This window comes from Microcaecilia unicolor, chromosome 6 (assembly GCF_901765095.1).
Source record: "Microcaecilia unicolor chromosome 6, aMicUni1.1, whole genome shotgun sequence".
Lineage (NCBI taxonomy): Eukaryota > Metazoa > Chordata > Amphibia > Gymnophiona > Siphonopidae > Microcaecilia > Microcaecilia unicolor.
Genome location: NC_044036.1, coordinates 75,248,208 through 75,536,565, shown reverse-complemented (window position 1 = coordinate 75,536,565; position 288,358 = coordinate 75,248,208). Strand labels below are relative to the sequence as shown.

Genomic DNA, 288,358 nt, shown 5'->3' with positions numbered 1-288,358 from the left:
GGGAGGAGCCAGCATTTGTAGTGCAATGGGCTCCCTCACATGCCAGGACACCAACCGGGCACCCTAGGGGGCACTTCAAACATCTTTTATAAACAACCAAATTAGCTTCCAGGTGCATAGCACCCTTCCCTTGTGTGCTGAGTCCCCCAAATCCCCCCCAAAACCCACTGCCCACAAGTGTGCACCATTACCCTAGCCCTAAGGGCTGAAGGGGGGCACCTACATGTGGGTACAGTGGGTTTTGGGGGGTTTGGGAAGGCTCAACATTACCCACCACAAGTGGAACAGGTAGGGGGGGGATGGGCCTGGCTCTGCCTTTCTGCAGTCCACTGCAACCAACAACAACTGTTCCAGGGACCTGCATACTGCTGTCAGGGTGCTGGGTATGACATTTGAGGCTGGCATACAGGCTGGCAAAAAAGGTTTGCATTTTAATAATTTTAGTATGGGAGGGGGTTGGCGACCACTGGGGGAGTAAGGGGAGGTCATCCCCCATTCCCTCCGGTGGTCATCTGGTCAGTTGGGGCACCTTTTTGAGGCTTGGTCGTGAAAATAAAAGGACCAAGTAAACCCGGCAAAATACTGCTTATCGCCGGGTTTTATTTTTCCATTATCTGCGAAAGTCGGCCATCTGGTAGCCACGGCCAAGCCTGCCCATGTCCCACCTTCGCTTCGCCACCAACACGCCCCTTTGAACTTTCACCGGCGAGGCGAAGGGAAAGCGGCGAAGCTATCACAAATGTAGCTTTCGATTATACACTTTTCGCCGCTTTTGCGAAATCGCTGGCCATATCCCGATTTGTGTCGGGAAATAGCCGGCGATTATAAGCTGGATAATCAGTCAGTGGCTGTTTCTGGCTGGTTAAACCATTTTGAGTATCAATGAAATAGTTATCTGAGTAGCTGTTTGAATATTGCCACTCTTCAGATAATATTGGCGATGTCTACTCTATCTGGATATCTGGCATTATTGAATATCTTACAGTAATTGCCTATTGCTCATGTTTGATCTATTCTTACTGTACACCGCCTTGAGTGAATTCCTTCATAAAAGTGGTAAATAAATCCAAATAAATAAACAAACAAACATAAACCAGTGTCATTCATAAAGCAAAAACAGTAATAGAAACCTTGCAATATAAAGCCACCAAATAAGACTGAAGAAGTCCTAATTTAAGAAGAGATTGTACATTGGCAACAGCAGGAAATCCAGGATAGCTGGATGGCCTGTGGCTTCATTAATCTAACTTTGAGTCTTTCAACACTGCAACAATATGCTCCTTGGGACAGGGCTGTCACAAAGGATTGGCAAGCAGGGGAGCCACCCAAAATGGGAAGAGAACTTTGTTGTCCTTTTGACAAGCATGTAAGCCCAAAAGGGAAGGGCAGCAAACACTCACCTTGGGTGTGCTTTTGTCCAGTGACCTGCCCTGCCTCAGGGGGGGGAGGGGGGGCTGGACTAGAGAAACAATCACTACTTGATTGAGATGGGTTGACAAAGATGCAATTGTAGCCACACGCCTAATGGCTAGCACAGTGAGCTGAGAACCTGGGGAACTGGTTCTGTTCCCACTGCAGCTCCTTGTGATCCTGTGCAAGTCACTTAACCCTCCATTGTCCCAGGTATAAAAATTACCCCCCCCCCCCTGTTTACTAAGCCATGCTAGTGGCTGCCCTGTGTTAATGCCATCGCTTTGAATGGGCTGTGTTGGCACTGCTGTATGGCAACTACTAGCGTGGCTTTGTAAACGGAGGGGGGGGGGGGGGTTACAGTGTGAGCTCACTAGGGACAGAGAAAGTACCTGCATATAATATGTAAACCATTTTGATTGTACTACAGAAAGGCAGACTATCAAATGCGTTACCCCCTGCCCCATTCATCATAAACCAGGATCTCACTGGGCATAGAGAGACTTAAGCTGCACAGAACAGCAGTTACAACACTAGCCACAATTAGTGCAAACTGCCATGTAAGTTTATCACTATCTGATTTACAAAGTTATTTGGAGATAGTGGAGAATTGGGTATCTGCAAATTTATTAATGCTGAATATGGATAAAAACACATTTTTATTGGTATATCCAGCTCAGGAAGAGCCTTTATATCAAAATTTAACCATCAAAGGGGTTGCCTTTATGGTAGAAAGATCCATATTATTTTTGGGTGTTATTATAGTTTGTACTTTGTCCCTGGAAACCCAAGTAAATATGCTCATTAGGAAAGTCTTTCTGAATGAGACATTTAAAAACATAGTAACATAAACATAGTAGATGACAGCAGGAAAAGACCTGCACGGTCTATCTAGTCTGCCCAACAAGATAAACTCATATGTGCTACTTCTTGTGTATACCTTACCTTGATTTGTATCTGCCATTTTCAGGGCACAGACCGTAGAAGTCTTGCCCAGCACTAGCCCCGCCTCCCAATCTCGGCTAAGCTTCTGAGGATCCATTCCTTCTGAACAGGATTCCTTTATGTTTATCCCAAGCATGCTTGAATTCCGCTACCGTTTTCATCTCAACCACCTCCCGTGGGAGGGCATTCCAAGTATCTACCACTCTCTCCGTGAAAAAATACTTCCTGACATTTTTCTTGAGTCTGCCCCCCTTCAATCTCATATCATGTCCTCTAGTTCTACCACCTTCCCATCTACGGAAAAGATTCATTTGCGGATTAATACCTTTCAAATATTTGAACGTCTGTATCATATCACCCCTGTTTCTCCTTTCCTCCAGGGTACACATGTTCAGGTCAGCAAGTCTCTCCTCATACGTCTTGTAACACAAATACCATACCATTCTTGTAGCTTTTCTTTGCACCGCTTCAATTCTTTTTACATCCTTAGCAAGGTATGGCCTCCAAAACTGAACACAATACTCCAGGTGGGGCCTCACCAACGACTTATACAGGGGCATTAAAACCTCTTTTCTTCTGCTGGTCACACCTCTCTCTATACAGCCTACTACTACTACTACTTAACATTTCTAAAGCGCTACTAGGGTTACGCAGCGCTGTACAATTTAACAAGAAGGACAGTCCCTGCTCAAAGGAGCTTACAATCTAATGGACAAAATGTCAAGTTGGGGCAGTCTAGATTTCCTGAATAGAGGTACAATGGTTAAGTGCTGAAGGCGACATTGAAGAGGTGGGCTTTGAGTAGGGATTTGAACATGGGCAGGGAGGGGGCTTGGCGTATGGGCTCAGGGAGTTTATTCCAGGCATAGGGTGAGGCTAGGCAGAAAGGGCAGAGCCTGGAGTTGGCGGTGGTGGAGAAGGGAACTGAGAGGAGGGATTTGTCCTGTGAGCGGAGGTTACGTGTAGGAACGTAAGGGGAGATGAAGGTAGAGAGGTAATGAGGGGCTGCAGATCGAGTGCATTTGTAGGTAAGTAGGAGAAGCTTGAACTGTATGCGGTACCTGATCGGAAGCCAGTGAAGTGACTTGAGGAGAGGGGTGATATGAGCATATCGGTCCTGGCGGAAGATAAGACGTGCAGCAGAGTTCTGAACGGATTGTATGGGGGATAGATGGCTAAGTGGGAGGCCAGAGAGGAGTAGGTTGCAGTAGTCAAGGCGAGAGGTAATGAGAGAGTGGACGAGTGTTCGGGTGGTGTGCTCAGAGAGGAAAGGGCGAATTTTGCTGATGTTATAAAGAAAGAAGCGACAGGTCTTGGCTATCTGCTGGATATGTGCAGAGAAGGAGAGGGAGGAGTCGAAGATGACTCCGAGGTTGCGGGCAGATGAGAAGGGGAGGATGAGACAGTTATCAACTGAGATAGAGAGTGGAGGGAGAGGAGAAGTGGGTTTGGGTGGAAGGACAATAAGCTTGGTCTTGGCCATGTTCAGTTTCAGGTGGCGATTGGACATCCAGGCAGCAGTGTTGGATAAGCAGGCCGATACTTTGGCCTGGGTTTCCGCAGTGATGTCTGATGTGGAGAGATAAAACTGGGTGTCGTCAGCATAAAGATGATATTAGAAACCATGAGATGAGATCAGCGAGCCCAGTGAAGAAGTGTAGATTGAAAAAATAAGGGGTCCAAGGACATATCCTTGAGGAACTCCAGAAGAGAGCAATTCCAACCTTCTCGCTACAGCCACCGCCTTGTCACACTGTTTCATCGCCTTCAGATCCTCAGATACTATCACCCCATCCGTACCTATCAGACTCTCACCGCCTAACACATACGTCTCCCGTAGATTTCTACTCCCTAAGTGCATCACTTTGCATTTCTTCGCATTGAATTTTAATTGCCAAACCTTAGACCATTCTTCTAGCTTCTGCAGATCCTTTTTCATGTTTTCCACTCCCTCCCTGGTGTCCACTCTGTTGCAAATCTTAGTATCGTCCGCAAAAAGGCAAACTTTACCTTTTAACCTTTCGGCAATGTCACTCACAAATATATTGAACAGAATCAGCCCCAGCCCTGATCCCTGAGGCACTCCACTATTCACCTTTCCCTCCGAGCGAATTCCATTAACCACCACCCTCTGGCGTCTATCCATCAACCAGTTCCTAATCCAGTTAACCACTTCAGGTCCTATCTTCAGCCTGTCCAGTTTATTCAAGAGCCTCCTGTGGGGAACTGTGTCAAAAGCTTTGCTGACATCTAAGTAGATTACATCTATAGCATGTCCCTGATTCAGTTCTCCAGTCATCCAGTCAAAGAATTCAATGAGATTCATTTGACATGATTTCCCTTTGGTAAAACCATGTTGTTTCGGATCTTGCAACTTATTGGCTTCCAGGAAATTCACTATCCTTTCCTTCAGGATAAAGATGGACCTTATAAGATCTTGGAGCAGTGGCATGAGACTGGGAAAAGAGTTATTGCTGGTTGTTACTACCTTTTATACAAAACTGTACACAGCCCCAACAGATGAATGCTTAGCTAGTTTTGCCTATTTAGACAACATTACCGCACCTGTGTTAGGACAGAGAGATTAGACAATTTTGAATGCCCCCATTCGCCCGGATGAGGTATTTTGGGCTAATCATCAAAGTCCGTTGCTGAAGCCTCCTGGAGATGATGGATTCAAAGCTGAATCTATTGGGTGAGGATGTAGTAGAACCACTCACAAATATGTTTAATACTATGATAGCTTCGCACTTGCTGCAACTTTCACTTAATTTAGCTAATATCATGGTGCTTCCTCAGCCAGACCATGACCCTACTCTTCTGGAGTCATACCACCCGATCTCATTGTTGAATTTTGAAGTTACATTAATCGCAAAGGTGCTGGCCAGTCATCTATCAAGGCTTCTGCCCTCACTTATACATGAATCACAGGTGAGTTTTGTTTCTAGACACTCCATGGCTAAAAACCTTAGGAAAATTCTTACTACCCTAGAGTATCAGGCACAAGAAGACCTACAATCGCTTCTCATTAGTCTTGACACAGAAAAAGCTTTTGATCATGTCCACTGGGATTTCCTTTTTGCTACTTTGGAGAAGTATGGATTTTCTGGCCATTTTGTGTCTGCCGTTACAATATTGTATTTGTCTCCCAGAGCAGGGCTGATTAATGGTTTGGTATCCAAAGACTTCCTGATCCTACATGTCATGAGACAAGATTGTCCCCTCTCCCCATTATTATTTGCCCTAACTTTAGATCCTCTACTTCAGGATATTGAGACTAATCCAACTATCTGTGGGTTACAAATTGCTCAATTAGTTTTAAGATAGCAGCATTTGCAGACAATCTTTTAGTACACCTCACCACCCCTGAGATTCATTGTTTGCATTACTGGAGATTTTTCAGGAACATGGGGACTATACAGGTTTTAAATTGAACCTTGCTAAATCAGAGGCTCTACCCTCTTCATTACAGCTGTGGATGGCTTAGGGAACACAACTTCCTTTGTGTTGGGTGGATGGTTCCTTTAAATATCTTGGGATCTATTTGAGTATGGAGCTCGTGGATATTTACTCTTTGAATATAGGTAAATTATTGGAAGTCACAAAAAATCAATTGGATACTTGGAGGGATTTATATCAGATTAGAACCTTTTTGGAGATAGATCAATTTAAGGGGTCCTTTTACTAAGATGTACTAAAAAATGGCTTGCAGTAGTATAGGCGTGGGTTTTGGGTGCACACCGATCCATTTTTCAGTGTGCCTATAAAAAAAAGGCCTTTTAAAATTTTTGCCAAAAATGGACGTGTGGCAAAATCAAAATTGCCGCTTGTCCATTTTGGGTCAAGCAGTAACCAGGCGGTAATGACGTAAGCTCATCAAATGCCACTTGGCGCACATCCAATACGAGTGTCCGAAAATAAAAATTATTTTTTGGACGCATCAAAAATGAAATTACCACAAGAGCCATGCAGCAGCCAGGCAGTAACTCCATTTTGGCATGCGTTGGGTGCGCATAGACGCATATGCGGCTTAGTAAAAAGGCCCCTTAATTAGTTGTCCAAGCCCTAATCCTGTCCCAGCTCAATTACTGCAATCTGATATATTTGGGCATGATAAAGAAATTGCAAACATTACAGAATATAGCTGTGAGGTTAGTCTATTTCGCAAAACAAATTTGATGACATGACTCCTCTATTCCTTAAGTCACATGCATAGATTATTTTTTTTTATTTGTACAATGATATTTAAAATTATTTATGGTTAGGTCCCTCAGTATTTGTCTGATTTATTGTTGGTTCCAAATGATAATACCAATCTACATCTGAGACAATTAAAATTACACTTCCTGTCTTGGAAGAGTGTTAGATATAAATGGATTTATAAATGAGCTCTTCTTAGATTTTGCTCATACCGTTTTCAGTAGTAGCCCAAGGTGAGTTACATTCAGGTACACTGGGTATTAAGGCTTGCCTTTGGAACTTAAATCAATATCTAAGTTTATATTATTTTGGAAAGATCTGAAGCTGTTTTTATTTCAATGTTGCATTGTTAATAAATTTCAATTTATATAATTTTATGTATAACTATTCCACACGTCCTAGTTATGTCTAGTTTTAAATTTCTGTAACCCATATTGAGTTAATTTTTTGGTATATGCAGGATATAATAATTGTATTGATATTTATGTGGAGACTAATCTATACTGAACAAAGATGTACAAATTTTCTAGTGAAATAGTTGGCCCAAATCTTTTATGGATGAGGACCAAGGGCAGAGCATGAAGGGAAAAAGGAAAAAGCATACGATAACCCACGGACTTAGATGGAACAGGGGATGTGGACAGCTAAAGACTTGGATAAGTGGCTCGATTGTGGGACAAGTGCTTTAATGACAGTATTGGTTAAATTAAAATATGGCATCTGCAGAGATTTCTTTGGTCCATACGTACACATCTATAATATAACCCTGGAAAAGAATCCGAACGTGAATACCTTTCAGCTATTGCAGCTGAGACTAGCACACCCTCTAATTAGGCATAGTATAGGGATGGATATAATGGCACATAGTTTTGTATACTGACTTCACATAACATATGATTTAAGCTATGTGGCGGCTGACTTGTTAGACTGGATGAGTCATACAGGTCTTCAACTGCTATCATTTACTATGGGGTCCTTTTACTAAGCCGTGGTAAAAAGTGGCCTCTGGTAGTGTGGGTGTGTGTTTTGGGTGCACGCTGGGCCATTTTTTTTTTTACCACAGCTGGGAAAATAGGCTTTTTAAAATGAGGGCAGTAAATGGCTCTATGCTAAAATTAAAAGTAGTGTGTGGCTATTTACTGCCTGAGCCTTTACTGTCACCCATTGACCTAGCAGGGCTCACACGCTGCACACATGTTACTCATGCAGCATGCACCAATGTGGCTGCTCTGACGATTACTGCCAGAAACGCCCCCGCGGTAGAAAATAGAAAAATGTTTTCTACCACAGGAAACGTGTGCAAAACTTCAAAATTACCACCAGGCGGGCATGCTAACTGGGCAGTAGTGTTGATTTCACTTGAGCTACATGCACAATAATTTATTTATTTGTTACATTTGTACCCCGCACTTTCCCACTCATAGCAGGTTCAATGCGGCTTACATAGTAGTAGGATTACCAAGTATAGTACAAAGAAAAACAGGTTAAGCTTGACAAAAAGTACTGGGAAATGTAGATAGGTAATATAAGGGACAGGGGGTAGAGGAGGTAGTAGGAGATGCTAGTTTTAATCAGGGGATAGGGTAAGCATAGGGAAAAATTGGAGGAGACGTGATCTGAGGCATTGTCAATGTCGCAGGATCAGGTTCGTAGGGTTAGGTCGTGGCGTTTGGATAATCCTACCGTTACTTTGTAAAAGGGTCCCTATGTTACTATGGGGTCAATATTCAAAGGGGATTAACCAGGTAGGAGAGGTTCCTGCCCAGTTAAACCCTGCTGAGCTGACCAGCCACCAATAATCGGCAGCCTTAAGCAGGTAGAGCCATTGAATATACTGATTATTTTAGTAGGATTGCTACTGGATTGTGTGTATTAGGTTCTTTCCTGTCTTAAATGGAGTTCCTTTCTATTGAATGATTGTTGTTTTAATATTGTAAACCACTATGATCTGTTAATTTTAACTAAAAAGTTTGAATAAACCATAACCAATGAAGAATGGATGAAAATAGGGAAAACATTTTTGATCCAGAAAAATAAAGGAAAAGACAATGATCCTGATAACTCCAGGTCAACAACTTGTCTACCCATCATTTTCAAACTGTTCGCTGGAATTATAGCTTTATACATGCCCATTTAAAAGAAAGCTATGTTCTCAACAGAACAAGGAGAAAACTTGCACAAATTCAAGAAAGACAAAAGACCAGTTGCTGATGGTTGGGCTGACTATAAAAAAGCATTTGATTCACTTCTTCATAGCTGGATCACAAAGAGGGGCATAATCGAACGGGGTGCCCAAGTTTTCCTGAAGATGTCCTCACAGGACGTCCCGGCAAAGGGGTAGGGAAACCCATATCTGACTTCATTGCTTGATATTTGAAGATCTTTTTCAATCAACGACCATCTACCATTCAGAAAAATGTTGAAGACCCATCTCTTCAAGAAAGCTTACCCTAATGACCCAACTTAACTTTTTAAGCCCACCCACATGATTCCTGCCCCAACGATTATTATACATTTGACCATGTCTCACAATCTCCTTATGCTCATTCCTCAATCTCTTCCTCTCCATCCCTCCTACTCCTTACCCCTCCCAATCTCTTCTCCTTTTGCTCTTCCTATCTTTGTTTACCTCTCCATGATCAATTTATATATCCTCAAAACCCCACTACTACTATGTTTACTACAACTTGTAACATTCTTCTTCAAGACTTTGTAATTCTATTTACTATGTAAGCCGCATTGAACCTGCTATGTGTGGGAAAGCGCGGGGTACAAATGTAATTAATAATAATAATATTATCGAAACAAGATGGGCGTCTATCTTTCGTTTCGATAATACGGTCAGGGACGCCCAAATCTCAACATTTAGGTCGACCTTGGAGATGGTTGTCCTTAGAGATGGTCATCCCCGATTTTCGGCAATAAGGGAAACTGAGGACGCCCATCTCCGAAAAGACCAAATCCAAGTCATTTGGTCGTGGGAGGAGCCAGCATTCGTAGTGCACTGGTCCCCCTGACATGCCAGGACACCAACCGGGCACCCTAGGGGGCACTGCAGTGGACTTCAGAAAAAGCCCCCAGGAGCATAGCTCCCTTACCTTGTGTGCTGAGCCCCCACAAAAATCCCCCAAAACCCACTCCCCACAACTGTACACCACTACCATAGCCCTTATGGGTGAAGGGGAGCACCTACATGTGGGTACAGTGGGTTTCTGGTGGGTTTTGGAAGGCTCACATTTACCACCACAAGTGTAACAGGTGGGGGGATGGGCCTGGATCCGCCTGCCTGAAGTGCAGTGCAGTACCCACTAAAACTGCTCCAGGGACCTGCATACTGCTGTCATGGAGCTGGGTATGATATTTGAGGCTGGCATAGAGACTGGAAAAATATTTTTAAAAAAATTTTGAGGGTGGGAGGGGGTTAGTGACCACTGGGGGAGTAAGGGGAGATCATCCCCGATTCACTCTGGTGGTCATCTGGTCATTTAGGGCACATTTTTGTGGCTTGGTCGTAAAAAAAAAAAGAACCAAGTAAAGTTATCCAAGTGTTCATCAGGGATGCCCTTCTTTTTTCCATTATCGGCCGAGGACGCTCATGTGTTAAGCACGGCCCAGTCCCACCTTCACTATGCTTCCGACATGCCCCTGTGAACTTTGGTCGTCCCCGCGACGGAAAGCAGTTGAGGATGCCCAAAATCGGCTTTCGATTATGCCGATTTGGGTGACCCTGTGCGAAGGACGCCCATCTTGCGATTTGTGTTGAAAGATGGGCGCCCTTCTCTTTCGAAAATAAGCCTGAAAACGGAGTAAGTAAAAATATCAGAGAAATTCTAAATATATAAATAGCCTCCTGGAAAACAAATATTCAAAGGCACTACGTGAGGTAGGTGAGGGGCAGTCCTGGGGTGAAATTTGGGCAGTGGTTAGTAGCAATATTTAATCCTCTAATTGGATAAGTAAGCAGATAAAGTTAGGACAGAAAAAAGGCTGGTGCTCAGTTAACTTCTGGGTTGCTGCTCTAACCTGGATATTCAATGAAAGAGGCTGGACATGCCCCGGCATTGAGTAACTGGGGTTAACTGAGCCTGTGACTGCGAACAGCTTACAGTAATCAAAAAACAGCGAAGAAAAAAAGAAAAGATAATTAAAAATTAAAATAAAAAATATAGAAAATATAAAAATCAAGAATATAGAAAATATAAAAATCAAAAAAGGAGACGACACAAAAAGAATAAAAAATAAATGGATTTATTAAGGTGATATGACTCGACACAGCTGTGTTTCGGCCCAACTGGCCTGCGTCAGGAGTCTAAATAAAACAAATTAATTTTAATTTAAACATGTAAATGTACAATAAGAAAAATTTTTTTTCATGTAAATATACAATAAGAAAAAAGATTTTATTTTTACAATAAACAAGGTATGTACTACAATCGTTGGTGCAATATTTTTTGTGAGACATTTTTTTATAAATAAAAACTGACTGAATATACTGTCAAGGTGGCTAAGAATGGACATATGAAGGTGCTTATTTTAAAAAAACAAATAAAGGAGTACCAATAACTCTACTTTGAATTATGTCTATCGATGAATTACATATTGCCACTAAAAAATTATATCTTTAAAAAATATATATATATTTATAGTTTCATTAAGATTAACAGAGTTTCTAATTATCTACTGATCTTAAATTATTATATATATATATATATATATGATATAATACAGATTAATGGTCATTGTTATATGTAACTTTAATATGTAATACGTATTCAGAAAAAGAAGATAATTGTAATTTTTGATTCTAAAATTTTTAAAATTTAAAAAAAAAATTTTTTTAACCTGTTGCACCATATACCTGTTGCACCATATATGTCCTCTCTGGCAATCAAAGTCCTTATAGAGTATTCAAATAAACTTTTATTCAGTGACACTCTACCTTTAGAAAGGCTGTATAATAAAAGAGGAAACAATATGTAAACTATGTAAATAAATGTTCTCAATTTTGCTATAATTCTTATTGTTCTTATGTATAAGTAATATGTCTCGTATCAGTTATCTACTATCTTCTACGTAGCTCTATTTATAAGGGAATATTGAATATTGAAAAAATAGTAGGAAACAATGTATTTATGATGTAACAAACAAGAGTCTCTAAGGCAAAATATTATGTGTTTAAGAACGGTCTTGTGAACATCGCTGATACTATTTTTCAGCTAAGTTTATCTATTGCGAGTCTATCAGTGAAGCTCAGATTGTGAATGGTATAGAATATTTCTATATTTGCCTGCGGGATCTATACTGTATAAACATTTCGTATGGTCAAATCAATGGACTCAAAATAAACTAATTTTAGCTCCTCGAAAGTTATCCAATTTACATAGTATATACACGTTGCTGTGGATATAAACTATGAAGGTAAATGTTCTCAATTTTGCTATCATTCTTGTTGTTCCTTATTATAGGTGATGTATTTCATATCAATTGTCTACTGCCTTCTACGTAATTCTATTTGTGGGGGGATATTGGGTATTGGAAATAATGGTCAGACTCAATGTATTTATAATATAACAAACGGGAGTTGCTGAGACAGAGTAACGTATCTATAAAAAGGGTCTCGTAACTATCGCTGATATTATTTTTCAGCTGAATATATCTATTACAGGTCTGTCGGCGAAACTAAGATTCTGAATGGTATACAATGTTTGATTGCCAGAGAGGACATATATGGTGCAACAGGTATATGGTGCAACAGGTAAAAAAAATTTTTTTTAAAATTTTAAAAATTTTAGAATCAAAAATTACAATTATCTTCTTTTTCTGAATACGTATTACATATTAAAGTTACATATAACAATGACCATTAATCTGTATTATATCATATATATATATATATAATAATTTAAGATCAGTAGATAATTAGAAACTCTGTTAATCTTAATGAAACTATAAATATATATATATTTTTTAAAGATATAATTTTTTAGTGGCAATATGTAATTCATCGATAGACATAATTCAAAGTAGAGTTATTGGTACTCCTTTATTTGTTTTTTTAAAATAAGCACCTTCATATGTCCATTCTTAGCCACCTTGACAGTATATTCAGTCAGTTTTTATTTATAAAAAAATGTCTCACAAAAAATATTGCACCAACGATTGTAGTACATACCTTGTTTATTGTAAAAATAAAATCTTTTTTCTTATTGTATATTTACATGAAAAAAAATTTTTCTTATTGTACATTTACATGTTTAAATTAAAATTAATTTGTTTTATTTAGACTCCTGACGCAGGCCAGTTGGGCCGAAACACAGCTGTGTCGAGTCATATCACCTTAATAAATCCATTTATTTTTTATTCTTTTTGTGTCGTCTCCTTTTTTGATTTTTATATTTTCTATATTCTTGATTTTTATATTTTCTATATTTTTTATTTTAATTTTTAATTATCTTTTCTTTTTTTCTTCGGTTCCCTTTTTGTGTCATCTTCGCTGTTTTTTGATTACTGTTGTCGTTGCGAAGACTGGTTTCTTCTGTATTTTTGACTGCGAACAGCTTACAACCACTTACTGCTGTGGACTATCACTCCAATGCTTATAGGTCTTGGTCTCATATAGGGTTACCATATGTCGATTTCCCTGGACATGTCCTCTTTTTGAGGACATGTACGGGGCGTCCGGGCGGGTTTTGCCCGCCCGCCTGTTTGTCCGGATTTCTGGACAAACGGGCGAGCGGTGCCGTGGGTCTCACCTCCCCTTACTATCTGCCCTGGTGGTCTAGTGACCTCTTCGGGGCAGGAAAGAGCCCCCTCTTTCCTGGCCGGAGGGCTGCCTGTCCTTGCCCTGCATCCTTCTCAGTCTCGGCTCGGGATTCAAAATAGCCGCCGAGAGTTGAAGCGGCCTCGCGAGACTTCAACTCTCGGCGGCCAATTTGAATCCCGAGCCAAGACCGAGAAGGATGCAGGGCAAGGCAGTGCTCCAGGCAGGAAAGAGGGGGTTCTTTCCTGCCCCGAAGAGGTCACTAGACCACCAGGGCAGTAGATAGTAAGTAAGGGGAGGGGTGGGGAATATGTGACAAGGGGGAGGGGAGGTGACGGGGGGGGACAGGGGAGGGGAATATGTGACCCGGGGGGAGGGGAATATGTGACAGGGGGCAGGGTATTGATGCAAAAGGGGCGGGGCGTGTGTCCTCTTTTTAAGAGGCCAAAATATGGTAACCCTAGTCTCATAGACTTAAAAAAATTTAGTATTTAGTATGCCCTCCACTAATTATTCACAAAACAATAAATACAGATAAGACCATCTTCATAAAGGAAAGTTTCTTCAGACTAGCAGCGTAAAATCTCCACATGAGTCTGTATTTTTCTGAACTGTAAGTCTCATTTACTTGACTCTCACACTCCCTGCAAGAATTCAAGGGGAAGCAGAGAGGGAGAAGTGGATGGATGGCAGCAGCCACAGGAGCAATCATCTGTTTGTGAGGAGAGAAACTGCGTATCAACTAATTTGGTGGGGGGAGGGGGCCCTCATAGTACTTCAGTGACCTCTAACAGTACCATGAGACAATGGCGAGAGATTGCAGGCAGCTGCCATATCAGCTTTGATGCGGTCATGGACAGGAGCAAATGGGCATCACTCTTACCCCAATGGACCCCATTAGACCACCATGGATATTCATTTAGGCTTGGAGGCCTATGGGAGGCCCTGGATGGCAAAGATGGGCTTGATCTGTGGAAAGGCCTTTTTCCAGATCTTGGATGAGGCTGATACAACCAAGGCCACTATTGTGCCTGTCATATGCTACCTAATCACTTGGTGGGCTGAATATTGACCTTAGCTTGGATCTCTTTCAGGGAGAGAAAACTAACAACTTATAGCAGCAGCTTCAGAGAGCATTTTCCATCTCACAGATAGGCTGCAGAGAATACCTTCTCCTGCTTTAGACTTAGCCTGGCCTCAGAATGACATCCTATAGTATATCTCCTATCAAACTGAGCTCTCTTTTTCATCAAGCACTGCCATTTCCTCCCCTCACCCTCCCCACTGACAGTTTGAACTTCGTGGGTGTGGCTTGGATCTCTTTCAGGGAGAGAAAACTAACAACTTATAGCAGCAGCTTCAGAGAGCATTTTCCATCTCACAGATAGGCTGCAGAGAATACCTTCTCCTGCTTTAGACTTAATCCTACCCACCCTACCCCTCTACCCACCCACCCCTAGAGTGACATGTCTTATATAACCTCCCTATCAACCCACTCATTACTTTACCTCACCCATTTCTATTCTTCTATCACCTTCTCCCACTACTCCAACCAGAGTTACACCTAATCACACTGACCACCCTTCAACATCTTCTGTCCTTCTGTGACTGTTCTCTTGTGCTTGACTGCTTAAATATTTTAAATTTAAATGCTTTACTTTTTGTCTATTAGATTGTAAGCTCTTTGAGCAGGGACTGTCTTTCTTCTGTGTTTGTACAGCGCTGCGTACACTTTGTAGCGCTCTAGAAATGTTAAATAGTAGTAGTAGTAGTAGTATCCTGCAGCAGCAGGCAGCCTCTTGTCATTGTCAGACTGAAAATCAAGATACGTTGTGTTTTTTCCTGACCATTTTCATTTTCTAATGACAGGAAATGACAGAGGAAATGCAACTGACGTTTCTTCTGTCCTTGTTAACGACTGCACATCCCTAGCATTCACTTGGAGCACAACACTCCTGACATCGCAATCAGAGACGAGAAACATGTACATTTTTAGATGTGTCAATACTGGATGATTATAGAAACTGAATGAATTGTAAAAAAAAAAAAAAAAAATAGCAGAATACCATGATTTACAAATTGAAGAGAAAGACTTAAGAGGAAAACGTTGATGTGGAGGCAGTGGCGTTCCTAGGGGGGCAGACACCCGGCCCCCGGGTGCAGCGCCCCCCTGGAACAGCGCGACGCCCCCCCCTGGCAAAAGAACCCCCGATCCCCCGGCGAAAGACCCCCCCGGGTGCACGCCACTGGGGGGGGGTGCTGCGCACCTGCCGGCTGTTCGTTTTCATGCTCCCTCTGCCCCGGAACAGGAAGTAACCTGTTCTGGGGCAAAGGGAGCATGAAAACGAAGAGCCGACAGGCGCGCGGCACCCCCCCAGCGGTGTACACCTGGGGCGGACCGCCCCCACCGCCCCCCCTTGGTAAGCCACTGTGTGGAGGAGTGGCCTAGTGGTTAGAGCACTGGTCTTGCAATCCAGAGGTGGCAGGTTCAAATCCCACTGCTGCTCCTTGTGATCTTGGGCAAGTCACTTAACCCTCCATTGCCTCAGTTACAAACAGATTGTGAGCCCTCCTGAGCCAGAGATATATCTAGACTACCTGAATGTAACTCACCTTGAGCTACTACTGAAAAAGGTGTGAGCAAAATCTAAATAAATAATACCAATTGTGATTGGAGCTCCTGGAGCAAAATTAATTGGACTCCCAAAATACTTGCAAGTTTTAAATTTAAAATACATAGCCCCATCAATTTTGCAAAAAACTACTCTTCTTGGAACAGTATACATTATCTGCCAATATTTCCATGATTCCCAGATCCTTGGGTAGGATCCAAATTAATGGAGTTAAAACAAGTAAACATTGTCTGTGATGTGTCACCCGTGAAGACATATTATATTATTATTATAAATAAAAACACATATATTTTGGAAAACATTGAGAGAAAACCAAAAAAGAACACAATAAAAAAAGACAACATGGATCAACAGAGTTGCAATAGAGTATGAAGGAAAGATGATGAGAGAACCTGAAATGGTTCAAAAGCAAAGACAGAAGGGCCAAAAACTGGAATGACCCTGAAAAGAGGAAGTCTGTAGATTCTGGCTAAAAACATCTGACAAGCCTACTTGTTCCTGCTTGTCACATCCAGCTTATTTATTATTTATTTATTTATTAGGATGATTTACTGCCTTTTTGAAGGAATTCACTCAAGGCGATGAGCAATAGGCAATTACAGCAGTAAAAATATTCAAAAACAATACAAAGTATAGCATGGTATACTACATACAGTGTCAACACAATATGTAATAGAGCATTATAATTAATAGTGAAGGGTAAAGCAAAGAAGTAACATATAAATAGGTAAGTCCTGGTTCCTGCTTGCCAAGTCTGCTTGTCTCCTAGTTCCTGCTTGCCAAGTCCAGCTTGTCTCCTAGCTTCCTGCTGTGCCTAGCTCATCTTCTACTCAGGAAGTGACCTAGGGTTACCTTATGTCCGGATTTCTCTGGACATGTCCTCTTTTTGAGGACATGTCCTGGGCGTCTGGTGGGTTTTGCCCACCCGCCCGTTTGTCTGGATTTCTGGACAAACAGGCGGGCGGGCAGGCGAGCGGCACCGTGGGTCTCCCCTCCCCTCGCGGAAAGAGGAAATTACATCAGAAGGCGGGACTCACAGGGAACGAACTCGAAGGGAAGGCTACAGATGGGCAGGGCTTTCAAAGGAGCGACGGAGAATCGGTGGGTGCCTGGGGGGGCCAGGGGAGAGAGGAGAATCGCTGGGTGGCTATAGGGGGGGCAGGGGACAGCGAAGAATCGCTGGGTGGCTGGAGAGGGGGGCAGGGGAATCGCTGGGTGGCTGGAGAGGGGGGCAGGGGAGAGAGGAGAATTGCTGAATGGCTGGAGGGGGGAAGGGGACAGAGGAGACAGTCTCACTCTCTCTCTGTCACACACACACACACACTCGCACATTCACTCTCTCTCTCACACACAGTCATTGTCAAACACACTGTCAAACATACACACTCGGAGGAAAACCTTGCTAGCGCCTGTTTCATTTCTGTCAGAAATGGGCCTTTTTTACTAGTATACAAATAATTAAAGGAAGCAGAGGCCTGTTAAAACTGAAGCAAACTATGGCAGAAGGACATCATGGCTTGAATGATTACTTTACAAAAAACTGAGCCTATGTTAATTGAAGCTTACAAAGAAAAATGCTGAAAATATTAGAACAGAAACTAGAATGATAAGACATTGCATGGCCAATACAATATCTTTTATTGATGGAAAATGTGATAAAAATGCATCAAGGCAATGGCTAACAATGGAAGCACTTATACAAAGAAACTGAACGAATGATTTTTGCAGACCAAGAACAGGCATGATACACAAATGTTATGATAAGATTGAAACATTTTTAAAAGACAGCAAATGCCGATTATGCAAAGCTAAAGATGAATCTGTAGGCTAATTAGTGTCTGCAGCAATATAGCCCAAACTGAATATAAACAACACCATGATCGAGTGGCAAAGTTAATTAATTGGAACCTCTGTCAAAAGTAGGATTTTACTAAAGTAAACAGCTGCTGGGATCATACCATTGAAAGATGATAGAAAATTTGCAGGTCAAGCTCTTGTGGGACTTTACAATACAAACAGGAATTTAGAACACAATTGAAATCACATTCATAGAAAATAAAAATGTATGGTTTATAGATGTGGTAAAACTCAGTGATAGCAGAACTGAAGAAAATCAGGTGGGGAAAAAAATGACACAATACTGTGATTTACAAATTGAATTGGAAAGACTTTAGAGGAAACACTGATTGGACTCCCAAAATACTTGGAAATTTTAAATTAAAGGGCACTGTTTACTAAGGTGAGCTAGCATTTTTAGCGCGTGCTAAAGCGTGCTAAAATTAGCGAATGCTAACCATGTAAATGCCATAGGAATATGGGCATCTACACTGTTAGCGTGCGCTAAAACCGCTAACACGCCTCTAATGTGCCCTAGTAAACTGTGCCCTAAGGCGTCCTTTTACTAAGGTGAGCTGAAAAATGGCTTGCAGTAGTGTAGGCGTGGGTTTTGGGCGTGCGCCAATCCATTTTTCAGCACTCCTGTAAAAAAGGCCTTTTTAAAAATTTTTGCCAAAAATGGATGTGCGGCAAAATGGAAATTGCCGTGCGTCCATTTTGGGACTGAGACTTTATCAGCAGCCATTGACCTAGCGGTAAAGTCTCACACGGTAACCAGGCGGTAATGACCCAGGCATGCCAAATGCCACTTACCACGTGTCCGATACACGCGTCAGAAAATGAAAAAAATTTTCAGTCACGTGCATCGAACATATGCCAAAAATGAAATTACTGCAAGAGCTACACGGTAGCCGTATGGTAACTCCATTTTGGCGCATGTTGGGCATGCATAGACACTAACGCGCCTTAGTAACAGTGCCCCTAAAAGACATAACCCTATCAATTTTGCAGAAAACTACTCTACTTGGAATACTATACATGTTTCTGATTCCCAGGTCCTTGGGAAGGACCTGAATAAATAGAGTTAAAACCAGTATTGACTATGATGTACAAAACATGAACATATAAGACTAAATTCTAGAAATTGCACCAAAAAAGCACTAAGCATTATTCTACAAGTGACACTTGATAGGTACCATTTACAGAATAGTGCTTAGAGGGCCCTCTTTTACTAAGCCGCATAAGCGTCTACGTGCGCCCAACACACGCCAAAACTGACTTACCGTCCGATTACCGCTTGGCTCTTGCAGTAATTTCATTTTTGGCGCACGTCCGATACGCGCGTCTGAAAAATAATTTTTATTTTCTGGCACGTGTAGCGGACACGTGCCAAGTGGCATCTGACGCGCGTAGGTCCTTACCGCCCAAATTCTTTACCGCTAGGTCTATGGCTGTTGGTAAGGTCAGAGACCCAAAATGGACGCGCGGCAGTTTTGATTTTGCCACACGTCCATTTTGGGGGGGAAGGGAAGAGGCCTTTTTTACAGGCATGCTGAAAAATGGATTGGTGCGCACCTACACCTACACTACCGCAAGAGGACCCCAGAGTTGGGAACCATGACTACTTTTAGGCACATATGCAACGTTAACTCCTGCAGCAATAAAGGTTCTACTGTGTGTGCCTCAGTTGTGCAACTCGTGGTCAGAAACGTGGGGGGAAGAGGGGTTGGTGGTTGGGAGGCGAGGATAGTGGAGGGCAGACTTATACGGTCTGTGCCAGAGCCGGTGATGGGCGGCGGGACTGGTGGTTGGGAGGCGGGGAATCCTGCTGGGCAGACTTATACAGTCTGTGCCCTCAAAAAGACAGGTACAAATCAAGGTAAGGTACACACATATGAATTTATCTTGTTGGGCAGACTGGATGGACCATGCAGGTCTTTTTCTGCCGTCATCTACTATGTTACTATGTTACTATGTATGTTATAACACACACTTCCTCATCGGCTCCACAGAAAATGTAAACATTAAATGTTAAATTTCTATGTTTATATTATGTGGGGGGGGGGGGGGGGGGGGGGGGTTACTGTGCTATATTAACATCAATAATTCTTGATAAAGATATTTAAATACTCATCTAAATATTTTGCCACTACAGGGCTGGGGACAGAACCGACATAATTCATGTTTCGCTCGTACAGCTGTTTCAAGGAAGTCCCCTGTAGAAACGAGGGAAAGCACGAATAACTTTACTTTCCCTATCTTAACTCTTCTAAGCTATAAACAATCAAAAATACCTTAGTACAAGTCATAAGTACATAAGTATTGCCACACTGGGACAGACCAAAGGTCCATCAAGCCCAGCATCCTATTTCCAACAGTGGCCAATCCAGGTCACAAATACCTGGCAAGATCCCCAAAAAAGTACAAAACTTTTCATGCTGCTTATCCCAGAAATAGCAGTGGATTTTCCCCCAAGTCAATTTAATAATGGTCTATGGACTTTTCATTTAGGAAGCCGTCCAGACCTTTTTAAAACCCCGCCAAGCTAACAGCCTTTAACACTTTCTCTGGCAACGAATTCCAGAGTTTAATTACACACTAAGTGAAGAAAAAATTTCTCTGATTCATATTAAATTTACTACTTTGTAGCTTCATCGCACGCCCCCTAGTCCTAGTATTTTTGGAAAGAGTAAACAAATGATTCACGTCTACCCTTTTCACTCCACTCTTTATTTTATAGACTTCTATCATATCTCCCCTCAGCCATCTTTTTTCCAAGCTGAAGAGCCCTAGACACTTTCTTTATAGGGAAATCATCCCATCCTTTTATCATTTTTGTCGCTCTTCTCTGAACCTATATCTTTTTTGAGATGCAGTGACCAGAATTTAACACAATATTCGAGGTGCGGTTGCACCAAGGACCAATACAAAGGAATTATAACGTCCTCACTTTTGTTTTCCATTCCTTTCCTAATAATACCTAAGTCATCCACTCTATTTCTGAGTTTAAACCTTGAGACACCACTGTATTGAGTTTGAAAATCCACCATTGTTCCCTGTAATTCACCTTTTTCTCAGTGGAGAGATGATTTTGGTTTAACACAAGGATGTTGTCAGAAACTGCAATAAAATGGAGACAACATTGTCTGAGAAGGCTGGATGCTGACCTGCTACCATCAACAAGAATCTTTTCCAGTACTGTTTCACCAACTCATGCTCAAAATACGGTCTGGCCATAGTTCAGTAAACTGCTCTTCAGCTACTGTTGGAAAATTTATCACACTTTCCATTGCAGAAAAAGAGCCCAGACTTGGTCACAATCCTGAGTTACAGATTAATTTTTTGTTTAACATTTTTCAAATCCTCAGAAGGGAAATGGCGCTGACCTAAATGCAGCCAGCAGACTCCGCTGAAGTTGTCTTGGGAATATTTCCATTAGCCTTTTGCTACTTTCTCAAACCAGAGGACTAATTTAGACCCTCCATGTTTGGAGGGAAGATATAATTTTCTACCTTGCATCTTTTGACTGGAAATGTTAGAATATATATAGAAGGGGCTTGTTCTTAAGGGTATGTAGTTCACAAATTTCCATTTTGTTTCTTTATTTGTGTGTCATTGCTTTTTTTTATCTTGTTTTGCTATGCACTAAGGGGTGCAGAAAAATGGCCTGCACTGGTGTAGGTGCGTGCTTTGGATGTGTGCAGGTCCAATTTTCAGCGTGCCTGCAAAAGAGACCTTTTTTTGAGGGGGAGGCAAAAATGGACATGCGGCAAAATTAAAACCAGCGCGCGTCCATTTTCGGCCTGAGACCTTATCGCCACCCATTCAGTTGTGGGTTTTTGTTAAATCAGCTGTCATGACATTGGACTCACTATCCTGCTTATTTTCGAACGAGAAGGCCGGCCATCTTCCGACACAAATCGGGAGATGGCCGGCCATCTCCTGAAGCCGGCGAAATCGGTATAATCGAAAGCTGATTTTCGCCGGCTTTAACTGCTTTCTGTCGCAGGGCTGGCCAAACTTCAAGGAGGCGTTTCGGCAGGGTATGGAAGGCGGGACAGGGGCATGGTTACAAGATGGCCGGCTTCGGCCGATAAAGGAAAAAAGAAGGCTGGCTCTGACAAACACTTCGTCGGCTTCACTTGGTCCATTTATTTTTAGGACCAAGCCTCAAAAAAGTGCACCAACTGAGCAGATTACCACTGGAGGGAATCGGGGATGACCTCCCCTTACTCCCCCAGTGGTCACCAACCCCCTCCCACCCCCAAAAAAAATTAAAAATCATTTTTTTGCCAGCCTCTATGCCAGCCTCAAATGTCATACCCAGCTCCATGACAGCTGTATGCAGGTCCCTGTAGCAGTTTTTAGTGGGTGCAGTGGACTTCAGGCAGGTGGACCCAGGCCCATCCCCCCCTTCCTGTTACACTTGTGGTGGTAAATGTGAGCCCTCCAACCCCCCACCCAAAACCCACTGTACCCACATGTAGGTGCCCCACTTCACCCGTAAGGGCTATTGTAGTGTTGTATAGTTGGGGGGAGTGGGTTTTGAGGGGGATTTGGGGGGCTCAGCACACAAGGTAAAGGAGGTATGCACCTGGGAGCAATTTTTGAAGTCCACTGCAGTGCCCCCTAGGGTGCCCGGTTGGTGTCCTGGCATGTCAGGGGGACCAGTGCACTACAAATGCTGGCTCCTCACACCAGTGGCGTAGGCAGACAGCCAGTTTTGGGTGGGCCTGAGCCCAAAGTGGGTAGGTACAAAATTTTCTCTGCTCCGCCCTACCTCCACCTCAAAATATAAATACTTTAGCTAATGAGGATCCTCAAGCTCAGTCACCTGAAGACTTTCTCTGAAAGTGGCCAGAACTCTCTTTTACCAAGCTTGGCAGGAAGCAGCAATGACCCTAAGCCACTGATGCTAGCACCCCACACATGCTTAGCTGTCGATGGCTTAAGGATGCTGTTGCCAGAGCTTGGTAGAAGGGAGTTCTGGCTGCCTTTGGAGGAGGTCCTTAGCTGGGGATGCCTGGGAATCCTCACCAGCTATACAGCAAGGGTTAGGACTGGTGTTAGACCTACTTGGCCCAGGTCAGAAAATAAAGGAGAGCTCCCCTCCCCAATTCCCTCTCCTCTTTGCCTCCTCTCCAATCTCCCACCTGCCATTACTATCACATTAACAGACCCTCACCAAATATAGAACAAGGGATCACAAATTAGAAATAAAAATATTTAGACAAAAATTGAAAGGGAACCCTGAGAAGTTAAACATAGCATTACTGCAACACTGGAGACATAAAACAGAGATGCATTTCCTTTTCTACAGAACACAATAGAAAGACATTTGCTATGCACATTTCCAAAAGCTAACATATTCCATTTAAAACATTCAAAATAAAATGCTTTGTTTCTACCTTTCTTGTCTGGACATTTTATTTTTCCATCTTGCTGGTTCCAATTTCTCTTTTCTGCTTTCCTCTCTGTTGTCTGCTAATTCTTCTTCAAGCGGCTGCAGTCCATTTGTCTTTTCTCCTCTCTCCTCTCTGTTCCCTCATTATTCCTGCCTCTGACATATTGATCATTCCTTTTTAGCTCTTTTCTGCCTCCCTCTCACCCTTCTTCATCTCCTTTTTACTTTTCAACTACCTATCAAATTTCCATCTTCTTCTTTCACCCACTAGCTCTCCCATTCCCCATCTTACTCCTCCCCATCCCTACTTTCTCTTTTATTTTTAATCTACTCCCCATTACCATATTTCTACCCTCTGTAATCACTATCTCTCATTCATTTCCTTGCCACCCTCTCCTCCCCTCTCCCACAGGGTTCCACCATTCCCATCGTCTTCCTCCCTCCACCCTTGTAACCAGCATCTGATCGCCTCCCCACCCCACCCCACCCTGGTAGCCTTATATTTTCCTGTCCCTTCTCTCTTCATTCCTGTCCTCTCCCCCATGGCCCATTTTCCCCCCTCACCACCTACTGTGTACCTCTCCCTCCCTCTCATCCACCCCCATGTCTATCTCCCCCTCTCATTCCCACTGTCCACCATCTCTCTCTCTCCCCCTCTCCTTTGTGTTCTGGGTCCAACATCTCTCTCCCCTTCCCATACAGCATCTCTACCTTCCTCCCCTCTACCGTCATGTCCAACATTCCTCTCCCTTGTGTTCTGATCCAACATCTCTCTCCCCTTCCAATTCATCTCTCCCTTCCTCCCCTCTACCATCATGTCTAACATTTCTCCCTTCCCTCCACCCCTATGCCCACCATTTCTCCCTCCTCTCCATCCCTATGCCCACCATTTCTCCCCCTCACCACCTATCCCCTCTCTATGCAGCATGTCTCCCTCCCCTCCACCTCATACACAGCCAAGACTTCTCCCTTCCTCACCCCTCCACCCCTTTGCTGCATCTTTCCCTTCTTCCCCGTGCATCTCCCTCTCCCTCCCTCCCTCCCACCCATCCAACCACCCAACCAACCACCCAACCATGCCTCATCTTTCCATCTTCCCTCCCCCCTGTGCAGCATCTTTCTTTACATCTTCCCTTCCCCCTGTGCAGCTGCTGTCCCCTGTCTTCCCTCCCACATGCGACATCTTTTCCCCATCATCCCACCCCCCGTGCAGCTGCAGCAACTTTCACCTCATCTTCCCTCACCCTCCTTGCAGGCCCGCTCAGCAGCAGTGTTCCTGACAGCGATTCCAGTCGCAGGCTCCGCTCGCAGTCGCAGCGATTCCCACACGCTGCCTGCCGGCTGCCTGCAGAGGAGAGACTTCCGGGTTAGCGCTTAGTAGCGCAAGGAGATTGTTGAGCGGCAGCCGGCAGGCAGCATGTGGGAATCGCTGCAACTGTGAGCGGAGCCTGCGACTGGAATCGCTGTCAGGAACGCTACTGCTGGGCGGCCCCTGCCTCCCACGACCAAATGCCTTGGATTTGGCCAGGTTTGAGATGGTCGCCATTAGTTTCCATTATCGGCAAAAAACAATGGCGGTGATCTCTAACACTGGCCATCTCTAACGCCGGCCCAAATGTTGAGATTTGGCCGGCCCTGACCGTATTATCAAAATGAAAGATGGCCTGCCATCTTGTTTCAATTATACGGTCGGGTATGCCGCTTTCCGGGGCTGGCCTTAGAGATGGCTGCCCATATAGATGGCCAGCCCCGTTCGATTTTGCCCCTCTATGGGACCTTTCATTTGACATGCATTCCTCTTTACAAACTTTGACATTGGAAAATACTAAAGATATTAAAGTTTTATCGGAGGCTGTTCTTCTTCAAGCAGTCCTCTAGATTGGATTCCTTGGAAAGTACCCCTCTCCTCAAGTCACTTCACTGGCTTCCGATCAGATACCGCATCCAATTCAAGCTTCTCCTCCTTACTTACAAGTGCACCCGGTCTGCTGCTCCTCACTACCTCTCTACCCTCATCTCCCCCTACGTTCCTGCCCGTAGCCTCTGCTCACACGACAAATCCCTCCTCTCAGTACCCTTCTCCACCATTGCCAACTCCAGGCTCCGCTCATTTTGCCTTGCCTCACCCTATGCTTGGAACAATCTTCCTGAATCCCTATGCCAAGCCCCCTCCCTACCCATCTTCAAATCCTTGCTTAAAGCTCACCTCTTCAATGCTGCATTCGGAACCTAACCTTTCGAACATATAGGTTGCCCCAATCTGTCTGACCTTTCAGATTATCTGTACATTTGTCTTTTAGATTGTAAGCTCTTTGAGCAGGGACTGTCCTTCCATGTTAAATTGTACAGCGCTGCGTAACCCTAGTAGCGCTTTAGAAATGTTAAGTAGTAGTAGTAGTAGTACTACTACTACTACTACTACTACTCAACATTTCTAAAGCGCTACCAGACTTATGCAGCGCTGTACAGTCAAACATAAAGAGAGACAGTCCCTGCTCAAAAGAGCTTACAATCTAAAGGATATTGGAAACTTTGGGTTTAACCACAGTTAAAGAAAAGAATGTTATACATCGTCGTTTGGAATACCTAGCAAATCAGATTAGAAGACTTAACTTGAGGTTACTCAATTTTCCCAGGTCTCCTCTTTTAGCACCTATTGATATGGTTAAGAAATATTTAATTGAGGTTCTGGGGATGTCTGGAGATTCATTATCTCCTAATAGTGGCTCAACCTGTAACCAGGAAGTTTCCCCAAATCAACAGAAACATCCAGCTATTCAGATCAACCCAAACAATTGTCTGTATATGGTTGTTGTAACCAAGTGAAAGGCAGAGCTTGCACAAGAGGAAATATGTCAGAACCCTAAGCTACAACAACAGGAAACCCCAAAATAAAAGTATCCAATTCAACGGTAGGACATGAAGTTATAGGTGTCATATTTAGATTAGCGCCTAGTACCAGGATCCACATCCTCCTGTTAGACGCGACGATTTACACCAGGTTTCACCAGGTGTAAATGATCACACCTGAGTTAGACATGGTTCTATAATACTGTGTGCATCTTTTGGCAATGCTACTTTTTCATACCAAGGTACTATATGGTTGAATTCCCTGCCGAAAAATATAGGATCCCAACATGATTATTTGGTTTTTCGTAAGTTTTTCATTAGAAATCAAACAAAATAAAACATGGAAAAGAAAATAAGATGATACCTTTTTTATTGGACATAACTTAATACATTTCTTGATTAGCTTTCGAAGGTTGCCCTTCTTCCTCAGATCGGAAATTTTTGAAATCTTTCCTTTTCAAAAAAGTTCTGTCAATTGATCCTGTTGCCTAATCTCCCCCCTCCATTCTCCCCATTATGCTTTATTATTGAATTCTTTATATATTTATGATTCTTTCCTTATTGATATGTGTGGGTTTATGTATTTTGTTTCACATTTTGTAATTACTTCTTTTTAGCTTGTTAGCCACAATGAACTCGAAATTGTATGGGAAAAATGTGGGGTATAAGTACATAAGTACATAAGTAGTGCCATACTGGGAAAGACCAAAGGTCCATCTAGCCCAGCATCCTGTCACCGACAGTGGCCAATCCAGGTCAAGGGCACCTGGCACGCTCCCCAAACGTAAAAACATTCCAGACAAGTTATACCTAAAAATGCGGAATTTTTCCAAGTCCATTTAATAGCGGTCTATGGACTTGTCCTTTAGGAATCTATCTAACCCCTTTTTAAACTCCGTCAAGCTAACCGCCCGTACCACGTTCTCCGGCAACGAATTCCAGAGTCTAATTACACGTTGGGTGAAGAAAAATTTTCTCCGATTCGTTTTAAATTTACCACACTGTAGCTTCAACTCATGCCCTCTAGTCCTAGTATTTTTGGATAGCGTGAACAGTCGCTTCACATCCACCTGATCCATTCCACTCATTATTTTATACACTTCTATCATATCTCCCCTCAGCCGTCTCTTCTCCAAGCTGAAAAGCCCTAGCCTTCTCAGCCTCTCTTCGTAGGAAAGTCGTCCCATCCCCACTATCATTTTCGTCGCCCTTCGCTGTACCTTTTCCAATTCTACTATATCTTTTTTGAGATACGGAGACCAGTACTGAACACAATACTCCAGGTGCGGTCGCACCATGGAGCGATACAACGGCATTATAACATCCGCACACCTGGACTCCATACCCTTCCTAATAACACCCAACATTCTATTCGCTTTCCTAGCCGCAGCAGCACACTGAGCAGAAGGTTTCAGCGTATCATCGACGACGACACCCAGATCCCTTTCTTGATCCGTAACTCCTAACGCGGAACCTTGCAAGACGTAGCTATAATTCGGGTTCCTCTTACCCACATGCATCACTTTGCACTTGTCAACATTGAACTTCATCTGCCACTTGCACGCCCATTCTCCCAGTCTCGCAAGGTCCTCCTGTAATCGTTCACATTCCTCCTGCGACTTGACGACCCTGAATAATTTTGTGTCATCGGCGAATTTAATTACCTCACTAGTTATTCCCATCTCTAGGTCATTTATAAATACATTAAAAAGCAACGGACCCAGCACAGACCCCTGCGGGACCCCACTAACTACCCTCCTCCACTGAGAATACTGGCCACGCAATCCTACTCTCTGCTTCCTATCTTTCAACCAGTTCTTAATCCATAATAATACCCTACCTCCGATTCCATGACTCTGCAATTTCTTCAGGAGTCATAAATCAATCAATCAAGCATTAGCTTGGGTACTGTTTTGTTGTAACTACCATGAAGTCAAAATAATTAAACTTTGATTAATTTTGAATCAACTGAGAGGGGGTGGTGGGTCCAACCAGCTGCATGGTTGGAAGAAGGACTGTGGCCTGAAAAATGTACTTGATTCTGTTCTAAGTCAAGCTATACAATTTACCCCTTACCTGTTGCTGCTAAGTGGGGGCCGTGAATACAGTATATTCCTTCCCTAAAGTGATATCAGAAACATTTTGTGCTAAAAAGACAGAATATATGTGTTTATGTTCAATCAAGCCAGAAATCTTTTCAAAGGCCAAACAAGGCCTTGAAAATTGTCTCTCTTTTGCTTTATGCTGACAAAACTATCTGTAAATAATCATGATGATAATGAAAATGTTTTCCATGCAAAACGATGCAGAACAATATTTGGACTTTGTTTCCAAGAAATAACAAAAGTCTGAGGAAGCATTTGCCACTGATCTGTTAATGCATCACAACCCAGTGATATGTTTTTCCAATTCTTCTGTTATCTGTAACGCCCAAGAAATTAAGTTCAGGACAATAAATATCTCTTGTTCAAATTGTAGTCTGTACAGGGGTTCAGCTGACTATTATTTTTATTTAGTTAGAGTTTGCTCACACCTTTTTCAATAGTAACTCAAGGTGAGTTATATTCAGGTACACTGGGTATTTTCTCTGTCCCTGGAGGGCTCACAATCTAATTTTGTGCTGGAGGCAATGGAGGATTAAGGAATAGCAGTGGGACTTGAACTGGCCCACTCTGGATGTCAAAACTAGCGCTCTAACCTCTCGGCTACTCCTCCACTCTATTTGAATGGGATTTTCTTGTTTAATTACATAGAGCAATGATATTAACCTTTTCAAGCAGGGACCACATTGACTAAATTATTTGAACATGCATGCCAAGGCCATTTATGAATAAAGTGTCTGGTGTCCAAGTTAATGCCTTCCAACAATACAGCCAGTATGGCTGCTCAGAGTGACTCATGTATCTATAATGAAGTCTGATTTCCATGACTCCCCCTCCCCCTGACCCACCCTTAGCCCATCTTTCACCAAATCATCCCTCCCAACAACCTTTCCTCTTCCAAAACCTATCTCCCCAGATCCTTTCCTCTTACATCCCTTTTCCCCCCAAAATATACTCTTATCCCGCTACAAAGCCCACTACCCTCTTCCCCAAGTCAGCTGCCATCATCCTATCTCCAGGCCTTCCAAGTCAGATCTTTCCCCAGTGTTTTGCTGAGGGCACTGCCTCTAGAATAGCTGTGCTGTTTGCATCCAGCACTGCATGATTGTCAGTAAGTCTGAGCCACTCCTTCACTGTTCACATAGTCTTGCAAGAATAGCATTTGCGTTTGTACCCTAGGGCAGGGGCGTATCTGCGTGGGGCCACAGGGGCCTGGGCCCCCGCAGATTTTGCCCCGGACCCCCGTACCGCTGTTAACCCTCCCTCCCTCGCCTACCGCCGTCACCTACCCCGCGGTCCGCTTCCTCCGGCTTTTTAAAATATTGCTTCAGCTGGCGGGGGACCCCAACCCCCCGCCAGCCCAGCCGCGATCTTTAACTTTTTCATCCTCGTCGTGCAGCGCGCTGTGAAAGCTGCATGCATCTTTAGTTCCAGTTGGATGGAGTCTGACGTCGCAGCACATTGACGTTACAACGTGCTGCGACGTCAGACTCCATCCAACTGGATCTAAAGATGCATGCAGCTTTCACAGCGCGCTGCACGACGAGGATGAAAAAGTTAAAGATCGCGGCTGGGCTGGCGGGGGGTTGGGGTCCCCCGCCAGCTGAAGCAATATTTTAAAAAGCCAGAGGAAGCGGACCTCGGGGTAGGTGACGGCGGTAGGCGGGGGAGGGAGGGAGTGTTAACGGCGGTAGGGGGGGGTTGACGGCGGTGGGGGGCTATAATGTGCCCCCTCACTCTAGCCCCTGCCCCCCTACCGCCGAACCTCAGATACGCCCCTGCCCTAGGGCCCTCATGATCAAAAGCAAACTCTTGCGCTAGAGGCTGTTAACGCCATACTAGCGCCAGAGTTTGCAGCCGACCGATGATCAGAGCCCTTGAGCGCCTGAAACAGCGCACTCGAGGGCTCTCAGCGCAAGTAGCATGCAAATGCATGCTAAACAGGGTTTCTAGTGCAATTAGCTTGCAAATGCATGCTAATTGGCGCTTAACGCATTCATCCCCAATGATCAGCGACCAGCGCGCCAAAGATTGGGTCGCTGGCCGCAGCAAAATCAATGCCAGCTCCGAGCTGGCGTTAGATTTTGCGGATCATTGGGGAGGAATGGTGAGCCCTGTCCAGCATGCAGTTGCATGCTGGCAGGCCCCCTTCCCCCCCCCAAGGCAAATGCGAACGGGGGGCTGGAGGTCCGGAGGACCTCCGGTCCCCCCGACGATCCCCCCCCATGTTCACAGAGGGCTGGAGATCCGGTGGGTCTCCAGCCCCCGAAACCCCCTGAAATCGTGATTGGCTGCCTCCGGCCAAAGGATCTTTTCCAACTGTGATCCATCGACGGGGGGGGGGGGGGGGGGGCGATTCCCTTACATGGTCTGTAGCCCCGCCCAGCGCATCCCAGGATGCAATTGGCGAGGCTGGGCGCTGCCATTTTGGGCGTCGACTGACTGGAAGAGGGGGAGGCAGGCAGGCTGCGTCCCTCCTCCAACAAAAGGTAGGGGGGCCGGGAGGGGGGCCGGCACGACACCACAGCACACCACGGACCACCAGGGAATCTAAGGACAACGCTGGGGGGAGGATTTGGGGTGGGCTGGAGGTCCACCGGACCTCCAGCCCCCACCCCCCCCCGTCGATGGATCACAGTTGGAAAAGATCCTTTGGCCGGAGGCGGCCAATCAACGATTTCTGGGGGTTTTGGGGGGCTGGAGACCCACCGATCCTCCAGCCCCCCCCCCCCCGTCGGTGGGTGGGAGGGTGGAAGAGGGTTTGTCTGGCGGCGGCCACGACATTTTCTGGGGGTTTGGGGGGGGCCTCGTTGTTCGGGCCTCGGGGCAGGCTGTTTGACAGGTTTGGGCTTTTGACAGCCCAGACCTGTCAAACAAGTGCGGGAGGATTGTGCTGAGTGCATGCTCGGCACAATTCTCCCGCACTTTAAACATGATAATCAAATATAATAGCGCTGCTTAGATTTGCATGCATTATCTTTGATCATCGATGCAGAAAAGCCCTACGCTGTCTCGGCGCTATTTTTAGGGAGCTGTTTGGAACAGTGCAGGGCTTTTGATAATCTGCCCATAGGTGGTTCAGTCTCCCTGAGAGTCACACAGTCCTAACAGAACACTCATTCTGAAGAAAGTACCACCAGCAAGCCCCCACAAATGGTGTAGGGCAAGCATATACTGGAGGGAAAAGCCAGGGCATGGCACTTAAGATCATTAGGAGCTGCCACCGACCCCTGTACCTTACATTAAAAAATACTGCTGAAAGCTGTGACGAGATGTGTTGAGGTAGGCATAACTTGACTGCTGATTGCAAGATTCTGGTTTATTGTTATACTGGAATGTTGGAAAGAAATTACACATAAGGGATTGGAAAAAATATCTGGGTTTGGGGACAAAACAACTTTCTGAAAATTAAATGAACAAGATTAAATTTGGCAAAGAGTTAAAACCAGTGGGGAAAAAAACCATCAGATTTGAAAATAGGCCAGGAAACTGGACAAATAAACCAGAAACAACCAAAAGAGAGAGAGAGAGACACACACACACATACTTAGGTTGAAAATAGCTTAATAAGATATGCTCTGCATCCCTCCCATACATACATACATACACAAAACAGAGAAACAGAACAGACACACACATGCATAGCTTATAAATAGTTCCATGAGACATGCTCTGCATCCATTCACCACCTTCCAGTTTCCACACCTCTGTACCTGCTGGGCTGGCTTGTGGTGATTTAAATGTGTATTTAATTGTTTTTCTTGTAAATTCTACTGTGAAACCTAGTAACTGAATGGTATACCTTTCTTAGTGGCCCTTGTATTAAAGCTTAGTGTGTGCTAATAGACATTAGCGCACTCTAAGGGCACCTTTTACTAAGCTGTGGTAGTGAACGTGCTTCATCGCATTTGCCGCACCGAGAATCACTATCCCAGTTTAGTAAAAAGAGCCCTAAGTACCATATGGCCTATAGGTATAAAATAGGATGCTCAGCATTTAGGACCAGATTCTATATAAGGTGCCGAAAAAATCGGGGTGGTAAACATTTCCGCCTAAGCATATTCTATAAGCGGCGCCTAGATTTAGGTGCAGTATATAGAATATACTTAGTCGATATCCCAGCGCCTAAAACTACATGTCTCTATTTACACCAGCAAAAATGTGGCGTAAATCCCTACATGTAGGTTTATGCACACTGAGTCATATTCTATAACTATGCGTGAAATTTGGGAATGCCCACAGAATGCCCATTTCCCCACCCATAGCCACACCCCTTTTCAACTGCACGCATTAGAATATAGGTGCAGTACATTACAGAATATGCTTAACGAGTTGCATAAGTACATAAGTATTGCCATACTGGGACAGACCAAAGGTCCATCAAGCCCAGCATCCTGTTTCCAACAGTGGCCAATCCAGGTCACAAGTACCCGGCAAGATCCTAAAACACTACAACTCTAACTATTGCAAGTTAGTGCTCATTACTGCTTGTTAAGTGCTGTTATCAATGCTGATTTGCTTGTTAAGCCAATTATAGAATACACATGGATTTCAGTGTGGATCTCTAGGCACGCTATATAGAATCTGGTAGTTAGCGTACACTGTCTGTTAGCACACACTAAGATTCAGTTATTACGTAAGGCAACGCCTAGTGAATGAACTGTGTAGTTTGCTATTGGCTTTGTGTATGGCCTCCGAATGGTGTGGAGAAGCATGGCTATACCTATTGCCTTGAGACAGTGGCACCCTGTAGTTAAAACTGTAAAATGCATCCTTTAAAATCTGTTGCTAGTTATTTTCTTTTCTTAATTTTCACAGTGAGGAGAGGGAGGGAAGGGGATGAGGCCTTGGCAGTTCTTTTTTGTTTCCATTCATCTTCCTTGTGAGGAGAGGGAGGGAAGTGGATGGAACTGTGGGGGTTACTTTTTATTAATTTTCACTGTGGGGAGAGGGAGGGAAGGGGATGAGGCCACTGCAGTTTCTTCTTGTTTATTTATCTTCACTCTAGATAGAGGGAGGGAAAGAGATGAGGGTCTGTGTTACTTAGCCTTTTGAGTTATGTCTGTTATTTCTGCAGCTCAGCTTAAACAGATAAATTATCTGTTCAATAGCTGAATTTCACTGCTGTATCAATAAGGCCAAACACCCCCCCCCCCCCGTTCCCAGAATGCTCTGTCTCCATTTACAGTGCTGAATTCTGCCTGCACACTGATTTATATAGAAAAAAAAACTTGTCCATATAAATAGGAGTATTTTACAGTGGGAAAATTTACCCCAAAATGGTTAGGTACATGATCACACTTGGGGCTAGATTTTCTGAAGTGTGCTATTATTAGTAAATTCATTCCAATGTATAAAATGGACCTGTGGGAAATAATGCCTGTCAATTTGTGTTAGCACACGGTAACATCTTTTAGTAAATCTAGCTCTTTGTTTAATTTTGTTAATTTGTTTTCCATAACAATGTAATGTTGACTACTATTCTATTCTAACCACTCCTCCCCTCTCTCTCCCTTACACAAAAATAAGACAAACACAGACACACACATACAAAGACACTACAAATACAAACCCCTGTGCACACAAAAGCAAACCACTGTCAAATACAGATGTGTACATACACTCATGCATACACATATACATGCAGAGCAGTTGAAAGAATTCCAAGAACCATGCTCTACACGCTTTCCCCATCCTTGGCCACCTTTAAATCTAGACTGAAAGCTCACCTCTTTAACATTGCTTTTGACTCATAACCACTTGTAACCACTCGCCTCCACCTACCCTCCTCTCCTCCTTCCTGTACACATTAATTGATTTGATTTGCTTACTTTATGTTTTGTCTATTAGATTGTAAGCTCTTTGAGCAGGGACTGTCTTTCTTCTATGTTTGTGCAGCGCTGCGTACGCCTTGTAGCGCTATAGAAATGCTAAATAGTAGTAGTAGTAGTTATTTATTTTTGATCAATATTCTCTTTTCTATTTTGTATGTTTAGCTTACTTTGGGTATCTTTTTAAAGACTAGGAAGGTGCTCTACATTTTTGTTTTGTTTAATAAATAACATATTTGCGACTAGCTTTTTAGAGCTACACCTCTTTCATAGAAGAGGCTTAATCCTTTGGTAAGCTCTAGGCAAAAAAGCACATTAAGCCACCCATCATAATATATTTTAAAACGCCCACAAACAAGGCCCAGTGTAGTTCTGACTGCAAAGGAGAAGAAGCAGCAGGTGAGATGCTCTGTTCACTGACCCCTCCTGCCAACTGGAAGCCAATGAGCAGGGGGATGGGGAGAAAACAGACCTCTGTAGCCAGCAGTTGCACTGGTCTCTTCCTTTTACTCTTCTTTCTGCCAGCAGCTGACTTTCCAGGACAAAAATCTGTCATGGAAACCATTGAATTAGCATATCTGAGAGGTCCCCTCCTAAACATTTGTGCCCTAGGTAAGTACCTAGGTTGCCTATGACTTAATCCTACCCCGCCTTTTCATTAGGTCAGTGCAACTCACTTTGCAATGTATACCTTTCAAATGCTAATCAGAAATGTATTTAATCCAATATAAAGACCTCACCTATTACTGCATGTCCCAGTGGAATAATATGGAAACCATGCTACGTTTATCACCCACAGGCCAATGCTCAGAACTCCCATGGTAAAGCCAACAGCTCAGAACTCATACCACTGGAACAGTGCAGAAAACTAGCTCGCCAATACTCAAAGAAAATGGTATTCAAATTACGTGCGTGCTGTAAAAGCAAAAGCAATGGAGGAAATGCTTGGTGCATGCACAGAAGAGTTTCACGGAAAGCTCAGCTCTTGTGCACATGCGCCAGACAAACCCAAAAGCAAAGCACCCATTAACGCATGTTTTCTGTGCCTTTAAATATAAGCATATCAAATGTTTTTTGGAAGGCTTATATTTAAGCGCAGGAAACAGACGCCAATGTGTGCTTTCACTTTTGGATTTGCTTGGACTCGTGCACATATATTTCTTAGTATCAGTGCTTACAGGCTTGCACAGGCTTTCTTCCACCTGAAATACACAAAAACTCAAGAAGAGAAACACGGAGAGGAATACCGGAGGAAACTGAAAGAAGCCAAGAGAGAGATACGTCTGGCGAAAGCGCAAGCGGAAGAAAAAATGGCTAGAAATGTAAGGAGGGGTGACAAAAATTTCTTCAGGTATATTAGTGAAAGGAGGAAGACAAAAAAGGGAATTGTGAGACTGAAAGATGCTGAGAACCGCTATGTAGATAATGATGATGAAGAAAAAGCAAATTTACTAAATAGATACTTTTGTTCTGTTTTCACAGAAGAAAATCCTGGAGAAGGACCGCAATGGACTGGCAAAAGTACACATGAAAATGGAGTAGATATAGCACCGTTCACGGAAGACAGTATGTATAAACAACTTGAAAAGCTAAAGGTGGACAAAGCCGTGGGACCGGACGGGATCCACCCCAGGATATTAAAGGAGCTCAGAGAGGTTCTGGCGGGTCCTCTTAAAGATTTGTTTAATAGATCATTGGAAACAGGAGAGGTTCCATGGGATTGGAGAACTGTGGATGTGGTCCCTCTTCACAAAAGTGGTGATAGGGAAGAAGCTGGAAACTACAGGCCAGTAAGCCTCACTTCAATTATTGGGAAAGTAATGGAAGCGATGCTGAAGGAAAGGATACTGAATTTCCTGGAAGCCAATAAGTTGCAAGATCCGAGACAACATGGTTTTACCAAAGGTAAATCGTGCCAAACGAATCTCATTGAATTCTTTGACTGGGTGACTGGAGAATTAAATCAGGGTTGTGCTATAGACGTAATCTACCGAGATTTCAGCAAAGCTTTTGACACGGTTCCCCACAGGAGGCTCTTAAATAAACTGGATGGGCTGAAGATAGGACCCGAGGTGGTGAACTGGATTAGGAACTGGTTGACGGACAGACGCTAGAGGGTGGTGGTGAATGGAATTCGCTCGGAGGAGGGAAAGGTGAGTAGTGGAGTGCCTCAGGGATCGGTGCTGGGGCCGATTCTGTTCAGTATATTTGTGAGTGACATTGCTGAAGGGTTAGAAGGTAAAGTTTTTGCGGATGATACTAAGATTTGTAAAAGAGTGGACACCCGGGAGGGAGTGGAAAACATGAAAAAGGATCTGCGGAAGCTAGAAGAATGGTCTAAGGTTTGGCAATTAAAATTCAATGTGAAGAAATGCAAAGTGATGCACTTAGGGAGTAGAAATCCACGGGAGACATATGTGTTAGGCGGTGAGAGTCTGATAGGTACTGACAGGGAGAGGGATCTTGGTGTGATAGTATCTGAGGATCTGAAGGCGACGAAACAGCGTGACAAGGCGGTGGCCGTAAGTAGAAGGTTGCTAGGCTGTATAGAGAGGGGAGTGACCAGCAGAAGAAAAGAGATTTTAATACCCCTGTGTAAGTCGTTGGTGAGGCCCCACCTGGAGTATTGTGTTCAGTTTTGGAGGCCATGTCTTGCTAAGGATGTAAAAAGAATTGAAGCGGTGCAAAGAAAAGCTATGAGAATGGTATGGGATTTGCGTTACAAGACGTATGAGGAGAGACTTGCTGACCTGAACATGTATACCCTGGAGGAAAGGAGAAACAGGGGTGATATGATACAGAAGGTTGATACAGACGTTCAAATATTTGAAAGGTATTAATCCGCAAATGAACCTTTTCCGGAGATGGGAAGGCGGTAGAACTAGAGGGCATGAAATGAGATTGAAGGGGGGCAGACTCAAGAAAAATGTCAGGAAGTATTTGTTCACGGAGAGAGTGGTGGATGCTTGGAATGCCCTCCCGCGGGAGATGGTGGAGAGGAAAACGTTAATGGAATTCAAACATGCGTGGGATAAACATATAGGAATCCTGTTCAGAAGGAATGGATCCTCAGAAGCTTAGCTGAGATTGGGAGGCAGAGCCGGTGGTGGTGGGCGGGGCTGGAGGTTGGGAGGCGGGGATAGTGCTGGGCAGACTTATACGGTCTGTGCCCTGAAAATGACAGATAAAAATCAAGGTAAGGTATACACAAAAAGTAGCACATATGAGTTTATCTTGTTGGGCAGACTGGATGGACCGTGCATGTCTTTTTCTGCCGTCATCTACTATGTTACTATGTTACTTCCAAAAGAAATCAAAACATGCAGAATTTAAAGAAGGAATCATGAGAAATCCTTTCTTCAAACACCCTAATGCCTGCTCCGAGCTGGCGTTAGGTTTTCAAAGGTAAGGTCGGCTTTGTTTTGTGTGCTGTTCTCTGAGCATTGGGAGAGAAATGACCTCATTAACAGCCACTTGACTACATTTGCATGCTAATTGCGCCAATCTTGGGTGCGCACATTGTCTCCCCTGCTATAGCCCTCTGAGCATTCTGCGCTCACTAATGTCGGCACTAGTCCGTTGCTACTCACTTCTAGCGCTGGTGTTACGTTTTGAGAATCAGCACAACAGTTTTGTACAATGATTTAGTGTCTTCAGCTATTTTTTGGACATATATGAGATTTAAACCTTGTAAATAGATGACTGGTGCAGTGCTGGATTCTTTATTTTTGTTCTTGTTCTTGTTGTTTTTAAATTGTTGACTGAGAAAAGCAGATTAAGGCAAATATTTTGTTTTTCAATTTATGTTGAGGCACAAGGTCATTCAGCAAGCTAACTACACAAGGGCCATTCCCAAGTCCCATACTGCAAAATTCTGTCTAGCAAATGGGTCAAGGGTCAGCAACTTTAGCTTTTTCAGAACATACATGTGACTCTCACTAACCCCTTCCTGCACAGTTCTGGCACAAGAGGAGACTATTACCTTAGATTAGCAGCTGTAGGAGGAAAAGTCCTATTGTGGATTAAAAACTGGTTGAAGGATAGGAAACAGAGAGTGGGGTTAAATGGGCAGTACTCACAATGGAGAAGGGTAGTTAGTGGGGTTCCTCAGGGGTCTGTGCTAGGACTGCTGCTTTTTAATATATTTATAAATGATTTAGAGATGGGAGTAACTAGCGAGGTAATTAAATTTGCTGATGATACAAAGTTATTCAAAGTCGTTAACTCGCGACAGGATTGTGAAAAATTACAGAAGGACCTTACGAGACTGGGAGACTGGGCGGCTAAATGGCAGATGACGTTTAATGTGAGCAAGTGCAAGGTGATGCATGTGGGGAAAAAAGAACCCGAATTATAGCTACGTCTTGCAAGGTTCCACGTTAGGAGTTACAGACCAAGAAAGGGATCTGGGTGTCGTCGTCGATAATACACTGAAACCTTCTGCTCAGCGTGCTGCTGCGGCTCGGAAAGCGAATAGAATGTTGGGTATTATTAGGAAAGGTATGGAAAACAGGTGTGAGGATGTTATAATGCCGTTATATCGCTCCATGGTGCGACCGCACCTTGAGTATTGTGTCTCTAGTCGCCGCATCTCAAGAAAGATATAGTGGAATTGGAAAAGGTGCAGCGAAGGGCGACTAAAATGATAGCGGGGATGGGACGACTTCCCTTTGAAGAAAGACTAAGGAGGCTAGGGCTTTTCAGCTTGGAGAAGAGACGGCTGAGGGGAGGGAGACATGATAGAGGTATATAAAATAATGAGTGGAGTGGAACAGGTGGATGTGAAGCGTCTGTTTACGCTTTCCAAAAATACTAGGACTAGGGGGCATGCGATGAAACTACAGTGCAGTAAATTTAAACAAATCGGATAAATTTTTTCTTCACCCAATGCGTAATTAAACTCTGGAATTCATTGCCGGAGAACGTGGTGAAGGCGGTTAGCTTGGCAGAGTTTAAAAAGGGGTTAGACGGTTTCCTAAAGGACAAGTCCATAAACTGCTATTAAATGGATTTGGGAAAAATCCACAATTCCAGGAATAACATGTATAGAATGTTTGTACGTTTGGGAAGCTTGCTAGGTGCCCTTGGCCTGGATTGGCCACTGTCGTGGACAGGATGCTGGGCTCGATGGACCCTTGGTCTTTTCCTAGTGTGGCATTACTTATGTACCTCCAGAAGTCTTGGACTGCAGACAGATCAAAATCCTATAGGACCAGCCACATTTCCACAGGACACTATCAGGCTTATTTTCGAAAGAGAAGGGCACCCATCTTTCTACACAAATCAGAAGATGGGCATCCTTCTCACAGGGTCGCCCAAATCAGCATAATCGAAAGCTGATTTTGGGCGTCCTCAACTGCTTTCTGTCACGGGGATGACCAAAGTTCATGGGGGCGTGTCGGAAGCATAGCGAAGGCGGGACTGGGGCGTGCTTAACACATGGGCGTCCTCGGCTGATAATGGAAAAAAGAAGGGCGTCTCTGACGAACACTTGGGCAACTTTACTTGGTCTTTTTTTTTTACGACCAAGCCACAAAAATGTGCCCTAAATGACCAGATGACCACCGGAGGGAATCGGGGATGACCTCCCCTTACGCCCCCAGTGGTCACTAACCCCCTCCCACCCTAAAAAAACAATTAACATTTTTTTCCAGCCTCTATGCCAAAGTCCAAAGGGAAGGCCAAAGTTCAAGGGGGCGTGTCGGAGGCATAGCGAAGGCGGGACTTGGGCATTCCTAACACTAGGACGTCCTCAACCCATAATCGAAAGAAACAAGGACGTCCCTGACGAACACTTGGACAACTTTACCTGGTCGTGTTTTTCTTACGACCAAGGCACAAAAAGGTGCCCGAAATGACCGGATGACCACCGGAGAGAATCGGGGATGACCTCCCCTTACTCATCCAGTGGTCACTAACTCCCTCCCACCCTCAAAAAACATCTTTCAAAATATTGATTGCCAGCCTCTATGCCAGCCTCAGATGTCATATCAGGTCTATCACAGCAATATGCAGGTCCCTGGAGCAGTTTTAGTGGGTGCAGTGCACTTCAGGCAGGTGGACCCAGCCCCATCCCCCCTACCTGTAATGTTTGTAGAGGAAAAGCGAGCCCTCCAAAACCCACCACAAACCCACTGTACCCACATCTAGGTGCCCCCCTTCAGCCGTAAGGGCTATGGTAGTGGTGTACAGTTGTGGGGAATGGGTTTGGGGGAGGGTTTGGGGGGCTCAGCACACACAGTAAGGGAACTATATATCTGGGAGCAATTTATGAAGTCCACTGCAGTGCCCCCTAGGGTGCCCGGTTGGTGTCCTGGCATGTCAGGGGGACCAGTGCACTACAAATGCTGGCTCCTCCCATGACCAAATGGCTTGCATTTGGTCGTTTTTGAGATGGACATCCTTGGTTTTGATTATTGCTGAAAATCAGAAACGACCAAGTCTAGGGACGAACAAATTTCAGGATTTGGACGTCCCTGACCGTATTATCGAAACAAAATATGGACGTCCATCTTGTTTTGAAAATACGGGTTTCCCCACCCCTGGATCGGGATGTTCTGCGAAGACGTCCCTTTCGATTATGCCTCTCCACAGGGCTCTGACCTGTAACCTCTGTTTATCAAAAGTGCATGCTTCATATGCTGTGGAAATCAGAGGTGCAGCTGCTAGCCTGCCTTAGGAAAAGTCAGCTAGGGGGAGTTGGAGGGAATGGGTGAAGACCACAGACTTGAAGAGACTGAGGAGTCAGGAGATTATACTAGGCCATATTAGAGGTGGGGAGAAGAGGATATGCCTCAGGCTATGAGGGGGAAGAGTACTGGCACTGAGGGTTATAAGTTTTGGAGAGGGGCACAAGGTCTGGGGCTGAAGATGGCTGGAGCAGTGGGGGTTACAGCATGAATACTATTACATACAGTATAAAAAGGGGCAGGGTTAGACTGGGATTTCATTTTAAAAGCCCTGTGCATGCAATGTTCAGAAAAGGTTTATGAATGCCTCTGTATTTTAACATAAGTGTATTCTGAAAACATGATTAAATCCTAATCTAAACCCTGATCAGAGAGAAAGATAACCCAGTGAATATATAACTCAGACAAAAAAGGATATATTCTGATTATGTATTCAACAAAAAGGCTGAACAATAAGTATTCCTGTATGAAAAATTATGTGAACTCGTAACTGATTGCACCTCCTTGAGCAGCAATAAGCAAAGATTTCCTGTAATGGCCGATGAGTCTCGCACAGCCCTTGAGGAATGTTGGCCTATTGTTCCATAGAGAAATGCTTCACCTGACTTGACACTGAGGACTTCGTTCCATGAATAGTTCATTTCAGGTCTTGCTACAATATTTCACTAGGGTTTTGGATGGGACTTTGAGAGTTGACCAATGCAAAACAAGAAATGTCTTCTCCAATCATTCTGAAGTGAATTATCTTGAACAGTTAAGAGTCATTGTCATTGTCAGGTCGCCACTTTTGGCTCAGCTTCAGCTATGGACAGATGGCCTGACATTGATTCTCCTCTAGAATTTTCAGATATGGAGAATTCATGGTTCTGTCAATGATAACAAGCAGTGGTGTGCTGGTAAATTTTTAACAGGCTCTCTCCCCGGTTCGCCTCGGCGCCCCCCCATCCACCTCTGCGCCCCCCCCCCACCCACCTCTGTGCCCCCCCAAAATTGCAGAGCTGGCTATTGCCGGGGGGGGGGGGGGGGCAATGCATTACTCTGTCCAGGAAAAAAAAATTAAATGATCCCAGGTTCCAATCTAATTCATGTTTAATATGGGATAAAATGCCATAAATTATTAAATAAACATAAACTTTTAACGTTCAGCACCTGATTCTCAAAGTGGACATATTCCAAACACTATAATGAAAATAAAATTATTTTTTTCTACCTTTGTTGTCTGGTGACTTTGTTTCTCTGATCATGCTGGCCCAGTATCTGATTCTGCTGCTCTCTATCTGTTCCCTTGACTCCGTTTCCAGGGCTTCCTTTCCATTTATTTCTTTTCTTTCCTCCTTTCTTCTTCATTTCTGGGCCTCCGCAGACTTGACTGTACAGTGGATCCAGCCTCTGCCTATTTTCTCCATCCATGTGCAGTTTCTCTCCTCACTTCCTTTTCCCTCATCTAATCTCCTTCCTCTATCTTCCCTCCATGTCCAGCATTTCTTCTCTCTCCCTTCCCTCCCCTCCATCCATGTCCAGAATTTCTCTTGCCCTCCCCTCCATCCATGTCCTGAAACTCTCCTCTCTCCCCTGCCCCCCTCTACCCATCCATGCCCAGCAATTCTCTTCCATGCCCCCCTCTACCCATCCATACCCAGCGATTCTCCTCCCTCCCCTGCCCTCCCGCTCCCATCCATGTCCAGCGATTCACCGTCGCCCCCACCCTCCCCTCCCGCTCCCATCCATCTTTTTCTATTACCTCCGTCGAAGCGCCGCGTTATTTAAAGCTCTGCTGCCCGTCTCTAGCCTTCCCCTGCTTGCTTCTGATGAGTTCATTCGTTCCCTCAGTCCCACCTTCGCGGAAAAAGGAAACGACATCAGAATGACATCAGAAGGATGGACTAAGGGCACAAACTCATCAGACGCAAGCAGGGAAGGCTGGAGACGGGCTGCAGGGCTTTAAATAAGGTGGCGCTTCAAGGGAGGCAATAGAAAATGACGGATGGGAGCGGGAGGGGAGGGTGGGGGCGAAGGACATCGTTGAACATGTTTGGGAGCGGGAGGGGAGGTAAGCATGGCCTGTGATGGCGCCCTCCTGCCATGCTTACTTCCCGTAATGGAGCTGGCTCGCCCCCAAGAACAACCGGCTCACAAGAGCTGTCAAACTTTAACAAGCGGCTCTTGCAAGCCGGAGTGAGCTGGCTCCAGCACACCACTGATAACAAGCCATCCAGTCCGTAGAAATATAGAAAAATGTAGGCAGATAAAGACCATATGGTCTATCCAGTCTGCCCATCCATGCCATCTACTCTCACTCTCACTCCCTTAGAGAATCTATGTACTTGTCCAAAATTCTCTTGAATTCAGATACCCCAATCAACATCTGACATATTAAAATCACCTAGTAGTAGTACTCGGCTTTCACAGCTATATTTTTAATGTCTTCAATTAAATTTCTATCCACTTCTCCTGTCTGTAAAGAAGGCCTGTATATCACACCAGTGTAAATACATTTGCCATTCCCTCTTTCCAAATTGACCTCTTCCTTACCCTGTATGTCCTGCAATTGTGTGGCTTTAATATTATCTTTAAAATATAATGCCGTTCCCCCTCCCTTTCTTCCTACCCTATCTTTCCTGAACAGATTAATTACCTTGTTAGTTACTCCCATCTCTAGATCATTTATAAATATGTTAAAAAGCAGCAGTCCCAGCACAGACCCCTGGGGAACCCCACTATCTACCCTTCTCCTTTGAAAATACTGACCATTTAACCCTATTCTCTGTTTTCTATCTTTTAACTAGTTTTAATCCACAATCCATCTTATTTTCAAAGGAGATTGCCGGCCATCTTCCGACACAAATCGGGAGATGGCCGGCCATCTCCTAAAGCCGGCCAAATCGGTATAATCGAAAGCCATTTTTGCCCGGCGCCAACTGCTTTCTGTCGCAGAGCCAGCCAAACTTCAAGGGGACGTTTCAGTAGGGTAGTGAAGGCGGGATGGGGAGGGACGAGGGCGTGCTTTGAGATGGCCGGCTTCGCCCGATAATGGAAAAAAGAAAGCCGGCCTTGATGAGCATTTTGCCGGCTTTTTTTCAGGTCCAAGTCCCAAATAAGTGCCCGAACTGACCAGATGACCACTGGAGGGAATCGGGAATCACCTCCCCTGACTCCCCCAGTGGTCACTAACCCCTCCCACCCTCAAAAAACAACTTTAAAAACTTTTTTTTGCCAGCCTGTATGCTAGCCTCAAATGTCATACTCAGGTCCATCGCAGCAGTATGCAGGTCCCTGGAACAGTTTTAGTGGGTGCAGTGGACTTCAGGCAAGCGGACGCAGGCCCATCCCCCCCCATCTGTTACACTTGTGGTGGTAAATGGGAGCCCTCCAACCACCCCCCACAAAACACACTGTACCCACATGTAGGTGCCCCCCCCCTTCACCCATAAGGGCTATGATAATGGTGTAGAGTTGTGGGGAGTGGGTTTTGGGGGGGCTCAGTACCCAAGGTAAGGGAGCTATTTTTATTTTTTAATTTTTAGAAATGCCCCCTAGAGTGCCCGGTTGGTGTTCTGGCATGTCAGGGGGACCAGTGCACTACAAATGCTGGCCCCTCCCACGACCAAATGCCTTGGATTTGTACGGGTTTGAGATCGCCGGCCTCGGTTTCCATTATGGGCAAAAACTGAGGCCGGCCATCTCAAACCTGGCCAGCTCTGACATTTGGGCAGCCCCAACTGTATTATTGAAATGAAAGATGGCCGGCCATCTCGTTTCAAAAATATGGTTGGCCCCACCCCTTCGCGGCGCCGTCCTCGGAGATGGGCGCCCTTAGAGATTGGCGTCCCCAATCTAAAATGCCCCTCAATACCTCCTATCCCTTGACTCTCCAATTTCCTCTGGAGTCTTTCATGAGGTACTTTGTCAAATGTCTTTTGAAATTCCAGATATCATTCCACCTTTAACATGGTAAGAATTAATAATTCTCATGATTATACCTAAGGGTTCACAAACTTTTCTCAGCATTTGTCCTTTCCTGCTTCAAAGCAGGTGAAAAATGTACAAAGTACCTGTGTTCCTGTGAGGCTGTGACTGCCTGAAGTTTCAAAGGGAAACTTCCTGGGAACATGGAAAATGACCTTGCAGGCTGATAGGCTTTTCCACTACTGCTCCCAAAACAATTAAGCACTAGCTCTGTCTATTTTCTGTTATTCATTGACCAGCAGGGCAGTCACTGGACAAAACAGAGCCCTACTTCCCTATGAAACTCACCTGCTTTCAGGCTCACAACCTGACTGAAAAGAGTGACATGACTCTCTCTTCCCCCCCCCCCCCCCCGACTCCAGGCTTGGCATCCGGGGCTGCCACCTTTTCTACCTACCACTCTTGCCAACTCTATTTACCAATACTGTTGCCATGAAAATATTTAAAATAGAATAATAATGAATAGAAATTACAAAAAAAAAAAAATGAAAACATTTAATATTGTTTAAAAGGAAAAATAAAAACATTGAGGGGGTCTTTTACTAAAGTGCGCTCACGTTTTTAGTGCACGCTAAAATAGGGCGCATGCTAAACGTTACAGATGCCAATGAATTCCTATGGGCGTCTCTAACGTTTAGCACGCGCCCAATGTTAGCACGCGCTAAAAATGTGAGCATGCCTTAGTAAAAGACCCCCTAAATATTGTTTACAAGTAACAATGTATTAATGAAGAGAAGATGGCCAGTCGGATGATGATATCACAATGGAAAATGTTTAATAATTACATCCCCATAGAAGAGAGAGAGTATAATTTCTTCATCAGGTCAATTTTCAGTAAAACATCTTGCAAATAATTGGGAAACATCTAATATATATGTTTCAAATTATTCTGATGTTCAGCAGCACTATACATTTAACTAGTGCAACTGAATATATAAATACAAATTTTATACATATAGGCATACATAACATATAAATAATAAAAAGGTAAACATATACATATTTGAATATTGGGGCGTCTTTGTAAATATAAACTATAGGGGCAATTCTGTAACTGGGCACCTCAGATGCCGCTCACTGAGTACTACGGGGGGGGGGGGGGGGGGGGCAACTTATCAGGCCATTTTAGGGCTTGAAGTCGCATTATAAGTCACTTAACATGACTTCAAGGGCCCTAATGTGGCCCAACTTAATTTCCCATGGTGATATTTAAGTCGCCACAGGTTACATAGTAATAAGATGCAAAACAGGAGCATCAGGCCACAAAGTCACAGCCCGATGCCTATCCCCCCATGCCTGAAGCCCTGCCCATCCACCCCCCCCCACCCCCCCCCCCGGTGAAAGTGCCCACTCCTCCCCCACCATAGGAGCCAACTTTTCAAAATTATTGGGGGTGCTAAGCCCAATGAAAATAACCCCTCCCTGGACATATACAAGGAATTTTCTCAATATTGGGGGTGCTCAAGCACCCACAGCACCCACAGAGTCGGCTCCAATGTCCCCCACCCCTATGTCACCGTACCTCTAAAGGAGGTACCTTTTACATTATTGGTTGTCCATGGAGGTCCTCGAACTTCAGGTGAGGGGGGCTTAAGCCAGGGGGACTCTGCTTTGTCGGCTGGGGCCATGGTTTTGTGGCCCAGTGCTCCCAGGCCACATAAATAATACCTCTTGTGAGGTGGCTCAAATGCAATGTTATTCTCATAACATTGAACTCAGGAACCTGCGAGACTGGGATCCCACAGCTTCCAGAATGCCATGGGAAATCGAGGTACAGTAACATGATCTTTTACCAAGCCTTGATGAATTCCCCCCTAATTCTCTCCAATCCCGAAAAGGAGAGGCAATAGAAGTCCGCAGATCACAGCAATCAAAGAATAGAATGGAATCTCGGTCAATGTTCACAAACCACAAAACTTTATTAAAAATAATCCAATGTGGCCACGTTTTGCCTCCCAAGGGGCTGTGTTGGGGGATTTACTTTACACTACTAGGGTCCCTATGGGCACATGCACCTTGCAATGGTTAGCATCTAGCAGCACTGAATTGCTCTCAGCTACTGCACAGATTCTTGATAATCAGAGATTCAAAAACAAAGCTGGCATAAATCGGCATCAATGTGCCTACATTTAGGCACGCTCATATATACCATGTCAATAGCAGGTGTAAATACATGTGCCTAAATATGGCAATCTAGTGCAGAACTTACAGTATTCTGTAAGTTATGTGTGTAAATGTAGATCACGCCTGGGCCCACTCATGCTCCTCCCCTGTGAATGCCCCTTCACATTTGCACGCTAAGCGAGTTGCACACTCAGTTAGCATTTGTGCATATAAGTGTACACTTACCAAGGTATGTGCTAGTACCCTATGCATTTATGCGCACAACTTGCATTTAAATTTAGGTGCCATGTTATAGAATGAGGGGGTGTGTGCATAAGTTTAACTTTATCAATTTGATACACCGCTGCACAAATCGAGGTGGTTTACATATAACTGTACAAGTACCTGCACTGTCCCTGATGGAATCACAATCTAAGTATATTGTACCCGGGACAATGGAGGGCTAAGTGACTTGCCCAGGGTTACATAGAGCTGCAGAGGAACTTGAAAAGTATATTGTACCTGGGGTGATGGAGGGTTAAGTGGCTTGCCCAGGGTCACACGGAGCTGCAGAGGAAATTGAACCTGGTTCCCCAGGATCTTAACCCACTGCTGACTGTTGGGCAGCAGTGGGAAACGAACCTGGTTCCCCAGGTCTGCAACCCACTGCACTAACCATTAGGCCACTCCTCCACTCAGACTAATACAACTGCTCAGACAGACCCAGGTATTCCTGTTTTTCCTATGTCTGAGTCATACGTACAATCTATAAGCATAGAGGCTGAATGTCTGTGCACATAAGTTTAATCAATACATATTTGCTGCTCTGCCCCCAGAAAGTTCTTACAACAAACAACAAATCCAGCACAATTGATTAAAAAATGTCTTTATTAAAATTTCACCCAAGATGGAGCATTGAAAGTTATCGAAGGGTGATATTTTAATAAAGACATGTTTTAATTCTATTCTATTTGTGTTTTATATACTGCCAGCTCTCCCGAAGGATTCAAAGCAGTTTACAAAAAAGAAAAGAAATAACCTCATAGTGTGAGGGATGTTTACAATTAAAAATAAACCCTGTAATTGCTTATATCCATTACAAATTCTCATATTTCACAAAATATTTAAAATACTATATTAATCGATGTCATGTCTGTGGCCGTGACCACCCTCAGACTTACCTTGTTCCTGGGGGTCAGCTTCCTAGCTGGCTCCTGTTTCTTCTGTCTGTCCTTTCTGAGCTGGCTCTGGCTCTCTGTGCTGGCTGCATCCAGCAGCATGACACTAATTGCCTCACTATACTGCACCTGTGGGTGTTGCCTGGGTTAGCTCTCTCTCTCTCTGTGTGTGCTCGCTGCTTCCAGCATGACTCTAATTGCTACACTACACCTGGGTGTGGGAAGCCTCTCTGTGTTTCACTGTGCTTTCTGCCTGCGCTGTGGTTTGTGCCTGAACAGCCTCCGTAGTTACTTAGAGATTGCTGCAGCTGTGTCTCTGGTGTTGAAGGGCTTTATTAATCACTTAGAGACTGCAGCCTTTGCCTTTGCATTGCCAATGCCTCCGCAGTGCCTTAGGTCCCGAGGTTAGTGTGCTGTTTGCACAGTTAGCTTTCCTTGTCTTTTCTTGTGGGCTTCCATCCCTTCTGCTTTGCGAGTTACTATCACCTGTGGGCCTTGCCTACTGGCCCTTCTGTGTTTATTGCTCTGTGGGCCTTCTGGCCCTTCTGTGTCTATTGCTCTGTGGGCTTCCAGCCCTTCTGTGTCCTCTTCCCTGCCTGTCTGCCTTGCTTTAGCCTAGGTACCTGGGAGCACCGCTGGATCCTGACTCCGGATGTTCCTGTTGCTGGTTCCAGTTCTGGTTTTCCTGTAAGCCCTACCGGCTGCTCGAACCTGAGGGCTCAACCCTCGGGGAAAGGCAGCTAAGCGTAGTTGAAGCCTACTCTAGTGTGTTCCGATCCGGTGCCTTCCAGTCCCGAGTGTTCCAGTGCAGGACTCCAGTCCGGGGTTCCAGTCCAGCCTTGTCTCTTCTCTGCTCCGAAGGTGATCTTGCCTGCCACTGCCGCTCCTCGGCCGTGGTCCAAGGACTCACATACCCAGGGTTCCTGGGGAAAGAAGCCTGACAGAATGCCAAGGTCCTCGAGAACACGACAATCGAACAGAAGTTGTGCTGGATTGTATCTGCTGTTTGTGCAGATCTGACGATTCTCTCCATTTTGTGTACTCCAGAATGTTCTTGCCCTGCCCCTTAAAAATTATTAGGGATGCTAAACCCAACGGAAATTACCTGTCCCTTTTACACCCTATTACTTCTCAATATTAGGGTGCTCAAGCACCCACAGAGCTGGCTCCTATGGATTTATAAATAGAGCACTATCCCCCCAATTCTCTGTGTACCTATTTCATGCTTAGCGCGCATTATAAAATACAGTCAGTTACATGCATAATAAAATTTCTAAATTAGGCACTAATTGTTAATAATTGATAATTAGCTATAATTGGAGTTAATTGGCACTCATTTGCAGTTACGCATATAACATAGTAACATAGTAGATGACGGCAGAAAAAGACCTGCACGGTCCATCCAGTCTGCCCAACAAGACAACTCATGTGTGCTACTTTTTGTGTATACCCTACTTTGATTTGTACCTATGCTCTTCAGGGCACAGACCGTATAAGTCTGCCCAGCACTATCCCCGCCTCCAACCACCAGCCCCGCCTCCCACCACCAGCTCTGGCACAGACCGTATAAGTCTGCCCAGCACTATCCCTGCCTCCCAACCTCCAGTCCCGCCTCCCACCACTGGCTCTGGCACAGACCGTATAAGTCTGCCCCGCACTATCCCTGCCTCCCACTACCGGCTTTACTATCCAATCTCGGTTAAGCTCCTGAGAATCCATGTGACTGCACTTAATCGGTATTCTATAATCACAGCGTGGTTATAGAACACTGTCAGGTTCGTGCCTGACAACAGTTAGTTGTGAGCATTTACATCAGCCACTGAGCTAGCGAAAGTGATTGTGCATAAAGTTAGGTGTGTAACTGCGGACTTACACTAGTATGTAATTGCCGTGTGGTGCGCGTAAATGTAAGTCGCATAGTTGAAAAGTGGGAGCTGTTATGTGGGAGGGGGGACACAGGCATTTCTAAAATCTATGTGCGTTGTTATAGAATACACCTGCTCTGTGCCTAATTTAGGCGTCAGGATTTACACTAAGTTTTACTTGGCGTAATTGACTGTGACTATATGTAGTCGCATGGACCAATGCTCAGCGTATTCTATACAGCATGTGGAAATTTAGGTTTATTCTATAAAGTACGCCTAAATTAAAGAGTAGTTTATAGAATACACGTCGATGTCCGTGAGGAAGTCTCGGCGCAATATACAGAATCTAGCCCTAGGCACCTAACTTTAGACAACCTTTTGAGGATTGCCCCCGTAACGTATAAGGCCCCTGGCTATTTTGTAAAAAGCAGTGTCTGTTTAGTACTGCATAAATCCTACGACTGCTATTTAAACATTGACCTGCATCATTGGCGGTCAGTGAATCTGATGTTTGGAGAGGCTAGGGTGGAGTGGGGTAGGGAGGGGCTAGAGCAAAGTGGGGAGGGGCTAGGGCAGGGTGAGAATGGGATAGAATGTGGCATGGCAAGTTTCAATCCTTGGGGTGGCAACACCTGTGTCAGCACTTCTGAACATAGCAAGGAAGGACCCCTTCACTATCTCCCTCTGCCCTTGTCCCCCCCCCCCCCAATATCTCTGTTAATAATTGTAACATGCAGGCTAAACACACTCAAGAGAATTATCTACCAAAAAAATATTGCCTCATCTCTCTCCTCCCCTCAAAATCCAGCACCACCCCTGCCTCGTTCCCCTCCCACCATCGTCCAGTCTCTTTCCTTCAACCCTCTATCAAGTAATATTCCCCTTACCCTACCATCCAGCATCACCTCATCTTTCTCTGTGTTCCCCACCCCAATATCAACCAGCACCATTAACCCCTCCTCCCAATATTCAGTCCTTCACCCGCACCTCTGCCAGACTACTACTGAACAAGAAATACCTTCCCCTCCATGCATCCCACCCATTCGCTCACTCTGCCTGCAGGCCGCCGACTCTCAAACTTCGTAGTTCCAAACAGTGAGAAACCACAGGATCATAGCTCTCGTGTGCCACTAGCGGCTCTGCAGGTCGCACCCCCTATGATGTAACTTTCTGTTTTGGATGGCGGAATCAAGAGCTGGTGCGACTGGCGCTTAGAGAGCTATGGTCCTGCGGTTTCACATTGTTTGCAGCTATGAAGTTGGACAGTCGGCAGCTGGCAGGCAGAGTGAGCAAGTGAGGGAGCGGGTGGAACATACGGAGGGGAAGGTTGTGATTTATTGTTGCCTTTCCAGGAGAGCAAGCGGCCACAGGGAGGGGAAGGTAGTGGTTGGGGCTGGGGAGGCTTAGAGGGGCATAATCGAATGCGAACGCCCATGTGTAAAAACGTCCATCTCCGGAGACGGCTCCGCGAAGAGGCGGAGCGAACCGTAAAATCGAAACGAGATGGCCGTCCATCTTCGGTTTCGATTATACGGTTCGGCCCGCTGAAATCCCATCATTTGTGTCGACCAGGGGCGTATCTGCGTGGGGCCACAGGGGCCTGGGCCCCCGCAGATTTTTCCCCGGACCCCCCTACCGCCGTTAACCCTCCCTCCCTTGCCTACCGCCGTCACCTACCCCGAGGTCCGCTTCCCACGGCTTTTTAAAATATTGCTTCAGCTGGCGGGGGACCCCAACCCCCCGCCAGCCTAGCCGCGATCTTTAACTTTTTCATCCTCGTCGTGCAGCACGCTGTGAAAGCTGCATGCATCTTTAGTTCCAGTTGGATGGAGTCTGACGTCGCAGCACGTTGTAACGTAAGACTCCATCCAACTGGAACTAAAGATGCATGCAGCTTTCACAGCGCGCTGCACGAAGAGGATGAAAAAGTTAAAGATCGCGGCTGGGCTGGCGGGGGGTTGGGGTCCCCCGCCAGCTGAAGCAATATTTTAAAAAGCCGGAGGAAGCGGACCTCGGGGTAGGTGACGGCGGTAGGCGGGGGAGGGAGGGAATGTTAACGGTGGTAGGGGGGGGTTGACGGCGGTGGGGGGGGTTGACGGCGGTAGGGGGGGCTATAATGTGCCCCCTCACTCTAGCCCCTGCCCCCCCTACCGCTGAACCTCAGATACACCCCTGGTGTCGACTCTAGAGATAGATGACACAAATGGTGAGATTGCTGGACCTAGAGATGGCCGTTCGTGGTTTTCAGCGATAATCGAAACAGCTGCCGGCCATCTCAAAAACGGACCTAATCCAAGCCTTCTGATTACAAGACCTGTGCTCTAACCACTACACCACTTATTCAACTGCCTGTACCTCCTTCCCTTTCCATTAAGTCCCTCCAAGTTTCTGTCGGCCAATCACAGCTCGTTTAGCTGACACTGATGTTAGGTAAATTAGCTGTGATTGGCTGACAGAAACTTTGAGGGACTTAATGGAAAGGGAAGGAATGTAATCAGAAGGTGGCTGGTTCGAATCCTCCTATTACTATTGTTTTAATTTGGACGTCCCTGACTGCACTTGCATGTTTTTTTTTTTTGGACGTCCCTGACTGCACTTGCATGGTTTTTTTTTTCTTCCGATTTTTGCATTCTGCATGGGTCCCGTGCAGCACCAACTAAACTAAAATTGCTCGGGGGACCTGCATACTGCTGTCATGGAGCTAGGTATGGTATTTGAGGCTGGCATAGAGGCATCTCAGGGGGACCAGTGCACTACGAATGCTGGCCCCTCCCACAACCAAATGGCTTGGATTAGGTCTGTTTTTGAGATGGCTGACATAGAGGCTGGAAAAAATATTTAAACAGTTTGTTTTTTAGGGTGGGAGAGGGTTAGTGACCACTGGGGGAGACAGGGGAGATCATCCCCGATTCCCTCCGGTGGTCATCTGATCAGTTTGGGCACTTTTTAGAAGCTTGGTCGTGAAAAAAACAGGACTAACTTTGTGTGGACTAAATGCTCGTCGGGGACGTCTTGCTTCTTTCCATTATCAGGCGCGGAGGTCCATCTGTTAACCACGCCCCAGAACGCCCCTGTCCCGCCTTCGCTACCGTTCGGCCATGCCCCCGAGAATTTCGCCTGTCCCCGTGACGGAAAGCAGTTGGGGCCATCCAAATTCAGCTTTCGATTATACCTGTTTTTGAGACGGACGTCCATCTCCCGATTTGTGTTGGAAGATGGACGTCCGTCTCTTTCGAAAATAAGCTGGTTAGCCTCCTCAAGCCTTTTATATGGGGTGCCTATGACCTGCGTGTTTTAACACAGCACAACTAACGTACATGGCTGTGTTCTCACAGAAAGGATGATAAAAGCCAAAGCAAAGACTAAACAGTCTGTGTAGCTGTGACCTCTCCACCCAACACTGATGAGGTATAAGTGGGAGGCTTGTGAGAAGAGCTGTTCCCATAACAACTTCTTGACATAGAGAGTAATCTTTTTAAAGCTCATTATGAAATTCATTTTGCATGGATGGAAATAAAACTTAGGCAGTGGCAGTGCTGTCAAGGCCAACTTAAGTGTTAGAGACTCAGTGGTCACTGAGAATGCCAGCTTCTGAGGGGTGGCAAAGATAAGCAGCAGTGACAACAAATCAATAGGGCCTGACAGCCAAACCCACTGAAAGAATGATCAGTGCTTTAATCACTTTGGGGTAAATATTTAGCCAGCGGCAGTCAGTGATTTGTTTAGCTACCACCGTCTTTATGCCGGGTATTCTATATAAGGCCATGTCCAGGCACTGGTACTGAATATCTGGGTATGTGAGGATGGCTGGCAGTTATCCGGTTAAGGGCCAATAGTCAGCCCTTAACCGGATAAGTGAAACCAGATAAAGATAGAACTGTGTTGTATGCAATACCTTTTGCCCAGTTGCTTTATCCAGTTAAGTGAAGAATATCAGCATTAAATCGCACATAAGTGCCGACTTTACCCTAATTCCCTCCCTGGAGAGCCCACAGTTTTGGCTTAGGCAGTTAAAGGGGATATTCAGCAACACTGTCCAGTTAAGTGCCACTGAATATCCCTGGATAGCCCCACAAAGGTGGTTTAACCTGTGTTTTTTAAACTCTGGCAGCTGCGTAATGTTCGGCATTACTTCAGTGAAAGGCATTTTATCCTACTGGTTCAGGCTGTTATCTTATCACACCTGGATTATTGCAATAGGGAAGTGGAGGTTGAGGATCAGATGACCTTGGGGAGTGAGTTTGAGTATATGGAATAAGATATCTTTAAAAATATAATGGTTCAGAGGAAGCAAGGGATTTAAAAATTAACAGTAAGATTTTATAAGTCATGCAGTAAGAAATTGGAAGCCAATGTGCAAATTTAAGGTAGGGTGTGAAATGATCAAGTTGGGAAATGACTAATGAATGAATCAGAATGTTTAATTCCGATTCTGTTATCAGTGGTCTAATAGAACAAATAAGACACAGTTTGAGAGGACTGTTGAATTACTTTAGAGATCTGTTCTTGAAAGAGAGGAGTCCATTATGAAATCAAGAATACGTGTAGATATGGTCATCATAACAGGAAAGTCACACAGAGTAACTGAACCTGTAGAACAGAACAGGAGCAGTTTAGATTTTTTTGGGTTAAGGATTAGTTTATTGTTGAAGATCTAAGTGGTAATGAGTTTAAGCCAAGATTTGATGGAAGAAATATCTTCAGGGGCTGATGGGTTGATAGGACATAGTACAACTGGGTAAGTAAAGCAGAATGGTCGATAAGATCAAAGGCTGCCGAGAGATCCAGAGACAGAAGTAATACATGCCAAGACACTGAGTGACATTTAAAATAGCTAAGAGTGAAATTTCAGTACTATGATATTGACGGAATCCAGTTTGATTGGGGTGTAAAACATTAGTTTTGGAAATGAAAGCAGTATGTTATGAGTTGACAATGGATTCTACTATTTTTGAAAGGAAAGGTAGAGTGGCGATTGGCCTATAGTTAGACGGATCGGTAGCTGGAAGTTTGGGATCTTTAATCTTTGGATATATAATAGTATTCTTTCACATTTGAGGAACTGATCTTGTTGAAGTATATAGGGAAATCATAAACTGGAGGATAGGGATCAGACCAGTATGATATTTCTTTTACCAGAAAAATGGGTGATGGATCAAGTGGGTAATGGATCTAATGAAGAGAAAGTGTATCGCATTTGTGAAATAGTTTTGGATAGCTCAGCAGTAGATGGGTTACAAAAGTTAGATACAGTGTTGTGGAAGAGTGTATTGAAGTCTGAAGGTGAGGGGGAAGAGGGTAGGGGATGGCTAATATTGAGGCTGATACAAAGGTTTTCTATTTTGGATTGAACAAAATCAGCTAATGATTGTGCTAAGATGTCTGTTTTCCTTTTTTGTTAAATTTTTAAATGTAGTTAGTTATTATTATTTATTGCATTTGTATCCCACATTTTCCCACCTTTTTGCGGGCTCAGTGTGGCTTACAATACATTATGAATGATGGAAATACAATTTGTTACAATTCGGTTATGGATTACATTGTGAAGAGTTATACGAGACAAAATCAAAGTATCGTTAAGGAATATATCAATGGAAAAGAACATTGAAACATTGGAAGGAAACAACGGGAAATTAAAGGGCAATATATAATAACAAAAACCATATGGTATACATTTTTCTGTGAGTAAAGGTATGAGTGTGGTGAGATTTCGGGGGTTGAGAATTCATAAGTGGATGTATTGATGTATTACTGAACAGTGAGTGTGGACTTTATGTGTTTTGGTTCTTTCCGTAAATTTTATCAAAAAGATGTGTCTTCAATAATTTGCGGAAGTTGGTTTGTTCATAGATCGTTTTCAGGTTCTGCGGCAGTGTGTTCCAGAACTGCGTGCTCATGTAAGAAAAGGTTGACGCGTGCAGCGCCTTGTATTTCAGGCCCTTGCAGTTAGGGAAGTGGAGGTTGAGGAAAGTTCGGGATGATCTTTTAGCGTTTCTGGGTGGTAAGTCGATTAACTCAGACATGTAGGCTGGGGCTTCGCCGTGAATGATTTTGTGGACTAATGTGCATACTTTAAAAGTGATGCGTTCCTTGAGTGGGAGCCAGTGTAGCTTCTCTCATAAGGGTTTTGCACTTTCATATTTTGGTTTTCCGAAGATGAGTCTGGCTGCTGTATTCTGGGCTGTTTGAAGTTTCCTCAGGATTTGCTCTTTGCAGCCTGCGTACAGTGAGTTGCAGTAATCCAGATGGCTGAGTACGAGGGATTGTACTAGGCTGCGAAAGACGGATCTTGGGAAGAATGGTCTTATTCTTTTCAGTTTCCACATGCAGTAGAACATCTTTTTGGTTGTGTTGTTTGCATGGGTTTCGAGTGTTAGGTGGCGGTCGATGGTAACTCCAAGGATTTTTAACGTCTCTGAGATTGGAAGATTTAGTTTTGGTGTATTTATAGTGGTAAATTCTTTCGTGTTGTATTGGGAGGTAAGTATCAGGCACTGAGTTTTTTCTGCATTTAGTTTCAAACGAAATGCATCTGCCCGGTTGTTTTAGAGTGTGATATAAGATTGTCGTATTAGGTTCTTTGGTGATTTTTGAGGAATAATAGTGTTTTTGGCTGCAACGTGAGGATCACTTTCTTATATGAATCTGCCTGTGATTTATAGTTAAAAAGAGACGAGGCAGAACGTGGATGGATCCATTTCCTTTCAGATTGATGGAGTTGATACTTTAGAAGTCTTAAGTTTTGGTTCAGATTGACTTATAATACCAGTGGTTGTGTGTTCTACAGGAGAGATGAGTAGAGTATAGATTCTGTTCAGATCAGTGCTCCATAGTGTTGTTTGATTGTCAAGGGTAAGGGTGTCAAAAGCATCAGTATTTAGTTGTAAACTGTCTAAAAGTGAAGATGCAGAGATTTTGGAAAGGTCTCTAGAGGAGTATTTACAATCTGAGAAGGAAAGGGTGAGTAGAAACAGAGGAGAAGGTAAAGGCATCAGTTAATAAGGAGATGATCAGATCTAGAGTGTGACCATCCCTATGAGTAGGCAAAAGAACATGCTGCGTTAGATTGAGATCAGACAGAAGGGTCATGAAGTCCAGGGCAAGAGAGGCGCTAGTATTATCAATATGGATATTAAAAGTCTCCTACGATGATAGGATGTGGGTGATGAAGACAAAAGTCAACTAGCAGAGAGCATAGCAACATAAAAGAGGCGATAGTGGAGGAGGAGGAAGATAAATAAGCAAAAAATGCTGGGATGGGACTGACAAGGTGGAATTGTAAAGCTTCTACTAACCTATAAATGTACTCACTCTGCTGCTACCCAGTATCTCTTCACACTCGTCCTTCCCTACACCCCTTCCTGTGCACTCCGCTCCATGGATAAATCCTTCTTATCTGTTCCCTTCCCCACTACTGCCAACTCCAGACTTCGCACCTTCTGTCTCGCTGCACCCTACGCCTGGAATAAACTTCCTGAGCCCCTACGTCTTGCCCCATCCTTGGCCACCTTTAAATCTAGACTGAAAGCCCACCTCTTTAACATTGCTTTTGACTCGTAACCACTTGTAACCACTCGCCTCCACCTACTCTCCTCTCCTCCTTCCTGTACACATTAATTGATTTGATTACTTTATTTTTTGTCTATTAGATTGTAAGCTCTTTGAGCAGGGACTGTCTTTCTTCTATGTTTGTGCAGCGCTGCGTATGCCTTGTAGCGCTATATAAATGCTAAATAGTAGTAGTAGTAGTAGGGAGTAGGGTAATAACTTGCTGAGAGATTCTTAAGTGGGAGTTAAAAATTATGACTAAGCCACCTCCCCATCGGTTCAGCCAATTACAAAATAAGTACAAGTAGTTGAATGGAACAGCCTGGTTTAGGTAAGATGCATCAGAGTCAGTGAGCCAAGTTTCTGTTAAGCAGAGGAGATCCAAGGTGTAATCGGATATGAGTTCCTTAACGAGAAAGTATTTATTGCGTAAAGAGCAACAGTTGACAAGGCCTATTTGTAGAGAAGTTATAGTGGGAAACTATGAGAGGATAGAGGTGGAAATGACACAGATTGGGACATTACACAGATTGGGACATTGCTGCATGGATGTCCAACCACCACCTGAAACTGAACATGGCCAAGACCGAGCTTATCGTCTTTCCACCAAAACCCACTTTTCCTCTTCCTCCACTCTCGATCTCAGTTGATAACACCCTCATCCTCCCCGTCTCATCCGCCCGCAACCTCGGAGTCATCTTCGACTCCTCCCTCTCCTTCTCTGTGCATATCCAGCAGACAGCCAAGACCTGTCGCTTCTTTCTCTTTAACATCAGCAAAATTTGCCCTTTCCTCTCTGAGCACACCACCTGAACTCTCATCCACGCTCTCATTACCTCTCGCCTTGACTACTGCAACCTATTCCTCACTAGCCTCCCACTTAACCATCTATCCCCCCCTTCAATCCGTTCAGAACTCTGCTGCATGTCTTATATTCCGCCTGAACCGATATACTCATATCACCCCTCTCCTCAGGTCACTTCACTGGCTTCCGATCAGATACTGCATACAGTTCAAGCTTATTATTATTATTTATTGCATTTGTATCCCACCTTATCCCACCTATTTGCAGGCTCAAAGTGGCTTACATAGTTTTGTTATAAACAGTTAATCCTGGATGTCAGGTACAATTATTGTTGTGCAGAGATTAATTAGGGGAAGAAGTAGAGAGAAGAAGGAAGGAATTTAGTAGGAATATTAAACGATTTGTTTTCTTAAACTATGGGTTTTCAGAGGTGGATTAGTACAGTTCTGGGTTTTCATTGTAAGCTTTGTTGAAGAAATACGTCTTGAGGGATTTGCGAAAGGTAGTTGTTTAGTTGATTGTCTTCAGGTCTCTAGGTAGTACGTTCCATAACTTCGTGCTTCTTACCTACAAATGCACTCAGTCTGCAGCCCCTCATTACCTCTCTACCCTCATCTCCCCTTACGTTCCCGCCCAAAACCTCCACTCACAGGACAAATCCCTCCTCTCAGTACCCTTCTCCACCACCGCTAACTCCAGGCTCCACCCATTCTGCCTCGCCTCACCCTATGCTTGGAATAAACTTCCTGAGCCCTTACGCCAAGCCCCCTCCCTACCCATCTTCAAATCCTTGCTCAAAGCCCACCTCTTCAATGTTGCTTTCAGCACCTAACCTTTATACCTTTCAGGAAATCTAGACTTCCCCAATTTGACTGCCCCTACTTGACTAACTGTACATTTGTCCTTTAGATTGTAAGCTCCTTGAGCAGGGACTGTCCTTCTATGTTAAATTGTACAGCGCTGCGTAACCCTAGTAGCGCTTTAGAAATGCTTGAATAGGATTGCCCAAACACATCTGTAGAACTGTTAATGAAAATAAATAGTAGAAGTAAATTTGGATGAGAAATTATTTTACCCATAGTAAAGACATACAATCCAGAGCTGGAAAAACTGAGGAAAATCATAAGAGATCTACAACCTATACTCCAGGAGGATGAATTACTGAAAGAGATATTCCCATCCCCACCAGTACTGGCCTTCCGACAGCCACCCAACTTAAAACACAAGCTAATCAGAAGTAAACTTCCATCACAGACTGAAAAGGAACAGAAGGGCACACTTCCCTGTAATTTATCCAGTTGCAAACTATGCCAAAATATTTCACAGGACCCCAAAGTCATCCACAAAGGAAAGATATTCAACATAAAGGGATCTTTCACTTGCTCATCTTCCAATGTGGTATATATCATTCAGTGTAAAAAATGTAACGAAGGATGCTATATTGGAGAAACAGGCCAGATGCTTAAGACAAGATTCAATTTACATAGACATCATATGAACAATACAGCCAGTAGGGCCCCCACCCCGGTGGGACAGCACTTCACAGAACCAGGACACTGTACCAGTGATTTCACAGTGAGAATACTGAAAGGTAACTTTAAAACCATACAAGAACGTAAGACCTTTGAAGTCAGAATGATTGAATATTTTAACACCCAACAGAAAGGACTTAACAAGGACCTGGGGTTCCTAGCCCATTATAAACCATAAAGCTGTATGTCTCTGTTGATCACCCCACCCCTCACCTATCCACACCCATCCTGTTAGAATATCAATGATATGCTTTGATGTCCCCATGCATACCTCCGACCCACCCCCATCCTCCCACCCTGTCAGACTGTCATAGTAATGCTTGAAGGTTTTCACTTATATACACTGTCAGCTAGCACATTTGCTTATTTCCGATCTGACGAAGAAGGGCAACCTTCGAAAGCTAATCAAGAAATGTATTAAGTTATGTCCAATAAAAAAGGTATCATCTTATTTTCTTTTCCATGTTTTATTTTGTTTTTCTATTGATAACCTTAAGAGTGGACTAACACTGCTACCACACTCCTCTACCCATAGTAAAGAAAAGTAGGTGAACTGAGAGGCATACGAAGGAGCATGCACCTATGTGGTGTGTGCCGCTAGAGAGTGGGGTAAAGTAGTGTACTAAGGGTGATGTTGCAAAGAGGCGGAGTCAGGTCTGGGACAGAAACTTGCACTGAATTAGCAAAGGTACCTGGAAGACAGAAAAGGAAGGAGTGAGACTGGCATGGACAGCAGCACAATTTAAAATCCAGTTGTTATCTGCATATTTCTATTTCTAATGTGTGGTCCCTTATAGTGTATTTGGGGTTCCTTTTACAAAGACACATAAGGGCCTATGTACATCCAGCGAAATTCTGAATTTGCCATGTGCCAAAAACACATGGTAGAAAATATTTTCTATTTTCTACTACGTAGTACTTACCCGGTGGTAAACAGCAGTGGGTGCGTGATATATGCCTACTGCCATTGCAAAGCCCTCAGACAAACATGCCCGACTACCTCCAGGTTACTGCCACACAAGCCATTTCCAGGGGGTTTCTTTTTCCCCACAGAAATGGCGTGCGCTCAGGGCAGAACTACCGCCAGCGAAAGTCCCGATTTAGCGTTCGGTAAGCCTCACGCTTTGTAAAAGACCCCCCCTTAACTCTCTGTTGTCTCAGGTACAGTTTAGATTGTGAGCCCTCTAGGGACAGGGAAATATTTACTGTATCCAAATGTAACTCACTTTGGTGCCAATGTAGAAAGCCAAAGAGAGATCTATATGCATGTTATTGGCCACATGAGGTAGAAAGGGGTTCAGCAATGTAGTTAACTCACATGGTAGACATCGGCACACAGCACATTAAAATGTACGGTAACGAGGCTATTATTTAGGAGTTACGGACCAAGAAAGGGATCTGGGTGTCGTCGTCGTCGATAATACACTGAAACCTTCTGCTCTGTGTGCTGCTGCGGCTAGGAAAGTGAATAGAATGTTGGATATTATTAGGAAAGGTATGGAAAACAGGTGTGAGGATGTTATAATGCCGTGGTATCGTTCCATGGTGCGACCGCACCTTGAGTATTGTGTTCAATTCTGGTCGCCGCATCTCAAGAAAGATATAGTAGAATTGGAAAAGGTGCAGCGAAGGGCGACTAAAATGATAGCGGGGATGGGAAGGCTTCCCTATGAAGAAAGACTAAGGAGGCTAGGGCTTTTCAGCTTGGAGAAGAGATGGCTGAGGGGAGACATGATAGAGGTATATAAAATAATGAGTGGAGTGGAACGGGTGGATGTGAAGCGTCTGTTCACGCTTTCCAAAAATACTAGGACTAGGGGGCATGCGATGAAGCTACAGTGTAGTAAATTTAAAACAAATCGGAGAAATTATTTCTTCATCCAACGCATAATTAAACTCTGGAATTCGTAGCCGTAGAACGTGGTAAAGGCGGTTAGCTTAGCAGAGTTTAAAAAGGGGTTAGACGGTTTCCTAAAGGACAAGTCCATAAACCATTACTAAATGGACTTGGAAAAAAGCCACAATTCCAGGAATAACATGTATAGAATGTTTGTATGTTTGGGAAGCTCGCCAGGTGCCCTTGGCCTGGATTGGCTGCTGTCGTGGACAGGATGCTGGGCTCGATGGACCTTTGGTCTTTTCCCAGTGTGGCATTACTTATGTACTTATTTATTCCACTGCAGCGCAGAGAAGTAAACAGAAGATTTTAAGCTGAGCATTACATGAGAAATTTGCTGCCAGGTCTGAAGAGGCATAGAAGAGTAGATGAGGAGAGTCCAGAGGCTTTGGGGGGTGGGGGAGGGATGGAACACTAGACAACTAAGGATTTATTTTTGATGTCAGGGGAAAGAGGTCAGTTCAGGGGGCCGCTTGATTTCATGTGTCATGGCGGACGGGGGGGGGGGGGGATCACTGGGGCGCTACACTACCGGGGTGTTTCATTTGTCAGGGGTGAGAGAGAGCTGGATTGAGTTGGATTAGGTCAGGGGACTGCAAGACTACCAAGGCTATTGGTAATTTCTGTGGTATGGGGAGGGGGGAAGATTCAGACCTGGTGTCTTTTTAAATCAAATCTAAGCTAAATACCCACCTTTTTGATGCTGCTTTTAACTCCTAACCCTTATTCACTTGTTCAGAACCCTTATTTTATTGTAAATCTGTTTATTGGTGACTTTTTTCAACATTACATTCATAAATTTGTAACAAATAACAGTGCTAATACAACCATATTCTATTCTGTCTGACATCTGCGTCAAGTCAGGTCCTTCAAAATATCCCCATTTTATTCCCTCCCCCATCTGACCAGAACCCTTATTTTATCATCCTCACTTTACTATTCCCTTATCTCTTGTTTGTCCTGTTTGTTTGTCCTAATTAGATTTTTAAGCTCTGTGGAGCAGGGACTGTCTCTTCATGTGCAAGTGTACAGCGCTATACAAATGATACATAGTAGTAGTAGTTTTTAATGCAATGAGCTGCAGATTACTGCCACAGTGTGCATTGTGTTTTTTCTGACATGGCAGTAAGTTGAATGCTTATTGATTACTGCATCTTGGTAGTAAATTTTGCAGAAAGTTTGCTTTAGAGGATAAGAACTCAGTGGCTCTAATGTGCAGCTCTCTGTAGCAATCCCTTGGGCTACAACTGAAAAAGGAGTGAGCCAAATCCTAATAATAAATGTCTCTATCATATCTCCTGCCTTTCTATCAAAATATACATATCCTTAAGTCTATCTCCCATTCATGATGTCAAAATCTGAGTCCTGGTTCTGACTCAGCAAGAAGACCAAAGGAGAGGGGAGGGGGTGGCAAATTTCCAGGTCAAACCTTCCCCCTCATGCAAATGAATTTTATGGCTTGTAAACCAGAGCACACCAAAGAAAAAGGGAGGAACTCCCAATGTAATCACTGTTTTGCCATTAAACATTTATACCCTCTTGTTGGAATTTGATTGGTCTTCTCCCAATTGTTTTTTCTTTCATTTACTTGGTTGGAATGAAAACAGGAGCACCAGACAAAGAAATGAATGAATAAATAAATAATACTAATATTTATTACTCCATCAGGACATATAAACCTTTTAAAATTGCGACTGAATACAGTTGAACAACAAAACATTTGGATGTTTTTTTGTTTTGCACTTTGGTAAACCAGCGATCCATTCTAACCTACAACCATTGGTGTTTGTGCACCTCTTATCTTACTGGAGACAAACAGCTTGACTTCAGAGGTTCCCTGCTACTTTTAAAGACTCCACACCCCTGAATTCCAGAGAAGAAAACAATTGACTGTAATTATATGTTCTTACAGTCAGTAGACCAGAATACTGCTCTAATTATGCCAATCTCCAAACAATATGTCACAATGGCTGGTAAGGTACTATGTAAGCCACATTGAGCCTGAAAATAGGTGGGAAAATGTGGGTACAAATGTAACAAACAAACAAATAAATAAAGGGGATAGGATGATAGTAGTAGAATACAAGCACTTGAGACAAATTTAGAACTTGTCTCAAAGATTTTCTTGTATCTTGCATCTTAACAAAATATGTAGTAGATAAAAACTGTACTGTAAGAAAATGCACTATAGTACAATAGTTCCAAAGCCTTCCTTCATTCCACATTACAGAGGTCACTTTATATTTCCTGTGTATAGCCTTTTTATATGTGCAAAAGGGCTTTTATTTATTTTAAAAATTTATGTATCGTCTATAACCTTGCCAGCATAGTAAAAACATACATCTAATATAATAATTCGCACCTCCAACGTTCTGAAGCTTACTCTGTGGCAGCATGGCAGTGAAGCTGTGTAGTGTTCGTAGGGTTCGTAATCTCCCCGCCCTCGAGGGAACTCTGTATAGTTGCCAGGGAAACAAACGCGATGTCAGAAGGAGAAGGGACCAACTACAGGCAATCGCACTCGCTCTCACTGCCCTGCACTCAGAGGGAAGGGAAGGCTGCATATAATATTCACCCACCGGACGTTTGTTCCCTCCCTCTGAATTCCAGGATCGTCGTCCGTCCCCCCTCCCTCCCAGTTCCAGTGTCCCCCCTCCCTCCCTCCCGATTCCAGGTTCCCCCCTCCCTCCCATTTCCAGGGTTATTGTCCCTTCCTCCCATTTCCAGGGTCATCGTCCCTCCCTCCCTCCCTTCCAGTTCCAGGCCCCCTCCCTCCGAATTTTAAAAGTCAGCCTGACTTACCTCGTGCGGTAAAAAGCATGCAGGCTCAGCACTTGCTTCAGTTTTCCCTTCTCTGTCTCTCAGCTCTGGTCCCGCCCTTGCGGAAACAGGAAATAAGCCGCATTGAGCCTGCATTATGTGGGAAAGCGCGGGGTACAAATGTAATAATAATAATAAAACTGAAGCAAGTGCCGAGCCTGCACGCTTTTTACCGCTGCTGCTGCCGGCCGCCATAACCCGATGAGGTAAGTCAGGATGACTTTTAAAATTCGGAGGGAGGGGGCCTGGAACTGGAAGGGGGGGAGGGAGGGACGATAGCCATGGAACTCGGAGGAAGGGACGACGACCCTGGAACTGGGAGGGAGGGGGGACCTTGGAACTGGGAAGAAGGGAGGGGGGACCCTGGAACTGGGAGGCAGGGAGGGAGGGGAGACGCTGGAACTTCCCTTAAAAACATAAATGGCAGAAGGTGATTACCTTGCTAGCGCCCGTTTCATTTCAATGAGAAACGGGCTTTTTCTACTAGTATATAATAAAAACAATCACAACATACAAAACCAACCATAATTATAAAATTACGCCAGGGTTTATATTTGTAAAAGTGCCTACAGTGACCAGAAGACACATGTTTTTACGTGGCCCGTACGTAGGAATATTCTAAGGCAGAATTTGGTTGGAGCACTGACTGAGTCAGGATTTACACACAAACCTTCAGATTCTATATATGGCGCCTAAAGTTGCACATGAAATTTGGCAGTGCGGCCAAATTGTTCACACAACTTAATTGGTTAAGCCAATCAATGCCAACTGGCCACTAATAAGCAATTATTGGCACTAATTGGCACTAATTAGAATTTATGTGTGTATCTTTCTAAGCATATCTGTAAAGTGGTGCATTGAAATTCTAATGTGTGGATCTCAAAAGGGGGTGTGGCCATGAGAGGGGCATGGGCGGGTCATGGACGTTTGTATAAATTAGGCGCACCATTATAGAACAGGTCTGATCCACATCTAAGGGGCCCTTTTACTAAGCTACGTAGGCACCTATGCGCGTCCATGTGCCAATTTGGAGTTACCGCTTGGCTACTGCGTGGCCCTTGTGGTAATTTCATCTTTGACATGCGTCCACTACGCGCATCCGAAAAAATAATTTTTATTTTCTGACACGCGTCAAGTGGCAATCTACGTGCGTAGGTCATTACCGCCCGGTTAACCTGTGAGACCTTACCGCTAAGTCAATGGCTAGCAGTAAGGTCTCAGACCCAAAATAGATGTGCGCCAATTTTAATTTTGTCGCATGTCCATTTTCGGCAAAAATGTAAAAAAGGGATTTTTTACAGGTGCACTGAAAAATGGATATGTGTGTGCCCAAAACCTACGCCTACACTTACGCAGGCCATTTTTCAGCGCACCTTAGTAAAAGGATCCTAAATTAGGCATGGGCACTTACACCAGGTTTTAGTTGGCATAAATAGTTGCATCTAACATATGGATTAAGGGCTACCCATATTCTATAAACCGCACCTAACTTTAGGTGAGGTTTATAGAGTAGCATTAAGCACTGGGGTTTTTGGCGCCATTTATAGAACTCACCCTGAACTCTACAAAATATGCTCGTCGGTGTGTACTTTACCTGCTAACATTTATGCTACCTCTTGAACTTCAGTCTAGCCATGATTTCTGCTGGTTTACACCCAGTATTTTACAGTTGCCTATGCTAAATCCAAGCCTGATGAAACTAACATGAGATCTCTAAGAAAAGCGCTAAGAGGCATGTTTACTAAAGTTCGCTAAGCAGTTATCGTGGCATTTAACATGCGCTGATCATTAGTGCTGCCCCATGCCAATGGCTACCAAGCGCTAAAACCAGACAATATGCTGAAACGTATATACTGAGTAGCCCAGGATGGGGGTGGAACTGGGTGGGATATGGGTGGAGATTGTCATGGATTGCACATTGCAGTTAGTACAGTTTAATGAGTGCACACTGTCACTTGTGCAGTTAGCATGGGTACATCCTCAAAGCAGCGGCGTACCAAGGGCGGGGCCGGGTGCACGCCACTGGAGGGGTGCAGCGAGCAGCCACGCGCCTGTCGACTCCACTGGTTCCCTGCTCCCTCTGCCCCAGAACAGGTTACTTCCTGTTCCGGGGCAGAGGGAGCAAGGAGCTAGCGGAGAAATGAAAATAGCAGCACCAGACAAATAATTAAACTCTGGAATTCGTTACAAAAGTATGTAGTAAAAGCTGTTAGCTTAGCAGGGTTTAAAAAGGTTTGGATAGCTTCCCAAAAGAAAAGTCCATAGTAAAATGGACTTGGGGAAAATCCACTGTTTATTTCTAGGATAAGCAGCATAAAATGTATTGTACTGTTTCGGGATCTTGCCAGGTACTTGTAACCTGGATTGGCTACTGTTGGAAACAGGATGCTGGGCTTCATGAACCTTTGGTCTGTCCCAGTAATGGCAATACTTATGTACCCCCCCACCCCACACACAAACAAACAAACAAACAAACAAACACCAAAACAAGAATAAATGCCTTCAAATTCTAACTTCAAACAAAGCAGGTCACAACTCTAAAATTATCTCTAGAAATATTACATATTAAATTACAAAACCTACAACAAACCTACTGCAATACAAAGAAAGAGAAAACCACAGAACCAGTACCTATTGTATTAAGATATGTTCCAGAAGTCAGGTACTGCAGGTTAGTAAATGCAGCTGTAAATTTCCATGAAGTCAAATATCTATCATAACATAAAGTTTTATGCAACTTATAACTAGGGCCCTAAATATATTACAGTTCTTTTATGCAGAAAGCAAAGCAAATAAAGACGCTATGCAGTTAGAGATATCCTGCAACTCTTTACTATGGTTATAAGACTTGCTTTAGTCAAACAAAGAGTGGAAGACACCATTTATTTATTTAGACTTTGCTCACATCTTTTTCAGTAGTAGCTCAAGGTGAGTTACATTGGATAACCATAAAATAAGTACCAGGATAGCCAATGGCTCAGTTTATTTTTCAAATCAAATATATAGCATTCGCTGAAAAATATCCACAGTTTATTCTCCAAATGCAATATAGAGGATGCACTGACAAGTGTAATCCAACATGGGCCGTGTTTTGGCGCACAGGTCTTTGTCAGGGGTCCTGTTAACACAGAAAGTGATGTTTAAAATCCTGCCACATGTGAATTGGCGATCTATCAATGCGTGATGCACTGACTATAGGTATCGATTTTGCCGCACTTAAACTGGAGAAAGAAATGGCGTCAGCAAGAAAAAGTGGCATCTTCTATCTTGAAAAGCGCTATCCTTCTTAATTACTTAATAGCATTGCCTCTGTAATTGTGATCATCATATTTAACTATAAGGCAGAATACCTCTTAAACAATGCATGATGACATCACAACCCAGCCTGGCTGCTGGGTGATATATAAACATTGATTTCAGTCACCTAATTCCTTCAATTCCTGGTGCCTGTGACCTAGTTAATTTGTACTGTTTGTTTTCTACCCCTTTTTCAAGTTTTGTGAAAGTACCAAGAGAGAACAAATGTCAAAACATGAAATAGATATGTAATTATACCACGGGCTACCAATGACATCAAAGCAATAGCTGTTACATGTGACACTAGCAGCATACCATCAGAAAATAACCTCATCACCTCATGTATGTCCAAGATCAATGGGCAACATTATTGGATTTGGATATTAGACATAATTATACCTCAGACAATAAAGGGTGATGAAATTAATTCAAGGAGTGACAGCGACAAAAGCAGGATCTGAAGCCTGATGCCCTACTTCTCTAACTTCCTAAATACATCCTACATTCTAATGGTTAGCACAATGGGTTGAGAATTGGAGGAACTTGGATCCCCACTCCAGTTCCTTGTGATCCTGGGCAAATCACTTAACACTCCATTGCCCCAGGTACAAATATTGATCACTTGTAAGCCCACTATGGACAAAATACATGTATGTAATATGTAAACCACTAGAGGTATACATGAAGATAGGGACCACAGGAGATTTGTGATATTGGTGCTAGAAGATCTACTTATGCTGCAGATGGAAAAGAATTGACTGGGGATGGAAACAAATTTACTGGGGAGGGGGGAATGGGGACAGGATTATGTCCCCATGCACACCTCAGAAAGGCGACACATCAAGAATCTAACACTAGTACCAGGGAATGGTTAAATAAATTAACATGTATGCTTTGTTCTAGACTAGTTTGACCTCTCTTTTTATTTTATAATTACAAAGTGTATGTCATTGAAGGGTACAGTGCTGGTATGGTGTACCTGACAAAAAAAGTAGATCATGGGTGGAGTATGTGTAATCTCATGGGTGGAGTATGTGTAATCTCAATCTCTGCATCAGTTTTCTTCTCTTTTTCCTTCCTATGCTTTTATTATATTTTACCTGGACGTACCACATAAACTGCCTTGTTTATTTTCAGAAAGGCGGCATATCAAGAACCAAATCAACAGAAACATAAATTAAATTTTGTATCACGTAGCACAGGGCGTAGCAGATTTTTGCAGCTGAACCAAACTTTTGCAAATTCCTGCAGGATTGCATCCAATAAGCACTAGCACCGACGTGCCAATTTTCTGCAGCGCCCTGCTCCTCTAACATAGCAGTTATTTGGGTAGATTTGCTGTGCACCCAGCAGCCTCACAGTCCATACCACCGAGTTGCACCCCAAAACTTGTCGCTCAGGGCTAGCGTGATTGGCTCGGACTCCAGTTATGACGTAATCCTGGATTTCGATTGGCCCGCCCTGTTCTCCAATGACAGTAGCCCGATGTACGCGTGAGAGAGAGGAGCTATCCCCCCTCTCCTGGCCGCCGCGAGCTTCTTGCAGGGACGACTAGAACTTTCTGGTGGCGCTGGATTACTGGAGGAGACAGAGCGCTGCAGTGCGGGAAAGGAGCGCGTAGGGTGTAGGAAGAAGTGGCCGCCGTTCTCCGCCCGGACCATGACCCACTTCAATAAGGGACCGTCTTATGGCCTTTCAGCCGAGGTCAAGAACAAGGTAAAGGCTGCGACGCGGGGGGAGGAAGGGGGCCTAGCGGTTTCTGCCAGCGTTGCTCAATCTCGGTTCTTTCACGCGGAGGACTTTTACTTCCCTCTGTTCAGAGAGTTGCGGGATCTTCTTGTTTTTTGATATGGTTTCTGACTTATATATATATTTTTTTCTTTTTGGTCTTCGTTGCTGTTTAAAGCTGGTTCTGGTGCTTGGTGGTACTCTTGGCAGTTTCTGCTCTGGCAGGAGGCTGCTCCTCTTATTTTTTTTGCTATACTCCCTACTCTTTCTGTCTTTGTCTTGGGCTAGTTTCACTCTTCGTGTCTGTCAGTCTGTCCGCTATTGCGTGTAGTTCGGTCGTCTCGCAGGCTGCGATTGTCTTTGCCACGGTCTTTTTTTTTTTTTTTTCCACTCCTTTGGAAGCAGGCTACGTGTTCATACCCACCTGCCCCCTCCCCTTTCCTATTCCTCATTGTTTGGCGTAAGGGAAATACTAAATATCAGCCGGTGAGAACTGGAGGAGGCTCGCCCTGTGGAATGGAAATCAGTTTTTTTTTTCTCGGTTTGCTGTCTCTTGCATGGCTTCCGATACGTTTAAAAGGATATTTGGAGGAGGCAGAAGCATGCTGAAGCCGGACCCATTAGCACCCCGCACACCTCTATGCATGCAGTAACGTAGTAAAACTGTTTGGTCGTGCACAAGATGTCTCTTTCTAGTTTGGAGGCGCCGACCTGGGCGAATATAGCAATCTAAGAAAGATATGGACTACCTATGAAAGGAAAACGATACTTTGGTTTATAAACAAAGTTGTCAAGTACAGACCGACATTCTATGCAGACTCTTTTGTATATTGCATTCAATTATGTAGGTCTTCTGTTTTTAAAAGTGTATGTAGAAGTTGAGGACTTTTCATATTTGAATTTGCTGCTGTTAATTTTTATTAACTTGTTGTGTTAGTCCTATCAGATCTGAAGTAATTGTTTGTGGTTATAAAGCGTTTTAGAAATAGTAATGCTTTCAGCAGCCCTCCCGGGTTTTGGCATTGGGCGGCTGAGGTTTATTTGGAGATGAATGTGGTCTAACCTACTTCTAAAGTTGTGGAGGTATATTCTTAATACTTGGTTCTCTTTAAGAAAAAATACTTGTAAGTATTCCTTTCTGATTTTAATTAAGCGGCTTTTTAAGTCTGGGAGAAAGATGCAGTGTCCCCTCCCCCTGCACATTCCGATGGTATTATATCATGGGTCCTGGGCAAAGGGAAGCAGCCAATCGACGCGGGCGCTGTGCACAGAATACTCATTGTCTTCTCTGGAGGGCTTCAGCCAAAGGACGCACAAAGGAGCCCTGCCGCTTCAGGGTTTTTTCCCTGTTCAGCTCATGGGAACATAGCCATTTCAGAATTGCTCTCTTACTAATTTTATGGTGCAACGCTTTTTTTTTCTTCCCTGCTCGTGTAAGATTCGTAAGCAGGATTCTTTTAGACCAGAAACACAAGCTATATTGATGCCATTTACTACTTAACATTTAACTGTATTCACATTTGCAGCCCCAAGTGTCTTTCTTTATTCTTGGGCAACAGTACGTTTCTTACTATATATAAGCTTAATACATTGAAGTGGTAGCATTTTGTAAACATGACCTTTTAGAACATTCAGGTACACTTTCTATTGAATCATTTTTCTGTTTAGTTTTTTTGTTCTTGTTGCTATTTTACCACCTTGATCAGATGACTGCTGCTTAAAGATTAAAGGCCCTGTTTGCTAAGCAGCCTTATAGGCATGTTAGTCTTTAATGCGCGTTAACCATACGCGCATACAAGATCCCTATAGGTGCCTTCATGGTTAACGCGCGTGTTAATTGTAGGCATGTTAAAAATGCTAATGCGCCTTAGTAAACAGGGCCCTAAATGAGTAAAGATTAAATGAGGAGGTTTTAGAACTATATAAGAGTACATTGGGGAAAAATCAAGTAGAAAAACTTTGGAGGGTATTGTGTAAGCTTTGTCATAATCGAGTAGCAGATTTATTTTGTAGTTAACTCTTTCCTTCAAAATGCCATTAGTTTACACTTTTCATTTGCTCAAATTAGCAGTGTATCTATTTATTTACATACAAGTGCAAATGAAATAAAGCATAGGTTTCCGTTTAGTATTTTGCTTGCTTTAAATCTTTCAGAATGATGGGCCATATTTGGTTTGGCATATCATGGGAAGAGTAGTGGAGTCTTTCTAAATCCTTTACAAATAGCCTATAAATAGAATAATTCTTTTTCTTTCAGTTTGTATACATCTGGGCTTGACAGAGCAACATAATCTCTTGGGACTAGAAGATAGTAGGAGCCCCATGACCGTTTGTCATGGGGCTTCTATTTAGTTCTAACCCTACTGATAATCCTCTTCAATGCATGGAAACTCTGTGGCAACCACACTTAAGTTTTTAAAGAGTAAATGGATGCTTGGTAATACTAGGCATATTTAAGTGCAATGATATGCCATCCATAAAATCATGGTGGTTTACAGACCAGAAATGTGTTTAAAAGAATTGTTTTAATCAGGGGATTCAAATGGGGGTTTTCAGCAGCAGGTGGCTGCATCTTAGTTGATAAACTATAGGTATTATAATGGAACTGTTTTCCTCACAAGTCTATACATTTAAATATAGAAACACAGTTACATATATGTAAGCATCTTAGTTGACCCAGCTTTTTGTTTTGCCGTAGCTAACCAGGGATTGCCGTTTCTAAGAACTTAGTAGAAGGCATACTCATCAGCCGGTCAAGACTTATTAGAACCATGGCTGCATCATTGGCTTTTCTGTTCTTCATTTTGCTATACTGCTATTAATGCAGAAGCTCATCCTATGCAGAAGAGAGGTTTGTAATGACTTTTGTGTTCTGAACTTAGCTTGCTTGTAGGTGGCATTCTTTCCAACTTAATTTATCCTATATAATAATTCTCACCTCCAACGTTCTGAGGCTGCCTGGAACTGTGGCTCCCTCGGAGGTGGTCTGCTAGGTGCGGTAGATCAAACTGACGTCATGAATCCCACACAACTCATCGAATCCAATGAAGTGCCACTGATTGGCTGCGCCTCGGGTGAAGTCACCAGCCTGACGCCCAGCAACCAACCGCGACCCAGGCAGGGGTTTCCCTACTCCTCCCCTGCCTAGGAATTGCTCGAGACTGGCTGCCAACCTTCCGAACTACCCGCACACACTAACCACCCTCAAAAAAGCCGCCGCCGCCCTCCCTCTCCTCCAAGTCCGGATTCGGATTGTCGGAGAGGACGAAGAGGGAGGGTGGCGAGACGGCGGGCGAGTGTCCAATGTGGAGGAGGCGGGTGAGGGCTCAGAGCGGGGGTCGGGGTCCAGTGGCGACTCGGAAGAGGGGGGAGGGAAAGAGCAGCGGGTCCGTCTCCAGCGCAGCCGTCATCCCCGTTCGCTCAAAACAAAGCAAGCAAACCTATGAGATGCTGCAGGACGTTTAATAGACAGGAGTGGAAGTGAGCAAAGCAAGTCTACGGTAAGCAAGGAAGCCCATTGGTTAATCTGTTTCCACTCCCCTACGCAGCCGTCATTGGTATACACTCAAAAACAAGCAAACCTAGGAGCTGCTGCTTCACATTGTCGTTTTTAAATTGTTGTTCCATCTGAAACAAGTCTAAAGCTGTTTCAACTGGATAGACAGTGCCTTAAAAAGTGGAGGACAAGAGGAGGGAGGGGGGGGGACCCTGCAACTGGGGAAAAAGGAAGGAAGGGGGGGACCCCCCTGCAACTGGGAGACAGACCGGGGGGGGGGCCCTGGAACTGGGAGGGAGGGGGGACCCTGGCACATACTCTCATTCTCACACACACTCGCACCCAGTCTCAGTCTCTCTCACACAGTCACTCACACACACTCTCTCAAACATACACATTCCGAGGAAAACCTTGCTAGCGCCCATTTCCTTTAAAACAGAATCGGGCCTTTTTTACTAGTTAACAGTAAATCGAGCAATATAACACAATTTTTCTTTTTTTGCATTTGATACATTCATAGGTACAATAGCTTGAAAAGAAAATAGTTATCTATAACAAGAACACTTTGCATTTTATTTTGAGCAATTTTTTTGTAAAGCAACTGACCAGACGTGTAAGGCTGTGATATAAACATCACACACTACAGATATCTGAAATTAGAGCAGGTTGGGGCAGCTTGCTTTCCAGGTCTTCAGTAAGAGGGGCTAATGCTGGCCCTGCAATGCAAGAAGGGGTTTAGTGCAAAAGTTAACTCAAGTGGTAGACAGCAGCACAACATATTAAAATGAATGCGCTAGATGTTATCTATTTGCATTTCAGCAAAGCCTTTGATACGGTCCCTCACAGAAGACTAATGAATAAGGTGAGAGGGCTCAACTTAGGACCCAAAGTGGTGAACTGGATTGGAAACTGGTTGACCGACAGGCGAAAGAGGTCAGTGGTAAACCTCTCGGAGGAAAGGAGGGAGTAGTGGAGTGCCTCAGAGGTTGGTTCTGGGGCTGATTTTGTTTAATTGTGAGAGAGTTCGCTGAAAGGTTAGTAGGAAAAGTTTACCTTTTTGCAGATGACAAGAAGATAGCCAATAGATTGGATACCCTGGAGGGAGTAGCACCCATGAGAAGGGATCTGCAAACGTTGGGAAGAATGGTCAAGGATCTGGCAGAATTTAATGCTAAGAAGTGCAGAGTGATGCACTTTGGGTGCTGAAATCTAAGAGATGTACCAGATAGGAGGGGAGAGATTGGTAAACTCTGCTCTGGAGAGGGACCTTGAGGTGCTGGTGTCTGAGGATCTTAAGGTGATGAAACAATCTGACAAGGCAGTGGCTGTGGCCAAAAGGATGCTAGGCTGCATAGAAAGGGGTATAACCAGCAGACAGAAGAAGCTGTTGATGCCTCTGTACAAGTCGTTGGTGAGGCCTCACTTGGAGTATTATGTTCAGTTTTGGAGCCGCATCTTGCTAAGGATGTAAAAACTTGAAGTGGTTTAAAGAAGAGCGATGAAAATAGTATGGGGTTTGCGTAGTAAGATGTACGAGGAGAGACTTGCTGATCTGAACATGTGTACCCTGGAGGAAAGGAGAAATGGGTGACTTGATACAGGCGTTCAAATACTTAAAAAGTATTAATCTGAAAACAAACGTTTTCCAGAGACGGGAAGGTGGTAGAACTAGAGAACATGAATCGAGGTTGAAAGGGGGTGAACTCAGGAATGTCAGAAACCATTTTTTCACAGAGAGGGTGGTAGATAATCTGAGGAAGGTGGTGAAGATGCAAACGGTAACGGAATTCAAAATTCTTGGGATAAATGCAAAGGAATCCTGTTTAGAAGGAATGGATTCAAAGAAGCTTTAGCGGAGATTAGGTAGCAACTCCGCTAATTGGGAAGCAAAGCCAGTACTTCTACGGTCTGTGCCCTGATCGTGGCTGAATAGACTTGGATGGGCTGGAGCGGAGCATTCAGGGACTTCAACGATAACTTCAGAAATTTTAGAACAAGGACAGTGCTGGATAGACGGCTATGGTGTATGCCCTGAAAATGGCAAGGACAAATCAAGATCAGCTATAAGTATCCCATACCATATGGAATCTTGTTGGGCACACTGGATGGACCGTACAGGTCTTATTTGCCGTTTCTGCTATGTTACTACGAATGGTAATCGGCTATTAGCTATTTCACCGCAATGCAGGGAAGTATTGTAAATATTTATTTGTTGCATTTGTATCCCACATTTTCCCACCTATTTGCAGTCTCAATGTGGCTTACATTTAAAGCAAGCAAAGCAAAACTATATTGCCTGTTTTGAGGCTGTGTAGAAGGGCTAGCTTTCTGTGCTACATCTGGGCAGAAAAGCTAATAGGCCCTACTCCCCACATCTGCTGATAGCTCTGACCACTCCCCTTCCCTCCCCCCCCCCCCCCCCACAGCCATGACCTGACTGCCACACCAAAGACTCCCACAGACATATTGCCTTGGTGTCTGGTGTTTCACCACCCACAGATTCTCCCCAAAAGAAACTTAGGGCCTTGTTTACTAAACCGTGCTATAGGCACGCTAGCGTTTATAGTGAGTGCTAACACTGGAGATGCCCACAGGAATATATGGGTGTGTCTAGCATTTAGTGCATGCTAAAAGCACTAGTGCACCTTAGTAAACAGGGTCCTTAGTGTGTGGTGGCATTCCCTCCCCCTCTGGCATACCTTCAAGAAGAACTAGGAGCAATACCCACTTATTTCTGCCTCTGTACTGCCGGATCCCATGTGCTGTGTCAGGGTATTCAGCACCACTATTTTGAAAGATGGCTGTGTGGAGGCAAAAGCATTGCTTTCCTTGTCATCAAGCAGATGAAGCCATTACGTATAGGGTTTTGTCCATCAACCAGCAGGGGAGATAGAGAGCACTCAACTTTTCACAGTGCCTCATGGCCAGCCAGCTCCACTGCCTCTTCAGTATTCTCTATCTCCCCAAGCAGGGTGGCTGCAGCTTCTTCGAGCTCCATCAGAAATCTGCCTGGGGGTGGCTCCTGGCTTGCCAATTGTTAGCCGGGGTGTTAGAGGCTATAGTAGCTTCACTTTGAAGGCACATAGGTTAGCCCTTTCCCTGCCTTACCCATGCCCCCGTGGATGTGGACATATTAGCTTGCTTTTCCCTGTCTTTTCCCACTCAGTGGATGCAGGCACATTGGTTCGCCTTTCCCTGCCTTTCCCACTCATCTGAGCCTCCGGAGTTCTTATTACCTCTGCTTTCTTCACTGCGTTAAAAAAAAAAAAAATGGAACAGAGGTTTTCCTTTGATTCTTCTATGGGACCGGAGCTGTGATACTCACTCCGGTGAGGTAAGAGTGTTTTCTAACTCCTCCGGAGTGGGCCTGCGATCGGGGCGTTTTTGGCGCGAAACCGCCATTTTGAATTTTCCCGCCGTTTTCGGCAATGGCTGCAGAGAAAGTAAAGTGCTGTTCCCGGTGTGGCAAGGCAAAATCAGTAGCGGGGCTCTGTAAATCGTGCTGTACAGGTGTAAGAGCCGGCCCGAGCATGGCGAGCGATGATTCTTCCCGCTCAGAGCTGGCAGCGGACGCCATTTTGAATTCTTCGCATGGCGCGGCCTCTGTAGAGATGGAGAGCCCTGAGCGCGGGGGGGGACCTCGAATTGAGGCTATTCAGGGAGCGGCTAGCCCCGGACGGGATCTGGGTGCCCAGAGCGAGTTTTTCTCCCCTGATTTTGTGTTATTGCATAAAGCATACATGCTGAAAAGAGCTCTCCCTCAAGGGTCGTCTGAGGCCCCTTCTATTGTCCTCCCCGGTGGATTCTGGCCTGGGACTGCCCACTGAGGCTATTTTCCCTGATAATTGGCATAAAGAAAAGCGTAGAAGGGCTAATTCCCCTTCAGATTGTGGTGCACCTCCTCCCCCCCCCCCCCCCCCCCGTGGTCAGGCTGTGAGGATTCAGAGAGTTCTGGCAGGTCTTCGTGGTCTGAGGAGCCAGAGTCAGGTGCATAATTACCACAGGATCTGGATGATCCCTCCGCGGTGAGGATTTTCCACCGTGATGAGCTGCCAGCGCTTATTTCAGATGCCCTACAGGTCCTTTCTATTGAAGAGCCTGACAGTGGAACGGTCTCCTCTGTGAATCCTAGGATGGCTAGTACCAAAAAGTCTGCTCAAGCCTCTCCTTTGCATGACTCCATCCAAGAGCTTATTTCCGCTCATTGGGCTGACCCCGAGGGACCTTTGAAAGTTTCGAGGGCTATGGTGCAATTATACCCTCTGCGTGAGGAGCATTTTGCTCGCTTTGCAATGCCTAAAGTAGATGCCCTAGTCACTGCGGTGACAAAGAGAACTACCTTCCCTGTGAAAGGAGGAGTTGCCCTGAAGGATATACAAAACCGTAAGCTGGAAGCAGCACTTAAACGGTCCTTTGAAATTGCAGGTCTTACTGTTTGGGCGTCTGCATGCAGTTGTTATGCTTCTAGAGCCTGCCTGGCGTGGTTGCAACAGGCAGTGAAACAGCCCGGAGATGGAGCGGAGCCCTTCTCGGATGTGGCTCCGCGGCTGGAGTCGGCCTTGTCCTTTTTGACTGATGCCCTTTATGATGTTGTCAGAGCTTCGGCTAAACAAATGGCAGTAGCAGTGGCGGCTCGCCATCTTATTTGGCTACGACATTGGGCAGTGGACACGGCCTCTAAGCAAAGGTTGGTGAAGTTGCCCTTTCAAGGCCTTCTCCTATTTGGTGAGGAGTTGAAGAAAATTGTTAAAGGCCTGGGAGATCCTAAACCCCAGCGCTTGCCCGAAGATAGGTCTAGGCCTTCCTCCAAGGGCCAGGCGGTCCACTCCTCTTAGACCTCGCTTCCATGAAGCTAGAAGGTACCGCCCGGGACGTTCTGCTGGGTTCACTTCTCGTGCCCGTTTTTCAGCAGAGGAACTCCTTTCGCTCGGACAAGCGTTCCGCAGCCACCGGCTCTAGGCCTGGAGTTCGGGGGCGACCCTCTCAATGATGGGGCGCCGGCCCCCTCCTCGCTTCCTGTCATCGGAGGACGTCTTTCCCTCTTTGCCGAGGAGTGGGCCAATATTTCCTCAGATCAGTGGGTTCTGGACCTGATCAAAGATGGATACAGAATAGAATTCAACGCCCCAGTAAGAGATGTGTTTGTGGAGTCCCGATGCGGTTCTGCCGCCAAATGGGCGGCGGTAGAGGAGACTTTGCAAGGTCTGATTCAGTTAGGGGCCGTGTCCCCGGTACCTCCCGCCAAACACGGCTACAGCCGATACTCCATCTACTTTGTGGTGCCGCGAAAAGGTGGGTCTTTTTGCCCTATTCTGGACTTAAAAGAATTAAGTCCCTGAGAGTGCGGCATTTCCACATGGAAACCCTGCGCTCCGTCATTGCTGCGGTACAGCCAGGAGAGTTTCTCACGTCTCTAGACCTGAAACAAGCTTACTTGCACATACCAATTTGGCCCCCGCACCAGAAGTTTCTGAGGTTTGCGGTGTTGGGAAAACATTTCCAGTTCCGGGCCTTGCCTTTTGGCCTCGCCACAGCTCCCCCCAACCTTTTCGAAGGTAATGGTGGTGGTAGCTACTTTGCTCAGGCGAGAAGGTATCAGGGTTCACCCGTACCTAGACGACTGGCTCATCAGAGCAGACTCTGTAACAGAGAGCTATCAAGCTACAGCCAGAGTGGTCTCAGTACTTCAATCTCTAGGCTGGGTTGTCAATATGGCCAAAAGTCACCTGACCCCCTCGCAATCTCTAGACTATTTGGGGGCCAGGTTGAACACAGACTCGGGCTATGTATACCTACCCGAGCTAAGGCGGTGCAAGCTTCAGAATCAGGTCCGTCTGCTCCTGAGGATGCCCCGCCCGCGAGCTTGGGACATTGTCCAGCTGCTGGGATCGATGACAGCCACGTTGGAAGTGGTACCCTGTGCGAGAGCGCACCTGAGACCTCTACAGTATTCCCTACTTCAAAGATGGTCTCCAGTTTCTCAGGATTATCAATGCAGACTTTCTTGGCTCCCTGCGGCCTGACTCAGCATGGAGTGGTGGCTCTCAGACAGCATGCTGCGGCGAGGACTGCCGCTGGCGCGCCCCGATTGGTGTCTAGTAGTGACAGATGCCAGCCTGAAGGGCTGGGGCGCACAGTGCAAGGGGAAGCATGCCCAGGGTCTATGGACACCCAGGAGTCGGAGTGGTCCATCAACCGCCTGGAGTTGAAAGCGGTGTTTCAGGCGCTTCTGGCCTTTCAAGTGACCCTGGAAGGATTGGCTGTCAGAGTGATGTCGGACAACACGACAGCAGTGGCCTACATAAGTCGACAAGGCGGCACTCAGTGCAGAGCACTGGTCGCACAGGCCGAACAGATTTGCCACTGGGCCAAGCTGCATCTTCAGTTTCTGTTGGCAGCTTACATTGCAGGTCAGAGCAACGTGCAAGCCGATTATCTAAGCAGGCATCAGATCGGTCCAGCAGAATGGGTACTAGCAGACGAAGTATTCCTGCAGATAAGTGCCAAATGGGGCAAGCCCGTGATGGATCTTATGGTGACAAGTTCAAATGCCAGAGTCCCGTGCTTCTTCAGCAGATGGAGAGATCCTCGCTCGGCAGGGTTGGATGCCTTGACTTAGCCCTGGCCTCCGGGCCTACTATCTGTGTTCCCTCCGTGGCCCTTGATAGGGCGCGTGCTCCTGCGGATTCGCCTGCACCCAGGAGAAGTGGTCCTCATCGCCCCGGATTGGCCCAGGAGGCCTTGGTATGCGGACCTCCGACAGATGCTAGTGGAGGCTCCCCTTCCTTTACCTCTGGTACCGAACCTGTTGTCATAGGGCCCGGTAGCCATGGAGGACGCCTGTCGCTTTGGTCTTATGGCATGGCGATTGAGAGGGCGCAATTGAGAGACAAAGGCTATTCAAACACAGTGATTTCCACTCTCCTGCAGGCCCGCAAGCGTTCCACTTCCGTGGCTTTTGCCAGGATTTGGCGTCAGTTTGAGTCTTGGTGTGCTTCAAAAGCGATCATACCCATGCGGGCTCCTGTCTCGCCGATTCTGGACTTTTTGCAGAATGGTGTACAAATAGGCTTGGCCTATAATTCCCTGCGGGTGCAAGTGGCAGCGTTGGCCTCCCTTCGTGGTAAGGTTGAAGGCGTGTCTTTAGCTGCTCATCCAGATGTGGCATGGTTTCTTAGTGGGGTGCTTCGGCTCCGGCCTTCTGTGCGAGCACCCTGTCCAGCTTGGAACCTGGAGCTAGTTTTGAAGGCCCTGCAGGCTTCTCCTTTTGAGCCGCTTCGGCGAGCATCGGAGAAAGATTTGACACTAAAGGCCGTTTTTCTTGTGGCCATTACTTAGGCGAGACGGGTGTCAGAGCTCCAGGCGCTGTCCTGTAGAGACCCATTTCTGCAATTCTCAGGGTCCGGGGTCACGGTTCGGACCGTGCCTTCCTTCATGCCTAAGGTGGTTTCAGCGTTTTACCTAAACCAGCCTATTTTCTTGCCCTCCTTTGATAAGGAGGAGTTTCCAGAATCTTTTGGGCAGTTGCACCTGTTGGATGTGCGCAGGACTGTGCTGCAGTATCTGCGAGTTACTATCTGTTTCAGGATCTATGATCATCTGTTTGTTTTGCTATCAGGTCCTCGCAGAGAGTCTCCAGCGTCTAAAGCCACTATTGCCCGTTGGCTCAAAGAAACTATCTTTTCAGCTTATCTGCTTGCTGGCCGGTCTCCGCCTGTAGCCTTTAAGGCGCATTCTACCAGAGTGATTTCTTCCTCTTGGGCTGAAACTGAAGCACTCTCTCTCTTCAAGAGATATGCAGTGCAGCAACATGGGCTTCTAAGCTCTCTTTTGCCCGACATTACAGGCTGGATGTAGCTGCTGGGAGGGATGCGAGTTTTGGAGCACAAGTGCTAGCGCGTGGTGTGACCTGTTCCCACCCTATATAGGGATTGCTTTGTTACATCCCATACGTAATGGCTTCATCTGCTTGATGACAAGGAAGGGAAAATTAGGTTCTTACCTTGGTAATTTTCTTTCCTTTAGTTATAGCAGATGAAGCCGTGAGCCCTCCCTGTATGATTGTCTGTATGCTGTGAATCTGTTTCAGGTTGTGTTCTTGTTTCCTGAAGTTCCTTCCTTGGGAGAAAGTTGGAAAACAGTCTTCAGGATTCATGTTCACTTATAGGAGGATGAGTCCATTCCCTCCAGTTTGTTTTGGAGGATGTTTATTCCCTCCAGGAGGTTGCGTGTATCCCCTCCAGTTATACAATAAGGATGAGTTTATTCCCTCCAGGAGGATGTGTTCATTCCCTCCTTTTGAGTTTATGCCCTTGTTAAGGGGCCATCGTTTGCTGTGAGGAAAGTTCATATTTTTCCCATTGCGGTTTGCCATACTGCTTTGGAAGCTTCAAATACTAAAGAGGTAGTGGAGCTGGCTGGCCATGAGGCACTGTGAAAAGTTGAGTGCTCTCTATCTCCCCTTGCTGATTGATGGACACAACCCATACGTAATGGCTTCATCTGCTATGACTAAAGGAAAGAAAATTACCAAGGTAAGAACCTAATTTTCCCTTCCATAGTGTCCCACAGATCAATACATCTCCCTCTCACAGGCAGATGATCAAAAGCCCGTGCTGTTCCAAACAGCGCTCTAAAATGGCGCTGGAACAGTGCTGGGCGCTATTAGACCTGTGATCAGAGATAATGCATGCAAATTTAAGCAGCGCAATTATCTCTGATTATGGGGTAGAAGTGCGGGAGAATTGTGCCTGAGCATGCGCTCAGCACAATCCTCCCGCACATGTTTAACAGGTCTTTAAATCGGAAGATGGACATCCTCAACTGCCCTGTTGCAGGGACGGCCAAATTTCAAGGGGGTATCGGAGGTATAGCGATGGGGCAGTTGAGTACGTCCAAAATTTGGACATTTCTGCAATGGGCAGTTAAGGATGTCCAAAATTGGATGTTTCTATGAGAGAGACATCTTTCTCATAGAAACATCCAATTTTGGACGTCCTCAACTGCCCCATCACAGAAACGTCCAAAATTTGGACGTCCTCAACTGCCCTCGCTGGCAGGTTTGCTGTAGGGGGGAATGGGAGCTTGCCAGCATGCAAATGCATGCTGGACAGAGCTCACCATTCCTCCCCAATGATCTGCAAACCCTAATGCCAGCTCGGAGCTGGCGTAGGGTTTGTTGCGGCCAGCGACCCAGTCTTTGGCGCGCTGGACGCTGATCATTGGGGATGAATGCGTTAAGCGCTGATTAGCATGCATTTGTAGGCTTGTTCTAAGAGCCCTCGAGCGCGTTGTTTCACGTGCTCGAGGGCTCTGATCATGGAGACCACAAAGGGCAGCAGTCTTTATTATGAATCTTCACTTGATATGACACGGGCTGTGTTTCAGCTGTAGTGCCAGCATCAGGAGTCTGAACACATTCATCAGCTAAACACGCCATTAAGCTAAACCATTCCACCAATTGCAACTCAGCACAAGTAATTTGTGATTATCTGTCCATGTTTATTTGACATTGAAAAACCTTTAAAAAAATGGTGAAAAGTTGTATTTCTAGAAACATACAAGCAGATTCCCTTGCAACACTTTGGCAGTCAGCTAATCATACAATAGATAATTTTACAGTTTTTTGTAACGAAAACAGTTCAATTGAGGTGGCATGGTGGAGATGCAGATTCTGTCTTGAGGAACAATGTTTATTGCCAAGCAAAATGGAAGAGACTATTATAAAAGAACAAAATTACAGAGCATATACGTAAGCATGGATTGAGACAAAGCCAACATGGATTTAGTGAAAGGAAATCTTGCCTCACCAATGTACTACATTTCTTTGAAAGGGTAAGCAAACATGCAGATAGAGGTGAGACAATTGATATTATGTATCTGGATTTTCAAAAGGCATTTGACAAAGTACCTTAAAAGACTCCTGAGGAAATTGTCATGGGATAGGAGGTAATGTACTATTGTGGATTAAAAACTGGTTAAAACATAGAAAACAAAGTAGGGTTAAATGGTTGGTATTCTCAATGGAGAAGGGTAGATAGTGGTGTTCCCCAGGGGTCTGTGCTGGGACCACTGCTTTTTAACATATTTATAAATTATCTAGAGATGGGAGTAACTAGTGAGGTAATTACATTTGCTGATGACACATAGTTATTCAAAGTTGTTAAATCGCAAGAGGATCTTAAAAGGTTGGGAGACTGGGCATCCAAATACCATATGACATTTAATGAGAGCAAGTGCAAAGTGATGCATGTGGGAGAAAGGAACCCGAAGTATAGCAGGGTTCCACATTAGGAGTTGCAGACCAGGAAAAGGATCTAGTTGTCCTTGTTGATACCTCTCCTCATGCTGTGTCTTCGGCCCCCTTTGTAATGTCTGTTACAAAAAGATCCTGGATCCTCTAAATCTTTTCCTATTCATGTGGCTCAGTGGGACACTGCTGACTCTTAGTTTAAAAGTGGCAAGGGCTATGTCAGAACTTTATCCCTTTTTATCAACTGACTTAAAGCAGTTTGTTTTGCTGAAAGTGGATGCCCTAATTAAGACGGTCACTAAAAGGGCGGGTGGTCAGTAGAAAGTAGTGTTGCGCTCAAGGATATGCATAATCACTGACTTGAGTCTTCTTTAAAACTGTCCAAGTTCCAAGGCAGCACTTTGTACGTCTTATTTATTTATTAGAATTTATTTACTACCTGTTCGAAGGAATTCACTCAAGGCTGTGTACAGTAAGAATAAATACTACTACTACAAATCATTTCTATAGTGCTACTAGTCGTACGCAGTGCTTAAATAAAAAATAAATATAAAATAAAATAAACATGAGCAATAGACAACAGCAGTAAAAATATTCAAATAATACAATTAGCAGTAAAAATATTCAAATAACAATACAACAGCAGTAAAAATATTCAAATGCAATTAACAGCAGTAAAAATATTCAAATAACAATACAAAGTATGATATAGTATAGTATACTACTTGCTAGAGCTTCTTTATCTTGTGTTCAGCAGTTGTCTGCCTTAGATTCTCCACCTGACTTTTTGCCTTCTTTGAAAGTATCGCTGCCTTACCTTGCAGATGCTTTGGATGATATTCTGTGAGCGGCAGCTAAGTCTGTCCCTAGCGGTCTCTGCAAAAAGATGATTTTTGTTAAGAGATTGGATTGCTGATGTAGCGTCTAAGTCTTGTCTGGCTAAATTGCCTTTCAGGGGCAAATGTCTCTTTGGCTCTGACCTAGAGAAGATTAAGGATTTAGGAGGCACGAAAGTTCAGCACCTTCCTGAAGATAAACCTAAACCTCAGTCCTGAATGGTTAAAGCACATTTCAAGGAAGCCAGGCATTACAGACCAGGGAAATCTGACTCTTATGCTCAAAAATTCAAGTTTCCAACAGTCGTTTTCCTTTTAAGGAGGTGTAAAAGCTTAGCCAGCTTCTTCAAGACCTTCTATCTTTTTTGCAATGACGGGGATGGGGTTCACTCCTTGTCTCTAGTTATAGGCGGGTGTCATTCCCTTTTTGTTTCTATTAAGAAGTGCGCAGGTTCTCTTCCTGTTTTGGGGCTTCACGTGCTGCTGATTAGTGTTAATAAATACTGTTTCCTTGTTATCAAGCAGATGAATCCATTACGAATGGGTTGTGTCCACCTACCAGCAGGGGGAGATAGAGAGCACTGAAAAACCATAGTGCCTCTTGGCCAGCTAGCGCCATCTGTCTCTCAGTATTTTCTATCTCCCCAGCAGGGTTGGACGCAGCTTATTCAGCTCCTTCAAAAATCTGCCTGGGGTGGCTCTTGGGCTTTTGCCAGGGGTGTTGTGGCTATTGCAGCTTCACTTTAAAGGCATATAGGTTTGCCCTGTCCCTGCCTTTCCCACTCTCCTGGACCCCTGGAGTGCCTCTGTAGCTGTTGCCTCTAACTTTCCTCACAGCGGAAAAAAAACCGTGACGCGCTTGTTAGCGATGCGATTTTGAGGCTTCCTTCTGTTTGTGCAGCGTGACCGGAGCTCTGTGACTCAGTCTGGTGAGGTAAGAGAGTCTTGTAGCTCCTCCTCCGAGGGCCCGCGATCGGGACGTTTTGGCGCAAATCTGCCATTTGGAAATTTACCGCTGTTTTCGGCGATGGCTGCGGAGGTTAAGTGCTGTTCACGTTGTGGCAAGCGCAGATCCGTAGTGGGGCTCTGTAAATCGTGCTCTTCAGACGTCGGGGCTGGCCCAAGCATGGCAAGCGAGGTTTCTTCCCGCTCGGTAGAGCTGGCAGCGGGGGCCATCTTGGATGTGCCGCATGGCTCGACCCCCGCAGGAGCGGAGGGGAGCCTCGGATGGAGGCTACAAGAGGGAGATGCTTACCCTGGATTGGAACCGGGAGGCCAGGGTGTGCCTTTCTTCCCTTAGTTGGTGTTGCTTTTACATAAAGCGTTCATGTTAAAAAGAGCTCTGCCGCAGATGTCTGACTCTGCGTTGCTACCTGGTTCCTGTCCGGTGGAGACCGGCCCGGGATTGCCGTCAGGGTTTTTTCCCCAGACAGTTGGCCGCAAGACAAGCGCAGAAGGGTAAATTCCCCTTAGAGAGTGCCCCCCCCCCCCCCCCCCCCCCGTGGTCAGGCTGTGGGGATTCTGAGGGGTCTGGCAAGCCTTCGTGGTCCGAAGAGCCAGAGGAAGGTGTACGATTGCCACTGGATCCGGATGATCCCACTGCGGTTAGGATTTTCCACCACGAGGAGCCTCCAGCGCTTATTTCAGTTGCCTTACAGGCTCTATCTATTGAAGATCCTGTGATGGGCGAAGCCTGCTCGAGCTTTTCCTTTGCATGACTCCATCCAAGAGCTTATTTTGGCTCAATGGGCTGACCCTGAGGGGCCTTTGAAAGTTGCCAGGGCAATGGGGCACTTATACTCTCTCAGTGAGGAGCACCTGGCACGCTTGGCCATGCCTAAAGTGGATGCCCTAGTCACGGCTGTGACGAAAAAGACTACCCTCCCAGTAGAGGGAGGTGTCGACATGCAGGACCGACATCTGGAATCAGCAATCAAACGGTCCTTTGAGATTTCAGGCCTAGCCTTACGGGCATCTGTGTGCAGTTATACTGCTCGAGCCTGCCTCGCTTGGTTGCAACAGGCAGTGGAACAGACCGGGGATGGAGTGGAGCCCCTTGCGGAGGTGGCACTGTGGATGGAGTCAGCCTTGTCATTTTTGTCTGACGCCCTCTATGATCTGGTCAGAGCTTCAGCTAAACAGATGGCTGTGGAGGTGACTGCTCGCCGCCTTCTATGGCTACGGCATTGGGCGGCTGACATGGCCTCTAAGCAAAGGTTGGTGGAGTTGCCCTTCCAGGGCCTTCTCCTGTTTGGGGGAAATTAAACCCCAGCGCTTACCCGAGGATAGGCCGCGGCCTTCTTCCAAGGGTCAGGCAGTCCCCTCCTCTTCCAGACCTCGCTTCTGTGAAGCTAGAAGGTACCGCCCAGGGCGTTCTGCTGGGTTCACTTGTCGTGCCCGCTTTCAGCAGAGGAACTCCTTTCGTTCGGACAAGCGTTCCGCAGCGACCTGCTCAAGGCCTGGAGTTCAAGGGCGACCCTCTCAATGATGGTGCGCTGGCCCTCTCCTCGATTCCTGCAATAGGAGGACGGCTTTCCCTCTTTTTCGAGGAGTGGGTCAAGATTTCCTCAGATCAGTGGGTTTTGGACCTGATCAGAGATGGCTACAGAATAGAATTCAATGCCCCGGTGAGACGTGTTTGTGGAGTCCCGATGCGGTTCTGCCGCCAAACGGGTGGCGGTAGAGGAGTCCTTGCAAGGCTTGATTCACCTAGGGGTGGTGTCCCCGGTGCCTCCCGCCGAACACGGCTCCAGCCGTTACTCCATTTACTTGTGGTGCCGTGAAAAGGAGGATCTTTTCGGCCCATCCTCGACTTAAAAGAAGTCAACAAGGGGGCGTTTCTAAGATGGCGGATTAGACTTGCTGGCACTCGGAGCGTGTTTGAACTCCCTTCACTTTACCTGGAAATTATCGTAGAATATGCCTCATAGTAAAAGAAAGGGCGTCATAAGAAGCGTACCGCTGACAGCTTTAGGTACGACGATTCAGACGATGCTGGACCGATTTGCCACAAGCACCCCACGATTGACCGGCGAAAGTTTACCTGCAGTGGGGGAAAGTGAAGGAGCACTAACCCCCACAAGGTTTAGAAACATCTTTGTCCTCGCCGGACGTGAACCCGCCGCCATGCCCCACAACTGCCTGGGAGCGTCTGGAGGTCCAGAAGCATTCGGAAGTCGTTGCTCAAGAATTACCGGTCGGTGGAGACACTCCAAAGGCTGTGGGGGAGAACATGGTGCCAACATTGGAATCTGCGATTCAGTCTTTAACATCCATAGTTACTCAAGCTGCTCAGGAGACCACACAAATAGTGAGTAAATTGGATTCGCTAACTATCGCGCTCGAGGCATTGAAACAGGAAACTTCTTCAAATAAAACGCAGGTTCAACAAGATATCTTATTGTTGACTAATAAAACGGATCTATTGATTAAGGATAAAACAATAATTCATCGTAAAATGGAGAACATTGAAAATTACAATAGACGTTTGAACCTTCGGATTCTAAACTTCCCTCGCTCTTCTGAAATTAACGTTCTTGAGTTGTTTAAAAAATATCTTGTTGAAAATTTGAAAATTTATCTCTCTCTTCAGACTTAATACCGCCAAACAACAAAATATATTATTTACCAGTTCCTAAAAGGAGAACAGAGGGGGATGAAGGATTGCAGGACCTATCGGCCTTCTTGGAAAATTCTAATGATGGGATTTTTGAGAGGCAAACTTTTCTTGTTTCAATGGTCTTTGAACAAGATTTGAAAATGATCAAAAAGTTGTACTTTAGAAATTTGGCTAAACCATTTTATGGTGAAACTCTTTGGATATATCCAGATGTAGTTAAGGCTACCCAGGAAAGACGACGTTCTTTCTTGGCAATGAGAGACGAAGTCAAGGCATGAGGTGCTAATTTTATACTGGCATATCCTTGTAAATGTCAGATTAAATATCAATTCTTAGATCCTGAACACTTGAGAAATTTTATAGATCTGATGAAAGTGAACAAATAGATCCTCTGTTAGTTTAAGAACATGTAATTCACAATATAAATGTTTTGTGGGTGAATCCAGGCCTTATTCCTTTTTAAAAAATTTATTCTTTTGATTCACTCCTAATGTATCTTAGCCCCCTCCACTAAAATTATTGTGGTCTAAGAAAGAAGTTGAATTATGTTGGTAGAATAATGTATTGAAAAATGTTATTTCTTTCTGTTTTTCTTAACGATGTAATGCTTGTGATATGATTTAAAATCAATAAATATAATTTAAATAAAAGAAGTCAACAAGTCTCCAAGAGTGCGGCATTTTCACATGGAAACCCTGCGCTCCGTCATTGCGGCGGTACAGCCAGGAGAGTTTCTCACGTCTCTGGACCTGAAAGAAGCTTACTTGCACATACCAATTTGGCCCCTGCACCAGAGGTTTCTGCGTTTTGTGGTGATGGGAAAACATTTCCAGTTTCGGGCCTTGCCTTTTGGCCTCGCCACAGCTCCCCAAACCTTTTCAAAGGTAATGGTGGTAGTAGCTGCTTTTCTCAGGTGCGAGGGTATTCGGGTTCACCCGTACCTAGACGACTGGCTCATCAGAGCGGACTCGACAGAGGAGAGTCATCAGGTAACAGCCAGAGTGGTCTCAGTCCTTCAATCTCTGTGCTGGGTCGTCAATATGGCCAAAAGTCACCTGACCCCCCTCTCAATCTCTAGAATATTTGGGGGTCCGGTTTGACACAGCTTCGGGGTTTGTTTTTCTTCCCGAGCAAAGGCGGTGCAAGCTTCAGAACCAGGTCCGTCTGCTCCTGAGGATGCCTCGCCCCCGTGCTTGGGACATTGTCCAGCTGTTAGGGTTGATGACGGCCACCTTGGAAGTAGTGCCCTGGGCGAGAGCGCACCTGAGACCTCTGCAGTGCTCCCTGCTTCAACGATGGTCTCCAATGTCTCAGGATTATCAGTGCAGACTCACGTGGCTCCCTGTGGTCTGGCTCAGTATGGAGTGGTAGCTCTCAGACAGCATGCTGCAGTGAGGAATGCCGCTAGCACTCCCCGATTGGTGTCTGGTGGTAACAGATGCTAGCCTGAAGGGCTGGGGTACACATTGCCGGGGAAGGCATGCCCAGGGTCTCTGGACACCCGAGGAGTCGGAGTGGTCCATCAATCGCTTGGAGTTGAAAGCGATTTTCCAGGCTCTTCTGGCTTTTTTCTCGACCCTGGAAGGATTGACTGTCAGAGTTCTGTCGGAAAACATGACAGCAGTGGCCTACGTAAATCGACAAGGCGGCACTCAGTGCAGAGCACTGGCCACGCAGGCCGTGCAAATTTGCCACTGGGCTGAGCTACATCTGCAGTTTCTGTCAGCAGCTCACATTGCAGGTCGGAGCAACATGCAAGCCGATTATCTAAGCAGGCATCAAATCGACCCAGCGGAGTGGGAACTGGCAGACAGTGTTTCTTCAGTTCTGTGCCAAGTGGGGGATGCCCGTAGCAGATCTTATGGCCTCAAGCGCAAATGCCAATGTCCCGTGCTTTTACAGTAGACGGAGAGATCCTCGCTCGGTGGGGTTGGATGCCTTGGCTCAACCCTGGCCTCAGGGCCTCCTGTATGTTTTCCCTCCGTGGCCCTTGATAGGGCGAGTACTCCTGTGGATTCGGCTACATCAAGGAGAGGTGGTTCTCATTGCCCCGGATTGGCCCAGGAGGCCGTGGTATGCGGACCTCCGGCGGATGCTGGTAGAGGTTCCCCTTCCTTTGCCTCTGGTACCGAATCTGTTGTCACAGAGACCGGTGACCATGGAGGATGCCTGCCGCTTTGGTCTTATGGCATGGCTATTGAGAGGACGCAATTGAGAGACACGGGTTATTCCAGTAAAGTCATTTCCACTCTCCTACAGGCCCGCAAGCGTTCCACTTCCGTGGCTTATGCCAGGATTTGGCGCCAATTTGAGGCTTGGTGTGCTGCTAAAGCGATTACATCTATGCGGGCTTCTGTCTCGCCGATACTTGACTTTTGCAGGATGGTTTACAAAAAGGCCTTGCCTATAATTCCCTGTGTGTTCAAGTGGCAGCCTTAGCATGTTTTCGAGGGAAGGTCGCTGGCCTCTCCCTGGCTGCCTATCCGGATGTGGCACGGTTTCTTAGAGGGGTGCTTCGGCTCCGTCCTCCCGTGCGGGCTCCGTGTCCGGCCTGGAACCTGGGGTTATTTTTAAAGGCCCTTCAGTGTTCACCCTTCGAGCCACTAAGGTGAGCTTCAGAGAAGGATGTGACCCTAAAGACGGTCTTTTTGGTGGCCATTACTTAGGCGAGACGGGTGTCTGAGCTCCAGGCGCTGTCCTGTCGAGACCCTTTTCTGCAATTTTCAGAGTCCGGAGTGCTTCCTTCCTGCCTAAGGTGGTTTCAGCGTTTCACCTAAACCAGCCTATTTTCCTGCCTTCCTTTTCCAGAGAGGAGTTTCCGGAAGCCTTTGGGCAATTGCACCTCCTAGATGTGCGAAGGGCTCTGTTGCAGTATCTGCGCATTTCAAATGCTTTTAGGACCTCTGATCATCTTTTTGTCCTGTTATCAGGTCTGTGCAGAGGGTCTCCAGTATCTAAAGCCACTATAGCCCGTTGGCTCAAGGAAGCTATTTTTTCAGCCTATCTGCTGTCTGGCCGGCCTCCGCCTGAAGCCTTCAAAGCACATTCCACAAGAGCGATTTCCTCTTTTTGGGCTGAAACTGGAGCACTCTCTCTTCAAGAGATATGCTGTGCAGCGACATGGGCTTCTAAGCTCTCTTTTGCCCGACATTGCAGGCTGGATGTGGCTGCCAGGAGACGCGCATTTTGGAGCACAAGTGCTCTCGCGTGGTGTGGCTTGTTCCCACCCTATCTAGGGATTGCTTTGATACATTCCGTTCGTAATGGATTCATCTGCTTGATGACAAGGAAGGGAAAATTAGGTTCTTACCTTGGTAATTTTCTTTCCTTTAGTCATAGCAGATGAATCCATGAGCCCTCCCTCAGTGACTCATTGTGTGATTGATGTTGTTTTATGTTCAGTTTTTCCTGTAGATATGTTCCCTCATTGTGAGAAGTTGGAAAACAGTCTTCAGGATTTCTTTTCGGTTATAGGAGGTTGCGTTCGTCCCTCCTTTGTGTTATTGCTCCTGTTCTGGGGCGTTCATCCGCTGTGAGGAAAGTTCATGTTAGGCTACTTTGTAGTGTAACACTGCTTTGGAAGCTTCAAATACTGAAGAGGCAGATGGAGCTAGCTGGCCATGAGGCACTATGGTTTTTCAGTGCTCTCTATCTCCCCCTGCTGGTGGTTGGACACAACCCATTCGTAATGGAGTCATCTGCTATGACTAAAGGAAAGAAAATTACCAAGGTAAGAACCTAATTTTCCCATAAGAGCGGTTTATCTATCTGGCAAACCGAATGCTGTGGCAGACAAATTGAGCAGAGTCCTTCATACTCACAGTTGGTCCTTCCTCATGCTTGTGGCTCATCGAATATTCCAGCAGTGGGGGACCTCAGTGAGAGACCTGTTCGTTTCACTGTTTTTGTTTCAGAATCTATGCCCCCAACCGTGTAGCCCCAGATGCCTCCCTCCTGCATTGGGGAACAGATCTTCTATACGCTTTTCTCCTACAGCTTCTCATTGGGAAAACTGTTCTCATACTAAGTTCAGACCAAGGGACCATGATCCTAATTGCTTCCTACTGGCCATGTCCAAATTTCGTTCCCTGTTCTAGAGTTATTGACTAGGGAACCATTATCGTTAGATCCTCTTCCAACCCTGATAACACAGAACGAAGGGTCCTGTCTCCATTCAGACCTTCGCTCTCTGGCCCTGATGGCTTGGTTTTTGATGACAATACATTCCTTAAACATTCCAGAAGGAGTCTCTAGAGTACTCCTAGCCTCTAGGAAACCTGCACAGAAATGTTACTGTTTCAAGTGCAGAAGATTTTTCCCTGTGATGTACATTCTGAGCACTTGACTCTATGTGCTTTTTTTTTTTTTTTTTTTCCTACCCTTATTGGAAGTACCTCCTCCATCTCTTGGATTCTGGCCTCAAAACTTACTCAGAATACACTTGAGTGCAATTAGTGCTTTTCACTCTAGTGTTGATAATAGCCAGTTTCCATTTATACCTTGATAATTTTGGTATGAAGTAAACCTTTTATGAATCTATGAAGCCACCTCTGGTAGCACGGGATCTTGATGTTGTCCTTACAGCTCTCATGAAACCTCCTTTTGAACCTCTTCATTCCTGTTCTCTGAAGTTCCTCACTTATAAGGTATTCTTAATAGTACTACTTCTGCTAGAAGAGTACGTGAACTTGAAGACCTTGTGGCAGACCCAGCTCATACCAGGTTCTACCACAACAGGGTTGTTCTCCAATCCCACCCCAAATTCCCCCATAGTGTTATCTGAGTTCCACCTCAATCAGTCCTTTATACTTCCTGTCTTCTTCCTTAATCCACACTCTGTCCTCCTAGAGAAGCAGCACTGCATACCTCATACTGCAAATGTGCAAAACCTCATAGGAAATCCTCCCAGCTTTTTGTAACATTTGACCCTAACAGATTAGTGATTCCTATCACTAAATTTAATGTAGACATATTCAAAGTGATACACATTGAAAGGAATAATCCGAATCATATTTAACTTATGCTAGGGTCCACCTTAGGGTTTGGCATGCAAGAAAAAGATCTAGGTGTCATTGTACACAATACGCTGAAATCCCAGTGTGTGGTGGCGGTGGCCAAAAAAGCAAACAGGTTGCTAGGAATTATTAAGAAAGGGATGCAAAATAAGACCAAGAATATTGTGTGTCTGTATTTCCCCGTGGTGCAACCTCACTTTGAATATTGTGTTCAGTTCTGGTCCCCATATCTCAAAAAAGATATAGTGTAATTAGAAAAGGTTCAAAGAGCGACCAAAATTATAAAAGAAATGGAACTCCTCCCATATGAGGAAAGACTAAAGAGGTTAGGGCTCTTCAGCTTGGAAAAGATATGGCTGAGGGGAGATATAATTTGAGGTCTATAAAATCCTGAGCAGTGTAGAATGGGTAAGTAAATCGATTTTTCATTCTTTCAAAAAGTACAAAGACCAGGGAACACTCGATGAAATTACATGGAAATACTTTTAAAATAAACAGGAGGAAATACTTTTTCATTCAAAGAATATTTAATCTCTGCAACTCTCTGCCGGAGGATGTGGTAACCGTGCATCTAGGTTTAAAAAAGATTTGGACAAGTTCCTAGAGTAAATGTCCATAGTCTATTATTGAGCTGGACATGGGGGAAGCTACTGCTTGCCCTGGGATTGGTAGCATGGAATTTATTTATTTATTGCATTTGTATCTCACATTTTCCCACCTCTTTGCAGGCTCAATGTGGCTTACAATACATCCTGAATAGTGGAAATACATGAGAAAGTATACATTTAGTAATAACAGAAGGATTTTGGCTAACATGATGATGATAAAACATGATAGTATTTTAACAAGCAAACATAGTAAGAAATATTTAAGAAATATATAAGAATTATATGAGAAAATATACATTTAGTAATTGCAGAGGGATGTAACATGATAGCGAAAAACATAATAGTTTGGCAAGCAAATATTGTAGAGGCAGTTCTGGATATGTGTACTGGAGTTCATATTTGTTGATCATTGTTGTATGCCTTGTTAAAGAGATGGGTCTTCAGTAGAATTCGGAAGTTAGCTAAAGTTGTGCGGCATCGCATTCCAGAATTGTGTGCTCAGGTAGGAAAAGGTTGACGCGTTCATTAGTTTGTATTTCAGACCTTTACAATTTGGGAAGTGAAGATTAAGGAATGTACGGGATGATTTTTTTAGCATTCCTGGGTGGTAGATCTATCAGGTCTGACATGTAGGCTGGTGCGTCTCCGTGAATAATTTTGTGAACTAGGGTGCATATTTTGAACGTGATACGTTCTTTGAGTGGGAGCCAGTGCAGCTTTCCTCGTAGGGGTTTAGCGCTTTTGTATTTTGTTTTACCGAATATGAGTCTAGCTGCAGTGTTCTGAGCTGTTTGAAGTTTCTTGATTTGCTCTGCAGCCAGCGTAGAGTGCATTGCAGTAATCTAGATGACTGAGTACCATTGATTGTACCAGGTTGCGGAAGAAGGTTCTCGGGAAGAAAGGTCTTACTCTTTTTAATTTCCACATTGAGTGGAACATCTTCTTGGTTGTGTTATTTGCGTGACTCTCAAGTGTTAGGTGTCGATCAATGGTAACTCCAAGAATTTTTAGGGTGTCTGAAACTGGAAGATTAAGTTTTGGTGTGTCAGTGGTGGTGAATTTGTTCGTGTTGTGTTGCGAGATGAGTATTAGGCATTGGGTTTTTTCTGCATTGAGTTTCAGCTTGAATGCGTCCGCCCATGTGTACATATGTAGGCTTTGGTTGATGTTTCTGCCGGGTACTTGTGACCTGGATTGGCCACTGTTGGAAGCAGGATACTGGGCTAGATGGACTATTGGTCTGACCCAGTATGGCTATTTTTATGTTCTGATGACTTGGCTGTATCTCTTATACCAGTGTTTCCCAAGTTCAGTCCTGGAGTACCTCTTGCCAGTCAGATTTTTAGGATATCCTCAATGAGTATGTATGAATTTGATTTTTATATACTGCTTCCATTATATGCAAATCTTTCATGAATATTCATTGGGAAACACTGTCCTGCACCTATGCTCAGGCAGGGTTGACCCTTCATGGTAAGAGCCATGGCGGCTTCAGTAGCCCGTTTCCACACTGCCTCCATTGAAGAAATTTGCAAAGTAGCAATGTGGTCAACTTCACAGCTCACGTCTGTCTGGAGCAGCATTCTAGGCAGGAAAGCCAGTTTGGACAAGCAGTCCTGCAAAGTCTTTTACTAGTTTAATATCAACTCCACCCTCAGGCCCATTTTTTCCACCAGGCTCACTTTCTTCTTAGTTCTCAAGATTATTATGTTTGTGAGCCTGGCAGCTAGCGAGTCCCATTTGTGAGAATATCATGCCTGCTTGTCCTCTGAGAAAGCAGTTACCTGTCACAAGTGTTCTTCAGTTTCATCAGGCATATATTCTTACATCCCTCCCGCCTTCCCTTGGAGTGCTCGAGCATGTGGTGGGGGCACTGCCTCAGTTTTAAAGTAATAGTGCATTATGGCAGTGTCTTCACCAAGCTCTGTGGACATGATGACATTGCCCACATGTGAGAATATATCTGTGCTGTCCTCGAACACCTGCTACAGGTATGTAACTACTTTCTGCCACACCCCATACATATTCAAGATTGGCCTACTTTATTGGCTCCAAGGACCTGATTCCAATACTGCAATCCTGCTAAAATGTACAAAATACTGATTTCTGACCATGTTGCCGTCACATGTGTTGAACTGTGCAGAGGAGCATCCCAACTCCTGTTCCTGAACACTCAACCCTATTTTACTAAAAGATGTTTTTTTTTATATCTCACATTTGAGACAGCTAATTTCTTTGAACCCAACTGTGATCCCAACCTTTGTTGCAATATAAAGCATGGTTGAGAGGTGAAGTTATTAGCTTTACATATTCCCAGCATAAAAAAACTTAGTTTAACAACTGGAAAAAGACATGCCCTGGAGTCTATGCTATACTCTAAATAGGATCAACAAGTTCTCAAGAAATTATATACGCCTGAATTTGAATTTAAATACAATATGCATGTCCAATATGGCAACTATTTCTTTTACTATGCCAGGTTTATCAGACTGTGAATGTTAAATTCCAGATGAACCCCCTGACCGGCATATTATCGTCTATAGAAGATGAGTTACTTCCATAAGAAGTTAAAAGAAGATGATAAGCTAAGTTATTCTTTATTAATAAGTTATTCACATTGAGTGATTACAAAATATTAAATCACTTCACTTTGTTCTTCCTATGAGGAGGTGGGTGCTGTGAAATCTCATTGAAACATTTATTTCAATGAGTTGCACTGCTGAGATGACCAAGGGTTAGTTTCGTACATAAGATCTTCCGGTGGCTGGTTATATTATAGAACTATTTCTTTTAGTCAGAGCTCTGATACTACCCTGAAGGTAACAAAGCTGGTAAGTTGCTGGCTTCTTAGAGGTTTTCATGTTAAGCAATGAATTGCCAGCATTAAATTTGAAAATGGTGCAATCCATACTTCTACATCTCTTATACTCAACACATTTAAAGACTGTTACACTACCCTGTATACCTCGGAATGCGTCACCACTTTTTTTTTTTTGTCTGTCAACACGTTTATCTACACCTAGCAACGTATTAACCCATCACAAGAAGAGACTTCACAGGCCAAATCCTTGACTGCTTCTAAAGCTTCAAGCCCTGATAGCATTCCATTGGAATTGTATAAAACTTTCTCTAATCTCTTTATGTCCAAATTATATTTATATTTTTCATGACCTCCTGTTGAGCCGTGACCGAATGGGGCGATTCTTAGAAGCAAGTGTAGGTTTTACCCAAACGTAAGAGACCCTTAATTAGTGCAGAACTATCACCCTGTTTTGCTTTTGAACATAGACTATAAAATCTATGCAAAATTACTGTGTAGCAGACTTGAAAAAAAATATACACCCTCTTATCCATAGAGATCAAGCTGGTTTTCTCAAGAATAGAGTTTTTTTCTGACACTAGGTTACTTTGAGGCATATTTTCAAAGCACTTTGGGAGGCTAAGTTCCATAGGTTTCTATGGAACTTTGGGAGGCTAAGTGCTTTGAAAATGAGCCTCTTTGTCATCTAATCTGTTATTCCCAGTCAAAGGCCCATTCCATCCTTTTAGTTTCTGTAGACACTGATAAGGCCTTTGATCGGGTAGAGTGGAAATATTTACTGTGGTAACTTTCTTTGGTTTCCTAATTCATATGGTACAACTGTGATGTACATCTGTCAGAATTGCAGCCAACAGAGACTCTTCTGACTATTTTATTTTAAACAGAGGAACACATCAAGGTTGTCTGATACCTCCTTTACTATTTAATTTGGTCCTAGAGCCTTTTTTGACTGCAATTCATCAGAACTCACATATAATGGAGTTTCAGTTGGTGATATGAATTTAAACTTTCGGTATACGCCAATGGCTTGTTCAACTCTCGGTTTTTGCTATCTGAACTTATTATGAATTTCTTAACTTTATAACCTGATGAAGTAGAAAAATGACGAACTACCTTTGAGGCTTCATTTGTTGCAGAGGCTTGACATTTTTAAGAAAGTTAAAGGCATTTTTATTTGCGCAGGCATATTTTGGGATTTAATTTAGTATGTATGTATTTTATGAAAATGAAGGAATATATATGCTGATTCTGTTTGCATGTGATTTGTTAAAACTATTATTGCTTGTTTATTTTATAACCCACCTAGATAATAGGCAGGCTGTAAATATTTTTAAATAAATTGGGACAAGACAGAACTGATGCCATTGAATGATCATTCTATAGCATTCTATATTGCTGATTTCCCAAATGGGGTTCATCAATTAAATATCTGGGAATGTATTTTGATGTGTCTATTATCTTTCTCCAAGATTAACATGGAAAAGATTGTTGTTAAATTGAGACCATTTTAACATGGTCACAATTATCTTGGTGGAGTCGGCTTGACTCATTGAAAATGATTTGTACAAAAAATTACATATGTTTGAATGTTCCCTATCATATTTCCTGCTTCATTTAATAAAACTTTAGATTTTCTCTGGGAGAACAAACCTCTTAGAATCTCTTTAGCTAAATTTATACCTCCTTGATTGTTGGGAGCTTTCAACTTCCCAGATCTGATACTTTGTCTTTATTTTACGCCAGGGCATTGAATGGATCTCTACATCAGACCTAAATTATACCCCCACAATGGCTACATTTTGAAACATCTATTCTTGCACCCATACCCTTATCTAGATTGAGATGACTCGAGCAGGGGATGAGACAATCCTATTATTCAAATTACCTACAACATAATCAAAACTTTAGATCATAACCTGGAAATACCTTGGTCCAACACTTTTTTTTTCTTTTCTATCTAGAACACTCTGGCATACTTGGGTAGAAAGCAAGTGTTCTGAACCACAAGAGCAATGTGTTTGGGACTTTGGTGCTGTTTAACCCTTCTTCCACTACATGGAGAACCTTTGCAGAGATCCAGTCCCTCTTTATTTACGTAAATCTCAGTTTTTCAGGTGGCTTAAATTTTAGATCTGCACTACATAAATGTAATCCTCCCATTAGAGACCTAAAGAAGGTACCTGATCTATTTACTTCACAGAATTCCTTAAATACGGCCTACTGTATTGCAATTTTAACAGCTTCTCAAAAGCTTAATCCCTTCCATATTTGGTTTGCAAAAAATCTGGCCAGAAGACATTGAGTATACTTTCACTGATGACGAATGGAGATATTTTGGAATCTTGCCTTTTGGTCATGTAGATTATCTGTATCTCGATCGATGAATTTCCTAGCACACAGATCCTTATGGAATCCTTTAAAATCTCATATTAAATCCTCAGTCTAAAAATTGCTGGTCTTATAAGACTCAACCTTACCTCACTGTTCAGAGCCGGGAAAGCCATTTTGGAGGCAAAAGCTGGTGTCACGAGAGAAACTTAGGGGACGGCAGGGAGGGGGGGGGGGAACATATGAGAGATTGATGAGGATCCAGGCCGTGGTGGTATGTGAAACAGAGGCAGTTGCTCTTTGCTTCACCTGTCAAGGCAGTGCTGTCACACTGCTGAAAGCATGCTTTGGGAAGGGAGACCACTGGCCTCCGCAGTGACTTGTAAAGGCACCTTGAACTGATTTACTAAAGTTTTTCTTAACCTTGCATAGGAAAAGAGCCTTAGTAAATCAATCTGAAAGAGCTACTTCTGATCTGGCAGAGGATTCCCATCCTCCCTTCTCCCCCAAGAAAAAATAAAAATTCACTGCAGACGCTGTTGGAGGGGTGGGGAAAGAAGTGAGGGCTCAGCTACTGGCTTCTAGATTTAATGAAAATTTGTTAGCCTGGCTGGAAGTACCTTTTTAAAATCACCTTTTCAATCTTCACTGAAGAGAAATGATTGGACACTTTTTTTGTCTTGCTCTTAAAACTGTTTTAGCCTCCTGTAAACAGTTTTAGATTAAGTAGACTGTACTTAATGGTAGAATCTGATGCCTTACTTATAGATTTGAGATGTACATAGCTTAAAAAAAAAAAAAGCTGACGTTTTGAGTAACTTTTCTCTAAAGTGGCCTACTTAAAAAAAAAATAAATAAAAAAAAAAAAAATATATATATATCTCTGACTTGACTCAGCTATGTACCTTTTTGATTTGGTCCTCTTCATGTTCTTACACATTGTGATATTTTTTTTAACCAGTACAGTCACTGATTGTGGTTCTCATGTTTTGTTCTGTTCTTATAATCTCAATATAGTTTTGTTTCTCTTTTGTGTTGAATATTTAAATCTTCAATAACAATAGAGGCTTAAAAAAAAAAAAAACTAGTTCTCAAAGTACTACTTAACTCAGAAGCATGGACAGCTTCTATGTCTCAGCTGCAAGGACCAAGAATGTTACTCCAGAGGGTCCCCACTCCAAAAAACTATTAGCATAGGATGTGTAAGCACTTGCCTGGGCTTAGCAGCAGGATAGGTGAGATGGAGAGGAGGGAAGTTAAGATCAGACTTAGTTCATGCCTGTGACATTTTGTAGAAATTCCTTGAAGCTTTCACTGAAATTTATCTAATTTCACTTGTGTTCACAGATTGCTCAGAAATATGACCCACAGATAGAAGAGGATCTCCGTCATTGGATAGAAGAGGTTACAGGCAAGAGCATTGGCCCAATTTTCCAACAGGGTCTAAAGAATGGCATCATCCTCTGCGAGTAAGAAATTTACTATAGCATTAAAGTTGTATTGTGTGTAATGTTAATTTAGGAGTTGATGCAGAAAGTGTTACGCTAGAGCCGGCTCAGCAGGTGGCTTCTGCTGCAAAATTAGTGACCCCAAAATACCATTGCATGTTAACAGTGAGCATGCAAATTGTGGCAGTAATCCACAGCTCATTGCAAAATGTCAGCCTTTCTGCTATGGATACTAAAGAGGCAATTAAGCATTCTGTTTTGATGCACCATGTGGCTATGACTTCTGCACAAGCTAATACCCACGATCAATCCCCCTTTGCCTTGTTCGAACAATAATATCCTGCGATAACTGTGGGTAGGCTCATGGTAGTTTTCTCCATCAGCCCCTTCTCTTTTAAATGTTTGTTAGCATTGACTTAGCCATCATAATAAATTTTACCCAGAGACTGTAACAACTCATCTTTAGTATTGTTTGGAGGTAATGTGTGAACAAAAGAATAGAAGGGGAGCCGCAGAAGCGGAAGACTGTAGCTCACTACGTATAAAAGTACTCGCAGAATGAATAGTGTAGCCAATAGGTCTCTTCCAAAAAACAGGAGGAAGAAAGAAGGATAATAAACTTCTCTCTTGGAAGGACCTGACACGGCACTGTGTTTTTGGCTAAGTACCTGCTTCAGGGGTCTAAAATCAAACAATATGTAGTAGTATAAATTATACCCATATAGAAAAGAATAAAATGTACAAATTACATTGAGTTATGTTTAAATCGTAATAAGGTAAATAAAAACAAAATGCATATAAGTAGAGAAGAGGGGGGGTTTGTGCTGAATACTTAAATATATGTATACACTTGTATACTAGAAATGTGACATGTTACATGTATGATAAAATATCTTTGCATACAAAGTCAATATTACAGATAAATAATATTAAAAATAAAAAACAAGGAACAAAAGAGTGTAGCTTTATGCAGTTTATCAATGTCTTTGAACTTATGTAGATAAAACATATGCTGTAAACGTGTATAAAAAAGGGGGAGAGAAGGAAAAACTAAGCACATGAAAGAGAGAAAATGCATATCTGTATCTCAGGTTATAAAGAATGCTATGAGGAAAAGGGTGAGAGTTCTGAGGCAAAATAAGATGCAGAAGGTGAAGAATTGCTTTGGCACAGGACGGTATAAGCGTGGAACAAGGGTGTCAGAGTAATATGTGGGAAGCAAAAGGCTATAGTGAAACGGAGACTTCATACTGCAAAGAGCTAACAAAGTTATCAGATTTTGTCTGAAAGTAAATGCCAGTATAAAGAAGGACCAATTTGTAGATCGCGGTATATACAATGCTGTGATTACTACAGCAAAGTAAAACATCAATGAAAGACTGTGAAAGGAGCAGCATCAAATGCTAGTGAAATAGCACTATGAACGCGCTCATAATGACAGCAAACAGGAGGGAACCACACAATACACTAAACAAAAGCCGCTTTCTGCCATCAGAAGAAAAGAGAGAAAATGCCGTAAAAGGTGAGCATACTATATCTTGAAAAAGACGCAAAGTTGAATGTAGAGTAACAAGTCCAAAAGTGTATAAGTGCAGCAAACAAAAGTTGCTATGTGGGGCGCACCGGAAGACCCCTGAAACAGGCATTTAGACAAAACATAGTGCTGTGTCGGGTCCTCCCAAGAAGTTTTTCTGTTTTTTTTTTGTTTTTGTTTTTTTTTTTGGAAGAGCCCTGCTGGCTACACTACTCATTCTGTGTGAACATAAGAATACTCAAAATATTAAATCTGGAGCTAGAGAGCAGCGAAATTATAGAAACTACACATCATGTATGCTCTCATTATAGTGTGATGGGTAGCGTGTAACTACAAAATTAATTTTAAACAAGTGAAACCTCACGAGTTCAGGGTGCCTACAAAGATGGTCTGCCCTTTAATGGACTCATCATCATGGGTTTCATAGAAGCCTCCGAAACCAACCACAGATTAAAAAAAAAAAAAAAAAAAAACTCCAAAATGGAGTAAAAAAAACCCTGTAGCAAAAATGTGGAGGGATCTATTTACTATAGAGAGAGTCCCCTATCCATAACATATTTCAAAAAACTGGAAAAAAAACCTCACAATAAATTGGTTCAGTGGTTGAGCTAAGTGACGGTTTGTCTTTATTCACATACGGTCCACACATTTTTCAAAGAGCAACTTCTTTCATAATCCGACCAAGGAGAGCCCTGGCTTCAACCATAGGACACCGAGGGTGGCCACCCGTTATTGCCCCTATTTTTGTAGTTAAGAGAGTCCGCTACCCATCACACTATAGTGAGAGCATCCATGGATGTGTAGTGAACATAACAATAGCCATATTGTGTCAGACCAATGGTCTATCTAGCCCAGCATCCTGTGGCCAGTCCAGGGCAGACGTACCTGGCAGAAACCCCAAATAGTAACAGTGGCTTCCCTATCTCAGTTGCAGACTGTGGTCTTTGTTTCAGGAACTTGTCCAAACTGTTTTTAAACCCAGATAGCTAACTGCTGTTACCACATCTCCAACGAGTTCTAGAGCTTCTATTCATTGAGGGGGGAAAAAATATTTCCTCCTATTTTGTTTTAAAACTATTTCCATGTAACTTCATTGAGTGTCCCCCTGTGCTGCTTTGCTTTTCAGACTTATAAATGAATTGCAGCCTGGATCAGTAAAAAAAATTAATGAATCCAAACTAAATTGGCATAAGGTAAGAAACTTTTGAAAATGTTCAAAATTCAGGGGTGAAGCAAAGGGAAATCTATTACATCCAGTACTAGGAAGCTACTCAGTGAATGATGACATGCCTTTTCCCCCCCAGTTGCTCCACAGGGTTGAACTTTTGTTATTGGTCTATTTCATACCTGTTAATTCTAATTCTCCCTTACTAGTGTGGGCCACATAAGGTACTAAACTACCTTCTGGCTTGGTAAATCAATATCTGTTATCTTTAAGAATGTACATGCTCTCGCTCTTTCTCCTTTTCCTTCATTTGGTGTACTTTAATATTCCCCTGTCCCAACAAAATCTATGTAAGCATGTGGATTAGAAAATTTGAAGTAAGAACAGAGCTACCAAGAGGTCCTGATTTTTGAGAGGGAGATTTTAGTATACACCTACAACCACGCCTATTCTGCCATGGCTCCACCCACTCTGGCTTATGTCATCTTGAATTTCTTTTGATGTAGGCATAGGAAACAAAAAAAAGATTTTAAATGCTCCCGGGTTTCAACCCAATTCATGTTTAATATGGAATAATAAATTAAATAAATAAATTGAAACTCTGAATGTTGAACATCTGATGATTCTCATAATATGATGTCTGTTTTAGAGACCTTTTACCTTGAGAGAAAAAAATCTCTGCACAAATATAACAGTGCTAGGGTGTTCCTATAACCAGCCCCTCCAAATGAAACACTTACACTTTCTAACAAATTACTACTCTACCTATGAAAAGTTATTCCCTTATTATACTTCCTCTGTGTACATCTATATACTTCACAAGCCAGCAATGTTTGAAAATATAAATGAGAGAAAAAAATTGCTACCGACAATATAATAATGACAACATGGATGCAGCAGCTCAGAGGTTACTGTTTGCTTACTTTGTTGAAGGAGAAACAGAGACCAACCATTTGCTTTAACTTTTCATCCCGACGGTCTCCCTTCACGATGCAGCCTCTGCTCTGTGCAGCAACTGCAAAAAGAAAAAAAGCAAACGTGGGCCTGCAGCAGCTTTCAGGCATGCGCTGTGGGCTATGCTGGTCCTCTGCCCCTGCTGACGTCAACTTCGAGTTCCGGGGGCAGAGGACCAGCAGAACTGACAGCGCATGCCTGAAGGCAGTGCTGCGGCTCCATGTTTGCTTGTTTTTTTTTTTTTCTGCCGCTGCTGCATTGGGAGAAGCAGCGGCAGTAAGAAAAAACAATTACATCTCAGTGGGAGACTTTCCTGCTTTGGTGGGAGGGTGGGAGATGGCCCACCAAAGCGGGAGTCTCCCGCTGAATGCAAGAGACTTGGCAGGTCTGTAAGAATATGAACCTAAATAGCATTACATTCGTAGTCCATACCCTGATATGCATACCTTTTTACTAGGGTATCAGAGGAAAAGGGAGGGGGGGCAGGGTCTGTCCCTAATAACCTGCCAGAAAGAGATGAGTGCATATTTTCACTTTTTGCTTTCTCCTTTTGCTCACACCTTATCTCCCAACTGTCCCTCCCCTTCAGCTCCAGACTGCTACTGTTCTTCATGACCCTAGTTGGCTGCTGCTTCTGCTCCTGCCCACTCCAGTAGCTGATATGTTCATTGCTTTGGTATGTTTTTTAGTCTGGCTCTGAGCTGCTACTACTTGGACTGGTTAAGGCCACTGCATCTCCTCCTCACCTTTTCTGGCTGGTACAAAAAAATCTAACACTAATCAAAGAAACTGTCCAGCACTATTTCTGACTTTCAATTTATTCTTTGTGCACTACTTTTATTGCTTTCCTTAAACTTGAACTATTTTCTAGGGTTACCAAATACAGTAATATTCTTCCTTGTCATTCTGGTTTTTGGTCCAATTTTCTTTTTCCTTGAACTTTCAACAGCAGCATCTTCCCCCCTCCCCTCAGGTTCATCTTTTACTTTTTTTTTTTCTTTTCACTTGCCCTCACCCCGTCCCCTAAGTTTCCTTCTATCAGTAGTGAGCAAAGAATACACTGAAAGCCAGAGAATTAAGACTGGATATTTTTTTTTCTTTCGATTTGTATTAGTTTTTTTTTGTGCTTTAGAAAGCTTGAATCGTGGACCTGGCGCTGAAATTGTTGGCAATCAATGAATTGGGTTAAAAATAAGCCCCTGGAGGCTGGTATGGTGGCTTTATTCAAACATTTATATCCCCCTATTAAATAGGTGGGTAACAAAATGCATTCATATTCATTAAAACAACATAAAACATCCTATCTAATAAAACGCACCTCCAACGTTCTGAAGCTGACTGCGTGGCTGTCTGGCTGAGGCATTCGTGCGTTGCTCTGCTGTAAGGCTACTGAATGTCACGTAGTTCCAGGAACATCAGCTGCAGCACTGACCAACTGCACGAGGCCCCACCCCTGCCGCCCTCGCCACAACACCACGCCCCCCCCAGGTCACCACCACCAGGCATGCAAGCTCGGCCCTTCTCTCTCTGTTAGCTCTGGTCCAGCCCTCATTTCCTCTTTCTGCAATGAGGGCGGGACCAGAGCTAACACAGAGAGAGAGACCGAGGCTGCACATCTTTAAACGCTGCTTTCCTGTGAAGATGATTTTTAAAACTTGGAGCGAGTGCGGCTGGAACTGGGAGGGAGGAAGAGAGGAATGACGACCCTAGAACTGGGAGGGGGAGAGGGGGACCCTGAAACTCGGTGGGAAGGGGAGGGGGTGGGAGGGGTGGGGCGACCCTGGAACTCGGAGGGAGGAGGGGGGGGGGGGTGACACTGGAACTCGGAGGGGGGGGGGCGACCCTGCAACTCGGAGGGGAGGGAGGGGATGACCCTGGAACTCGGAGGGGAGGGGGGCCCCATGGCACACACTCATTCTTGCGCACACACTCTCTCACAGACACACTTGCACCCAGTCTCACTCTCTCTCTGTCACGCACACACACTTGCACATTCACTCTCTCTCTCTGTCACACAGTCACTCACACACACTGTCTCAAACATACACACTCCGAGGACAACCTTGCTAGTGCCCGTTTCATTTGTGTCAGAAACGGGCCTGTTTTACTAGTAAATATATAATCATCACATCAGAAACTTTCTTCACCCCTCAAAAAATAAAATAAAAAATAAAAAACCAAATCGCCTAAATCCCAAAATGTGCCTGTGCAAATAAGTGCCTTTAACTGTTTCTTAAAAGGATCAAGATCTGTAATGAACACAGCCTCAATGGCAACTCATTCCACTTAACTTGGGCCCACATAAGACAATGCTGCCTTCACAGTAATGGAAAAACGCAACCAGCTCAATGGTACAATCAATTGCTGTGAAGTCGTTGATCGCAATGCATAAATAGGCATATAATATTGCAACACTTTTTTTTAAAAGCAAGAACAACAATTTAAAATGAACTCTATAGACAACTGGCAGCCAATGAAGTGACTTCGTCGCGCCTGTATCAGATTCAAAAAGTGCTCAAACCAAAAATCATATGTATGACAACACTTGGATTCTAGCTTCTGATAGTCTTTTTTTTTTTTTTTTTTAGGGGTAGTATGATAATCTATCTTTGTAAGCACTAAACTTTGAACCACAATCTGAAAGTTCTATTTCAGCAACAATGGTTTTAATTTACTCAAAACTTTCAACTGAAAAAAACACAACTGCATTATTCTATACACTTGGGCTTGCATCGTCAACTACGAGTCAATAATAATACCCAGACTCATAATCTGATTTGTAATTGATCTTCGTCCCTTCAAACACAACAGGGCTATAATCCCTATCAAGACGTCTTAGTGGCAATCATCACTTTAGTTTTTGAGAGATTTAAAGCCAAATCATTTCCCTGCATCCAGTGCTTGGTCTTTCCTAAACAAACATCCAACTGTACTTGATAAGTAGAAAACTTCACATCTACAGAAAAAAAAACCTATCAGTGTATAATCCAACCTGCAAATCCTGCAGTACTGCACAACGCAGTGTCAAATACAGATTAAAAAAGAACACTGTCAGTCGAACCCTGCGGAACTCCCACACATACATCGAAAACCTCTGACACTGTATCCTCCCAACTCATTTGCATAGTTTGTCTAGAAAGAAGACACACCAATCATAAACAATCCCTCTTACTCCAAATGTATACAATTTCTGAAGCAACAAACTATGATTTACAGTATCAAATGCCAATGATATATCTAAAGACACAAAACAATATGTCACACACCAGCATCCAAGCTGTGCTTTAAAACATAAAAACAAAGCTTCACAATTATGGCTCTTACAAAATCCATATTGCTCCGCATCGGCTCATCCACAAATTAAAGAAGTTGTTTTAACACAATTTTATCAATTTTAGCCAATGCAGGTAGTACCAAAATACGCTGATAATTTGCTAGGACAGTTGAATCCAGACCCTTCTCTTTCAACAAAGGCTTCACAGTAGCTTTTTTTAAACAATCAGGCAAATAACCTTCATTCAGTGATCTATTTACAATTTTGTCCACAAACCCTTCAGCACCAGAGAGGAGCAAGGATCCAACAATGCCTGAGTGGGTCTCAAAGATCCTAACAGACATTTCAAGTCTGAGGCATGAGCCATCTTAAAAACGTCCCAAACACGTATATCCCCTAATCTACATCCTCTCCCCAACCTCACCACCAGCAAAGATGACATTTGTTGCAGTACTGCTTGCACCTTCCCAGTAAAATAATCACCAAAATTACCAGCTATCAAATCGCTCACCAATGAACAGCCTTTCTTATTCTGAGTCAAAAAAATGAACTGTCCGAAACAAATTCTGTGGACGATTCAACACATTAGAAATTTTTTCCTTGAAATACAAACCCCTAACTATTTCATAGCCAGAAGTATACTCTTGTAAACGAAGTATCATCATCCAAATCAGCAGATTTCCTTCAGTCTTTCACTAAATTGTAACTCCTTATGCAAAATTTTAATAGAATGCTTCCAGGGAGAAAATTCCACAGAATTATTCACAATTATTTGCCTATTGAGTGCTATCTTATTCAATGATTCCAACAATGTTGTATACCATGAAGAAGGGTCCCACACAACGTTTTGTTTCTACAACATCTCCAGCCCCAGCCAATTTGGAAAAAGAGACAAAGTTCAGTGCTATTTTCCTGATTGAGGAGACTCCTCTTATTTAAGGGCAACACTTAGTAGCCTGATTCAGGGCCCATTTGCAGGGTGTCAGAAGGAGCCCTGATGTGTGGCCCCCAGCTGAGGACAGTTGTTGTCGTGCCCAGACTAAATTTTATTGATTGGCAAGGTGAAATATGAATATAAAAGAAAATCCTGGGTAGTTCCAGTTCAGTTGGAAGTGTGAAGGAGCAGGAGGAAACTGGTTAAAGCAAAAAACAAAGAAACAACCCCCCCCCCCCCCCCAAACCCACACACAATCAACTTAATCCTGTATTTTATTGCAGATCACAATCTAAAGTGCATTGCTAAATAGCCAGTTCAAGCCCTGCCTTTTTTTTTCTTTTTCTTAGAATTTAGTTGTCTTTTTGGACTAATGCATTCTTTTAAGTCCATGCAACAAATATCCTTGTTTGTGCCATACCGTTCTGAACAAGTGGGTGTCATCCCTTCCTACCAGATGGAGGTAGAGAAACTAATATTTTCCAGTGGCCTTACTGGTATAACCTTCTGGTGCTCAGTCAGGAAAACTCCAGTATTTTCTCCATCTCCAGAAGATGGTAGGTTCAGGCTGGTGCTCTTGGTCCCTGCCAGAGCTCTCAGCTTAGTAAGCTCAACCAAGCTGTGTGACCTTGACCAGTTCCCAGATCTGTAGACCAGACCTGGTAGAGCACAGAGCATTGCTCCATTGCGTGCCCCCCCCCCCATTGTTTTGATAGGTGTCATATTTTGTTCCACTATCAAGTAGTAGTCCAGAAACAAGGTAATACTAATGTGAGTGTATTTTCCTTTTAGTTGGAGAACATTGGAAATTTTATTAAGGCCATCCAAGCATACGGGATGAAACCACATGATATTTTTGAAGCAAATGATCTCTTTGAGAATGGGAACATGACCCAGGTTCAGACTACATTGGTGGCCCTAGCGGGTATGGTATGTATGTAAAATACACATGGTTATTATACTAGCTTACATTAAAGCTTTTTATAATGTAAAGTTTGAATTGGAATAGACTTTATTGTCAGAACTAGTGGAACCAAGCCCGTTTCATCAACAATGAAACGGGCCCTAGCAAGGCTCTCGTGTAAGCGGTTTTCTCTCTCTCCCCTGCCCGTCCCGCGAGTCTCTCCTCTACCCTCCCATCTGTGTCCAGTGATTCTGTCCTGTCCATCCATGTCCATCGGTATGTTCTGTTTATGTGTGAGAAGCAGTTTCTGGGGAGAGAGAGACACACACACAGAGATCATGCTGCCACCATCAAAGCTTTGCTCTCAGTATCTCTATTATCGGAACAGCTCTGTTAAACAAACCTATTATCTTCCTCTCCCCTTTCCTTTTTCAACTTCAGAAACGGAAACCTACTTCCATAATGGCCCACAGACAACATTTTACATGTCCCAACTGCTAGTTAAAAGAATTGTTTACTGGACATTTAAAATGCCTGGGAGGAGGAAGCGGGAGTCAACTTGCTGATTTGTACCTGAAAGCTCTGGCTGGCTTCCGTAACGTTCGGTTCGTAACATCTCCTCATGTCAGCCAACCTCCAGCGTTCCCTTCCCTCTCACTGTTCTGCCCTCTGACATCATTACGTTTTGATGTGAGGGCGTGGCAGTGAGGGGGGATGGAACGCTGGAGGCTGGCTGACGTAATCAGATGTTACAAACCCAGGCAGCCAGACAGCGACGGAACGTTGGAGGTGCAAATTATTATATAGGATATGAGTTTTTGAGGACCCCCAGGCTAGTACTTCAAAATAGCACAGCACTGGGTGGTGGGGGAAGCCCAGAAAAACCAGGGTCTGTCTGTCTCTCCTTTGGGTGAAGGGGGGCTAGGGGAAGGAGTAGAGTAAGACTTTTTTTTTAATTATAGTGCATGGTATTTGCAAATTATCTTGTCATTTTCTTCATTTGTAGTGTACACTAAGCTTTATTTACTTAAAATATTAAAAGTACAAACAGCTTGAATCCACCTAATAAATTTGGCTGTAGATAGTAAAACATTTGCTATAATCCATTCACATAATGTACCATATGAAAATGCTTTCTTTGAATTTGCCTAAATCGCCTTTTCACAAAGTAAATTAAAGCAATATACAATCAAGTTAGAGAGGAAACTACATAAAAATATAGAAAAGAATCAATTACAAAACCAAATATACTCTAGAGATAGTCAAGAGTAGGGAAAGGAGTAGAGTGAGGAGGGGTCATTAAAAAAAAAAATCAGTGGGAGTAGTCCCCTTGAGCAGAAAAGAAATGTTTCAATCTATTAAATTTAAAGTTATGGAAAAAGGTAAAGCTTTCAAACCTATAAAATTATTAAAGGAGGCTAAAAGGGCTAAAAAATTACAAATGGTTACCATGAATTTGTTTAACTTTTTGCATTTGAATTAGTTATTCTTTCCGACCCAGTAGAATGTTGGAAAGATTATACATGTTAAATATTTGTATTGATTCATAGTCATATAGTATCACACATTTTACAAAATGAACAAGGTGCCTAATCTTCAACATTAAACGTTGTCTCAATTTTTCTTCAATCCACATAGCCATAGCAAAATGCAAAACATTTCTTGACTATTTAGAAAACCACCCTCTCTCGGTTTTCTTGATTTTAGCAATAGTCTGGTTGTTACACATGTGATCATAGCGGTCCTTTCAAAAGTTTGTGTGCCACTGTTGCATTGTATTTCAAAAATTTTCATATTGTATGAAATTGTTGGCCTTTCAGAAAATTGTTAACCTTTATCCTTTTGACAGTTAAGACTTGAATAGGACTTTACAGATGTTGATCATTTGAGACTGCCACTGAAGTATGCTAGGCAGATCTGATATGGTCCAGTTAATTAGCATTCTCTTAGACATCCAAATTGCTCATTTTAGAGAGCCCTTCGTACCTTTAGGCACTGGAAACGTTAAAATTTGTCAGACAAAATATCAGGATGCGTCGTTTCACTTGACAAGACCATATATGAGGGATAAATGTTATCAAACTTTGTTAAAATGAGAGGACAAAACCGGAACAAAGATTATACATAAAGGGTCAAAATTGGGGAAAAAATGTGTCTTAAAAATTAATGTAATGGGGTCAGGGGAAAAGATGGAGTTTGAAAGAGGACCAGATCAGGCCCACAGCTCTAGAGAAATAGTTCTGAAAAAAAATGGCCCTCTGCATTTCTGTGGGAGGATTTTAGCACTTGCAGCAGTAACCACCGATACATAGTAATTAGGGAATTTTTCCTTTCAAACTTCCCCTCTAGTCATCTCTCCTCTGACAGATAACGCACGTAACGCAGATTGGAAATTGTTTCATGAGTCAAGAACCACATTCTTTTCCCACACACGCACCTGTCCTGCTAGGCTATTCTTTGATTCTGATGTTTACATTTTCATTCCAATACAATAGATGTTGGAAAGGAATTTATATGAGATTCAAGAACATCTGGGGCAAAGTGATTCTATTGGAGGAAAAACCAGTGGAGACAGCAAACTGTTTTATTTTTGTCATGGTTCAAATTAATTGTTTGACCTTAATGGAATTTTAATTTGTACATTACTTTATTTAGGCAAAAACAAAAGGATTTCACACTACTATTGATATTGGAGTTAAATATGCAGAGAAGCAAAAACGACAGTTTGATGACGAGAAACTCAAGGCTGGACAAAGTGTTATTGGACTGCAGGTAATACTTGCCCTTTAGGTAGAAATTTGATTTAAAACTCTGTTCTAAAACTAGTAACCTAGAAATTATGTGGGGATACAGAACTAAGGGCCCGATGCAAAAAGGCAACCTCCAGCTGCAACCTCCTCTTGGAGTCGCAGGTTTCCACCACCAACCTCGCTCCGCCCAGAACCCCCAGGCCCAGTGTTCTTAGCCTCACCAGTCCTGCCTTCAAAAGCCCCAGCCAGATCCCCAGTTGAAGCAAGGAATGAGCTTTCGACTGTCTCCAGGAGAGCATAGCTGCACTCAAAGTAACCGTCCTGGATGGCTTACCAGTAGGGGGGGCTGAATTTTTATCAACACAGGTGGCCCCTTGAAACCCCCAGTTGTTGGGTCCTTCAAATAGTCCATCTTGGTTACGCCCTGCATTGGCATCAAAGACCACCAAATTGCCCACAGAGAGGTTAGTACATCAGTTCTCAGCACAAGCAGGTACTTCTTTTTTTTTTAACGATATTTTTATTGAAAATTTTTGAATACAAAACAAATCATAGCCATAACACATCATATAGCTTTCCAATGCTTAACTGAACATTGTTTTAGTCGCTCAAACATAAATCCCCATCCCACCCTCCCTCCCTCAGGCACTACGGGGAAGATAGCAGCTCTTCCCTCAGAAGCTCATATGGTTGCCAGATTTTTAGAAACAATGCAACCTGCCCCCTTCTCATAGCTGTTAATTTTGACATCTGATAGATGAAATCCACCTTTTGAGTTATCAACTGTAATGATGGTGTGTTTTTCTGTTTCCAGGCCCGAGCTATTTCAATTTTTGCTGCTACAAAGTATTGCACAGCCAATTTATGCAAGTGGGCCTTCACTCCCGGGGGTCTAAGATGTAGCAGGCAATATTCCACTCGCCCTGGATATTGCACTTTAAGGATTGTATAAACCATGTGTAACACCCGTGCCCAGTACTCCCTCACCTTTGGACAATCCCACCATATATGCATAAATGTCCCTTGTGACCCACACTCTCGCCAACAGTCTGCTGACAGGCTCGGGTATATCCGTTTAAGCCTTACCGGCGTGTAGTACCACCAGTAAAAAATTTTATACCCATTTTCGATTAGTGGTTGTGCGATTGAAGGTTTCAACAAAGATCTAAAGATATACATCCAGTCACCCGAGGGGAAGGTCCTATTCAGCTCCTGCTCCCATCTATGGACATAGTAATCCTGCGGGGTCACCAGCAAGAGCAGTGCCCTGTATATTCTAGTTACGCTTCCTTTCCCCCCTCCCTCTCTAATTGCTCTCTCTAATCCTGTTTCCACCAGATCCAGTTCCTCCCCTGCGCGCCGGCGTAGGAAATTCCTTAAACAGTGGTAGAACACCAGGTCGCGCTCCTCTAGGCCATATTCTTCTTGCAGCTCAGCAAACCCCTTTATCGATCCCTGTTCCCACACCTGCCCCAGTCTATACAGCCCTTTGCGTGCCCAATCTTGGTAGACCTTCTCAGACTCTCCCAGTGGGAACCCCGGAGCTCTACTGATAGCCATTTGTAAGAAGTACTTTCTATCCGGGAATACCCTCCTTCTAACCTGTAACCAGGTTGTCAATAAGTGATTTATGCCCACCGGGACTCTGCGGATTACCGTTCTTATCTCATTCTCCGGGGACCAGAGGATATTTCCCAGATATCGTGTAGCTAGCCAAGTTCTCTCCCAATGTAACCACTTTTTGTTGTTTTCCGGGTACCAATTGGCCAAAACCCGCAACTGTGCTGCTTGATAATAGAGGAGGAAATTTGGGACTCCCATACCTCCCCTGGACGGTGTTTGAAACATCATCGATCTGCGCACCCTCGGTGGTCTCTTCCGCCATATGTATGCAAACACTTTCCTATTCAGCTGTTGGAAAAAGGAGCTCGGGATCGGTATTGGGAGAGCCAAAAATAGATATAATAACTTGGGCAATAACATCATTTTTATGGCATGCACTCTCCCCATCCATGACAGTGTCATGCCTTCCCATCTGTCTAATTCTTCAAACAGTTCCTTCAGCTTTCTGGGGTAGTTCCCCTGGAACATGGTCTCTAACCTATCAGTTACCTGAATGCCTAAATACTGAATAGATTTCTCGGCCCACTTAAAAGGGTACATCCTCTGTAACATCTGGGCCTCCTGTGCTGGTGTTGTAAGGTTAAGTATTTCTGATTTATTGATATTAATTTTAAAACCAGACAATTGCCCATACTGTGTCATGGCCTCTATTACTCGCTTTAAAGACTGTCGCGGATGCGCTAAGGTCAACAGAATATCATCTGCAAAGAGCATAATTTTATGCTCTCGCTTACCCCTTATCACCCCTTTTATTTCCCCGTGCTCACGGATTCTCTTGGCCAATGGTTCGATTGAGAGTGCAAATAATAATGGAGAGATCGCACATCCCTGCCTGGTGCCCCTACCCAAGTCCAAAGGTTTAGAAAGTGAACCATTAATTTTGATCATTGCCATTGGCTTGGTATATAGAAGTCGGAGCCACTTCAAAAACTTGCCTCCTACCCCAATCTGCTTTAGTACTGCGAACAAAAAGGGCCATTCCACTCGGTCAAACGCCTTCTCGGCGTCCACCGAGAGCAGAAGTACCGGTACTTCCTCGTCCCTAACTTGTTGAATAATGTGTAGTAGGCAGCGGGTGTTGTCGAAAGTCTGACGTCCGGCGATAAAGCCCGCCTGGTCCTCATGAACCAAGGAGGGCATCAATCCCTGCAGCCTCTTGGCCAAAATTTTGGTGAAAATCTTATAATCTGTATTTAGTAATGATATCGGTCGGTACGATCCACACTGCACTGGATCTTTCCCCGGCTTTAATATCACGATTATCTCTGCCATTCTCCAGGAGTTCGGAAGTTCCTGAGCTTCATCAAAAGAGGCAATTACCCTTAGCAATAGGGGCGCTATCCACTTGGAGAATAATTTATAGAACCGAATGGGGAATCCGTCTGGTCCCGGGGCTTTATTATTAGGGAGGTCGGCGATTGCCTTCTCTACATCCTCCAAGGTCACAGGATTCGATAGCTCCTCCAGCTCCCCCCTAGACACCCCTGGGAATGCCATCCCCTGCAGATAGTGGGCTACTTCCTCTGGTTCTGCCACCCGTTCCGACTGATACAGTCGTGTATAAAATTCCCAGAACACTTCCTTTATTTTCTCTGTTTGGGTATATTGTTCTCCCGTCTCATTCTTTATGCTCGAGATGGCGTTACGTTGGGCCTGCTTTTTAAGTTTTAGCGCGAGCAACCTACTGGCTCTATTCCCAAATTCAAAGTGTTCTTGTTGTGTTTGTTGTAGTTGCATCGCGATCTCTGCCATTTGTAAGTCATTTATTTGGGCTCTAAGATTATGTAACTCTCCTGCCTTCATACTATCATTCGGGTCTGCTTTATGCGATCTCTCCATTTCTGCCAACTCCCCCCTAAGGGAGGTTTCCCGCTCTACCCTCGTCCTGTCCAGATGTGCCTTAAGGGCTATTAATTGTCCCCGTAAAACTGCTTTAAATCCCTCCCATAGGTTCACCGGATGTACCTCACCCGTATCATTGAACTGGAGATACTCCCCAATATATTTTTCGATTGCAGATACATTCTGTGGATCCAAGAGAATCGCCTCATTCAAGCGCCATTGCCTCCGCTGTTTACCCCCTTCACTTATCTTCATAGTCAGCACCACAGGGGAGTGGTCAGACCAGGTTCTAGGCTCAATAACCACCTCCATCATTTTTTCCCGTAACAGACCATCTCCCAGCCAATAATCTATCCTAGAGTATGTGTTGTACTTATGGGAGAAGTAAGTGTAGTTCCTTTCTGACCCGTGGGATTCTCTCCAGAGGTCTATCAGCCCCCACCGTGCCATCCATCCCTTCAGCGCTGCTCGCTCTCTTTTTGCGTACGTTACTGTTCCCCCCGAATTATCCACCAAGGGGTCTATTGTTAGATTTAAATCCCCACCCACAAGCAGATGGCCCTTGGCAGTTCTCAGCAAAAGCCTCTCTAGCTCCTCCAGGAATGTACCCTGTCCCTCATTGGGTGCATATGCACATACCATAGTATAGTACGTGTTGTACAGGGATACCACCACTATTACGTATCTGCCCGCTTTATCCTTTAGTACTTTATGGACCTCCCAGGGAAGAGAGCTCGAGAAGGCTATAAGCACCCCCTTTGTTTTCTTGTTATCTAAGCTGGATGCTCCATGCATTATGGGGTATCGTCTATGACGCATCAAATGTTCATGATTACGCTTTAGGTGAGTTTCTTGAATAAACAGCACATCTGCTTTTAAGCGTATGACTTCCCTGAAGACCTGTCTACGTTTCTGGGGGGTGTTAAGACCTCTCACATTAAGTGTTATACATGTGCATACAGTCATAGCTATCTGTTACTGTCTCGCTAGTCAAATCCCCCCCCAGTGCCCTTTCCCTTCCCATCCCTCCCTCCCCCCCCCTCCCTACCTTCCCCCTCCTCCAATCATGACATACCCTGTTACCCATACATGGCATGTCCATATAGAGGAAGTCACGTCTATCCTTCAGCAACTTGCTAACAGTCTTAACATAACGCCACACAACTTCAAGTCCTGCATGCAGATCATACTCAGCACAAAATTGCGATTGCTTCTCCCAGCAACTCAATCCAGTCTCATCCCTTGTCTGCAGACTGTGTCAGTTTCTTCTCCGAAATTTGTCTGCGCAGTCTTCCCTTGCCCTGCGTAACTCTCTGCCATTTCGGCCTGACTTTCCTTGGGCGCTCTGCTACCTGGGAGCGCTCGCACTCTGCAACTGGTATTTCCTGCGCCAGATATGCTTGGGCCTCTTCCAGCGACACCACTCTGCATTGCTTACCGTCCTTGTAGAACAGCAGGGCAAAAGGATGCTGCCATTTATATCGGATCCCTTCGTCCCTAAGTTGGGCAGTCAGCGGTCTCAGTTCGCTCCGCCTTTTGAGCGTGGTGGATGACAGATCCTGATATAACTCTATAGGATAACTGTCCCACTCCACTGGCTCTGCTGCTCTCGCTTTCTTCATTATTTCTTCTTTAATTTTATAGTCCTTGAAGCAGGCCACTATGTCCTTAGGTGCATTCTTATTCCGTCCACCCAGCGTTCTGTGTGCCCTCTCAATTATGATATCAGCTGGGTCTCTTGAGTTCTCCAGCGTCGATAATAGCTGAGCCGCTATACGCTGGACTACCTGCTCACAGTTCATATACTCAGGGAGTTCCGGGACGCCGCGAATCCGGATATTGGAGCGCCTACTTCTGTTCTCGAGGTCCTCTACCTTGTCCAGTAGGAATTGGGTATCCTCACTCTGACCTTGTGCCCGCTGCTCCAGCGCCTGGACTGCCTCCGCGTTCTCCTCTAGGCCCGACTCCACCTCCGCTACTCGGTTGCCCAGCTCCACCATCTCTCCTCTAAGTTCCGCCCCTAGGGCTGCTATATCGTGACGCACCTCTTTTAAATCTTTTAAGTCCGTTCGTATCTCCTGGAACCACGTGCAGAGTTTTGCCCAAACTTCCTGCTGAGGTATGTTCTCCATGTCGCCACTCATTAATTCTGCTACTTCTGGGCTCTCTTGTTGCGTTCCAGCCAGGCGCGTGCTCTCACCAGCTTGCAGGAGGCCCGATTTCGGCTCCTTACGTTTGAAGCCGTAGGCTTGCAAATCGGCCGATTTGGCCGCCCCCGACGCCATCCGGGCTTTCACCTCGTTTTCCCCCCTCGTTTTCTTATATTTTCGCTGGGGAGTGGGTCGTTAGTGCCGCTCGTTTGCTAATGCCTCGATAAGTTGCTGAGGAGCTCCCGTTTCAAGCAGCCATTCGTGCTCACAAGCAGGTACTTCTAGAGGAGATCTCTCTGCCCTTCTACAGGCCAATGCAGTCGAACTTGTGCCACCAGGGCAAAAATGGAAGGGATTGACACCCAGTATTGGCTCAGTGTGCCTGGTTTTGATAGGCCTCAGTTGTCTCACAATTCCATGGTGGCGGAATCCGCTCAAAAGAGGCAGGAGTTCCAGACCATGCCTTGGCACCCCCAGGCAGAGAAGCTAGAACTCTGGATTCTTTTGGGAGAAAGATGTACCAGGCTTCAATGCTCGTTTCTTGTATACAATCTTACCAGCTCTTCATGAGCATGTACTTGTGAGACTCGGTGCTCCAGCTGCTGGACTTTGTTGATGCACTCCCTCCTGAGCAGGCTGAGCCTTTTCACCAGTTGGTCAAGCAGTAGAAGGCCAGGGGCACTTATATCATGGATGCCACATCAAAAGTGTTGTATGTTCAGTATAGCAATTCGCAGTCTCTCATGGCTGTGTGTTTCTGACTGTTTAGCAGAGGTTTGCGGATGCCCCTTGCCGAGGGATAACCTTTTTGGGGAGAAGGGTTGACAAGGTCACTGACCAAATCAAAAATCACTGATACAATCTCTTCTCTCTCCCGCCGGGCGCTTTCTGCATCAACCACCTCAGCTAGGAGGACTTTGGCAAGCCAAGGAGGACTTCTATTACTGTCCTAGGTGTAGGTACAACTCTTGTACCTACACTCTTCGGCTCGCCAGCCTACTTAGGCTTAACTCCAGCAAGAGGCTGTCCTCAGAGAATACCTGCTACAGATAAGTATCTTTGCTTTATCAGAGACCTCACCAGTATTAGCTGGTGGTGCTGTCTGGAAAGATCCAGTATTTTCTCTACCTCTGCAGATGGTAGGTCATGCTGTGTGCTGGTCCCTGGTCTAGCTCTGCTGGCTGTGGCTGCACAGCGTGGTTGAGCCTAATAGCTGCTCCTGTGTTACCTAGTTGAACGTGGAGCTCAGCTCCGCATCCCGCAGTCACGCTTTGTATGATCCCCATCCCCACCCCTCCTTACCCACTCACCCTGTTTGGGTGTTAACCCCAGGCTCCCCTGCATCTGCCTGGCACTTAAAAAAAAGAGCACAAGGAGTTGTGTAACAAGAATTAATTTATCTTGGGGGAAGTTGCTCAAAGCATGTGCTGTATTTCTAAGCCTTTAAGAGCATGTGCTCCGACCATGTGGTCTCACACAAAAGCTGTGCACGTCTAACCTTAAAAAAAAGAATTTATTTCTACTACAGGTACTGTAAGAATTAGAATATATTGCTCCAGAGCACTTGCCAATATTTATAATTTCTCCACCAATTATCTATTAAGATGATGATAATCGCAATTGCAAGAATAAAAGGAATTAAGTATATTTATTGGATTGCATTAACCTGCATTACCAGGTTTAAGAACATATGTGAAAAACAGAATGTAGATTTAGCTTCAAAAGGAGTTACTTTAAAATACAATTGCAGCGATTAATGTTGCAGCGAGAGATAAGTCTTACAGAGAATCTGAGCTTAAAGTAGGTAGGTTTTTAAATCAGAAGTTCCATATCATCATGCTGATCAATCCATAGACTGGTGGGTTGTGTCCATCTACCAGCAGGTGGAGATAGAGAGCAATCCTTTTGCCTCCCTATATGTGGTCATGTGCTGCCGGAAACTCCTCAGTATGTTCTCTATCTCAGCAGGTGGTGGTCACACACAGCAGCAGCTCTGGCTAGGCCTCCAAGCCTAATTTTTAGGTTTTGTTGAGTGCCTGGGGTTGAGGGCTCTTCTTGAGCAAGTGCAAACCTGGTGGTGCCAGGTCCCTCCTTTTCTCCCCCCTCCCGCTGGCTCCGTTTAAAAAAAAAAAAAAATTTTTGGACGTCCTTAAGGGCGTTTATTTCGACGTTTATTTAAACGTTTATTGCAGCTACTCACTGGGACACCAGGTCGTTACAGCTCGGAGCGGAAAGCAGGTAATTTTACCTTTTTGTAGCGGGCAGGGGGTTCCCCGATTGATCTCCACGTGGCTGATGGCGTCGGAGGGCGAGGGCGCAAAGAATCGCTCCCCGGACCGCGTGTGCGCGTCTAGCGGGGATGCGGGGGTTTTAAAATCTGATTCGCCCTTGTTGGGTGTCAGTTTGGAGGCCGGTCAGTGTCCCGGTTCTTCCTCCGGTGCGGCGGTTTTTCCCGCCATAAACGCCCATCCCCCGCTGCTCGCCTCCGCCATCTTGGCCAGCCACTCTGCTCGGACGGCTTCTTCTTGGGCCGCCCTTGAGCTGGGAGACGTTCATGCCATGGCCGCCCTTGATTTGGGCGACGGCAAAAAAGCAGCTAAAGTTAAGCGCCGTTCTTCCCGCGCGGCTCCTTTGCGGAGTGTCGCGCCGGACGCCATCTTGGATGCGCAGCATGTTGCTCCCCCGCTTTTGCGAGCGCCGGTTGAGGGTGCGTCTAGGGCTGTGGCCCAGGCTGCTGAAATTCACAGTCTGGGGGGTTTCTCCCCCGAGTTTATTTTGCTGCTGCATCAGGCCTTCCTTATGCAAAACGCTGCCCCTTCTCCCTTGTCCGATAACGGGGTTGAGGCCCCCGGAAGTAAACGCCCTCGGGTGGATTCCCAGACCTTAGAGGACGCTGTTTCCTCTGATGTAGATGAGGGCAGCGTATCTGAGTTCTCCCAACGGTCCTTTGGGGATTCCTTGGAGGAGACGGATTCCCGCTCGGATGGAGCGGATGACCCCTCTGCAGCGCGGATCTTTCGCTCAGAGGATTTGCCCAACCTGTTACTGCAGGCCATGAGCATTTTGAAGATTTCCTCGCCAGAGGACGTCTCTCCCTCAGCCCCTGTTGGCTCTGCCATTATGCTGGGGATGAAGCGCCCGCCTAGAACCTTCCACGTGCATGATGCCATGCACACCTTAATTTCGGCTCAATGGGATGTCCCGGAAGCGAGCCAAAGTGGCTAGGGCTATGTCCCGCCTCTATCCTTTGCCTGAAAGTGAACGTGAGGCCTTTATTTGGCCTACCGTGGATTCTTTAATCACTGCGGTGACTAAGAAAACGGCGTTGCCGGTGGAAGGTGGCACGGCACTAAAGGACGCCCAAGACAGAAGATTGGAAGCGGCTTTAAGGTCGTCCTTCGAGGCGGCTGCCTTAAGTTTGCAGGCCTCAGTTTGCGGCTCCTATGTGGCCAGGGCGTGCCTGACGATGGTGCAGCGGGCTTCCCCCTCGGATCCTTCCTTGAGGGCTGACTGGCTGGCCCTGGAATCGGGCTTTGCTTATTTGGCAGACTTACTGTATGATGTCTTGAGAGCCTCGGCTAAAGGCATGGCTCAGACAGTCTCTGCGCGGCGCTGGCTTTGGCTGAAACATTGGTCTGCGGACCACGCCTCTAAGTCCCGCCTGGCTAAGTTGCCTTTTAAAGGCAAGCTGCTCTTTGGGGTCGAGCTGGACAAAATCGTGACCGATCTCGGCACGTCTAAGGGCAAGAGGTTACCAGAGGTCAGGGCTCGGGCCAGTGCTCGCCCCGGTATCTCCAGAGGACGGTTTCAGGAAGCCAGTCGGTACCGCCCGGGCAAGTCGGGCTCCTCTGCCCCCTCTTCCTTCAAAAGGAACTTCTCCCCCAAGCAGCATTCCTTTCGCAGAGACCGCCGTCCCGGAGGTATGCCCTCCGGTCCTCCCCCAGGGTCTCGTACCCAATGACGGGGTCCTGGTCCATGGCCCAGTGCAGATTGGAGGACGCCTGTCCTCGTTTCTGGGCGAGTGGACCAGAGTAACTTCAGACGCTTGGGTGCTGGAAGTCATCAGAGACGACTACAAGTTAGAGTTCTGCCGACCCTTAAGAGACGGGTTTGTACTCTCTCCCTGCAAGTCTCTGGTCAAAGCTGTGGCAGTGCAGCAGACCTTGGACAACCTGATACGCCTGGGTGCGGTCGTTCCGGTGCCAGAAAATCAGATTGGCAAGGGACGTTACTCCATTTACTTTGTGGTACCAAAGAAAGGAGGTTCTGTCCGGCCTATCCTCGACCTCAAAGGGGTCAATCGGGCCTTGAAAGTGCGGCACTTTCGCATGGAGACTCTCCGCTCTGTTATAGCGGCAGTGAAGGCAGGAGAGTTCTTGGCTTCCTTGGACATCAAGGAAGCGTACCTGCATATTCCCATCTGGCCTCCTCATCAACGCTTTCTGCGTTTTGCAGTCCTGGGACGACACTTCCAGTTCAGAGCCCTCCCTTTCGGGTTGGCTACTGCTCCGCGGACCTTCTCCAAAGTAATGGTGGTCATCGCGGCCTTCCTGCGAAAGGAAGGAGTACAAGTCCATCCTTATCTGGACGACTGGTTGATCCGAGCCCCCTCTTATGCAGAGTGCGGCAAAGCAGTGGACCGGGTGGTTGCTCTTTTGAGCTCCCTGGGGTGGATCATCAACTGGGAGAAGAGCCAGCTGCGCCCGACTCAGTCCCTGGAGTATCTGGGAGTTCGATTCGACACCCAAGTGGGCAGAGTGTTCCTGCCAGACAATTGGATTGTCAAACTTCAGGCTCAGGTGGACCAGTTCCTAGGAGCCTCTCTTCTTCGGGCTTGGGACTATGTGCAGCTGTTGGGCTCTATGACGGCCACGATGGAAGTAGTGCCCTGGGCCAGGGCTCATATGAGACCACTACAACTCTCTCTGCTGCAGCGCTGGACTCCGATGTCGGAGGATTATGCTGTGCGCCTTCCCTTGGACCCAGCAGTGCGCAAGGCGCTGAGCTGGTGGATGCAGACAGACAAGTTGTCTGCAGGAATGCCTCTGGTGACCCCGGAGTGGATTGTCGTCACGACGGACGCCTCTTTGTCAGGCTGGGGAGCCCACTGCTTGGGAAGGACAGCGCAGGGGCTCTGGTCTCCTGCAGAGGCAAAGTGGTCTATCAACCTCCTGGAACTCAGAGCCATTCGGTTGGCGCTTTTGGAGTTCATCCCGGTACTGGCGTTGAAGCCAGTACGGGTCCTGTCGGACAATGCCACGGCTGTGGCCTATGTCAACCCCCAGGGAGGTACCAAGAGTGCCCCTCTAGCCAAGGAGGCCATGAATCCATGCCAGTGGGTGGAAGCGAACCTGGAACAGCTGTCAGCGGCCCACATTGCCGGAGTCATGAATGTCAAGGCGGACTTTCTCAGTCGCCATACCTTGGAGCCCGGAGAGTGGCAGCTATCTGCTCGGGCGTTCTTGGACATCACGAAGCGCTGGGGCCAGCCGAGCCTAGATCTGATGGCGTCATCGGCCAATTGCCAAGTGCCGCGCTTTTTCAGCAGAGGACGGGACCCTCGATCCCTGGGAGTAGATGCTCTTCTCCAACAGTGGCCGACACAAGAGCTTCTCTATGTGTTCCCGCCCTGGCCCATGTTGGGCAGGGTGCTAGACCGGGTGGCAAAGCATCCGGGCCGGATAATCCTGGTGGGTCCGGACTGGCCCAGACGTCCCTGGTATGCGGACTTGATCAGGCTTTCAGTCGACGATCCTCTGCGGCTGCCAGTGGAGCAGGGCCTGTTACATCAGGGTCCCGTGGTGATGGAGGATCCCTCCCCCTTTGGTCTTACGGCCTGGCTATTGAGCGGCAGCGTCTGAGAAAGAAGGGCTTCTCAGACAAGGTCATCGCCACTATGCTGAGAGCGAGGAAGCGCTCTACTTCTACTGCTTACGCCAGGGTTTGGCGTACCTTTGCAGCGTGGTGTGAAGCAGGCTCACTTTCTCCCTTCACTGCTCCAATTTCTTCAGTGTTGGCGTTCCTGCAAGAAGGTCTGGAGAAAGGCCTGTCGCTCAGTTCCCTTAAAGTCCAGGTAGCGGCTCTGGCTTGCTTCAGGGGCCGCCTGAAGGGTGCTTCCCTGGCTTCGCAGCCAGATGTGGTGCGCTTTCTCAAGGGAGTTAATCACCTGCGCCCTCCTCTGCACTCAGTGGTGCCTGCGTGGAATCTCAACCTGGTGCTAAGAGCCTTGCAGAAGCCGCCTTTTGAACCCTTGTCTAGGGCATCTCTGAAAGACCTGACGTTGAAAGCAGTCTTTTTGGTGGCTATCACTTCAGCCAGAAGAGTTTCCGAGCTCCAGGCACTCTCATGTCGAGAGCCTTTTCTGCAGTTCACTGAGGCAGGAGTGACTATTCGCACAGTGCCTTCCTTCCTGCCCAAGATTGTTTCTCGCTTCCATGTGAATCAGCAGCTCTGTCTCCCTTCCTTTCGTAGGGAGGACTACCCAGAGGAATACTCTGCTCTCAAATATCTGGATGTGAGACGAGTCATCATCAGATACTTGGAAGTGACCAATGATTTCCGGAAATTGGATCATCTGTTTGTCCTGTTTGCAGGTCCTCGTAAGGGTCTGCAGGCTTCTAAGCCTACAGTGGCAAGATGGGTCAAGGAAGCCATTGCAGCGGCTTATGTGGCCGCTGGGAAGGTGCCGCCTATCCAGTTGAAGGCTCACTCCACTAGAGCTCAGGCGGCCTCAATGGCAGAGGCCGGGTCCGTCTCCTTGGAAGAGATTTGCAAGGCGGCAACTTGGGCATCGGCCCATACCTTCTCCAGGCATTACCGCTTGGCTGTGGCTGCTCGGGCGGAGGCCCGGTTTGGAGCTTCAGTGTTGCGGTCAGGGATTTCAATGTCCTGCCCTGGGTGAGTACTGCTTCGGTACATCCCACCAGTCTATGGATTGATCAGCATGATGATATGGAAGGTAAAATTATGTATCATACCTGATAATTTTCTTTCCATTAATCATAGCTGATCAATCCATAGCCCCTCCCAGATATCTGTATTGTTTATATTCTGGTTGCATTTCAGGTTCAAGTTTAGTCTTCATTTCCTGTTCAGGAGGACTTCGTGTTCAAGTTTTTCAATGGATTGTTCAAGAGTTGAGACGAATTTGTGTTACAGTGAGCTGCTGCATTCCTCTCCCCTCCGTTTTACGGAGCTGGATTGAGACTTAAATTTTGCCGGCGCTCCCTCCCGCTTCGTGCGGCAGTAGGGCAGCTTTGTACCCCTCCCGCTTCGGCGGTGTTAGGGTCAGTCAGCTCCTCCCGCGGTTGCAGGATAAGCCAGATCCCCCCCCACATCGGCGGGTGTGGTGTCCCTCCCCCGCTCCGCGGGGATGAGCTGGACGGATTCCCCTCCCCCACTTGTGTGGGGATGAGCTGGGTTAATTCCCCTCCCCCGTTTCGGCGGTGGTGAGCTGGGCAGAGTGTCCCTTTGTGGGTGTAATTCTCTAAGTGCTGAGTCCTGCGGATGGAGCTTGGATATCGACATACTGAGGAGTTTCCGGCAGCACATGACCACATATAGGGAGGCAAAAGGATTGCTCTCTATCTCCACCTGCTGGTAGATGGACACAACCCACCAGTCTATGGATTGATCAGCTATGATTAATGGAAAGAAAATTATCAGGTATGATACATAATTTTACCTTATAACTTACAGAAAAGTCTTTGTTGTAGAGCATGCTGTGGTCCAGTGAAGAGCCATGAGGCAGAGGCAGGTCCTCACAGCAGGCAGGTGGGCTGCAGGTCCCCAGAGCAGCAGATTTCCAAGAGCAGATTCCCAAGAAGCTAGAGCTGGGCTTTTCCAGGCTTTTTATACAGTCTGTTTGCAGGGAAAAATGAGTGCATGTCCTGTGTGCATTTGCTTCCTGGTTTGCACTTGACCCTGGGTAGTTGCAAAGCATTGTGGTATCTTGGTCTCATGTCTTATGACATCACAAGACTTCCTGTCTGGATTTTGCTGACAAATGGTCTTTTGAAGCACAAGGCTTCCTGTCTCAATCTCTGTAGCAGATACACATTATACTCAACTTTTGTCAATAGGTGTGTGGATTCCCACCTTCACAGGTTTTCTGTCTTGTATCTATTGGTTACCTTTGATCCTTTGTTCTGTTGACCAGCCAGGCTTTTGATCAGAGGAAGAAAGTTAAACCTTTGAAGCAGCCTCTTACTTGTTTGTCCTTTTGTTAAGTAGTAGAGGTGTTAATGGCTTTTAGGTGAACACCTAGCCAAGCTTTTGCTTATCAAAGGTTTCCCAAGGAAAAGGGAGGGGGGGGGGGGAGATGGGCTTGAAATGAAAGTCAGTTTTTAAAGCTGTACAGATATATTGATATATATCTTTATCTGATCCAACACAATCAATAATCCTGATAATTTAAACTGATACCATTACAGTTGGAGACACTGGAGTTGGCTCGAGCAGCAGGGCAGGCCTACACATCCAGCCACATGGCTAGGCATGCCTGCTGGAAGACACTGTGGTGTCCTCTAGACCTAGTAGATTAGCACATCTGCCAACTCTGTCTGCCTGTCTTGTGGCATGTCATTTCCAACTTCAGAAACGGCTCGGGGGTGGGGGTGAGGTCACTGGAATTTCTGCTTTATATCCCTGCTATGAAACTTCTGAACCTGTGGTCCCATTGTTTTCAGTAGGGAATGGCTGCCATCTTGCCTCAACTTGGTTTTCTTTCCTGCTGCTATTTCTCAGTAGTAGGATTTCTTTCATCCCCCATTGGAACTCAAGAGGGATTGGGGGGCCTTTTCCCTCCCACCTTCCCTGGGTCCACTTGGGGAGGGAGGGGTCCCAATGGGACCCATGGAGGTTTGCCTCTAGAGCTTGGACCCAAATGGTTAGTCAAGCCCTGCAGGAGGAGGCTAGTTTCTTGGGCCCTGGACGTCCCCTCTCGGGGCCTCCTTCTGGGGTTAAGCACCACAGAGGAGATTGGTTGGGTTGGGGGTCATGGAGGTCAGCTTCAGGATGTCCAGGAGGACCTGGATATCTTCTCTGACACTCAGACGGACTTGGATTTAGAGGACCCTCCACAGGAGGAAGAGGAGTGGTCCCATGTGAGTTGGGTCTTCTGTTTTGAGGAGCTCTCATGTTATTGATGAGGTTATGGAGACTCTGCGGATGCTCAAATCTCCTGTTGCAGACCCTTCTGAGGGGAACTAGCTCTTGGGGGACCTTGCTTGGCCCCAGAAGCATTTTCCGCTTCATAATGCACTCACTCGAATGATGCTAGTGGAATGGGCATCCCCCTTGGTGCAGGTGGGGGGGAGCAAGTTTTCCCTCTTCCACCACATTGGGTTCTAGAGGTGGTTGAGAAGGGATACTGTGGAGCTTGTCCACTTTTCCCAATGTCTTCATGGCTTCCCTATGTGGCTCAAAGTAAAAGTGACAGGCTGCCGCCCTTACTCTCCAGCATCTCCTGGAGCTAGGTGCTGTGAAGTCAGTGACTCATGAAGACCACGGCCTGGGAACCTTATTCCATTTGCTTTGTGGTCCCAAAGAAAGGCTGCTCCTTCAACTCCATTCGGAGTTAAATGCCTGTCTGCAGGTCCAGTGCTTTCACATGGAAACTCAGGTCCATAATTGCCTCAATTCGGCCAGGCGAGTTCCTGATGTCCTTGGTCCTCATGGAGGCCGAGCTGCGCATTCCCATAGCAGCCTACAATTGCTTCTGTGTTCTTCTGCACCATTTCTGGTTTAAGGCCTTGCCACAGCTCTCCTCACCTATGGTGTTTTTGGAGATTTTTTTTTTCTTTTATTATGTTTTGGAAATTTTATGTATGTTATGTAATCTCCTAAAAACTTTGGATTGAGCAGAATAAAAGTTTTTAAATAAAATAGTCCTTTCTGTTGGAGATCCTGGGCAAGTCACCTGGCTCCCTCCCAGGTCCTAAGACATTCTTTATTCACCAGTCTTGTTTTAACTGCCAAAACATAGAATGGATAAGCAGCAAGTCATTGATAGTATCAAGATCAGTAGAGTTTAATTAATGTAATTGCTTTTCACTGAAGACAGTGTTCTAAAGGTTGCCTAAACACACCTTCCTTTCTTGGAGGATTGATCTTGTGAGCTTTAACACTCCTGGATATCTGGATCTGGGGGAGACATCTTACCCATGGGACAGATCACATGACTGCTTTGCTTTGTGACCATTTGAAAAATTTTCTTTTGAAAATCAGCTTTAAAAAAAAAAAAAAAAAGCCTCAGGAATTGAATGCATGAAAAATCCATGTGACCTTCAAAAAAAAACAAACCCCAAACCAAAAACCTGAATAACTCTGAAGAATCACTTTCATATGAATACTTCAGAGACCCTTTCCCTGTAGGAAACTTAATGTAAAAGCATATAGGGTTTATATTTAGCACACTGGGTTTTCATGCCCTTTAAAGGCATGCTTGAAGTTAAAGAACTGAAGTTCTTCAGTGAGTAAACCATTTTCACACAGTCACTTGTTATCTTTTGAGAATATTTCCTTTATTTGTGTACATGTCTACCTAACTTACCTATTGATTTTTTTTCTCCCCCCCCCCCCCCCCCCGCCTCAAGATGGGAACCAACAAATGTGCCAGCCAAGCTGGAATGACTGCATATGGAACTCGGAGGCATCTTTATGATCCAAAAATGCAAACTGATAAGCCATTTGACCAGACAACCATCAGTCTACAGATGGGTACTAACAAAGGAGCCAGTCAAGTAAGTACTCCTGTGATTTTCTGCTGAGTTAATTTCTTGGTCTGTAGGAGGATTACAGTGCCTTGCAAAAGTCTTCTTGCTCTTTACTCCTACACGAATTCTACTCCTGGGGGAACTGTACACAAAATAAAGAAATTATGTGCACAGTATTTTAATTCCATATACATTTTTGGAAACTTGTGTGACAAATTCACTTGTCATAAGATTTGACTTCTCTCAGACAAGAAATTTCTTCCCCAGCATGCTCTTGTCCCCCAATATAGCTTGAACCTCTTTCTCAGTTCAGTCCCTACCTTTCTCTGCCCCTTCTCCAGGGTAGACACTTTCCATTCCCTCCCACATTTCTCCAGCCCCACCCCTCTGGTCTCTCTTTCTACCCTCCAGAGTTTGCTCACCCCTTATCTCAGTTCTAACTGTGTTCCCAAGACAACCCCCACCCCAAGCGTAGAACTCCAGAATCCTGTCTCCTCTCTCCCCCATAATCCCTGTGGCACATCCTCCAGCTTGTTCTGTCTTTGTCCCTAATTAGCAAGATGAAGTGATAAATGTCTGCATGCAGAATTTTACAGATCTTGTATTGCGCTGTTGAATATGATTCCCCCAGGAAATAACTTTTGTAGCTGTCTTTAAGTAGTTTTTCTTTTTCACTGATATAAACAATATGCACTTTCAACATGAAAAACAATTATAGAAATAAAAAGCCTATATGCTTCGATTACAATAACAGCCATGTCATTTACAATAAATTTCTACCAGCTTGGCACAGAGAGATGATGCAATCCTTTGCCCAGTCTACTTGGCAGAATAGCTCAAACTTTTTCATGGTGCTTGGGGTTTGTCTGGACTGAAGTGTTGAAGTCTTGGCTCAGAATTTCTGTTGAATACAGGTCTGAGATTTCACTGGTGACTTCACTTTTTCTTTCTTAGCCACTCCATTGTTGCTTTTGCTTCATGTGCTGAAAGGTAAATATTTTGCCTGGGTCTGTGACAGACTGACAGGGTTTTTCTTGTTTCTATAATCTGCCTGTACTTTGCATTTCCCCCCTCTTTATAAGCCTCCCAGACCTGCTGCCATTATCAGGCTTTCCTCTAGGGATGACGTTGGGGTGATGTACTGTTTTTACATCATACAGACTTCCATAGTGTCCCGTAGCTCAATCCAGAGACTTGTGGGTTATGTCCCTCTGCCAGCAGGTGGAGATAGACTACTGAGATTAAGGTGGCTGCACATGACCACATGTAGTAAACCTCTGAAGTTCTAGCAGGTGGATGTCATAACCCTGCAGCTCTGGATTGCTTAGCTCCTGGCATGGTCCTCCAAGTCCGGTAGAGCTTTTGGGGTTGAGGTGGCCCAGGCTTAGGGACTAGGTATACACCTGGTGGTGCCAGGTCCCCCTCACTTTGTGTTTTTATGATGGCGGGGTTTCAACGTGGCTCCCGGAGTGGGAACTGGGGAGCGGCATCAGGCGTTTGTTCCTACTGTTCCCGTGCAGGCCTGCTGGCCGCTGTGCCACTGGATGACGCTCTGCAGCCTGAAAGTGTGGAGTGTAGTGTTCGGGCATAGTGGTTTACTTAGCACGCCTGCAGGCATTATGCCGTTTGGTGAGATGCTGGCACTACATGAAGAGTCCAGTTTGACTGCAATACTGGTGGTTTTGAGTGCTGGCCATTCTGAAGCTGTGGCTTGGGGAGCAGGAGTAGATTCCCCACCCCCCCCCCCCAGCACCCTTTTGCTCCAGAGTTGGTACCTTTTGCAGAGTATTTGCTTTCTGATGAAGAGGTCTGAGGGACTCACAGACCCCTTCCTGTCAGAAGACTCCAGTGGGAGTCCTCGGGTCTCCGCAGCTTCCCAAGCAGCCCCGCAGTATTGGGGTTGGAGGTCCAGTGGGACCGTGAGACTGGTCTGTGGCGTCCGAAGCTTAATGACTGCAGTTTGGCAGGTAATGATTATACTGTGAGTGTATTGTTGGGGACAATGACTGTACACCCTCTTGCAGTTGAGCACTATTTCTGTCTGGATTTATCTTTTACTTGCTACCCTCATCGAGGTGGTTTATGGTTTGTGTGTACTCTCTTGCAGTTAGGTATTAAGAATATTTCTGTATTGATTTACCTTTGCTTGGTACCCTCCTCGAGGTGGTTTATGGTGTGTGTGCAACATAAAAGGAAGGGAGAAAGGGATCAGGATTAGGAAAGGTCCTACTGTGGGTTTTTCACTCTTACCCTTTTTCTCAGAGCATGGCAGTACAGATGGTGTTTAGAGTCAGGCTTAGTGCTGTTGACTCCATGTTTCTGGGAAAAATACTACTTCCTTGTCATCAAGCAGATGAAGCCATTACGTATGGGTTGTGTCCATCAACCAGCAGGGGGAGATAGAGAGCACTCAACTTTTCACAGTGCCTCATGGCCAGCTAGCTCCACTGCCTCTTCAGTATTCTCTATCTCCCCAAGCAGGGTGGCTGCAGCTTCTTCGAGCTCCATCAAAAATCTGCCTGGGGGTGGCTCCTGGCTTGCCAGTTGTTAGCCGGGGTGTTAGAGGCTATAGCAGCTTCACTTTGAAGGCACATAGGTCAGCCCTTTCCCTGCCTTACCCATGCCCCCGTGGATGTGGACATATTAGCTTGCTTTTCCCTGTCCTTTCCCACTCAGTGGATGCAGGCACATTGGTTCGCCTTTCCCTGCCTTTCCCACTTATCTGAGCCTCCGGAGTGATTTTATTTACCTCTTTTGCCTCTGCTTTCCTCACAGCGTTAAAAAAAAAAAAAAAAAAAAAAAAAAAAAAAAAAAAAAAAAAAAAAAAAAGTTGCGTCGCGCTTTAGTGCAGCGATCTTGGAAAAGAGATTTTCTTGAGATTCTTCTGCAGGACCGGAGCGGTGATACACGGTCCAGTGAGGTAAGAGTGTTTTCTGACTCCTCCAGGGTGGGCCCGCGATCGGGTCGTTTTTGGCGCGAACCGCCATTTTGAATTTTACCACCGTTTTCGGCGATGGCTGCGGAGACTGTAAAGTGCTGTTCTAAATGTGGCAAGCGCAAATCAGCAGTGGGGCTCTGTAAATCGTGCTGTACAGACGGTAGAGCCGGCCCGAGCATGGCGAGCGGCGATCTTTCGTGCTCTGAGCTGGCAGCGGACGCCATTTTGGATTTTCCACATGGCGCGGCCTCCGTTGCGACGGAGAGCCCTGAATCCGGGGGGGGGGGGGGTCCTCTGAGTGAGGCTGATAGCCCTGGGCAGGATCCGGGAGGTCAGGGAGCGGTTTTCTCCCCTGATTTTGTTTTAATGCTGCATAAGGCATTCATGCTTAAAAGAGCTCTTCCACAGGGATCTTCGGACCCTCTGCCTGCCCCCCACCCGGTGGATCCTGGCCTTTTGGAGTTGGCTTTGCCTGTTTCTTATCTTCCTGATAAACGCAGAAGGGCTAATTCCCCTTCTGAGTGTGGCGCCCTCCCCCCCCCCCCCCCCCCCCCCCCCCCCTGTTTTTGGGCTATGAGGATTCTGAGGGGTCTAGCAGAACTTCTTGGTCTGAGGAGCCAGAGTCGGGTGTAGAATTGCCACAGGATCTTGATGATCCGTCGGCGGTGAGGGTTTTCCACCGCGAGGAGCTGCCAGCGCTTTTTTCAGATGCCTTACAAGCCCTCTCGATTGAAGATCCTGGGAGTGGCACAGCCTCCTCTGTTAATCCAAGGATGGCTAGTACCAGAAAGCCTGCTCGAGCCTTTCCTTTGCATGACTCCATCCAAGAGCTTATTTCGGCTCAATGGACTGACCCCGAGGGACCTTTGAAGGTTGCCAGGGCTATGGGGCAATTATACCCTCTGAGTGAGGAACATTTGGCTCGCTTTGCAATGCCTAAAGTGGATGCCCTGGTCACGGCTGTGACAGAGAACTACCCTTCCGGTTGAAGGTGGTGTTGCCCTGAAGGATATTCAAGACCGCAGGCTTGATTCAGCTCTGAAGCGGTCCTTTGATTTGGCAGGTCTCACTGTTTGGGCGTCTGCATGCAGTTGTTATGCTGCTAGAGCCTGCCTGGCTTGGTTACAGCAGGCAGTGGAACAGCCTGGTGATGGAGCGGAGACCTTATCTGAAGTGGCTCCGTGGATGGAGTTGGCCTTGTCCTTTTTGGATGACGCCCTTTATGATATGGTCAGAGCTTCGGCTAAACAAATGGCTGTAGCAGTGGCGGCTCGCCGCACTCTTTGGCTACGACATTGAGCGGCGGACATGGCCTCCTAAGCAAAGGTTGGTGAAGTTGCCCTTTCAAGGCCTTCTATTTGGTGAGGAGCTGGAAAACATTGTTAAAGGCCTGGGGGATTCTAAACCTCAGCGCTTGCCCGAAGATAGGCTGAAGCCTTCCTCTAAGGGTCAGGCGGTCCGCTTCTCTTACAGACCTCGCTTCCGTGAAGCTCGAAGGTACCGCCCGGGGCGTTCTGCTGGGTTCACGTCTCGTGCCCGCTTTCAGCAGAGAAACTCCTTTCGCTCGGACAAACGTTCCGCAGCTGCCGGTTCAAGGCCTGGAGTTCAGGGGCGACCCTCTCAATGATGGTGCGCCGGCCCCCTCGTTTCCTGTCATTGGAGGAAGACATTCCCTCTTTTTCGAGGAGTTCGCCAACATCTCCGCAGATCAGTGGGTCTTGGACCTGATCAGAGACGGATACCGAATAGAATTCGATGCCCTGGTGAGAGACGTGTTTGTGGAGTCCCGATGCGGTTCTGCCGCCAAATGGGCGGCGGTAGAGGAAACTTTGGACAGTCTGTGCCAGATACGGGCTGTGACCCTGGTGCCTCCCGCCGAACAAGGTCTAGGCCGCTACTCCATTTACTTTGTGGTGCCACGAAAAGGCGGGTCTTTTCGCCCGATCCTGGACTTAAAAGAGCTAAACAAGTCCTTAAGAGTGCGGCATTTTTACATGGAAACCCTGTGCTCCATCATTGCGGCGGTACAGCCAGGAGAGTTTCTCATGTCTCTGGACCTGAAAGAAGCTTACTTGCACATACCAATTTGGCCCCCGCACCAGAAGTTTCTGCGGTTTGCGGTGTTAACATTTCCAGTTTCGGGCTTTGCCTTTTGGCCTCGCCACATCTCCCTGAACCTTTTTCCAAGGTAATGGTGGTAGTAGCTGCCTTTCTCAGGCGAGAGGGTATCCGGGTTCACCCATACCTAGACGACTGGCTCATCAGAGCAGACTCTGAAAAAGAGTCATCTAACTAAAGCCAGAGTGGTTTCAGTCCTTCAATCTCTGGGCTGGGTCGTCAATATGGCCAAAAGTTACCTGACCCCCTCGCAATCTCTAGAATATTTGGGGGCCAGGTTTGACACAGCCTCGGGCTATGTGTTTCTTCCCGAGCAAAGGCAGTGCAAGCTTCAGAATCAGGTCCGTCTTCTCCTGAGGATGCCCCACCCGCGAGCTTGGGACATTGTCCAGCTGTTGGGATCGATGATGGCCACCTTGGAAGTGGTGCCATGGGCGAGAGCGCACCTGAGACCTCTACAGTATTCTCTACTTCAACGATGGTCTCCAGTATCTCAGGATTATCAGTGCAGACTTTCTTGGCTCCCTGCGGTCCGCCTCAGTATGGAGTGGTGGCTTTCGGACAGCATGTTGCGGCGGGGAATGCCGCTGGCTCTCCCCGATTGGTGCCTAGTGGTGACAGATGCCAGCCTGAAGGGCTGGGGCGCACATTGCAAGGGGAAGCATGCCCAGGGTCTATGGACACCCGACGAGTCGGAGTGGTCTATCAACCGCCTGGAGTTGAAAGCGGTGTTTCTGGCTCTTATGGCCGGATTGGCTGTCCGAGTGATGTCGGACAACACGACATCAGTGGCCTACATAAATCGACAAGGCAGCACTCAGTGCAGAGCTCTAGCCGCGCAGGCCGAACAAAGTTGCCACTGGGCCGAGCTGCATCTACAGTCCCTGTCAGCAGCTCACATTGCAGGTCAGAGCAACGTGCAAGCCGACTATCTAAGCAGGCATCAGAATGATCCAGCGGAGTGGGAACCAGCAGACGATGTATTCCTGCAGATATGTGCCAAATGGGGCAAGCCAGTGATGGATCTTATGGCGACCAGTTCCAATGCCAAAGTCCCGTGCTTCTTCAGCAGACAGAGGGATTGTCGCTCTGCCGGGTTGGATGCCTTGGCTCAACTCTGGCCCCTGGGCTTGCTGTATGTCTTCCCTCCGTGGCCCTTGATAGGGCGAGTGCGCCTGCGGATTCGGCTGCATCCAGGAGAAGTGGTGCTCATCGCCCCGGATTGGCCCAGGAGGCCTTGGTATGTGGACCTCCGACATGCTGTTGGAGGCTCCCTTTCCGTTACCTCCGTTGTCACAGGGTCCGGTGGCCATGGAGGACACCTGCCGCTTTGGTCTTATGGCATGGCGATTGAGAGGGTGCAATTGAGAGACAACGGCTACTCAAATAAGGTAATTTCCACACTCCTGCAGGCCCGTAAGCGCTCCACTTCCGTGGCTTATGCCAGGATTTGGCGCCAGTTTGAAGTCTGGTGTGTTTCAAGAGCGCTTTCTCCGTTGCGGGCCCCTGTCTCGCCGATTCTGGACTTTTTGCAGGATGGTGTACACAAAGCCTTGACCTATAATTCCCTGCGGGTGCAAGTGGCAGCATTGGCCTCCCTGCATGGCAAGGTTGAAGGCGTGTGCTTAGCTGCTCATCCAGATGTGGCACAGTTTCTTAGAGGGGTGCTTCGGCTCCGTCCTCCCGTGCGGGCACCTTGTCCAGCTTGGAACCTGGGGTTAGTATTGAAGGCCCTTCAGAGGGCTCCCTTTGAACTGCTTCGGCGCGCTTCAGAGAAAGATTTGACACTGAAGGCCGTCTTTTTAGTGGCCATTACCTCGGCGAGACGGGTGTCAGAGCTCCAGGCGCTGTCCTGTAGAGACCCTTTTCTGCAATTCTCAGTCTGGTCACGGTTCAGACCGTGCCTTCCTTCATGCCTTAGGTGGTTTCAGCATTTCACCTAAACCAGCCTGTTTTTCTTCCCTCCTTTGTTGAGGAGGAGTTTCCAGAATCATTTGGGCAGTTGCACCTTTTGGATGTGCACAGGACTCTGTTGCAGCAGCTGCGAATTACAAATTGTTTCAGGACCTCTGATCATCTTTTTGTGCTGTTTGCAGGTCCTCGCATAGGGTCTTCAGCTTCTAAAGCCACTATTGCCCGTTGGCTCAAAGAAGCTATCTTTTCAGCTTATCTGCTGTCTGGCCGGGCTCTGCCTGTAGCCTTTAAGGCACATTCCACAAGAGCGATTTCCTGTTCCTCGGCGAAAACTAGAGCACTATCTCTTCATGAAATTTGCAGTGCTGCAACATGGGCTTCTAAGCTCTCTTTCGCCCGACGTTACAGACTGGATGTGGCTGCCAGGAGGGATGCGCGTTTTGGAGCACAAATGCTAGCGCGTGGTGTGGCTCGTTCCCACCCTATTTAGGGATTGCTTTGTTACATCCCATACGTAATGGCTTCATCTGTTTGATGACAGGGAAGGGAAAATTAGATTCTTACCTTGGTAATTTTCTTTCCTTTAGTCATAGCAGATGAAGCCATGAGCCCTCCCTGTATGATTGTCTGTATTGCAGTGATTCTGATTTCAGGTGCTGTTCTTGTTTCCTGAAGTTATATCCCTTCCTTGGGGAGTCGGAAAACAGTCTTCAGGATTCTTGTTACAGTTGTAGGAGGATGAGTTCATTCCCTCCAGTTCATGTTTTGGGAGGATGAGTTTATTCCCTCCAGGGGGAAGCAAGTATTCCCTCCGTTTATACAAAGTGGAGGAAGAGTTTATTCCCTCCAGGAGGATGAGTTCATTCCCTCCTTTTTTTGAGTTTATGCCCTTGTTATGGGGCCATCGTTCGCTGTGAGGAAAGTTCATGTTATTCCCATTGCGGTTTGCCATACTGCTTTGGAAGCTTCAAATAGTGAAGAGGCAGTGGAGCTGGCTGGCCATGAGGCACTGTGAAAAGTTGAGTGCTCTCTATCTCCCCCTGCTGGTTGATGGACACAACCCGTACATAATGGCTTCATCTGCTATGACTAAACAAAGAAAATTACCAAGGTAAGAACCTAATTTTCCCATTTTGAGTTAATTTCTGAGGCTAGTGCACTCCTGACAGGTTTCTCGTGGTCTCCATAGTAATCGTGCACCCTCTGTGGTGACATGGTGGCATTTTCTCTGGGTGCAGTGTTTACATAAAAATAGTTTTATTCTGGAAGATGGCTGGCTTTCAACCTGAAGGTCTCAGGTTCAAGGCTAGTTTATCCATCATATTAGAAGCTGCGGAGTCAGCTCTGTTTCCAATGGGGCATATCTTATTTCATTCTCTTACTGCTTGCTTTGCCAACCATTTCATTGCATGACTGGAATAGTTATCACTACACTTCTATACTAAAGTTTAGCTCACTAGCCAAATTATTGCATACTAGCTGCAGCCACCATGGTCTCCGTAGTGTCACCAGTGGCACTAATTGCTTCTATTGGCATTTTTGCACCTTTTCATTGTATGGGACAGCTAGCGTTTATTACGGAGCTACTTCAGTTTAGAGGTAGCTAAATAGTTTAAGCAACCAGCTGAGAGTGAGCACAGAGATCGAGGTTGCCGGGTCATGTTCCACTGCAGCTTGCTATCTGTAGTGCACAGTGGTGCAAACAGCCATATTCTGCTATACCAGCTAGCTCTGGTTCTCAGCCACACTTGTTAGCTCTAATGCACAGCCACACCATCCAAGTGTGGCTTCCAAGTCGCATGTAGTGAGCTACCTTTTAGAAGTAATCTTGTGCTTGGAGAAGATCTAGGGAAGTTGGGTACAGACCTGAGGGACTCCCAAGTCTCAGAGATTGCCAGAGGATGAGTCTAAAGATTCTTTTAAATCCTCTCAGTTTAGTTGTAGGTTTCGTGAAGCCACGCATTCCAAGCCAGGAAAACCACTTCCAGGGTTTCCACTTCCACTATGACAAGCTGCCTTGCATGCTGGCAGAATGATCTCGGCTTCAACTCCAGGTCTACCTATGCCTGCTGTATCTCTCAGTGATGGGGTTTCGGTTCACTTCTCAGGTTTCATAATAGCAGGACTCCTTTACGGGTTTCATGAGGAGCGGACCAAGATTGACTTGGATCAATGTGTCTTGGATTTTCTAACGCAGGGTTACAAACTGGAGTTCTCATATTCCAATGCAGATTTTTCTTGGATTCTCCATGCAAGCCAAGCCCAAATATCAGGCAGTTCATGCCACCTTGCAAACATTTCTTCATTTAGGTGCAGTCAAGTCCGTCCCCAGTTGCAATTGGTGGAATGGGAAGTTGTTCACTTTGCTTTGTAGCTCAACCAGGGATCTTCCTTTCAGCTGAGTTTGGATGTCATAAGAGTCTAGAGTGCATAAGGTTCAACTTTTCACAATGGGAATTTTGCAGTGTGTAATAATTCGTCTAGCGGGGTGAGTTTCTAAGCTCCTTGGATCTCAAGGACGCATACTTTCATATTCCCAGTGCACCTTCCCCCAGAAGAATATTATCAATTTATGACCTTGTCTTTCAGCCTTTCCACATCACCAAGGACAGTTTTTTCAAGGTCATGGTGGTAGTGCCAGCTTTTCTTTGTGAGGATGGATTGCAGGTTCATCTATACCTTGTGATTGCCTGATTTGTGACTATATCAAGAAAGACTGCAAATTTCATCCAAGGTAGCTACTTTTCTTCAGTCCTTATGATTGGTAACCATTTTCACCAAGAGTCTGTTGTTTCAAACACAAATCTTGGCGTATCTGGGAGTGATATTCCAGATAGGCTTGGGAAGTCCTTTCTTCCTTTCGCTCTTCAGCAGCAGATGCCAACCCAAGTCAGGTTCTACTTTCCCTACCAGGTTCTGGGTGCAATGGTCTCTTCTTTGGACATTCTCCCATGGGCCAGATTCTGCATCAGACCACTTCAGGGGTTCCTACTCATCTTTGGTCTCCATCTCTCTTGTTCCCTTTAAGCCAACTTAGCCTCATGGGTGAATTCAGCACAGCCTTCCTCCAACAATTCAGAAGTTCTCTTTCTCTGGAGGCAGCAATCTTTAGCTCATAGGCTGCTAGGGCATGCCTTACCTGGCTGCAACAGATTTTGGATACCTTCCAAAAGACAATCGATGACCTCAATTGCCAGATGTGGAGTCAAGGCTGGCTCATTTGGCAGATTTTTTGTAGGATTTGTTCAGGTGTTGATTAAGCAGATGTGTTGGTGGTCACAGCCTGTCATTTGATGTGGTTGCATCACTGGGCGGCAGATGCAGCTTCAAACAGTGGTTCGATAAGCTTTCTTTTAAGGGCAAGCTGTTTGAGGACGCGGTCAAGTTGGTGACTCATACTTGGCATCTTCCTGAGGATATGTCTACATATTTTTTGGTCTGGTCAGGCTTGCCCGCGTTTTAAGGAGACCAGGTACTATTGTCCGGGGCAGCCTAATTTTCTTCAGTGGTCCAGGTTCAGTCCTAGCAGGGTTTCAGAACTCCTGACTTCATCCTTTTGAGTGTTCCTGAAGGGGTGATGAGGCGTATAGGCCTGTCTTCTTCATAAGGTGGTTTCTGCCTTTCATCCCAATAAACTTTTGTCTCTTCCTGCTTCTTTGACGTTCTCCATGTACTCCTATACTATTTGGAAGTGACCAGCGAGTTCCATTGATCAAAATCTTTGCTTCATGCTTTTCTCGGGACCTCGGGAAGGTAATGCAGCTTCCAAAGCCAAGCTTGGCTCGCCATTTTTAGATTAACAGATACTGGTGTAGCAGGGCAATGTCTGTAGTGAGCTAATGAGCAGAAATGAATTCCTGCATAGCTTCATGCACTGGAAAGACTGAAGTAGTCTTCTAGTGCTCATCATTTTAAGATGAGCAGATGCGGCTGTGGCAGGATCAGAAGAAGACATATTCAGAACCTGGAGAGCCTTAGGTATACAGGAAGGTGGTGACTCCTTATGAAACATCCACACTGCGGTGGGATCATCGGATTCCTGACCTGCTGAGCAGAAATGACTCCCGGCATAGCCTCATGCTGCCCTCTTGCTGGACACAAAGGAGGGGATCTGGTTTCAAGAGCCATGGTGGCCGTGTTCCACATAACCCTTTTTTCCCCTCTCTTCCCCCCCTCCCCCCGCTCCAGTGGTGTCCTTCTCACCACCTTCCCTTATAAGCATATATGTGGAGTAGTTTTGAAATGTTGAACGGTCTGAACTTTTTTTTCCCTAGTCTTGGCTCTCAATACATCTGTAGTTTTTAAAGTAATTCTGAGCATCAGTAACATTCCTCAGCTGTTTCCTTGACCCATGGCCACTGATCTTTTAGGGAAAGTCTTGATGGTATCAGTGTTTCAACCTGACTGTGCTTCATGGGATTCTTGCACATTTGGAGAAGTCTGTAAATACTTGTCTGTACTGTTTTGAATAATCTTTACTTCAGAGTGGTTCTTAGTTGTATGTTTAGATCTTTTGCTTTAAGTTTAACTTGTACAGCAGCTTATTTTGTCCAGGAACACAAAAATCAGCTGATTTACTTTTACGGGTGCAGGTGGTCTCTAATGTATGTGCCTTGTTTAGGCAGTTTTTGGAAACAAAGCTAATTTTGGTTTTGCTCTGATGAAGTTGTGAAGAGAAGTGTAATATATGTTGTGTAGATGTGGACAAACCCTTAACTTCAATGGAGTTTGAATTCTATTTAGACAGAATGTGAAAAACTATTCAGGCGTGAAGACTTTGCAAGGCACAATATGCAACTTCAATTAAATGTGAAGTTGAGTACATTACACATTTTGCAAACAAGTGTTACAGTCCCACAAATTTAAAAGCTTAGAATGGTGCTACAAGATTTAAATGTGTACTGAAAATGCAAAGGCTAATGACTAAACTATACATTAAATGTGTGAAATCATTTTTTCATGCATAAAGGAGTGAGATGTTTCTTTAAATATATACAGTAGTAGTAGGTGCTTTTCATCTATCAGACCTTCATTGTTTACTTGAATACAGTTCTTTAAAATCAACCTTGATACCTTATGTAGAAAGCATGTTGGTCTGAGAAAATCTCAGTAGGTTGGGAAGGGTGTCCATTGTTTTCTCTAACTTTTGTGAACAGCTTAGCCACCTGTCCAGCATCAATTTTGTGGTATATGAAGTATGTGAAAGAAATAAGGGAGCTAGATATTCATGTGCATAAGTCCTGAAATATGTACAGCACATAATACAGGAAGAAGTTAGGTTCAGTCATGTTGAAGGGTAATCTTAAAATGCCTCTGTCCTTGAATAAGAGTGGTTTTTTCAGTGTTTATAATGAACTAATTAAGATGTCTTAATTATAGACAGCTGAAAATTTGAGGTTTGCTGAGAAAACTTTAGTTAAAACATTTTTGTCTGCAGATCATAAGGAATCCTGCAAAATGAAACGCTGATGCAGTTTTTTTTTGTTTTTTTTAATTACTACTTTTTTTTTTTTTTTTTTAACTTAGATGTTTTTAAATGTGATCATTCTCTGGGCCATTGGTAATGGTTTTCACAGGGGAAGGCAGAACTTGGAAAGCTTTACAGGGGAAATTTAAAATATTTCATTCATCCATTATAAAGGAGGTCTCTGAGCACTGGATTTTAAAGTAGATTTCTAGGTTTAAAATTTAATTTCATGCTTGTTCCATATCTGCACAACATATTCCTAGATTTTTTTTCTATCATAAAACTTTGAGGTGCAAGTGTGAGCTTATTTTGGATAATAGTCCTTGCTTAAGGCTCATGTTATAAATAGTATATTCTCCGAGGACAAGCAGGCTGCTTGTGTTCTCACATGTGGGTCGATGTCCGCGTCAGCCCAGGAAACGGAACAAATTTTGAAGCAAAAATAAAAGTTTTTTGCCTAGTCTTCTGGCGCGTGAATCACACGCACCACGCATGCGCAGACGACTTCCCGCCCATTGCGTGAGCGTGCCCCTTCGTTTTTCTTCTCTCTGCGTTGAGGTGTGGTAGTTTTTTTTTTTTTTTTTTTTTTTTATCTGCGTTCCTCTCAGGCCCAGGAAAGAGTCTTCGAGTTTTCGCTTTTTTTCTCCTAATTTTTCTTTGTTTTATTATTATTATTGTCGTTAAAAAAAAAAAAAAAAGTTCCTGTAGTGTACTTTTAGTTTTTCTCCCCTTTCAAGTTCCCTTTGTTTTTTGTCGCCGGGTTATTCCCTTATTTTTGTGCCCTTTTTTCTTTTATCTGGCACAATCGCGTCTTTTGATTTCGCCAAAGCCATTTTCCCTTCCATGTCATCGAAGACACCCAGCAGCTTCAAACGCTGTACTCGGTGCAACCGGACCATCTCAGGTACCGATACCCATGCCTGGTGTATCCAGTGCTTTGGGCCCGACCATAGGCCAGCCGGCTGTAGTCTGTGTCTTTGTATGAAGAAACGGACCCAAGGGTCATTCCATGTCAAGTGGTCCCTGCGCGACCATCATGGATTTCGATGAAATTTTCTGTGAATATTCATACATGTCCCCAATGAACATTGGTAAAGTTTTACGTTCGCCGATGCAATACTTGCTGAGATATAGTAATCTGTTTGACCCCATACTGCAGCCTTCGCACAGGGACCACCAGACCACTTGACATGGAATGACCCCCGAGAAGTGTCTCGAAGCTTTTTGGGGCTCGGTCCGGTCCTTCGACATCGACTTTGGTACCGAGGTCGGCGATGTTGACATCAAAAGGAGCATCGACGTCGGGAAGAGAGGTAATGGCTGCTGAGAGACCAACTTGCGCTGGGAGCAGTGAGGCGTCGAGTGGGTCTCCACCTGCCTCGAGACCTCATGTTATGCAGGCCCCCTGGGACCAACCTTTCTCGGACCCAGCCTCGAGGAGACGTGAGGATTCCACGTCCTCGTCGGTACCGAGGAGTCTCGACGGGCGTTGAGCGAAGGCGATGAAGCACCCTCATCATTCTCCTTCGACACACGGTACCGGGAGCTCCGGGGCGTCGGAGTCTGCACCCGAGAAGCGTCGGCACCAAGAGGATCGCTCCCTTTCGATACAGGAGATACTGATGAGTGTCTGACCCGGCCCCGAGGAGACGTGAAGATTCCATGTCTTTGTCGGTACCGAGGAGTCTCGACAGGCTTCGAGCGAAGGAGATGAAGCACTGTCGTCATTCTCCTTCGACACACGGTACTGGGAACTCTGGGGCGTTGAGAGTTGGCACTCGAAGTGTCAGCGCCGAGAGGATCGCTCCCTCTCGATACAGGAGATCCTGATGAGTCGGTCTCCTAGTAGCCTGGTACCTGCTCCCGATCCTTCACGGATTCTGACACCGCCTGTTCCACCGACCCCGTAGCCTTCTCCGAATGCGGCTCTCAACGAGCGTATCCGGGCTTGTTTCCAGAACTTCTGGAGGGACTGCTACAACAGTCAGCTTTGGTGTCGGGTGCTTGTGCCTTCTGTACCGTCTGCTGCAGCGGTGTCTGGCCTTTCTCCTGCGGTGAGGTCCCTGACCGCGGTGCCTTCGGCATCAGCGTCGGCTGCCACCCAGGTTGACTCCCTTTCGACATCTGTGGAAGGAGCTTCACCACAGTCAGGCCGGGCGTCGGCCTCTCGACATCGCCATCAAGGATATTGTTCCTCGGCGTTGAGGCAGGTTCAGTGTCGACAGGGCTTTTTTTGAGGGGGTAATTGGGGGTACTGAGTACTGGCACCTTTTCCACTGTCTGCTAAAACTGACCCATGGAACCCATGTTTTAATGATAGACCTCAGGGTCCACACACCAATTCTGTCTCATCATAGATTCTGTGACTGGTTGCAGGGGGCCTGGCTATTATGGGGTGGGTACCTCAGTGATCACCCCACTCTTGAAGGGTGGCCTAGCATTTGAGTACCGGCACCTTTTTTGCTAGAAAAAACACACTTAGTGTCGAAGTACCTTAACAGAGGTCTTATCTGATACTGAGCAGGAGCATTTGTGGGGGTCAGAGGAAGGGCCCAGGTATTTTTCTTCTGATGAGTCCTATGGGATTCCCTCTGAACCTTCCCCTCCATCAGAGAGGAGACTATCTCCACCTGAGAGGCTTTCCTTTTCCTGTTTTGTCCGGGAAATGGCTACAGCTGCTCCCTTCCCTGTGGAGATTGAGGATGAGCCCAGGACTGAGATGCTCGAAGTCCTGGACTATTCTTCTCCACCTAAAGAGGCTGTGACAGGCCGAACAGGCGTAAACAACAGTCTGAACAGGATCATGCAACCTCACGAGTGGTCACTGGACATGGGTGTCGCTCGCAAGATCTTCTGAGCGTGGGGCACTCCCTTGCTGGATCTTTTTGCCACTCAGATCAATCACAAGGTCCCTCAGTTCTGTTCCAGGCTTCAGGCCCACGACAGACTAGCATTGGATGCCTTTCTCCTGCATTGACGAACAGGCATCCTGTATGCGTATCCTCCCATACTTCTAGTAGGGAAGACTTTGCTGAAACTCAAGCAAGACTGCAGAACCATGATTCTGATTGCTCCCTTCTGGCCGCGTCAGATTTGGTTCCCTCTCCTTCTGGCGTTTGTCCTCAGAGGTACTGTGGAGATTGGAGTGTTTTCCAACCTTCGTCACCCAGAACGAGGGGTCGCTTCTGCATCCCAACCTCCAGTCTCTAGCTCTCACGGCCTGGATGTTGAGAGCTTAGAATTCGCCTCCTTGGGTCTTTCAGAGGGTGTCTCCTGAGTCTTGCTTGCTTCCAGGAAAGATTCCACAGAGGTGTTACTCTTTCAAATGGAGGAGGTTTGTCGTCTGGTGTGACAGCAAGGCCCTAGATCCTTTTTCTTATCCTACACAGATCCTGCTTAAATACCTTCTACACTTGTCAGAGTCTGGTCTCAAGACCAACTCCATAAGAGTTCACCTTAGTGCGATTAGTGCTTATCGCCGTGTAGAGAGTAAGCCTATCTCTGAACAGCCTTTAGTTCGCTTCATGAGAGGTTTGCTTTTGTCAAAGCCCCCGGTCAAACCTCCACCAGTGTCATGGGATCTCAACGTCGTTCTCACCCAGCTGATGAAAGCTCCTTTTGAGCCACTGAATTCCTGCCATCTGAAGTACTTGACCTGGAAGGTCGTTTTCTTGATGGCTGTGAGCTTCAGGCCCTGGAAGTGTATGCACCTCATATTAAGTTCCATCACAACATAGTCCTCCGCACGCACCCTAAGTTCCTGCTGAAGGTGGTGTCGGAGTTCCATCTGAACCAGTCAGTTGTCTTGCCAACATTCTTTCCCCGTCCTCATACCCGCCCTGGCGAAAGCAGTTTGCATACCTTGGACTGCAAGAGAGCATTGGCCTTTTACGTGGAGTGGACAAAGCCCTTCAGACAATCTGGCCAGTTGTTTGTTTCTTTTGATCCCAACAGGAGGGGAGTTGCCATTGGAAAATGCACAATCGCCAATTGGCTAGCAGATTGCATTTCCTTCAATTATGCCCAAGCTGGGCTGACTCTAGAGGGTCATGTCACGGCTCATAATGTTAGAGCCATGGCTGCATCAGTGACTCACTTAGCCTCCATTGAAGAGATTTGCAAGGCTGCAACATGGTCATCAGTCCACACATTCACATCTCACTACTGCCTTCAGCAGGATACCCGACGCGACAGTCGGTTTGGGCAGTCAGTGCTGCAGAATCTGTTCGGGGTTTAGAATCCAACTCCACTCCCCTAGACTCATTTTTGTTCTGTTCCAGGCTGCACTCTGTTGTTTATGGTTTCAGGTCAATCTATGTTATGTCCTCGCCGTTGCGAGGCCTAATTGACCAATGTTCATTGTTTTTGAGTGAGCCTGGTTGCTAGGGATACCCCACGTGAGAACAAGCAGCCTGCTTGTCCTCGGAGAAAGCGAATATACTTACCTGTAGCAGGTATTCTCCGAGGACAGCAGGCTGATTGTTCTCACAAACCCACCCTCCGCCCCTTTGGAGTTGTTCTCACAAACCCGCCCTCCTCCCCTTTGGAGTTGTTACTAGTTCTATGCTTTTTGATTTAACTAAGGGGCACGCTCGCACAACGGGCGGGAAGTCGTCCGCGCATGTGTGGTGCGCGTGAGTCACGTGGCAGAAGACTCTAGGCAAAACTTTTTTGCTTCAAAATTTGTTCCGTTTCCTGGGCCAACGTGGACATCAACCCACATGTGAGAACAATCAGCCTGCTGTACTCGAATACCTGCTACAGGTAAGTATCTTCGCTATATCTGCATTGTGTCTCAGAGAAGTCCAGCACCATTGTCATAGTTCACTCCCACCATTATGAATTCAAGTCAAAGTGAAAAAAAGAACAAGGAGGATGTTCATAATTTGTTGCAGTAGTAAGTATGGTAAAGGGTTAAGACCCCTCTAGGATGACTGAGTTTGCAACAGAATTTTAATACCCGAGTTACATGATTGAATAAGTCAAGATTTTTTTTCTTACAAATTAGTTAGTGACGTTGAGGGAGATCTTGTTTTAAAGATCTGACATTTTGCACTTAGTTTAAGCAAAATATTGGTTTCCTATGCCATTCAGTGCCTTCAGCACTTAATTGTATTAATCTGTGATCAAATTTCCTTCATCTCTTACTAGGCTGGCATGTCAGCACCAGGCACAAGAAGAGATATCTATGATCAGAAGGGGGCATTACAACCATTGGACAACTCAACCATTTCATTACAAATGGGCACTAACAAAGTGGCTTCTCAGAAAGGCATGAGTGTGTATGGCCTTGGAAGACAAGTGTATGACCCCAAATACTGTGCTGCCCCAACAGAACCCGTAATTCATAATGGAAGTCAAGGAACAGGCACCAATGGGTCTGAAATCAGTGATAGTGATTACCAAGCAGAGTATCCAGATGAGTATCAGGGCGAGGCCGAATACCCAGAAGAGTACACAGGAGATTACCATGGTCTGTACAGCGACCAAGGAATAAATTATTAGACTTGCACAGAATGCTCAGTATTAGTTCCATATTTTATTCAATGAAAGACCAAGCTAGACTTGTGTAATTTTTACTTGTCTTCCTTACACTATTATACTTAATATACTTAAAGAAATATTGCCTTACATTCCTTTTTCCTTTCTCTGCCTTTTTGTATCTATATACAGTAGTTGCCTTTTAGTGCTGTAGCAGTACTATTCTACAGCATAACCAATAATTGCATATGAAGTAAAAAGGAATACTGTGAAAAGGGGGAAGGAGTGTGTAACCAATTCAGATAATACAGGTCTCCAATGTTAAGCTTTTTCAAGACCACAACCTTCATTTTTCAGTAGCATTTTGTAACTGTTAATATCCAATTTCAACATGGTGTATTTTTTTCAGGTATGTTCTAGATATTGTGGATTTTACCGATTTTGTTTCTACATTGATATGTAGTAATTGAAATCCCATTACTTTCAGCGTCTATAATTTAGTTTGCTAAATTGGGAATGTGTTGTGATTAAATGTTAAGATTGACCAAACATGTCTTGGCCAGAAAGGGAGTTTGTATAAAGTCTAGTGAACTTGGAGCAGTCTTAAAATTTGACCGTGCATTTAACTTTTATTGTATGTGCCATAAATGTAGGTGTACTTTTTCCCCCACTATATTTATTGTCTCATTTCTCAGTATAAACTGATTTCCAGTGTATTTTTTATAAATAAATTTGTTTTGATATTTTTCCCTTATGTATGTCAAACAAAGTTTGTGTGTATTGTGCAAGAAGAACTTTCCAGTACTACTGTTCTGTATGCAACCTCATGTCTTTGAACCAAAACCACAAGAGGCTGTAAAATTTTCCAATTTGATTAAAGAAACTGAAAGACACAAATGGTGCTATGTTTTTTTGTAAAGAAGCCAGCATGGTTCTTATATAGTTTTGTCTGGTACTCGCGAACAGATGAAGCAGCACTGTGAGAGTTTATTCTGGTTATCAATAAAATACTAATTTATATAAGCTAATCCAATTTAATGATAGCAAGTCAGTACTCCACCATTTATTATAACAGAACAATTTTTGTGAAACCTCAAAGTACTTAGTTATGTTAATTGTAAGGAGAATGATTTGAATTTTTCCATAATCTTAGTAAAATAGATTTTCTCCTTGTTCTCTGGGTGTAATCAACACTGTTCCTTCTCTGCTAGCTGACATTCACTGCACATGGTCTTCACTCTGAAGATTACCCTGTATACATTTCTAGTGGGCTTTTAGGTGTAAAGCATTTTGGCATCATGGCTGGAGGGGGAATATAATAAATATAGATGTTTACAACCTTACCAGGTCTTGCTGCTTTTACAATTTATCATGCAGTGTTATATTGTTTGCAGCAAACAGTGAAACATTTGTTTCAGAAATCTATTTTTAAGTTAAAATAATTAAATTTGTTTTGCTCTTATTTTATTCCAAGTCATTTTAAGGTACTCGTACAGTTAATTCTGTCTCAACTAAATTATTGCAATTGTGTGTATGTTGGAATTACAAAAAAGCAGCTACTGAGATGTCAGATACTCCAAAATACAGCGGCTAGACATATAATTTGTAAAGTTAATTATGATCATGTAGCCCCACTGCTGATTAAGTTGCATTGGCTCCCATTAAGAGCAAAGATAACTTTTGCTTTACTTTTAAATAATTGTCCATTGGCACTGGCCACATTTATCTTGCTAAGAACTGGAAGAATGCAACATGGTTACACTTATCTTTTCTTCAAGGCTCCTTTTAGAAGAGAGAGAGAGGTCTATAATTCAAATGGTAAGATTTTGGAATGCACTTGTTTATTCTTTCGTAAACACTCATTTGTTCTCTGAATTTTTATTTCATAATTGGACTGAGGGAAAGTGTTATCTGTTTGTATTTTGAGTATTCTGTTAACCTGCTCTGAACCTGTACTCTGAGAGTAGTGGGCTACATGGGCTACAAGTACCCATCATTATAATCAACAGTGCTGCATATTTATAAGAATGAAATTAAGTACTTGATAATGTCTAACTATTTCTATTACCTGGATTTCTATCTGTATGTTAAAAGGAAGATATCATGTTTTTCTGTGTGAGTGCATAAGAACTTTTCTACCTGAGGATGAATTATCCAAATGAACAAATGGCAAGGACTCACATATTTTCTAAAGTTTAATTTCTTTTATTGATTTTTGATACAGATACCATCAAGAGCTCACAACATAACAAGTAACATTTTACAAAGGAAGGCAATATCGTAGCTCACATGTAAGAAGCAGCAATCTACATTCAGAATCAAATTAAGTGAAAACAAGAGAGAGGTAGGAAAGAGGAAAAGAAGAGGGAAAGGGAAGGGAGAGCTGGAGAATACAAATCAAAGTGTAAAGCATGCACATGTCAAAAAACACATCAAATTTAGTACTTATTGTACCGTATCAAAATAAGCAACAAGTGGTAGCCATTTTTCCCTATATGAAGCAAAACGAGAAGATTTCTTTGGAAGGTGTGATTCGAATTTGTAAATTTGGAGCACTAAGTTCCACCATTCCTGGTAGGTAGCCTGATGTAAAGACTTCCAATGGGAGAAGATTACCTTCAATGCTGAAGAAACCAGGGTGCTAACAAGAGCCCCTTCACTAGGAGTCAGCAGACTCTTGTAATACTGATCCCTGAGAATCACAAATTGATAAGTGAGTGAGCCAGGAAGGTGAAAAATGTCTACCAGCTGCGACCACATTCAAAGGTAAGATGCTTTACAGTACCCACTTGAGACTGGCAAGACCAGCATATACTAGAGTTAGAGGAATTGATAACATGCAACTTATAAGGCATCCAAAGAGATCTATGCATAAAGAAATACATAGACTTTATACTATTAGAAGAGTTAGAGCACCGGAAGAGGGACTTCCAAAGCTGTTCCCACTGCCTATCAGACATTGGTTGTCATATGTCCTCCTCCCAGCATCTACGTAAACCAGTACATTTAGTGCGGGAGTGGCTAAGAAGATACTTGTAAATGTGGGAAGCAGCGTGACCAACTTGCTGAAGCTTCAGATTAAAATCAAGAAGCTCCGGAGTTTGGGCCAGGAACCGGGCGTGTAACCTGACTTTGGAGTTGTCGCATATTTTCTTATCCATATAAGATTAGTCCAAAAAGGTGGGTTATGTCCTCCTTATAGCAAATACAGAAATGCAGCTTAGCGCTGACTTAATGCCCCTTAACAGAAGGCTGGTGCGGCCTTTAGATCCTCAGTATGCGTTTGGCTCCAGCAGATAGGCCATACGTCTGCACTGGTGTAGTAACTGAGTAGGCCTATACTCCCAGTGGAGCACAGACAGTCCAGGGGACACTGCAGGAACAGTCCTTTAGGGCTGGTTTCCCCACCTCTATCCTGCCCTCTTAGGAACAGACTAGAGAGGCTAGTATTGGTGGAGGCTTGTCCCAGAGCCCTGGGGTGCTAAATCCTTAAACAAACAAACCCTCAAAGGCAAGTGACAACTAGTTGACCTAAGTACCTAGCTCCTTCTAAATTTTGGGGTAGATATTTTTCCTGTTTGATGTGTCCTAATAAAGGTGCAGTGATCTTTAAGGCTTTCATTCAAGTAACAAGATCTCAGACCACAACAGCAAAATGAGACAGCATGGGACAGACAAATGCTTCAGCTGGTGGGGGTTGGGGACCCCTGCCAGCCAAACTAGGGGCCCCAGATCCCATTTGGGGGGCCTAGGCCCTCATGGCCCCCTGTAGCTATGCCACTGTTTGGATGTCTGTGCTAGTTACAGGGCAATTCTCCATGTCTGTGCTAATAGGCTGGAGCTGGAGGTGTAGTTCAGAAGCAGTCAGAGTTGCAGACTGAATGGGAACCCTTCTTACCAGCAGCTTCATTGGCTGTCTGCAAACCAGCCTCCTTCAGGGATGTATGCTCAGTTGCCTATGCATGAGACCCTTGAAGAAATCTTGGTAGATGTTGGGGAATGCTGAAAAGATTCCAGGTAGTCTATTTTAATTTTCTTATTTTTAGCAATCTAGGTGACATCTTTCATGGTGGCACAATCAGAAACCTAATGTTTGGGCCCCGTACATCTCACATACTCATCGTGTGTCAAAAATTGCTGTTTCCATGACACATTGGGGCAATGTTTAAACTCTATTTTATAATTTCTCCAACATGGCAAAAATGAGCTGAGTGAAGTTGAATTCAATGATATCCTACTTGTTGAAGGACGTTCCGAGGGTGTTATCCTAAAAGCATATTGGCTATTGTGCCAACTCCTCTTCCAAAATCTACAGGAACTGATTTGACTGTTAGAGAAATCACCCGGTTGTGAGTATTCCAAGGATGGCTAAATTTATTAGAATTTTCAGTTAAGGAGCAATTACAGAACTTTATATAATTGAAAAATATTCTGCGTAAGACCCAGCATGGTTTCAGACCCAGACATAGCACAGAAACATTGCTTCTTACTCTTACTACAGAGTACATTTTTTAAGTAGGGGACAACAAGTTATATTACTTCAATTTGATAGTGCCAGCAGCTTTTGATCCTATCAAGTTTCTATCCAGTCTGTGGGGTCTCACAGGGATCCCCACTTTCTTCCTTCATGTTTAATATTTATTCATTTGTTTCAGATTTAGGGATTTTTGTTCTGTCATATGCAGATGACATTTTTATGTCCTGCTCTAGAAAAATGTACAGCTACGTTTTAGCTGCTGTAACAAACTATATCCCAGTTATAGATAAATGGGCTATGGACGATTTCTTGAAATTGAACAAAAAAATTAAAAAAAAATCTTGTGGTTTGGGGATATTGATAGCATCCCAAATAAGACAGTGATGTTAACATCGGATGAAAGTTTAAAAACTGAAGATCACTCAAAAGTTTTAGATTATGTTGGAGTCTCCAAATGACATATGATAGATCCTCTCTCACGGCCAAAAAAAATTTTTTTTAGACTTAGACAATTACAGGCACTTAGGTCTTCATTACATCAAGATAATTTTAGAACTTTGGTACAGGTGTTTCGCTGTGCCAAATTTCTAAAAACTGGGGTAAGAGTAGTAATTTGTATACTAATGTTTTGTTTGGGCTGTGGAAACATCTACAATTGCTGCAAACCCTCAAGATTGAGTTTTGGCCTGGGTCAATACGATAGTGTGTTTCCTATTTTCAGAGGGCTCCATTGGTTGTCAGTTCGACAACATATTAGGTTTAAAATCTGTTTGATTTATAAATCTATGGGTTAAATCTAGAGAGCAGTGTAAGGTGAACTCCTTGTGATATCTTTAGGGTGAAATTCTTGTTGTTCTAGAATTCTGCATGGAACTGGGTTATCCTATTAGAATATGCATTTACAGTCTCTTTAGGAAAGCTTGCCATTTCAAGGGGTGAGGCTTTGGAATATGCTGCCTGTAAAAAAAGAAACACACACACCCCATTATATTTTATTTATTGCATTTGTATCCCACATTTTCCCACCTCTTTGCAGGCTCAATGAGGCTTACAATATATCATGGATAGTGGAACTAAGAAGAGAATAGACATTTGGTGTTACAGAAGGATTTGGGTTGCATGGTAAAGGAATACATGATAGTAATATAACAGAAGGCATTATTAAACATTTCTAGATATATGTGGGGAGTTTCACATGTGTAGATCTTTGTGGAAATTAAGTTGTGGACCTTGTTTGTTCAATAACTAATTGGCTACTCAGGATCTCCGATTATACAATCGATAAAATAAATATTCCTCCTTTTGTTGAGAGCTACTTTCATTGTAAATCACTGAGAATCCTCAATGGAATATTGTGTGGTATATAATACATAAGTAGAATAGAATAGGGACATCCTCCAACCACAGATGTGGCCTTAGAAGAACAAAAGTGAGTAGTACCACTGTATGATAAAATAAATCAAGAATATTCTCTTGCAATAAATTTTCTATCAGTTCCCACTACACTACACCATCTCTTCAGTAAAGCATCTTTTAAATTTGCACTTTGATTGAAATAATAAAGCTAAATTTTCCTTCTTCCCTGTTCTGAGTTGTTGTATCCTACTTACTTTCACTTTTGTTACTTTACCAGAACAACAGTGCAGTGCTCTTTGGGCTTCTAGCTCAGTCAGAACCAGAGCTGAAACCTGGAACCATGAACCTTTATTCAGGGATATTTTCATGTAGTTTGTTCTCTGTGCTGGTTATGCACTAGCATTCCTTGTGTATCCTTGTCGCCATGGGCCCTACAGGTGTTCAGTGAATGCTATTGTCTTCTGACTAAATTCCTGCCAGGGCTGCTGAACCACTTACCTTGCAGCAGCCCCATGGGTCAGGAATTTAACCCAGGTACTGCCACCTGAAAGCACACATCCAGCATAGATATACTAAACATGGGAAGAGCTAGTGTCAACACCTTGATGTCAGCCCTTTTTAAAACTGCAAGCCCTTATAATTCTGCTCCATTCCACTGCAACAGTCCTTAGCAGCACAGACTTTGTATCAGACTCATTTATCATCCTCCTTGGCCTTTGATAAGAATGTAAGATTTGCTATACTGGGTCCAGTATTCTGATAGTTCCCATTCCAGATCATAATTACTCAGAAGGTTTCAGGTGATGGATCCATGTGTCAGTATTTTTATGATAGGCAACACGTGTCTGTGGTTTTGTTTTCCCCCTTGTACAATGTCTAACTCCCTTAACCAAGTATTGAGTGGATTATTAAATCTGGATTTAAATTAAGTTTCCATATTCATGCTCAGTGATGAGCAGTGACTTTCCCAATGTCACATGGTTAATATTTTATGGACTTTTCTTTAGACTCTTTCTGAATCACCTATGTTACCAGCCTTGTCCAATCGGGCAACCAATTCTGAAGCTTATGTAAAATAATAATTTTCAGATTATTTTTTAAATAAGATATAGTGAAGCTAAAAAAAGTAGATACGGACAACCAAAATGAAAAAGAGGATGGAATGGCTCCATTGTGAAGAGGGGCTAGTGAGGTTAAGGTTGGAAAAGAACTTTTGATAGAGATCGATGAAGTCATGAGTGGAATGCAACAGTAAATGGGGAATGGCTGGCTGTCCTTTCAACTAGTACTAAAATGAAGGGTTGTCATCTTGACCCCCTAGTGTTAACACAATGAGATTACAGCTAGGGATCATGGCTGTTTGAAACTAGGAATACAGAAAACAGGAGCACTGACTTGACACCAGCGCAGGAGTTGAGATCAGGGAAGGTGTGTGTGTGTGTGTGTGTGGGGGGGGGGGGAGAATCTTGCACTAGGGGCCATTAGGTGGGAAGACTGAGGCAGGGATCTAAAGGAACGGTGGGGAACGAGGACAGATAGATGATTGGGGGGGGGGGGGGGGGGGGGTAAGGATTTTCTTGTTGGAAGGATCTGGTGCTGGGGTGAGGGAAGGGTCAGATCAGATATCACAGTTTATAGCTGCTCTTCCAAGCAGGTGGTAAATGCCACATGTAAACAGTGCCCTTTGTAAAATAGCATTCACATATGTATGGTAATGTACAAGAATGCTCCTAAAATAAGGGCCATATATATCCAACAAATTTTTCCAAATAAAATTCTGAAATCCATGTTAGAGCAATAACCAAAACAGAAGCTCTTCTGTTTTAGTAGGTCATCACAAAAATGACAACAGCTACTTTGCATTCATCCATGCTCCTTTACAATTTATTCATACAATGTCATACTTGTAAATAAGATGAAGATTTCACTCTAAATACAAATTCTTGTGCAATTTTTATTATCACTGATCGGAAAATAATATCTGAGAGAAACCATGCTCTCTGAAAAATTCTGTTAATTTTAGAACAAGATTTATAATGGCTGAACACAATTTTATGCATTGTAATTGAGTCTATATATGTTATGTACATGTGACACAAACAGCACAAAGGGCTTTCAAGACTGGAGTAGACAATGGTAAACTATATATTTGAAATGCAAAGGCAAGTTGTAGATTATTAAAAGGATTGCTGTCCCCTTTCTCTCATTTGTACAGTGACTTCCATATTAATCCTGGTCTGCAATTCAAATGATGGAATTTTTAATCAATTAATCTACCCAACCTGGGCTGATCAGTAGAATGTTTTTTCACATTCTGGCTGGAACACAGCTGTACTTCAGCTTAGGCAGTGGTATTTTCTTCACTTAGCTTTTTATTTGAAAGGAATTCACAAATTCAAGGATTGGTTTCTTTGTAAGAAAACAAGATTGGCCTCTTCATGTGAAGAAGGTATGTCAATGTATTAAAATGCAAAAAGTTCAGAAACCGAGTTTTTGTGTACTAAAACTCCAAGTATTGTGAATTATTTAAGAATAGCTCTCTTGGGAATCAGAGGGTAATTTCATAACAGGGTTCACCTAGGCAAATGTAGAAGTAGGCCCCTATTTTGAGCTATTCCATAGGTGTCTGTAGCTTTGTAAAATAGTCTCTCAAAACCTGCAGCAATCATGATTAAAATGCAGGACTGTTTTGGGACCTATCCTCTAACATTTTTTTGTCACCCTTAGCCCTCTTTCTTCAGACCTTGAACATTCCTTTTTTTTTTTTTTCTTATTTATGCTGATGATATCCAACTTCTATTCCCTCTTGATAATACTAGCTTGTATAATATTCTCAGGTATTCCTGATAAGTTGACTGTTGCTTGATTTTCCTCTTAGTTTGAAACTAAACTACCGCTTTGTTTTTTTTTTCTGTCACTGCGCTCCTCTTGGCTCACTGCCTGTTGGAAAGTAGTATAACTATGCACTACATCTGCATAACTCTGTTTTTATCAACAGTGAATTACTCTTCATGAGTAGAATGCAGTTCAGCATAACTCTGGCACTGGTTTAGAAATGTTTTTTGAAAAATCTCATTCTCAGCAATATGTGGTTTAAACAACAACAACAACAAAAAACTATTCCAATATTTTCTCAATATATAGGATCAGTACCCCTTAAATGGGACAAGAATGTGGAAAACAGACAATTCATGACTGACCTTTTTTTTCCTCCAATTCAAAATCACATAACTATAAAAATATATATTTTTAAAAATCATATGCTTCAGACAATATGTACATGCTTGTAGCAGAACAATGGCTTCCCATTATTGTTGTAAAAGTCTTGTATTCCGCATTCTCAATTTTAAGCGGATTACATAATAAATATACATACATTCTGATCGGATATTTCATTCCAATCATAATATTATTGGTTTAAGTTCAGTGCCATCTTCCTGCTTCTGGGTATTTTTCTCTCTCCCTTTTATTTCCTTGTTGGTTTCATCCAGCAGATTCTATTAAAAAAAAAAAAGAAAAACCAAAATAAACCCCCCACTTATTTAACTGAAAATTATTTTGAACAGATTTCCTTCAGTTCCAACTATGATTTGGATTGTAGTTTACAATCAAAGGCAATGATGTTTTGTTTATTAAAACCTGATAATGACTTCCTAGTATGCTTTTTCAAAAAATATTTCTATTTTGTATTAATGATTAACATCTTGCAAACAAAGTAAAAAATTACATCTGGCAGGACTTATTGTTTCCTCTTATCGTATTGGCATTTACTATTTTACTAGTAAAAAAAGCCCCATTTCTGATGCAAATGAAACGGGGGCTAGCAAGGTTTTCTTCTGTGTGCATGTGGGAGTGTGTGTGTCCCTGCCCTCTCTCCCTTCCCCTGTGCTGTCGGTCCCCTCTCCCCTCGGAGTCGAGTCCTTCAGTGTTAAGTTTCCTGCTGTGTTTGTGTTACAGAGATAGTGAGGGCTTCTGCCCTCTCTCCCCTCCCCCCTCTGAGTCCTTCACTGTTACAGAGAGCGATTTGATTTCGTGCTTTGCTGTGTTTTCCTTCACTTTGTGTTAGGGCGGGGCAGACACTCATGGGGAAATCGGATATCTCTCCCCCTTCACACTTCCGGCTGGAGGCTTCATTTAGAACGTTGGTGGTGCCTTTTATATATAGAGATGTGATGTGCTCAGTTTGTTTTTCTACGTAAAAGTGAAATGCTTACTTTAAAAAAAAAGCCTTAGAAAACAAAATTTAAATTTTTTTTTTATCAAAAGTATTCTTGCATTAAAAAAGCAGCCATAAAGTAGCATCAAAAATGCAAGGTCCATTAACTTCAAAGTCTTGTTTTATACTCAAAGGCTAATTTCATAAAGCATTTTCTGCATCTAAAGGAGAAATGAAGTTATATTAGGTGCTAACATGCGCCTAATACAGAAAAAAAAAAGCCTAACATGGGACACACACTAAAGTGCATACCATTAGTTTTGGCATGTGTGCATTCTAACTGACCCCACTTAAGTACTCTGTGCAGCCTGTTAGTTCGTTACTATAATAAATACCAAGTAAAGGCAATTCTCTAAAGAACTAAGGATAACAGACAACCTGAAAAAATAACATGAATAACTTAGAAAAAGATTGCAGCGGCTAAGCAGATGTTGAAGAATTCAAACACCTCTTAACTGTTGTACTTCTCCCTATCTCAAGAAAGTCATGCAATCAACCAATGGAAGGTGGGATCTGGACTGGTCATAAGGGTCTCAAGGAAAAAAAATGAGCAGGTAAGACCTATTTTCTTTCTTTATCATCCTACCCAACCAGGCAAAATACTTGTGACATACCAAAGCAGAGAGAGGGATGCTGTCAGAACTCTGCTCCCATGCTGCATTCTCTTGTGCTGAATATTTAGCCTATAAGGCCAGAAAAAGTAATGTAACAAAAGGTGGAATTAGAACATGCTCTGCCCCTAAAGTAGTTTTACTCCTCATGGAATGCATATTTTGGACCTCTGGAACCAAGTGGCCCTAAAGAATGTAGGCTAAAGCAATAGCCCAGCGGTTTCCAAACTGCGCAGTGGCAAATCCCGACCTCCTTCCTGCCAAACAAAAAAAAAACGTAAGGGCAGGGCTGCTGCTGCAGCAGCCTTCAAGCATGTGCTGTCAGTTCTGCCGGTCCTCTTACCACGGAACTGGAAGTTGACGTCAGCAGGAGCAGAGGACCAGCAGAGCCGACAGCGCAAGCCTGAAGGCTGCTGCGGCCCTGTACTTGCTGGTTTTTTTTTTTTGTCTCGGCCACTGGGGCCATAGAGCAGATGGCCTTCGGGACTTGCTTTTGCTGCCAAGGAAGTTGGAAGAAAACAGGAGAAGGGATGAAGTCAAAACGTTGAAGCCAAGTCAGTCTTTTCCCTATCCCATTCACAACAAAGCATGCAAACCTATGAGCTGCTGCATCCACGTTGTCATTCTTCATTGCTGGTAAAAAAATTTTTTTATTTAACCTCACTTATATTTCAAACATGCTGGCTTGTGCAGCATATAGATGTACACAGAGGAAATATAATAATGGAATAACTTTTCATAGGTAAAGTGGTAATATGTTATAAATTGTCAGTGTGATTTGTAAGGGCTGCTTATAGGGACACCCTAGCACTCCTATATTTGTGCAGAGAAAAAAATGGGTGGGGGGGTTGCCGTGAAAAATTACTCTATGACGGGAGCCGTGAACCGAAAAAGTTTGGGAACTACTGCAATAGTCTCTTTAAAATTACTTCTCCTTTACAGACTCCTTCAAAGAATACAAACAACCTTCTAGCTTGCACCCTTTTTGGTGTTCTAGGGAGAAAGACTTGCAGTTATGAAATCCTTCTTGCCCAACATGGCCATCAGAAAAACTTTGTGTGACATCTTTTATGAAAACAAACTTAAGGGCTCAAGGGCTACCCAACCCAAGGTCCACAGGACTAAATTCAAGGCAGAGAGAGGAAAAACATGGCAGCAAGCAGGATTCAAGAGTTTGATATCCCTTTAAATGCAACATATCCCAAGGCTTTCCAATAGACCCAAGTTTCAAAATCAGGTCAAGGCAGCAAATTGCAATTTCAGTGAAACCAGAGCCAACCCTTTCTCCAAATCATCCTGCAAATACTCTAAGATCTCCAGAATAGAAGAGTGTATAGGTAAAATGTTTGTCTTTTTCTACCATGCTTCAAAAAGTCTCTACACTCAAGTAGAAGACTTTCTAGAACATCAAAAAATAGCTATAAACTCTACTACACTATCCTCTGTTGTGCAAGTGTGCCCTCTCAAGAGTTAAGCCGTAAGACAAAATGAAGACATGCCCTGCATCCTGACTGACCACTGCACTAAGATTCCCTCTTTGCAAGCACTATAGGATCCCCAACTTTGTTTCATCATGTTTCCATACCACAGCCTCCTTAGCCAGTTTCGGGCTATTAACACCACTAACCCAGTTACAGGGTGTTCTTCCACTTCCAAAGTAATTCCAAACGTTTGTACTGTCTCGCTTAAATGGGTACACACTTTGAAATACTTAGGTGTGACCTTTAGACTCATAGCTTTCATTCAAATCCCATATTTCTGCAGTTGTTAGATCATGCTTTTTCTCCCTCCATCCCATTTGCCACTACGTAACTATTTGGATGATGATGCCTGCGCTACTCTCATGTACTCACTTGTCACTACACGACTTTGATTATTGCAATTTATTTATGAAGGGTGACCTAATTTTCTCCTTAAGACTGTCACTAGTCCCCAATATTGCCATTCAACTTCTAGCACAGGCTCAACATTTTAACCATGTTTGCCCTCTCTTAGCACAGCATCATTGGCTCCCTATTCCTTTCTATGGCCAGCATCAAATTTTCATGTTAACCCATAAGGTTCTTCAGTCTTGGACTCTGACTAATCTTTCCTTCCTTATTACCCCTTACAGACCCTCAGCATTTGAGCAATACATTTCTTTGCCCCCGGTCTACTGCTCCTGCCCTGTTTTCTTTCTATATCGCCCCTTCCCTCTGGAATTTTCTACTGATCTCCCCTTTTCATCTTCTTCTTTTCTGACTTATGCATTATTTAGTTTCTTTGTTACTAATCATTTTTAGTTGTAAACTACATTGCTTACTATGTGAAAGGTGGTATATCAAATGCCAAATAAACTAACTAACTAAACTAGTACCCAATGCTTCGCAATCCTCTGAATGACTTGGCTCAGCAGTGGCTACAGTAGGAACACATGCAAAGTCCCTGTGTTTGACCACAGCTGAACTAGTGTCTATTCTTGTGGACTGTTTCTCCTTCCTTTGACTGAATAGTTGGGAACTTTTATGTTTTGAGCTGTCATCAAATCTCCTGTTGCTGTACCAATGTTAAGAAGGTCTTCTCTGCTACAATCCATTATCCTGCATCTAATGTATTCCTGCTTAGAAAGTCTGCTTGGATATTGTCTATTCTTGCAAAATATGCTGTTAAAATGTCTACCAGATTCTGTTCTGCCTAGTTCATCATTCATCTTCTGACACTTGGGAGGTTTCTGGTCCCTCCTTATCTGTTCACATAGGCCACCACTGTTATTGTCTGACTAGATGTGGATTGCCTGTCTCTGAATCAGCAACTGAAATCTGATCAAAGCTAGCTGAATAATTCAAGCCTCCAGGCAGTTAACTAACCATACTAATTCTGCTCAGCCACTAAGACATCTGTAGTTATTACTATCCAGCTCAAGTTTTCCAGATTCATCCCTCATGCCAAGTTGGATGCTTGTAAGTACCATGAAAAACTTCTGGTCTCCCATGGAAAAGGCAAGACTAGCGAGAGAGCATAGAGCTTTTGAGCTCTTGCCTATGGCACCAGTTTCGGTATTGCCATCAAGCCAGTGTCCTGCAGATAATCCCATACAGTTGGGTTGGCCTGGCAGATTAAATTCTGAATTTGAACTGCAACTTCTTTGCTCTCGCTCCATGAATGATCATGAAAAAGGCTTCTAAATACTCCAACCTCTGAGATGGTCAAAGCTGGCTCTTGCCTGAATTGGCCACCTCTCCCAAATTGCTCCACTTGACTGATGGCTTTCTTGCTCTTTGGCTCATGTTGTGTGAAGTCTTAAAATAATCCAGATATGGATGAATCAAGATTCCTTCTTTCTGTAAGGTGGATACCACCACCACTTTAGAAAATGTTCTGGGCACATAGCTAGGCCAAACAGAAGTGTAGGAATAGCCTAATGGTTAGTACATGGGAACTGGGTTCAATTCCCACTGCAGCTCCTTGTGACCCTGGGCAAGTACTTAACCCCCCAGGTACAAAAACTTATACTGCAAGTCTACTAGGAACAGAGACAGTATCTGCATATAACATGTACAGTGCTGCATATATGTTTAGTAGCACTATAGAAATAAGTATTAGTAATGCTGTCCTAGTACTACAAAGTGCAGAAAATGCTGATGTGCTGTACAGATAAGGATATGCAGGTAAGGTTCTGTGAAATCCAGCAAGGTCAGAAATTCCCCTTGCTATACCACTGCAATTACTTTAAGGTTTCCATCTGAAAACTAGGGACTCTCGAGATCTAGAATCAAAGTGTACCATCCTTTTATGGCACTACAACACAGATAACATCCTTTGCACTTCAGCGGCAGCCTGCCAATCATTTCCAAATCCATGTGTCTGTCTTAATAGCTGATAGCCATTGCCTTTAAACAGGGAAATTGGATTTGATATACTGCATCTCTGTGGTTACAATCAAAGCGGTTTACATATTATATACGGGTACTTATTTTGTACTTGGGTGGCAAAGGAAGGTTAAGTGACTTGCCCAGAGTCACAAGGCGCTGCAGTAGGAATCAAACCCAGTTCCCCTGGTTACCTGTCCTAACCATTAGGCTACTCCTCTACTCCCCAAAAGCAAAACAGCAACTCTAAGAATACATCAGTAAGAGGATGGGTAAACTGTAGGGAATACCCATCTCAAATAACCTCTAAAACCCACTGATCCATAGTTACCTGGGTCCACCTCAGGTAAACAACCTTAACATCGTCCCACTGGTAGAACAGGAGCATGTGACCACAGAACCTTACGGCAAACCTTTGGGAGCTCCCAAGTTTCCCACAGTGGAATCTCAGCTGCTCTATGACTTCGTTGTAAGGACTGACCCCTGAAGGGAAACAGACTATACTGCATATCATTTGCTGTTCCCAGTCTATATCTTCTAGACTCCCTGAACTGACCTCTAGTTGACAAACCTCTAATAGAGGATCTTGCTCTATCTTCTGGAAGCTGAGGTCTCTTCGATTCTGACAAGGTCTTCAAAAACTTTTCCAGATCCTCTCCAAACAACAACGTACCCCTAAAAGGAAGTTTACTGAGAGGAGTCTTGGAAGTCACATCTGCAGAGCAATTTGTAAGCCTCAAAAAATCTATGAGCAGCTACTAACAAGGCCCTATTCTTAGCTGAAGCCCTAATAAAAGCATAGAAATAATCCACCAGATAAGCTGCACCATCTCCAGCTGGTCCATGACTGACCAATCCTCTAACAAGTCTTGCTAAGACGCCTATGAAAACTGTTCATTCTGGTGCAACCATGATCAGGCTATATACAGTGGGGGAAATAAGTATTTGATCCCTTGCTGATTTTGTAAGTTTGCCCACTGACAAAGACATGAGCAGCCCATAATTGAAGGGTAGGTTATTGGTAACAGTGAGAGATAGCACATCACAAATTAAATCCGGAAAATCACATTGTGGAAAGTATATGAATTTATTTGCATTCTGCAGAGGGAAATAAGTATTTAATCCCTCTGGCAAACAAGACCTAATACTTGGTGGCAAAACCCTTGTTGGCAAGCACAGCGGTCAGACGTCTTCTGTAGTTGATGATGAGGTTTGCACACATGTCAGGAGGAATTTTGGTCCACTCCTCTTTGCAGATCATCTCTAAATCATTAAGAGTTCTGGGCTGTTGCTTGGCAACTCGCAGCTTCAGCTCCCTCCATAAGTTTTCAATGGGATTAAGGTCTGGTGACTGGCTAGGCCACTCCATGACCCTAATGTGCTTCTTCCTGAGCCACTCCTTTGTTGCCTTGGCTGTATGTTTTGGGTCATTATCGTGCTGGAAGACCCAGCCACGACCCATTTTTAAGGCCCTGGCGGAGGGAAGGAGGTTGTCACTCAGAATTGTACGGTACATGGCCCCATCCATTCTCCCATTGATGCGGTGAAGTAGTCCTGTGCCCTTAGCAGAGAAACACCCCCAAAACATAACATTTCCACCTCCATGCTTGACAGTGGGGACGGTGTTCTTTGGGTCATAGGCAGCATTTCTCTTCCTCCAAACACGGCGAGTTGAGTTCATGCCAAAGAGCTCAATTTTTGTCTCATCTGACCACAGCACCTTCTCCCAATCACTCTCGGCATCATCCAGGTGTTCACTGGCAAACTTCAGATGGGCCGTCACATGTGCCTTCCGGAGCAGGGGGACCTTGCGGGCACTGCAGGATTGCAATCCGTTATGTCGTAATGTGTTATCAATGGTTTTCGTGGTGACAGTGGTCCCAGCTGCCTTGAGATCATTGACAAGTTCCCCCCTTGTAGTTGTAGGCTGATTTCTAACCTTCCTCATGATCAAGGATACCCCACGAGGTGAGATTTTGCGTGGAGCCCCAGATCTTTGTCGATTGACAGTCATTTTGTACTTCTTCCATTTTCTTACTATGGCACCAACAGTTGTCTCCTTCTCGCCCAGCGTCTTACTGATGGTTTTGTAGCCCATTCCAGCCTTGTGCAGGTGTATGATCTTGTCCCTGACATCCTTAGACAGCTCCTTGCTCTTGGCCATTTTGTAGAGGTTAGAGTCTGACTGATTCACTGAGTCTGTGGACAGGTGTCTTTCATACAGGTGACCATTGCCGACAGCTGTCTGTCATGCAGGTAACGAGTTGATTTGGAGCATCTACCTGGTCTGTAGGGGCCAGATCTCTTACTGGTTGGTGGGGGATCAAATACTTATTTCCCTCTGCAGAATGCAAATAAATTCATATACTTTCCACAATGTGATTTTCCGGATTTAATTTGTGATGTGCTATCTCTCACTGTTACCAATAACCTACCCTTCAATTATGGGCTGCTCATGTCTTTGTCAGTGGGCAAACTTACAAAATCAGCAAGGGATCAAATACTTATTTCCCCCACTGTAACTTCCACAAATTGCAGCCAACAGAGGTAAAGCAAAGATTTCTTCAGAGGCTTGCTTGAAAAGAACTGCCATCCTGTGGTCTTGAGGATCCTTCAATGCAGCTCTGCCTCCTTAGGAATGGTCATTTTCTTGGTTACTGCTGTAACTATGGCATCCACCTAAAGAAGGCTGTCATGGCACGTAGGCAACTCTGCTTGTGGCACTGGGTAGTGGATGCAGCGTCAAAGTAGTTAAACTGCCCTTTTGGGGCAAGAGCTATTTGAAGAACATCTCAGTAACTTGATGAAAGAACTGGGGGGAAACTAAGCCACAGCACCTGCCAGAGGATAAGCCGAAAGCTTTTGGTTGTCCGTCTTCAAGGGGTTCTCAATCTCGATTTTGAGATAGCAGACAGTATCAAACTGGTTGTCAGCAATATGGTAAGAAGTCCCGCTTTTAGGTACGCCAAACTTCCTTTCATACAGACAGCAAGTCCTCCTCTTAGTCAGCTAGAGCGCCCAATGCCTCCAGAGCTTCACAATGATGCGAGGCTGGTCCACTCTTCTCTTCTGTTCCTCTGGTGGGAGGACATCTTCAGAACTTTTGGGAGGAGTGGGTCAAAAATCACATCAGACCAGTGGATTCTGAATAGTCTTACAAAAGGTTACAAGGTGCGAGTTCTCCTACCTGGTCGCTTACCTTTTTTTTTGTAGTCCCCTTGTCGAAAGGGAATCAAAGTGGTCGAGGTTCAGACCACCATAGATTCCTTGATGGTGCTCCAGGCCATTGTTTTTTGTTTTATACATTTGTACCCCGTGCTTTCCCACTCATGGCAGGCTCAATGTGGCTTACATGGGGCAATGGAGGGTTAAGTGACTTGCCCAGAGTCACAAGGAGCTGCCTGTGCCTGAAGTGGGAATTGAACTCAGTTCCTCAGTTCCCCATGACCAAAATCCACCACCCTAACCACTAGGCAACTTCTCCACTCCAGTTCTCTAGGCCAAACAGGGACAAGGCAGATACTCCATATACTTCATTGTTCCAAAGAAGGAAGGCACTTTTCAACCAGTCTTAGATCTCAAAGGTCTAAATTACTGTCTCCATGTGTCCCACTTTCGCATGGAAAGACTAAGAGCAGTCATAGTCTTACTCTCGATCTCAAGGTGGCATACCTGAATATACTCATATGGCCGCTGCATCACAGGTTTCTTCATTTTGCAGTGCAGGGCCATCATTTCCAGTTCAGGGCTTTATCCTTCGGTCCCTCCACGTCTCCAAGAATGCTTACTAAGGTTATGGTGGTGGTGGTGGTGTCCTTCCATCAGTGTCAGGGAAACAGATTTCAACTGTATCTCAATGACTGGCTCATTCATGTGTTGTCCTGTTTGGTCAGAGTGGTGGCGATAGACAAAGTTGACTGTCTTCTGCAGTTGGGTTGGATGATCAATTGCAAGAAGAGCAGACTAACTCCATAATGGACACTGGAATATCTAGGCATTCTATTTGAAACAGCATGGGATAGGATATTCCTCACACAACGCAGGAGATTGAAGCTGGTTCAAGAGATTCGTCTTCTTGATAAAGGCAGGTCCAGCGTCTGGGACTAGGTCCAGTTTCTGGGGTCAATGATGGCAGCAGCATTGGAAGTGGTACCACAGGCAAGGACTCATATGTAGCCACTACAAGAATCTCCTCTCAGTCTCTGGTGTCACAGAAATATGACCATCTTCCTTGGATGCTGGTTGCCAGAGTAAGCAGTGGTGGTTGTCGCCCAGGAATCTGACTGTTGGGACTCCATTTCCAATAATACAATTGGAGATGGTAATAATGGATGCAAGCAAGTTGGGTTGGGGAGCTCATTACAAGTTCCACTGGCACAGGGCACTGGGATGAAAAAGGAGTCTCAGTGGTCGATAAATGGCTTGGAGCTCAATGTGGAATGCCTTATGCAACTTTGCTCCCTTTCTGGTGGAGGCCCCAGTGGGTTATATAAACGAGCAAGGCAGGACCCGCAGTCATCAGTAGACAGCCTCTCTCATGAAACTTCTCTGATTGTCAGCAGCTCACATCACAGGGTCCTTGAATGTGGAAGCGGACTTTCTCAGCAGTCAGTCCTTGGACCTGGGAGAATGGGAACTATCCAGCCAGGGGGGTTTCAGCTGATAGGGAAGTGATGGGGTTCTCTGCTTCTAGACTTGATGGCGATGAAAAGGAACGCTAAAGTGCTCAAGTTTTTCAGCCATCAGAAATAACCGGGCTCGATGGGGATCAATGTCCTACTGCAGCCGAGGCTGGAGACACATCTACTATACATCTTCCTCCTTGGCCCATGGTAGGCTGCATGTTGGAAAGGATCATAGTGCACTGGCATCAAATAATTCTTGTAACCCTGGATTGGCTGCAGAGGCTGTGGTACACAGACCTGATTCGACTGCTGAACAGGGGGTCCTCTCTGTCTTCCACAAGTACACCACCTACTGAAGCAAGGACCAGTGCTCATGGAGGATCCGTGCCCTTTTGGACTTATGGCTTGGCCACTGACAGGGCTCAGTTAAGACGAAAAGGTTATTCTGATTCGGTCATTGCTTCAGGCTTGGAAACACTCTACTTCCACGGTGTGGTGAGGGTGTGGAGGCCATTCAAAAGCTGGTGTTCTGAGTACAGGATATCTCCCTTCTCTGATCAGGTTGTGCACATCCTAGCATTTCTCTAGGCAAGTGTTCAGAAAGGATTGGCATCTGGCTCCCTAACAGTTCAGGTTGTGGCTTTGGCCTGTTTTAGGGGCTAACTACAGAAGACATCTCTTGTGGCTCACCCTCATATAGTTTGATTCTTGCCGAGAGTGGACAGCTTGCGGCCTCCCTTTCATACACCGTGTCCAGAGTGGAACCGGTGGTCCTTCGGGCTCTTCAGAAGCCTCCTTTTGAACCACTCCAGAAAGCCTCCTTGAAAGATCTTGACAGTATTCTTGGTGGCTGTTGAGCTGGCACACAAGGTTTTGGAGCTTTAGGCTCTCTCTTTTCAGGATCTCCTTCTTTTTGGAGGCGGGGGTCTCCCTGTGCACAATTCCTTCCTTCCGAAAGTGGCATCAGCATTTCATCTAAAACCAATCTGTGGCGCTTCCATCCTTTCGCAGAGAGGACAAAGCAACTCAGTATTCTTCCTTGAAGCTTCTCAATGTGCGTAGAGTCCCCATTAGATATTTGGAAAGCACGAATGAGTTTTGCAAATTAGACAGACTGTGCTTTCAGGTAGTGTAGAAAAGAGTTCCAACTACACCAAAAGACCAGAACAAACAGAAAAGCATAAATGGACCTCCAGGAATGGGACAAAAGGAGACTCTTTTATTGGAAGGACCTGACACGGGCCATGTTTTGGCGAACAAATGCCTGTGTCAGGGGTAGCAAAAGGGTTCAATGACAAAATATACAGTTGCACCACTAGAGGGAGCTTAAATTTAATGCTACTTTCTCCACTTTACTTAAATGTGGTGCTACCTTGATAACAAGCAGGATGTTTATGCTCACAGTTGGGAATAAAAGCACTCATTCTACTGATCCTTCGGTCCTGTAATTGCGAAGCGTTTAAAAAAACGCCAAACTGACCAGTTTTACCACCACCCATTTTGTAGGCGGGAATGGCTCAAGCATTATCTGTTTGCTAACCAATTAATATATGGTAATGTAGCTGGTTAGTGCAGAAATGCCCACTCTCCGCTCCCAATACACCCCTCCTCAAAAAAAGTATATCTTTTAGCATGCAATTAGCGCTTGCAGGTTTGGCAGTTACTGCAGTATGCCTGAGTGCATCCTGCGATACGTCATTTTAAGCTGCATTTGGCACATGTTAGCGCCTAATGCAGCCTAGTAAAGTGCCCCACTTTGAATTGTTTTGTTATACCCTGTATATCTTTGTTGATTCCTTTATCAACCTAAGCATTATTGTATCTTGTTTTTGTATGAAAAAAAAAAATATATATATATACACACACACACAGTATTCTGTGCTTCTTCATGTCAATGTTGAATTATTACAACAAATGAAGTGAGGAAGAGAAAAATGAGGATATCCAAAATTTGGTGTATGGCACCTTTAATATAGTTACAAAACCAACACTAAGACTCAAGTAAGCCTGCTTTAGGGCTCTACAAACCTTATAAAGACAATACACATAAATAAAATTGCATATAAAAAAAGTGTACAATTTTATTTATGCATGTTTACTCTGTCATTTATTAGGATTTATTTATTATTTTGTTTTTTTTCAACGTTAAATTATTCTCATTATTTGAAGAAGTTCTTCATTGTATATTTTTTTTTAAAGACTTATCTGACTTTTCATACCCCCTGACACTGGCATGGACTAAACATAGTCACATTGGGTATTATGATCTTTTAAGTGTGTATGTATTAAACAGTTTTTATTTGGTCTTACTATTTTAAGACCCTGCCTCTCTTTGGTTTTGTTATATAAACAATTAAGAACATGATTCTGCTACCAAAATTTGTACTGAGGTTCAATAGAAGTGAAATACAATATTAGGTTTTCTTTTGTAGGTCTTGGTCTGCAAGCACTGTGTATAACATGCTCTCTTAGAAGAAGGAAAAATACTGAACGGCAGGCGTGAAGAACTTATTGCAACTTTGGACAGAATCAGTTACAGTGCGAGATCTTACTATTACAAACTGGCAAAGGTCTTGACATTTACCATTAAGTCTTGATCCATGAAGTATGGCTTCTCCGAAGAACCATCATTGGTTTCCATATCAATGGCATAACAGAGAAACAAGGCATCTATGATCACTTCAAACACTGATAAAAAGCTGTGAGCTACGATGTAGGCAAAAAAGGCAACTAGTAGCAAAGGGACCACCCATACATGCAGTTCACGGTGATAATTAAATGCCATAAGTCCTCCAAAAACTGTAAAACATACTACAAATACCTGGAAAAAAAAAACATAGCACAGGCATTAATCAATTTCATTTGCCTTGCATCCATCCTTACAATTATACCCATTGGGAATGACCTTGACAAGGGTACACAAACTTCCCAAAGTTTGACTATTCTATGTACCCTAAATGAAGGAGTGGCCTAATGGTTAGTGCAGCTGGTTGCGGAGCTGGGGAACCAGGTTTGATTCCCGCTGGAGCTCCATGTGACCCTGGGCAAGCCACTTAACCCTCCATTATCCCAGCTGCAATATAATTCTAGATTGTGAGCCCATTAGGGATAGTACCAGTACCTGAAAAATAAGAGAGGGAGGGGCCCTTTTACCAAGCTCTGTGAAAAAGCGCCCTTTGCTGGCAGTCATTTTTTTCCACGTGCCAGGGCCCTTTTTACCGCAGCGGGTAAAAAAAAAAGCCCCTAGAACTCTTACCGCATGGCCATATGACAGGGAGCCCTTACTTCCACCCACTGAGGTGGAGATAAGGGCTCCTGCGCTAAGCCGGCAGTGATGACTGAGTACCACTGGGTAAGCCATTTCTGGGGCTTTTCTTTTTCCTCTGGAAATGGCGCACACTCAGGGCGAGACTACTGCCAGTGGCTACGTTAGGCCGGCAGTAGTCCTGAAAAAGCAAATGATAAGCCCACATTGAGCTTACCCGTGCTCTGTAAAAGGGCCCCTAAACCACTTAGGTCTAGGCAGTATATAAATACTGAAAATAAGTAGGGTAGTAAAAATATTTAATAAGCATATTATATTTTACAGAAGCAACTGGTTCAGAAAAAGTAGAAACAAAACCTATCAGTTTGATGGAGTAAATTAGGGCCCTTTTTAATAATTGCGGTAAGATCTAGGTTTAATGCATGACTTTACAGCGCACTAAGCTCAGATTTAATTTTTTTTTTTTAAGGTTGTGTGCTAATGTTCACATTAGTACGTGGTACCTGCAGAAAGTTAACGTTGCAGAGCACTAAGTGCTCCTGCTTTAACTCTGCATTAGCCAGTTAACATGTGCTAATCATAATGTATTAGCTAGTTTACACTTCCATGTCTCCTCAGAGAAAAAGTCTTAGAAATTAAACAATGCAAGATTTTAGCATGTGGCAGTGGCGTAGCCAAGGGTGGGCTTGGGTGGGCCCTGGCCCACCCACTTTGGGCTCAGGCCCACCTAGTACCAGCATAGCTATAATGTGGCTGGCAGGGATCCCCAAGCCCCACCAGCCGAACTCCCAACAACTGTCCCTCCTGCATACCTTGTAAATAGCAGATCTTCGCCTGCAGTGAGCAGTGACTGATGCATACTGCTCACACCGGCCCCATAGCCTTCGCTCTGATGTATTCTTGCCTAGGCGGAAACAGGAAGTTGCATCAGAGGGAAGGGTGTGGGGCCAACATGAGCAGTGTGTATTAGTTGCTGCCTGTTGCCAGTGAAAATCTGCTATTTAAAAAGGTATGCAGGAGAGGGAGGATATTTGAGAGACCATATGGCGTGCAGGTGAGAGGAGAGACCGCATCATCTGTGGGGTGAGGCGGGGTTCTTCTGCCCACCCATCTTGGGCCCAGGCCCACCCAAAATTGGGTGTCTGGCTACGCCCCTGGCATGTGGAAATAGGAAAAACACTGCAAAATGCTTTAATGCATTTGTATGGTAACCTGTTTTCATGTGTGTCAAGGGCTTAATGCCCTATAGCAAAAGGGTCCCTTAATGTTTCCCTTATGATTTTTTAAATGCATGAGTGGTTCAATAAATGTCAGGCAGGTGCACCTTATAGTCTGTGTTAAACAATAAAAAAGTTTCTACAGCATTTGACATTTGTCACTGCATAAAATGATTTACAACTTTCACTCACCATTCCTAGAAAAATTAAGAAGTCTCCAAAGCAATTAAGGGATGCAACATTACGTGAATTCCTTGATAACATATGAAAAGCTTCCTTAGCAGATGTAGAAAAATTTGTTCCGTTAATAACTGTTGCAGTGTACGCATTCTGAAATCAAAGAATAAAATAAATATGCATGCTATAAGCAATTCTAGATTTAATCTGTATAAATGCACAGTCTCAATTACCTTGGAAAATTTATTTTAGCAGGACCTAAAAAGAACTGTTGGGATTTGCAACCCTTATACTGCATACAACCGTGGAACCAATAAGTTATATTTTTGGCTCTCCCTGCACAGTGTTCCATGTAGTCTCATAACTATTGTTCAGTAGGCCATTCTGAGCCTTACTCAAACTGGCCCTTTTACTGTTCTGTGCCTATAGAGAAATTTATTTGTTGGATAAGGCCCAGTGAGTCTTTCTTTTCATAATTAGTAACCTTACTGCACTACAACAACATCCCAGAACATTTATCTGATCAAGGTCAGACCCTGCATTCCTTTTCCTTATTTACCATCCTAGGTTATAAGCTAACTTGTTAACCGGTCATAAACTCTCTGGCTTGCAGTCAATCATTACAAGCAATGTTTTCCCATTCCCTGTTTACTCTGTGTGGATTCAGTTTTCTTTTGCTGTTGAAGTTCATTAGAATACTGACAATGTAAAACAGGGACACCATACACTTAGGGTTCATGTTCCGCTTTGCCCACTGAGACTCCATGGGACTTGGCAAGTCAGTTAACTCTTTGACTGTCTCATGCACAAACTTAGGGCTAGATTTATGTTAATGCACACTATTCCATATTAATGGGTGCTTAATACAGCCTATTTACTAATTAAGGGACCCTTTTACTAAAGCTTAGCATGTGCTAATGGACATTAGTGTGCACTAAATGCTATGTGTCCTATTTTATGACTATGGGTCATGTGGCACACTAATGTCCATTTAGTAAAAGGGCCCCTAAATGCATTGATCACATTAATGTGTGTTGATGTAGAACACATATTAGTAATCTAGCCCTTATAGATAACTACTGTATCTGTGTCTAATTTGCCTCATGACAAGGTTTGGAAAGGAGGACCATTCTAGTCTCATCCAGTGTCCTGGGCTTCCACATTGCAGTTTACCGTTAATTAGGAAATCTATTTCCTAATTAACGTTAAACTGAAATGTGGAAGCCCAGGACACTGGATGAGACTAGAATTGGTGAGGCAAATCACTCAAGCCTCCATTGTCTTGGATATAAACTTAAAGAGCAATTCTATAAATTGGTGCCTCAGTCTAGGTGCCCCAAAGCTAGGTAGTTAGCGCCAATTCCATAATGGCATCTTGGCACCACGTTTCCATTATAGAATATTAGTGCATGTCCATCTGTAGACATGCCCTCTTACACCATGTTACTGGCAGGCATATGTTGGAGTATCTAGATGCACCAAGTGATGCACATAGGTGACACCTACCTCTAGGTGTCACTTTATAGAATTTCCCCCTTAGATTTTGTGAGCCCGATAGGGACAATACCTAGTATAACTGAAGGTAACTCATGCTAGGCTACTACTGAAAAGGTGTGAGCTAAATTACAATAAATAAAATAAACAACTAAAAACTGGACTCAAGGAAGGAAGACTTTGAAAATCAGTTGTGGCATTATAGCATAAGCTACGTAACTTTTTCGTTTAAGTAGGAGATACACATCACGATCCAGTGGAGTTTTTTATGACCTATGAGAATAATGGAGTCAATGAAATGCTGGCTTTAATTATATTGATGTCATATTGCCATGCTTTGACTGTTGAGGTCTTTTTCTCCACTATAAATAAACCAAAAAAGTTTTCAAATTGACACCACTTTCATTTCAATGTTAAGGTTGTTCTAATTATATTCAGCTTTATATTGGTTTATCCACCACGGTTTTTGCTGAATTTTCTGTCAGTACTATCTGTATTCACAATAAAAGATGAACATCTTTTGTTTCAAAAATATAAAATTATAAGAAAATATATATTTGGGCAAAAATGGAGAGGTTGTAGGATTAGGAGTCAAAGAGGACAACATAGCTAAGGTTCTGGTACTAGTCTGCTGTCAGCTACTATCTGTGCTTTACATTACAGCTCTACTTCCAAGTTCTGAACAGACAGAGCATGCAATTCTGAGCTTACGGATTTATCACTACACTTTAAACTGTGTGCAAAAAAGGAGTTTCAAAAGCATCCTTTTATGTTTCACAAGAGAAAATAAAATGTCAGGGGCCATGGAAAAGCAGCTTGGTCAGTTCCAGAAGAAAGGCAGTAGGGCACACATCCAAGCTGCAAGCTCTCTGAACTTCTCACTTATTCAAGTACAGTCAGTTTGTTGAGAAGAATTGTGGCTTTGTTTAGAAGCAAAATTCAGTGCTTGGTTCTGAGATTCTCTGTAACCAAACTCAGTGAAGGCTGAGTGCTATAGCTTTGTGCAAAAGTGAGAACATAACCAGACATGCTCTTAAGATTTCACAATTCCAGCTATTTTGTCCTACCCTCGACTTGTTGGACTGATTGTTTAGTAAGCTATATGAACTGAAGTAATCTAGCCAGAGGGTGTATAGAATGTTTATTTATTTTTGTTACATTTGTACCCCGCACTTTCCCACTCATGGCAGGCTCAATGCGGCGGGCAATGGAGGGTTAAGTGACTTGTCCAGAGTCAAAAGGAGCTGCCTGTGCCGGGAATCGAACTCAGTTCCTCAGTTCCCCAGGACCAAAGTCCACCACCCTAACCACTAGGCCACTCCTCCACTCCACTTTAAATCATCCAAGCTCTGAAAGAGCCAACACTACAAAAAATGAAGGATAAAAGGTCTGTCTCTGTGGTTGAAGGAACACATGAAATTTTACTTTAAGAAGCGTATGCTTCTTAAACATCATGCTTCTGATGCAGGTGGAGAAATATTCTGAAGTGCCAGCAGGGTCTCTAACCATTGAAAGCCTGGAACCCAGTGCCAATGAGATTATCAAGCCCTGCTGGCAGATGAGAAACCTGCATGATGGCACAAGCTTTTGGAATGCCAGTGAGTTCCCAACCTCTACTGGTTGAACAGCAGGTCCTGTACCAGTGTAGGTCACAGCAAACAAGGCATTGTCATAGGACAGGGGTTCTCAACTTAAGTAGTCAGGTCTTCAGGATATCCACAATGAATATGCATGAGAGAAGTTTACATGCACTACTTCCACTGTAGGCAAATTTCTCACATGCATATTCATTGCATACTGAAAACCTGACTGGTTAGGTGTATCCTGAGGTCTGGGTTCAGAACCACTGTCAAAGGAGAAGGTAGGAATGTGTTGGAGTGTGAACAAAAAAAAAAACAACAACAGAGGAAGCAGAATAGCAAGGGGGAAAAAGTCATCAAAAAGACTGGGAGAAAGAGGAGCTAGAGATCACAGGAATAGAGAATGCACGCGCACACACTGTGGTGTTTTCTCATTCCCTACCCACTCACTAAGACACATCCCAAAAAATCTGTCCTTGTTATATACCTTTTTAACACAGTACAGCAACAACAAAAGGTAAAGACTTATTGCAGTGAAAATCTTTGACCTTTTTCTATTAAGTCAGGGCCTCCCACCTTCCTATCTGGTGCTGGTCACTCAGAAAGACCCTGAAGCTAATAGAGGCCAGTTTTATGGAGGTCTGAACATCTTATGGCTAAATGAAGAATATCAAATAATAAAATACTAAAGCAGTTATATAGAAAGAACTACAGATGGTAATGATCCAGAGATTAAATCACACTTACTGTGTGTAGATGGCATGATTCTGTTAATATATTTGTGAGTGACATTGCCGAACGGTTAGAAGGAGAAGTTTGCCTTTTTGTGGATGATACCAAGATTTGTAACAGAGTGGACACCCCGGAGGGAGTGGAAAACGTGAAAAGGGATATGCAGAAGCTAGAAGAATGGTCTAATTTTTGCAATTAAAATTCAATGTGAAGAAATGCAAAGTGATGCACTTAGGGAGTAGAAATCCACGGGAGACATATGTGTTAGGCGGTGAGAGTCTGATATGTACAGGCAGGGAGAGAGAGCTTGGGATGATAGTATCTGAGGATCTGAAGGCGGCGAAACAGTGTGACAAGGCGGTGGCCATAGCCAGAAGGTTGCTAGGTTGTATAGAGAGAGGTGTGACCAGTAGAAGAAAGGAGGTGTTGATGCCCCTGTACAAGTTATTGGTGAGGCCCTACCTGGAGTATTGTGTTCAGTTTTGGAGGCCGTAGCTTGCTAAGGATGTAAAAAGAATTGAAGCAGTGCAAAGAAAAGCTACAAAAATGGTATTGGATTTGCGTTACAGGACGTATGAGGAGAGACTTGCTGACTTGAACATGTATACCCTGGAGAAAAGGAGAAACAGGGGTGATATGATACAGACATTCAAATATTTGAAAGGTATTAATCCGCAAACGAACCTTTTCCGGAGATGGGAAGGCAGTAGAACTAGAGCACATGAAATGAGGTTAAAGAGGGGCAGACTCGAGAAAAATGTCAGGAAGTATTTTTTCACGGGGACATTGGTGGATACTTGGAATACCCTCCCGAGGGAGGTGGTGGAGATGAAAACGGTAATGGAATTCAAAAATGCGTGGGATAAACATCAGCACCGGTGGTTAGGAGGTGGGGCTAGAGGTTGGGAGGCGGGGCTAGTGCTGGGCAGACTTCTATGGTCTGTGCCCTGAAAATGGCAGATAAAAAATGAAGATCAGGTATACATACAGTATAAAGTAGTACATATGAGTTTATCTTGTTGGGCAGACTGGATGGACCGTACAGGTCTTTTTCTGCCGTCACTTACTATGCTACTATCAGGCTTATTTTTGAAAGTGATCGTCGGCGATCTTCCGACATAAATCGGGAGATGGCCGGCGATCTCGCAAAAGCGGCGAAATCGGTATAATCGAAAGCTGCTTTTTTGACACTATCGCTGCTTTCCCGTCGCCGAGCCGGCGAAAGTTCAAGGGGGCGTGTCGGCGGCGAAGCGAAGGCGGGACATGGCCATGGCTACCAGATGGCTGGCTTTTGCGGATAATGGAAAACAAAAAAGCGGCATTAATTAGTATTTCGCCGCTTTTACTTGGTCCTTTTATTTTCACGACCAAGCCTCAAAAAGGTGCCCGAACTGACCAGATGACCACCGAAGGGAATAGGGGATGACCTCCCCGTCCTCCCCCAGTGGTCACCAACCCCCTCCCACACTAAAAAAATAAAAATAAAAACCTTTTTTGCCAGCCTGTATGCCAGCCTCAAATGTCATACCCAGCTCCCTGACAGCAGTATGCAGGTCCCTGGAATAGTTTATGTTGGTTGCAGTGGACTTCAGGCAGGTGGACCCAGGCCCATCCCCCCCCTACCTGTTACACTTGTGGTGGTAAGTGTTGAGTCCTCCAAACCCCCAAAACCCACTGTACCCACATTTATGTGCCCCCCTTCACCCATAAGGACTATGGTAGTGGTGTAGAGTTGTGGCGAGTGGGTTTTGGGGGGATTTGGGGGGCTCAGCACCCAAGGTAAGGGAGCTATGCACCTGGGAGGTATTTATATATTTGTTTAAAATTTTTAGAAGTGCCTCTTAGGGTGCCCGGTTGGTGTCCTGTAAGTGAAACTTGTTTTGTATGTGGTTTTATATTTCAGACCTTGGCATCTAGGGAAGTGGACTGTGAGGTAGGATCTTGTGTTCTTGGTTGTGTTGCTGTAGTATTATTAGGTTGGTCATGTAAGCTGGAGAGAGGCCAAAAATTATTTGTTAGGCTAGTGTACAGATCTTGAAAGATATGCGGGTTTTGATAGGTAGCTAGTGTAGATTTTGGAGTGGAGGTCATATGTGTTTGAAATGGTTTTTGCCATATTTGAGTCTTGCTGCTGTGTATTTCGCAGTTTGTAGTTTCTTTAATGTTTATTCTTCCACTGGAAATTTTGTAAACATTACAATATTGCTGTATCAGAAAAGTACTGGAATCATGGATCTAAGACAATACTAGAAAATGGAGGATCTGATCACCTGGAACATCCCCATTCCGACCAATAAAATCTGGATGCAAGGAAATCCGGAATAGTGATAAAAGAGAAAAACACCAGAATGGCAATAATCATAAAGGTGTCAGTCCAAAGTGATTATGCTGCAAATCATGTGGAGAGAGAAAAGATCCTCAAGTACCAAGAAATTCAGCCTGAGACCACAAAAATGAGGCAGAAAGATACAGAAATAGTTTCTATCATTTTGAGTGCCACAGGGCTGATAAAAGGAATTTTCAAGCACACTTGAATAGGTAAAGTTACCAGATTTTTGGTTTGCAAATCTGGGACACTTGGGTGGGGCAGGGCGGGGCAAGTCAGGGCTTACCCCATGAGCAACTTTCCATCATAAAAATTATAATTACTACAAATAAATATTCTATGCTTTTACATCCTAAAAGCACATTATTTAGGATTCTTAACCCAAAATATTTAGGATCCTGTACAAAGTCTTAGGCTGGCTGATCTATCCCATATAGATATGAGTTAATCATGCAGTGACAAAGCATCTCCACTCCCCTCCCTTTTGCTTCCCTGGCCCCCCTTCCCTCTGGGTCTTTCATATCTCTCTTGCTTCCCTGGCATCCCCTCCCTGCTGAGTCTTGCATCTCCCTCTTGCTTCCCTGGGTCCCCCCTCTTTATCTCTGCCTCCCTCTCTCTTTCCTTCTCCCTCTTACCCCCTCTTTATTTCTCTCTTTCCTTCCATCTCTCACTTTGTTCCTGTACAGTATATACTCTCTCTCCCTCACTCCCTCTTTTTCTTCCACTTTGCACACTATCAGGTGACTTTTTGAAAGAGAAGGGTGCCCATCTTCCGACACAAATCGGGAGATGGGCGTCCTTCTCGCAAGGTTGCCCAAATCGGCATAATCGAAAGACGATTTTGGGTGCCCTCAACTGCTTTCCGTCGCGGGGACGACCAAAGTTCCCGGGGTCGTGTCGGAAGCATAGCGAAGGTGGGACTGGGGCATGATTAAGAGATGGGCGTCCTCGGACAATAATGGAAAAAAGAAGGGCGTCCTTGACGAGCATTTGGCTGACTTGGTCCCTTTTTTTTCACGACCAAGACTCGAAAAGGTGCCCAAACTGACCAGATGACCACCGGAGGGAATCGGGGATGACCTCCCCTTACTGCCCCAGTGGTCACCAACCCCCTCTCACCCCAAAAAAAAAAATTAAAAGCATTTTTTTACAGCCTCTATGCCAGCCTCAAATATCAAACCCTGCTCCATCACAGCAGTATGCGGGTCCCTGGAGCAGTTTTTAGTGGGCGCAGTGCACTTCAGGCAGGCAGAACCAGACCCATCCCCCCCCCACTACCTGTTACACTTGTGGTGGTAAATGTTGAGCCCTCCAACCCCCCCCCCCCCAAAAAAAAAAAAAAACAACCCACTGTACCCACATGTAGGTGCCCCCCTTCACCCATAAGGGCTATGGCAGTGGTGTACAGTTGTGGGGAGTGGGTTTTGGGGGGGGCTCAGCACACAAGGGAAGGTCGACCTAAATGTTAGATTTGGGTGTCCCCGACCGTATTATCAAAACGAAAGATGGACGCCCATCTTGTTTTGATAATACGGGTTACCCTGCCCTTTCGCCGGGACATTCTTAGAGATGGGCGCCCTTAAAGATGGTCGTCCCTGTTCGAAAATGCCCCTCTATGTTTCCCTTCAATCCCTCCTGGCAGACATATTCCTTCCCTCCCCACCCTTTTGTTGGCACATTCTCTCTAGCCTCCTCTCTACTTCTCATCAGGTGCTGTCTCTCATCGCCTCCCTACACAAAAAAAGAGTAGGGATGGACCAATGGGCATATATAATAAAAGATTCACAAAGGATGTATAAAGAATAGTAAAGATTTATTAACATCAAATACCAAAGGGATAAATAAGAGTCAATTATAGGTTCAAAACAAGTTCAATATACAAAAAAAGCTTGTCAATGAGTACTCAAAAGAAGGACTTGACAAGGTGCTATGTTTCGGCTTGATCACCTGCATCAGGAGTCACAAACATCTAAAAGACATCAAACACAGCTACAAAGTCATAGAATGCCAATCCAAAATAGGACCAATTTTTGATGAGAGAGCCTTTTGCCACAAGTCCATAAAAGTACTTCATCCTCTATACAGTATGGTGTTCTACAGACAACAAAGCTAGAAAAAATAATTTTATTTTCACTTTAGTAATTAGAAGGTGATAGCCCACCTACTCCTCTGGACTCGCCTGAGTAAACTAGAAACAGAGGTTTCTGAACCAGCTCTAGGGCCTCTGGTTTGTGGTTGCTAGAACAGAGGAGATGTTAAGGGGCAAGGCTTTTCAATTATGTACATTTACCTCAAAACCTGTTACTTGTATTTCAGAGTTGCAAAGTATCTTTACTAATTTTGATTCTTCTATCAAAGTAATGCAAGGTCAGATTAACACTTTACAAGATGTTCAGATTTCAGCTATAAGAATAGTCTGACTGTGCATTATAAGATAGTCATTGGAAAATCAATTGCGAGCCAGTAATTTGTGATTTCTACATTTTCCGTATATTCATTCAATTTCTGGTGAGCACTTGTTGCGGAAATGTTAGAGAAATTTTGATTCTAGAAAATCTATGTGAAATATTCTTATATGCCAGTGGCAGTTAGGAGATCTGAGGAGGAGGCTACTTATGCCTAGCCTTGGGCTGGAGAAGTTAATGGCCTTCTTGGAAGATACTCAAGACATATTACTTCTGGAGCTACTTTTATGGTGACTTTTGCAACCCACCCACATTTTTCCAGATGTGACTTGGGTCATTCAAGAACGTAAGAGACTTGGCAGTTGAAGACCAGAGTAATAGCTCTGGGATCTTCTTTTTTATTTGTGTTTTCCTTGTAGACGGTTGATTCATCTCAAGGATAAGAAGTATATTTTTTATGAACTTACTTTGCTAGAGAAGGAACACAAGAAAACTAAAACCTAGGGAACATTAAGGATTTACCTTGATTAATAGCATGTTTTGCTTGATTTTCCTTGCCAGTTTCTTCAATGTTTTGGTCATTTTCCTCCTCCTGACTTTGAGTTTTTTTATTGACTCTTCTTTTCGTTAATATCCTTTGCCTGATATACATGCATGTATAAAATATTTTGGAAATGCAATTTTTAAAAAAGTGTGCTAGTTTTGGGAATTTATATTTGCTATTTTTATATTTTGCACAGAATATCAGTTTATACCTTTCTGATGCTATACTGCATGCAAAGTCTGGTTTGGGGAGTTTAAGTTTTGTGTACATATTTCTACTAAGCAGCGGTAAGCACTAACATGTGCTTACCCCATGCTAAAAGGCACTACCACAGGATGTGCTCAGGCATTTCACAGTAGTTCTGGGATCAGCATGCACTAATCCTGAACTAAAAAATCTAAAATATTTTTCAGCACTGGGGGGTGAGGTGTGTTTGAGGGCAGAGAGCAGGCGTGCCCTGTACTAATCATTTAGTGCAGGCAAACTGCCACGCGCTGCCAATTATTGTGGGGTTAGCAAGTGAGCCCTTACCACCTACGAATAGGTGGCGGTAATGCCCATGCGCTAATTTCCCAATGGAAAAAAAAAGAAATTGTGGCCATTTTACAGCCACAAAAGTGGCCTCATCATGAGGGAAACCCATATGCTAAAAACAGCGCAGGCCACTTTTTAGCTTAGCTTTGTAAAAGGGCCCCTAAATATTTTGTGTCTGTCTATGTTCTGTGTGTAACCAAGACCAGATATTCTGTTTGCGTGGAGTTTCTATCTAACAATCTTTAGTAATCTGGCTTGTTCTTGTTTCCCAATAGGTGAACTGATATTCTAGTGTCCAATGCAATATTTTCAGTGCTGCCAGGCCCCTGTTGTGTGATACCTAAAGGTTAGTGCTGTTGTGGCATGGTAGAATTGATTTACAGATCCTGAGTGACTTGTGTAGGGTTGGTACTAGACAGGCTGTATGGTGAGTTCTATGGGGAAATTTCCCAGCCCTGCACTATTGTTGAGTAAGGAAGTCAAGAGGATTTCTGTGGACGCATAATACATCCGTGAAGGAACACTGTCAGGGGTCAGTTCTTTTTAAATTAGAGTCCTAGGCTATATAGTTAAACTGATACAATATAGCTAGCATTGCTAAATTTGTTTGTTTTTTAAATTATATAGCCTGGAATATAAATTGAGTTCTTATTTTTTGAGGTAACTTGTTTGATGACTGTAATTCTGAGTAAGGAACTTCCCTGCTCCCTGGAGGACTGATGAGGAGACTTCCCCCCTTGTACCTTCAGGCTCCAGGCTCAGTTGCTCCAAGCTGCCCATTTATATTTATGCTTGTTTATCTTTATTTAAAACTTAGTATACAGCCAGAACTGACAAGCAGATCACAGCGTTTACATCAACTAAAAACTGAGAGGAACAGAAAAGAACTAAAGGACAGTAATCATACAAAACTCAAATTAGAGATCATCCTCTTAAAAACTGCTCCTCCTCAGGAACTGTCTAGGGGAACTGGAGGGAGGTGAAAGTAAGCAGTGAGGACTGTGAGCGGGATTGGGGGAGGGGTGGGGAGGAGACAGAGGTAAACAGTAGGAGCTGGGAAAGTGTTGAGAAAAAAGTCATGCTGCTATTTTGTTTACTAATAAAATGATTATATCACTATATTATGCTTCCAAAGGTTTAAATTATTTATAATCTACCCTTGTCCAGGACGGAGAACGATAATACATACATAAAATATATAGATCATACAAGAACAACCATAATTAAACACAATCAATGAATCCAACCAAAATAGGCACAGTTCAATAGGCAACCGGGTTAATACAGTTTTCAAGTCTGATTTTTATGCTTTGCCTGTTAAGATTCCTCCAGGTGAACCCTGTTCCAATAACGTTTGTCCTTGTAAGCATGATAATTTCTAATTTATCTATGTATACAGAACACACAGAGGAGTGCATTTTACTTCACTGCCCCTTCTCTGTGAAACCTATTGTCCAATTCTTTAAGAAAAGACATTTCTTTTCGCCAGTTTAAGACTGGACTCAAAACATACTTTTATAATCAGGCAATGTTTTTTTTAACCAGTAATACCTAGTTTATATTCACTTCTGCGGGTTTTCTTTACAGGAGGGAAAGAATTGGACTTGATATACTGCTTTTCTGTGGTTACAATCAAAGCAGTTTACATATTATATACAGGTACTTATTTTGTATCTGGGGCAATGTAGGGTTAAGTGACTTGCCCAGAGTCACAAGGAACTGCAGTAGGAATTAATCTCAGTTCACCAGGATCAAAGCCCGCTGCACTAATCACTAGGCTACTCCTCCACTTTTGTTGTTTACCATATTATTTGTTTGAATGAAACAAATATGGTATGAAATCTTTGAGTATATGCTGTTTTATCCTTTTCAACTATGACATTCTTTTCCTATTTATTTTTATTTTATTGTATCCCACCTTGATTTGCTTTGGTGATAAAGGTGGATTTAGTACATTTAAAAAAATGATAAACGCTAATTAATATATGCACTACAAAAATTGTGCGCCCAACAGTAGCACACATACACATTGAAAAAGAAAATAGGAAGATTGTATACAGGGATTTCATTTTGAAATCTTTATGCTTGCATCTTTCTGCTTTTCTCCCTATATAGTACGCAGGGAAAAGCCTCCTGATGGTACTGGCCAGCTAGTGAATTTTTAAAGCAGAACACACTGGGGAAGGGGTATCTCTGTTTAAAAATCTGCTTGGAGTCTCCTGGGTATCAGATACCCACAAGGCCGCATGCTACTGTAAGTGGGAGAACCAAGAGTTTGCCCCTGACATATACTTGATCTCATACCTGGGTTAGGTAACGTAAGTACTTTTCGAGGCACCAGAAGCAACAGCAACAGCATTTGGACATGTATCTGGTACATCCATTCTCCTGAAAGTAAATACAGCAATTAAAACAGTGCACATCAGATCAGGTATGAAGGCAGAGGCATACTCCTCTACTTTATACCATAAAAATAGGATTTTTCAGTAATATTTTTATTAATGTGACAATGCCACAAAAACACATACAAGAATCAGTACTCATATACCAAATGATACAACCTGTCATCAATCTTTTAACATTTTATCCCTACCCCTCCCTCTTCCATAACCTTATCAACATAACACCGTTCCATTGAGAAACTTTGTGTCTGCCTTTTCATGTTATGCCAGAATTTACACTATTAGGCTACAGCCAAGGCTAGACAAACAAAGGGGCTCATTTTCAAAGCACTTAGCCTTCCAAAGTTCCATAGGTTTCTATGGAACTTTGGAAGGGTAAGTGCTTTGAAAATATGCCTCAAAATGAAGTACCATATGATTCGTCTTCAGCGGTTAACACTTTGTCCCTCCCCCTTCCTCACCCCACCCCTACTAACTCCTCCCCCCTAACCCCCCAACCCCCCTAACCCTCCCTCCCCTCCCTAGTCTCCATTCCCTCCTCACCCCTCCCTGGATTGACCTCTACCAGAGCATACGCGCTCCCCCCCCCCTTCTAGAGCCAATCAGCACACCGGGCGAGACACAGAAAATCCATCAAACCCCAATTTGCGCTTACAACAGATTGAGAAGTAGATTTTGCCCGCGGGGGCTCACCCCTTGTAAATATAAACTGAAAAATCCTATTTTTTAGTTCAGCCTCCTGTGCTGTGCATAGGAAGTGTCCAGCTGATATTCAGCTGACGGCATTTATGTACCAACGCCAGCTGAATGCCTGGATATTCAATGCTGGGCCATGCCTGGGCATCAGCACTGGATATTTGTTATGCTGGCTGCTAAAACTTATGAGGTTAAGTTCAATATGAGCCCTTAACCATGTTAGATGAACTGCATAAGATAGGACTGTTTTCTATGCAGCCCAACTTAGGGGTCCTTTTACTAAGGTGCGCGGAAAAATGGCCTGCGTTGGTGTAGATGTGTATTGGACAAGCGTGCAGGTCCATTTTTCAGCGCACCTGCAAAAAAGGCCTTTTTTTGGGGGGCTGACAACAGACATGCGCCAAAATAAAAATTGCAGCGCATCCATTTTGAGCCTGAGACCTTACCACCACCCATTGACTTAGTGGTAACATCTCACGCGTTAACCGGGCGGTAATCGTCAGCATGCGTACACTGCCAATTACCGGCGTGCATAGTGGACGCGCGTAAAAAATGAAATTACCACCCAGGCCACACGGTAATCAGGTGGTAGTTCCGAATTGGCGCACATCGGGCATGCGTAGGCGCCTACACAGCTTAGTAAAAGGGCCCCTTAAGCAGCTATCTTATGCGATAAGGGCTGAATATCGGCTCTTAAACGCACGAGTGCCAACTCCGTGCCTGGAATGGCTCAGGCACTAACTGTGAATATTCAGAGGCACTAACTGGTTTAAGTGCCACTGAATATTCACGGTTAGCCACGGACAAGCGACTTAAATGGCCAGGGGCCTCTCCTGGCCATTTAAATCGCTTTGCATATTGGGCGGTGCATTTTTGCTTATAAACATAATCCACATTAGATTTTGTTTTGTCAGTACAACATTCTACTATAGGTAGAGAACTGGTATGAGCAAAATTTGTCTTTCTGGCAGAAGCGTGCAGTTCAAAGCCAGAAAAGGAAAATGACCTTTCCTGCAGTGGCCAGTAACAGGAAATAACAGCGATTGTTTCTGCAATGGTAAGCAGCATGACAGATAGTTCATCTTCAGCATCCTTTATTCTAGTTCATTTTCAATCATGTTCAGGAAGTTTACCATTAATAAAATACAAGCAGGTCATTTCTGTTAGGGCTAACATGCAAATACTTTACTGAGACTTGTATTTCTCAAACACATCACATGTGTGTAACGTAAATGCAGGCAAAACACAGTCTGTCTTCCTCAATTCTTCTGGACTGGCTTTAGGGGATATTCAGACCCATTTAGTCCTATACACCTATATTGTGACTCATTTTCACATAAGTAGTATACTATGCTATATTTTGTATTGTTATTTGAATATTTTAATTGCTGTAACTGCCTATTCCTCATGTTTGATTTATTCTTACTGTACACCGCCTTGTGTGAAGTCCTTCAAAAAGGTGGTAAATCCTTATAAATAAATACGTGAGATCAGTATGAGAAAGATCCCCAGAATTCATAATCCAATCATCTTCAAAGCATAAATAAATAACTTTACAGATGAATAAAGCCTTACACAGTTATCTATAATGTGAATAACACATTTTAATAAATGAGGCACTTAGTTTAGAATTTTAAATAAAGTAAAATAAACCCTCTAGCACTGTCTGTCTGAAATGCGTTAGTCTGTTTGTGTAAGCCCCTTTAAAATCATTTTGAAGAACTTTTTTTTTACTTTTTCATTGTGATCCACACAGGTTGGCTCCCCTAGGCTTATCTGTTGTTGGCCAACTCTTGTCACTCTCATAACAATGCTTGGCTCCTGGTCCCACTTTGCAGTGCAGTGTTAACTGCTAATGCTTGATAAACATTACACTCATTCTACTGTCATGTTCGGTAGGAGAAAAGGCAAGAAGATATTCAAAAAAGCACATTATAATTTTCAACAGTTCCGATTCTAGAACATTATTGATAAATTTCGCCAAAACCCAGCTTTTGAAAGAATCTTTTTAAATACTCTGCAATGGAAGTCACAATCCAGATTCCTACAGAGATACAATGACCCAGATGCATCAAACAAACGTAAAAAAATCCAAAACGTTGAAGTCCTTAACGATTTCGAAAAACCGAAGCTTGCACCAAAAAAACAGGTCAAACATGTTCTTAGTGTTATCAAGAAGTACAATGTATCAATGAATCGTAATCCCCGTCAGTAATCAGCCCCTAAATCATGCGCAGAGCAGCCAAGCATTATGCTGGCTGCTCTGCGCATGCCACAACGTCCAACAAAAAAACCACAACACAAACACGTGGCTCCCCACTTCCCCCTGCACTAACCAAAATAAACAAAAAAATCCAAATAGATCGGGAGGGGGCGAAGGCGCTCGTCAGGAGTGTCCTGTATGGGTGCCCCCCCCCCGAGATCGCCGCTGTTCCCCGCTTCAGCCATTTTTAATAAAAACAAATCTTTCCAAATTTTCTCAGCCCTGCTCCCCCTCCCTTCCTGTGTCTCCTGTCCTTCAGGGCTCCACCTCCCGCCATCCCCTGCCTCCACCCCTGTGCCCCGCCCCCTGGGGTCGTTGCCGCTGCTCCCACCCTCCACCGGACCCCCCCTCCGCATTACCGTCCTGCGCAGCGCCTCTCACCTCTATGTGAAGGCGCTGCACAGGATAAAACAGCAGTTCGCCAATGGCTTCTCCCTCCTCCGACGTCAGTCTGTTGTTCCTGGGTTCGCCCTCCATTGACGTCAGTTATCTACATAGATAACTGACGTCAATGGAGGGCAGGCCCAGGAACAACAGACTGACGTCGTCGGAGGGAGAAGCCATTGGCGATCTGCTGTTTTATCCCGTGCAGCGCCTTCACATACAGATGAGAGGCGCTGCGCGGGACGGTAATGCGGAGGGGGGGAGCAGCGGCGACGACCCCAGGGGGGCGGGGCACGGGGGCGGAGGCAGGGGATGGCGGGAGGTGGAGCCCTGAAGGACAGGAGACACAGGAAGGGAGGGGGAGCGGGGCTGAGAAAATTTGGAAAGATTTGTTTTTATTAAAAACGGCTGAAGCGGGGAACAGCGCGATATCGGGGGGCGGGGGGCGCCCATATAGGACGCTCCTGACGAGTGCCTTCGCCCCCTCCCGATGTATTTGAATTTTTTTGTTTGTTTTGGTTAGTGCAGGGGAAGTGGGGAGCTACCTGTTTGTTGTTTTATCTAACTTTTTTTTTAACATGCCAGCTTGGATTTTTAGGTGCAGGGGCCAGCGGGGAGATGACAGCTCAGGCCTTAACGACAGGTCTGAGCTCACGTTAAATTTCAGACGGTAGATGAATCGTTGCAATCGTCGGTATGGTTAGTGCATTGCGAATTGTCCACATTTCAATGGTAGTTTCTCGTTTGCTGCTTGCTTCGTAGCAAAAAGGCCTTTAATGCATGCAACGGTTAGGAATTTCCTTCGTTAAAGGGTTGCTAGAGGGTCGCTAAGGTTTAGTGCATCTGGCCCAATGTGTCAGGAAATTCCTTTATATCAATAGTAATACCTGGATTTATATAGTGCTTTACAACCTAACAAGACTTCAGCGTACTTTACAATTTAATACCTTTGCAAGTTTTCTTGTAATATTATACTGTGGACTTACCTTTGCTTTAAGAAGGTTTTTCAAATACATGAAAATAATCCTTGGAATTCTTGTTAACCATAGGAGGAAGGAACCTTTTATAGCACTCCCCTGGTGATAGCAAAAAAGAATGGATATAGAAGCCAGGATTGGGTGGCTAGGAGGCTTGGTTTTATCCCTGGGAAAGAAAGGCAAGACACTTGTAAAAAACATTATAGTCAACTACATTGACTGCAACTGTAAGTATTTCTCTATACTGAATCTTTATATAATGAATTAACTCTAAATTACGTATTTTGGCCGATAGTGAAACAGAATTCAATGCTTTCAGCAGTGTTTCTTAGGCTGGGCCCGGAGTATCTTCAACCAGTCTAATTTTCAGAATATTTGCAATCAATATGCATGAGGCAGGTTTGCATGTACGGAATGAACTGCATGCAGAGTCCTCCCATGTATATTTGTTGCTGATATCCTGGAAACCACACTAGCTAAAGGATAGTCCAGAAACTTGAGAAACTCTATGGTATTATTACTGGCCAACTTCTAACTGGGTTAGAAAGCAGTAAAGCATCAACCTGGTAGTGTGTTACATTTTTAAACAGAAGTCAAAATTCATTTCTAGATTCTCATTTAATGTTCTTGCCATATAAGTGGCAAACTTGGCACGGGTGAGGCAGCATGATTGACCAGCCCTGCAAGCTCCACAGTACTTCTTTATTCCTGCTTCATTTTTCATATTCAACCAGATTCTCCTGGCACAAAAACATCATCCTACTAAGAAGTGTGTAGCTGACCGAGAGTATATCCAGAAGGAGAGTTTGGAGCCATCCAATGGCGTAGAAGCCGCTAAGGGTGCTGCGTCTCCTAGTGACAGGGGTATCAGAAGGGATTAAGGCACTGCTTATTCATCCTTTTGTGGGGTGATAGAGGAAGCCACTTCAGCAAATCCTGACTTTGACCCCCACAATGAGGCTCAGACCGCACATTTCTAATCACACCAGAGATGGAAGAACTGCAGTATGAGGATGTTTGAAAAGACCCTCGAGGAAATTAAAAAGCCATGGAATAGGAGGCAATGTCCTACTGTGGACTGGGAACTGGTTAAAAGGTAGAAAACAGAAAGTAGAGTTAAATGGTCAGTTTTTCCAATGGAGGTAGGTAAATAATGATTGATTTGATTTTTATTTAGCTATCCCAACACAATATGAAACTGAATAATAATCCAACCACTCTCCCCAATCTATGTAGTAAAATAGTAGATGAAGGCAGATAAAGAACTGAACTATCCAACATTCATATTCATTATCAATTCACGATGTGGTATTAAATACTTGATCCTGGTCTTTCTTTGCCATTTTTGGGACACAGGCTGTAGAATCCATCTGGCAATGTCCTTACATTCCACTGGAGTTGCTGTTGAAGCCCTCTCCAACCTATCCCAATCTGTCTTGTCATATATGGGATATAGACCACAGAAGCCCGCCTGGCACTATCCTTATGTTCAAACTACTGGTATCAGCATCAAAGCCTTCTCCAGTTCATCCTAATCTCATTTGCCATATAAAGGACACAAACTCGTAGAAGTCTGCCTGGCACTGGACTTAGTTCTTCACAGTTGGAGTTACTATCTAAGCACACATGCAGTCAATTAAGTTTTGTTTTTATACCATCCATTTTCCAATTAGGGATCCTCTGTATTCATCCAACACCTTTTTGAATTTTGCTACCGTTTTTGTCTCCAGCACTTCCCTCGGAAGGGCATTTCAGACATCAACCACTCTCTTCGAGAAGAATTATTTCCTGACATTACTCCTATCTCAATTCATGTCCTCTAATTTTACCATTCCCCCACCTACCCCAGCCTGATCTCCAATTTATAGGCCCTTGAACCAGTTAGGAGGCTACAAATTTAATTAGGGTCTCTATATCAGCCAGTAATTAGCTTTTAGAAATATAGTCTAATTAAATCCATAGAGGGAACCTACTAACAACAGTTTAAAAAATAATAGTAATACAAACTAAATATTAGCATAACCTAGCATATAACTAGTACTCTTATGGGTTGTTACTTTACATATTCCCATTCCGTGTCAGACCAGAAACAACCATTTGTTTGGAAATTCCCCTTACACCTGTATGGAAATCTTAAATTTACTAAAGACATTCAAACCTGTTGGAACACAAATAAATCTACAAATTCAGCTCATGTAGATGACTATATTTTGTTCTGGGAGACAGCGAAAGTGGTTCTTAGAGGAGATATTATAAGCTACTCAGCTTTAAAAAGAAAGCTAGAGATAGCGCCATCATCCCTTTATGTTTCAACTTTTTTATTGTATTATCGTAATAACAGACCATTATACAACACCAAAATGAGTATATATACATCGCTGTCAACTAGATATATCATCAACAATATTTTTTTGTAATAATTTCCCCCCCCCATGTTCACCTTTCTCCCCCCCTCCAACAAGCTGATATATTATTGTGATATTATTGACAAAAGAAAAGGAACAACATCATTTACATAATAAAGTATAATAGTATCAACCTCCATTGTCTTATGTGTTTTCATTTGTTATCCTCCAGTTTCAGCTATATAATATAACCAATATCACATCTTGATCATAAGATCCCCCTCCCCCCCTATTAACCTATAAATGAGTCTTCCGTTATCACAATTGATACCCAAAAATATTACAGAGTGTTAAGAATTCGACTTCTCCCTCTGTGAGTCATCCCATTCATATAACACCCCCAGATTTTTAGAAAGCGCTCTTTACGCTTGTATGTCCCTTTTGCCTCTCTCGCTTCCCAAGTAAGCAATTGGTGTACCTGGTTCCGCCAATGCCAGAAGGTCGGAGGGTGTGCAGAGGTCCAGTGCTGCATTATGCATTTTTTGGCAATGAGACATGTTTTGCGGCATAGCATCATTTTGTCTTTGTTTAACCTGGGAAAGGTGTCATGTTTATCTAGCACTAGACATAGAGGGTTCAATGCTATATCACAATTGACAGTTGTAGATAGAAATACAACTATGTGTCTCCAGTATTTTTTTATTACAGGGCACGCCCATATCGCATGATATAGCGTATTATCTGCCCTTTGACATTTCAGGCAGGTAGCGGTATGGATGCCCCCTGATTTGTATAGTTGTGTCTGGGTAAAATAAGCCCTATGCAATATGCGAAACGCACATTCCCTAAGGTTAGCCCCTCCTACTATTCTGGGTATATCCTGTATTTGTTTTACAATATTCCAACCTGTCAATGCTCTGCCTATATCTGTTTCCCATTTCTGACGAAGTTGACTAAACTCTCTCTCAGGCATCAGTCCCCACAATTTCAGATGTATGCTGGAGATTGACGGCACCTCTTCGGCTATTTCTTCGAAGAATTTTCTAATTTTCTCACCTAATTGTTTCTTAATCTCATCTGTATTTAGTGTGCGCACATAGTGCGTGAGTTGGCGATGCGCAAAATGATCCCTCCATTGTGCATTAGTTTGCATTTGTGTTACTGCTTTGATATGCCCATCAACCCCCAATATATCCTGCATGGTTGCTATGCCGTTTCTTTCCCATGTGACAAAAGTTTGATTCTCTATCCCCAGTACAAACATCGGGTTGCCCCTAATAGTTAATAGCTCGGTGTTAGAGGGGTCTCCCCCCAGAAGTTTCCCTATATATCTCCACGCTTCCCTGATAGGCTGGAGCAAGAAACTATGTTTAAATCTATGGGGGAGTATCTTATTCTGAGTGCGTAATAACGCTAAATAATTATATGGGGCGAAGTACACCGTCTCATACTCAAGTGGTGTATGATCCGATGTATTCATTAACCAATCTCTAACCTGTCTTAGCAAGCAAGCCATATTGTAGTATTTAATATTTGGAATCCCCATTCTCCCTTGTCTCCACCCTCCTAGCAGGAATTTCAATTGAAGTTTGGCCCTTTTCCCAGCCCAACAGAATTTTCTCAGAATTTTATAAAAGTGTTTTATGTCAGTCTGCTTGAGTTTTAGTGGTAGAACCTGTAAAACATACAGCCACCTCGGCATTATCACCATCCTTGTTAAACATATCCTCCCTGTCAAAGATATCGTAAGGTTCTGCCAAGAATTTAACTGGTGCATGGTCTGCTCTTTGAGTTTGCTAACATTTAAATCATATAGATCTCTTGTATTTACCAGTAATAGAATGCCTAAATATTTAAAAGATTTAGTTGCCCGCTTTAAAGGGAAATCTATGGGCCACAAACTATGGGCATCTGTATTTATAGCTAAGGCCTCTGATTTGTCAAGGTTTAGCGTGAATCCCGAGTAGTCTCCAAACTCCCTAAAAATCTCTAATACATTACCCAGCGCTTCTCTTGGGTTCTTTAGAATAATGAGCAAATCATCTGCAAATGCAGCCATTTTGAACTGCTGATGTTGTATGTCCACTCCAGGCACTGCTGGGCAGTCTTGAATATCCCTAATTAGAGGGTCTAAATATAGTGCAAATAGTAAGGGCGATAACGGGCAGCCTTGTCTCATTCCCCTGCCTATATGAATTGCCTCAGATAAGTTCCCATTGACCATTACCTGCGCTAGAGGGGCTGCATATAAGGCTTTAATCGCCTGTACAAACTCTCCTTTTATACCATATCCCTCCATCACCTCATATAAGAAAGACCATTCCACTTTATCGAACGCCTTTTCAGCGTCGAAACTAATCATTACAGCTTGTTCATTATTGTGCTCTAAATATTCCAATGATGTCAAAATTCGTCTGAGATTCTTGGCAACCGACCTACCCTGCACAAAGCCAACTTGAGCTTCATGGATTATTTTTGGTAGAACACGGCCTAGTCTATTTGCTAAAATTTTTGCGAATAGTTTTGCTTCATGGTTAATAAGCGATATAGGTCGATACGATGTTACTAGTTGCGCATCTCGATTGGGCTTTGGAAACACAATTATACGTGCTAGATTTAAATGCTCAGGTAATGTACCATTTGATATCCATTCTTTAAACACTTTAGTTAATGTAGGTACAATCGACTCTCCCATTAATTTATAAAATTCTGCTTTGTATCCATCGGGACCTGGCGCTTTACCCATCTTACTATGTCCTATAGCCCATGTGATCTCATCCTCACTAATCTCCGCGTTCAATAGATTGCGGTCATGTTCATTTATCTGTGGGATCGTAAGGTTTTGAAGATATTGCGTGCCTGATAGTCCTTCTTGTTCTGTGGAGCTATATAAGTGTTGATAATATGTTTTAAATTCCTGTCTAATTCCTTTATTAGAATGTATCAAATTTCCCTCTTGTGTTTTTATTCTAGTGATATTTCTGGAAGTGTATCTAGGGGCAATAACTCTTGCCAGAAGTTTCCCTCCCTTATTCCCAAATTTATACAATTGGAATCTATAATATGTTTGGGATTTCACTTCCCTATCATGTAGTAAGGAGTTAAAAGCCGCCTGTATTTCCAATATCTCCTGTCTAAGCCGAGGGCAAGGATTTAAGCCATAATGTCTATTTGCTTCTCTCAATTGTTTCTCCAGTCGCAGGATTTCCCTATCTCTCGCACGCTTGTATTGGGTAGTAAAACTGATAGTTTCTCCCCGGAAGACCACCTTTGCGGCTTCCCAAAAATTAGTTGAAGTTGGTACTGTGTCCTCATTAAAATGTTTATACTCTGCCCATTTTGTTTGTAAATGTTCTCGAAATCTCACATTATTAACTAAATACGTTGGGAACGTCCACCCCCGAAATTTCTCTTCTTCCACTCCCCCCATTCAATTCATTTGTACCGTCGCATGATCCGAGATAACTCACGGTCCTATATCAGCGTCTCTAATTGTGGGAAATAATGTGCTTGATGTTAAGAGGTAGTCAATCCTGGAAGAGGTACCATGAACTCTTGACATATGTGTATATTCTCTGATCCCAGGATGCAACGTCCTCCATATATCTATGAGATCTAGTGTGGTGCATAATTCAGGTAGTCCTCTAGTTTGTGTTCGGTGGATTGTTGCCGGAGGGTGCGATCGGTCCACTTGTGGGTCCCAGGTCATATTAAAATCTCCTCCCAGTATTATTGGTATTGATTCTAAACGTACTATTTTTGCCACTAGTTTTTTGTAGAATTTAAGATCTAGGACATTTGGAGCGTATATACTACCCAGTAAGAGTTTTTGTCTATTAACTGTGACAACAGCTAACACATATCGTCCCTCAGGATCCTGGATTATCTTATGAATGTGATTTGCTATTCCTTTTCTAATCAGAATTGCTACTCCCCTTTTTCTCCCCACCGCTGCTGTTGACATACATTCCCCCACCCACCATTTATTCAATTTAGCATGTTCTTCTGCAGTTAAATGTGTCTCTTGTAAAAAGGCTATGTCAGCCCTAAGCCTTTGGAGGTGTCTTAAGATTTTTGATCTTTTTATGGGCGAAGGGATGCCCCCAACATTCCATGTAATAACCTTAATTAGTGCATCTGTTTTGGCCTTCCATCTCCATATTTACATGATCTTGATGTCCGAGAGGAGCCGGCCCAGCCTCCAGCCCCCCCACCCCCGTTCTAATAATCGAGCGAATAGTCTATCTTTCTTTTCAGGCATCACTTGTGTTGTCTGGTAATTTCTCCTGTAACCTCCCTCCCTCCTCCCCTCCCCTATCCCTTCCCCTGTGAATCCCCTCTCCCCCCCTTCTATCCCCTTCTATTCCTATTGGAATTAGGTCACCTTCGACGCCTTTCCCTTTTTTCCCCCCTGTTCTAATTTGTATGCAGTATATTCGTCCTATTGTTTCCTTCTATATATTAACTCGCTGATGAATCTTTTACATGTTTTTTGACCCCTCAATCGATTACTAACAAATTTTAAACTTTAACCATACAGTGCAAATTAACATAAATATCAATGCAGTGTTTTATAATTACTCAACATTCTTCTCTTCATCTTTGTATTATCTGCTATTAGATTAGTTCAGTAAGTCTATGATGATCATCCTCATAAACTTATGTGGTTTTCACCGGCCAGATCAGTGTTACACCTTCTATGTCCCGTTACTGCCATGAGACAACTTCATTTGTAATCCAGGGCTCCTGCAGTTATAGCATAATCCACTATTTCAATTATAGTCCCACGTTCATGTTGTGGGTCCTTCCATCTAAGCCCCAACATCCTCTTTATAGCTCTCTTTAAAGTTGCTTCTTATGTTTTACCATTTCCACAACAGTTATACCTATCTTCAATCTAAGATCCTGCGCTCAGTTTAATAGTAGCAACAGTACAGCTTGACATATTTGTTCATCATACCTTTCTTCATCTCTGTATTAACTGCTGTCAGATTAAATCAAGATATTTGTTGTGGTTAAGTTAGTGAGCTTAGATGGTTTTCATTGTCCCTCTTCAAAATTGTTCAATCTATATTTCAGTTCAGTCTTACTGTATCATTTTTTGTAAGCTCAGCTTCCCTTATAATGTAGAATCATCCATTGGGACCATGTTTATAGTTGAATTCTGTGTTTTATTCTTTCTGCTGATGTTTTCCGCTGTTTACACCCGTATCTGTTCTGCTATGTTGGTTTAACACAGTCTCAGCTTCAGGGTGAAAGTATTATTAATTATTATTGTCCTTCTGTTGAGATTTCTTGAACTTAGTGCCACCAATTGGTGCATTGGTTATTTATCTCTTCCAGTTTTATATTTTCTTCGTGTGAGCATAGTAGCGCTTCAGTTTTCTCCTTCCAGTTGGTCTAGGAACACTTTCGCCTCCTCTGCTGTGGTAAATATTTTATTTCCCGTTTGGTGGGTTACTCGCAGTTTCGCAGGATACATCAATGCAAATCTAACTTTTCGCTGTATCAGCTCCGAGCACACTGGGGAAAATTTCTTTCGTTGCGCTGCTACCGCGGCTGAGTAATCTTGAAAGCATAATACTTTCCTATTGCCGCTGTGTAGATCTTTTCCGCTTCTCATCGCTTGCAAAATGGCTACCTTGTGGGCAAAATTAAGTATGCGACATATAACTACCCTGGGCCGCCCTTCTGCTCCCTGCTTAAGGCCCAGCCGATGCGCTCTTTCAATTCGCAGCGGGCCCAGCGCAGTCGGTAACTGTAGTTCTTTGGTAAGCCATGTCTCAAGGTATTTGGCCAAGTCTCGCTCTCCTAGGTCCTCAGCAAGCCCCACGAGGCGAAGATTGTTACGCCTCGATCTATTTTCGAGGTCTTCGATTTTATCAGTGTAAGTAGCGATTAGCTTTTGTAAGCGACTTACTTCTGTTTCCACCTTGTCCACACGATCTTCCGTATCACTTGCTCGTTGTTGATATTGTCCCATGTCCAATTGTATTTGCGTTACGCTGTTATGTAATTGTTCCAGTTTGTTAACCAGCGCTCCCAGCTTTTTCTCCAGGATGGCTTCCAGTGCCTGAGTAACTTCCCCAACAATCTCGGCTGACCACGCGGATCCCACCGCTGATGTCCCCGGGCTCGCCGGAGCCGCCATCTTGTCGTCGGGCGGCCGGGTCTTTTCTCTGTCTTTTCTGGTGATCTTAGATGTCATTCTCCTCCAAAGTGGTATTAAACTTTTCACCTTTTAAACACTCATCGTTTACCTTCGTTTGTGGGGTATTGTATCCAATTTTTAGGACAAATTTTTGATAGTCTAAGGGAAGGCAGGAGCTGCGCAATTAGCGTCTTCTCCCGCTCATCGCGTCACGTGACCTCCGCCATCATCCCTTTAGAACAAGTACAGGCAGCACGCCAGCAATATGGCATTTTGGCCAATGATATTAATAGAAACAATCTAATAACCCTGCATACTGCTCTAAATGAAAGCCAAAACTCCGATTTATTATAAATATCAATTATATTAACATGGTAACAAGGGGGGGGGGAGACTCGACTCAATTTGTTTCCATTCATGAGGGACCTAGGAGGATATGCGGGCCATGGGCATTCCCAAAAGTTAAGTGACAAGTTATAAAATAGTGCCGATCCATGCCTTAAATTTGCTTCTATCAGATGTAAGTCTGGTGCCCGAAGTTAGGCGTGACCTGCACGCTATGCCGGAATTCTATAATGCTCCACACCCTTTTTAGAATAAGGGCTCAGTGCTGATCTTTTGGCGCCCAACCTTCAGCACTGTATATAGAATTCCCCCCGTAAAGGTTGAGTCGGAACCCTGATTTCATCTGCAACATCCCACAGGGAAAATTAAAAAACAAAGAAAATATTAGTCCTTTTTTATAATAAAGAAAAACAAACATTCAGAAGACAAATAAGAGGAGAAACTTTTTCACTGATGGGGAAAGATCTGTTTTTATGTCTTTTCAGCAAAGCGGAAAAAAACAAAACTGAGGGATTGAGGAGAAATGCTGTGCCTGGAAAGGGCCACACATTCTCAGAACCTTACTCTTAATACTCAACTCTGGGAAAGCTGTTCTATTCTGGAACCATGCAATGACATCACTGGTGTGCCTGATTATATCCTGTCCGTCAGTAAAAATGTCTAGTGTCCCTGAATGTACTACTACTACTATTAAACATTTCTATAGCGTTACTAGACTTACGCAGCGCTGTACAAATTAACATGAAAAGTCAGTCCCTGCTCAACAGAGCTTACAATCTAAATTGGACAGACAAACAGACAGCTAGGGGTGGGGAAATTGCAGTGGTAGGGGTGATAAGTGAGGGTGTTGAGTAAGAGAGTCATGGTTAGGAGTTGAAAGCAGTAGCAAAGAGGTGGACTTTAAGCCTAGACTTGAAGACAGCCAGAGACTGAGCCTGACGTACTGGCTCAGGGAGTCTATTCCAGGCATAGGGAGCAGCGAGATAGAAGGAACGGAGCCGGGAATTAGCAGTGGGGGAGAAGGGGAACGACAGGAGACATTTACCCAGCGAACGGAGTTCACGGGGAGGAGTGTAGGGAGAGATGAGAGCGGAAAGGTACTGAGGAGCTGCGGAGTGGATGCACTTGTAGGTCAAAAGGAGAAGTTTGAACCGTATGCGGAAGTGGATAGGGAGCCAGTGAAGTGACTTGAGGAGAGAGCTAACGTGAGTATAGCGACTCTGACGGAATATAAGACGCGCAGCAGAGTTTTGGACAGATTGAAGAGGAGATAGATGGCTGAGCGGGAGACCAGCGAGAAGCAAATTGCAGTAGTCTAGGCGAGAGGTGATAAGGGTGTGGGTAAGGGTTTTGGTAGCGTCCTCGGAGAGGAAAGGGCGAATTTTGTTAATATTATAGAGAAAGAAACGACAGGTTTTGGCAATCTGCTGAATATGAGCAGAGAAGGAGAGAGCGGAGTCAAAGATGACTCCAAGGTTGCGCGCAGACGGGACAGGGAGGATGAGTGTGTTATCTACTAAAATAGAGAACGGGGGGAGAGGAGAGGCAGGTTTAGGGGGAAAGAGGAGAAGCTCGGTTTTGGTCATGTTTAGTTTCAGGTGGCGGCGACACATCCAGGCAGCGATGTCAGACAGGCAGGCCAATACTTTGGTCTGGATTTTAGCTTAGATATCCGGTGTGGAGAGGTAGATCTAGGTATCATCAGCGTAAAGGTGGTATTGAAAGCCATGGGATGAGATCAGAGCACCAAGGGAAGTGGTATAGATGGAGAAGAGGAGAGGTCCTAGGACAGATCCATGGGGTACACCGACTGTTAGCGGGATAGATATGGAGGAGGAACCACCAGAGTATACGCTAAGAGTACGTTGGGAGAGATAGGAAGAGAACCAGAAAAGAACAGGGCCCTGGAATCCAAGAGAGGATAATGTATCAAGGAGTAAGGTGTGATCAACAGTATCAAAAGCAGCAGATAGGTCGAGGAGGATGAGAATAGAGTAGAGACCTTTAGATCTGGCCAGTAACAGGTCATTGGAGACTTTGGCAAGTGCCATTTCAGTCAAGTGAAGAGAGCGAAAGCCAGATTGGAGCGGGTCAAGAATAGCACAAGATGAAAGGAAGTCGAGGCAGCGGCGGTGAACAGCACAATCAAGTATCTTGTAACTCACCTTGAGCTACTACTGAAAAAGGTGTGAGCAAAATCCAAATGAATACATAAATAATAAATTTAAAAACATACAACAGAGCTGTACATAAAATGGAAAAAAATGTAAATACATTCCAAAACAATTTCCCTACCATTCCAAAGTAAACACTAAAACATCTGCCAAACGTCAAAAAGGTCCTCAGTCACAATCTGGTATCTTCCCTATCCCTCTTTAAAAATTGTTCCCTATACCGAAATCAAGTTTTGGTGCATTCTGCTCTAGAACAATGGTCCATATAAAGGAGCATTCTCAAAAGGTCACTGAAAGTTAGGCACCAGGATGATCTCTGCTAAGCACGAAGGTCTATAACTGCATTTCTGTTTTAGAATACTAGCGTATGCCTACAGTTATGTTCCTAATTTCAGGTGCAAACACTTATGCCAACTAAATAGCTGGTGTGAATGTTTGCGCCTTATTGTAGGCAGTTAGGCAAGTAAATGCAAGTATTCTAGTACCTGCGCATAAATGCTTGACAAGCCCATGCCCTTTTCAGATCCACACTCTCCTTCCAGTTGAACGCTCTGACTTTTGAGCACCCAATTTATAGAATATAGACTAAAGATGGTTCTAAAAAAACCAGATAGGAAAGCAGTCTGCTAGTCCCAGTAAAATGGAAGATGAGGAAGAAGAAACGGTGGAAGATGAACTTTCAAGTCTTTATTGTAGAGAGAAGGTAAAAGGACGCCCGACACAGCTGTGTTTCGCCCAGCAGGGCTGCTTCAGGAGCAATATAGTACCTCAAGGAGTTATTCTCTCACTTTCCTCAAGGTGAACGAGCAGAGACTTGATGCTTTGTATTACCTGGGAGGGTTACACCACACCCTAGTTCTCCTAACTTGGGGAAAGTGAGAGAATAACTGCTTGAGGTACTATATCGCCCCTGAAGCAGCCCTGCTGGGCGAAACACAGCTGTGTCCAACGTCCTTTCACCTGCTCTCTACAATAAAGACTTGTAAGTTCATCTTCCACCATGTCTACTTCTTCATCTTCCAGAATATCGACTAAGGTCAGCTGTGTACGTAACTGCTAAATAGCACCAATTAAAACTACTTAGTGCCAATTATTGCTAGTTAACATCAATTATCATATTAAGTTACTATACTGTAGTGTAGTGTGCAAGTTTACAGAATTTGGGGGATACTACACAGATCTTGTTTTTAGTTAGCTGTATTCAATTATTCTACAATAAGAGTTTTAGCTAGAGTTTTACATTTTTGAAATGGAGCAGCCTAATGGTTAGAATAGTGGGCTGGGAATTGAAAGGCCCAAATTCAAACCCCACAGCAGCTCCTTGTGGCCTAGGGCTAAGTCACTTAATCCTCCAATGCCTTGGGTCCAATGCTGGGCAGGGTGCGACAGCAATGCCCAGGGCCGGCCCAAGGCAAGATGCTGCCTGAGGTGGAGTTTGCATGCCGCCCTCCCCCCCCCCCCCCCCAAGTGTTTCACCTGGTTACGGTTACTTTCGAAACCCAGCAGTGGCAGCGATCCCCATATGGTGCCCAGCCACTGCCGGCACCCGTCTCTTCCCTTTACTGCGGCTGCCTGAGCGAAACAGGAAGTTACTTCAAGCGGCCATAGTAAATGGAAGAGGCGAGTACTGGTGGTGGCAGAGCAGTGTATGGGAATTGCCAGGCTTGGAAAGTCACGATGACCAGGTAAAATGCAACGAAGCTGCTCCCCCCCCCCCTCCCGAGATGCCGCTCCAATGGAGTGCCGCCTGAGGCCCCCGCCTCAGGTGGCCTAATGTTCGGGCCACCCCTGGCAGTCTGGGTCTTATCCTCTTATGTTGAGCAGTAGTGACATAATGGTGAGAAGGCAATGGCAACCCACTCCTGCATCATGCTAAGAAAACCACGAGGGGGATCCTTCACTGTGTGATCACCAGGAGTCAGTTTGACTTAAGGGCATATCTAGATCTGGATTTAACTTTTTATTTCATATTGCTAAAAAAAAAAAACTTGTTTTTCAAAACCTAAATATGAAAACAAAGTTAGCTAACTTTTTATCGGGTGGTTTCTTTTTAGGGAAAAACTTCAAGTATTCAAACTGAAAAAAAAAAAATTATAAATGGACAAACATGTACCTACCGGTTAAAGTAGAGGGTAACCACTGCTCCTGCAATGACCATTTGTTGACAGGCAAGGATAAACTCACTGGTCCAAATAAGACCAACCAAATGGTACCACCACATGTAACGAATGCCAGATAGAGATTTATATTCCACTTGTCCTTCTGAAACAACCTGCACACTGCCTGTTCACAAGTAAGTTTAAGTATACAAATATTAACGAGCATGAAGCAAATCTCATCATCACTAAAGGGACTAAATATTAGCAAATTAAAACAAACAAAAAATGAACAAATTAATGAATAAATATATAAATTAGACAATACATTTTCACTGGACTAATTTAATACATTTCTTGACTGGCTTTTTGGAAGTTGATGCACCCTTCTTTAGGTCAGAATAGAATGAGGAAAATAGGACATCTCCAGAAAATGGAAATGAATCATAACAAGCATTCCAATAAAGGAAAGATGTGGGGTGGAGGTGATCAGGAGGTGTAAAGCAGCAGAATCTTATTGCTTGTGATGAGTTAAAAAGCCCAGATCTTTGTTAAACTTTTCCTTGTTGTTTCAGCAGTCTTTTTTTGTAATTTCAAAAGGCTTACATTATTGTATTGTTTCAAATTTTTCTTAGAGTATCCTAACTATAAGGCCACTGATTAGTGGTCTGGTCCTGAAATGTTTCCCCCACTCGCAGTCCTTTATTATTAAGGGGAAAACTCCTAGTAACATGTATAGGCCATGGCACTCCAGAGATACACACCAACCAGCATAGGGTGGCTGGTGTGAGTGTCTTTTGCAAAGAAATACAATTAAGGTGAAATCAATACAGATCCATTAGGACACAGTGATGTGTGATCCTGCACTTAACATAAAGATAAAGCAATAAAGAATCATGCCTAAGTGAATGTGAATATCCTTTGAGACGTAAGACCTGCCATGGTCACCTGTGGAGTTTCTATGTGTTGAATTATCCCAATGATTGCTGGAGACTGTAATATTCCCGAGCACCCTGAATATGTGCATTCACTGCAGTATGTATACAACAAACATGGGGAAATGAATAAAAATGAGGAATTAACAAACCAAGGGCCCTGTTTACAAAGGCACACTAGTGTTTTTAGCATGTACTAAAAATTAGCGCATGCTAACCGTGTAGATCTTGGGGTGATAGTATCTGAGGATCTGAAGGCGACGAAACAGTGTGACAAGGCGGTGGCCATAGCCAGAAGGTTGCTAGGCTGTATAGAGAGAGGTGTGACCAGCAGAAGAAAAGAGGTGTTGATGCCCCTGTATAAGTCGTTGGTGAGGCCCCACCTGGAGTATTGTGTTCAGTTCTGGAGGCCATACCTTGCTAAGGATGTAAAAAAAATGGAAGCGGTGCAAAGAAAAGCTACGAGAATGGTATGGGATTTGCGTTACAAAACGTATGAGGAGAGACTTGCAGACCTGAACATGTATACCCTGGATGAAAGGAGAAACAGGGGTGATATGATACAGACGTTCAAATATTTGAAAGGTATTAATCCGCAAACGAACCTTTTCCGGAGATGGGAGGGCGGTACGAGAGGACATGATATGAGAGTGAAGGGGGGCAGACTCAAGAAAAATGTCAGGAAGTATTATTTCACGGAGAGAGTGGAAGATACTTGGAATGCCCTCCCGCGGGAGGTGGTGGAGATGAAAACGGTAGCAGAATTCAAGCATGCGTGGGATAAACATAAAGGAATCCTGTGCAGAAGGAATGGATCCTCAGAAGCTTAGCCGAGATTGGGAGGCGGGGCTGGTGTTTGGGTGGTGGGGCAAGACTTCTACGGTCTGTGTCCTGAAAATGGGGCTAGTTCTGGGCAAGACTTCTATGGTCTGTGTCCTGAAAATGGCAGATACAAATCAAGGTAAGGTATACACAAGAAGTAGCACATATGAGTTTATCTTGTTGGGCAGACTAGATGGACCGTGCAGGTCTTTTTCTGCCGTCATCTACTATGCTACTATGTATGTTAGATGCCCATAATATTCCTATGGCATCTACACAGTTAGCGTGTGCTAAAAATGCTAGTGCACCTTTGTAAACAGGGCCCTAAGTATCAGTTCTGAAGGTGTTCTGTTTTAATTCTTAAGCACAGGGCTGTCGAGAGACAAAGCTGGGCCCGGGGCAAACAATCTTGAGGGCCCCTCTGCCACCCCCTCACTGCTGCTGCTGCTCCCCCCGCCACCCCCCTTCCCCAGCAGTAAGCGAGAGTGTCCTGCCTCCTAACTTCCTGTTTCCTCATAGGCAGGACATGGCAGGAAGAATGACCTGTGGCTGGCCCAGCAGTCTGTATTGATCGCCCATTCCAATTCCCTCCTTGGAGGGTGGGCCCAGGGAATCTTGCCCCCCCCCCACCTCTCCTCGGCCCTGCTTAAACAGTGGTGTGGGTGCTCAAAAGCTTTGTCATGCTAACTTTGGGAGTTATTTATTTCACATGTTTTATATATGAGTTAGCTGAGTAGATCTTCACCATTAAAAATTTCCACTCTGCTGACCAAGCATAAAATTTACCTGGATAAAAAGAGGTGGAACTGGGGGCATTCCTAGGGTACAGTTTCAGTGTGGCCAGTAAATGCTTATGTTTGGCGCTGGCCAGCAAATGTTGTCTATATAATTAGGGATGCTCACATAGCAGGCCTAGAGTTAACCAGACAACTCAATCTGGTTAAATTTTGACTGGATAGTCAACCTGCCTGGATACAGGCTGAATATATATCCAGATAAAGTTATTTTTCTTGCTCAGCAGGTTTTTCAATATGGACCTCATAACAAATCAGCTCCTCCCACAAAAATACATCTGATAAGATTCCTGCGGAGCCAGGGGAACTGGACTTAGCTATACAATGCTAAAGTTTGTTATAAAGCCAATTCTGCATCGCTATGAAATTTAAGACTCAGTATTACACTCCTCTGTTATTTATTCTGAGAGGTTTATTAGGCTGGCCACTGTCCCCTTGCATGACCTCTGTTTCTTTCACATGTATGGATAATTTACAACCATTAACTGAGATTGCACAAACAGTCCCCTGCCAGTTACTATTTGTTGTTTTTTTTTTTAAAGCACATAGAAGGAAAAGTTATTTAATCAAAATACAAGAACTGTAAGGCTTGCATTGTACTGCATAAAGACCTATTATGGCCACCAAGGTCCATCATTATGGCTGTGGAAAATCAGATAAAATCTAATGAGTAGTTACAATTCTTTCTTCTCAGCCTCCCGGAAGGCAGAGGGTGTGGCTGTCTCCACAGCACTTATTTGTGAACAATGACTCAAAAAAGGTTTGGCCCTTTTAACAAGAGATCGAAAACAACTTTATTATTATTTACAAAAGGTAAGAATGTCATTTACTTTCAAGTGCAGGACTTCTTCCTTTAATTGCACAGCCAGAGAAAACTGATGTAGTGATATTTGCCTGGTTTTATCTTTATCCACTACCCTTACAATTAGAGCAGTGATTCCCAAGCTAGGTTTTGTGGAGCCCTAAAACTCTCTGCAGGGGTTCCGCGTCAGTCAGGGCAGGAGTGATCCCCAGTTGTCCTGCCCATGCTGGCTCCGCTGACAAAATGGCTCTGGGACCTCCTGTGGTCAAGACTGCCACAGAAGGTCCCAGCAGCAGCCATTTTGTCAGCAGAGCTGGCATGGGCAGGAGCACCTGGGGATCATTCCTGCCCCCTCTACACCACCAACAATATGGTATGGCCATGGGGATCCAGGAAAGGGAGGAGGGAGAGGGGTTCCGCGGTACATGAAAATTATTTTAGGGGTTCAACCACAGAAAAAAGTTTGGGAATCACTAAATTGGAGGCATGCTTCACACCATGTTGTATGTGTACTTTAAGATGATTGGAAAAGCAAAAAGGCTTGAGGCTCCAAAACTGTGAATACCATCTATACAACAAAAGATCCATGTACACACTTAACAGTAATTTCTGTAAAAATACTGAGAGCAATTTTCATTACTATTTCCACTGGTAAAAGATTGCTTCAATAGAATTTCTCAACCTATGTGCAGGTAAAAGAACACATGTAGTGCCATTTTGTGCATATTTTAATATGCTGTAGTGGAAGGCATTCTTAGGAACAGAACTGGGGTGAAATTTGAACTACTAGCAAGTTTTTGAATTTTCAAATGTATATGTTTATTATTATGCAGTAAAAGTATCTATGCAAATCAGCAAGTGTGATGGTTAATTCAGGATGGTGGCATATACATTTTTAAAACTAAAATAATGACATGCTTATGGAGGTTCATACTTTATTTTGTGGGAATTTTTTTTTGTTTTCACTTTCCCTGATCCTGGGAAGCATCTGTGATGACAAATACATTGATGAAATGCTTCTTGAGGTGCCAAGGATCTTCAGCAGAGGGGAAGATGAAAGAGGACAACTGGACACAGGTCACCACAGCCTGCAGAATCAACACCTCAACTCCATCCTTTCTCAAACTGAATAACGGGTATGCACTCCTGGAAATGGAGTAATTCAAAACATCCCAGAACAGAACCAGACCTCAAAACCCCCAAAGTTGCAGGATCAGTGATCACCAGCAAGCAAAGGGTAGTGGTGGTTAGAACATAAGAATAGCCATACTGGGTCAGACCAATGGTCCATCTAGCCCAGTATCCTGTTTCAAACAGTGGCCAATCCAGGTCAAAAGTACCTGGCAGAAACACAAATAGTAGCAACATTCCATGCTGCCAATCCCAGGACAAGCAGTGGCTTCCCAATGTCTGTCTCAATAGCAGACTATGGACTTTTCCTCCAGGAGCTTTTCCAAACCTTTTTTAAACCCAGATATGTTAATCGCTATTACATCCTTTGGCAAGAGTTCCAGACCTTAACTATTCATTGAGTGAAAAAATATTTCCTCCTATTTGTTTTAAAGGTGGTTCCATGTATCTTTATTGAGTGTCATTTAGTCTTTGCACTTTTTGAAAGAGTAAAAAATCAATTCACTTCTACTCGTTCTACACCACTCAGGATTTTGTAGCCCTCAATCACATCTCCTCTCAGCTGTCTCTTTTCCAAGCTGAAGAGCCCTAACCTCTTTTGCCTTTCCTCATATGACAGGAATTCCATCTCCTTTACCATTTTAATTGCTCTTCTTTGAACCTTTTCTAATTCTGCTATATCTTTTTTGAGATATGGTGACCAGAACTTAGCGCAATACTCAAGGTGAGGTTGAACTATGGAGTGATACAGAGACATTATGTTATTCTCGGTTTTATTTATCATCCCTTTCCTTATAATTCCTAGCATCCTGTTTGCTTTATTGGCCACCGCCACACACTGGGCAGAAGATTTCAGCGTACTGTCTACAATAACACCTAGATCTTTTTCTTGGGTGCTGACCCCCAAGGTGGACCCTAATATCAGGTAACTATGATTCGGATTATTCTTCTCAATGTGCATCATTTTGCACTTGTTACTATTTGGATGCCCAGTCTTCCAATTTCCTAAGGTTTTACTACAATTTTTCACAGTCTGCATGTGTTATAACAATTTTGAATAGTTTTGCGTCATCTGCAAATTTAATCACCTCAGTTGTGATTCTGTTTTTTAAAAAGCTCTGAAACTTGGCTAAGTAAAAATGTTAGCTAGATTTAAATGACGAATGTTTGTTCTTCAGAAAGTTTAGAAAGAATAATTTGCTTTCAAAATTCACAAGTTATTTTCTCTACAATTCTGAGATTTGGAACATGACAGAATGCATTTGTCCCACTTGCCACCCAGTGATACTCCAGCAAGAAGTCTATCTCATGTGTTCCTCCAGAAATTCCAGATGAGTAAGGCAGTAAGACAAGAGCAGGACACTCAGCAAAGCATCTGAGAATTAGAGTAAATGGCCTTTAATTAACAAGTCACTTTTTTTTTCCTGTCTGATATTCTGCTCTGTACTTTTGACCCATTCCATTGCTTCCTGCTGTAACATTTCAGTATAGCCGAGTTTCTAAGGAGCCCTTTTACTAAAGTGGACTTAAAGCAGTACTTATTGGGAGTGGGGGGATTTTTAAACATGTTTTAATGCAGCTTGTGTGCTAATGTTGTCAGTAGCGTGTGGCACCTGCATACAGTTAATGCGTGGGCATGTAATGCCTCCTATTTGGAAGGCGCTCCTACATTAACCCTATGTTATCCAATTAGTGCATGTTAATTATAAAGCTAGCTAGATAACGCAGGATTGCCCATTGTCTGCCCAGGCCATGCCCCCTCATAAAAATATTTTTTTTTAAATAATGTGTGATTTTCCAAGTGTAAACAGGACAATTAACGCTTTAATGCGTTCTGCGGTAGCCTGTAAGAATGTGCAAATTGCGCATTAAGGGGTCCTTTAACTAAGCTGCATTAGGTGCTAATGTGTGCCTAACATAGCAAATAAAGGAGTTAAAGGGATATGCTCAGGTGTCCTGCCGTAACTTTGAAATGTGGGTGCGCTAATGGAAATATTAATGCATGGCCATTTATACAAAAAATAAAAAATAGGCCATTTTACAGCTGTGGTGAAAATGGCCTTAGTGCATGGGAAAACCCCGCACCTTGTAAAAAGACCCCTAACTGCTTAAGGCCCTTAAGTAAAAGGGACCCTATGTTTATTAGGTTTAAATGTCTCTATAAAGCATAGCAGGGTATTGAGCTATGCTGAGTAAGACACATCAATTTGAAGAGAGCCCCAGAAGCTTTGTAAAAAGACTAAACAAGTATAATGCACATGTGCCACACAGTGGTGAAGGAGAAAATATAAACTGATAGCTCACTCTATAAAATATCCTAAAGCAAGCACCAGGGTAATGCTGTCACTGCTCACAAGTTGCTAATAACAGGTGCCAGCTCTGTGGGTTTATTCCCAATACTAAGCAAACTCCTTCACATTTTGACATGGAGGGGGGGCAGGTAGGCTTGGATCATTGGGAGGGGGCAGTAAACCACCAGGGGGACCAATGCAGGAGTCTGGGGCAGTGTGGTCAGGCTGGGGGGAGAGAGAGGTTGCTGGTAGACACCCACTCCTCTCAACCAACCCTTTTATGCTACTCTGGAACTTGGCGTTATTTTTTTGTGTGGGCAAAGCTTTTTTTTTTTTAACACTGAAACCTTTTCTGCATTGCTAACCTGCAATAAAACCGAGTTAAACCCATGATAACTTTCTGCATTGGCCCCTCAATGTTTGTGTGCCCTGCTATGTGCCCACTTGATGAGCACTACCTATTTCTGTAACCGTAGAAAAGGTGGAACAGTTACCTGCAGTTCCTAGGCTTAGAAGCACAGTGACCCAGAACACCCAAAAGCAAATGAGAATTATGAAGGTCCAGAGTGGCTGCAAGAGCAGTAGTGGAACTTGGCTTATTGTTTTGCCTGCAACCCAAAACAGCTGGATGGTGAGCTGAATCCTCTTTCTGAACATGAGCATCAGGACAAGTAGAAGAACCTCAAGTGAAAGGAAAAAAAAAAGGTTACTATTCCAGAATCGCTCCTCACTCTCATCCACCCCTCACTCCCCCTTCAAAAGAAGGAACTTCTGACAGTTCCCAAGAGGAAGGGTATAATCTCTCCCCACCCCTCCAAAAGCTACTGATAGCTGATCAGAAGCTGTTCCCCACTCCAAAAAGTAGCAGCTACTGACAGTAGCGAATGACATGGGGGCGGGGACCTGCAATAACCGCGGGGATGGGGACCAAAGCCCATGAGGATGGGTACAAACTTTGTCCCTGTGTTACTTTCTACTTTGAAGCCTGTTAATGAACTGGACTGTTATTTATGTTTGATTGATGCAGGTGACGATACTGTTATTATCTGGAAAAACAAGCAAATATGTTGGCTACAGCTAGCAAAATTTGCATGGGGGATCCTGTACATCCTGCTACCAGTACATCTTCTATTGCAGGAGGGACTGTGGAAAACAGGAGAGTTAGACTGAATCCTGAGATAATTGATGACTTCTTATTCATCCACAGATTAAAAAATCATAAAAGTGCTTCATAGGGCATATTTCTCCCCTCTAGGGCATACAGAACGGGTTGTATTTTGTACCCCTGGACATTTTTACAGGGTGGACTAGGATTCCTTGGGGTAGTAGAAGTCAGCTATGGTTGGGCTTGGAAGGGTAGAGGGTGAGGGTGGTGGTGGGAGGGGTTTTTTTTTTGTTACATTTGTACCCTGCGCTTTCCCACTCATAGCAGGTTCAATGCGGCTTACAATTATATACAGGTACTTATTTGTACCTGGGGCAATGGAGGGTTAAGTGACTTGCCCAGAGTCACAAGGAGCTGCCTGTGCCTGCAGTGGGAATTGAACCCAGTTCCCCAGGACCAAAGTCCACCACGCTAACCACTAGGCCACTCTTCCACTATTATAGCCGCTCATTGTTATTATTGATTTCTATTTGTAATTTATACACAACAGTTGCACAGCATTATTGTTCCTTTTTTATACTTTAATAAAAATATTTAAATATAAAATCTTAAGTTTTTGAGGCTTCTGCAGTTGAGAACAGAGCCCACGGGGATGGGGACAGAACCTGCGGGGATGAGGCCGGATGGGGACAAATTTTATCCCAGTGTCATTCTCTAACTGACAGCTGACCAGAGACAGAGAATTCTCCTTCCCCCATCCCCCAACAACAGAGAGCCCCTGCTCTTCTGCACACTCCAGCACAATAAACAAAACCCAGCTGCAACAAGACACCTCAGAAAGAGAGGAGTGCAAGAGAAGAGGAAGAGAGAAAATAGAAGAACAAGAAAGAAAGGGGAAAAGAGGGGCTGGTTGGCAGGCTGAGATGGGAGAAAGTTTTTTTGAGAAGGTTTATTACCGTTATCACTGTAGCCACAATAGCAAAGCCAAGTAAGAACTTCACATTTTCCTTTTCCGTTTCCAGTTCTATGCTTGGATCATTTAAATGATCATAATACAACCACCACAGGACACCGGAAACAACTAGAAAGTTGCACAAAATATAAGAGACATTTACTCCATGATTTATAAGTGACAAGGCAATTGTTAGTGTGAAAGGAGAGGCTCTGTACTACAAAGCTACCAGCGTTTTATAAGCTGTCCGATTCTCACCTCTGTACAGTAGTAATTTGCAGGAAAGGCTGCCAAGGATAAGCATATTATCATCTTCATATTTTTTAAATTATGTATTTTATATCTGACACTATGATTGGTTTGACAAATTATTTCTTATATTTTTTATAATCTACTAAGAATTAATGGATTGGTGTTGTATAAATACTTTCAATATCAATTTATTGTTTATATATTGCTGTATCCCCTAAAAAAGGGTTCACTATGGTTTACAACAAATCAACTAAACAACAATTAAGTAAAATTTAATTCTATGTTTTTTGTATTTTTTCTTTAAATCTAACTTTTACACATTCCTTAATGCTGCATCTTTTGCTTGGCTCTTCCCCTCCCCAGTGCAGACCCTCTTGGTGGCTCTCCGCTGAGCACAAAGAGAAATCATTCTCCAATACCCCAAGTGTACCCAACCCAAAGGAAACTTATATTCTATTAATAAAAAAAAAGAAAGAAAGAGAGAGAGAGAGAGAGAGAGAGGGGCACTTCTTTCAAAAGCCACAATTTTCTCAGCATAATACTTGAAGTACAAATAAAACAAAACAAAAAAACCCACAGTAATACACACAATCACATTTTGGACCTAAACATTTGCATTATTGTTATTAATCATTTGTTCAGCAGATACCAGACGTACATAAAACCACAAACAAAATGGGGGGGGGGGGGGGGGATTTCATAACACAGCACCTATTTGAGGAGTCCAAAAAGATGCAATTTTTAAATTTCTTATAAAAAGGCAACATAGGCACCTATATGTCTTTACAAAATAGTCTCCCATATCCAGCCCCAAGCGCTGAGAAATGTATAGCTACTCTACGCCTGTACCTGCATATTTTATAAAATACTACCATAAACATGTTCAGTCAATCTGACTTACTAATGCCGAGTAACGACACACTGGCATATTTGAAGTTTTAGTGGCCCTTTTACTAAGCTGCGGTAAAAATGGCCCTGTGCTAGCGGCAGCAGCCATTTTTGCTGCGCGACAGGGACCCCTTTTACAGCAATGGGTAAAAAGGCCAAAAAATGAAATAGCCATGACGTAAGTTTGAACTTGCCAAGCCGCCATTTCGGGGGAAACACTTACTGCCACCCATTGAGGCGGTGGTAAGGGCTCTCATGTGAACCCAGTGGTAACTAGGCAGCGTGTGATGCTGCCCGATTACTGCCGGGTAACCCCCTGTAGAAATATTTTTTAAATATTTCCATTAGCGCCGGAAATGACTCACTCTGGGAGTGGAACTACCAATGGCACCCCCGTTGGGCCAGCAGTAGTTCCAGGTTGCCTCTTAGTATTTTATAGCAAAGCTCATCTATGGGAGAAGCCTTCCCCAACTCCCTGAAGCAGTACTAATGAAACAACTCAGCTGAGTCAGGTTACTGGTTGAGCTTTTGCTGACTGAGGGGCTGATACAGTAAAAGTATGCACATGTTAGCAAAGGGGGGGGGGGGGGGGGGGTTTGCACAACATCCGTATAAAGAAACATAACCCTTACGGTAGTAGCAGCGAGACTACCGTGAGGGGTGCCATTTTGGAGGTGTTGCTGGCAGGGCAGAAGTGGACCACTAGACCACCAGGGATTGGCTCCTGCCTTTGGACCACTAGACCACCAGGTAAAGGGCTCTTAGGGAAGGGGGTGGGGGTCCTGGATCAGCACCATGGTCTCTTTAAGGCTTTGAGGCCCAATACTCCTGGGTCACTGGAATAACACTTCTTGCAAAGTTGACTCAGAAGCAGAATTATTCATTTTCCACAGGAATCAGCAACCTACATTACTGAGATAACGCAGGTTGCCGACTCCTGTGGTAAATCAAGGTGTAATAAAAGCATGTCTTTTACAGTACCTTAATAACTTCCCCTCTAAGTAAGTGTTAACTCTTGGACTGGGGGTGTATCTTGTGTATTTTAAGAGATGATGACTGAGAAAAGCACACACTGAAAAACAGCATCATTTTTGATATATTGCTATGGATATGGACTTTATTCTGATGACTTCTTTATAAAAATAGCCATTAATAAGACTGACTGATGGAATGTTTTTTTGTGGTATTGTTATATTGTAAGTTCTGGATATAAGGAGTTTTTTTTAATAAAATATGCACGTCCATTGCAGTGCTGGTCTGCTCTTGCTTGCCCAAAATATGTCCTTGGAAAGGCCTAAACACAGAGTACATAAAATTAGATGCAATCTTTTGGTGCATCTATTTTTTTATGCTTGCAAGAGTTGTGCAATTTTATAAAAAGGCTTTATAAGCAGATAAGGGGGATAGTTATTAGTGTTACAGCAATAATGCATGTTATTTTGCCCTGATATGGTAAGGGTAAATCCTTTCTGTGGTACAACCAAAGTGGTTTACATATTATATACAGGTACTTTCTCTGTCCCTACTGGGCTTAATGTGTGTGTCAATTATTGATAGCTTATTTTGTCATAATACTATAGACACTATGCAATTTATTATCATTGATAGAACTGGGCCATTCTGTAAACTGTCTTGATTTGGTTGTATTATCTAGAAGAGAAGTATATATTTTTTTGCACCTGAGGCAATGGAAGGTTAATTGATTTGCCCAGGGTAAGAAGGAACCAGTGGGACTTAAACCCAGTTCCCTTGGTTCTCGGCCCACTGCACCAACCAGTAGGCTTGAACACCTAACAAAGTACCATGAAATTACCACTAGGGGCATCACTGTCATTTTGAATCTGGCAGGGGCAGGAATAATTTGGGATTGCTCCAGTCCTAAAACCTGTAGACACTAAGGATTTCAACATGTAGGCTGGGGGGGGGGGGGGGGGGGGGGAATGTGAGGTTTCTGATGGAGGGGGAGTGAAGAGAAAGGGGGAGATGATGCTATTAGTACCCAGCTTCTTTAAGATGTAGCCTAGGAGCTTCAGGCTGCAGGTTAGAAGCTTGATGCTCATCGGCAGAATGAATAACAGAGCTTGCGAAGTTGTGTATAAGCTGTGTTATTCATGCTCCACAGAAGTCAGATATCACAGGGTAATGACTCTAGTGGTGAACTAATATGAGGTAAAAGCCCACCTTTCACCACACCTTAAAATAACTATCCCCCTAAAGCTTTATAAAATTAAACCCCAAAATGAGCAGATGCTACCTCTGGAAGCCTACCACCTTATTTAGCTGCTATCGATTGAAACTTATTACCCCAGGTGCTCAGTGAAAACTTTCACTCTGGAAATAGCTTTGTTTATGTATGTTCCTTCTATTTTTCTATAGACGACATCCTGAAATACTGTTTTTCACCTAACTAATGGAAAAAATCAAATTCATACTTACATAGAAGCCCAAACACAATCAGAGTAATGAATATATGAACCAGAAGTATGGTGATGTATCTGAATATTAAAACCACGATAACAGACAAGACTGAAAAATAAAACAGAAAAATAAACCCATATATTCTTAAAGTCAACAATAATTGATGAACTCTTAGGTGCAAGTTATCACTGAACATACCTCTTGAAACTGCTGTATTGATCTGTGCATCCACCTGTATGTAGGTATCAGGTATGCATGTGTACAGACAGACCAGATGCAACAAGGCAGGCCAGGCACAATTCTGCCACCACTTTATTAAGATTTCTTGGATGGCTGCAGCTCTGTCAAGTCTGATGTGGTTGAAATGCACCAACACAGCAGTGTGCACTTCTCAAACACGCTTGAATTGACTGCTTTGATTTTCTCTAGTATATATTCACCATTTTGCAAATGACTTATGTAGAATTTAAAATAAAGATTCTTCATTTACATTCTGAACAGAGTGAAGCACCTAAACTGGTATCTTCTTACCTCGGAAATGGCTTTTAAAAAGTTAACCCCCATTTACTAAGCTATGCTAGCGGCTGCTGTGCGGCAATGTCGACAGTCCATTCAAAGTGAATTGGTTGTGCTAATTTTAAGAATTTTGGGAGCTGATTGTTAACATAGCTACTTTAACAACTGGCTCCCAAAATGTGGGCTCGGGTCCCATCTCATTGTCATTCTCCTCTTTTTCCTCTGTGGCTTGTGCTGTGCATCTTCTCTCTTGTCTCCACTGCCCGTTCCCCCCCCCCCCCCACCACCCTCCCCCCCTCTGGCTCTGCACTCGCTCTTTGTCCTCCCTCTTGCACCTTCTTTTTTCCACGATTAATTTTTTTTAAGCAGCGCTGGCAGGAGGAACAGGCTGCTTCAAGCCAATCCCGGGGGTCTTCCTTCTGCCTTCAGGTGCAGGACAGGCTGAAGCAGCTTGCTGTAACAGGTGAGTGCCAGCACTGCTTAAAAAAAAATTAAACGCGGCAGAAATGAAGATACAAGGAGGTGCGAGTTGAGTTCCTTTATCCACGTTTTCGTTCTTTATTGTTGGTAGGCATTTTTATTTGATCTCACACTTAAACATGCCAGCTTGTGCAGCATAAGAACAAAATTACAGAGCATATTCAAAAGCATGGATTAATGAGACAAAGTCAACATGGATTTAATGAAGGGAAATCTTGCCTCACCAATCTACTACATTTCTTTGAAGGGGTGAACAAACATATGGATAAAGGTGAGCCGGTTGATATTGTGTATCTGGATTTTCAGAAGGCGTTTGACAAAGTACCTCATGAAAGACTACAGAGGAAATGGGAGAGTCATGGGATAGGAGGTAGTGTTCTATTGTGGATTAAAAACTGGTTAAAAGATAGAAAACAGAAAGTAGGGTTAAATGGTCAGTATTCTCAATGGAGAAGGGTAGTTAGTGGGGTTCCCCAGGGGTCTGTGCTGGGACCGCTGCTTTTTAACATATTTATAAATGACCTAGAGATAGGAGTAACTAGTGAGGTAATTAAATTTGCTGATGACACAAAGTTATTCAAAGTCGTTAAATCGCGGGAGGATTATGAAAAATTACAAGAGGACCTTACGAGACTGGGAGTCTAAATGGCAGATGACGTTTAATGTCAGCAAGTGCAAAGTGATGCATGTGGGAAAGAGGAACCCGAATTATAGCTACATCATGCAAGGTTCCAAGTTAGAAGTCACGGACCAAGAAAGGGATCTAGGTGTAGTCGTTGATGATACACTGAAACATTCAGCTCAGTGTGCTGCTGCGGCTAAGAAACCAAATAGAATGTTAGGCAGGATTAGGAAAGGAATGGAAAACAAAAATGAGGATGTTATAATGCCTTTGTATCACTCCATGGTGCGACCGCACCTCAAACACTGTGTTCAGTTCTGGTCGCCGCATCTCAATAAAGATATAATGGAATTAGAAAAGGTGTAGAGAAGGGCGACGAAAATGATAAAGGGGATGGGACGACTTCCCTATGAGGAAAAGCTAAAGCAGCTAGGGCTCTTCAGCTTGGAGAAAAGGTGGCTGAGGGGAGATATGATAGAGGTCTATAAAATGAGTGGAGTTGAACAGGTAGATGTGAAGCGTCTGTTTACGTTTTCCAAAAATACTAGGACTAGGGGGCATACGATGAAGCTACAATGTAGTAAATTTAAAACGAATCGGAGCAAGTTTTCTTCACTCAACATGTAATCAAACTCTGGAATTCGTTGCCAGAGAATGTGGTAAAGGCGGTTAGCTTAGCGCAGTTTAAAAAGGGTTTGGATGGCTTCCTAAAGGAAAAGTCCATAGACCGTTATTAAATGGACTTGGGGAAAATCTACTATTTCTGGGATAAGCAGTGTAAAATGTTTTGTACTTTTTGGGATCTTGCCAGGTATTTGTGACCTGGATTGGCCACTGTTGGAAACAGGATGCTGAGCTTGATGGACCTTTGGTCTTTCCCAGTATGACAATACTTATGTACACAGAGGAAGTATTGATTTCGTTGGTTAGAGTACTAATTTGTCCAAAATTTTAAATCATTGAGAAGCTGGTTATAGGGACTCCCTGTATTGGTGCAGAGATGTTTTCACCTAGTAAAGGGCCACCCAGACAAACATCATGTTATGAGAATTAGGTACTTAACAATCAGACTTATAAGTTAACAGTTAAAAAACAAACAAACATTAATTAGGTTTAAACCTAGGAGCCTTTTTTTTTCCTGTGCCTACATCCAAAGAAAAAGCATGTGGGAACTTGCTGCTTTTGTTTTGTGGGTTGCAGTGGTGTATTATAAAAATGCACTTGCCTTTTTTATTACTACTATTTCAAAGACAGACATTGAATAATGAGGGAAGGACTTTTCTCATGCAGAAGGTTCTGTCCAGAGTCAATCTAAATGTGCGAACATTGTCCAGTTCAGGTTCAGCGCACTATTAGCCGCCAAGTTCATGCAAAGTTAATTATGTTCAAAGGAAAATAAATCTGTTGGCTCAAGCTGCTTGCTATGGAATATTCTCTCACTGTTTCACTATTGTTACCAATGATTACATATTAAGGACATTTACTTTAAACTTTGTTTTAATTTGTTTATCCAGTCCTTACATACACATAGTTTTGCTTTTTAAACCCAGAGGTGAATCCTAAGGGTGGCTGAAAAATCAAACATATAAACGGCGAGTGACCGTACTCACTCGCAAATGCACAGAAGAGACTTCCCTCTCTGTCCCGCCCCCGCGTCAATACGTGATGACGGGGGGGGGGGGGGGGGGCGGGACAGAGAGGGAAACTGCGCCGCCGAGGTTGCTACCGCTCCCCCCCCCACTCGGAGTCGCCGCCGCCACCCCTCCACCCGGCCCGGGCCCTCTCTTCCCTTCTGAACTTACAGATCCATTCGCCGAACGCAGCAACGCACATCAGCTGAGCTGCAGTGAGCCCTTCCTTCTTTGCCTGTGGCCCCGCCCTCCTGTGACGTAACGTCAGCGAGGGCGGGACACACACAGGCAGAGAAGGAAGGGGCAGCTCAGCTGATGTGCGTTGCTGCGTTCGGCGAATGGATCTGTAAGTTCAGAAGTGAAGAGAGGGCCCGGACCAGGTGGAGGGGTGGCGGCGGCGGCGACGACTTCGAGGGGGGGGGGGAGCGGTGGCGACTTCGCGGGGGGGAGGGGAGCGGTGGTGACCGCGGGGGGAGGAAAACCTCTATACCAGCCCGTTTTTACGGGCTCAACGGCTAGTTAGGTATAAACTATGTTTCTGACTTTACTTGTTTTGGATTGCTTTGGGTCCTGCTGATCTGTACATCTGCTGTCTGTAATTTTGAAGATGGAAATGAGAAAATAATAAGTTTTGGATGTATTACGTATATGTCAGTTTTTGAATGTGCGTCTGCTATAACTGGTTTTAGACATGGCTAGAGGCTGTAGCCCACAAGAAAAACCTTACTCACTGGTCTTCAATCTCCAGAATAGTGGTGGTAAATTTCCAGCTTTGAGATGGGCCACCCTTGGCATCTCTGAACTCCTTTACCTTTGCTGGCAGGGATACTAAGACCTGCCAGCCAAATAAATGGACTGCCGATGCTCCCCGCTGCTTGTTTCTGGTTCTGAGCAGAATGTCTGGACTTCTTCCGCAAGTATGCATGACAATTCCTGACATGCTGCTCAGAGTCTGAAACAAGCAGGGGGGAGTGGAAGTAGTCCATTTGGCTGGTGGGGCTTGGCATCCCTGCCAGCAAAAGTATGCCTAGCATGCCCACCTAGCATGCCCACTTGAAGGGAGGGAAGAGAGAGAGGAATGTGTTGCTCCCTTAGTCCACCTCGGGGCCCCTCCAAATTGCAGGCTGGCTATGCCCGGAGAAAGAGCCTGCTAAAATATTTCTCAGCACACCACTGACTGCAGGGCTTTTTCCCCACAGCTTTGTAAAAGGGTCCCTCAATTATTTATGGAAGCCTTTATGTAAGGATGTTATGGATCTCAGGTGGGACTATTAGTGGTACTATTTTTGTAATGGATGATGCCATTGCTTGAACATTCTCGATTTGAGATGATTAAGGGTAGCGTTATTATTTTTTGTGTGAGTAATGTGTATTGATTTTATGCTTCGTTTGTTTCTTTGTAAACCACTTAGGTATAGGTGGTATAAAAGTTTTGAAAAATAAATAAATAAATGTGGGTGAGACAAGGTGCCATAGGTCCATTACATCCTTGACATCCCGTGAACTAAACGTGCAGTGTGGTTTATGTGATAGCAGGGCTGCCTTGGAAGAAGTAGTTCCTATTTTTCTCTTTCCTTACTACAATAAGGGCTGTCCTAATCTCTCCAAAATTAAGTGTGGGACAGCTGCTACTTCAAGGAATTTCTACACCAATTTTTAAAGGTGCAAGGAGGATCTAATCATGACCATTTCATCAAAGATGCTGCACAGAGAGCACGTATATATAATGCCTATGAAAACATTTCTACGTCTAGTTGGGATTGGGGGGTTCTCATTTGGGGATGAAAGGAGTGTTGCAAGTCCTGACATTTCCTACAGCACTTCACAGTCCTTGGAAAACTCCCATCAAAAGTAAAAGCTGGGTCAAACGATGCTCAAGGTCTCACAGTTTTATATGATGGAGGATCAAAGAGGCATGCTTGCAGTTCTTTAATTAGTACATTTCAAAAAAACTATTTCAGACACTGTGCTATTATTTGCATAGGAGACATGTTCCATTGTATGGAAGATATTACCAACTGCAAGGAAGCTCAGTCCAATGATACTGTCTTTTCCGGCCATTATTCCACTCAAGATTCGATGGAAGAAATCCACTTCATTAACCACATTGATCAGAACAGATGCAAAGCGAGAGTAACAGTCAGGGTTTTGTGGAACACATCGATTAAACAGTGGAAAGGATTTGCTGCATGAGAAATACAAGAAAAAAAAGAAGAAGAATGTAACTTAGAAAGAAAAATACGAGCTATATATTTATGGAGTAGCAGCAAACTGAGAACCAGGGAATCTAGGGTTTAGATGCTACTGTTGCTCTTTGTGATCTTGGACAAGTTACTTAACCTTCCATTGCTTCAAGTACAAACTTAGACTCTTCTAAAGGGATAATTCTCAAAAGGTCAATTATAGTTAGGTGCTAGGATGGTCTACACTAAACGTGAATTCCATATTGGCAATTATATGCGTAATTACCATTATAGAATATTAGCACAAGTCCGCAGTTATGTATCTAACTTTAAGCACGAACACTTATGGTAGGTCAAAGACTGGTGTAAATGCACCGAATTGATAGCAGTTAGAGGCAGCATAACTGATAGTATTCTGTAACTGACATGCGTAAGTGCTAAGCATGCTCCTGACCGGTCCATGCCCTTCCCAGGCCTACGCCCCCTTGCAGTTGCACAATATGGATTTTGCACGCACATTTTGCAAAAATCCAACAAAGGGCAGTTGTGCGCATAACTGTTAATTAGTGCCAATTAACAATTACAGCCAATAATTGGTTAATGCTAATTAGCAATAATTATTAAATAAGTTGCATGCGTAAATGACACTATTCTATAACTTGTGTGCACAAGTTTATAGAATTAGGGGATAAGCCCTCCTGGGACAGGGAAATAACTATTGCACCTCAATGTAACTCGTCTTGAACTAGGGACAAAGATGTGAGCTAAATCCAAATTCCTTTACAGGGCTCAACAAATCCTGGGCACCTAAGCAACTCCTAATGCCTCTCCTAGAGAGGGAATTTATAGCTGCTACATATTTTGTAGGCTGAGAGAACCTACCACTGCATCAAGGCACAGCTCAATCCTGATCTGTTTTTGCCATTTACGTGACCCAGACTGCAGAAGTCTGCTTGGCATTAGTCTGACTTCCCAAGCTCTGAAGCTGCCATCAAAGCTCACTCCAGTTATGAGGTCATTTAACTGTACTCAATTACAACTCACTAAAAGTATTAGATAATTCAGAGAATGAAAGATACTGTAAACATCAAACAATAAATTCTCACTCAAAATCCAGCTTGCTGTACTTTCAATAAATATCAAAACTCTCTAAGAGTGCAGTTTTAAACTTGAAGGGGAAAAGCCTCTGAACCCTACCTCCGCTTATATTCATAAGGAATTTAGGGACCCTTTTACTAAGCTATGTAGGCGCCTACGCGTACCCAACGTGTGCCAAAATGGACTTACCACCCGACTACCGTGTGGCTCTTGCGGTAATTTCATTTTTGGCGTGCACCTGCTATGCACGTCTGAAAAATAATTTTTATTTTTGGATGCGCGCCAAGTGGCATCTGACGCGTGTAGTTCCTTACCTCCCAAATTCGTTACCACTAGGTCTATGGTTGGCGGTAAGGTCTGAGACCCAAAATGGACATGCGGCAATTTTGATTTTGCTGCACATCCATTTTTTTTGGGGGGGGGGGGGGGGGGAAGAGGCCTTTTTTAAAGGTGTGCTGAAAAATGATTCTGCATGCGCCCAAAACCCGCGCCTACTCTACCGCAAGCCAGTTTTCATTGCACCTTTGTAAAAGGACCCCTTAAGTGGTAGGATTTGCAAGGGTAAGTTCACTTCACAGGCATTATAAAACCCCCAAGAAACGATTGTTAAAACTCCAGTAGTGTTCAACTTTCATGGATCCCAAAAACTAAAACATGACTCAATTTCAGAAAAAAAAAAAAGAAAAGAAAAAAAAAAAACAGCTTTCAAACATGTGTGCTACTCTGCTTCCAATTCTCAATCACACCGACTGTGGCCAGAGTTTCGCCAATATAGCTGTTTCAAGGTGTAACCAATCTTCCAGTGTTATCAAGCACTATACTTCTCCGCATCACTGCAAGTCCTACCACTTAAATGCCTTTTGAATATACATGGAGTTAGGGTTCCGAGGCTTTTTCCTCTCGAGTTTAAAATTGTACTCTAGTAGAGTGTTTTGATATTTATAGAAAGTTTAGCAAGCTGAATTTTGAGAGACTATTTATTGCTCAAATTACAATAGACATAATACATAATTATGTATCTGGTATTTTACTTCAAATCTCAATTTTTATAATGAGCACTGTTGTTCATTGTACTAGGTCAAAGTACTTAAGTAAAAATAAATGTATATTTTAATACTAAGTAAAAGTACAGTGAAAAATACATTAAAATATACTCAAGTAAAAGTAAACAAGTTATTACCTAATAGAATACTTTTTGAGTAAAAAGTAAAAGTCCCACAATTTTATTGCTCTGCAATTCAATCCACTTTGCTTTGAGTAAAACTAAATTTTTGAAAACAACTTGTCACTCATGCAAGTGTGCTTGTGAGTCATTAATCCAACACAGCTTAAAGATGTTCAACAACTGCACTAGAAGTGGATTCTTAAGTGTGATAAAAAGTTCCTTCAAATTAGGTCAGGCTGCAATATTGCTGATGTCTTCTGACTTGGTCTGCAGGTATTTATCAAGGGAATCTCTGTCTGAAACACTTGACTTCTGTATAGCAAAGAGTATTTTATCACCATTATTGTCATTATCATCTGAATTAGAAGTAGTGCTGTCTAATTCATCACTTGCATCTTCATCTTCATTACCATCATCATGTTGCCCAATTACAGAGAAAGCTGGAATGATTGTGTCTGTTGTTCTAACAATTTTTCATTTGATGGCAAACTCTGAATATCTTTGACAACTGATGCAAGAACATCAAATGTGTGGGAACCTTCAGTCTTAAGAGCAGACAAGCAGACTTCCTCTCTAAAGCCTCTATCAATCCAGTGTACAGTCACCCCAATGTAAAATTTTCTATGGGATGACCAGCAGTCTTCAAAAATCCTCCATACTCTAACATATGCCATTGAAGTAGACTTCTTCTTGGAATGCAAAAAGGTAGAAACCACTTTCCCTGAGCACCCTCTTTTCTTGAGCAGTGCCAAGCTGTAAAACAAAATGGAGATGCATTCTGTGTACTTATTGATCCATGTTCTAATAGGAAAACATGTTGGAGTTCACCAGAAGCTCTTCTAACATCATCCTCATCAGGTCTCTGTACCAAGGTCTTCTTGGCCAGTTCAGAACTACTAGTACCACTACCCCTATATGCGCCTGTATTTGTTGCAGAATCCTGCCTATCAAGGGCAGTGAAGAAAACACATATAGAAGATCCACTTGCATCTATTCCTGCTATTTTTACATTCCTTCTGTGACTGAAAAGTGCGGGTACTTTTCAAATTCTGTACCCCAGTGGTGCACTACTTCCAAAAAGGTTTACTCTATCAGACTAACAAAGATTATCTAATCGAAGAGCACAGGGCCGCCGAGAGACTGGGCCAGGCCTGGGACAAGGCCGCCCCTGGGCCCCCCCGAGGTCACTGCCCCCCCCCCTGTCCGAATTCCAAGGCCCCCCTCCCTTCCTCCGTCCGAATTCCAAGGCCCCCCCTCCCTCTGTCCAAATTCCAAGGCCTCCCTCCCTCCCAGGGCCTGCCCGCCATCCCTCCCTCCGAATTTTAAAGGCTATCTCATACCTCGTCCTTGTTGGGGTTGGTTACGGCGACAGCTGCCTGCACGCAGTGAAAAGCATGCAGGCTTGCGCTTCAGCCTTCCCTTGTTGTCTGTCTCTCAGCTCTGGTCCCGCCCTCAAGGGACAACAAGGGACAACAAGGGAAGGCTGAAGCGCGAGCCTTGCCGCTTTTCACTGTGTGCAGGCAGCTGTCGCCGTAACCAACCCCGACGAGGATGAGGTAGGAGATAGCCTTTGAAATTCGGAGGGAGGGACGGCGGGCGGGGCCCAGGCCCTGGAGGGAGCATCTGTCCGTACCACCCACTGAGTCGGCGCGGCGCCGGGCCCCCCTGGAGGTCTGGGCACGGGGAATTTTGTCACCCCCTGTCCCCCCCTCTCGGCGGCCCTGGAAGAGCAAAAAATATTTATCTACACTGCTCTGAAAATTGAGAGAAAACCACTATTTCAAATTAACAATATTTAAACAACTAACAAGTTTATTTTCGAAACAGAAGGACGCCCATCATTCGACACAAATCGGAAGATGGGCGTCCTTCTCCCTGGGGTCACCCAAATCTGCATAATCGAAAACCGATTTTGGGCGTCCTCAACTGCTTTCCGTCGCGGGGACGACCAAAGTTCCCGGGGGCGTGTCAGAGGCATAGCGAAGGCAGGACTTGGGCGTGCCTCGACCCATAATCAAAAAAAGAAAGGCATTCCTGACGAGCACTTGGATGACTTTACTTGGTCCTTTTTTTGTTATGACCAAGCCACAAAAAGGTGCCAAAACTGACCAGATGACCACCGGAGGGAATCGGTGATGACCTCCCCTTATTCCCCCAGTGGTCACTAACCCCCTCCCATCCTCAAAAGAAATCTTAAAAAATATTTTTTGCCAGCCTCTATGCCAGCCTCAAATGTCATACTCAGGTCCATCACAGCAGTATGCAGGTCCCTGGAGCAGTTTTAGTGAGTGCACTGCATTTCAGACAGACGGACCAGGCCCATCGGGGGGGGGGGGGGGGGGGGGGGGGGGTGCTGCCTGGTACACTTGTGATGGTAAATGTGAGTCCTCCAAAACCCACTGTACCCACATCTAGGTGCCCCCTTCACCCATAAGGGCTATGGTAGTGGTGTACAGTTGTGGGTAGTGGGTTTTGGGGGGGCTCAGCACACAAGGTAAGAGAGCTATGTACCTTGGAGCAATTTCTGAAGTCCACTGCAGTGCCCCCTAGGGTGCCCAGTTGGGGTCCTGGCATGTCAGTGGGACCAGTGCACTACAAATGCTGGCTCCTCCCATGACCAAAGGGCTTGGATTTGGTTGTTTCTGAGATGGGCATCCTCGGTTTCCATTATCGCCGAAAATCAGAAACGAACAAGTCCAAGGGCAACCATCTCTAAGCTCAACCTAAATTTCCAGATTTGGGCGTCCCCAACCATATTATCGAAACAAAAGAATGGATGTCCATCTTGTTTCGATAATACGGGTTTCCCTACCCCTTCACGGGGACGTCCTGCAAGGACGTTCTCAGAAAAACTTGGGCATCCCTTTCGATTATGCCCCTCCATGCCTCGACTGCCCCAGGAAAGTCAACAACTTTTACAAATTGCAACCCTTTTGGGCTAACTCTCATCGGCTTAATAGCGAGCTACAAAAACTGCAGTGGAAAACAACTCCCAAACTGGGAGAAAAAGCCACTGCAGAAAAAAACAGCCACACATAATAATCTATGAAAAAATATAAATATAGTGTTACCTCTACTCAATATTTTGTCTACAAATCATCTGATACAGATCCAAGGGATAGAGCTCAGCACACAAAAAATGCTCCACTTATCTGTAAGTAATGCCGTCCACCAGCAACACTAGTCCCGGGGACATGGCCAACTTCTGGGAAGCTGTAGACTACAAATTGTGCAGAATGCAGCTGTGTGCCTCGTTTTTGGTTTGCTGAAATATGATCATCTCAGCTCACCTAAAGCGGTTGAGATGGCTGCCAGTTGCATTTAGGGTGAAATTCAAGTTACTGATGCTAGTTCATCTTGCTTTGTTTCATGATTCTACTATGTATTTGAGGAATATTCAGCGTTATGTTCCACAGAGACCGTTGAGATTGATGACTGCTGGGAATTTAGTTGTGCCCTATCGTTTGGATGTGACTAGAAGAGGCTCCTTCTCGATTGCTGGGCCTTATGAATGGAACTCTGGCTCACGGCACTAAATCAAGGTGCAGCCATCAGTCCAAATACTTGCAGGTATTGCCACATTGTCGACACCTCCAGCAGCCACTCACCTTATGCCAAGACAGCCAGCGCTACTCCATCCAGCCTCTCAAGCCTGCCAGCTCTAGCCCCAGTCACACCACCAGACATGGCTTCCAGCAGCGTCACTGCATGTCAGCACACTCCAAGCACTTCCCAACAGTTCCTCCATACTCCCCTCTCTGTCACTTCAAGCACTGCTGAGCCCAATAACAGGGTTTGTTCCGCATGCTGCAATGCTTTCCTCACTCTCTGGCTCACGCACACAACACTCTAGGACTGGGCACTTCACTCTGCCCTCCCCCGGTTGCTGGGCACTCTTGCACCAATCAGCAGCTATTTATTTGGTGCCATTGGGCATCCGGGGACTATGGGATACTTTCCCCACACATCCTCCACTGTTGCTGGGTCTGCCGGGCCAATCATGTCTTGGTGATGTTTGTGCCTTTTGAACATCCGGGCCACCACATCTTCCGGCGCTTCTGCCCCCCCTCCTTCAGGCTCCCTCTCTCTCTACGCATATGCACTGGTCGCACATGCACAGAACACGCAAGTGCTGGCTCTGTACAGGCCCATGGCATCGGGGCACGCTGTGGCCTCCAGCCTACACCTTCTTCTGCTCTTCCAGTCCCCAGGACACCCCCGGACCAGCTACGGACATAGGGCCAAGTCCCACAAAATCCAGAGCCTCCCATCTCCAGTGCGGCGGCACTTCTAGGTTCACAGGTACCCGCGACCCCAACCCCACACCGTCTGCTCCAGGAGCTCCTGCCTGCAGCCTGCCCCACACCCCAGTGAGTATTTAATTACACTAGCATAACCCAGTACTGGTATGCCTAAAATTTAGGCACCCATAGTTACACCAGACATAGACTTAACATAACTGCAGGCACCTAAATGAAGGAAGGGCATGTGTAATTTATAGTATTCTGTAAGTTGCGTGCATAACTGGGAGCCCCACCCATGATCCTTCCATGCTCCACCCACACGTACACCTCCCTCACATTTCCCTGCTATGGCACTTGCATGCACCCTTATAGAATACTACTTATGGTGCTAACACATCTTTAGCTTTTAAGTCATAGACTCTCAGGATGCTTTGCATGCAATATTGTTACAGCAGTCTAGTGCAGAAAGAGGGACCAGTAAGAGAGAGCATATGAGATACAGATCTGGTCCAGCAACTGACTAGAGGAAGTCTAAAATCTTAGAAATGGGTGACTGTAGTTGCTAGGAAGAAAATTCTGTACAATTCTATGAAATACTTCGGGATAACCTCTTCTGTACTGGCTATTAAATGGGAAAGGGGATGGAACTTGATAAGCCGCCTTTCTGTGGTAACCAGTGCAATTTTTCTAGCAAAAAAGGTGTCGGTACTCAAATGTCAGGCCACCCTTCAGGGATGAGGTAATCACTGAGGGACTCGCCCCACAATAGCCAGGCCCCCTGCAACCAGTCACAGAATCTATGACAAGGCAGAATTCGTGTGTTGAGCCTGAGCTCTTTCATTAAAACTTGTGGTCCATGGGTCAATTTTAGCAGACACTGGAAAAGGTGCCGGTACTCAGTACCCCCTCAAAAAAAGCCCTGGTGGTTACAATCAAAGCAGTTTACATATTATATTCAGGTACTTTTTTTGTACCTGGGGCAATGGAGGGTTAAGTGACTTGCCCTGAGTCAAAAGGAGCTGTAGTGGGAAGTGAACCCAGTGCTTCTGTATGCCATGAAACATATCTCCCTCTAGCTCGGCATCATTGCCAAAGAGCAGGATAACTATTAAGCTTTGGCTGTTGGGGGTGGGGGTGGGGGGGGGGAGGGGAGGGGAGAAGAAGGAGGCGGACAGGGACAGAAAAAGAATCCCAGCTCAAATGGAGCCTTATTCTGCTCCTAATGGAAAGGATCATTCTTAAATAAGACCCAATTAAAAAAGACCAAAAAGAGCAGGAAAAAACCCAAGACAAATCTCAACCCAAGACAAACCTCAGGTACGTAAAATGGAAATAAAAATGCTGATATCTTATCAACAAGAAATAGCAAACTAAAAAGTATGTGCTGTAGCACAGGTATTTTCACAAATAAAGGAAACACTGAATTGGATGCAAGTTTTCCAGAGAAAGAGAGAAAGGGAGCATGTGAGCACGTTTATAAAAGCTGTCCTAATACCTTAAGAATATTGCACAGGTGAAGCAACTTGTCAATACTAAAGTAAAAAAGGGAGAGACGTGAAAAGTTCAACTCAAGCTGTCTTTGAAGTACTGCCCATCTGAAAGGGAATCTAGTAGACAGCAGTCCTTACCTTGGTGGGACAGGCAAGCTGGGGCAAAGCTCAGCAGTTTTGGTGTTTTGAGTGTAATCAGTGTAATTCAAGTCATAAACACACAGATAAGAGCCTGCATTAGAACACACACAAAAATAAAGCATTGATCAAGTGAAAACTGTATGATCCAAAAACATTTGCACAATAACCCAGGCTGCTATTGCAATGTTTTACTGAGCCTGCGACTGCAGTTGTGTGCTGGAATCATGGTCTCATGCTTACTGGAAAATGACAGCAAGTGTTGCCATTGAAAGCTGTACCCTGCCACGTTACTTAGTTCCAGAAATATTTTTTTGGGCAGGTTATCATGCACTAGGATGACGATTCAGTGGCATAGCCAGACAGCCAATTTTGGGTGGGCCTGAGCACAAAGTGGGTGGGCACAAAATTTTCTCCCCCCTCTCCCCAACATTGGCTGTCTGGCTACCCACTGCCCCGAACCCCCCCCCCCCCTCCCAAAGCCACCGCTGCAGGTTTCTCCAGCACCACCTACCGGCATCCAATGGGTCTTCTTTCCCCTCCCTCCGTCGAGCAGCGCCAGCCTAACTGTACAACAAAGCTGCACGGCACCGGGTCCATCAGCATGCTGCCGCTAGCTCCTACCTTGTCATCTTTCGGCAGAGGTGTTAGTTCTGCTGCTAAATCTGCAGCGGATCCATGCGGTGCCAGGGCTGTCTCTCTGTACGCTGCTGTGAGTGCTTCCTCTGCGCTAGCCCCGCCTCTTCAGAAAAAGTATCGGAGGTGAGGTGGGGCTAGCGCAGAGGAAGCAGTCACAGCAGCGTACAGAGAGACAGCCCTGGCACCGCGTGGATCCGCTGCAGATTTAGCAGCAGAACTAAAACCTCTGCCGAAAGATGACAAGGTAGGAGCCAGCGGCAGCATGCTGACGGACCCGGTGCTGTGCAGCTTTGTTGTACAGTTAGGCTGGCACGCGCTGCCCGACGGAGGGAGGGGAAAGAAGGCCCATTGGGTGCTCCGTTGCTGGGTGGGCCTGAGCCCAAATTGGGTGGGCCCAGGCCCACCCGTGGCTACGCCCCATGACGATTTTAGAAATCCAAGACTGGTCCTAAGTCTCCCTCCTGGATCTGGGTAACCTGACAGCTCTGATCTGCTCACCTCTGCCAGGGTTGGGACAAGCAGACAGAGCACATGACTAATTTTGCCTTAAGTCAATAGGGTTTTTGGGGTAATTCTTAAGAGTTGCTAGAATGCTGCTAGCCCTTTAGAGGCAGATGCACTAAAGCTAAATGAGCCTTTAATGACCCTCCAACGAGGAAAATTTGATCCGTTGCATGCATCAAAGGGCTTTTACCGAGGAAGCCAGCAGCTAACGAAAACGGAATGGAGATGAGCAATTAGTGTGAAAACCCCATTGAAACGACATGCACTAACCTTTTCCGATTGCCTTTACGCAGGAAAAAGGCAGGAAAACTAACGAGAGGTCTGGACCTCTCGTTAGGACAGCTCTGTGCCAGGAAAAATCATTAAGTGAAAAAATAAACAAACTTTGAGCCAATCCCAGCGCATTAGCAGAGCTAAAAGCGCTGTGATTGGTCCAAAGGACGTCAGCAAACACATCAAATAAAAAAAATAAAAAAAGGATCGGGAGGGGGCAAGGGCGCTCATCAGGAGCGTCCTGTATGGACGGCCTTGCCCCCCCCCCCGCTGCTCCCCACTTTCCGCCGCTCCCCCCCCCACCCCCGAAAAAGCAAAATGCTAGCTGCCCCGGTCCCCCTCCCTTCCTGTTCCTGTGTTCTACAGAGCTAACTCCGCCTCCCGTCATTCTTGTGCCCCGTGCCCCGCCCCCGCTGCCCCCCCTGAGGTCGACTACGCCGCTCCCCCCCTCCACCGAGACCCCCCTCCCTATTAACGACCCGAGCAGCGCCTCTCACCTCTTTCAGAAGCGCTGCACGGGCAGGAAGATCTATTGTGTTGGTTGTAGAGTCTCCATGCGTCTCTTCTTCCCTGGCCCAGGCCCCGCCTCCTTCTGACGTTACGTCAGAAGGAGGCGGGGCCTAGGCCAGGGAAGAAGAGACGTCATGGAGACTACAACCAACACAATAGATCTTCCTGCCCGTGCAGCGCTTCTGAAAGAGGTGAGAGGCGCTGCTCGGGTCGTTAATAGGGAGGGGGGTCTCGGTGGAGGGGGGGAGCGGCGTAGTCAACCTCAGGGGGGGCAGCGGGGGCGGGGCACAGGGCACAAGAATGACGGGAGGCGGAGTTAGCTCTGTAGAACACAGGAACAGGAAGGGAGGGGGACCGGGGCAGCTAGCATTTTGCTTTTTCGGGGGGGGGGGGGGGGGGGGGGGAGCGGCGGAAAGTGGGGAGCAGCGGGGGGGGGGGGGCAAGGCCGTCCATACAGGACGCTCCTGATGAGCGCCCTTGCCCCCTCCCGATCCTTTGTTTTGGGATTTTGCTAACCGGGTAGCCACGTGTATTTGTTGTGGCTTTTTTTTTTGTTTGTTTTTACGTTTGCAGCATGCGCAGAGCAGCCAGCAAAACGCTTGGCTGCTCTGCGCATGATTTAGGGGCCGATTACCGATGTGTATTGTGATTCTTTGATACATTGTACGTTTGAATACCGATCTGAGCATGTGTGACTTTTTTTTTTGGTGCATTCTTCGTTTTTTAAAAATCGTTAGGGACTTTAACGATTTTGATTTTTTTACGTTTGGTTGCTGCATCTGCCTCTTAATCCGCTGTGCTACAGAGTTGCTCTAATACCACCTGCAAGATAGGCTTAATCATTAGGTGAATGAGGCAATCCCCTATGGTTGCAGTTTTTGGAAGAGTGGAACTGCTGCATTTAACCCATACAAATGCAAAGAACCACCAGCATGTACTTTTACTCACAGGGAAGGTAGACAATTTTCAAAAATAGTCCGTTTACCTGGATAAATGGCTTTTGGAAATTGCCCTCATTATGTAACTATACACAAAGTAAGATGTCTACTTTACACAGGAGTTTTGAGAGCTCACTGGGGTGGGGAGGGGCAAATTTGAAGTCCTCCTAACCACGTGTCAGAACCAGCATTTCAGTAATCTCTCCCTGAGGGAGGAAAATACCAGCTTATTTGCCATCAATTGAATTTTCAGCAATGCAAACATGCTACAACACTTTATGACACTGCTTCTATGTTTCCAGAGGATTCATTTCCTGAAGGCATGTTTTTTTTTCCTGTTGTCTATACTGTAATCTTTTTTTTTTTTTTAAACAATGTTTTCCTCTGGGCTACATTTTACAAAAGACCAGCCAACTCCTTTGTTTCCCATAATCAAAGGCTATCTAAAGTGTTTTCACATTTTAATGAACATGAAGTCAGTAAAAATGATCTGCTTTCTTCTCCCACCTACCACTGTTCTTTGCAAATGTCTGGACATCCTCCAGAGTGTTGAGTTGTTCTTGTGGACAGCTAGAAACGCACAAAGCGATGGAACTGCGGTTTCTGATATCCATACTGCAGGAATTTAAAAAGAATATGTGCCTAAAGGAAAAAAAAACCCCAATACAAATCAGTTACATCTGTATATCACACACACAAGTAAACAGTGATTTCAGAAAGCCAGTACAGTACAATCTTACTAATCCGACCATCCGGTATATCTGACAGACTCCCCAGTAACATCATTGCGGGGGTTTTTTTTTTTTTTTACACTTTCCTGACATCTGATTCACTGAAAGGGTAGACCTACCACTGTATTTGCTACTGCATCCCTGTTTTCACTGCAACACTTAGAAATGATTGGCTTTGCTGGCTACTGAGATCCTGCTTTCACTACAGTACTTGAAATACACATTTTCTATGCATTTTCAATGTGCTCTGTGTTATCCGACTTTTCATTTATCTGACTACAGGTCGGCCCCATGTACATCGGATAATCGAATCTGTACTGTACTTATTCATACCATGTGGAGATTTCAAAAAGGCCCATGGTTTGGGCAGAATTTGGGTGGAACTAAAATCTACATGCATATTCTCCATTGTGCAAAGGGAACATGTGTGTGTGGAAAAATACCCATGTTGGGTTAAAAGCATGCATAGGTTTTTTATAACACGCTCATTTCAGCCAGGCTTTTACACAAAGGATTAAGGGAGTCATTTTTCTTAAACCCCGCCTCCCCCATGTAGTTTATTTCTACCTCCAAAAATGAAACCTAGTTAAACTTGTGGCCTCACTAATTAATTAGTAGCACTTACACATGCAGATTTGTAAAATGATAGCAACACAAAGAAAAAGGAGGGGGTAGACCAATGTGGTTCCAATACGTGTTATTTATTGTCAAAATCAACTTTGTTTAAATGCAACAATCACTCGATGCAGACCTGCCAACGCCTATGTGCCTGCCTCAGAGCAAAGCAATGATTTTGGTAAAGTTGATGAATAACGGCCTGATAGCATGAAACTGAATTGGCTCCCTATGATGTCCCGCATTACCTTCAAACTTTGTACTCCAGTTCACATGATACTCTACGGTGATTCCCCTGGTTATACTGGCCTAGTTGATCTTCCAGCCAGGAATAGTAGCAGCTCATCTCGTACCTATATGACTCTTCACTATCCTAAATGTATTGGCCTTAAATATAAGATGACCTACGCATCCAATTTCACTTATTTAAGTACGAAACTCTGGAATGCATTACCAAAAGCAGTGAAAAGGATACATGACCATCTACAATTCAGGCAAACTTTGAAGACCTATCTGTTTTGTAAGGCCTACCCTGCTGTTTCTGATTAGCAGCCTCAACACTGCACTGATTTAAAAGACAATCTTATTTCTTATATTTTTGCCATTTATTGTTCCCATTTACCCCTACCTTCCCTTACCCTGATTCTATTTGTATTTTTTAACATAGACCGTATTGGAGCTCTCAAATATGGTGACTTGTAAGCCACATTGAGCCTGCTAATGTGTGGGAAAATGGGGGATACAAATGCTGCAAATAAATAAATAAATGAATAAAACCATCCAATAAAACAGCATATCCAATAAAGTAGCATCAAAGATGCTTTCAAAGAATTAAACCTGCATCAAACCAGATTTGATTCTTTAAAGGCACCTTTGATGCTGCTTTATTGGTTGTGCTGTTTTATTGGATGTTTTATCAGGCCGTTATTCATCAACTTTGACCAAAATCATTGCTTGACTCCTGAGGAAGGCGAACAGGCACCGAAACGCAGGACTGCATCAAATGATTGTTGCAATTATACAAAGTTAATTTTTGACGATAAATAACATGTTGGAACCACATTGGTCTACCCAGTGTTTCCCAAGTCCAGTCCTGGAATACCCATTGCCAGTCAGGTTTTCAGGATATCCACTATGAATATGCATGAACTTGATTTGCATACACTGCCTTCGTTATATGCAAATCTCTTTCATGCATATTATTGTGGATATCCTGAAAACCTGACTGGCAATGGGTACTCCAGGACTGGACTTGGGAAACACTGGTCTACCCCCTTTCTTTTTCTTTTTGTGCTGTGCTTTGTTGTTAGGGAGGCACTTCTGATCTTTTTTTGATTTGTAAAATAAGGCAGCTACATGACGCTGTGGCACCATTTACATGTACAAGTTTCAAAGTTGCCAGTTGCACATATAAAAGTGTTCACACAGCCACATAGAAGCTGCCGGGTTCGTGCCCTTCATTTTTCCATCGTGTATATTTGTAAAATGGCTGCTTGTGCTGGCACATAAATGGGCTCTCCTGCAGCTATGTTAGAAAAAAAAAAGTTCTACACTAGAAGATCCTTTTCTACAATACCACATCTCAATCTGGATGTTTCAATTCCGATCACTATGTTTTATGTGGCTCAGAATGTCACAGCAAGAGTGGTGACAGGTAATCATTGGTTTAAGCATATCACACCTATCTTAATTAAATTACACTGGTTACCTATTGAACAGCATATTAAATTTAAACTTCTGTTATTGGTTTTTAAAGTGATGAATAATCCCATTTATGTATTGGACATAAAGGAGTGGAGGAGTGGCCTAGTGGTTAGGGTGGTGGACTTTGGTCCTGGGGAACTGAGTTCAATTCCCAGCACAGGCAGCTCCTTGTGACTCTGGGCAAGTCACTTAACCCTCCATTGCCCCATGTAAGCCGCATTGAGCCTGCCATGAGTGGGAAAGCGTGGGGTACAAATGTAACAAAAATAAATAAATAAAATCCAGTCTGCCCATCCATGCTATCTATTCCCCCTATCACTCCCTTAGAGATCCTATGTACTGGTCCCAAGCTCTCTTGAATTGAGATACTGTTTTAATCCCCACCACTTCCACCAGGAAGCCGTTCCATGAATTCACCATCCTTTCTGTGAAGATGCATTTCCTTAGGTTATTTTCCAGTATATCCCCATTCACCTTTACATTTGTACCCCGCGCTTTCCCACTCATGGCAGGCTCAATGCGGCTTACATGGGGCAATGGAGGGTTAAGTGACTTGCCCAGAGTCACAAGGAGCTGCCTGTGCCTGAAGTGGGAATCGAACTCAGTTCCTCAGTTCCCCAGGACCAAAGTCCAGCACCCTAACCACTAGGCCACTCCTCCACTGCCCTCTCATTCCACAGCTTCCTTTCAATTAAAAGAAACTCGACTCCTGTGCATTTATGCTGCATAAGTATTTAAATGTCTCTACCATATCTCCCTATCTCCCCTCTCCTGCCTTTCTTCCAAAGTATATATATTGAGATCTTTAAGTCTGTCCCCCTATTCTTTATGACAAAGACCACTCACCATTTTAGCAGCTGCTCTCTGGACTGACTCTATCCTGTTTATATCTTTTTGAAGCTGCAGTCTCCAGAATTGTAAACAATATTCTAAATGAGGTCTCACCAGAGTCTTATACAGGGGTATCATCACCTCCTTTTCCCTATTGGCCATTCCTCTCCCTATGCACTCAAGCATCCTTCTAGCTCTCGCCATCACCTTTTCTACCTGTTTGGCCACTTTAAGATCATCACATATGATCACACTCAAGTTCCACTCCTCTTTTGTACACAAAATTTCTTCACCCCTTAACTGTACCATTCACTCGTGTTTTTCCAGCCCAAATGCATGACCCTGCATCTTTTAGTATTAAATCTAAGCTGACAAATTCTAGACCATTCTTCCAGATTTGCTAAATCCACACTCTCAGGGGTGTCTACCCTATTGTACATTTTGTTATCATCCACAGAGTGGCAAACCTTACCAGATAGCCCTTCAGCAATATCCTTTTCAAAAATGTTAAAACGAACAGGACCAAGAACTGAACCTTGTGGCATACCACTGGTAACATCCTTTTCCTCAGAATGAGCTCCATTTACCACTATCCTCTGTTGTCTTTCACTCAATCAGTTCCTAACCCAGTCACTTTAGGGCCCATACCGAGGGCATTCAATTTATTTGTTTATTAGGATTATTTATTAGTTATCTATGCGGAACCATGTGAAAGTCTCTGCTAAAATCTAAATACACCACATCTAGCGCTCTCCCTTGATCCAACTCTTTGGTCACCCAGTCAATGAAATCAATCAGATTTGTCTGACAAGACCTGCCTCTAGTGAAATCACGTTGCCTCAGGTCCTGTAATCCACTGGATTCCAATTCTCTGTTTTAAAAATGTTTCCATTAAATGACTGACCACAGAAGTCAGACTTACCGGCCTGTAGTTCCCAACCTCTTCCTTACTTCCGCTTTTGAGGAGAGGGACCACATCTGCTCTTCTCCAGTCCTCCAGGACCACTCCCCTCTACAGAGAAACTTCAAAAATGTCAGCAATTAGAACTTCCCTAAATTCCTTCAGTACCCTCGGATATATGCCATCTGGCCCTATCACTTTGTCCACCTTTTCCATCCGTTTCAACAGATCTTCAATTATATCAACCTTCAAGAGTGCTTAGGTTTGCTAATAAAATGTTAATTGAAGTACCAGCTTTTCACATAGTGAGACTGGAAGAGTATCGTTCTTCAACTCTCTCCCATATCAGATAAGATCAATGCAGAATTTGGGGCAGTTCAAATAGAACTAAAAACCTGATGTTAGGATCCATTTTAAGAGTGAGCACCCAGGTGTCACTGTAGACAATATGCTCAAATCTTCTGTCCTGTGTGTGGCAGCCAAAAAAAGCAAACAGGATGCTAGGATTTATAAGGAAAGGGATGTAAAATAAAACCAAGAATATTATAATGCCTCTATATCAAGTTCCCTCAAAATTCTTAGATGTATCCTATCTGGCCCCATGGCGTTGTCCATGTTGTTCATAACCATTTTGTTTTCTGGTAATGGTGCAAAATCTACTACATTTCCATATACACTCTTTGCAGTGACCACTGTTCTTCTCCAGGAAGTATTTGTTTAGCACATCCATTTTTAACTCATCACTCTCTACATAGTGGATCTTAGCATCTTGTAGTCATACAGTTCCATTTCTAGTCTTCCTCCTTTCTCCAACATAACTGAAAAAAGTCTTGTCACCTCTTTACATATTTTGTCATTTTTTATTCAGTCTGTGCCTTTTCTAGCTGTATATCCCTCTTTGCTTCAAGTTTTATCAAGTATTTTTTTCTGTGCTCCTCTTGTTGTGTTCTGCATTTTGTGAATGCAGCCTCTATTTTTCAGCCATACAAGTTTCCTTTTTCTCTCTTGCTTTTGTTTACTTTCCTTACATAAAGATCTGTAGCCATATTAATAGCCGATTTCAGCTTGAACCACCTTTCTTCCACGTCTCCTATGACTATCCATCCCGACAGCTCTCTCTTCTTTTGAGTACTACCCCTTTTACTAGTCAGCATGTTTGAAATCCAGTACTATGAGTTTTGTGCGTTGGGACTCCGCTTCAGCTCTTATTTCAGACCATATTTTGTGATGATTACTACTGCCCAGGTGGCCATACACCTGGACATTAGAAATACTTTCTCCATTTGTGAGAACCAGATCCAATGTCATCCCTTCTCTCGTGGGTTCCATCACCATGTTTGAGCAAAGCACTTTGGCAGGCATCCACATTCTCTCTGATTCTGCACATGGAATATTCAAATCCACATCAGGCAAGTTGAAATCTCCCAGCAATAGCACCACCCCTTTCACTCCCAGTTTATGGATATCTTCAGTCAGATTTTTGCCCAGCTTTTCATTTGGCTAGAGATTCCATCTTCTCTTTCCAGGATGATCCATATCATTCCTCGTTTCCCCAGGTTCCCCTCTAAGTATTGCACAAAGGTGAATTTCACTGAAGGGGCCATTTAGTAATGGCAGTAGCAAGCACTATCTGCAGCAGAGCCCACAGGAATAAAAATGAGCCAGCACATGCTAGTAATTGGCTCCCTGAGTCAGTCTGTGATTGAGTGAGTATTAAGTAACTGGACTGGCAGGTGAGGGCATGATTGTAGGAGGGAGTGTGTGTGTGTGTGCGTAAAAGGAAAAGGTGAGCGTTGCTGAGACAAGGGGGGGGGGGGAGTTGAGTGCCACTAAGGGAATATTTCAACGCTGTTGGGGGAAGTCTACGTTAGCCCCTCTTTTCACCTTTATTTTCCCTCTCCTCTGACTCACCACATTCCTTTCCCTTCCATCTCTTCTCATCCTCCTGTTTCTTTCCCTCTCACCTTACCAATACCACTGCAGGTTGAGCCTGCTTCTGCCAACAGGAGGAAAGAATGCAACATTGGTAATTCTGGTGTGTTACACCGCTGATATGTAAATGTTTAACTCCGTTTCAAAATAGGAAACATATGCGTACTTTTCAGGCCTGCCCAAAATATGCGCCTTTGGAAACTGTTTGCTGTGGACATATATATGTAAGTAGCTCCTTTTCTAAAATCACTACTTAAGACATGTTGAGCCACTTGCATAAATAAACCTACACATGCAAACGACACACAGGCCTTCTAAAATGACCTCCAATGTTTCTCTGTATAATTCTTCATTTGTGCATGTGCAGGAACTTGTGTGTAACTTTCAAGTTAGGCATTTGGCTTGTAACTTGCTGCACAGTATCTAAAGAACACCTTTGGAAATGATAAGTTTCCCATGAAGCAGACCCTTCCATTCATGCACTTGTTTATTTATTTATTTATTTGTATGAAGTCTTTATTGACAAATGATACAATCTTCCAGCAGAACAAGTTAGAATGAACCTTACATGGTTGTTCAAGGTATGATAACACAGATCATAAACAACAGTGAACCTCACCGAACATATTGAAGATCACATTACTATCGCATTAGACCCAAGCCTGGATACAGAGTTGCCTCTACGCCAAGACCATGCACTTGTTTTTAAATGTTGTTTCTAATTAACTATTGCAACCCACTTTAATACTTGTTGTGCAAACCAGTATAATAAGTAAATATACAGTTTCAGATCAAATGCTGAAACTGTATCAAAACACACTACAGCACTGTCTGAATAACAGGGGCGGACTGAGAGTACTCTGGGCCCCCGGGCACTGAGTGCGTTCTGGTTCCCCCCCCAACGCCAATGCCACTCATGCCCACACACTGCCACGGCCCCCTCCCCACAGGTGCTACAACTGCACCCCCTCCCCACACGATACCGCCACCCCCGCAGCCATTACCTTGAAGGGGTGGTCTAATAGCTTGTTCGGGGCAGAGACACCAAGGGTGGCTCATCGCAAAGCTGAAGACTGAAAACTAAATGAGTGAGATTTTTCTCACGGGTCCCTGCCAAGTCTTAAACCAGCTCTAGCATATGTGCATTCTTAAAACTGACATATTCTAATTAATAAATAGCAAATAATTCTTTTTTTATTCAAAAATTTATTATACAGTACTTAAAAAGAGATTTGACAAACATCACAAAATCTACATCAATGAGGAGAGCAAACCAAACATTAATCTAAGGAGCACAACAAGATAACCTCTATCCAGCAGCAGGCATATTATGAATTTATACAAAACCCTACAAAAGTCACTTGGAACCTGAATGACCAAATCTACCATTCCATAAAAGCACCAACGAGGACCTTCCTAAGAAAAGGCAGCATTGGAAATATCGCGATGTGGCCAGAGCATCAATACACTTATTGGGAAAATTGAACAAGCTGGATTACTATTACTACTACAGGTCCCAACAATCAACACTAACAGAATATCTGGCCTTGGTCACATCTACAGACAAAAATACAGGATAAGTGACCACAAACTAAGGGGCATTTCACTAAAGCTTAGCAAGTGCTAATGGAATTAGCAGCGCTAAATGCTGCATATCCTATTTTATACCTATGGGCCACAGGGCACTTAGCGCACACTAATTCCCATTAGCGCATACTAAGCTTTAGTAAAAGGGCCTCTAAGAGTAGAAACAACAATTAGCTTGAAAGCTCAAGACGCCAGACTCTACATGCAGCACAACACCAGAGAAATAGAAAATGTTGCATGTCCTTGTACAGTGCAAAATATAAAGATAGTAAATGTCAATTCCAAAACTGACACATTGCAATCAATAAATGGAAAATAAAATTATTTTTCTACCTATATGGTCTCAGTCTCTGCTCCTTCTTATCTCTTAGATCGCTGTCCAGGGCCTCCTGTTCATTTGCCATGTTTTTCTCTCCTCCTATCTTAATTTCTTCCACTCATTGATTTTTTTTCATTCTTAGCATGTCACCCTCATCTCCCTTTCCACCTTTCTCCATGCCCAGCATGACCCCCCCCCCCTAATTTCTTCCATGCCCAGCACATCCCACAATCTCCGTTTCCACCATGGCCCCCTGATCTCCCTTTCCACCCCGTCCATACACAGGCCAGAATGTTCCCCAGTCTCTCTTCCCCCATTCCTCTGTGCCCAGCATGCCCCTTCCAACTCTCCTTCCACCATATCCAGCAAAAGATTATTAGAAATAATGGCCTGCCTATGCATGATCCATCTGTAAAAAGTCTAAAGCTGTTCCAGTTGGATAGACAGTGCCTTAAAAGGTGGAGGACAAAAGATTTTCTTAAACTTATTTGACAGCTTTTTAATTAATTTGAAAGCTTCCCATATGTAGATATAAATATCATGAAATAAAAATTGAATATCATTATAACAGCTTCAAAAAATATTGTAGCTGGTAGAAACAGCAATTATAAACTCTGTATTTTGTGAGCTCATTTTTCTACTCTGTTCTAACTTCAATACAATAAGATGGCCAAATATCAGTGAGGATATCCTGTTTCCTGATGGGTTCTTCATCTTAACTGTTAAATCTGCACTGGGGAACCTTACAATATACCACTTCATTCCACAAAACATGCTGTCCCCTGGCCTGTTCTCAAGCTAACCTCTTTAGTTGGTCCCATGGGGTTCTGGCTCCTGCAGTCTGTCTTCCCGACCCCAACCACCCCGTTTCAAACCAGCTCCATATTGCAGCGCTTCTGAGCTCTAAAAGAAAAAAATAAAGCTACCTGCCTGCCAGTACAGAGCTGTGTGCTGCAATTCTGACAGTGAGGCTCTGCTGGAACCTCCCCCACTGCAGCAGGAAGTGTGTCAGAGGGCGAGGTTCCGGAGCAGCTTTATCATTTTCTTTTTACAGCGTGCGGCAGCCTCTAGACCACCAGGGCGGCTGACGGCTGTAGTGTGTGTTGACGGCAGCAACAGCGGCGGGCAAGGGTAACTAGGAAGAGCCTCTGGGCCATCGGGCACTGCCCGGTGGCCCAAATGGTCAGTCCGCCCCTGCTGAATAACAACATTACACAGAACCTTCACTTCTTCTAATACCTTGATGAGGGCAAATTTCAAAGTGTTTCATTTGCATCAATCATCCATCTGGTAACTGCTCACCATTAATGGAAGTAATTCTATAAGGAGCTACTGGCTACCCACAATTTTGTAAGTACATGTATATCCTCAAACGCATGTGCTTTGCAGGTGGGTGTTCACATTGGCCGAGTATGGGTACAGCGGGACAGGAAACACAATTAAACACGTAGCCTATAAAATATTATAAGTTATGCACCAATCTAAGTGTGAGCATTTACATCAGCTCTATGGCTGGCATAAGTGCTCCCATCTACACATATATGTGTGTAAATACCTGGATACATTAATATTCTACAAAAGAAAGTAGGCAACTACAGTACAGTCTCGATTATCCAACGTAAATGGGACCGACCCTTTTGTCAGATTAGTGAAAAGTTAGTTAATACAGAAAACAATGATAACCCCTTAAAAAGTGCACGGAAAACATACTTTATGCATAAAGAACAGGCTTAGGGTATCTTTAATGAAAAATATTATTTATTAACACTAATCAGCAATGAAAAAAATGAAAAACATTGTACAGCAGGCAAACTGAGCACCAATACAGTTATGCACCATTTATAGAATAGCGTTTAGAGACAAATTTCAATGCCAAATTTTGCATGGGTGGATTTACACCACCTGAAACCTGGTGTAAATCCTGGCATGCAAATCAGGCATGGATCTCCAGTATTCAGTAATACTGCACATGTCTTTAATGAACATCCCTGACTCACCTAGGCCCCTCCCATGATCACACCCCCTTGAGATGCACGCTATAAGAGTTGTGCATGGATCTTTACAGAATAGTGCGTAGCAAGATGCACGCATGCAAATCTAAAATGTTGCCAATAACTGATTGTTAGCAACCAATTGGCGCTAATTGCATGCACATCTCAGGACAGAGTGCAATTGTACATGTGTAAATTTGCACACCATTTACAGAATCCAGGGATATATGCATGCTATCAGTTTCAGAATTGGTGCAAAGCCTGCAAATAAAATTATATGTGGTCTCTATCCCAATGTGAACAATGTGAGAATTGTCCCCATGTGAATATTTCAGTAGACAAAGATTTTTCAGTAGTAATACAAAGAAGCCACTGCTACTACTATTCAAATTACATGTGCTTACTTTTTATCAGTCATGTCCTGTCCAGAAAGTGGGGCATCTCTTACAGGAGTGTTCTTCCTTCCACACACATTTCCATAACTATCATAACCAAATATAAGCCTTTCTGCAGCTCCAGCCATAATGGCATATCCTGTTATAAACATCTGGAAAAAGCAAGGAGAAAGAGGAGAACGAGACAGACTTTAGAATTAGAATCTTTTACATTGCCACCAATTCATCTGGCAAACTTAATTAACGTATGCAAACAAACTATTAAACTGCTCAGCTATGCAAAAACAGACCCTCCTTTTGACTTACAATGAGGGGCATAATCTAACGGGGCACCCAAGTTTTCCTGAGGGCGTCCTTGCAGGACGTCTTCCGGAAGGGGCGGGGAAACCCGTATTATAGAAACAAGATGGGCGTCCATCTTTCATTTCGATAATACAGTCGGGGACGCCTAAATCTCAACATTTAGGTCGACCTTAGAGATGGTCGTCCCCGGTTTTCAGCGATAATGGAAACCGAGAACGCCCATCTCAGAAACGACCAAATACAAGCCATTTGGTTGTGGGAGGAGCCAGCATTCATAGTGCACTGGTCCCCCTGACATGCCAGGACACCAACCGGGCATCCTAGAGGCCACTACAGTGGACTTCAGAAATTGTACCCAAGGGGCAAAGCTCCCTTACCTTGGGTGCTGAGCCCCCCCCCCCAAAACCCACTCCCCACAACTGTACAACACTACCATAGCCCTAAGGGGTGAAGTGGGGCACCTAGATGTGGGTACAGTGGGTTTCTGGTGGGGTTTGAAGGGCTCACATTTACCACCACAAGTGTAACAGGTAGGGGGGGGATGGGCCTGGGTCCGCCTGCCTGAAGTGCACAGCACCCACTAAAATTGCTCCAGGGACCTGCATACTGCTGTCAGGGAGCTGGGTATGACATTTGAGGATGGCAAAAAATATTTTTAAAGTTTTTTTTTAGGGTGGGAGGGGGTTAGTGACCACTGGGGGAGTAAGGGGAGGTCATCCCTGATTCCCTCCGGTGGTCATCTGGTCAGTTCAGGCACCTTTTTGAGGCTTGGTTGCAAGAAAAAATGGACCAAGTAAAATCGGCCAAGTGCTCGTCAGGGACGCCCTTCTTTTTTCCATTATCGGCCGAGGATGCCCACGTGTTAAGCACGCCCCAGTCCAAACTTCGCTATGCTTCCGACACGCCCCCGTGAACTTTGGTCGTCCCCGCGACGGAAAGCAGTTGAGGACGCCCAAAATCGGCTTTCGATTATGCCGATTTGGGCGACCCTGGGAGAAGGACGCCCATCTCCCGATTTGTGTCGAAAGATGGGCGCCCTTCTCTTTCGAAAATAAGCCTGAATGTCTGTCTCCTATAGTCCATTATTGCCTTTGATTTAGATAGGAACAATGTTTTGAAATTGTATTTCCGACATATGGCTGATAGTTTTTTTGGGTTCAAAGATAAATATATTTCCTGACATATTACTCAAGAGAATCGCAGACTAGGAGGTGTTTTTTTGGGTTCAAAGATAAATATATTTCCTGACATATTACTCAAGAGAATAGCAGACTAGGAGGTGTGAACTCTTGGCTTTTAAGTCAAGAATCAATGCCCTGGGTGGGACCTTCCTAGAGCGATTCCCTTGTGTTTTATTTCCTGATTACTTATTTGTTGAACCCAGGAAATTACAAGAGTTTGTGCAGTTAAAAGAACAGATGAAGAACCCTCTGTAGCAACTTCCTTTAAGTTACCACTGTACCGGCTGCAATTACCGATTAACCTTCCTCCCTCAGATAATATGAATTGTAAGATTAACCATTCCGTGTTTTTCTTATTTTCTTTGAGTTTGTTCCTGATATTGGATCCTCCAATTGTGGACAATAATGTGGACTAACAAAGATGATATTTTTCCTTAATGTTTGTTTTAGTTGATATTTTCTCTTTTCTTTCCCATTTATGTATTGGACATAAAGGAGTGGAGGAGTGGCCTAGTGGTTAGGGTGGTGGACTCTGGTCCTGGGGAACTGAGGAACTGAGTTCAATTCCCACTTCAGGCACAGGCAGCTCCTTGTGACTCTGGGCAAGTCACTTAACCCTCCACTGCCCCATGTAAGCCGCATTGAGCCTGCCATGAGTGGGAAAGCGCGGGGTACAAATGTAACAAAAAATAAAATGTAATATAAAATGAATAAATAAAATAATTAAAAAAAAAAAGAAAAACAGAACCCGAATTTAAAAAACAGTACTGGCAACAGTTGTGTAATCCAACCAAGTTTTCATCAAGTCCAAGGGATTTTACTATTTTAAAGCATTTTTACATGAATACGATTTCATGAATTTAGTGGTCAAGGGTGCTTCCTAACTTTATTTCACATATCTATGTTCTCACTGGACAGGAAAAAGCCCATTTTCTAAAAGTTTACTGTACTGGGAAATAAACCAGTTAAAGAAAAAATTAAAAAAAGCCCTCCTTTTGATTTGACCGGCTCATGTTCTCCTGTATAGCATCAATGTCTTTTAGCATTTTTTTTTACTAAGCTGCAGGAAAAAGGGCCCTGCAGTAGCTGTTTTTCCTGCGCGCCAGGGCTTTTTTCACAGCCAATAAAATCTCCCCCCCCCCCCCCCCAAAAAAAATGGCGACACGGTCAGATAACTCTTACCATTAGGCCACACGGTGGGAAGTCTCTACCGCCACCCACTGAGGTGGCGATAAGGGCTCCCGTACTAACCGGACAGCGTGCGGCGATGCCCAATTACCACTGTGCAAGCCATTTCCCAGGAGTTTTGTTTCCCCCCGGAAATGGCATGTGTTTGGGGCGGGACTATTGCCGGTGGCTACATTGGGCTGATGGTAGTCCCGGAAGACAGAACAGTATGCCCTCGCTGGGCTTACTGCCGCTTTGTAAAAGGGCCCCTAAATCAATCTATCTATCTATATATAATAGATGTACACATACACACAACAGTGCTGGGCAGACTTCTAAGGTCTGTGCCTTGATCGTGGTTGGACAGATTCAGCTTCCGTAACCGGAGAACAAGGCCAGTCCCGGGCAGACTTCTACAGTCTGGGCCCTGAAAAGGGCAAGGACAAATCAAGATCAAGTATATGTATCATACCATATACTATGAGTTTATCTTGTTGGGCAGACTGGATGGACTGTACAGGTCTTTATCTGCCATCATCTACTACGTATGTAACACATACACACATTATATATATATATATATATATATATATATTTTTTTTTTTTTTTTTTTTTTTTTACAAGGAACTTTTAGTAAATATTTTGTATATAAAGAGAAGATACAGAATATACAAATGCCCTTCAACCAGTGGATGAAGTAAACAGCTGCAGTTACTACAGCTTAATTGCTTTACAAGCAGTAACTGTGCTTACCAAACCAGACCAAAAAAGGAAGAACAGAATCAGCCATGGAATGTCTGTGCATTTTCTGTAAATCTGGGGCCTCCACTGCCTCTGTCTGGAATTCTCATCTTCAGAAACCTAGAAAGGACGTTTAAAGATATAAAGTTACGTTAATTGCAATATCAAAAGCAGAATGCTGAGATTTTAAAAGGGAAGAGAATTACTTTGAGTTCTGCTTTGCAAACTCTTTCCAGTCAGAAGTTTTCATACAGTTATAGCCGGCAAAGGAAATACAAAAATAAAAAACCAAAGACAGGACACTAATCAAAATGTTTCAGTGTAGTAAATGGTTCATAGTGCTAATCTATCTACTCTCTGATCACAACTTTTCTAGTTAAAGTTACAGTACATGGACCAAGTTATCTAACATCACCTGGGCGCCATCACCATGGAACTGCTTGAACAAAGGTGTAGATCATTATTTTGTAAGAGAAAGATAACATGGGGGCTCTTTTACTAAGCTGCAGCAAAAAGTAGCCTTAGCACTCCCTTAAGTGGGTTTTCCCACGTGCAAAGTCCCATGATTTTTACTGCAGCCACAAAATGGCTGATTTTTCTATTTTTTTGTATTAATGGTCATGTGCTAATGTTCCCATTAGCAGATGACCATTAGAAAAAAATTACCATGTGAGCACATTGACACCTATCTTGTACGCAGTAAGAGCTCAGGTGGTAATCCTGCGCTAAACAGTTAGCGTGTGGTAATGTAGCTGTGCTGATTAGTGAAGTAACACCTGCTCTCCACCCCCTGACACACCCCCTCCAAAAAAGTAGAAAAATTTAATCCATGTTCTGCAGTTAGCAGAAATAGAAATGACAAAATTTTTTTTCAACATGATAAGATTTTTCAGCAAGTATCAGGAGTTGCCATGGGGGCTACAATGGACCCTTCAGTGGCAAATTTGTTTTTAGCTTTTTTTTTTTGAGTCGACTTGTGTAATATGCTCCCTATTTTCAAACAAATTCCCTTTTCAGTGATATATTTTTTCTATAGGAGAGTTCTGTAAGTGAATTAAACCACAGAATGGTTAAACAAGAAAAAATTAATTCTTACCTGATAATTTTCTTTCCATTAGTCCCAACAGATCAATCCAGAGACTTGTGGATTGTGTCCCTCTATGAGCAGGTGGAGATAGAGAGAACCTCCGACATTTGCTATATGTGGACCTGTGCAGCCAACTGAACCTCAGTATGAACGATACCAAAGCAGTGGAATGGAAACAATAGAAAACTCTCCTGACATTGTCAGACCAATTGCCCAACATACTTCCACTACTTCTATATTTATTTATTTATTTTTAATCAAACAAAAGAACATTCAGAACAACGGAACTTGAAAAAAAAAACAAAACATTAACCAACTGCAACAAAACCGCAGACAGTAAACCCACGGGGGCCTCTGGATTGATCTGTTGGGCCTAATGGAAAGGAAATTATCAGGTAAGAATTAATTTTTCCTTCCATGGCATCCCACAGATCAATTCAGAGACTTGTGGGATGTACCCAAGCAGTCCTCAAATAGGACGGGACACCCCCAACCCGGCAGTAATCACTGAAGAGCCAAACACCACATCCTGATGAGCTGCCACATCCACCCAATAATGATGAGTGACTGCATGGACTGAAGCCCATGTAGCTGCCCTGCAGATATCTTCCAGAGAAACCAAATGGGACTCTGCATAAGAGGAAGCTTGAGCTCGCACAGAATGAGCACGAACTTGCAAAGAGGCTTGCTTGCCCAATGCCACGTATGCCGAAGAGAAGGCCTCCCGTAACCATGGGCTATGGTGTCAATGCGAAGGTTCCCCGTTTCTTTCAGGGGATGAGAGCTGGGCTCAGAAGGCATCGATGCCCTTCTTCAACCTTGGCCCAGGGGCCTGCTCTATGCCATTCCCCCGTGGCCAATGGTCGGCAGATTATTGACTCGCATAGCCAGTCATCCCAGTCGAGTAATCCTAGTGGCCCTGGATTGCCCAGATGACCCTGGTACACAGATGTGATCAGGCTTCTGTTCGATCGTCCTTTTCTGCTGCCGGCACAGGACCATCTCCTGCTGCAGGGGCCAGTCACAATGGAGGATCCCTCCCCCTTTGGTCTTACGGCCTGGCCCTTGAAAGGGCGAGGTTGAGAAGAAAAGGAGAGACTTGCTGACCTGAACACGTATACTCTGGAGGAAAGGAGAAATAGGGGTGATATGATATAGACGTTCAAATATTTGAAAGGTATTAATCCGCAAACGAACCTTTTCCAGAGATGCGAAGGCGGTAGAATGAGAGGACATGAAATGAGATTGCCCAAGGTGGTTTCTCATTTCCACTTGGGGCACTCCCTACATTTGCCGGCCTTCCGCCGGTAAGATTACACTGAGCAATTCCGGGCTCTTCGCTGTCTCGACATGAGACAGGCTTTTCTCAGGTATTTGGAGGTGACTAATGAATTTCGTCTTTCTGACCATCTCTTCGTCCTTTTTGGAGGCAGTAAGAAGGGTCATATGGCGTCCATCTCTGGCATCCCCCAACGGGCAGTTATCTGATCAAAGGCCAGAGGGGAGAGCGTCCACTCCACCAGCTCCAACTGGTGGCGACTGAGAAAGTAAGATTCCACATTCTGTGACCCCGCTATATGAGCTGCTGTGAAGAACAAGAGATGAGTCTCTGCCCAACGGCAGATCAGAGCCACCTCACGCGTTAGGGGTGCACTCCTGTTGCCCCCCTGATGGTTTACGTAGGCGACTGCCATAGCACTGTCCGAAAGAACTCGAACTGGACAACTGAGGAGAAGAGACAGACTCCTGAAGGGCCAGACGAATCGCCCATAACGCCAAGCGGTTGATGGACCATGACACCTCCGTCGAAGTCCAAATGCCCTGGGCCGTCTGTTGCAACCAATGAGCCCCCCAACCAGTGACACATCCGTGGTTAATATCTTCCAGTCTGGGGTTGCCAGAGGAATGCCCGACACCAGATTCTTTTGAATGAACCACCAGTGCATGATTGTGTGAAGACGACCCGAACATGGCACCTGAACCTCGTAATTCTCCGAGAGCGGAGACCAACGGCTCAGAAGGTGCCACTGGAGGGGGCACATGTGAACTCTGGCTCACTTTACCACATCCAAGGTGGAGGCCATGGAACCTTGTACATAGTCCCAAGCCCGGGGGTTCGGAGTTTGAAACAGCGCTTGTAACTGAACCTGTAACCGCTGTGCTCGAGCTGAAGGAAGAGAACCTATCCCTGTTCGGGTATCGAAGCACACCCCCAAGTATTCCAGTGTTTGGGAAGGCGATAGGCTGCACTTCGGGAAGTTGATCACCCAACAAAGCGACTGAAGCAACCCGACCACTTTGTCAGTTGCCCGCCGACTCTCCTCGAAAGAAGATGCCCGCACAAGCCAGTCGTCTAGATAGGGATGGACCTGAATCCCTTCCTTCCTGAGATAGGCTGCCACTACTATCAGGACCTTGGAAAAGGTCTGAGGCGCTGTGGCTAGGCCGAAGGGCATTGCTTTGAATTGAAAATGACGACCAATCACTGCAAAGTGAAGAAAGCACCTGTGGGGAGGCCAGATTGGAATGTGTAAATAGGCCTCTGAGATCGAGAGAGATCAAAAACTCCCCTGGCTGTACAGCTACGATCACCGATTGGAGGCTTTCCATTCAGAAAAGCCGAACTCGTAAGGACCTGTTGATGTACTTGAGATCTAAGATGGGTCGCCAAGAACTGCCCTTTTTTGGCACCACAAAAAATGGAGTATCGACCTCTTTCTGCTGGGGATACAGGCTGGACGGCACCCAGCCGTTGTAAGTTGAGGAGGGTGTGTCGAATGGCCCGCACCTTGGCGGGACATTTGCAAGGAGATTCCAGAAAAGAGCCTACTATCGGACGAGCCAATTCTAACTTGTAGCCGTCTCTGATAACCTCAAAGACCCATTCGTCGGATGTTACCCTGAACCACTCCACCAGTAATAGGGACAGTCTGCCCCCAATAACCGGCTGGATATGGACCAGGGCCCCATCATTGGGCGGACCTGGCTGCGGGCTGGTTTCTGTTACCAGAAAGGAAGGCCCGCCTGTCACCTCGAAAGGGCTGAGGCCTCTGAGAAAACCTTGCTCTCTGAAAAGAGGCCCTGCGACCTGGACGGTAACGCCATGTATCCCTAAACTTAGGTCTAGGTCCCGCCGGTCGTACAAACTTGGACCTGTCCTCCGGGAGGTGCTGGCCCTTACAGTCACCGAAGTCCTTCACAATCTGTTCTAAGTCTGTCCCAAACAAAAGCTTTCCCCTAAAAGGAAGACTTGATAAACGTGACTTTAGAGGCCACGTCTGCAGCCCAATGCCCCAACCACAGCCAGCGACGTGCGGTGACCGCTAGGGAAACCTCCTTTGCCGAAACCCTCAAAAGATCATAAAGAAGATCCGAAAGGAAGGCTAAACTGGGCTCCACGGCCGGCAAAACAGCCACGAGATCTTCCGGAGAGGAGACTTTCTGTACCCACGATAAGCATGCCTGCGCTGCATAGGAGTCACAAACTGAGGCCTGCAGGGAAAGGGCCGCTACTTCAAAGACAGCTTCAAGCAAGTCACCAACTTACGATCCTGAGGGTCCTTCAGCGCCATGCCACCCTCCACAGGGAGAGTGGTTTTCTTAGTGACCGCTGAGATTAAGGAAGCCACAGTAGGGACCTTCAGCAAGTCTAAGTCAGGAGTGTTGAATTATTTGTAGTAAATAATTAGCAGATTTTAGTACACACAGCTTCAGCTTTAGAAATGTTAATTTCTTTCTTCATCTCTCTCTCATATACCCCAGAATAATTCACTGCTGAGTCACTTTAAAGTTGAAGTAACAAAACATCTGTTTACTCACAGTTTGTAGTTAGATTATAATCAGACAGGCTTATATATACATATTACTATACATTTGTATTATCAGCTCCTTCCATGTGCTTAGATGGTAATGGATGCTCACACCACCATAGATTCTCTCAGGTTAGGAGAGAACATGAGCTCCATGTGCTCCATGTGCTGCATGTGCTGCATCTAACCCCCAACAGGAAGTTGCATAGCTGTGTGACCTCTCTAAGTAATTCACATCAGAGGTCACAGAGTAATCACAGAGAAATAATAGGTGACAGGCAATGCATGTAAAAATACAATACATTCCAACAAACCCCTTCTCATGCATAACTGTCATGCAATTATTTATTCATACAAAGTCCAAGCTTTATACGCAGATTCACAAAATGTTCTCTGGGTAACGGTTTGGTCATGATGTCAGCTGTCATCTCACTGGTGTGACAATAGTGTAGACTGATGACCCCTTCTTTCGCCAACTCTCGCACGTTGTGGTATTTCGTTGCGATGTGCTTGGTACGTGACTGAACCTTGTCATTCTGTGACAGTCGGATGCAGCTCTGATTATCTTCCATTATCTGGATTGGTCTCTTTTCAGCTATACCAAAATCCAGCAAAAGTTTTTCAATCCATATCAGTTCTCTGCACGCTTCCGATACGGCCACATATTCAGCTTCTGTAGAAGACAAACTCACAATACTTTGTTTATGACTGGCCCATGAAATTTGTACATTTCCATACATAAACACATATCCACTTGTGGATTTATAATCAGAATGATCCCCTGCCCAATCTGAATCACAGTAACATATTAGTTTTGGATTACTATTGGCTGAAATCTTTAATTTACAATCAATGGTACCCTTTAAATACCTTACCATCCTTTTAACTGCAGTCCAATCTGATTTGGTAGGTGAGCTGACCCTTCTGCTCAAAATTCCTACTGCATTTGCTATATCAGCCCTGTATGTGGTAGCTAGATATAAAAGCTTACCTATGGCTGATCTATATTGGATGTTATCTGGTAAAGGTTCTCTTACTGTTTCATCCTTCAGAAAATCAGTGATCATGGGAGTGCTTACAACTTGGGCATCTTGCATACCTAAACTTTCAATAAGCTCATTTATTTTCTGCTTCTGGCTTAGAAGATAAGAACCATCATTTTGTTTCTCAATTTCTATACCAAGATAGTATGACACATTTCCAAGTTCTTTTATCTCAACATTGTGGTTTAAACACTTTACAATGTCCTTGTACTCTTGCTCACTTTTGCTTGCAATGAGCAGATCATCAACAAAAGCTAAAATGTATGCATATTGTCCATTTGTGCACCTAGTGTACAAGCATTTATCTGCTTCACCTTGCTTAAATCCTAAATTTGTCAATATTTCATGCAATTTGTCATTCCAACATTTTGCACTTTGCTTTAATCCATAAAGACCTTTGTTTAATTTACACACTAGCTGTCTTTGTTTTGTATTTATGAAACCTGTTGGCTGTTCCATGTACAAGTCTTCAGTTATATCTCCGTGAAGAAATGCTGTTTTCACATCAATGTGGTTTACTTGCATGCCTTTTGAGACTGCAATGCTCAGAAGTGTTCTTATTGTCGTGTGTTTCACTACAGGTGCAAACACTTCATCAAAATCTTCTCCATATTTTTGAAGATATCCCTTTGCCACTAATCTGGCTTTATACCTTTCCACTTTTCCTTGTGCATTCCTTTTTAACTTGAATACCCATTTGCATCCTATAGCTTTCTTGCCAGGAGGTAATTTTGTAAGAATCCAAGTATTATTTTTATCCAATGCATCAATTTCTTCTTGTGCAGCTTTATGCCATTCAGCAGCTTCTTCTGCTGGCATTTTCTCAATCTCATCCCATGTTAAGGGCTCTTGAGCTTCTGCTGACTTTGTTAGGTAAGACAGTCTTGGGGGTGGAACACCTTTGTTTTCCCTGGATGAGCGTCTGACAACAGGTTGGTCTGACCTTTCCGCATCCTCTAAATCTGAGAGTCCTTCTCCAATTGATTCCCCTTCTCCAACTGTACTGTCTTCTTCAATGATCCTTTCTGTGTCTGTTTCCTCTGCCTGTTCCTCGTTAGATACAGATGAGTTGCTTTCAGACATCTGCCTTGGTATGGCATTTATATACACTGGCATGTCTATTATGGTTCTAGTTTCATATTCTGGATGATAAGGCTCATCTGGGATAATCCAGCCTTTATCAACCCTCTTGTTTTCATCAAAATATGTAACATGTCTTATGCCAACAATGCCAGTTTTCAGATTCAAAATTCTATATCCTTTGTGTCCTGGAGCATAGCCAACTAAAATGCCCCTTTCTGTTGTGGAATCCAGCTTATGCCTTCTTTGCTTTGGTACATGAGCATATGCTGTACTTCCAAATGTTCTTATGTGTGAAAGGTTTGGCTTCCTACCATGCCATGTCTCATGTGGTGTGCGCTCAGCGCCTTTAGTTGGCATTCTGTTTTGTAGGTACACTGCTGTGAGAATGGCTTCTCCCCATAGTCTTTTAGGGAGATTGCTATCTGACAGCATACATCTGGTCATTTCCACAAGTGACCTAAATTTTCTCTCTGCAACAGAATTTTGCTCTGGTGTATAAGCTACTGTTGTGATATGTTGAATGCCTTCTTGTTCTAGAAATGTGCGCATGCTTTGTGAAGTGAACTCACCACCATTGTCGGTCTGAAGAACCTTTGGTTTTCTTTCAAATTTGTTGCTCACCATGGCTACGTATTTCTTCAGCATGTCTGTGACTTGACTTTTTTCTTTCAGCAAATAGGCCACACAATATCTAGAGAAATCATCCAAGAATATTAGCACAAATCTGTTATTTCCCAATGATGGGATATTAAACGGTCCACATAAGTCACTGTGTATTAAGTCCAGCACTTTATTACTCCTATTTCCTGTGTATGCAGGAAATGAGGGTCTCACACCTTTTTGAGTAACACAGTCTATGCATTTCTCCATTTTACCAGAATCTGCACTTATCTGAATGCCGGTGGCTAGTTGCTTACTGTAAAGATCCTGGATCACCTTAGAATCACGATGTCCCAGGCGGCGGTGCCAGATTTCCAGACTACATTTACCATCATTCTTCCTTACTTGCGCCAGATGTGAGGCTTCACCTGAAATGTTCAGCTTATAAACATCATTATGCATAAAAGCTTCAGCATACACTTCATCATTTTTAGAGATTGTGCACTTACTGTTTTCAAAATGAATCACAAATCCCTTCTTATCTAATGTAGATACACTAAGCATATTGCAAACTGCTTGGGGAATATACAAGACATCACTTACAGGAATTTCTTTAACTTCATTAGACACTTTGCATTTTAAGAATCCAATACCTTTTGCTTGGATCTTAGCAGTCCCTGCGTTTGCAGTTTTAAGAATACCTTCCTCTGGACACATTTCCTGAAAGAAATCCTTACAATTGGTTAAATGGCATGTGCTCCCCGAATCCAAAATCCAAGTACTTTCATTTGAATTATTATTTACCATAGTCAAAGATTTTTCTGCCATTAGAAAACCCTTGTGTTTATCTTTGTCCTTCATACATTTCCTGGTTTGAAAATTCTTTAGTTCCATTGGCTTAGGTGAGCTAGAGGGAGTGTTTTGTGTTTCCTTACACCATTTAGATACATGTCCCTCCTTTCCACATGAGTAGCAAATCAGCTTGCCCTTGGGTGGAGTTTTCCCATAGCTCCGCCTTCCTCTGTTCTTTGCCAAGAAATTTGTTTCATTTCTCTCTGACTGACTTTGAGAACACATCTCCTCAGAATCATTTATTATGCATTCCTGCCTTAGTTTTGATGTTGCCTGTTCAAAAGATTGCCCTTCAATGGCCTCATTTACAGACCTAAAAACATCAAACTTCTTTGATAGTGAGGTAAAAAGAAATGCTCTTTTCAATGCATCACACATGGGAATTCCAGAAAGTTCTAACTTTTGAAATGAAGACATAAGATGCATAATGTGATCATTACATTTACTTTTATCCCTTAATTTGGTTTCATTCAACTCTGCCAGCCAAATTGGTTGCTGCTTTGCATATGTAGTTGCATACATAGTTCTCAGTTTATATAAAATGTCCTTTGGTGTATCTTTTCCCTCCACTAATATGGCTTGTTTCTCTGAGAGAGCTTCCAAAAGCATGCACTTCACATAATAGTTTGCATTGTCCCATTCAGCCATATTTTCAGCTGTTCTGTCTTGGTCTAAGCATATATTTAATCCTTTTGCTCGAAGGAGACATATGAATCTTAGTTCCCACTGTTGATAATTAAACTCAGTTAATCTAGGCACCTTGAGAGAATAGAAAAATGGTGAATTTCTTCCCTCAGCCATTTTCTTAGCCTTCTGTCTGCTGTGTGGGGGGAGAGAGAGACAGACTGAATCTTTCCTTTAAAACTTAAGAGAAAAATGTGGCCTTTTTTTTTCTGCCTGGTAATATTTCTCTTCTTTTTCAATTCCTGGACCCTGGGCCCATAACCCTTTTGTTGAATTATTTGTAGTAAATAATTAGCAGATTTTAGTACACACAGCTTCAGCTTTAGAAATGTTAATTTCTTTCTTCATCTCTCTCTCATATACCCCAGAATAATTCACTGCTGAGTCACTTTAAAGTTGAAGTAACAAAACATCTGTTTACTCACAGTTTGTAGTTAGATTATAATCAGACAGGCTTATATATACATATTACTATACATTTGTATTATCAGCTCCTTCCATGTGCTTAGATGGTAATGGATGCTCACACCACCATAGATTCTCTCAGGTTAGGAGAGAACATGAGCTCCATGTGCTCCATGTGCTGCATGTGCTGCATCTAACCCCCAACAGGAAGTTGCATAGCTGTGTGACCTCTCTAAGTAATTCACATCAGAGGTCACAGAGTAATCACAGAGAAATAATAGGTGACAGGCAATGCATGTAAAAATACAATACATTCCAACAAGGAGCAGGTAGCATGTAAAGACACAACATAGCTCTAAGCAACCTTAAGCCCACTGTCCGGCGTAACCCACTGTGTCGAAATAAGGATCTTCATGGCCTCATGCACATGAAAGGAACGAGGTGGGCATTTGGTGCCAGACATAATAGAGGGCACCGGACCTGTTCCCCCTGACAATTCAGGGGGGAAATGGCCAAAACCTCAAAAGCCCTATCAATCAGGGAGGGAAGCTCTTCTCTGCGAAAAAAGGCGGGCAGCCGTCGGATCATCCCCTTCCTCCGAGGGCAGGGTGACCTCATCTGCCAAATCCAAAGATTCTGAGGGTCAGCCCGGAGACAACCGGGCCATCTGTGTCACGCGGGGACGTTTTGGCAGGAAAGACTGAGAGGCTGCAGCAACCGAAGTTTGATGAGGAAGAGACTGAGCTGCCTGAAGAGAAGCTCCTGACTTCTTCAAAAGAAAGGCACTGTGCATTAATAAAACAAAATCCAGGGGAAAAGGAACTGCAAGGGACTCCCCTGCTCCCTGTACATCGCTTCCCTTCATCGGAGCCTGTGCCAAAGAAGCGTGCTGTGCCTCTTGTTTATCAACCGCCACGTGTGGAGCGGGTCGCGCCTGAGAGGAAAATATAGTGCCCACCAACGCGCGCTGCACGAACTGCCACGAAGAAACCACCGAAACTATCCCCTGCACTTCCGACTCACCGGATGCCTGAGGGGAACCCCCGTCTCGACACCTACTGCGAGCTGACGGCGGCAGGACTCACACTCCCCTGATGCTGCTCTCCGACCCCCATACCAGGAGCAGCACTTAGCCGCCTCAGAAGGCACTGACATGCTCCACAAACGCCTGCCCCAAAACTAACTAGGCAGAACGTCTAGTTCCGCCGTATGATTGAACAAAAATAAAGTCTCTTACCTTTTTGTTTTTTTTAGTCAGGCGAAAGGAAGCACCCGATCAGGCTAACAGCCTTGGGTGACGGAGGAAAGGTAGGGGGAGACTGGGAGGGACCTGGCACCACCAGGTGTACACCACAAGCTGCAAACAGCCACTCAACCCCGTCTGTGCTAAACTAGGCCCAAAGGACACCTGTAGCCAGATCAAACCAGAGCTGCAGAGATGTCCCTCCACCTGCTAGATGGAGAGAATACATACGGAGGTTCAGTTGACTGCACAGGTCCACATATAGCAAACCTCGCAGGTTCGCTCTATCTCCACCTGCTGGTAGAGGGACACAACCCACAAGTCTCTGGATTGATCTGTGGGACGCCATCGAACTGTCATTCTGCACTGAAGTTTACTATGCAATGGAACTATACTGATATTTCTTTTCTTCAAACCAAATGAATGAAAACTTCTGAGACTTTTCAAACTACTGTTTTTAGGAAGCCAACAGATCATAATACGTTATTACAGTATGAGAGTTGCCATCCAGGTGCTCTTAAAGATAGTCTGTTTCTCAGTTTCTTTAATACAGGAGATTGTGCTCCACTACAAATGAATTTCAAAAACAGAGTAGAGATCTCAAAATGAAACTGTATGATAGAGGTTATCCGAAGAAGATTGTTAAGAGAGTCTATCAAAGAGTGGGGTACAATGATACACAGTGGCTGTTATACAAAATGTGAAGAACCTGATGGTGAGACTTTGACTTGTGTGTTAAGATATACCAATTCAGTGCATCGATTAGTGAAGAATTTCAAATGACATTGGAGCATCATTAATACTCTTCTGGGATTTGTGAACTGCAGGCTGTGGATAGGGTTCAGCAGAGGGAAAAATCTGAAAGAACTTCTTTTTCCCTCTGATGTTTATGCAGATAAAAGACACCTGGCTGCTTCCTTAACAGGTCATCAGATTTGTCCAGCCTGTTCAATTTGCTCTATAACAATGACTGGAGCTGAATTTAGAAATCCTTTGGATAATAGAGTTTATAGACTGAACACTGATGCTTCTTGCCAGTCATCATTTGTTATCTATGTGAATAGTCTTTGCAAAAAATTGTATGTTGGACATCATCACATTCTTTTAAAATTAGGATGTTAGAACACAAAAACACTACTGTTACACACAAGGATACATAAGGTGAAACAAAACAGTGAAGTCGACTGAAAAAGTGGACGATGCTCCAGGTGAAAAACTTTTATTCATCTAAAATTCACTCGTTGTGTTGAAATGGAGCTGTAGCGTCTTTTCGAATCTCGAGAGTAAACCCAAACTTGAAAATGGTTTTCATTTTCAAGTTCGGGTTTACTCTCGAGATTCGAAAAGCTTCTAAGAGCATTACTTCACTTTGACTTACAAGACGCTACAGCTCCATTTCAACACCACCCACTGAATAACGAACACAACAAGTGAATTTTAGATCACACAAGACTCTTGATGCAGGCCCCATAGGCCGAAACACAGCTGTGTCGAATCGTGTTCATCAATAAAAGTTTTTCACCTGGAGCATCGTCCACTTTTTTTTAGTCGACTTTGCTGTTTTGTTTCACCTTATATATCGTTGCGAAGTTTCATTTCTTCTGTTTTGGCAACACACAAGGATACACCTCTGGCAAATCATTGTAGAGAGTTTGATCATGATTTCTTTTCATTGAAGTGCATGGTAGTAGACTGGGTGGCTCCACATAAGCATAGGGGTGCATAGGAGAAAGTGTCTGATACAGTTGGAACAATGATGGCTATTTAAACTGAAATCGCTTGAACCTTTCGAGACTAAATGGGAAGATTGAATGGTTTCACTCTTTTTGATTCATTGAACGGTTTCACTCTTTTTGATTCATTTAATTATTTGGAGGGGTTAGTCAGTGTTCCATCTTCCTTTGTTTTGATTGGATGGCTCTTTGGGGACATCTAGTTGAAAACAGAAGATGCTACCTTGGAGATTTGGGTCCTGGTAAAGCAGCAGTGAGAGTTGTACTGATTACTGCAAATAAGTGGGGATTTCTACTGGAATATTTAGTTTCAAAAGGGCATGTTTTATTATACTTTTTTCTCTGAAGATGCTCGCAGCAGAAGTGGCCTGCTGATCCCCAATGCAGTTTGTTGAAACACTGGCCATCTTCGGAGGCAGAGGGTTTGCTACAAAAGTGCTGCTTGAGAAATGGGCATTTAAGTATGTTAAGTGTTTTTCAAAAATATTAAAAAGTATAAAAAGCGATAAATGTTTAGTATTTCATGACACACCGGAGTTTCTTTTTTGCCTGATTGCAATGAAGCCTAGAAGTGAATATGCTTAAAAAAAACAAAACAAAGTCCTGGCTTGCTGAGGCTTTTTCCTCCTGTGTTGTATTAGTAAGATGCAGTAGATTTCTTTCAGCTATTGGATTTAAGTCAAGGTTAGTGTATTGAAGTTAATTGTGTAGAGTACCTCACTCCTTTTAAAATAACTTTTTGTAGTGTAAACTAAGATATTTAAAATTCTGTCAGTGACTGGCCAAATGACATCCTTTGTCCCTTTTAGAGGAGTGAATAAGCTTGTATGATGGTTATGGGGTAACATTAGAAAACCTCAACCTTCCTCCCCATCAGTCAGGATTCCTACCATTTATGCGCAATGTGGACTTTACCACATGTTTACAAAGTAAAGCCTTAGGAAATGAGCTCTTAATGAGCTTAAATCTCTCAGGGGCCTGTGTATTTCAAAAGAAAGATATGGCTCAGATAAAAAGGGATTCTTTGCATTCTTTCAAATGAAGCATTACCTAAACAAACTGCTGGTCTAAGTGTACAAGTTTGCTCTTAGAGATTACAGAAAAGGGACTCTCATGAAATCTCTTGCCTTTCTGAGCAATATGCAGGTAGTTGAAAGATCCCGTATCAAAATGGCAGATTGATGCAGTAACAAATATCTCATATGAAACTATATGGAGAGGTACCAGCATTCCAAAGCACTGTCAGAATTCACTGATAAGGGAGACACATAGGGTTTACATACATCTTGCTAAGATCTATAAAACAGGAATAAAATCTAGTCATATAGCCAAAAAAGAGAGAGGCCTTCACTGTACATGGTCATATTTATTTATTTGTACCCCACATTTTCCCACCTATTTGCAGGCTCAATGTGGATTGCATAGTACCGTGAAGCGTTAGCCACCTCCGGTGATGAAACAAATACAAAGTGATGTTATACAGAATGAGATATATGTGTTACAGACACATTATAGAATAAAGAGAAGAAGAGTTATATAATGTTCATTGCAAGTTTTAGTTTCGTCGTGTTGCTGAGTTCAGGCACTTAAGTTGGATCAGTAGGGTATGCCTTCTCGAACAGATCGGTCTTTAGTGATTTCCGGAAGTTGAGGTGGTCCTGTGTTACCTTTATGGCTTTTAGTAATGCGTTCCATAGTTGCGTGCTTATATAGGAGAAAGCTGGATCCGTAAATTGATTTGTACTTGAGTCCATTGCAGCTAGGGTGGTGAAGATTTAGGTACGTTCGTGATGTTCCAATTGTGTTTCTGGTTGGTAGGTCTATGAGGTCAATCATATAACCTGGGGCTTCGCCACAGATAATGAAATACTAGCTAAGTTTTAGAATCCATAATATACAATATCAATAGGATAACCAAGAAAAATCTTAACAACACTGTTTTGTTTTTTGAACAACTATTACATTTGTCTGGTACAGACAGAAGTCTTGTTATGCCTCTGCACAGGGGAGTTTTCACCGCTAAGAAGTGCATACTTGTTCTGTGGACTGTCTTGTCCCTATTATATAGAACAATCTGAAAGAACCAAATGTACCATATGCTTATTAAAGAATGACTATCCACCAAAACAGAACATCTGAGTATGCTGGATATTGTTTCCAAATCTGGGAACCCTCCTTGTCATTTTTTAAGAAGGTCAGGGGTGCTTTCCAGGTGTTTCAAACCCAGACATTGCTCATAGAATTAAGTGTTAAAGGTTTGCCTACTCTCAAAATAGATCATTTAATTGTTCAAATTCTGGGTTCAGAAGATGATCTGGAATCTAGGGGTATGGTGTAAGTGAGAAGAAGTTAAGGGTTTACCATTATTCTCTGATGTTATATAACATTTTATGTGCAATTCAGGTTACATTGTTTAGTTTTGGTTCATTTAGTTTGCTTAATATACTTTTCACTTCAAATATCAATGAATACTCATGAGAGAGATTTGTATGCAGTGGAGAAGGTACATTTATATCTCTTTCATGAATACTCATTGTGGATATCCTGAAAACCTGACTTGACAGGTTTGGAAACCCCTGATCTAGAGGGATATTTCAATTTAGATAAAGAGAACAGTTAATATGATTTCTGTACAACTTTCATAGGCAGTGGCAGGGGCGTATCTGAACTGCGGCGGTAGGGGGGGCCAGGGCCAGAGTGAGGGGGCACATTATAGCCCCCCCCCCCGCCGCCGCCGCCATTGCCGATCCCCCTCCCCCCCAGCCGCTGCCATTGCCAATCTCCCCCCGCCGTTGCTGTCGCCTACCTTCGCTGGCGGGGGACCCCAACCCCCGCCAGCCGAGGTCCGCGTCCTCCTGCCGCTGCCGGCTGCCGTTAAAAGAATTCCGTCAGCTGGCGGGGGACCCCCAACCCCCGCCAGCCAAGCTGAGGTCCTTTCATTTCTTCTTCCACTAAAGCTGGCGCCGAAAGTTTCTTCTGAGTCTGACGTCGCTGCACGTTGTACGTGCAGGACGTCAGACTCAGAAACAGAATGAGACTCAGAAGAAACTTTCGGCGCCAGCTTTAGTGGAAGAAGAAATGAAAGGACCTCGGCTTGGCTGGGGTTGGGGGTCCCCCGCCAGCTGACGGAATTCTTTTAACGGCAGCCGGCAGCGGCAGGAGGACGCGGACCTCGGCTGGCGGGGGTTGGGGTCCCCCGCCAGCGAAGGTAGGCGACAGCAACGGAGGGGGAGGGTTGGCAGCGGTAGGGGGGTCCAGGGCGAAATCTGCGGGGGCCCAGGCCCCTGAGGCCCCACGCAGATATGCCCCTGGGCAGTGGAATGGGATGGGCCACCAGGGCTGAGACCTGACCTACGTTTTGTCCCACACAGCATTCCTTAGCATCTCTCCAGCCTGGCCCAAAATATGACTGATGGGTTGTGCACGCTTTCCAGCAGGTGGAGACTGAGAATTCTGACTCTTGTGAAAGCCAATGAGAGCCCTGGCTAGTTATAGTTTCAGTATTCTCAGTCTCCAGCAGGTGGAAGGTAGTGAGCCCTTCAGTCTCTATTTTCTTCTATTTTTTTTCCTATTCTCAGACTTAAAATAAGAAAAAAAAAATGTTCTCCGCTAGTTACTATTTTCTCTGTTACTGTGCACTGGTGTTACTTTTAATTTCAGAGGCTGAGGCCCGTGGGAGTTCTCGAATAGCCTTGGGGGTGTCACACCCAGGTGGCCGGGTCCCTCCCCCCAATACCTCCTTCTTGACTTGTTCTATGTGCAGATGGCAGCTCTAGTCTTTGTAGCGTGTGCACTGAAAAACCTTGACCACTTCGCAGGAAGGGTGCTTGCAGGTTGAGGAGAGACAGCCACGATTAAAAAAAAAAAACAAAAAAACCCACAAAACAAAAGTGGCAGAGCAGCTCTATTCACTTCAGCAAGGCAGTCTGGGGGTGCGACAGGCTTTCCGGCTGTGTTTCCTCAAACTTCAGGATAATTTTTTGTGATTTAAAAAAACAAAAACCTGTCATGGTGGAAAAGCTCCATCACTACTCGGTGTGTCAGTGCAGAGGGCTTACAGCGGCTGGAGTCTAAGTTCTGTACTGCTAAGGAGCTATTTTTGGATTTGGAGATAGCGTTGGGTATAACAGCCACTTCTAGAGCTGACACGGGTGCGCGTTCTTCTCAGCCTTCAGTTTCTGTGGGAACCTCCGCCATCTTGCAGCAGCCGGCTTCTGTAGAATGGCCTGCTCCTGCACCTCCTCCATTGTCAGAACCTTATTGCCTGTGGAGAGTGCTCGTGAGCACGAGCTAAGATGGCCGCATAGAGTCTGAGCTCTGCTTCCCGTCATACTTTTTTTTTTCCTCTGACATAGCTTCAGATCACAAATAATTGAAGGAAAAACTACATTACTTAGACTGTGAGCCCTCCTGGGACAGAGAAATATCCAGTGTACCTGAATGTAACTCACCTTGAGCTACTACTGAAAAAGGTGTGAGCAAAATCTAAATAAATTATGGCTGCATCAAGATCTCATAAGGGCGAGGTAGTGATTCAATATTCATCACAGGGGTTCAAGCGGTCGAAACAAGATCTACCTTCTCCGTGTAAAACTAAAAACGATAGTTGGTGTCAGGCTGATTGTGAGCCCTTCAGCCTAGGCCGAGGCCTAGTATAGCTTTTAGGCCAAGGCCTAGGATGGACCGAACCGATACTATACGCCACCCCAGCTACCAAGCTCTGCACACACACGCAGCAACCAACTTGCACCTCCAGAAAAGGGAAGATAGGGCAATCAGGCAGGCCTCACGGCCTATCGAGAACCGATTCACTCAGAATTCAAGCATGCGGGCCTCACGGCCTAACTGAAACCGACTCATACTTAGGGAGGGGAGAAAGAGACTAAACGAGGGGTCCTCCATGGGGACCGGAGCACTAGCAACAACCTTGGTGCTGGTAAGCAAGGAGAAAGGGAAGCATACACAGAAACACGTCAAGCAGTAGCCCACCCACACAAAGAAGATGAGAGACTGTAATATAAGATACTGTAGGCAGAGACCCTCAGCAGATAGGGAAGGGAAAAGTCCACAAAACGGAGTGCGGAGCCTAACACACACACCCAGCACAGAGAGGGACAGTGCTCTGAAATACAGGAGGTAGTACAGCAAAAAGAATAAAAACAGTCACAACGAAAAGACTGCTCCAAACACTGAGCTGCCAGAGGCAGGCAATATACTGCAGTCAAAGGGTTAACCAGGCTCTGAACACACAGCTGCCGGAGGCAGGAACATGGCGTGCATTTTTACCTGCTGGGGGGGGGGGGGGGGGGGGGTGCTGCGTGCCTGTCGGCTCTGAGTCTGCTCGTTCTCTGTTGCTCCCTCTGCCCCGGAACAGGAAGCAACCTGTTCCGCGCAGAGGGAGCAGCAGGGAGGGAATGAGCGGACTCGGCCAACAGGCGCGCGGCACCCCCCCAGCGGCATGCACCTGGGGCGGACCGCCCCCATCTTGGTACCCCACTGCATGGCAGACAACGATTAACTAAACACACGGCAAAACAAACAAACAACAACCCCAGGGCGAGAAACAAAGGGTCCTGAGGCTGCTACAAGAGCAGAGCAGAATTCAACCACAGCACAAAGGGAACTCCAAAGGAAGGGGGAGCTAAACAAACAACAGGAACAGGGAGGAGGTAGGAACTCACCACAAAGCACCACCACCAAACAAACAAGGAATCCCAGGTGCAGTGTAGAGAGAGGTAATTAGACACGCACTAAGAGCAGCAGGCAGATGGAGACAGAGCAACAGAAAACTACAAGCAAAAAAAGGAGTAACAAACTCCAGCTCAGACAGAGGCAGGTAAGGCTTCAGCAAGATAGGGAAAACACCAAAGCAGGGGTTGTAGGGAAAAGTAAGCTTAAGTAGATCAGACTGATATCAGCTCAGCCCCTGATGGACCAATCAGGAGTAATTCTAAGCATTCCCCTGTCTGACTAGCAGAATTCTAACAGAGGCCTAGATGCACAAAACTCTAACGACCGTTGCATGCATTATAGGCCTTTTTCTGAAGCCACTAGCAGATAACGAAAACGGAATGCAAACCAGAAACTACCATTGAAATGTGGACAATTCGCTATGCACTAACCATACCGACGATTCTAACGAATCATTTAATGTGACAAATTTAGCGAGCTCTCAGACCTGTCGTTCAGGCCTGAGCTGTCATCTCCCCGCTCCCTCCTGCACCTTAAAAATGCAAGCTGGCATGTAAAAAAAAAAAAAGTTATATAAAACGCAAACCGTTAGTTCCCCACTTCCCCCTGCACTAACCAAAACAAACAAACAAAAAAAATTCAAATAGATCGGGAGGGGGCAAAGGCGCTCGTCAGGAGCGTCCTGTATGGGCGCCCTTGCCCCCCCCCCCCCGAGATCGCCGCTGTTCCCTGCTTCAGCCAGTGTAATAAAAACAAATCTCCAAATTTTCTCATCCCCGGTCCCCCTCCCTTCCTGTGTTTCCTGTCCCTTGCTCCAGGGCTCCACCTCCCGCCATCCCCCGCCTCCGTGCCCCACCCCCTGGGATCGTCGCCGCCGCTCCCACCCTCCACCGGACCCCCCCTCCACATTACCGTCCCGTGCAGTGCCTCTCACCTGTATGCGAAGGTGCTGCACGGGATAAAACATCTGATCGCCAATTGCTTCACCCTTCTCCGACGTTCCTGGGCCCGCCCTCCTCTACGTAGGTAACTTACGTCAATGGAGGGCGGGCCCAGGAACAACGTCGGAGAAGGGAGAAGCAATTGGCGATCAGATGTTTTATCCCGTGCAGCACCTTCGCATACAGGTGAGAGGCACTGCACGGGACGGTAATGTGGAGGGGGGTCCGGTGGAGGGTGGGGGCGACGATCCCAGGGGGTGGGGCACGGGGGCGGAGGCGGAAGATGGCGGGAGGTGGAGCCCTGGAGCAAGGGACAGGAAACACAGGAAGGGAGGGGGACTGGGGATGAGAAAATTTGGAGATTTGTTTTTATTAAAACCGGCTGAAGCGGGGAACAGCGGCGATCTCGGGGGGGGGGGGGGGGGGGGGGGGGAGCAAGGGCGCCCAAACAGGACGCTCCTGACGAGCGCCTTTGCCCCCTCCCGATCTATTTGGATTTTTTTAATGTTTTGGTTAGTGCAGGGGGAAGTGGGGAGCCACATGTTTGTGTTGTGGTTTTTTTTTTGGACGTTTGTGGCATGCGCAGAGCAGCCAGCATAACGCTTGGCTGCTCTGCGCATGATTTAGGGGCCGATTACGACGGGGATTACGATTCAGTGATACATTGTACTTCTGGATACCGCAACGAACATGTTTGACCTGTTTTTTTGGTGCATGCTTCGGTTTTTCAAAATTGTTAAGGACTTTAACGATTTAGATTTTGTTACGTTTGTTTGATGCATCTGGGCCAGAATCACAACAGTCGGGAAGAGGTGTCACTTCAAACTCTGCTGTCTGAACTACTACAAGTGAAAGATCTAATCAAAGAGAATGCTGAAACACTGTCAGAGCTTAAGGAGGAAATTACTATTATAAAACAGCAGCAGGTATCCCATTCACTCTGTACTGAGCAGTCAGAAAACCATTTGACTGCATATGCTGCTCAACTGTCAGACATTCCAAAGCTGACATGGAGATTACAACGTCTTGACAGAGACTTAGAAGACTAAACAATAGATTCAGGAGAAATAACATCAAAATACTGGGCTTGCCTGAAAAATGTGAAGGTCAAGATCTCTTTCAGTTTTTGTCTTCCTGGATACCCAGTCCTTCACGCCACGCCACCCTTGGAGTTTGAAAGAGTACACAGAACACCATCATTTCTCATTGAAGGTGCTAGGAGACCGCGCCTGATAGTGGCAAGACTGTTGCGTTATCAGCATGCATTTCAGATCCTACAATTAACAAAAGTTAAATCTCCACTGAAGTATAAGGGTCATTCAGTTATTATCGTAGTAGATCTTCATAAACAAACCATTGATAGAAGAAAACGATTTCTGGAAATGAAAGCACATCTAAAAAGTATCGGTGCAAGATATGGGCTTTTTTCCCCTGCAACAATGAAAGTTACAATTAACAATGTCACTAAATCTTTTGAAGATCCGGATGCATTGTTAAACTATCTTGATCAGCAGGGTTACTTGCCTATGGATGTTTCAGCAAAGAAATCAGAATCTGTCTCTTGAAGTTATTGGAACTGAGTTGCAGAGTATATTGTTTGGTTCTTTACTCTTACTGATTTGATATATGGGTAGTGTGCTTGTTTTCTAATGTGATCTGGACATTAAAATATTTCTTCTTTAAGATTAATATTATACCTTATTACTTTTACCTTATGGGAAGCTGTTGTTCTCTCTCTTTGGCTGTAAGTTCAGCTTGTATTGGCTCATACAAAATTGCTTATTGCTGTCTGTGCAGCTGTTTACATGTTTTTCTGTTACTGTGCACATGCAGTTATTGTCAATTATTGTTAGGCTGAGTCTTGTGTTTTATATTTGTCTATATATGACTTCTCTCAATTGCTCAGATACAGATGGATTTGCAATGACACTACAATGTTTAAGAAACAAGCTAAAGGATTGATTGAAAAGTTCAAAACTAGAGGATACCCAGAAAAGGTGGTGAAGCCGGCTTACACACGAGCTAAATACAACCATCGAGACCAGTTATTAACAAAGAAAAAGGAGACGACTACAGATAACACTGTACAGACTTGTGTGATGCGATACACGCAGGATAGTGGAAAAATAATAAAAATATTAAGGAAGCACTGGAAAATAATTCCATAATCACCAGTTAAGGATTGCGTATACCAGACATCAAAATTTAAGAGAGCTGTTACAAGAAAAAATGCCCATGCAGCAGGAAACTCAAACACCCGGACATAAAGAATGTGGGAAATGTAAATACAGGACTATTACAGGACTATTACATCCAGTTGACAAATTCTCTTGGCTCAAACCCTCATTGTCTCTTTGCCACACTGAACTCTCTCCTCAAAGTGCCTTCACCTCCAACCCCCCACCCCCTTCACTTTCCCCCCAGACTCTGGCTGAGTTCTTTCATGATAAGGTTCACAAGATTAAACTTGAATTCTCAACCAGGTCACCTCCACCTCTCCTTCCCTTAGTCCATTCTCTCAACCCTCCAACCCCTGCCTCATTTTCTTCCTTTTCTGAAATCACTGAAGAGGAAACTACACATCTTCTTTCCTCCTCGAAACTAACTACCTGTTCCTCTGATCCTATTCCCACCAATCTACTTAACACTATCTCTCCTACTGTCATCCCATTTATCTGCCATATCCTCAATCTTTCACTGTCCACTGCGACTGTTCCTGATGCCTTCAAACATGACATAGTCACATCACTCCTTAAAAAACCTTCATTGGACCCTACCTGTCCTTCCAACTATCACCCCATCTCCCTCCTCCCTTTCCTATCCAAGATACTTGAACGTGCTGTTCACCGCCGTTGCCTTGACTTTCTTTCATCTCAAGCTATTCTTGATCCACTTCAATCTGGCTTCCATCCCCTTCATTTAACTTGCTAAAGTCTCCAATGATCTGTTCCTGGCCAGATCCAAAGGTCTTTATTCTATCCTCATCCTTCTCGATCTATCTGCTGCTTTTGACAATGTTGATCACAGCCTACTCCTTGATACACTGTCCTCACCTGGATTTCAGGGCTCTGTTCTTTCCTGGTTTTGTTCTTATCTCTCCCAGCGTACCTTTAGTGTATACTCTAGTGGATCCTCTTCTACTTCTATCCTACTGTCAGTTGGTGTACCTCAGGGATCTGTCCTGGGACCTCTTCTTTTCTCCATCTATACTTCTTCCCTTGGTACTCTGATCTCATCCCATGGTTTTCAGTATCATATTTACGCTGATGACTCCCAGATCTACCTCTCCACAACAGAAATCTCAGCCGAAATCCAGGCCAAAGTATCAGCCTGCCTGTCTGACATTGCTGCCTGGATGTCTCAGCGCCATCTGAAACTAAACATGACCAAGACTGAGCTTCTTATCTTTCCCCCTAAACCAACCTCTCCTCCTCCCCCATTCTCTATTTCTGTGGATAACACTCCCATCCTTCCGGTCTCATCAGCTCGTAACCTTGGGGTCATCTTCGACTCCTCCCTCTCCTTCTCTGCACATATTCAACAGACTGCTAAAACCTGTCGTTTCTTTCTCTATAATATCAGCAAAATTCGCCCTTTCCTTTCTGAGCACACTACCAGAACCCTCATCCATCCTTGTATGTGTCCAGGGAGGGGTTATTTCCATTGGGCTTAGCACCCTTAATAATTCTGAAAAGTTGGCTCCTATGCATCTCATCCTCACTTTAATATTCCCTTATCTCTTGTTTGTCCTGTTTGTCTGTCCTAATTAGATTGTAAGCTCTGTCGAGCAGGGACTGCCTCTTCATGTTCAAGTGTACAGCGCTGCGTACGTCTAGTAGCGCTATAGAAATGATAAGTAGTAGTAGTAGTAAATACTGCACCATGATGGTAAATGAAAACGAGTTCGTGAATCTGCGGGATGGTAAGAAATATCAGCTACTGTTCGCCATGGACTGTGAGACAAACCATGTGGTATACATTTTGAAGTGTTCATGTCCTAAAATCTATGTAGGAAAGACTAGAAGATCCTTAAAGTTACGAATGAGTGATCACAAACATAACTTGAAATTCAAACGAGTAGAGGCTCCTATAGTACAACATAGTATAGAAAAAGGACACGATTTCAACAATTATAAATGCACAGTAATAGACCACATACTAGTGTCCATACGTGGAAGAGATAGGGACAAAAAATTCGTACAAAAAGTACAGAAATGGATATGCAGACTGGGGGCATTAACTCCAGAGGGATTAAATAGCCAAGTAGAATGGAAAGCTTTTTTGTGAAAGTTTAGAAAATGACGTAAGTCCACTCTGGAGGTTCCTTTAACTCCAGACCTCAAGGTGATTGGTTGGCGGAGTTGGCGTCCTAGGGGTTTAAAAACAGCTGACAGGCGCCATTTTTTCAAAACCGCTAAGCAGAAAAAGAGCGGAAATAGAAAGAGGTATGGCTGAAATCTACAAGACACAGTGAGTACAACAGAGGAAAACACACAGCGTAATAATTCATTTTCTTCATTGCGTTTTGTTTTCAGGGCAGTAACATACAGAGCTTCAGCTCCTTAAGAAGCGAACGTGAAACAGCTCGCTCGCTGTAGAGCGAACCTACTTGAAAAAGCCCAGCTAACAAGATAAGTGTGACAACTAGCATAACAATATAAGTTTCGAAAGCGGGTTAACAACTAGAGGAGTTTTTGACTAATGAGGATTCCCGCATAGCCCGCACTGGGAATAGACCAAGCGGCAGAGCGGAGTGGTGTTGCTAAAAAATGTAATTTAAGCAGCACTAGGGATCTGAAGTCTTTTCACCTCTTTAAGCAGAGACTGTGACATAATAGAGTTTGCAATAGAGATATTGGATGTTTGAATTCTTATAGCAAACACAGGGTTATTTGAATCTATATATGACTGAGCATTGTATTTATTTAAATCACAATTCTCCTGGTTTTTTTTTTGTTCCTAGTCAATACTATTTAGTTAATTTATAATGACAGTCATATTACTTTTCTCTCAATAAATATTAAGGGCTTAAATAACCCTTTCAAAAGACACAAATTCTGGACTTATATTGTTAAATTGCCACCAGATGTTCTTTTTATCCAGGAAACTCATCTTAATTCCAGTTCTATGCGATTGCTTTCACATTCTAAATATACTCTCGGTTCTTGTTCTCCTGCAACGGGGAAAAAAATGGTACTGCCATTTTTAAAAAAATCTTCTTTACCTTTTTCTATTATCTCCTATAATTCAGATATGGAAGGGAGATGGTCTCATATTGTAACATAGATTGGTACAAAGCAATTTTTCTTTGGTTGCATTTATGCTCCAACTAGTGATGATCCACAGTTTTTTAAATCCATTGCCAATACCTTGGTTAATTATTCTCATCTTCCAATTTTAATTGGGGGGGGGGGGGGGAGACTTTAACCTAACTTTAAATCCCTTGATCAAGAGGAAATCTACTTGTTTGGCTCCTTCATCTAAAAGCAGGTCAGTTCTTCTAAAGATTATGGAAGATTTAAATTTATGTGACATCTGTAGATTGCTAAATCCAAGTGCCAAAGGCTATACCTTTTATTCTGTTTCACACAGGTCCTTTTCAAGGATTGATATGTTTTTGGTGTCTAGTAGAACTCTCTCAGATGCATCAATTTCAGAAATTTTGCAAATGATCATTTCAGATCATGCACCTATATGTTTGACATTAACAAATTCAGGCCCAGACCAGCCTCCCTTAATATGGAGATTTAATGCAAAGTTACTTAATGAAAGTAGATAGACTATTGTAAAAGGTATTGAAGAGTTTTGTTCTTTTAATAAAATAGAAGATACTATTTTGTGTAATTGGTGGGATGCTTTGAAGGCATATATATGAGGGATTATTATAAATTTTACTGCAACATGGTATAAAATGCAGAAAACTGAATTAATTTAGAAAAAAAAATTATATCTTTAGAGCTTCAATATGCCTCTAATTCAAAATTTACTGTTTTCCAAACATTGTGTAAGCTTCGTTTAGTTTATAATTCTATATTAAGTAAAATTTCGCCTCACCAAATGGCTATTTTTGGTGCTAAATACTACTTGGAAAATAATAAGATGGGTTGCTTATTGGCTAACTTGTTAAAAGTTAAAAAGAGTAAAACTAGGGTTATCTCTCTTAAGGATACAGGGAGTAACTCTGTAATCACAGATGATGTGCATATTCTGAAGTTATTTCAAGATTTTTATAAAAAAAAGTTGTATACTGCAGAACTTTCTGTTTCAGATCAGATCATTAGAGAGTTATTACAAGATTTGTCTCTCCCTAAATTGTCTCAAAAACAAGTTCAATTATTAGATTCTCCATTCACAATAAAAGAGATCGAGCAAGCCATTAAATCTCTACCTTTAAATAAATCACCTGGACCAGATGGCTTTTCTGCCGAGTAGTATAAATTTTTTGTAGCAGAATTGTCTCCTTTATTATTAGAGGTATTTTCTGGTATCTTAAAGAACCATTTTGTTAATGGATCATTTACCAAAGCAAAAATTATTGTTTTGCCTAAACCAGGTAGAGATGTAACTTTAGTATCTAATTATAGACCAATATCGTTAATCAATTTAGATAGTAAAATTTATGCTAAGTTGCTTAGATTGTCTAAAGTATTGCCAGATATCATTCACCCTGACCAATGTGGTTTTATGATGAACAGATCCACAAGTGATAACGCAAGGTTATTTTGCAATATTCTTCCTGTAGCTAATCAGCATACAGATAAGCTAGTTGCTCTTATTCTAGATGCGGAAAAAGCATTTGATAGAGTTGAATGGAGGTATTTGTTCCTAGTAATGGAGTACTTTGGATTTGGAACTCCATTTATAGATATGGTGAAACTATTATAGCAACATCCTAAAACAAGTATTTTTGTTAATAATAAATTAACATCTTTTTTTGCTGTGCCTAGAGGAACTAGGCAGGGATGTCCCCTGTCTCCACTGTTGTTTAATACAGCCACAGAACCTTTAGCAACAGCTATTAGGAGGGATCCAAACATAAAAGTCTTTCAAATTGTCACAACTGTCAGGAATAATAAGCCCTTGAGCCAAAGCCGGAGCTTTGGCAGACAAATCACCTGGGTTGGCACAGGCAGGAATCAGAATAGGCTGGACTAGGGTAAACTAACAGACTAAACAAGGCAGGACAGAGGTAACTAAACACAATGGGCAACACAAGAACTGGATCCAGACGAGGCAAGAAAAAGAAGGCAAAGGGCCAGAACTGGAACCCAGATAGGACAAGGCAAGACTCAGAACTGGATTAAAACTGGGACTGGGACCCAGAAACGCAAGACAAGGCAAAACACGGAAGTAGATTAAAACTGGGTCCAGAAAAGGGCAAGACAAGGACAAGGCAAGGACTGGATCCGGACAGGACTAGACTGAAAGAGACAAGACAAAGAGCAACTAGACAGGCAAGACATGATAGGAGCTAGGCAACAAGAATAACAGAAGCAAGACAATAAACAAGGCAGGAACAGGATTCTGGATTCTCGAACAAGCTTGGCTGGAAAGGGCTTGGATGGAACAGGCTTCAGGATTCTCAAACAGGCTTGGCTGGAACAGGATTCAGGATTTTCAAACAGGATTCAGGATTCTCGAACAAGCTTGTCTGGAACAGGATTCTGGAATGGGCTTGGCTGGAACAGGCTTCAGGATTTTCAAACAAGCTTGGCTGGAACAGGATTCAGGATTCTCAAACAGGCTTGGCTGAAACAGGATTCAGGATTCTCAAACAGGCTTGGCTTGAACCAGATTTTGGAACGGGCTTGGCTGGAACTGGATTCTGGAATGGCCTTGGCTTGACTGGAACAGGATTCTGGAACAGGCTTGACTTGGCTAGAATAGGATACTGAAAGGGACTTGGCTTAGCAGGAAACTGGGACAGAACTAGCTCAAACACAGAGCAGGAGCAGAACCTGGCTCAAACACACACAGGAATAGAACTTGGCAGAAACAGAGCACAAGCGCCAGGAAGCAAACATGGCAGGTAAAGGATTAAGCAGACTATGGGAAGACGAACAAAGAAGCAATGTGCTTACCAGCACCCACAGCTGGATAGCAATGAAGTAATCAGGTATGATGCTGGCTTCTACAGACTCAGAATAAACAGACAAGAACCACACACACAGGAAACAGAACAGGGAATACAGAAACAGAGGTTGGCTTAAACACAGAGCTTAACTATAGCAAGAGTCAAAAGCTTGGCTAGACTAAAAGCAGGAACCAAGGGTAGAATCAAACAGATACAGGGCAGGGTGTGGCTCTACAGCCAGGCTTTTAGGAAACAAGATTCAAAAGCAAACTCACAGGAACAAATGAAAGCATTGAAACACAAAACTCAGAAACACAGCACAGACCTTCAGGAGTAAAACACTCAGGAACAAAGCCAAGCATGGATAAAATCTAAACAGGTAACACAAGATTAAGAGACCTCTTGCAAAGGCCCAACATGATAGTTCCCAGGTGCTTATAAAGGGCTTGCTGATGATGTCACAAGTAGGAAATGAAGAAGCAGGGAGACCAAAGCGAGGCTTGGCTAACAGGAAGAAGAATAGAGAAAAGGCAGACTGGAGAGGTCACAGAGCCAGACACAGAGAAACAGTAGGTCTGAACATAAGGGCACGGCCACAACCGTGACACAAATAGGCACCAGTATTATTAAATTATCTCTATATGCTGATTATTTACTTCTATATACTAGTATTCCTTCAATACCATATATTTTGTCTTTGATATCTTCCTTCTCAATTATATCAGGATATAAGATAAACTGGGGTAAATCAGAATGTCTCCCATTGCATGATGATGTAACAGTTCAAGAATTGAACTCTTTTCCATTTAAAACACAAATTTCATTTATAAAATATTTGGGTATATATTTAGGTAGATCTATTTATGATACCATCAACAGAAATATTGATTTAATTACAAAATCAATTAAGATGTCCATTCTAAAATTGTCTCCTTTGTCTTTAAGTTGGCTTAAGCATCATTTTTACCAAAATATATAATCTGGAAGTCCATTTGCATTCCATTCTTTCTTTCAGACGATAAATTATTGTTTGACTTTCTTATAACTGTTGCTTTAAAATTAATTATATCACATTAGAAAGATAACTCTCAAGTGACTTTGGTGGAACTGGATCTTATTCTTCAGTGGGACATTTTGCTGGTCTTAAGAAGTGGAAAACTCTGGATTTTTATTTATCTTGTAATGCTTAGTTATATAGTGTTGGGTTGTATACAGGACTCAGTGTTAGTTGCGGTATAGTGTTTTGTTTGTTTTGTATAGTTGTAAAATTTAATAAAAATAAAATTAAAAAAAAAAAGAACCTTATTGCCTGTGCCCGAGCAGGAGGGAATTCCTGAGGAGGGATTTTCTCCTGAATTTGTGCATCAGATATATAGAGCTGTCCTGCTACAGAAGTCAACTCCTACTTCAGCTCTCCTATCTGAAGTTTCAGGACAGCTTCAGTCCTTACTCAAACAGCCTTGGGTCTCCTGGAGTTTAGAAGATGACCTGGCATCAGATACAGATCCTGACATGCTTTTCCTGGAAGAGGATAGTGCTAGGGGGATGCAGAATTTTCAGAGGACCTAACATCTGTGGATCCACTTGCAGAAGCGCGCCTTCCTGGAGAAGATCCCTCAGTGATGAGGATTTTCCATAAAGAAGATTTGCAGGACCTCATGTCCTTGGTATTTTCTACCTTAAATTTTGAGGAGGAATCCGAGACTGTACAAGAATGTAAAGTGGATCTTCTTGTCAAAGCCATTAGAAAGGCTGGCAAGACCTTTCCTATGCATCAGGATATCAGAGATATCATCCAAGCACAGTGGGATATACCTGATGCTCCATTTTCATCTTTCTAGATCTATGGTTCGTCTTTATCCTGTTCCAGATCAGGACAGATCTCTGCTCAAGCCTCCAGCGGTTGATGCAGTAGTCTCCGCAGCTACAAAACAGAATACAATGCGGTTGACCACCTTGAGATCCAAGATCAGACAGAAGGATCCTTCTTTCTTTGGGACAACAAAATAAATGGAATAACGACCCGTTCTGAGTGTAGAACCAGACAGACGGCCTCCAATGAGAGAAGCTGTAGCGTCTTTTCACCTACACCTACAGCACTTCATAAATTGAAACTATTTAGTAAATATCAGTGAAATAATGGTGGGAGAATGAAGACAAATCAAATAATACAATTCTATTGCAAGACAAACCATACCACAATGCTCTTTAGGAAGAAAGAGAATCTCAACCCCACACTGGGAACTGGGGAAGTCTCTGAACGAGGCATCACAGGGAGTGCAGAATGGTAACATACAAGGTAGGGAGGCCTCAATGAGGGCGGCAAACCACAAGGACTGCTGGAAAGCAGTGTATGTGGCTGAGTCTTTGGGTATAATTTATTTTCTTTTCCCCATGCTAGTCATATATTTATTTCACTCTATATATACCTGCATATTCTTATTACTAAGTACATAAGTAATGCCATACTGGGAAAAGACCAAGGGTCCATCGAGCCCAGCATCTTGTCCATGACAGCGGCCAATCCAGGCCAAGGGCACCTGGCAAGCTTCCCAAACGTACAAACATTCTATACATGTTATTCCTGGGATTTTGGATTTTTCCAAGTCCGTTTAGTAGCGGTTTATGGACTTGTCCTTTAGGAAACCGTCCAACCCCTTTTTAAACTCTGCTAAGCTAACCGCCTTCACCACATTTTCCGGCAATGAATTCCAGAGTTTAATTACACGTTGGGTGAAGAAAAATTTTCTCCGATTTGTTTTACATTTACTACACTGTAGTTTCATCGCATGCCCCCTAGTCCTAGTATTTTTGGAAAGTGTGAACAGACGCTTCACATCCACCTATTCCACTCCACTCATTATTTTATACACCTCTATCATGTCTCCCCTCAGCCGTCTCTTCTCCAAGCTGAATAGCCCTAGCCTCCTTAGTCTTTCTTCATAGGGAAGTCGTCCCATCCCCGCTATCATTTTAGTTGCCCTTCACTGCACCTTTTCCAATTCTACTATATCTTTCTTGAGATGCGGTGACCAGAATTGAACACAATACTCAAGGTGCGGTCGCACCATGGAGCGATACAACGGCATTATAACATCCTCACACCTGTTTTCCATACCTTTCCTAATAATACCCAACATTCTATTCCCTTTCCTAGCCGCAGCAGCACACTGAGCAGAAGGTTTCAGCATGTTATCGACGACGACACCCAGATCCCTTTCTTGGTCCTTAACTCCTAACGTGGAACCTTGCATGACGTAGCTATAATTCGGGTTCTTTTTTCCCCACATGCATCACCTTGCACTTGCTCACATTAAACGTCATCTGCCATTTAGCCGCCCAGTCTCGTAAGGTCCTCTTGTAATTTTTCACAATCCTGTCGCGAGTTAACGACTTTGAATAACTTTGTGTCATCAGCAAATTTAATTACCTCGCTAGTTACTCCCATCTCTAAATCATTTATAAATATATTAAAAAGCAGCGGTCCTAGCACAGACCCCTGAGGAACCCCACTAACTACCCTTCTCCACTATACTGAGCAGTATATTCATCTTTCTATATATTTGCCATCATAATGGATCTCCAAGTTTGTTTTTTTCTCATTTGTAGATAGTGAAGATAACTTTGTATGTGTCATATAGGTGAGGAAATGGCCATCCATGCAGAGGTTGACTGAATTTTGATTTCGTTTTTTTTTTTTTTTATTACATTTGTACCCTGCGCTTTCCCACTCATGGCAGGCTCAATGCGGCAGGCAATGGAGGGTTAAGTGACTTGCCCAGAGTCACAAGGAGCTGCCTGTGCCGGGAATTGAACTCAGTTCCTCAGGACCAAAGTCCACCACCCTAACCACTAGGCCACTCCTCCACTGAAACTGGCTCAAAATCTAGGTTCAGGTTTCAGCCAAAATGCCAGAGAATTTTCAGCTGAAACCAACCCCCCCGCCCCCCACTGCACACAGCCTTCATTCCTCCTCCCCCCGCTGCCACACACAGTCTTCCTTCCCCCTCCTAGATCAACCTATCAGTCAGCTTCTTCCTCCCCTGGGCCTACTTCAGGTGCCCTGGTGGTCTAGTGGCCTAACCTGGGCAAGAGTGATTCACAGTTACTCTTACTCTGGCTGTCTCTGCCACAAACTTCAGCAGCTGTCTTGCAAGACTGATGCTGAAAGTCTCGGTGGCCATCTTGGGATTGGAACCAGTATAGGCAGTAGCAATTTATAGTTGCTCCTACCTATATCGGCTCCAATCTCATGATGGCCGCTGTGATCTTCAGTGTCAGTCTGCGATACTGCTGCTGAAGGTCTCAGCAGCCACTTGGACGGCGAAGATGGGCAGGGTGAGAGTAATTGTGAATTGTTTTTGCTCCAATTAGGCCACTAGACCACTAGGGACCTAAGGGAGGTCTGGGGGTGGGGGGAGCTGCCTGATGGATGGCTGTGGGAGGGGAAAGGTGTTTTTGCATGCAGTGGCAGGAGACTGTATACAGTGGTGGGCAGGGCTTGGTCGGTTTCGCTTTTGGCTTCATTTTCTGCCAAAACTGAGTGGCTGTGGATTTGGTGCGGGCAGAAACCGAAGATCCTGGGTTCAATTGGGTTTTACATACATGACCACCTATTTAAAAACTACACTAGTATGTTATAAAGGGCTCTGTGTATATACAGCGTCAGTGAAGAAACATACATAACTGGTGCCATGCACAACAGAAAAGCCCGTTTTACAAAGGAAGACATTCAAAAAAAGGTTTATGTGTAGAACTAGCGCTAAATGTAAGACATGATTTTGCAACTTATATAAAGTGGTGGATTTTTACATCTACACCTCCATGAGGAAATGATTAGGGACCATCCTCGAACTCAAGAAGTTTGCAAAGAGAAATGATTTTGAATACAGATGAGCACAGTTCCCCACCTCAAGCACACCCCCAAATTCAATATCCAAATGAGAAGTTAATCAGGGTTTCTGTGTAACACAAAGAACGTGCAAGTGTAAATGTAAAAGCGGATAGGCAAAAGTACTGCTGTATAAAATTATTGCCATTGCATAATATGGCCATACACCAGGGCTCGACAAATCCTGGCCAAAAGATTTTTGTTCTCTATTCACAGCGCTGCCTGACACGGCTTTCCTGGTTCTTCACAGCAATTGGGCTCTCCACATACTTGAGCTGCGCTGTGCAGGAACTTTGGGAAGTCTCGTGGGACTACAAGAGGGGGAGGGGCATGAGAGTAAGTGAGTGAAGGGGAATGAGCCAGTGACTGGATGAAGGCTGGAGGGGAGAGGCATGAGAGAGAGACTGGATTAAGGCTGGAGGGTGGGGGGCATGAGAGAGACTGGGTGAAGACTGGAGAGAGGCATGAGAGAGAGAGAGAGAGAGAGAGAGAGAGAGACACTGATGGGGACCCAGGCCATGGTGATATGTGAAACAAAGAGGCAGCTTTCTCTTTGCTTCACCTATCAAGGCAGCGCTGTCACACAGCTGACAGCAAGCTTTAGGAAGGGAGACTGTTGGGTCTTCCAGGCCCTAATGCTCAGAAGCAAACACAGGCACTACAGGCCATTAGAATCACACACGCGCCCGTGTTTGCCAGCGACCATGCTTAGAGGCCCCCACTGTGGGGAATAACAAGCGCAACAAGCATGCAAATACATCCAGATGAGCTGATTCCCTTTTCTCCCCAATGATCAGCTGACAGCGTGTTAAACAAGGGAACTCTTGCCACTGAAAACCCTAAGCCAGCGCCAAGGTCTGTCTGCTGGGAAGAATAGGGAAGGCAGCAAAAGGTGCCCAAACCAAACAAATCTTTTATCCTGCAGATGGCACAGAAATAAACAGTGCTTAATCATTCTGTGATAGGTATTCTATTTTATGCCCCGATGCTCAAGAAGCACAAACAGTGCCACATCATCTTGTCTCCTGCATTTGTTTTATTTTCTTCCATCCCAGGTCGGCACCTCTTCCTTCTCCTCCTCTCTGGCGCGCTAGGCATGTGCTAAAGAGCTGTGTTTGACACACAACTCTTAAGCGCATGTGCCAGACACCATTCTCCCCTTTACTTCCTAATGCTCGAAGCTAATAGCGACATATCATTTGCATACTATTAGCGTTGAGAATTAGGAAGTAATTCCTCGGTGCTGTTGTGGTGGTATTTTGTGGCACTGTTTTGTACTGCGCCGAAGTTTTGAACATCTGGGCCCCAGTGACTTGCAAAGGCATCTTGAGGAACTGAGTTACTAAAGTTTCTTTGTCCAGGGACACAGAATACTACTACTACTTAACATTTCTAAAGCGCTACTAGGGTTACGCAGCGCTGTACAATTTAACATGGAAGGACATAATAGGAAATAGGAAGGATAGAATAGGAAAAGAGCCTTTAGTAAATCAGTTTCTGAAAGAGCTACTACTGATCTGGCAGGGAATTCCCATCCCTCTTCCCTCTCCACCCCCCCCCCCTCAAGGAAAAAATAAAATTCACTGTGGACAATGTTGGAGGGGTAGGGAAGGAGAAGTGAGAGAGGTCTCAGGTGCTGTGTCTTAAGTTTTGGGGCAGGCTCCTACTGTTCTGTCCTCCAACAGCCTTGCACTAGTTCGTAATGTGATCCTAAAATGTGTTTAATGCCTTTACTGTTATTCTCATGTCTAAGGACTTTCATGGTTGCAGTTCTCACTGCAAGGTTACGGGAGCAATGCATTGTGTGTAATGTAGTTTGCAGGTAAACACAGCCAAACTTGCCTATTTGTATAAGAACTGTTGCCATTAGTTTGGGTCTCTGCCTAGACCTCCTCTCTTTCTCAGCCAAGCTTGGCCCCTTTGTCTAACTGCTGTCATTTCCTGATCATTCTTACTAACTCTGTCCTGAGAGGTCAGCTAGGCATGACCTTTCCCTCCAATCAAGGGCCATCCTCTTGGACCACCCTTGCCACCCTATGGCAGGCTCTGTCCTGATTGGTCTTTAAGCTTATTTCCGATCTGAGGAAGAAGGGCGACCTTCGAAAGCTAATCAAGAAATGTATTAAGTTATGTCCAATAAAAAAGGTATCATCTTATTTTCTTTTCCATGTTTTATTTTGTTTGATTTCTATTGATAACCTTTAAGAGTGGACTAACACGGCTACCACACCTCTCTACTGGGCAGAAATTAAGAATTTTCTCCTGATAACAGATTTGACTTTTCATATTATGTTTAAATCAATAAATCTGTGTAATCTCAGATTAATAGCAATCTTGTTTACTAGATATCATTTTAGCCATTACTGTACAAATTATTTTTTTCTTATTGGAAAAATGCATCGTTAGTAAAATAACACCTTTTGGTGGCATACAATTCTCATGGTTCATGGATTTGAATGCAAAGCTGCTGAATGTACTAACAGATACAAATCTGTTGATAACATTTGGTCACAGATTGCCTCCTTTCAAAATATACTTGACAATCCATAGGCAACCCTATTAGGTCATTTACTTTTATAACTATAATCAAGGGTCAGCCTGATTACTTGGTATTTAATAAAGACTTAAATTTTTCCTCTTCCTGAGGTTTCTACCCATTGATGGAGTGTGTTAGATTGTAGCTGGCCTTCAATAGTTTATTATTTAATTCTTATTTGTATCTCATTTGTGCTAATCTGCTCTTGATATTTTGTTTATGGTATTGTAAACCTTGACTGTTCTTTTATTTATTGTAGCCACATTGAACTTGAGTATGTTCAGGATAATGTGGGATATAAATTTTTTTCTCATGTAATTCTATACAGGTACTGTTTTGACTGAAATGCATGCATGCATGATATAATCAATCCCTCATCTCAATGTATTGTCTATTGTATATATATTAATATTGAAAGGTTATGTTCCCTATTGTTTGACATTGTTATTTCTTAAAATGTAAAAAATATATACTAACAGTATGTGAACTAAAATAAAAAGGTCTCAATGAAAATGCATGAGAAAATTTTGCTCATACATATTAAATACACATATCCTGAAAAGTTGACTATTTATGTCCCAAGGACTGGGTTGAAAACTCCTGCCATTTAGACAGAAGGTGCACAACCTGGAAGGGCTCTCCTCTACGATTCTACCAGCTCTGGTTTTCAGAGCACTCAAAATAGGTAATTTCTGAATCAAAGCTACAGAAATGCATCTCACGGAAAATCGCTGCAAATATCCCCAAGTGATAGCAGTAGAAATAGGAAGTCCTCAGGTGAAACACGAGTTCAAAATGCGTGCTACACCCTACGCAAAACTTTTTTTCTCGTGTCGTTTTGCAATAATAAGGATCCCACTGGCTGTTTAGATCTTGCACATACTATGGCACTAAAACGCTGGGCACAAGTCCAGCTCAGTGCGTCCTGAACTACCATGATCCCTGGCAAGAAAGTTGTGAAGCTTATATAAGGTTCGTTTATCATCGAGCTAAGCCTGACTGGCTACAGTGAGTGATATGATACACTACCTTCGCCTGAGCACAAATGTGATTTTAGAAAAGTTTCTACCACAAAGAAGAACAATCAAGGAAACGCGTTTAAAAACAAACAAACACACAAACCCCCACCGCTTCTGATTCGTTCTTTCATTCTGTTTTCTGCCGTAGCTGCCAGTGCCTACCGTTCCTTTCTATGGAATTTTTACCACCAGTCTCTGAGGGGAGGGATATTAAGGGAGAGCCCTGGCCTACTTTTCTTTACTTTCTTATGGATTCTGGATCATTGACCTTCACAACCGGAGCCTGAGGGGAAAGGGCCGCCGCAGATAGCGCGAGCTCCAGGTTCCAACCCCCTAGGCGCGCGCATGAAGTGAGAAAAGAGCTCACGAGCCAAAAGCGCGGCGATATCAAGGACGTCACCTTACCCGATACTCTCCCCAGCAAGCCATCCTCCCACCAGAGAGAGCGCCAGCTTTTCTCGTCCCAGGCCACTAGCTTCTGGAGCAGGGAACAAAAAAAGTCATTCCACGCCACACGAGACATTGAGCGCCCAAGGTGGCGCCCGCGGCTCTGAAAGGTCGCGGGTAGGTGCAGAGAGCCTCGAGCGAAGGAGGGCGCGGTCAGTCCCCAGAACAGCACGCGGCGCACCTGTCTAGACCCCTAGGAGGCGCGAGCTGCAGGTCACACAGCTGCGCTGCAGCCTGCAGACAGAGCTTGAAAGGCAGTGCTGGCTCTTTACTCTCCGCCCTGCTGTTATAAGTTTTGTGCGAGCTCTTCAAGTTAGTTAATACATAGTAAATAGTTGAACACAAACGGTGCCTTAGGCTAACAAGTGTTTCAACATGTCAAATTTTGGAACGAGTAAGGTAGCTCGTTCATAGCACGTGTACAGTTTAGCTCAGTTTAATGTGCTTGAAATTACTTGTGAAAAGACTTGAAATGGAGTGTAACCCTGAGTCTTATTAGTGGGTGGAAGAAGGGGAAAGTTGGCAGGTTTTGGATGGGGGAGGGGGGCGAGCTGGGAGTTGGGTTCTGGTTATTATGTGTTCTTCATTGTATTTGATTATTACCCATTCCTGTTTTCTACCATTCTTGGAACTTTAATCAGGATTAGATAAAACACATTCCGTCGTATTTGATAAGACAAATATATCCCCCCTCCCGAAAAGAAATGCTTTGATTTCCTGAGTATAGTTCCTTTCTTCATACCTTGAAGTTGGGAACTACGGAATCTATATTTAAAAGTCAGGACATGTAGTTTGTACAAAAAATTATTTTTTACTTATGTGAATATTATATATGCCGAAGATTATAAGAGCTCATATTTCATAAGCATCTTTTCTAGTCATTTCTTAAAGTGACTGTGTTTCAATTTAAAAGCATTAATGAATGAGAGAGAGTCCTGATTCACTTGATGAGTGCTGCCCTCATAGTTCCTTTTAGGCTGCAGCTTGCAGGGGGACATCTGGTCCCCATCTCCACATGTCCTGTCAATTGTTTTCCGTCCAGTGGCATTCCTAGGGGGGTGGACACCTGGGGCGGCGCCCTGCCCCCCCCCGATGCAGCGAGGACCCCCCCCCCGGCGAAAGACACCCCCCCCCCCGTGAAAGAGCCCCCCCCCCCAGGTGCATGCTGCTGGGGGGGGGGGGGTGCCGCAGCGCGCGCCTGCTGCGAGTTTACTAACTTTGCTCGTTCGCTGCAGCTCCCTCTGCCCCGGAACAGGAAATAACCTGTTCCGGGGCAGAGGGAGCTGCAGCGAATGAGAGAAGTTAGCAAACTTGCGCAGCAGGCGTGCACCGCGGCACCCCCCAGCGGCGTGCACCCGGGGCGGACCGCCCCCCCTTGGTACGCCACTGTTTCCGTCCCCACATATTGCTACCGTCCCCAGTCAATTCTTTTCTGTCCCCATCTCATCCCCATCATATTGGTACTATCCCCACAGTTTTTGTTTCCCATCTGCATAACCAACCCGCATTTAAAAGATCTTTTAAATCAAACAAAGGGGCCCTTTTACAAAGCTGCAGTAAGCACTAACATATATATATATATATATATATATATATTTTTGTTACATTTGTACACTGCACTTTCCCACTCATGGCAGGCTCAATGTGGCTTAGGTGGGGCAATTGAGGGATAAGTGACTTGCCCAGAGTCACAAGGAGCTGCCTGTGCCTGAAGTGGGAATTGAACTCAGTTCCTCAGGACCAAAGTCCACCACCCTAACCACTAGGCCACTCCTCCACTACTTGCCACATGCTAAAAGGCACTAGAAGGGAACAGGCTCAAGCATCCCGCAGTAGTTCTGGGATCAGTGCATGCCAATCCCACGCTAAAAAATATAAAATATAAGATATTTTTTAGCACAGGGGCATGTTTAGAGGCGGAGAGTAGGCATGTCCTACACTAATTGGGTAGCATGGGTAAACTGCTGCACACTGCCTGATTTCCATGGGGTTAGCGCAGGACCAATTACTGTCTAGTAAATGGGTGGCGGTAAGGGCTCATGCGCTAATGGCTGTGCATTAATTGGGAAATTAGTGAGTGGCCATTAAGGGGAAAATAGAAATTGCAGCCATTTTACTGCCATGCTAAAAATGGCCTCAGTCTATGGGAAACCCACATGCTAAAAATAGTTCACGCCACTTTATAGCGCTGCTTAGTAAAAGGACCCCAAAATGCGTCTTATTAAAATTTAACATAAAACAGAAGGCATTACTTTGTTAAACATGCAAGCAAGATTTTTAGGGGCCCTTTTACCAAACTGTGGTAAAAGGTGGCCTTAGCGCATCCTTATGCTGCTCATACCCAAGCACTAAGGCCATTTTTACCACAGGGGTCAAATGGCTGATTTTTGTATTTGCAGTACTAATGGCCATGTGCTAATTTACCCATATCAGCTCCTATCGCCACCTACTTTGTAGGTGGTAAATGCTCGCGTGCTAACCACATGTTAATTGGTTAGCACTTGGCAATGTAGCTGCTCTAACCAATTAGTGCAGAACACGCCCACTCTCCGCCCCCATACCTGCCCCCAGCACTTAAAATATAAACTGCGTGGGTAGTGTTTGCACATCCAAAAATTACTGCGGGGTGCCTCAGCATGCCTCACGGTAAGGCATTTTTTGCTGCAGTAAACATGTGTTACTGCTTACTGCAGCTTAGTAAAAGGACTCAGCTTTTATTTTTTAATTTTTTTAGCTGAGGTGTTGGTGTTTGAAGTTTCTAAGCTGATGTGTGGGTGGGGATCTGGTTCCTATCTCCTCCCATCTCTGTGCACTTTCAATTCATCCCCTCCCGCCCCCATTCACTTTGGATCCATCCCCTCCCATCCCTGAGGTACTAAGGCCTCAGCTGTTGTGTATATTCTGTAGATGATCAGTTTTTCTAACTTCTTCAAATCAAGTGTCCCCTAAGTCAAACAAATTTCAACTGAATATCACCGGGCTCTGATCATCAGAGATTTTGAAATGGGGATTCCAGAAACTAACATATTCTAATCATAAAGCAGAAAATAAAATTACTTTTTCTGCTTTTGTTGTCTGGTCATTTTATTTTTCTAATTGTGTTGATCCAAGCTCTGATTTCTGCTATCCTCCGACTTCTCTTAGGGCCCCTTTTACAAATCAGCAGTACCAGTTAGCGTGTGCTGAATGCAGTGCAATTTTTCTAGCAAAAAAGGTGCCGGTACTCAAATGCCAGGCCACCCTTTAGGGGTGGGGTGATCACTGAGGGACCCACCCCACAATAGCCAGGCCCCCTGCAACCAGTCACAGAATCTACGACAAGGCAGAATTGGTGTGTTGAGCCTGAGCTCTTTCATTAAAACTTGTGGTCCATGGGTCAATTTTAGCAGACACTGGAAAAGGTGCCGGTACTCAGTACCCCCGAGTACCCCCTCAAAAAAAGCACTGGCTGAATGTAAAGAAGCCCATGGGAAATGGATGGGAATTTTCACATTCAGCTTGCCGCTAATTATTATTATTATTATTAACATTTGTATAGTGCTACCAGACGCACGCAGTGCTGAACACCTGACATAGAGAGACAGTCCCTGCTCAATAGAGCTTACAATCTAAAAAAATCTGTAGTGCCGCTTTGTAAAGAAGCCCTTAATTTGTTGTTTTTCTCTCTTTCTTCTTTTCCTTTCAACTGTCTTCCATTTATTTTCTTGCCTCTCTGTTCAGCACTTAATTCATTTGTACTATCCAGTCTTCAGTTTCCCCCTTTTTCTACATCTACCTACAGCTATCCATCTTTTTCCCTCACCCTGGCTCTCCTGTTCCCCAGTCTTTCACTAACACTATCCTCTTCTGCCTCCATCCATCCCCTCTTTCTCTCCCCACCCTTCCATCCAGCATCTTCCTTCTCTCTCCCCACCCTTCCATCTAGCGTCTCCCCCCTCTCTCTCTCCCCACCTTTCCATCATCTTCCCATCTTTCCGTCCAGTGTCTCTTCTCTCTCTCTCTCTCCCCCCGCCCTTCCATTCAGCATCTCCCTTCTCTCCACCCTTCTATCCAGCATCTCCTCTCTCTCTCTTTCCCCCAACCCATCCAGTGTCTCCCCTCTTTCTCTGTCTCTCTCCCCACCCTTCCATCCATCATCTCCCCTTGCATCTTTGCTCCCCCCTCCCCCCCAGCTACTGCTGCTGTTTCTCCAGACTAGCAGCAGCAGTGACAAAACAGCCTCAGGCCTCAGACTCCATCTGAGATCTGTCAACTCTGCAGGTCCCCTGTCCTTGAACAGGAAGTTGACATCCCCAAAGAAATGGAACTGAGACTGCTTCAGGTTGTTTTGCTGTTCCTGCTGCTGGTCTGGAGCAGCAGCAGTAGCAGTGGGGGCTGCAGTGGGAGGGAGGTGAGAAAGTTCTGTTGCTTCCTCTTGGGGTACATGTACCATGTGTTGAGAACTGTTTCCTTAGGGGCCCTTTTACTAAGCCGTGTAAGGCTCTACGTGTGCCCAACGCGTGCCACAATGGAGTTACCGCCCAGCTACCATGTGGCTCTTGCAGTAATTTCATTTTTGGCATGTGGCCGATATGCGTGGCTGAAAATGTTTCTTTTTGGCCATGCATAGCTGACGCGCACCTAGTGGTATTTGGTGTGCGTAGGTCATTACTGCCCGGTTACCGCATGAGACTTTACCACTAGGTCAGTGGCTGGCGGTAAGGTCGCAGACCCAAAATGGATGCGCGGCAATTTTGATTTTGCCACATGCCCATTTTCGGCAAAAATTTTTAAAAGGACTTTTTTTAACAGGGGCACTGAAAAATGGATTGGCTCACAGCCAGAACCCATGCCTACACTACCGTAAGCCATTTTTCAGCGCACCTTAGTAAAAGGACCCCTTAGATCCTTATTACTGACCTATTAATGTGTGCAGTATGCTCTGTTTCTTCCATAAGAATTTCTTCCTACACTTTTTTGTTTTTGGCTGTTTCAGTACAGTACATATTTTAGTTGCTATACATGAGTAAGGATTATAAAATATTATATTGGAGCACGGAGCTATGCAGAGGAACTGAAAGAAATCTCGGTGAACCTGGAAGATGTACTGAGCCAAATCGACAAGTTAAAGAATGATAAATCACCTGGACCGGATGGCATACACCCCTGGATACTGAAAGAACTCAAACATGAAATTGCTGATCTGCTGTTAGTAATCTGTAACCTATCATTGAAATCGTCCATAGTACCTGAAGATTGGAGGATGGCCATGGTAATGCCGATTTTTTAAAAAGGTTCCAGGGGTGATCTGGGAAATTACAGATCGGTAAACCTGATGTCAGTGCTGGGTAAAATAGTGAAAACTAATATAAAAAATAGAATTACAGAACACATAGATAAAGGGGATAGAGTCAGCATGGTTTTAGCCAAGGAAAGTCTTGCCTCATCAACTTGCTTCATTGCTTTGAAGGCATGAGTAAACATGTTGATGTAGTACAGTGTTTCCCAAGTCCAGTCATGGAATACCTCTTGCCAGTCAGGTTTTCAGGATATCCACAAAGAGATTTGCATATAATGGACGCAGTGTATGCAAATCAAGTTCATGCATATTCATTGTGGATATCCTGAAAACCTGACTGGCAAGGGGTACTCCAGGACCAGACTTGGGAAACACTGATGTAGTGTATCTAGATTTTCAGAAAGCTTTTGACAACGTTCCTCATGAGAGACTCCTGAGAGAATTAGAAAGTTATGGGATAGGAGGCAATGTTCTCTTTTGGACAGAAAACACAGAACAGGGTTAAGTGGCCATTTCTCTCAATGGAGGAGGGTGAATAGTCATGTGCTGCAGGGATCTGTACTAGGACCAGTGCTATTTAACATATTTATAAATGATCTGGAAATTGGAACAACAGGTGAGGTGATTAAATTTGCAGATGGCACAAAAGTTACTGTACACTGCCTTGGGTGAGTCTTTTCATAAAGGTGATTAATACATCCAAATAAATAAATCTAAGCTGTGGTCATATAACAGGAATTTATCCCCTGAAGCAGCTGTGTTGAAACATGGATTCCTTGTCGTCTTCATGTGCCAGCTATGTTTGAGATGGCTGGAAAAACTTTTTGAGATAAGTCACTGATGTGGTTTGCATAAACCGGCACAATTGTTTTTGTCATTGCAGTCTTTTTTCCTCTTGGTACAATGTTGCTACGATGGAGTTTTGTTTCTGACCAATGGTGGCTCGCAATATGCTCTAGCTGTTTGCTTATGAGCAGTGAATGAAAATCTGAGGTCTTTTTTTTCTCTACTCTTGTGGGTGGTCTTTTGAAATACCAGGTGGAGTAAAACTGCTTGACTGGACATTAGAGACATTTTATTAGGAGTTTCAATATTTATGCTTCTAGATCATGTGTTTATTTAGTTCTCGAGACTCCCATATACCTCAGGGTAGGTGCAAAAGTGGGCATTTTTAAAAAAATCTAGGCTTGTCTTCCCAAAGTACGTCTGTTGGGGGCACATCTAAAATATGCCCCTGCCACTCCCTCACATACCCCTTTTAGGTCTCTGCATCCTGGGTGAGGTATACATATCCATATAGTAGCTTTCTAAAATCAGTGTTTGGATGTGTTTAAGTTCTAGACATGTAACTGCCCATATTTACACCTTTAGATGCTTCTACAATAATCTCATTATTGTATTTTAAATTATATTGAATTGTGTGCCACAGAATTACTTCATAGCAAGAGATATTTCAAGTGAATAAATGGAATAGAATGTTACATGTGCAGGCAGCTCAGGAGAACTGATAAAGTGACCAGTAGTTTTTAATTTTTATTGTGTACTGGTGAATATTTCTTTTAAGGCCAGATATATTCTTGCTAAAAGGATAGAGCAATCTGTCTTTTATCAAGTAGAAGCATTTTAGGAACCCTTGATATGAACATAGAAGCAGTAGCAATTCCAAATCCCCTCTGGAAACGACACTGTTAAAAATCAAGAGGCTAATCAATAATTTTAGCAACAATGCATGGAGGACTTGGCTTGTGTGTAGTCTGTCCTAAGAGGGCATTTAGTTCTTGTTTGCCAAGTTGATATTTGTTTGGCTTTTCCACTTGTTCTTGCATTTGTTCTCTGATAGTAGCAGCAGATTAAACAGGTTTCAAAAACAGCTGGTGTTCCTTTGGTGCAATAAAACATCAGTGGTTACAAGAGAGATTGCTCTCATTCCCACTGTGTGCACACCCAGTTCTTTGTTTAATTCTGCTTATTTATTTTTCCATGGTATAGCTCTGGTGGCTCCTTCTCGGCTGGAGCCTCTTGAATGTAAGAATAATTTGCAGGTTTTAATTCCAGATACTGTATGGCAAGGATCCATTGCATGCTGATAGAAAAGGTTCCAGCTGTGACCAGGTAGAAGAGGGTAGGACAGTGACTCTGCTAATTAGGTGCACATGGGACAGCTTAAGCATTAGACAGACTAGGCCCCGTTGCTCAAAACTCTGGTACTATTTTGAATAGCGCTGTAAAAATACCACTGAAACAGTGCAGAAGAACATAAGAATAGCTATTCTGGGTCAGACCAATGGTTCATCTAGCCCAGTATCCTGCTTCCAGCAGTGGCCAATCCAGGTCACAACTACCTGGCAGAAACCCAATTACTAGCACCCTGTGGGTCACGGGCGGGGCAGACTGCCACAGATTGGGCCAGGAGGCCAGGAGCATTGAGTCTGCATGTGGGACAGAGCCGGCACAACATCACACCTGCTCCTGCCTGGTGCGCAGGCACACAGACATCACACATGCCCAGATGATGGCCATGGCAGGTGCCCTGAAAACCGGTGCTCCACGTGCTGTCAGTGTCTTCACTTCCTCAGCCTCTGTGTGGAGGCTCCTGCTAGGCCCCGCTCAGCTCCAGCTTCTGCCAAACCAGCACCATCTCCAGCAAAGCCAACTTCAGCTTCCACCAAGCAAGCATCAGCTCCAACCAAGCCAACGTCCGCTGCTGCTTGGCAAAGATGGGGTAGAAAGAAGGGTTAGGGGTTTGTTGGGCATGGACCTGGGAGGGGCATGGGTGAGTCAGGGGCTTGGCTAGCACTTATACATACAGGTTGTAGAATACTGTCAGTTATATGCAAGCTTCTGTGCTCACGTCTAAAGTTAGGTGTGTAACTGTGGACTTATATTAGTATTCTGTAATGACAATTACAAGTATAATTGCTGATATAGAATTTGTGCTTCTATTACATAGGTTTCCACTATTTCAGAACCTGTGGGATAGTTGTGTCCATTAACTAGCAGGTGAAGATAGAGAACTGAAAAATGAGCTGAGACATCTCTCTCTTGGCATCCAGTCCAGCTCCTCAATATTTTCTATCTCCAGCAGGTGGCTGGACACACCTTTCAGTCTGTGGTTCCGAGTGCTTTGCTCCTAGTCCAGTTGGTCAATTGATCCCCAGTCGAGCTTTGTGGATGGCTTTAGTCTGCAAGTCATATCTGGAGATCTTCAAATCACTGTCTCTGGTGCCCTCAAATTTACTTCTTCCGTCCCTTTACCTCTCCTCTGTTTCCTGTGGAGTTCTTCTGTTCCAGTACAGCAACCTTAAAAAGAAAGGAGAAGGAAAGAGGTTTGCTGGAGAGCGTGGGACAGAGTATTAGTCTTGAGCCTTTCCCATCTGTGGTAAGATTTGTGGAGACGGAGCTTGAGGAGAGCAGCTGGCATGGTAAGTCCAACTAAAGTTTGACTCGGAACCGCTTGGAGGGCTCCAGGTTCTACTTGGTGCAGGGGAGGGATCTTGACTCACAACTTGGGACATGTCCTGTGCTTGTGACAGGGTGAATGGTGATTCCCGTGGAGACAGTTAAGTAGTGTCCCGCTGTGGGACCTACTGGCCAATGTTGGGGCATTGCAGTGTGTGCAAGCTAGGAATCCCATAGGACAAGGAGGAAACGATCGGTGGCAGCACATCTTTAGATTTGGTGCAGTTTCCGAATATGCTAGGGTCTGTGGGCTCTCTGTCAGGGCCAATGCACAGTTTGATGCAGGACAGCGCATGGCAGTGAGGAACAGCCTCTGTCTGATCACCATTTTACAGTCTCGGGGCCCGACAGAGCATTTAGCTACATCAGGATCTTTGTTTTCTACACAGTTTATATTGCTCTTACACCAGGCCTATTTGCTGAAGCAGGGACAGTTGGAGTTGCTGCAGGGTGCTTCAGGTTCTCGCCCTGCTGCCCCTTTAGTTCCTAAGAGAATTGTTTAGACCTCCAGGAGTGGGCAGATGAGGCTATCTATGTTTCTCCCTCCTTATCTGATGTGGCCTCCGTCTATTCAGAGGAGCCATCAAAGGAGCTGTTAGAGGAGGGGGATGATCCAAAAATACTGAGGTTGTTTCATAACAAGAAGCTAGGTACTGGCAATGCTTTCCATTGAGAAGCCTTCTACTTTGGCGTCAGGAGTTCCATCTTCATCAATCATGAGGGGGCTTAGAGGTCCTTCTAAGGCCTTCCCAATGCATCCAGACATTCAGGACCTGATTACAGCAGAATAGGTCTCCCTGAATGTGGTGCAGAGAGTGGGAAGAACCATGGCTCACCTCTACCTGTTAGTTCTAGAGGAGAAAAATAAATTGCAGCTTCCCAAGGTGGACTTCCTGGTTATGATGGTGAATAAGACCACATTGCTGGTGGAAGGGGGCATTGTCCTAAAAGACCAACAAGATAGAAAGCTAGAAGGCTTGCTGAAGCAAGCCTTTGAAGTGGCCTTTTTGGGCCTTCAAGTGACAGTGTGCAGCTCATTTATGGCAACAGCATGCCTGAAGTGGCATTAGCAGTTGACAACACAAGATGGGCGCCATAACTCCCAGCTGGAAGTGGGGTTGGCCTAGTTGGTGGATGCTATTTATGACATGTTACAGGTTATGCCCTGCAATATGTCTTTTACTGTCATGGCACATCTGCAACCCTTGTTGCAGCATTGGGTAGGAGATGCAGTATCAAAGGCATGTCTAGTTAAACTGCCCTTTTCGGTGCAAGTAGCTATTTGGAGAAGATCTCAGTAACTTGGTGAAAGAACTGGGGGAAACTAATCCACAGCAGTTGCCAGAGAATAAGCCGAAAGCCTCTGGTTGTCCATCTTCAAGGAGCTCTCGATTTCGAAACAGCAGACAGAACCGGCTTGGTCATCAGCAATATGGTCA

At 44.0% G+C, this 288,358-nt stretch overlaps 2 protein-coding genes across 3 annotated transcripts; one reads left to right on the top strand and one right to left on the bottom strand.

Moving 5' to 3' along the window:
* Positions 1–69,074: 69,074 nt before the first annotated feature.
* Positions 69,075–146,339, top strand: CNN3 (calponin 3). 2 transcript variants are annotated; one of them, XM_030205701.1, is made up of 7 exons: positions 69,075–69,387; positions 99,722–99,843; positions 102,483–102,549; positions 108,476–108,613; positions 111,243–111,359; positions 127,548–127,694; positions 145,256–146,339. In XM_030205701.1, the coding sequence occupies exons 1-7, from the start codon at positions 69,331–69,333 to the stop codon at positions 145,607–145,609; spliced, it is 1,002 nt and encodes a 333-aa protein (XP_030061561.1). In that variant the 5' UTR covers positions 69,075–69,330; the 3' UTR covers positions 145,610–146,339. The 2 variants fall into 2 exon arrangements, with proteins under 2 accessions (XP_030061561.1, XP_030061562.1); XM_030205702.1 differs by lacking the exon at positions 69,075–69,387 and adding an exon at positions 70,196–70,243.
* Positions 146,340–153,354: 7,015 nt separating this feature from the next.
* SLC44A3 (solute carrier family 44 member 3) lies at positions 153,355–278,430 on the bottom strand. The gene is made up of 15 exons (XM_030205940.1): positions 278,141–278,430; positions 242,057–242,164; positions 238,662–238,804; positions 228,158–228,288; positions 224,783–224,876; positions 216,480–216,649; positions 211,234–211,323; positions 207,662–207,786; positions 206,095–206,281; positions 198,847–199,012; positions 185,724–185,880; positions 181,297–181,380; positions 169,393–169,530; positions 167,303–167,539; positions 153,355–154,915 (listed from the first exon to the last, which is right to left on the bottom strand). Exons 1-15 carry the CDS (start codon positions 278,162–278,164, stop codon positions 154,820–154,822), a joined length of 1,950 nt encoding a protein of 649 aa, XP_030061800.1. The 5' UTR covers positions 278,165–278,430; the 3' UTR covers positions 153,355–154,819.
* Positions 278,431–288,358: the final 9,928 nt, after the last annotated feature.

Bases quoted from the DNA above. Each gene is read 5' to 3' on its own strand.
- CNN3 (XM_030205701.1), top strand. From the start codon at position 69,331: ATGACCCACTTCAATAAGGGACCGTCTTATGGCCTTTCAGCCGAGGTC. The intron at 111,360-127,547 runs GTAATACTTGCC...CCCCGCCTCAAG, and splicing joins AAAGTGTTATTGGACTGCAG to ATGGGAACCAACAAATGTGC. The intron at 127,695-145,255 runs GTAAGTACTCCT...ATCTCTTACTAG, and splicing joins CTAACAAAGGAGCCAGTCAA to GCTGGCATGTCAGCACCAGG.
- SLC44A3 (XM_030205940.1), bottom strand. From the start codon at position 278,164: ATGGCTTGCTGGGGAGAGTATCGG. The intron at 207,787-211,233 runs GTAAGTATGAAT...GCAACTTTCTAG, and splicing joins GATTGTGTTTGGGCTTCTAT to TTGTTTCCGGTGTCCTGTGG. The intron at 154,916-167,302 runs GTAAATGTCAAG...TTTTTTTAATAG, and splicing joins TCATGGATCAAGACTTAATG to AATCTGCTGGATGAAACCAA.